This window comes from Eschrichtius robustus, chromosome 3, assembly GCF_028021215.1.
Source record: "Eschrichtius robustus isolate mEscRob2 chromosome 3, mEscRob2.pri, whole genome shotgun sequence".
In the NCBI taxonomy this organism is placed as follows: domain Eukaryota; kingdom Metazoa; phylum Chordata; class Mammalia; order Artiodactyla; family Eschrichtiidae; genus Eschrichtius; species Eschrichtius robustus.
This window is the reverse complement of record NC_090826.1, coordinates 156,637,977-156,901,021: the sequence shown is the minus strand read 5'-3', so window position 1 is coordinate 156,901,021 and position 263,045 is coordinate 156,637,977. Positions and strand designations below refer to the sequence as shown.

At 45.7% G+C, this 263,045-nt stretch overlaps 7 protein-coding genes across 16 annotated transcripts; all 7 read left to right on the top strand.

Moving 5' to 3' along the window:
• Window positions 1-22,012: 22,012 nt before the first annotated feature.
• On the top strand, window positions 22,013-40,778 carry SLC26A9 (solute carrier family 26 member 9). The gene is made up of 20 exons (XM_068538477.1): window positions 22,013-22,137; window positions 24,856-24,995; window positions 25,102-25,212; window positions 25,852-26,027; window positions 27,583-27,747; window positions 28,257-28,409; window positions 28,743-28,825; window positions 29,582-29,729; window positions 30,006-30,119; window positions 30,316-30,393; window positions 30,956-31,051; window positions 32,798-32,904; window positions 34,037-34,106; window positions 34,235-34,327; window positions 34,466-34,579; window positions 35,225-35,494; window positions 36,586-36,640; window positions 37,827-37,972; window positions 39,404-39,475; window positions 40,731-40,778. The coding sequence occupies exons 1-20, from the start codon at window positions 22,013-22,015 to the stop codon at window positions 40,776-40,778; spliced, it is 2,364 nt and encodes a 787-aa protein (XP_068394578.1).
• An 18,757-nt stretch (window positions 40,779-59,535) lies between these two features.
• Window positions 59,536-80,045, top strand: PM20D1 (peptidase M20 domain containing 1). 2 transcript variants are annotated; one of them, XM_068541597.1, is made up of 13 exons: window positions 59,536-59,790; window positions 62,368-62,454; window positions 63,970-64,202; window positions 64,651-64,737; window positions 66,104-66,237; window positions 66,538-66,657; window positions 67,439-67,514; window positions 67,887-67,948; window positions 68,191-68,269; window positions 70,282-70,353; window positions 75,687-75,855; window positions 77,978-78,077; window positions 79,290-80,045. In XM_068541597.1, the coding sequence occupies exons 1-13, from the start codon at window positions 59,622-59,624 to the stop codon at window positions 79,411-79,413; spliced, it is 1,512 nt and encodes a 503-aa protein (XP_068397698.1). In that variant the 5' UTR covers window positions 59,536-59,621; the 3' UTR covers window positions 79,414-80,045. The 2 variants fall into 2 exon arrangements, with proteins under 2 accessions (XP_068397698.1, XP_068397699.1); XM_068541598.1 differs by lacking the exon at window positions 62,368-62,454.
• A 13,677-nt stretch (window positions 80,046-93,722) lies between these two features.
• Window positions 93,723-115,982, top strand: SLC41A1 (solute carrier family 41 member 1). Of its 3 annotated transcripts, XM_068541595.1 has the most exons (12): window positions 93,723-93,781; window positions 93,952-94,069; window positions 96,602-97,623; window positions 104,966-105,073; window positions 106,190-106,261; window positions 106,905-107,049; window positions 107,188-107,334; window positions 107,949-108,096; window positions 108,943-109,022; window positions 109,537-109,671; window positions 109,980-110,128; window positions 113,398-115,982. In XM_068541595.1, exons 3-12 carry the CDS (start codon window positions 97,249-97,251, stop codon window positions 113,581-113,583), a joined length of 1,545 nt encoding a protein of 514 aa, XP_068397696.1. In that variant the 5' UTR covers window positions 93,723-93,781; window positions 93,952-94,069; window positions 96,602-97,248; the 3' UTR covers window positions 113,584-115,982. The 3 variants fall into 3 exon arrangements, with proteins under 3 accessions (XP_068397696.1, XP_068397695.1, XP_068397697.1); XM_068541594.1 differs by lacking the exons at window positions 93,723-93,781; window positions 93,952-94,069 and adding an exon at window positions 94,535-94,915; XM_068541596.1 differs by lacking the exons at window positions 93,723-93,781; window positions 93,952-94,069 and adding an exon at window positions 95,122-95,194.
• A 10,645-nt stretch (window positions 115,983-126,627) lies between these two features.
• On the top strand, window positions 126,628-131,378 carry RAB29 (RAB29, member RAS oncogene family). 5 transcript variants are annotated; one of them, XM_068541591.1, is made up of 6 exons: window positions 126,628-126,713; window positions 127,023-127,266; window positions 129,210-129,281; window positions 129,962-130,143; window positions 130,437-130,558; window positions 130,842-131,378. In XM_068541591.1, the coding sequence occupies exons 2-6, from the start codon at window positions 127,143-127,145 to the stop codon at window positions 130,951-130,953; spliced, it is 612 nt and encodes a 203-aa protein (XP_068397692.1). In that variant the 5' UTR covers window positions 126,628-126,713; window positions 127,023-127,142; the 3' UTR covers window positions 130,954-131,378. The 5 variants fall into 5 exon arrangements, with proteins under 5 accessions (XP_068397692.1, XP_068397689.1, XP_068397691.1 ...); XM_068541588.1 differs by having other exon boundaries at window positions 126,636-126,713; window positions 127,141-127,266; XM_068541590.1 differs by having other exon boundaries at window positions 126,641-126,713; window positions 127,018-127,266.
• An 11,328-nt stretch (window positions 131,379-142,706) lies between these two features.
• Window positions 142,707-167,056, top strand: NUCKS1 (nuclear casein kinase and cyclin dependent kinase substrate 1). 2 transcript variants are annotated; one of them, XM_068541587.1, is made up of 7 exons: window positions 142,707-142,801; window positions 157,334-157,383; window positions 159,233-159,338; window positions 162,084-162,139; window positions 164,528-164,680; window positions 165,453-165,599; window positions 166,539-167,056. In XM_068541587.1, the coding sequence occupies exons 1-7, from the start codon at window positions 142,785-142,787 to the stop codon at window positions 166,736-166,738; spliced, it is 729 nt and encodes a 242-aa protein (XP_068397688.1). In that variant the 5' UTR covers window positions 142,707-142,784; the 3' UTR covers window positions 166,739-167,056. The 2 variants fall into 2 exon arrangements, with proteins under 2 accessions (XP_068397688.1, XP_068397687.1); XM_068541586.1 differs by having other exon boundaries at window positions 165,450-165,599.
• A 29,950-nt stretch (window positions 167,057-197,006) lies between these two features.
• On the top strand, window positions 197,007-215,966 carry SLC45A3 (solute carrier family 45 member 3). Of its 2 annotated transcripts, XM_068538474.1 has the most exons (6): window positions 198,609-198,645; window positions 207,692-207,762; window positions 209,098-209,508; window positions 210,322-211,107; window positions 211,815-212,080; window positions 214,182-215,966. In XM_068538474.1, the coding sequence occupies exons 3-6, from the start codon at window positions 209,337-209,339 to the stop codon at window positions 214,617-214,619; spliced, it is 1,662 nt and encodes a 553-aa protein (XP_068394575.1). In that variant the 5' UTR covers window positions 198,609-198,645; window positions 207,692-207,762; window positions 209,098-209,336; the 3' UTR covers window positions 214,620-215,966. The 2 variants fall into 2 exon arrangements, with proteins under 2 accessions (XP_068394577.1, XP_068394575.1); XM_068538476.1 differs by lacking the exons at window positions 198,609-198,645; window positions 207,692-207,762 and adding an exon at window positions 197,007-197,034.
• Window positions 215,967-241,687: 25,721 nt separating this feature from the next.
• Window positions 241,688-256,619, top strand: ELK4 (ETS transcription factor ELK4). Its single transcript, XM_068541585.1, has 5 exons — window positions 241,688-241,871; window positions 247,422-247,637; window positions 248,790-249,665; window positions 250,423-250,539; window positions 252,548-256,619. The coding sequence occupies exons 2-5, from the start codon at window positions 247,431-247,433 to the stop codon at window positions 252,644-252,646; spliced, it is 1,299 nt and encodes a 432-aa protein (XP_068397686.1). The 5' UTR covers window positions 241,688-241,871; window positions 247,422-247,430; the 3' UTR covers window positions 252,647-256,619.
• The last annotated feature ends 6,426 nt before the right edge of the window (window positions 256,620-263,045 follow it).

The window sequence follows — 263,045 nt, the reverse complement described above, 5'->3', positions numbered from 1 at the left end:
ACAGCCCCTGTAAGTTAGTGGTAGCTCTTGGAACCAGGCAACATGGAGATCTTCTGTTCTTGGGTGGTTGCCTCTCTCTGTAGTCCTCCACCTGTACATAAAAGTCCCATGGCAGGGACAGCTGCTGTGACCCAGAACCTACTTATTCATTCACTTGCTCATTCAACAAACACCTACTGAATGCCAAGCACGTGCCAGGCAGTGTGCTGGTGCTGAGGCTGCTCAAGTGACTAGGAAGGACAGTCAGCAGAGCTCCTAGTGGGGCTGAGGTCCTCCCCAGTCCTCACCTCTTGGCCATTAACCTATATTCTAGTGAGGGAGACAGATATATAAACAAGGACTTGACCATTCACTGTGGTAGGTGCTCTGATAAGGCTGTGCAAGGGCTCTAGGAGCCCAGGGAGGGGCACCTGGTCCAGGCTGGGGGATGACAGATGGAGAAAGTGGGCTGAGTTCAGAAGTATGTGTAAAGGTAAGCCTGGCAAGAGAGAAGAAAGGGCATTCCAGGAAGCGGGTGCAGACAGCATGAGCAAAGGTGTGGGGAAACAAATAGCATGGCATGTGTAAGCTGTTTGTGTATGCTTAGAGAAAGATCTGGAAGGGTGTATCCTCAACTGCTAAGGCTGGTTATCTCAGAAAATTAGATTACGGAGGCTTTTGCTTTCTTATTTGCACATTACTATTTTGTTTGAAATTTTTACAGTGAGCAGGAATTACTTTCATAAGCAGAAAAAAATAACACACAAAGAAAGAATGTTTTGTGTATGAGAGATCTGAAAAAGCGCAGTGTTTGGGGAGTGTAAAATTGGAGGAGAAAATACAGGGAGCTGTCAAAAGTCCCCAGGGCCTGGAACAGCAGCGGGTCTGACTCTAGGCCGCAGGCAGTACCTGGAGCGCTCAGTAATTGGGTGAGTCCTTTCCTGAGAAGGCTCAGGGCAGCTGGAGCTGATGTATTCCAGCTAGAGCTCCAGGGAGCAAGCAGATCCCTGGGGTTCTGGTGCCCCTCAGCTAAAGCTCCCACTTTCCTTTAGGCTGGGAGCCGTGCTGAGCTCAGGCGGAGAGGTGGTTCCACTGGTAGCATGAGGGGCTTCTAGGCTCCTAATCGGGGTGTTTCTCTTGGCCCCTGTCTCTGTTTCACTACCTCACTCCCTAGCCTGGAACTGGGCTAGACCAGCGAAGGACAAAATGCCTGAAGCTCTTTAAACAAGGTCATTTACAACAAAAAAATATTTTTGATCTTGCTGACCTTTCAAAGGAGTTTTCTATAGAAATCATTTTTTTTAACACCCTCAGTATTAGTAGGCTCTTTCTCTATTTGTCCTTTGCCAGAGAAGGAGGAAATAACTTGCAAGCTGTAACTCAGGTATATCATTCAAACACACACGTACACTTACAGTTCCTCCATCCATTCAGCAGGGTATGTAGGAAGTGGCTGCAACGATGTCTCCAATCCAGGATAACCTCTCCTTCCCTGGTGTTTGGAATTTTATTTTAGGCTTAGGTACTGCTCATCGTCTTCCTACAGCTTCTCCTTTTTTTCCCCCCCTACTACAAATGCCTGGGAAGGTTAGGCTCGGGTTAGATCTCAACAACTTAACGCAGGTTTGTTGGTGGTGCATATTTTCTCTGCAGAGATCTCACACCAAATTGGTATTAGTGGTTCCCCTGCTTAAAGAGCTCAGAAGGGGGAGGATGCCTGGGGACAGATCAGGGGGGTACAGGTTGGTGTGCCTTACCCAGGCCCCCCTCCCAGTGGGGACTGTGAAGAGTCTCCCAAGAAAAGAATGAGAGCGGTCAGTTGTTCAGAGGAGGAGCTTGGTTCAGAGCCAGTCCCCAGTATGATCACTTCCCTTTTGGTTAGAACTAGGTGGAACTGCTCTCTCTCCCCTGAGGGGAGGTCTGCCTTCAGAGCCTCAGTAGATGAGGATCAGCTCCAGAAGACAGGGACATGTCTTATTCAAGGACACCGCTGATGACAGAGATGACGAGTTTCAGTATCAGGGTGGAAGCAGCACAGGAGACAGAGGGATGTTTCAGAGAATATTTGATTTTAAAAGTGATGATGTGAAAAATCATCCATTACCGATCAAAATCACATCATTTGTGCCAGGAGACAAAACACGTATTTGGGAGGCTATTGAGGGAAGAAGGGCGGATTAGGGGTAAGGCGGGGCTTCCCTTACCTAGCTGTGTATTTGAATAGTTTACAAAAATACTCATGACCATGTCCCCCCAGACACAGTGACTCTGAATATCTAGGAACAAGGCCTAAGAATCAGTACATTTATTTTTTGAACCCTCCAGGTGGTTCTAAAGTACAGCCAAGTCGGACAAACCTAACTGTGGTTAAAGTGAGAGTGGAGGCTGGGGGAAAGACCACTGGGTTAGGGCAGAAGGGGGAAGGGAGCCCAGGTCTGAGAGGGAAGGACTGGAGAGAGGAGGGAGTTCTGTGTCCCTTCCTGGTGACCTCCTGACGCGGAGAGAGCCCGTCAAGGATGAACCTGGACTTGTTTCAGAAAGAAACTTCCCACGGCTCATTCAGCGCCCCCAGAAGCAGAGGCTATGACGCAGAGGGGGTGGGGATGGGAGTGGGGTTTGCAGAGAGGGGACCAGCCCACTTGGCACCCTCTCCCACAACCAACGTCCTGATGGACTTAGAGTGGTTTCTGGGTCCCTCGGATCCCACTTCCCATTTCCCACCAGTGCCTGAAATGCCTTTGCCCAAGTCTCAACCACAGGGCCTGCTGGGGGTAGGGGTCGGGGAGTCAGAGAACCCAAGCCAAGGGGAAAACCTGGCAGATCCCAGAGCCTTGTGTTTACTCAGCGATTCTGCAGGGTGTTCGGCGGGGATGAGGGCCGGGGGGCGCATATTACAAACAAACCTCAACACAGGGGGTGGTGGGATGCCTCATTCACGTGCGCTTTTGAGGAAACACACAGTGCTTCACTGACACTTCTCCTGAAACTGTTCGGGTCCCCCCTCCCCCCTTTCCTAACTTTTGTTATTTTGAGTCTTCTGGCAGCTGCCTTTAGGTCTCTCAATATGTTTAAACCTTTATTTGGTATGACTATTTTTTGCGTGTCAGCTCTGGATAGTGACACACCTCCCCTCAGGGAAGGACGCGGAACCGGCAGCCGACAGATCAGTCCGCCCCCGCGCCCCGCCGCGCATCTTTCTCCCATCACAGCATTGTCTGTATCCCATCAAAGTTTCCGTGCTGTACCCGTGATTAATTCTAAGAATGACTAAAAATCTATGACATGTATTTAAAGTCGCTGCGCCCACTGAGCACATCGGCCCCTGCGGGGACGCGGTCAGGACTCCCTGTCCTTAGGGAGCCTCGGTGGAAGTCGGAGAGGCACAGGGCTGGGAGCCTGTCGGCCCCATTCGGAGATAAAAGTCGGAACAAGTCAATACCGGTAGAGGCAGCACCTCGGTGGAAGGCGGTCCAGTTACAGTGTAACTGGACTATCAGTTACCTAGTGTAAATGACTGGTTATCAGATCCTCCTGGTGTGGGTTAGGGAGGAGGGGGAGGGCGAGAAGAAGGCAGAGTCCTCAGTGCCTGGGGTGGGAAGAAGATGTAAGGGGTGGATGTGCCCGAAAGGGCAGCTCCTTCGCAGCCGCAGAAGGAGGCTGCGGTTGAGAAAGCTTGCACTCCCTCCACCACACACTCAGGTCTCCGGAGGGGGTGGGGGAGGGCAGCCCTATTCACCTTTAGCCGTTCAAGGACACAGAGAATGGGCGCTGAGATGTTGATCATGCCTTTGTAAACACGGTGTCCCTGCACGTAATGAAGATTAGATTTGGGGACTTGTTTTCTGGTGGTTCAAAAAAAGTCTGACTTTATATAAAACAGACTGTTTCACAAAGAATGCAGGACCCATTATGCTAAGGGAAAGAAGCCTTCCCAAGAGTACCTATTGTATGATTTCATTTATGTGAATAAAGTTACAGAAATGCCAAACTAATCTATGGTAGAAAGAAATCAGAAGAGTTGTTTGGTTTTGGTTTGGGGGGGCACTTATGAGGAAGGGGCATGAGGGGACTTTCTGGAGTCATCACCATGTTCTGTAGTTTGATATGGATTTGAGTTGCACAGGTGTATGCGTTTGTCAGAACTCATCTCTGGCACATGAGATTTGTGCGTTTTGTTGTGTGTAAAACTTATCACGAAAGAAAAAGATAACTACAACAAATATTGACCTCTTGTTCATGATATGATGCTGACTGACGTATTGGCCTAGATGGATACTGATGTCTGCACCTCACTTTGTTTTTTTATTTTATTTTATATTTAACTATAGCTGATTTACAATATTGTGTTTCAGGTGTGCAGCTTCAGATTCTTTTCCATCGTAGGTTATTACAAGACACTGAACATAGTTCCCTGTGCTGTACAGTGTGTATCTATTAATCCCATACTCCTAACTTATCCCTCCCCCTCCCCTTCCCCCTTGGCTAACCATAAGTTTGTTTTCTATGTCTGTGAGTCTGTTTCTGTTTTGTAAATAAGTTGATTTGTCATTTGTTTCATTTTGAACAAATTAGAAAGAAAATTAGAGGAAAGTAGAAGGAAAATTAGAAAGGGTGGTGCTAGTTATTCATATGATAATAATTTTACAGTATAAGGAAAACAAGCAAAATATGGCATTTGTGTATACCTATCTTGCTTGTGAATGTTGTAGTCTAATATAATTAGCAAGTTAATATTATGAAGTAGTTAGAGGACTGACTTCTAAGACAGACTGCTTGGATTTGAATTTGAACTCCATTATGTGTTACCTTTGCGTGCCACATGCGGGGGCTACTCTTCATTGCAGTTTGCGAGCTTCTCATTGCCATGGCTTCTCTTGTTGCAGAGCACAGGCTCTAGGCGCGTGGGCTTCAGTAGTTGTGGCACATGGGCTCAGTAGTTGTGGCTCGCAGGCTCTAGAGCACAGGCTCAGTAGTTGTGGCACATGGGCTTAGTGGCTCCGTGGCATGTGTGATCTTCCTGGACCAGGGCTCAAACCCCTGTCCCCTGCATTGGCAGGCGGGTTCTTAACCACTGCACCACCAGGGAAGTCCCGAGCAACATTTCTTCTTAATCTCAGTAACACAACTCCATTTCTCACCTACTTGGGAGTCCCAGGGAGACTCTACGAGACTAGAAGCTACCAACCCACAGGGTTCTTTCTCGACCCTAAAGACTCCCAACCCTTCCCCTATCTTCTCATTCTAAGCAGGAGACAGAGGTGAGGCAAGCAGGAGGGCTGAGCGCTCGTCCAAGGAGGCTCTCCTTAACTGGGGATATCAGTTATAAAGATTCTGCTGTTGGAGACATAGAGAACCGACATATGGTTGCCAAGGGGGAGGTGGGGTGGGGAAGGAAGGATTGGGAGTTTGGGATTAGCAAATGCAAACTATTATATATAGGATTGGTAAACAACAGGGTCCTACTGTACAGCACAGGGAACTGTATTCAATATCCTATGATAAACCATAATGGAAAAGAAAACGAAAAAGAATATATATATATATATATTTTATATATATATATAACTGAATCACTTTGCTGTATAGCAGAAATTAACACAACATTGTAACTCAACTATAATTCAATAAAAATTTTTTTTTAAAAAGAGAGAAAGGGAAAGGGAAAAAAAAAGATTCTGCTGTTGGTGAAACACAGGGCTGGGAGTCCCAGCTGACCCAAACTGGGATCCAGAGACTGGGTGTGTCTGATGAGCTGGTGAATCAGAGGCCCTCCAGTCCTCTATTTACAGGAGAGGAAGAGTTCCTGTGGTCAAGTCTCTGGGGCAGAGAAGGAGAACCCAGGAAATGGGCCTCTACATCCTCTCTCCTGAGCCAAGCCCTGGGGATGAATCCAGCCCTTACACAGACAGGGTGCGGGACCACAAGCAGAGGCTGAAGGGGCTGTGTTCTCATCACACTCGGGGCCTATGTGTATGTTAAAGACTAAGCTGCCATGCAATGGAGAGAGAACCCCAGCACAGTGGATGGCAGAATATAGGCGTTTTTCTCTCCTACAACAGTCTCAAGGTGAGCAGGCTACTGGAGCCCTCAGCTTCATGAGGTCATTCATGAGCTCAGATCCCTTCCATCTGTTGCTTCCCCACTTGCCAGGCCTTTATCATCATGCATGGTAGGTGCTAGGTCACCAGTATGGCTGGAGGAGGAAAGAGCGTGGAGAAGACACGCCCAACATCTTAAGGCCCAGACCTCATTCTACCCTGCATCCGTGAGGGCTCAGTCACATGGTAAGGGAGGCTGGGAAATGCAGTCCAGCTTGCTGCCGTGTGCCTCACGGTAATGCTGTCTCTGGTGGTAGAGTGCTAACAGTCTGCACCACAGCATCACCAGGGTTGGGCCAACACAATGTGACACAGACTGGAGAGAAGCCACCACCCATGCTCCTGTGGGACACATGGAGTGGCTGCCAGACACAGCGTGCACTGAGACATTGGACCCTCGAAGGCAGGAGCTCCGGGCAGCAGCAGAGCAGAACTCCCCGGAGGAACCATCTCTCCATGGTGAGGGGGCAATAGACAGCAGGGATGAGTTTGGAGCAGAAAAAGCCACCCGGAGACCCCTGGAGACTCCCAAGCCTACCCACAGGAAACTGCAGCCCAGGAGGGGATTCAGGCCCTGAGTCAGAGGGAGGGGGCTCAAGCAGGCAAAATGTGGGTAAGTCACAATATTATGGGCTCACCAGCTGGTGGGGTGTGGCTGCAAATGAAGCACCTCTTTGGAACCCTTGGACCTTCACAGAGCAAGGCTGAAACCACAATAAATGACGGTTCTTCTATAAGTGCCCTGGGGCAGGACCCAGGATGGGCTCTCAGTCAATAGGTAAGCACTCATATTAATAGGCTTAGTAGATTTTGGTCTGTGAAGGACACAATAGAAGCAAAACACCCAAATCCTATGCTCCAGGAAGGTAGCCTCGTGTAAACCATTAGAGCCAAATCCCTAAGAGCACCTGGTCAAGTGGTCAAGTGTCTAGTTGCGGTTATCACCTGAGAGAACTACAGGAATGTGAGTGCAATCAGAGCAAACAGGGCCGGCTTCACGGAGGAGATGTGGTCTGAGCCGAAAGACCTGGAGAACTGAGAAGGGAAGGGAGAACATTTCAAGCTGGATGGGGACAGCGTATAAGAGAAAGGACAAGGTGGGTGGGGTGGGCCCTCTGGAAATTGCCAGACCCTGTGCTAAATGCACGTCATGCGTTACCTTGTTTAATCTTCCCGATATCACTCTGAGGTAGGTGCTGTTATTCCTCGCATGCTGAAGATGAGGAAACTGAGAGCTCAGAGAGGTTCAGTAACTTGCCCATAATCACACCGCTTATTTCTAGGGAGCCAGAGCCAATCCCAGGACACTCTGGCGGCAGAGTCTGCTCTCAGCCTCCTTGCCCAGGGCCAGCAGTGGCGTCAGAACATCCAGGCGGACTTGCTGCTGCTCTTGGCAAACAGCCCCAAGGGTCACATCGAAGGCCGATGAGGCCCCACTGCTCTGAGCTCCCTTCTCGGTGGAGCAGTCCAGGTCCTGCCCGCAAGCCTGGCGCCCTCCCTGTCCCTGAAGATGTCTTCAGTGGGAATCACAGCCAACGAATGTACCAGCAGGACAAAACAAGCTAAATGCTCAAGAGGCTGCCGGAGAACAATGCGGCTCTGTGAGCAGCCCAGGCCGGAGCGCAGCCAGCCCTGGAGAGCTGACAGGAACTAGCCCCAGCCAACCGAGTTGTCCTGAGGACTCCACAGAACCCATTCGTGCTGTGGCCTGTTCCCTGCACTCCAGGGCTAGAATGTGTACTTCTTGAGCCTTGGACCCCCAGAGCCACTCAGCCAGCCTCCGTCATACCCACCTCTGCCTGTTAAGCTGGGAGACCCAGAGAAGTGCCCCCAGCTGAGGTCCCAGCGGGCTGGCCCCTGGTCCCCTCCTGCACTGTCACGCTGGGACCACGTTCTCGGGGAACTCCATGAACGTCTCACACCCCCCTGACTCCCAGAGGGAGAATGGGGTTCAGGCTGGTCAGGACTGACCAGGCTGAGAAACCCTGAATGTGTCCCAGGCTAAAGCACTGACTTGGTCCCAGTCCCCCACCCAGAATGGACAAGCCCTTTCTCTAGGGCTGAAAACCTACCCCTGACCATGCTCCTACCTCTGCCTGAGCCTGTTGTGAGTGGTTCTGAGGAAGGAGAGGGAGGAATCAGGGTGCTGGGTGCCCTGACCTTGGAGGGTTGAAAAAAACACAGCAAAAGAGGCTTACTTTGGGGATAATTTTCTGGACTTGTCCCCCAAACACAGCCCCTGGGGAAAAACTCAGGGTAGACATCTTCCCCTCCACCATCCCTTCTCTCCAACATGAACTGAGGGGAATCCCAGCTGCAAGACTCTGTTCTTGCAAGGGTTGCCCACGCCTAGTGCAGTTCAGCCCTAGAGAGTCTGGTTTATTCCTTAGGCAGGAGGGCTCCAGGACCCAGAGGGTGAGGGGACTCACCCCAGTCCACCAGCCCACAGCTACAGCAGGACGAGGCAAAGCACCACAGGCAGAGGGTCATTGGGGAACATGTGGGATGAGGAGGGAGCAAAAGCAAGGGTGTATACATGCCCCGAGTCCCACTCCCTTTCAGGAAAGCATCCCTGTTCTTGTCCAGCACCCACATCACGGACACACACACCCACGTTCCCACTCACACACTCCCCACTTGGCACCTCCCAGAGGCAGGAGGGGCAGAGGGGTGGGAGCTCCAAGGCCCAGGTGCAGATAATGTCCTGATGGTTTTGCTCTGTTACAGCAACCTGGGAGAAGAGCCTTCTCGAACCCATTCTGCCACTTGGCTGCATCCCTGGGAGACTGGGAGGGCAAGGCCTGCGAGTCGGAGCTCAACACTCCTGGCTCTTGAGACAAGGGAGCAAGGGTCATTCATGGTGCAAAGGTGATAAAGGTTGTCACCTGGCTGGGGTGTGGCCAAAGGGCTGAGAGCAGTGGGTAGTGGAGAGATGATGGAGATGGGCAAACGGTCAGGCGGTCATGCCTGAAGGAAAGGAACTTGCCTTACAAAAGCACTTCCTTTATCCCATGTGTCCCCTTTTACAGATGAACAACCTGAGCCTCAGAGAGGTTAATACTTTGCCCGAGATCACATGACCAGCAAACCCAGAGTCAGGATCTCAGCCTAAAGTCTTTGTTCTTCCCACTATGTCCTGTTGCTTCTCAAGTACATGTGACACAGTCACTGACTTAAGAGAGCTGTTAGGGAGACAACACCTAGAAGACATAGAACACTTCACCTTTGGCTGGTTGGGGTTCAGGGAGCACAGCTGTCAGCACTTAGAGAAGAGAGGCCTGTGTGGTCAGGGGTGATGGGAAGGAGGATTTGGGAGGACTGGACTGGCTGGTGAGTGATAGATCCCTTCCAGTTTTACTCTTCTGGAGAACGCGGGATAGGAAAGGGGAGACGGGGAGGCATCATTTTTATCGATAACTTTCCAAGGTCAACAGAACTCTATCTTCTGACCAAATTCTCTTGCTGCCTAAGCTAGACCCTGGAGCTAGGGCAAGGCCCTGGAACCAAGACTGTCAATTCCATGTTTCTCCAGCTATCTCATTTCTCCTAGAATTGGGGGTTTAGTTCCTCTATACCCCACCCTTGGAGGCAGCCCCTACACCAGGTTAATATGTGCTTGGCTTACGGGCCCGAAGCCAGAATTGCAGTCAACATTAATAGTCTGGAACTCACCCCCTCCTCACCTCCAGCCTCATTCGCAGCATTCCCAGGCAGTGTGAAGCGCCTTGAACACCCTCACCCAGTCCACCAGTTTCTGGCTCTGAGCAGAATCGTCTCCGTGTGGAGGCTGCAGGACCAGTGCACCTGGGAGCCGCATCCCCTGGGCTCCCAGGCCCGGCACTGTAGACCTGTTTCCCCCAAACCTCTCCCTTAACAAAGTGGCTGGTGCCCAACGAGCAGGGCAGTCCCTCTGCAGCCAGCACTCTGGATATCCAGCGTCTCTGGAGAGTGACTAAGCGATACTGAGAAGGAAGGGGGAGGGGTCACCAAGTAATCTCCTACCCACTTTGTGGAGAGAGAGCTTGGTTCGGGCTTCAGGGCCAGGCTGGAGAGCTAGGCTGGGGTCCTGGGTCGAGTCCTGCCTTGGCTCTGACATTGCCTCTCTGGGTGACCTTGGGCAGGTCCCTCCCATCTCTGGGGCCTCAGGTCTCTCATCTGTAAAATGAGGGAGGTGACTCAGAGCACTAAGAAGACCCATTCTTCCTCTCCCAGTTCTATGGTTCAGCGACACTCCCATTCCTCTGGCCTCAGATGCTGGGGGGTCTTGGCCAGCTCTGGTCTGACTTTCTCCAGACAGGTTCTGTCCTTACCCTCCACCCTTCAGAGCCCACCCTTAGGTTCCTTCCAACATGCTGTCCCCCAGCCCTGTGACTGTGTATATTCTGGGAAGCCTCCCTCTGCCTACTCTTTTCAGAGTGTTGGCCTCCCGAGGACTGGCTTTCATGGGTCTCGGTCACCAGTACCTAGCACAGTGCCAGGCACATGGCAGGAGCTCAGGTTCTCTGAGTTAAAAGACTGAACACAGGTTGGCGTCACGGCCACTCACCTTGCCTCCCCTGTCTCCTGACCGGTCTAAGATGCTCATTGCTGGGGCACTGAGCCCCTGGCTTCCCTGGGAAGAGAGGTGAGAACTGGCTTCTGCTTGAGTATCTCTGCAGACCTGCCAGATCCTGTGTACTCAGGAAACTGGCAGCCACAGGGCCAGGTCAGATCCTGCCACTGCAGGCCAAGGTGCTGAAGATCTTTCTGTCTCCAGCCTTGAGGTGTTTGCTTAAGCCACTGGGCTGCTCTGCCCAAAACATGATCCTGCCCACACCCTTGGCCCAGGCCCCATGCAGGGCACAGGTGCAAGAAGCCAGCAGGTGCAGATAAGGCCAGAGGTGGCAGGATTCATCTCCTTCTTGGGGTCTAGCCTCAGTTTGCTAATCTGAAAACTAGCTGTTTCTTAACTGGACCAGCTCAAAGGTGACATGTGTCAGGAGGGAACTTTATGAACACTTTGGCTTTATCTGCGTAGCTCAGTAAATCCCCAAAATCTGTTTGGTATGAGCGTATGTGTGTTTGTACACGCGCGCGCTCTAAGATGTGCTGAAGAATAGGGTTGGAGCTCTGGTCAGACAGGAACTCAGGGATGGGCTTTAAAGAGAGAACCTGGGATAGAGTTGGGAGTCAGAGTCTTGGGGACAAGCTGGGACTCCCCCTATAAAAATAGTGCTTCCAGGACAGTCCCTACCCCACTTCCTCCTGGGAGTGGCCACGTGGAGTTTAGAACTCAGGTCTCAGGCTCCGGACATATAGGCCCTTCTGTGTCCCCTCCTGGGGAAAGCCTTTCCCAACCCCACCCCATCTCCTCAGCCTCTCCTCTGCATGGCCATGGCACTCTGTGTTCCCATGTGACAATGGTCTCTTCACCTCCCTGTCTTCCCCCCAAGAGTGGGATCTTCTCAGGGCAGGGATTGGACCTTATTGATCTCCGTATCCCCAGGGCAGCATCCTGGCACTGGATAGTAGTTTTTAAGTGAATGAATGAATGGATGAACAAATACAGTTTTCAACTCTAGGGGTGAGGCTGGAGTAGGTTGTTACCAAAGGAGAATCTATATGCTCCAGAGAAAGGTATAGGGTTGATGCTTAAATGCCTTCACCATGAAAAACAGACAATGATTTAACGAAAACCAAGACTGTGAGCTGCTAGGATGTGGATGTGCTCTTTGCCCCTTGCTCTTGGTTTCTGAGTCAGCTTCTTCTTCTCTGTGTTTTCATTTCTGCCATCTGTCTTATCTCTCCATAGTTTTGTTTTCCCTCCACCAACCCTAACTCTGTCCCATAGTTTAATTCTATCCAAGATACCCCTAAGATACCCTTTTGAGTCATCAGCCTCTCTCCCTCCTGTCCTCTGCTTCTCCAGCCTCTGGTCTGGCTTCCTCCTTCCTGGGCTTCCCTCCCATGACTGTCCCCAGACTCTGAGGCCCCTGTCCATCTCCCTTGGTGACTTCAGAGGACCCTCGCGGCTCATCTGTGCTTTCTGTCTCTATTATACAAGATCTACCTGCCCAGAACTTTGCCGAGACAGTTGGAGAAGGGTTGGGGAGGAGAGTGAACAAGTTCCCAGCCCCAGAACATATTCTGGAGGCCTCTGTCGTCTTCATCCAAGTTACCTTGGGAGATATACCTGATGGGGAGGCTGAAAGTGTCTAAAATGTGGAGTTTTATAAGGTGGATGTGTGCCATCCTTCGCTTTGTAGGTTCAAAAATTAAAGTGATAATATGGACTAAGCACAGGATTTGAAGCCATAATATCCAAATTAGATTCCTGCCTCTTCCATCCAGGTCTTTGTGACCTTGGGTGAGTTATTTCACTTTAGTCAACCTGTTTCCTCCTCTGAAAAATGAGAGTAACATGCCTACATCACATGGTTGCTATGAGAATTAAACCAGATAACCTGTGTGAAAGCCCAGTGTCATTATCAAAAGTCAATCAGACTCAGGGGAGACTGATTCACATTAACAAAACTCACATTAGACCAATTAGTAGACCAGAATGTTCATGGGTCATTTAAAAGAGAGAAATGTACCTGCAGGCATCCCCAGATGCTCCAGTCAATTGGGCAGTGCATTCTCTGCACTGAAGGAACCAAAGTACAACCAAAAGGTTTCCCTGGCAGGCATGGTATCCAAGCAAGGGATCTTAGTTGTTCAGTCTTGGTGGCCACTGTCACCTGTCACTGTCCCAGACCTGGCTATAGGGAGAATCTGATAACTTGTCCACTCATGGTTTAGAACAGGTCATGCTACCCATGCCACTGGACAGTGCTGGAGATGCATGGGCAAATTCTGGCCCTCTGGCTCTACTTTGTTTGAAGATTCCATCACACAGTCATTCACCCATTCCACGAATCTATATTGAACTTCTACTAAGTGCCAGGCACTCGGCTATGTGGTAGGCATACGCAAGTAAACGAAACAGGCGCTTCTCTGCCCTCCTCATGGAGTTCACAGTCTTTGGAGAAAGACTGACAATTGAACGCATAACTTCCATCCATTGTGATCAGTGTACTATTACCACCGTGAGGCAGAGGGAACCATGGGAACATGGCAGCTAAGCCAGTGCAGGGGCCTGGGGAAGGGCTGCTGGAGGAAGTGTCCATGCACATATCCTGCCTTCAGCAGGTGGCAGGACACGCTTGGGTGGCTTGCCTTCCAGCTTTCGTCAGTCATGTTCAGGCCCCTAGCTACACCCTGACAACTCTGAGTGACCTTGGGTGTTTCCTTAGTCCCCACAAGCAATGCATCTACAGACTCTCCCTTGGGCTGGGCTTGCAGACAATTCATTCTTCTATTCATTCAACAAATATTTATTGAGTCCCTATTATGTGTTGAAGCTAGCTCATTTCTCAGCGGGACTTTCTCCTTAACTTCCAGGGTACCTTACTGAAGCCCCCTGTACTGATTCCAGCCCACCTCAGAGCCTCTGTTGTCTTCTGGAGAGGTGGGAGGACAATTCAGGCTAAGGCAGTGCAGCCCCAGACGCATGAAGGAAGGGGCTCCTGGCACCAGACGGGGACTCCCCTTCTCAGGAAATATGTCAAGAAACTCCCCCAACCCAGTTGTCTGCCCTCTCTGAGGTTCTCCCACAGTGCTCAATGGGCATGGGGTAGGTGGGCAGCTCTAACCCAGAAGGCAGGCAGCAGCCTGAGCAGAACCACAACCGAGGTGGACATTCATTCATGGAAGTGACAGAGGCCTATGAATTAGAGATTGTCTAGCCTTCAGGTCGCCTTACATATAATTGTTGTAAGTCCAGTTTCTTGAGCGCCTTTACCATATCCCAAACCCCCCTGCACCCCCTGCACCCTACCTGGGAAGTTAGGAGGGCAAGGAATACTTTCCCCATTGCACTGGTGGATAGATCAAGGCACAGAGCTTACAAGAGACTTAAGGCTGAGGACAGAGCTGGGAACCAGGTCTCCACCACAGCCCCAAACCTCTCAAGGACCCTCAAGGCCTCCCAAAACATGGCTTGTGGCCTTCCTCAGGGGTGTTCAGAGGTCTAATGTCCCCCTTCAACAACCCCCTCCCTCCAACATTCAAAGCAAGCAGCCCCAGGACCCCACCTCCCTGGTGGCCTCAATGGGTCCCATTGTCCAAGAAGCTATTTGGATTGACCCCAGCCCCATAAGCAACAGGACGCAAGCTCGGAGAGGGGTCTGCCTTGTCCCCTGCTCAGCCTCGGCTGGCCGCCTTGGGGGAGCCTGTGAGGCCGGGGCCCCGCTGAATGTGACCTATTGTCTTCAGGGTGGATTTAGGAAGTGCCAAGCTCCCATCAAACAGCCCTGCTCCTCAGGTAAAACAAAAAAAGGGCTGTTCATTTGGGACCTTTCTTCCCTTATCTCCTTTTCCTATCTCCTCAGGCTTAGCTATGGTGTAGTGTTCAAAACCACTTCCCCTCTGAGCCAATCGGAAGCCGGGGCTCACCCTGTGGCCCTGAGGTAAAGTTATTTATAAACGCCTCCCTGGATTATTTGAGCAGAGCCCTTTCGCACACCTCTGGAACACCTTTCGGCTGCCCGCTCCCCAGACACACCTGCAGCCCTGCCCAGCCAGCTCTGCTCACCCACTGGTAAGCCCCACCCAGCCCACCCCCTGGGCTGGGGGTCATCCCTGGAAGAGGGCGGGCACCGGGGGCAGTGAGAGGAGGGATGACAGGAACCAGCCGATCATGGCGGTGGCTGTTTGCCAACCTGGGCACAAGTGGGAAGGAGGCTCTGGGCTCCCTGGGTCTGAGAGCAGCCCCCAGCCCTTCACCTTGGAGAAGCCCATTGGGTCCTCACTCCCATGTCAGGACCTCAGCTGCAGGGCAGGGGGCCGAAGGGAGCTTGTGGGATGGAAGCTCCGGTGGAGGAGGTCTGCCGGACCCCCAAATGAGGTGAGGAGAAACAGCCAGCTCCTTTGCAAGGGCTTCTTTCCTTTGCAGAGGAAACAACAAAAACATTGGAACTTCCTCGGGGCGCCAGCCTTTGAAGCTGCTGGCTGCACCTCTCCCTTTCTTTTCAAGTCTTGGAAGCCAAAAGCTCTTAATGCTTGGCTCACCGGCCTGCTCTGTGTGGCTGTCTACCCCTCCTTCTACCCCCCAGACGTCCTCTTTCACTCGTTCGCTTCTCCACCAGCTCGAGGCCCCTGCATGGGCTGCATGTGTCCCCAGTGTCTCCATGAGTCCTGAGAGGTTGCAGGAGGTGGAAGGAGGGGAAAGTAAGGATTAGGAGAGGGTGAGCAAGGGTCTGGCTCCATCAGGCAGGCAGGAGCAGGACCCAGTGACCTGACTCCCAGGTGTATGCTTCAACTCAGAAGGGTTGGGGCCAGCTCCACTGGCTTCCAGCCTCCTAACTCCTCATCCTGCAGCTCTGAGGGGCCCCAAATCACCCTCAGGCAGTGCCCCCACTCCTCAAAATCAGCCCACGGGCTCCCCAGGCTAGGCCAAGCAAATCTTCTATCATTCTAGCACAACCCACCCCCCCATGACACTTGACTCCACTGGGTCTGAGCACCAGGAGGAAGAGCAGCTTTAAGGCCGTGCCCCTCAGGACGGCACAGCATCCCAAGTAAGGCAGACCAAGAGAGGGCTATCCTCCCGATGGCTTCACTCACATGGACACCCCTCTCCCAGAGCCCCACAGCCCTCCCCATCCTTCCCTTGGCCCTGGCGTTCAGAACCTGGCAGGACCCTCCTTGGGCAGCACCGAGACCAGCGCACATGGCTCCTTCACCACCAGGATGGGCTTCCCGGGCACCTCCCAGAGCCTGGTCGACTGTCCGGAATGCTCAACCATATAAAGCCTGGGGGTAGAGGTGGACTCTTTTTTTTATCTCTTGATGTCCAGAGTCTTCCCAGGGATGGGCACATACCAAGCACTTAGTGAGCGTGTGCTGAACTGAATCAAACAACCCAAACCTGATCCCAGTGAGCTCCCTGAGGGAATGAGGGGCCAGCTCAGCACTGAGCAAGCTCTTCATTCCTTGAACCAGAGCAGCGGGCCCATTACTGAGGTCCTTGTACACTCGCCTACTTCCAAGTGAGCCTAACCCTAGTCTCCTTACAGACCTCTAGGAATCTAACCTTAAATGTCCATTTCAAGGACCCGTGACCTTGGTCAGGTCTCACTGCTGGAAAGTGCCTTTCTGCTGGAGCTTATTTCCTCAGCCCAGCAGCCATCCCCAGCAGGGAGAGCAGAGAGGAAGGGGTGAGCAGGCTTAGAGATAAGGAGTGGGGATTTGGGCAGGTAGCAGTGACTCTCTCCCCTACAGGGGATACCAGTCCCTAGAACAGCCAGAGAGCAGGAAGGCAACTCAGGGACATCTTATGCCCCCCCTCACATTACTGAATTAGGCTGGGGTGAAGAGGGGGTGGGAAATTTTCCCAAGAAACATGGGGACAGTAGAAATAAAAGGAGTAGTGATAAAATGCCTTGGAAATTCACAGCCCTCTATACCCTCACTCCTTCCTGCCAGGGATGTGACCACCAGCTGAGACCCCAGCCCTCCTCTCCTATCCCCAGCTCTCATCCCACCCACGCTGTTACTCAGAGGTGGCCCTTTCCCTCTGGCTCCCACCCTGGATGAGGCGGGGAGGAATCAGCAGCTAGAGCAAAGGGGAAACCTGAAAGTGACCTTTCCTCTGCCCAGAACACAGCGATCGCCCAGGTAGAGACCAGTGATAAGAAGCCCGAGCTGCGTTGGCTGAGCTGGGGTTGCTCCCGTGCCTGGCACATGTGCACATCAAAGAACACCCCCCCCCCCATCGCGCACACACACACACACACACACACTCACTCACTCACTCACCCAGCAGCACTGAGAAGGAAGCCAACCTGGGCCACAATGACAGGATCACCTCCAGACCTACTGAAACCCCACAGACGGGTTCCTTGCCTCCCTGCTCCCCAGATGTCCTGCCTCTTCTACAGAGATTTTCTGCTGTTCCTCCCACCAGTCCTGGGAAATTTTGGAGGAACAAGGGCATGGGGAAGGCAGGGTGTGTGGCATGTAGAAGCAAATGGGAAAAGGAAGGCCAAGAAAGTCAGAGTGACTTGCCTAGGTTGCAGAGGAACAAGGAAGAGACCCCTCCAGAATAATTGGAGTAATAATAACAGTCTGAATTTGTTGCTCACATACTGTGGCCAGGCACCATTTCAAGACTTTCTATGCATTAACTTGGGCACTATGCCCAAGCCCATCTCTGCCCACTGTATTCTCATGGGCAATGTGACAGACCTAGTCAGAAATATGACTTGGAGGAGATTCCAGTGGGCTTTCTAGTGAATGAGTTCACTGTGGGGGAATTAAGATTTTGATGAAGCCCAAGAGGGGTTTCTGCTCTGGTCTGTGCCCTCCCCACAGAGTCCATTTCCCCTTTGTTCCCACCCCCAGCTCCTTAGCTCTGCAAGACTTCCAGATCCCCCTTGCCCCAGATGTGACCCCATTCCCCTGCCAAGCCTGGGGAATTGTCCGTACACCCACCTCTCCTCTTCCCTTCTCACCTTCTACTTCCCCTAAGCCTCACGGCCCCCCTCTAGGTCTCTCCAGCAACTCAGGACCCGCCCTCCTTACCACCACAGTGGGGGAGGGGGCAGGGGCACCCTTTTGTTCCTCAATATTGTCACATGGCACCTGCTATTTATCCCTGATCCGGTGGGGGATGGTAAGCGGTGGAGGGGCTGACACCGTTTGATGGGAGGCCAGACCCGGTGATACACACCTATGGCAATAGAGCACTCGACTTTTTTCAGCCATGCTGACATCATTTGGCAAGGCTGTGTGTTTGTTTAACTAGGGATCAAGTCTTCACGTTCCCTATACCTCTCTCCCTTTATTGCCCCCTCTTTCACCTTCCCACCCCTAACCTAGCATTGTAGGAGCCCTCTCTGGGGGTCCCTGGGAGCCCCTGAACTCTCTGAGAACGCGGGGAGCATCTAGGAGAGGCGGTGCCCCCACCTCGCTGCCAGCTCACCCTTTTCCGCCTCTCCGTCCCATCCCCCTCTCCTCCTAGACCTGAAGGACTGGCTGGGGATGAAGTAACCTCCCCGCCTAAGCCCCACCCTGCCTCAACCCCTATTCTTGGAATTAGGAAGTATGACGAGGGCACCTCCTCACCAGGAGCTGGGGCAGCTTGCGTGCTTGCAGATTTGCCACTCTGTCTGTCCCTATCCTGGGAAAGCCAAGGCCAGGAGAGGAGTCAGAACCCCCAGCAGAGCCCTCACGAAAGTCCTGTATCACTGGCTGGGATGGAAGGTCACCAGGGTTGTCTGATGCCACTCAGGGATGCCAGAGGGCAGGATCAGGGTTGTCTCTGGAAGGTCTGGGCCCCTTCCAACAGGAGCACCTGAGTTGGAGTCAAAGGCCTGGTTCAGTTCCCGTCCCACCTCTAAGACTCAGTTTCCTCATCCACAAAATGAGAGAATTGGACTTGCCTAGTCCTCAGGTTGCCTCTGGGCCAAGCTTTCTGAGGCTGACGGGCTGCTGGGCTCTCATTTTTGTACATAGTGCACACTCAGGATTAAGAAAGCTCCCAGAGCCTTCTCCCCTTCAACACCCTATTTCTGGAATAAGATGAGGAGCGTATGGGAAAAGGGGCAGATTTTGCATTCCAGCAAAGCAAGGGATCTTCTCTCCTCTGTCAGCCTGTGTAAGAGGGAACTCCCCTAGCATCTAACCCCGTTTGTATAAAGCCTGCCCACAGGGGCAGAAACAGTCCTGCGTCATCCAAATTCATCTGTGCTCTCAGAAGAATTTCCAACACCATCACCCCCTTTCCTGCCTCCCTTCCCCGGAAGCCAACAGTGGTGTACAGGCTGGACAGGTCCCAGTAAAGGAAATTCAAGGAGAAAGAGATCCCAGGCCAGGGTGGTCAGGAAAGTCTTCATAGAAGAGGAACAGGTGGGCAAGGAGAAGGAAGAGAGGGAGGAGAGGGGAGGAGGAGGAACCTAGCAGGTCTTAAGGAGGGGAAGGGCTAAAAAGGCAGAATGAGTCAGGGCATCTCAGGTAAGGAGGAAAGAGTGGACAGAGCCCCTGAGGGAAAACTGAGGAAGCTTCTCAGGGGATGCTGAGTGGACAGTTTGGATGGAGTGGGCAGACCCAACCTACAAATCTACTGAGTCCACCAAAACAAGGCCAGGTGGTGTAAGGACGAACATGCCAGAATAAGGAGTCTGGGCTTGATCCTCCTGGAAATGAGGAAGCTGAGGTTTTCTGAGCAGGGGGTGTGGGCTGGGGAATCGGTCAGAGGGCTAATGCAGTAGTCCAGGTGTGAGATAAGACCTGAGAGAGACACCGGAAGGAAATAGCAATGGGATTTGATGAACTACAGAATGTGGAGGCTGGCAGGAGGGAAAAGGCAGGGAGAAGTGTGCGGGGTGGGGAAAGGTGTCACTGAGGAAATGGGGGAATGGGGCGGGGGAGCCGGGTTAGGAGGTTTAGTAGGATCAGACATTGACAACCCCTCTCCCCACAAACACACCACTAGAACTCGGAGTCTTTGAAAGTAGCCTGGGAAGGGGCTTCGGGTATCACCGCCTGCTGCTTAGCATGGAAACAAGATCTCCCATTGCCTCCTCTTCCCTCTTCTGGTTCAGCCCCCTTGAAAATTCTGGCTATTCCTTTACAAGTGGTCTGTTCGGTGGCCAGGCATTGACTCCCCAAACGATGAGTCTTCCTCTGAAGCCGGGCTGGAGCTCTGGATTCTTCCAGAGGGTCACGATCCCCATTTATTGCTCCCATAGGGCCCGCCAGGCAAAGCACCTAGAAAGTTGGACACTTCCTGATCCAATGAGAGGGTGGAAAGGGGAAGGAGGAGCGAGGCCATCCTGCCTTACCGGAGGCAAAGGGCTGGAAGCCTCTGAATAGTCTCTCCCAAGAGGAAGGAAGCACCTTCCTATCTTAATCATAATAATCATCTCCGTTACGATTTACTGGGTGCCCTTGGAAGACCAGCCACTTCACACCCATGATCTCATTGAACTCTCATGGCAAACACCTGGGACTGTTATTATCCCCATTTACAGATGAAGAAACTGAACCTTTGAACCCAGGTCACTCTGGCTCCAAAGCTTGTGCTGTTTACCTTATGCCACTCAGTCTCTCTCTTCTCCCACTGAAATGTCTCACGTGCCATTGCTCTTATTCTTTTCTGCCCATGTCTTCTCTGAAACAGCATTTATTGATTCACTCAACAAGCATTTGTTGGGTGCATATTAAGTGCCCAGGCAAGGGCCTGGGCACAGACACTGTGGGCAGGCTCATTCCCCCACTTCCCTGCCAGTTGTATAGCATCCGTGGGGTTTTGCCAGACACCCAGCCCAAGCTTACAGGTCCTGGTGGGCCTCAGGGTCCTGAGACCCCCTGAGTGGAATGCACCAGCCTGACCTTCATCCACCTGGGCACAGTCTTATCCACGACAGCAACTCACGTTTGCATCACTCTTTACATTTTACACAGGCCTTTCTTGTCCATTTATTCATTTGATCCTCAAAAAACCTTGTGAGGTGGATATGGTACCCCAGTTTTACTGACGAGGAATCTGAGGTTCAGAAAGGCAGTGCTGCCCCTTCCGCCTCACCAGTAAAGCCAGTGCTGCCCCTTCCACCTCACCAGTAAAGCCAGTGCTGCCCCTTCCACCTCACCAGTAAAGCCAGTGCTGCCCCTTCCGCCTCACCAGTAAAGCCAGTGCTGCCCCTTCCGCCTCACCAGTAAAGCCAGCACCAGAACCCAGATTTCTGGGCCCTTAGTTAATGCATTTTCCACCTCTTCCCCGGTATTCTCTTCTACAAAAGGCATCAACCAGCCTGCTCCCCTCTGATAACCTCTCATGCACCCAGGTTCTCCCCTAGGAAGCCAGTGGGGGAGCATCCTGAGCCCCCCGTGTGGTTTCTCACTCTTAACTCCATCTTGAATCTTTTGCCAAACTGGCCACGGCCATCCCACGCTCCCCACCTCGCAGACGTAATCTCCCTCTAAGCCTGTCCCATCTCTTTCCTCACCCTCCTTCTTCCTCTGAGGTCCTCCAGGTGGGCTTCTCCCAGCTCTGGGGGGCAGGGGACAGGAGAGCACACCAGCAGTTGGAGGATGGAGGAGGGAAAGATCCCTGCAGGGAGCTCCTCTGGGCCTCAGGGGCCCTGGCACTTAGTCCTGCCCTGCTCAGCACCTGGAACATCAGCAAGGTTGCGCAAAAAGCTAGGAGGAGAGGCACCAGTACACAAGGGTGGGGGAAAGGTTAGACACAGGAAGCCGTGGGAGAGCCAGCCACCGCAGACCATCTTGATTTCCCCAAACACACCATTGTCCCCCTGGGGAAATCTGTTGGTGAAGTCCTAGGCGGTTCCTTTAAGAAGGGTCCTCTTGAGGTCACCTCAGCCAGCCCCCGCCCCCAGGCAGGCTGTTTTCTCTCTTTCTTCCAAGCTGACCGGCTGAATGGTATGAGACTTTCTGCCAGGGAAACTGAGGTCTAGGGAGGCAGAGGGGCTTGTGGGGACACCACGGGACGATGTGGGGAGGGTGGTAAGGGGGAGGGGGGAGAGGATCAACCTGCTGAATCCCAGCTGTGACTCCTGCCCTTGCACTCCCACCTCCTATTTGCCTGGTGTTCAGCGGGGGTGACGGTGATGTAACAGGTGTGGAGTGCCAGCCACGTGCTGGGTGCCAAGCAAAACAGCCAGAGTGAGTGTATGCATCTTCCGTGTCTGGGAAGGAAGGCCACCAAAAGAAGTGAGTCTGGTGGAAAGACTTGAAAGAGGGAAGGGAGGCACCCTGCTGGCTGGGGGCGGGGAAGACAGAATAAAAGTCTGCTGAGCTAGGATTAGAGAGAGAAGGTCCAGGCCGGAGCTGGGAAGGGATGCCCCTCGTTCTTCCCTACTCTGCTTCTCCCAAATCTTGTAAATGTCCCAGACATGAGCCAGCCCAGGCCCCGCTACGTGGTAGACAGAGCTACCTACTCCCTCACCCTCTTCGATGATGAGTTTGAGAAGAAGGATCGGACATACCCACTGGGAGAAAAACTTCGCAATGCCTTCAGGTAATGTGGCCCAGAGCCCAGACTCCTCTCTCTTCTACTCCCCACCAAAATCTTCCTGTACCAGGGCATGACTCCAGTACCAGTGTCCCTAAGACAGAACGTGGGGAAGCCTCGGGGAGGTGAGATTCTGAACCCTGAATTTGAGATCCTACACCTCATCTCTACTGAGACCCCCAAGGAGGATGGGGAGTGGGAGCAAGGACCATCCACAGGCTCAGAAGGGCTGTAAACCATCCCCAACCCCCTGCATGAGGTCTCGCCATATTCTCAGGCCACTCAAGTCTCTCCTGGGATCTTAAGGGAGCTGGAGAAGGGCATGCTACCATATGGGGGTGGGGAGCTGCAGAGCCTTTACTGCTCCTGTCCCTTCTCCTGTCCTTTCCTTATCAAGAAAAATCTGAAGCCTCCCCAACCCCCGTGCACTTTGTCCTCTTTCCCTCCTGGATGCTCCTTCCTTCTCCTGGTCCAGACAATGCCCAAAGACAGCCCCTAAATTCCTGGGCTCTCCTAAAGGGTACCTACCAGGATGTGATCTCACCAGCCCCTGGGCTCTTTCCTCTCTCAGATCCCTGGAACTGTGCTGGCGGGTAGTGAAACCACGCCTATGAGGAGGGGGATCCGCAAGGTGATCTATACCCACACTCCAGGAGCCTGAGGCTACGAGCTTTATCTTCCCCCTTCCCAGACGTCTGGCAGACCTCCCTCAGGCTGCACCGGGGTCTGGTTTGCTCTTCCTCACTCCCCTGGGGAAACACCTGATTCAGTTACCTGAATTGAGGTCACTGGCAATGACTGAAGTAGAGATGCAGGTGGAACTGGTTCAGACTGGGGGAATCACCCACTTGAGTCTTCACTAAAAGCCCCAGCCCAACCCTACATCTCCTGGGAGGCTCCATCTCCGCCCGGTTACAGTCAAGACCTTGGGTGTCAGCATCCAGGCACCACAGCCACAGCTGTGTCCCTCAGGCAGGTGGGCTCTGCCAGTCTTTATGCCCAAAGAGTTTAAGTTTGGGTTGTTACTGTACTGGAGGGATGAGGGTATCTGCTGTTGTCCTAAAAGATTAGGATGATGGATACCATAAAGTGATGCAGGCAGCTAACAATTCCCATGTGGCTGGCAGGAGAACCTTGAACAGTACCTGGCACACAGAAGGTGCTCCAGTAAATATTTGTTTAATGAATGAATGAATGAATGTCTAGAAAACTAATCTCTCTGTCCACTTCCCGTCTGGCTTCTGGAACCTCTGTATGGGTGTTTGGCATCTGTTCCCAGTTCTTCTCTCAGGCTTCAGATTGCTTTGCTCAATATATGACAGGCTTGCAAGTAAGGCTGGGCATGTACAAGCCCTCGAGTGGGTTGTTTTTCTTCCCCACCCAGCTCTCCATTCACGAGTCCAGGTTTCCCTGCCACAAACAAACATGAGAGAGTTCCTGCAGGCCTGATTCTCTCTTAGGACAAGCCTTTAGAGATACTTTAAGCTATTTACTACCAGTCCAACTCCCCATCCACCATCCCAGGGATGGGAGAGGCACTACCCACCGCAGAGGAGACCAGGGAGTCAGATGGTGATGGTGATGGTGATTCTGTTCCTTGAAGTGCTGGTTGGGACAGAAAATCTACCCATACTTTACAGGGTACAAAGCATTGTCTGTGCTGATTTCAGTTTTGGGTGACATCCAGGGGACCCAGTGTTAGGGAAACTATTGTTGAGCAACAGCAAAGAGCAGGAATTGGTGCTGGACAGGAAAGGAGGTCTAATCAGAGAGGGCCAGTGAGTCACCAGATGGGCCCTAAGTATTTGAGTTCCCTCAGCTGGGAGAAGAAAAGCAAATGCCTCCCACCCCCTTCTAGTCATCAATCCACCAGCTGTCACCCTTGAGATTGAAGGCCCTTGTTTTTACCACTCCTGAGTTTCTAATGAAAGGACCTCAAGGTGTTCAGCAAACAGGGGAGGGATCAACTCTCCCCACCCTGTGTTAACCAACAGTTTCCCCATTCTTCCCTCTCCTGATGAATTAACAGGGGAAAGAACTCCAGCACTGGAGTCATCACACACAAAGGATGGTAGGTCAGCAGAGGTGCACCCTGCAGGGACAGTGGAGCCTTCCTTTGGGGGGGAAGTTCCAAGAAATATGGCAGCAGCCCCCACTCAGACTGAGTTTCAATTCAGACCCATTCTTTCACTTATTCATTCATTCATTTCTTCAACAGATATTTACTAAGCACCCCAGTGTAATGCACGAAGTATACAAAGCTGAACAAGAGAGCCAGACTTCTCTCCATGTTGGGTTTACTGTGTAGTGGGAGAGATAGATGAAAAGCAAGAAATTACAACACAAGGTACACACAATGCTGCAGGAGCCCAGAAGAGGGTGCCCGGGCCTGTGTTCAGTCAGACCAGAGAAAGGCCATCTGAGGTGGAGGCTGGACTTGACACCTCGGCAGGCTCAGCCACCACCAAATCCATGCCTTTAAGCCAAGTCTTATAGACTTCCCAGGTGAGCGGTCAGCAATCAGAAGACCTCCAGCTGGTGCCCAGGGCATGGTGATGGCTCTCAAGAGAAAGTCCTGCCGCATAGTGTGGGTGCTCACTGAATTTTGCATGAATGAGCGAACGAATGGATGAATGACCAAGAACAGGATATTACAATCTATTCCCAACTCAGAGTGTCCAAGCTGTGCAGTGCTAACTGGAAACCTGCCCTCTTCCCCTCCAGATGTTCCTCGGCCAAGATCAAAACCACAGTGTTCAGGCTGCTCCCCGTGCTCTCTTGGCTCCCCAAGTACAAGGTCAAAGATTACATCATCCCTGACCTTCTTGGCGGCATCAGCGGTGGATCCATCCAGGTCCCACAAGGTGAGGGGATCCCCTCAGCCAAGCCTATTTCTCTCCCCACCCCATCCTCTGTGACCCCCATAACCCAGCCATGCCCCTGGACGTTCACTGTCTTGGACTTCTGCAGGCATGGCGTTTGCTCTGCTGGCCAACCTTCCTGCAGTCAATGGCCTCTACTCCTCCTTCTTCCCCCTCCTGACCTACTTCTTCCTGGGGGGTATCCACCAGATGGTGCCAGGTAAGGCCTCTCCCCTCTCAGCGGGCAGGTGACCTGGACCACGAGGATGGGTGGTGGGTGGCAAAGGGGGTTGGGGTGATTTCCCATCTGCATTCTCCTCTAGCTGGTGCTGCTTGGTCCTGGAGGGACCATCACTGTGAGTGTCAGTCCCAGGTCTTCTGTGACCTTGGAGAAGCCACTTAGTTTCCGTGAGCTCAGTTAGCATGACCTGTGGGGTCTCCCTCCCTGGAATGTGGGGAAGACTTGGTGGAACAAGATAATGCCATAAAGTGCTGAACAGATGTGGGAGATTACCATCTAACTCCCAGACTGGTCCCAGCAGACCACTTCAGGGACATATGGAGTTCTCCGGTGCTAAGTGAGGTGGAGAAAAAGGGCCTGATCACAAGGCCTGTTTCTGGCGCAGGCTCTGCTTATATTTCCAAGCCCATTTCCTCATGTGTCCAATAAAATAATATTAACAGTTGGGGTGAAAGCACATTGAAGAGTTGTAGATCATGGTTAGATGTGAACGGTTACTGTTATGCTGGAGAGGAGCCTTGGAGGCATGGGGCCCAGGAAGCATTCCTGGGCCCCTTTCTGGTTTCCACGGGTGTGGTCCAAACCTCTGACTTTTGCTGGCTGGGTGGGGCACCACAGGTACATTTGCCGTTATCAGCATCCTGGTGGGTAACATCTGTCTGCAGCTGGCCCCAGAGTCGAAATTCCGGGTCTTCAACAATGCCACCAATGAGAGCCATGTGGACACAGTGGCCATGGAGGCCGAGAGGCTGCACGTGTCGGCAACGCTAGCCTGCCTGACTGCCATCATCCAGGTGAGGGGGGCGGCCTCCATCTCTGCCGGGGCCCCACCTCAGGAAGGCACCAGCCCACCCTGCCCCTGCCTCAGAATTCCAGTTTTGACATTAAAGCTGACTTAGGGCTCTACGTCCTCCCTCTTCCCCACTTCAAGGCTACAAATGACATTGAAAATTCAGAGTATCTCTCCTTACCTGTCTCCAGCAGGTGCATAAGACCAGCATCTACACCTAATAAAACTGTCCTGAGCTAATGACTGTCTAAAGGACTTCTGGCCTCTCTCCACTACCCTTTCCAGTGCCCAGCTCTCTGCCAGCACAGTCTTCCAGTTTCTCTAACATCGCTTATCCCCCTCCTTGGAGCTTCTTCTGCTCCAAGCCACGGCATCACCTGCATGACATAAATTGCATTTCCACCACATGCAAAGGACTCTGCTAGGTTTTATGAAGGCAAACGCAGCAGGACAGAATGTAAGAGCAGGAAGCAACCTTAGAGGTTTCATTCATTGATTCATTCAGTTAATGTTTTTTGGTTGTTTCACTGTGCCAGGAACAGGGCTAGACTCTGGGGATAAAAGATAAGTAAGAAAGAAGCCCAGTTCTCAAGGAGCTCACAGCCCAGCAGAGGAAGTAGCCATATCAACAGATAAACGTATAGGCAGTGAGATCAGCAGCATAATGGAGCTATGTACAAATAGCTTCAGGAACACCAAAGAGAAAGTCAGGGAAGGCCTCTCCTCAAAGAGAGGAGGTGACATTTGACCTCAGTCTAAAAGGATGAGTAGAAGTTGACCAGTAACCAAATGAACAAGGCATGGAAGGGACAGTCCAGGCAGGGGGAACAGCACCCCCAAGGCACTGAGGCCTAAGAGAGTGTGAACTGACCAGGGAATGGCAAGACAAGGAGTTTGGTATGGCCAGAGGGCAGGGGGCCTTTGGGGAATGGACCAGAGAAGAGGCTAGAAAGGTAGGCAGGGGCCAGACAATGAAGTCTGAAGTCCGTCCCCAAGCAGTGGCTTTGGGTCTGACTGGCAGTCGGTTTGGACCACTCAGACTATGGAGAAGATGACGGATGGGAGGTAGATGAGAATCAAGGCAGGGGACCTGTTGGGAGACTATGTAGAGGCCCAGGCAAGAGTGATGAGGTCCTAGACGAGGGTGGCGGCCAAGGAGATGAGGGGGTAGACTTGCGGAACCTTTTGCCAGGAACAAAATGAACAGGGGTTGGTCATAGATTGGAGGTGGGAGGTGAGGGATGATGGCTCCCAAGTTTTTGGTTGGCCAACTGGGTGGGCAGCGGTGTCAATTACTGAGAGAGGAAACACTGGTGAGTACCAGGTTCATTTTACAGATGAGGAAACTGGAGCCAACAAGGTGAAGTGTCAGAGGCCTTTGCCCTGAGGGACTAAAGGTCTGCTGGCAGGAGAGGGCGAGACAAGGTCATGATGGACTCATTTCCCTAGAGCTGCTGCTATCCCAGGGCTGCACGGAACTCCAGCCCTGGGTTTGAGCCAGGCAGGTGTGGGAGCTGCTGACCCATCTTGGTCTCCCCCCGCCACCCCTCTCCTCTCAGATGGGCCTGGGCTTCGTGCAGTTCGGTTTTGTGGCCATCTACCTCTCTGAGTCCTTCATCCGGGGCTTCATGACAGCTGCTGGCCTGCAGATCCTGATCTCCGTGCTCAAGTACATCTTCGGACTGACCATCCCCTCCTACACAGGCCCAGGGTCCATCGTCTTTGTGAGTCTAGGAACGCACCCCTGTGAATAGAGAGGGGCTTGAGCAGACACATGAGCCAAGTTCACTGTCTTAAGAAGTTCAGAGAGGATTCCAAGAAGTTCCCACTTTGGGAGGGAGTGTCAAACACATGACCCTGAGGGCTTGCTGAGGTTCTCTGTGGTTAAACCCTGCAGAAAAGCAGAGGTACACTCTCCATCAGTTCCCCGTTCCAGTGCCTCAACCCCTCCCTGCCTGGGAAGTCTTTCCTTGTGTCTAATCTCCATCCCTCCTCCTTTAGCTTGAACTCTTTCTAGAGAAAGAGGAAGGGAATCTGCCTTCCCATCCCAGCATGAGCTCCAGACATGCCCTTTGGGAGAGGGTGGTGGAAAGTGGGATCCTGAGCGGGATCTGGATTCTGCTTTGGTGCCTCCGCGAGAGCTGATGACACCCCTTCACTGGCTCAGATGCTGGGTGGGAGTGGTATGGGAGGAAGGGGTGGGAGCCCACGAGCATGATGCTCTCTCCCACAGACCTTCATTGACATTTGCAAAAACCTTCCCCACACCAACGTCGCCTCGCTCCTCTTCGCCCTCATCAGCAGCGTGTTCCTGGTGCTGGTGAAGGAGCTCAACACCCGCTTCATGCACAAGATCCGCTTCCCCATCCCTACAGAAATGATCGTGGTAAGGACCTTGCCCAGGGGTGGAGGGCTGGGGCCCAGGCAAGAGAGACTGTGAAAAAAGGAATCCAGCTCCAGTCAGAGCCAAGGGAGCCCCTCTACCCACCCGGCCCCCCGCCCACTCGCCCACTGTGAGCCAGCAGGACAGAAGTCAGGGGTGAATCCACTCCTTCCCCCTGTATATGGCTCCCATTCTTCCTGATCCTCAGGTTGACCCCCCTCAAGGAGGCAGGGGAGTGGGATCTGGGGTCCCCAAAGAAAAGGGAAGGCTTGAGAGGGACCCCTGCCCTGGCCCCAACTTATAGCCAATCCCAATTCTCCACTTTGGGGTTTGCAGGTAGTGGTGGCAACAGCTATCTCTGGGGGCTGCAAGATGCCCAAAAAGTATCACATGCAGATCGTGGGAGAGATCCAACGAGGGTGAGTCCAGGTGGCTGGGAAGCCTGGCCCCACACCCACTGCACCCCCCCAGGTTCAGAGTCAGAGATGAAATGAACTCTATGAAAGTACATTATAAACTCTGTGACACTGACCAGCTATGAATTATTACTATTACTAATTATGGAGAAGAGCCACACAAGGCTGGCTGTTTCCTGACGGTGAGTCATGAAACACTCCCCGCGAAAGTCTCATTTGATGGATGCTGTTAAAGCAAAGCCGCTCTGATCAGCCCTTCTCTGGTTCTTTGCCTTGCTCTAATACATTGGCTCTTTTATCCACGTGGAAAGGAAGCCGTTAGGACTAACAAAATTCACTGAGCGTCTACTCTGTGCCAGGCACCACACTGGGCCTTGGGAGGGGAGGGGAGGTGCTTATGCTGCAGAGCTGGAGCAGGCAATGGAGAAAAGGCCCCACAGCACTGGGGGCTGCGGATATGCGGACGAGTGTGCGTGAAGAGTCCAGAATCTGGATGTGAACAAATAAGGCCCTACCGCTTACTAGCCCTGTGACCTCAGGCAAGTTATGTTCTCTAAGCCTCGGATTTTTGCTTTGTCAAGGGGAGTGATGGTAGCGGCCCTGCAGTATGGTACTGAGGATTCAAACTGAAAGGGGTAATTCATGTAAAGGCCCTGACACAGAGTGGTGCCCAGCCGGTCCCTGTGGGTTGATGAAGATCGCGGTGCCCTCCCTCTCCTCACACCCTTGGGCCCTGCCTCCTTTCTGGCTCCTTGGCAGGTTCCCCACTCCCGTGTTGCCTGTGGTTTCACAGTGGAAGGACATGATTGGCACAGCCTTCTCCCTGGCCATCGTGGGCTACGTCATCAACTTGGCTGTGGGCCGGACCCTGGCCAGCAAGCACGGCTATGACGTGGATTCTAACCAGGTAGGTCCGGCCACCCCCAGCAGGGCTGAGCAGGAAGGGCCAGGGCCCACAGAGGCCTGGCAAGCGATGTTTTGGGGCTCTGGTCTTAGGTGAGGAAGGCTGCCTGCTAGTGGGGAGGGGGGACTCTAACACCAAAAGGCTGACTTCTACTTGATTGGGAGTATGTGGCTTTATAGCAGTAGGGTCACTCTCAAGTTCAAGATCCAGCTTGCAAGGACAACTGTGTTTGGTCTGTACCCTGCACCCCACCCCCAGCTTCCAATCCTGTGCCCACAGGAGATGATCGCCCTGGGCTGCAGCAACTTCTTCGGCTCCTTCTTTAAAATCCATGTCATTTGCTGTGCTCTCTCTGTCACTCTGGCTGTGGATGGAGCTGGAGGAAAATCCCAGGTGAGCGCTGGACCAGGGGAGTGTGGGAGGGATGGGGGAGTAGCAGAACAATTGCCCCGGAGAAGCCAGGCCAGCTGCTTCTCCAACCTTCCTCTCCCCTCCTTAGCCTCCAGTTGACCAAAGGCATCTATTGGAAACAAAACAAGAGCGAGAATTTCACACCTATGCCCTGTTTCCAAACTCTTTCTCTGAATAGATGTCAAGCCTGTGCGTCTCCCTGGTGGTGATGATCACAATGCTGGTCCTGGGGTCCTATCTCTACCCTCTCCCCAAGGTAAGAGCACAGCACGAGAGCAGAGGCCAGCGAGAGACTCCAATAAGAGCAGGTCCTAAGAGCTGTGTGGCACTTTACAGATTACAAAGTGCCATCATTGTCATGCTTTGTCCTAGTCACAACCTGTGAAGTAGTAATGCAGGTTTTACTCTCCCCATTGTACAGGTGAGGGAAACTGAGGCTGAGAGGGTCTAGGTGATCTGCTTGTGGTGACAAGGCTCACAAGTGCAGGGCTGGTCACAAACTCCAGCCTTCTGACTTCAGAGTCCACGCCCAAGTCAATGTTTACAAGTCAGTGTGGGCGCCTGGCTAGGAGGGCTCTAGGCACGGGCCGTGTGGGGATGAGGGAAAAGGGGAAGGGCAAAGATGGGGCCAGGGGCTCTATGACTCTAGCACCTGCACTCCAACCCTAAGATTGAATGCAAAGATTTGGGGTCTCTGCCAGCAGAGATGTTCTAGAACTGCAACTCTGTCCTGCCAGGTTTCAGGGTCAGGTGTTTGCAGGAAGGGCAGGAAAAAGTGGACACCCCAGGTGACAAGGAACAATGTTCTGCTTCCCCAGGCTGTGCTAGGAGCCCTGATTGCTGTCAACCTCAAGAACTCCCTCAAGCAACTCGCCGACCCCTACTACCTGTGGAGGAAGAGCAAGCTGGACTGTGTAGGTATTGGGTGGCCTCTGGGTACCCATTGTGCCCTTGCCACCTCCTCCAACCCCACAGCCCTGTCATTTCTTCTGTCAGTGATCCCTCTGGTCGGCTGCTCGCTGATTAGGATAACCGAGTGCTAACAGCTCAGGTTTTGGAGTGAGACATCTTATGTTCAAATCCTAACTCAGCTGTTCACTGGCTTTATGACCAATGGAGAGTCCCTTAACCTCTCTGAGACTTGGCTTTCTCATCTGTGAAATGGGTATCTTATACTCTCTACCCCCCACCTCAGGATGCTTATGAAATGAGATAATACGAGTAAGGAGCACATTGTCGAATTGTATCCTGTGTTCAATAAAATTTAGCTATTATTATTTTTATGATTTATAGTTCCAAAGAAAGCTAAATGAAATCATTTTAAAAAACAAAAAAACCTAGAACATAAAGCCAGCGGACCAGGATCTTGAGCAGGTTACCAGACTTCTCTGGAGTTCTGTTTCCTCATCTGTAATGCGGGTGATGGTCATGGCTGCGTCACACACTGGCTCTGAGGATTAAATGAGATCATAATGGGAAAGCACCATGTAACCATAAAACAATCAGCAAACATGACTTATTGTTTTGATTAGTCACATTCCCAACGCATCTTCCACTGGGCAGTTGAAATGAGGCTACCATATATTGATGACACTGCCTCATCCCCACTTAAGCCCCACCATAAGCTGTGAGAAAGGATTTACTAACCTTCTTTCAAGATGATGAAACCAAGCCTCAGAGAGGTTTAGTAACACATCAAAGGCCACAGAAGTAGTAAGTGGTAGAGTCAGGACTGGAACCCCAAATCTTAGACTCCAAACCTCTGGACTGTACTGTCTCCTAGGGGAGAAGGTACACTTGCACAGTATGAGAAGGAAATCCTTAAAGCCAGAGAAGTGAGTGGTCCATCTGGGGTCCCCCAGGGAGTGAGGGATGAGGATAGGGAGAAAAATGATGTCCCAGTTCCCACCCCGAGAGATCTGCTTTTATCACATCCCAACAATCCCCCCCACTATGACAATAGTTCCTGATATTTACATAGTGCTTTGGGTTCCCATCTGATCTTCACAATTCTCTATAAGAGTGTGGGCAGATTTATTTCCTTCAGAGGAACATGGGGGACTCTAAAACACCACAGGAGGCAACTGTCAAAACTGCATCCAATCCTGCCCCACAACGCACACAACCAGGCCCCAGGCTATCAGATCAGGAAATGTAGCTGAGCACGTGTCAGGCACACAGCTTACTATCAGATGGAGGAATGGAACTCAGGTTTACTGAGCACTCACTGGGCGTCCATCACTAGGCTAGGACCTTATCTTCCTTAACTCTTTAATCCTTTCATGAAGCTGGTATTATTATTCCCCCTTTGTGAATTAGGCAACTAAGGATCACACAGCTAGTAAGTAGGAGAATGAAATTTGGAACCCAGGCATATCTGACCCAAGACTCCTACTCTTCTCACTGAGCCATCCTGACTCCCTGTGTATGCTGGGGTTGTCTATTAGCAACCAGACAAGATCAGGGAGCCACACTCAATCTAAGGGAAATGGGCAAGTGTAACCAAAGCTCAGTTACATAAAACAGTGCAAAAATGCCGTGAAAAGGGAAGGGTGGGTCTGAGGTTGTGCTCGCAGAGAATGACCTTGGCTGATCCAGGAAGACTTCCCCAAAGGGGCAGTTTTCTCCCCAGGCCTGCTTTGACGTCCCTCTCTTCACAGTGCATCTGGGTGGTGAGCTTCCTCTCTGCCTTCTTCCTGAGCCTGCCGTATGGTGTGGCAGTGGGTGTCGCCTTCTCCATCCTGGTTGTGATCTTCCAGACTCAGTTGTAAGTAACAGCCCCTCCCCACAAGGCACAGCAGTGGGGCCCCTGGGCCAGTCTGCCAAGGGCTCCCATGTGAGGCCTGGCCCAGCCCACTGTGTACTGTCACCTTCTGGGCCTGGCACTGGAGGGGCTACCAGGCCCAAGGAGACCCTGGCCCAGCCAGGACTTTCGGCACAGGCTGGGCTGCCAGACTTCCCATATCCTGAAAACCCAGGGGAAGCCATCACAGTCTTGGAGGGCTGGAGGACCAGAGTAAGTAGGAGTCAAGCACGTGGGTGAGACTCAGTGCCCTTTCAAGGGTGCTACTTGACCCCAGACCAAATGGAACCCCACCCCAAGGGAACAGCAAGCCAGAGGACAGCTACGTCCTTGCTATAAAAACATTAAGTGGGCTTCCCTGGTGGCGCAGTGGTTAAGAATCTGCCTGCCAATGCAGGGGACACGGGTTCGAGCCCTGGTCCGGGAAGATCCCACACCTGTGCTCTAGAGCTCTCGAGTCACAACTACTGAGCCCATGTGCCACAACTACTGAAGCCCACGCACCTAGAGCCCATGCTCCGCAACAAGAGAAGCCACCTTAATGAGAGACCTGTGCGCTGCAACGAAGAGTAGCCCCTGCTGGCCACAAATAAAAAGAAAGCCCGTGCGCAGCAACAAAGACCCCATGCGGCCACAAATTAATTAATTAATTAATTTATTTATTTATTTATTTATTTATTTATTTATTTATTTAAAAAAAAAAAGTTAAGTGAAACAGACCAGTAGGTCCAGGCCAGGGCAGGAAGGATGCTGAATATCCGGGAAACCCTGTCTTCTCTTCTTGAGAACTCAGAACCAGGAAGTGGTGACTTTAGGGCCATTTAAGCATGTCACCTTGCTTACTCCCCACCCTTTCTCCCCCCCTGAGCCCCAGCCTGGGAGCTATGTCAAGGAGCTACCTGTCAACCCTCTAATTATAGCCCAGACACAGGCCATCAGGCATATGTCTCCAGTGCAGAAAGACAAACACAAAAACCCCAGGGTGAGGAAGGGACCCTCTCTTGGCCTGCCTCTGCCCAACCCCCAGCCCCAGTGTCCCTCCAGGCCCATCTGCTAATAGCATTCTCTTATGTTTTTCTTTTCCTTCTTCATCCAGTCGAAATGGCTATACTTTGGCCCAAGTCATGGACACTGACATTTATGTGAACCCCAAGACCTATAATAGGGTGGGTAATCCAAGCTTGTGACCTCCCTCTTTTGCCCTACCCCCACCCCAAATAAAAGGGTTTTTTTTTTAAAAAAAAAAAGCCAATAAAGATAGTGCTGCTAACTGAGCTGAGTCTTCCTGTCACAGGCCCAGGAAATCCAAGGGATAAAGATCATCACTTACTGCTCCCCTCTCTACTTTGCCAACTCGGAAATCTTCAGGCAAAAGGTCACTGCCAAGGTAAGGCTCAGTCCTCTGGTGACCAGAGGGGCTGGACAGAGCGTGCCTGGAAGATGCAAGAAAAGGAGCTGGGAGCTGAGAGCAGGCCACTTCCAAAGAGGGTAGAGGTTAAGACTGCTCTCCGTTCTCTCCCTACAGACAGGTGTGGACCCCCAGAAAGTATTGCTGGCCAAGCAAAAATACCTCAAGAGGCAGGAGAAGGGGAGAACAGTGCCCACGCAACAGAGGAAGTCCCTATTTATGAAAACCAAGGTGAACTGAAGCTAGAAACAGCCCATGCCCTCTCCCCTGCCCTCTCTGATCTTGTTACCTGGTACCCCACCTCCCAGTACCCTTGAAGTCAAAGACATCAAGTCTCTGTGGCCACTGCCTGGTGGGTATTGCCTGGTGGACATCTTCTCCTTAGATGAGGAGCTGTCAGCTCTTAGGGTAACCACTGAACTCCCACGGCCCGTCCTCATTTTCTGGCTAAGATAGGATATGCCCATGGACTTATGCACAACCCCATACGGGGAGCAGCAGTGAATTTCCTGGGGTACCCAGCCAACCTAGATCTAGCAAGGTGGATGTAGGTGTGGGAGTTCTGCGGAGAAGAAGGCAGACATGGATAAATGCAGAAAAGGAACTCAATTGTTTCCAAAGGGCCTTTCTCTCAGAGCAGAGTGGGCTGAGGCTTCAGTGCCTCTCTTGGAAGGGTTGTGGGAGACCAAACGTGCAGGCCCTACCTAAGGAAGGGGCTTTGGGAGATGCCGGTCCTATGGGCTTTTGGGGGCTTATATTCACCACCACCAGGTTCAGTTACCTCCACCTGCACGCTCCTTGCCCCAGCTTCAGCCACAGCAAAGTCTGACTGAGTGTGATGATCCCTGACTCTGCCCTCCTACTCCCGCCCTCCAGACTGTCTCCCTGCAGGAGCTTCAGCAGGACTTTGAGAATGGCTCCCCAACTGACCCCAACAACAACCAGACGCCTGCTAATGGCGCCAGCGTGTCCTATATCACCTTCAGCCCTGACAGCTCCACAGCTGCCAGTTGTGAGCCCCCGGCCTCTGCTGAGCCCAGTGACATCCTGGCCAGCGTCCCACCCTTTGTCACCTTCCACACCCTCATCTTCGACATGAGTGGGGTCAGCTTTGTGGACTTGATGGGCATCAAAGCCCTGGCCAAGGTGAGGCCCTCGGGTGGAGGGAGTGCCAGCCCACCCCCCAACCCTAACCGTCACCCCTGCCCTCCTACACTCCCTTTCCTTGGAGCCCTCATTTCAACCAACTGAGCGAGATAGCTCACCAAGGAACCTAACAACTCCTAAGATCCCTTTTCCCCAGATGCTACCAGGACAGAATGCTCTCTGCAGAGCAGGCCCAGACAGCACAAGGCAATGCCTGCCTGAGGAGGGACACCAAAGGCAGGCCCCGCTGGTCCGCCCTGTCCTAGCACCCCTCTGTAACAGAGTCCACCCCAAGTTCCCTCTCAGGCTGCCAGGAACCCACCCCAGGGTCCTCTGAGTAGAGTTCAGCTTGGCCCTGGTTCGTGGTCTGCCGTTCCTTCCCACACTCACCCAGACACTCTAGCGTCAGCCGGTTCTGGCCAACAGAGGAAAGAAGACATAATATCAGTGCCCCACATCCTTAGACCAAACACACAGCTCACAGGATACCTTGAATAAATGTATCCATCTGATAACTTTTCAACGGCCACTTCCGATGACAAGGAGTCAGTAAACCTCAGAGGTTGGCCCAGAGAGAAGCAGCCCAGAGAAACCGAGGGGTACAGAGAGCACATAGGCTGATGGCATCATCAGCCAGGTGCACAGAAGGCTCCATGCCCAGCCCTGGGCTCAACCTGCTTCCCTAGCCTGGACCTGGCATGAAGCTGGGCAAAGCAGTAGCCTCTCTGGGCCTCGGTCCTCCCCTGCAGCTTCTGCCTGAAGCCACGAAGTCAGGAAAGAGGTGGAGTCCAGGACTCTAAGCTACTGAAAGAAAAGATCTGGCCCCATAAGAAGGGGTCATGGGGACTTTAAGTGGCTGCCTCATTGGCAAAGTCCCATGTCCACCCACTTTCCAGAGAAGCAGTCAGCCAGCACTCCAGGGAGAAGTGGTGTGCTTTGCTGCTATTTTTATCTTTGGCTGCCAGGGCTCTCGGGGCTGCTTATTTGTTTGGCTTCCCCTCTGATGTGCGTTTTGTGAATCAGTTTTCAGGCCCACTCAGAACATTCCTTTCCTTTTGTCTCCCTACCCAACACCCTCCCAACTCCTCTAGCTGAGCTCCACCTATGGGAGGATCGGTGTGAAGGTCTTCTTGGTGAACATTCATGGTAAGAGAAGGAGGACGTTTAGGCGACTGGAAGGCTGGCAAGGGGCTGGGGTGGGAATAGGTGGGTGGGATGCTGAGTAGTGAGTGGGGTAGAAACGAGAACAGCCAAATGTTCCCCTAAACTACTGGCTGCTCATAAGCGTTTGGGGCACAAGTTAGAAGAGACTACAGCCGGGTTAGAGAACATCCTAGGGGTCTCAATTAGAGAGTGGGGGGATCATGGAGTTAAGAAATGACAAGTAGGATTCTAATTTGCCCACCACTAATTTGCCACGTATCTTTGGCCAAGTCACTTCATCTGTCTAGGGAATCGATTGCCACCTACATAAAATGAGGCCGCCTAGATAAATTTGGGAATCTTCTCCAAATCCAAACGTCTATGAATAAGCACAAAGCATAGGTATACCATAACTATCCAGGGAAGACACAGATACACAGTTTTATATGCACACAGTCTCCAGGGCCCACATACACAGCCCCAAACCATGTCCACATCGCAGTGGACTTTCACCTCATCAGCATGTGTGCAGAGTGCAGGGACACGGACACACAGCAAGAGCGCACAGACACACAGGAGAAAGGGAAGGGGCACATACTTGCACACCCCGTTTCCCGCGGAGGGTCAGCAACTCCCAGCAGGCCTAGCCAGCTTCGGCGCTGGCCTGAGCACAGCCCAGGCTCCGTGCAGGCTCCGTTCAGGAAGAGAGTCTGCACTGGCAGTGACCTGCTCTGCGTGTGCTCCAGAGTTAGAATCAGAGGCTCCCGCCGACCCTCACTAGACACTCCTCAGGAAATCATGTCCAGGATTGGGTAGGAATAAGGGCTCTTCCACACACCGGACATTGTAGGAAAGGTCTGGGTAAACAATAGGAAGGACGGACCCTCAAGGGACAGAATGGGCAGACGTTTTAGCCTTTCCCACTCGAATCACCACGAAGTACCAACTCCCTGAATCAAACTGCTTCCTTCTGCCCTGGGGTGAAGGTTCAGCATCCTCAAGCTCATGTTGCCCTCTGCTGTCCAGAAATGATACTGCAAAGCCAATGCGAAGGCGCTAGGATATAGCAAGAGCACAACCCTCAGGCCTCTCTCTCCATCTCCTTCAGGCCCTCTCACCATTTTCCCCCAACCCCAACTCCTGTCCACGGCGGTGTTACCTTTTGAAGGTGATCTTTCCCTCCTTCCAGCCCAGGTGTACAATGACATTAACCATGGTGGCGTCTTCGAAGATGGGTGTCTAGAGCGCAACCACGTCTTTCCCAGCATACACGACGCAGTCCTGTTTGCCCAGGCAAAGGCCAGGGAAGTGGCCCCAGGACGCAACTTCCAAGGGGTAAGGTCCCTGCACCTGAGGAATCCTAGGCCCTGGGTCACTGAAGTAGCAGGACGGTTTGGGTTCCAACACCAATTCTGTCAATTAACTTTTCTGAATCTCAGTTTTCTTATCTGGGGAATGGGTACTCTAAGGTAACATTATCTACCACGGGATTTTTCTTTTGTTTTGGTTTTAAGATTAACTGATAATTGTATCTTTTATGTCACTTGAACGAGTTTTGTATATTACAAAATCCTTATTAATATCAATTTCCAGATCACACAAACACCCAAAGCATAGCAGGTTATGCCTGGTATTCTGGCATTGCTCACCCCTGCTATTCCTTCACTCTTTCTACAAGAGGCTTTGGGAAAGGGAGGGGAGTAAGCCTGCCTGTTTTAATTTAGCAGAGCTTGGAGATTTCAGGCTGGTGATGGATGAAGAGTGTGGATCAGAGTTTTGTCTCAGCTTCTTGACATTTAATTTACTAGCTCAGTAAGTGGTATGCAAATGAGCTACAAATAACACTGTCTACAAATAACACTCCAGAAAGCTGGGGAGGCAGAAAAAGCCCATCCCACTGGGGTCCCTGCCCAGGCATCCCCAGCCGACGCCACCTCCCAGGCTCCCTTGCCAGCTCAGCTTCTGCCCTTGGCCTCCCAAGACTCTGTGCCCCAGTCCATGAAACAGACCTCTCCTGCCCTCTGTGGGTCATAAGAAAGGCTTTTCTGGCCCTAGAGCAACCATTTGCTCTTCGCTTTAAGAGAGTGATGAGGGTGAAGCCATCTGTTCTAAGCGCTGAAAGCCTGCCCAGGGAAACACGGGGCCTGGCGCCTGCCTACCACACAGAGGGAAACTGTGAGAGCAGAGGCCTTTCTAGCCTCACGCACCTTGTCACCAGAGCAAAGAGAGGGAGATTCCAGAAGAATCCTCATCATCCGTTATTGCACAAATAATGTCCAGTATTTACAGTTTATATATTCTTAAAAATGTATATTATATGTATTGTGTATTTAACTATTACAGAATATATTCGTATCTATAAATGATACACACACACACCCTTTTCAACAGCATGGTGAGGTAGAGAGCCAGCAAAGTGAGTTTGATTATCGTACTTTTACAGACGAGGAAACAGATTCCCAGAGAAGGGAAATGGATTCGCAGGTCAGGCAGCTAGCCAGTCATCCTTGTAAGCTAGGTAAACCTTCCCTGCCTCTGAAATGCCCACCAAGGAAGCCCACCCTGATGTACACCTGTCTGCTGTGAGGAGGAAAGCCACAGCTGTGCTGTATTTTGAGAGGCAAATGAGGGAGGTGAGGGAAAGGTCAAGAGGGCAAGTTATGCATCAGAATACATGGTGCCCCCCCACACCCCGGAGCCTGCCATTTGTGCCAGACCGTCATTCAGTCACTGCAGCTCATTTTTGCACTTGTTTCCCCCATCCAGGCTCCAGTGGACCCTGAGCTCTCTTTGTACGATTCGGAGGAGGACAGTCCCAGCTGCTGGGACTTAGAGCAGGTAAGCTGAAGGCTGGTGGTCAGGAGGAAAAGGAAGGAGACCTTCTCAAACCCAAAGTGTTGGCTGGGCTCTCCCATCTCCAAGCCAGAGCAGTCACCTTGAAGGCAACAATGTTTCTTTCTCATCTTTCTTTTAATAGGAGATCTTAATTTTTCTCACTCCCTGAAATGCATCATGGGGAAAGGGAGAGTCACTGGACCAAGTCCTGGATAACTAATATCTATTCTTAACTCTCCAACGCACTCGCTACTCGATCTTTGGCAAGCCACATAACACCACCAGGCCCCAGTGTTTATCATTGTAAAATAAGGGAAATATGGGGAATACCTTGTCCCATCTACCTAACAAGATTAGTGGGGGATGCTTTTGTTCTCTTGTTAATTCAACTGGTATTTATGGAGTGCCTACTACTTGCCTGACACTATCCCAGGGTGGGCACATAGCAGTGAACAAAACAAAGATCCCTGCCCTTAGAAAACTTACATTCTGGTAGGATCAGATGAATTCTAGGGATACATGAGGGATACAAATATTACTGCACGTGGATGGGCTTTAAGAGCTAAGAGCTATGCAGGTGTGAAGTCTTACTTCACATAGAGCCCTATGGTCCTGACATGAAAAGTAGCCCCACCCCAATGCCCTGAATTAAAAGAAACCAGATCACTAGGTTTAGAGAAATTTGGCTCTGGCTCTATAAGAAGTAACATCTCACTTTGTGCCTCTTCCCATTCTTTTTGCGTATGAGTTCCATGGTCCTCTAAACATGTCTCTGGGGGTGCTGAGGGCATGCAGGAGGCATTAGGAAAGAGAGCTGGGGCCACAAAGATTTGGCGGATGGATTTCTGGGTCCCCATGGAATCTCCAGCACATTCCAAAAACCTGGGTAGGACCAAAATAGCTTATCAGAGCAAGAAAGGACTTCAGAGATTGTCTGATCTCAACCCTCATTTTACCTAATGAAGAAAGTGGAACGAAAAAGGAGGGCAGGACCTGTGAAAGTCACACAGCACACCAGAGGTGATTCAAAATTAGATTTCAAGCATCTTCTCTTGTCACCTCTGTACCAGTTCACCTCTTAGGCCGACCCTGCCTCTCCCCGGTTCACAGACACACGTGCACACACTCACACACACTTCCTCAAAATGCCTCTTTCTGGCCAGGGGTTCATAGGGTCATCTGGCGATTGCGACCGCTCTGAACCCAACAGGTCTGATGCTGTCTCCCCCACTCCCACTTCCTCCCTGTGGCCCTGCAGGAGATGTTCGGCAGCATGTTTCATGCAGAGACCCTGACCGCCCTGTGAGGGCCCAGCCGGTTCCCATGCTGCCTGCAGAGCACCTGGCACCTGGGACTCCCATGAAGGATGAGATCATGGGATCATGATCATCTCCTGGGATCATGGAGAGCGGCGGGTAGAGGAGAACACCTCCACCAGGACTCCAGTACCTCTCCATCCTCCTCCTCCTCTCTCATTCCCCTCCCGGCATCTCTAGAGCAAGCCAATCTCAATGGCAGGGAGAGACACCTCTCCATCCTTCTGCTGATCCTCAGGGCCCCAGCCAGCAGCAAGCAAGCCTCCTGCCCACTCCACCGCTCCCACCCACAGCCTGCCTGTGGCAGCTGACAGGACCCCCGACTGCTGGACTTTGAGCCAGGAACAGAGAGGAAGCCGTGTGCTGACTTCGAAAGTGTCCTGGCTCCAGCATGGCTTGGTGTCAGATGGTGTCAGGCTGTCACAGGACACAGAGACGAACTTGCTTAGGATTCTGTGGCTTGCCCTCTCCAGCTGCCCAGAGTCTGTCTCTGGCAGCTCTGTGCCCCTGGGACAATGTGCTCCCACAACCCAGGTATCTCTGTCTTGGTGACTATGTCCCCTTCCTCCTCATCTCAAGGCTGCTGAGACCTCCACTACTATTTAGCACATCAGACTCTAGCCTGGGGAGTGGCTACCAGAGCTACCACCCCAGGGGAAGCCCACCAAGGTAGCCACACCAGCCTCCTGAAACATTATCACTCCCCCTGCCCTCAAGGGCTGCTTCCTTCTACTTGAGACCAGGTAGGAACCCAAAAGGAACAGGGGGGTAGCTGGCAGAATCCTCTGGCAGCCCAGTAACAGATACTAGTTATTCTGCACAAAAGCTTTCCCTCTTTGTACTGGAGATGTGGAGGTGCAGGGGCGCTAGTACCAATCCAGGGCAAACTGGTGGGACCTGAGCCCCGACAGTCTCCCTGACCTTAGCAATGCCTCCCCCACTTGGGAAATCTGCCTTGTCCTCTTCATTTGGCAAAGAGCCAATGATTTTAACTCTCCCTTATCAGCTTGGGGCCTGAATCATTCAGCCAGGCAAGGGAGGACACCCCACCAAGGGCATATCCCAACTGGGTATCAAGCATGGAGAAGGGCTGATCCAGACTGGGTCTTCCTCCACAGGGATTCCTTAACAAACTCAGGACCTGAGGCCATCGCCTTCTAGGAGAGATGAGAAGAGGGGTTAAGTTCTCTCTATACATAAGAAGGTAGAGAAACCCCACTGTTGACTTGAAAATAAATAGGTTCCATGTGCAAGTGTTTGGGAAATTTTCCATGGAAGTGCACCAAAAACCTTTTGGCCTCTCCCCACTGATTCTCCCAAGTTCCTTCGATGAATGATCCCTGCCCAACAGGTTGGGCTGGCCCAGCCTGGAAAAATGTCCGAATTCCTAACTTCAGCCTGACCTGCACTGTGTGCCTGTGCATTGAGTGAGCTGGTCAGCTAGCAAGTCTTCGTAGAGTTAAAGGAGGGGGTGCTGGTGAAGAGCCAACAGATTCTTGGCCTACAAGCATTGCTTCTTTGTGAATTCATTATGCCATCTGGCTGCCAATGGAACACAAAACTTGGAAGGCAGAAGACAATGTTATCTGGGATTTACCGGGCCCAGCACCCGAAGTGCCAGATTTCGAGAGGACAAGAACCGTAGCCAATGAAAACTCACCCTCCCCTGCTCCACCTCCTGCAAAGTCCAGCTCAGGCCCAAGAGGTGTGGGAAGGTCACAGAGCCTCAGGACATCCCAAGTTAGAGGTGCCTTGTGAACCAAGTGTCTAGAACCCTTGAGGACTTGATGAAATGACTGTTAACCCCCAGGCCAGCCCCAGACCAACAGGTGATTGCTGACTCACAGTGGCCTGGAGTTGGGAGCTCAAGGAGGTATCCTGAAACATGTCCAAGGGTGTAAGTACTCATAGAGACCACAGTGGATGTAAGATCGGAAACACCTGGGGTGGAGGGAGGCCTTGAAGAGAACTTCACTGTTAGAATACTTTGGAAAGAACATAAATTCACACAGACCACTCACTGGACATGACTGAGGCAAGAAAGGAGAGCAAGATAGTGAAATAATCCAGAATTTCAATACTTTTGAATGTTCTTAGTTATACTGACCTGCAATGATGTGGTTCCTGGAGAAGACCGGGACTCTTGAGATATTTGTGTAATTTATTTAATTTAAACGCCATTCTCCTTTTGTTCATTTTGCTAATAAAGTGGTTTTGAAATGTGAACAAATACACGTGTTCGGGTGGTTTTACAGAGAGGCAAAAGAAGTCACCTCCAGGAAGAGGTGGCTTGCTTTGCCCTGTCCTGGGGAAAAGAAACAGAAAGCTGAGACTTCTTGAATCTCCCAGCTGCTCTCCAGGTTCCGGTTTTCCACTCCTGAGAATGAATAAACTTCCACGATCCAGCTGAAGAGCAGAGATTGGGGCATGACACCTGGACTAAGGGATCCCCATACTCAGGACCAATTCCCAGAGCCAACTCTGTGATTTCTGTGGCTATCAGGGAAGTCAAACTTCCACCATCTCTTCTGTATATGTTTCACGTGCTAATTCTTCAACATTCATGAGACGTCTGTTAAGGGCCAATCCCATCAATACTCAGCAAAGTTTTCAGAATCCTTGGTTTGGAGGAGCACACAATCTCCGACATTTCCCTCCCCTGTTTGTGAGACAGTGCAAGGAGCAAAAGGCCAAAGGACTCAAGTGTCCAACGAGCTAGGCTGATTCTCAACTTTGTTTGCTAACTGTAGGAAATGGGAGGAAATAAGAGGAATCACAGAAAAAGAGCAAAGGCTTGAGGGAGACAGAAATAGAATGAAGTGGAAAGAGATGGAGGACTAGAGATAAGAAAGATCAGCGGGATAGATGCATGGAAACAAAGAGATCAGGAGAGCTAGAAAAGGGAGAAACAGGTGAAGGAGGAAGAGGATATATTGCAGGGGCAGAGAAGTCACTGAGTTTCAAAATGATAATTTATGTAAAATAAACTAATCTTGCTTTATCGTGCTATTCAACTGCCCTGCAAGATCTGAGTAAACTGGCAATTAGCATCCCTCCGCTTTGAATTTTATATATGTTTTTAATGATGCTATCTTAGCCTGAACCCCTCCCCCTGCCAAAGTAGAACATGAGACAAAAGCTTCCATACAGGTATTTGGGAGGTGATCCCGGCAAGCGGGAGTGAAAGGCAGGAGGAGTGAAACAGGGCGGGAGGGAAAGCCAACAAAAGAATGAGTTACTGAGGTAGCCCCTGTGGAGGGCAACTGGGGCTCCATCTCCTGGGCCATCCTAGGAGCTCTGCAAAATGCGTCTCCAAACTGTCCTGGAGAAACATTTAACCATCATTCCCATCTCCTGTTGGTCAAGGGTGATCCCTTGGAATTAACTCTCCAACAATTATGGGTTGCATGGACGTGAGCACAGAGCAGTTCCCAAGGGATCCCATGCTGTGGCATCAAGGAAGCCCCCTAGGACAGGAAGGAAGAGGTGTGCATGGCTCCAGGGAGAGACCAGCAGGTAAGACTGCTCAGAACTGTTACCCCAAAAGAGGCTTCGTAGGAGAGTTTTGAGTAGCGTAAAAGTGGCATCTAAATCAGATGCATTTCTTTAACTTATCTTTAAAATGCATTTTTACCTTTAGTTGTAAAACTACAACATGGCTTTACAGTCTTTGGGAGAGTAGTGTCAAAACTTCTATGTTAACTAGACTTATTGTGGTGATCATTTTACAATATATACAAATATCAAATCATTATGTTGTACACCTGAAACTAATATAATGTTATATGTCAATTATATCTCCATTTTTAAAATTCTATAAGATGATCATCTCCCCATTCTACAATGGAATGGAGTATTTTAAGACTCTGCCTTCCTAAACATAGTTTCTAATACAATTCCTTGTTAAGAAGAACCAGGGCCCCTCAGAGCAATGGCTGGTTCCAGGGCCAGGGCAGGGTAGGCACAAAATGAGTCTGAAACAACTTTTTATGCCAGAAGGCAAGGAATTGTTAAAAAAAAAAAAAAGATGGAGGCATATCACAAGGACCAGATTCAAGCACCTTCTACTAACTGAATGTAGGGTAATTTGGGCACCAAGACAAACACAATGATGAATTTTAAACCAATAAAAACAAGAATTGATTCTATACCAATACCAGATAGATAGATAGATAGATAGATAGATAGATAGATAGATAGATAGATAAAAAGATAGATAGAAGATAATTGTAGAGGATTTGTAGTATTTTGTAACATCTGGAAGGTTTAGTCCCCACCTATAACATTTTTATGATACAGTTTTCTTATTCAAGGATATAATATTCCTTTCCATTTTAATCTCCTTTTGATAATCTAAATAGTGTCTTCTCATATAGATCTTACACATTTCTCAAGTATATTTATTCTTAGTTATTTTTTACCTTTTTTATTGCCTTTTCCATTATAAACGGAATCTTTTCTTGTATTTTCTACCTCGTTGGTGATTGCATATACAAAGGCTATTGATTTTTGTATATTAACTCTGTACCCAGATTACCTACTGAATTCTCTTACAGTACTAATAGTTTTGTAGTTTTGTAGTAGTTTGGCAGTTGATTATTTCAAGTTTGCCAACTATACATCCTATGTGTACAAATAATAAACATTATAAATTTATCTCCTTTTCAAATCTTTATACTGCTAATCTCTTTTTCTTGTTTACTTGCCTTGACTAGTACCTGCAAAAATAATATTAAATAATAGTGGCGATAGTAGACATCCTTTTCTTATCTCTGACTTCAATGCTAAAGTTTCTGCTTTTTTCTCATTAAACATGATTCTGGCTTTAGTACTGGAAAATATATTTTATCATTTTAAGACTTTTGTCACAAAAGGATGTAGAACAATCAACATCTGACATGACTGTGTGAGGAGCAACACTGATCAGCTCCCCAGTGAAACTGGTAACAATTTTTTTTTTTAATTTAAGCCTCTAGATATGGTCCTAAGGGCAAACAACATATGAAGAAATACCTATTCAAGAAATAGCTATTAGAAGAATATAGATATAAGGTATTAGAAGAAAACACAGAGGTAAATTTTCATGACCTAGGATTTGGCAAAAAAAATTCTTAGATATGACACCAAATGCATGAGCAAGAAAAGAAAACACAGGTACATTGGACTCATCACAATTTAAAACTTTTGTGCTTCAAAGGACACCATCAAGAAAATAAAAAGACAACCCACCGAATGGGATAAAATATTTGCAAATCATACATCTGGTATCTAGAATATATAAAGAACCCTTGCAACTCAAAAATAAAAATACAAATAACCCAATTTTAAAATGGGCAAAATATCCAAATAGACTTTTCTCCAAGAAAGATATTCAAATAGCCAATAAGCACATGTAAATATCATCAACATCATTTGTCACCTGGGAAATGCAAATCAAAACCACAATGAGTTACACACATATACACATTCTTTTTTTAATATTCTTTTCCATTATGGTTTATCCCAGGAGATTGAGTATAGTTCCCTGGGCTATACAGTAAGACCTTTTTGTTTATGTGTGTGTATAACTGAGTCACTTTCCTATACAGCAGAGATTGGCACAACATTGTAAATCAACTCTACTTCAATTTTTTTTTTTTATTTTTTTTTTATTTTTGGTTGTGTTGGGTCTTCATTTCTGTGCGAGGGCTTTCTCTAGTTGCGGCAAGCGGGGGCCACTCTTCATCGCGGTGTGCGGGCCTCTCACCATCGCGGCCTCTCTTGTTGCCGAGCACAGGCTCCAGACGCTCAGGCTCAGTAGTTGTGGCTCACGGGCCCAGTTGCTCCGTGGCATGTGGGATCTTCCCAGACCAGGGCTCGAACCCATGTCCCCTGCATTAGCAGGCAGATTCTCAACCACTGCGCCACCAGGGAAGCCCCTCTACTTCAATTTTTAAAAATTTAAAAAAAAAAGCCACAGTGAGGTACCACTTCACATCCACTAGGATGACTAGGATCAAAAAGTCAGATAATAAGTATTGACAAGGATGTGGGGACATCAGAATCCTCATACATTGCTGGTGGGAATGCAAAATGGTACAGCCACTTTGGAAAACAGTATGGAAATATATCAAATGATTAAACATAGAGTTACCATATGACCCATCAATTCCACTCCTAGGTGTATATCCAAGAGAAATTAAAACATAGGTCCACACAAAATCTTGTACATGAAGGTTTATACCAGGATTATTCATAATAGTCAAAATGTGAAAATCCAAATGTCCACCAATGTATGAAAGGATGAATAAATGAAGTGTGGTATATACATACAATGGAATATTATTCAGTCATAAAAAGGAATGAAGTACTGATACATGCTATAATATAGATGAACCTTGAAAAATATAAGTGAAAGAAGCCAGACACAAAAGACCACATATTATATGGTTCCATTTATATGAATGTCAAGTATTGATATACAGAGACAGAAAGTAGATTAGTGATTGCTTAGGTCTAGGGAGAGTAACATGGGGGGAATTAGGGATGATGGCTAAAGGGTACAGGGTTTCTTTTTGAGGTGATGACAATGTTCTAAAATTGACTCTGTTAATGGTTGCACAACTCTGTGAACATATTAAAACCATTGAATTGTACACTTTAAAAAAAAAAGAAATTTGACATCTAGACACCTTGTAGTGAAACTTAAGAACACGAAAAACAAAGAGGAGTCCTTGAAAAAAGGATGAACATTGGGAAAAAGAAAAATTATTCCAGAAGTAAGGTCTGAGATTCAAGAAGAAAGATTAAACAAGGAAACTGGTAAACATACTGGTAAATATAAAGAAACTGTCTCTATATAATAATAATAACTAATTTGTGGCATTTAAAAAAATTAATTTAAAAACTAAAATAAAAAAATAAATAAAAACTAAAATAATGAACAACAATAGCATATAGAGAGGAGACCAGAGTTAAAGCGTTCAAATGTCTTCACATTTTTCAGAGGAAAAGGGTTACAATATTAAATTCAAATTTATTAAATATGAGTACTAAATTTTCAATAGTAAATCATAAGACAACAAAGAATATAATTTCCAAACCAGTGGGGCAGAGGAGAATAGAATAAGAAAAAAACCCACACAATGAAAGTTTAATTAATTGTTTAAAAAGGCAATACGTGGGGAGAGAGAAGCATAGAAAAGGTAGTGCTAATAGGAAGATGATAGAAATAAGTCCAAATACAGAAGAAATCACAGAAAAAATGTAACTAAACTAATCTCATTAGTAAAAGAAATTGTCTGATTAGATTAAAATTTAAATTCAGAGGTCCTTCTAAAACATAAGGACAGGGATTCCCTGGCGGTCCAGTGGTTAAGACTCCGTGCTTCCAATGCAAGGGGCACAGGTTTGATCCCTGCTCGGGGAACTAAGATCCCACATGTCATGCAGTGTGACCAAAAATGTTTTTAAAATGAAAAATATAGGGCTTCCCTGGTGGCACAGTGGTTGAGAATCTGCCTGCCAATACAGCGGACATGGGTTCGAGCCCTGGTCTGGGAAGATCCCACATGCCACGGAGCAACTAGGCCCGTGAGCCACAACTACTGAGCCTGCGCGTCTGGAGCCTGTGCTCCGCAACAAGAGAGGCCGCGATAGTGAGAGGCCCGCGCACCGCGATGAAGAGTGGCCCCCGCTTGCCACAACTAGAGAAAGCCCTCGCACAGAAACGAAGACCCAACACAGCCAAAACTAAATAAATAAATAAATAAATTTATTAAAAAAAAAAATGAAAAATATAAACTAAAAAATAAATAAATAAATAAAATAAAACATAAGGACACAAAAATGGAAAAAAATATATATATACAAGATAAATATTAACCAAAAGAATGAAATAGCTATATTATTAGCAGACAAATTGGTTTTAAGACAAAGAGATTATGAAGCATAAGAAACCACTATGTCATGATAAAATTTTCAACAATTCTAAACCTGAATGTACCAAATAAAAGTCTCAAAATAAATAAAGCAAAATTGATTTTTTTAAAACTGAAAAAATGACAAATCCACCAACAAAATGGAAGATTTCAATATACTGTCTCATTAAGTCATACAGAATTTTTAAAAGTAAGGTATGAAAGAGTTAAGCAATAAAATAAACAAACTTGATTTAATAAACACAGATGGAATTGTACACACAACAATTAAAATTTACACTTCTTAAGTACACATGAAATATTTACACAAATTGATCATACACTAGGTCCTAAAGCAATTCTCAAAAAATTTCAAAGCATAGGTGTCATTCCACATTTTGTGACATAATGCATTGAAGTTAAAAATCAGTTACAAAAAATAACTTGAACAAAAAAATAGGCATTTAAAAAGTTTTTAAAAACACTTCTGGGGGCTTCCCTGGTGGCGCAGTGGTTGAGAGTCTGCCTGTTAATGCAGGGAATGCGGGTTCGAGCCCTGGTCTGGGAGGATCCCACATGCCGTGGAGCGGCTAGGCCTATGAGCCACAACTGCTGAGCCTACGTGTCTGGAGCCTGTGCTCGGCAACAAGAGAGGCCACGATAGTGAGAGGCCCACGCACCGCAATGAAGAGTGGCCCCCGCTTGCCGCAACTAGAGAAAGCCCTAGCACAGAAACGAAAACCCAACATAGCAATCAATCAATCAATCAATCAATCTTTAAAAAAAAAAAAAAAAACACTTCTGAAAAACTCATAGTCAAAGAAGAAATTATATGGAAACTTTAAAACACTTAGACCTAAACAATAATGAAAATACTACATATCAAAACTTGTAGTACATAGGGAAGTATGCTTCAAAGTAAATTTATAGCCCTAAAATGCTTTTGTTAGAAAAGAGAAAAGACAAAACTTAATGAGCCAAATATTCAACTATGGTAGTTGGAAAAAAAAACAAACTCAAAGAAAGCAAAAGAAAGGAGATAGTAATAATAGAATAGCTAACATCCATTGAATGGTTACTATATGCTATGTACTCTTCCAAGCCCTTTACATGTATTAACTCATTTAATCTGCCTAACAATTCTAAGAGGTACATACTGTTATTATCCCCATTTTACAGATGAGCAAACTGAGGCTCAAAATTTTAAGTAAGTTTCCCAAGATCACTCAGCACAACTCTATGAATGTGGAGTGCCTAGAAATTTAACCCAGGCAATCTGGCTCCAGAGCTTAAACTCTTAGCTAGTATAAAGTTGAAAACTTAGACAAAATGAATAACTTGTTAGCAAATATAATATACCAAAATGGAATCAAGAAAACAGTAGAAAGCCTTAAAAATCCTATAACCATTAAGTGAAATCAGCAGTTTAAAATCTTTCCACAGAGAAAATACCAGGTCCAAATTACTTTATTTTTTAGAATTATTAGAAAAATGTCTTAGGTTTTTGGTCCTACTTTACATACACACTCTTCCAGAGAATGCAAAAAAAAGGCGGGGTGGGGAGCAAGGTCAATCCTTTAGTAGTTTAAATGTGGTAGAAATTTCCCTTTCCTTCCCCTTCCCTCCTCTTCTTCTCTCTCTCTCTCTCTCTCTCTCTCTCTCTCTCTCTCTCTCTCTCTCTCTCCCCCTCTCTCTCCCCCCTCCCCCTCCCTCCTTCCCTCCCCACCCCCAAAAAGCAGATCATCATGGTCCAACATGGCTGCTAGAGCTGCTTATCCTTCATTCTCCATATTCAGTCACATGGCAAACCTGGCTGCAAGGGTCTGGGAAATTTATTCTTTTAGCTGGGTATCAATGTGTTGAGCTCAAACTCAGGGTCCTTATTACTTAGAAAGGGGGAAAGAATATTGGGGCAGCTAGAAATCTCTACAGTATTCTCTAATTAGATTTCTACTATACACTTGATATCAAATCCAAAACAGAAAAATTACAGGACAATCAAACTTATAAACAGAATTGCAAAAATCCTAAAGGAAGATGCAGCAATGGGTTTATCCAAGTTGAGTTTATCCCAGGAATGTCAGGGCAGTTTACATTTTTTAAACTTATTAATGCAATTCATTACATTAACAGGCTAAAGGAGAAACATGCTCTACTTGACTTTGAGATGTATTTTAAAGTTATAGTAACTAAGACAGTCATATTAGCATAGCAATAAACAAAGCAACCAATGGAACAAAATAGAGAGCCCAGTTTTCATTCATACATGAAAACTTAATAAATGAGAGAGTTGTCCTTGCAGATCACTGAGGAAAGGACAGGCTATTTAATGGATGGTACTGGGAAAATTGGTTATCTAGTTGGAAAAAAATAAAATTTGACCTGACCTCATACCATTTACAGAAAATCCAATTCCAGATGGATTAAGATCTTTGATGTAAAAGGCAAAAGTTTAAAACTTTAAAAAGATAGCATTGGGCTTCCCTGGTGGTGCAGTGGTTAAGAATCCATCTGCCAATGTAGGGGACAAATGTTCAAGCCCTGGTCCAGGAAGATCTCACAGGCCACAGAGCAACTAAGCCTGTGTGCCACAACTACTGAGCCTGCACTCTAGAGCCCGTGAGCCACAACTACTGAGCCCATGTGCCACAACTACTGAAGCCCACATGCCTAGAGCCCGTGCTCCGCAACAAGAGAAGCCACTGCAATGAGAAGCCTGCGCACTGCAACGAAAGAGTAGCACCCGCTCACCGCAACTAGAGAAAGCCCACGCACAGCAACGAAGACCCAACACAGCCAAAAATTAATTAATTTTTTTAAAAAAGATAGCATATCCTGGTACTGGCACAAAAACAGAAATATAGACCAATGGAACAGGATAGAAAGCCCAGAGATAAACCCATGCACATATGGTCACCTTGTCTTTGATAAAGGAGGCAAGAATATACAATGGAGAAAAGACAGCCTCTTCAATAAGTGGTGCTGGGAAAACTGGACAGCTACATGTAAAAGAATGAAATTAGAACATTCCCTAACATCATACACAAAAATAAACTCAAAATGGATTAAAGACCTAAATGTAAGGACAGACACTATAAAACCCTTAGAGGAAAACATAGGCAGAACACTATGACATAAATCACAGCAAGATCCTTTTTGACCTACCTCCTAGAGAAATGGAAATAAAAAAAAAAATAAACAAATGGGACCTAACGAAACTTAAAAGCTTTTGCACAGCAAAGGAAACCATAAACAAGACAAAAAGACAACCCTCAGAATGGGAGAAAATATTTGCAAACGAAGCAACCGACAAAGGATTAATCTCCAAAATATACAAGCAGCTCATGCAGCTCAATATCAAAAAAACAAACAACACAATCCAAATATGGGCAGAAGACCTAAATAGACATTTCTTTATAGAAGATATACAGATTGCCAACAAACACCTGAAAAGATGCTCAACATCACTAATCATTAGAGAAATGCAAATCAAAACTACAGTGAGGTATCACCTCACACGAGTCAGAATGGCCATCATCAAAAAATCTACAAACAACAAATGCTGGAGAGGGTGTGGAGAAAAGGAAACCCTCTTGCACTGTTGCTGGGAATGTAAATTGGTACAGCCACTATGGAGAACAGTATGGAGGTTCCTTAAAAAACTAAAACTAGAACTACCATATGACCCAGCAATCCCACTCCTGGGCATATACCCTGAGAAAACCATAATTCAAAAAGAGTCATGCACAACAGTGTTCATTGCAGCACTATTTACAATAGCCAGGACATGGAAGCAACCTAAGTGTCCATCAGCAGGTGAATGGATAAAGAAGATGTGACACATATATACAATGGAATATTACTCAGCCATAAAAGAAACTAAACTGAGTTATTTGTAGTGAGGTGGATGGACCTAAGAGTCTGTCATACAGAGTGAAATAAGTCACAAAGAGAAAAACAAATGCCGTATGCTAACACATATATATGGAATCTAAAAAAAAAAAACAACTGGTTCTGATGAACCTAGGGGCAGGACAGGAATAAAGACACAGATGTAGAGAATGGACTTGAGAACATGGGGAGGGGGAAGGGTAAGCTGGGACGAAGTGAGAGAATAGCATTGACCTATATACACTAACAAATGTAAAACAGCTAGTGAGAAGCAGCTGCATGGCACAGGGAGATCAGCTCAGTGCTTTGTGACAACCTAGAGGGGTGGGATTGGGAGGGTGGGAGGGAGACGCAAGAGGGAGGGGATATTGGGATATATGTATGCATATAGCTGATTCATTTTGTTATACAGCAGAAACTAACACAACACGTAAAGCAATTATTCTCCAATAAAGATGTTTTTAAAAAGATAGCATATCAAAATATATTTATGATCTTGAAATAGGAAAAGACATTAAGCAAGAAAACAAAAGATTGATAAATTCACCTACATTAAAATTAAACTTCATCAAAAAAACATAAAGAAAGAGAAAATACAAGATACAAATAGAGACAAATATTTGCAACATAAATATAACCAATAAAATATTACTATCCACAATATTTAGATACTCCTAAAAGTCAATAAGAAGACAAACAACTCAAAACAAAAGTGGGAAAAAGAACAGTCATTTTACTGGGAAAACACGAATAACAAGTAAGCATAGGAACAGATACTTAAACTGGGAAAAAATTAATACCACAATGCTATATCATTTTCCAGCCACAAAATAGGCAAAATTAAGACATCTGAAATGCCGAGTGCTGGTGAGAAAGTGGAGCAACAGGAACTTAACATACTATGCACAGCTCACTGATGGGAACATAAACTGGTTCAATTGTTTTGGAAAATGATTCAGCATTGTCTTATAAAGTTGAACACTCACATACAGTACAAACCAACATTTCCGCTTCAAGATATACACCAGGGATGGGACTTCCCTGGTGGCACAGTGGTTAAGAATACGCTTGCCAATACAGGGGACACAGGTTCGATCCCTGGTCCAGGAAAATCCCACATGCCATGGAGCCACTAAGCCTGTGCGCCACAACTACTGAGCCTGCACTCTAGAGCCCGCGAGCCACAACTACTGAGCCCACATGCTACAACTACTGAAGCCCACATGACTAGAGCCCATGCTCCACAACAAGAGAAGCCACGACAATGAGAAGTCTGCGCACCGCAAAGTAGAGTAGCCCCCGCTGGCCGCAACTAGAGGAAGCCCACACGTAGCAATGAAGACCCAACGCAGCCAAAAATTAATTAATTAATTTTTTTTTTTTTAAAGGTATACACTAGAGAATCTCTTTCACCTGTGGCTTTCACCTGTGGCCCAGGAGACATGCACAATAAATGTTTATATACTCACAGAATGCAATATCATGCACAGGGAATGTGAATAGACTTCAGCTAGATGTAACAGTATGAATAAATCTCGCAAAATTTTGAGTGAAAAAAGCAAATTGCACAGGACTATGTATAGCATGCTGTCATTTTTATAAAAGCAAGCAAAATCAAACTCTCCTCTCTTATACATATATGTTAGGCATCACACATATGTGGTAGAACTATTTAAAGCACACACATAGACATACACAATTTCAGATAGTGGTTAACTTGCGCAGGAATTGAGGGATAGAGGCACTAGGACACACACATCTTCAATGCTATTAATCATTTGTGGGGGGGGTCACAATTTTTTATGTTTTTATTTGCTTTACATAGTCATTGAATATATTCAGTTAGTATCAAATATTACATGATAGGAGAATATAAAGAATATTTAAGGACAGGGAAATATTTATGATAATGCTAAAAGAAAGAAGCAGAATATAGAACTTTGCGTATAGTATGCATCTGTTTCATTTCAAAACAGATACACCTTTCATATGTATTTGTGCACATAGAAAAAAGATTGAATAACATCAAAATATGATGAGTGAGTATCTCTGGGTATTGGGATGGCACATGATTTTTTTTTTGTTTATACTTTCCTGTGTTTTCCAAATAGTTCACAGGGGCATAAATGGATATTAATTTTACAGTTAAAAATTTTAAGTTTGGGGGAGCGCCCTGGTGGCCTAGTGGTTAGGATTCTGGGCTTTCACTGACGTGGCCCAGGGTTCAATCCCTGGTCAGGGAACTGAGATCCTGCAAGCCATGGGGCATGGCCAAAAAAAAAAAAAAAAATTAAGTTTGGTAGGAATTAAACTGCTTTGTATTAAAAATTCTGTTAATATACACTTTTAAAAATCATTTCAACTCTATTTTTAATATTCTAGATCTTAAGCTGGGTAGTGAATACAGAAATGTTCATTATATTATTTTTACATCTCTCTACATGTGTGAAGTTTTCATAATATTGTTTTTATTTATTTTATTTTTGATCCTGAATTAAAAAAAAATTTTTTATTGGAATATAGTTGATTTACAATGTTGTGTTAGTTTCAGGCATACACCTAAGTGAATCAGTTATACATATACATATATCCACTCTTTTTTTTTTAGATTCTTTTCCCATATAGGCCATTACAGAGTATTGAGTAGAATTCCCTGTGCTTTACAGCAGGTTCTTATTAGTTTATCTATTTTACTTATTAGTAGTGTGTATATGTCAGTCCCAATCTCCCAATTTATCCCACCCCCTTTATCCCCTGGTAATCATAAGTGTGTTTTCTACATCTGTGACTCTACTTCTGTTTTGTAAATAAGTTCATTTGTACCCTTTTTTTTAGATTCCACATATAAGCGATATCATACGATATTTGTCTTTCTGTGTCTGACTTAGTTCACTCAGTATGACAATTTCTAGGTCCATCCATGTTGCTGCAAATGGCATTATTTTTTTCTTTTTTATGGCTGAGTAATATTCCATTGTATATATGTACCACATCTTCTTTATCCATTCCTCTGTCAATGGACACTTAGGTTGCTTCCATGTCCTGGCTATTGTACATAGAGCTGCAGTGAACACTGGGGTGCATGAATCTTCTCAAATTATGGTTTTCTCCAGGTATATGCTCAGGAGTGGGATTGCTGGATCATATGGTAGCTCTATTTTCAGTTTTTTTAAGGAACCTCCATACTGTTCTCCATAGTGGCTGTACCAATTTACATTCCCACCAACAGTATAGAAGAGTTCCCTTGTCTCCACACCCTCTCCAGCATTTACTGTTTGTAGATTTTTTGATGATGGTCATTCTAACTGGTGTGAGGTGATACCTCACTGTAGTTTTGATTTGCATTTTTCTAATAATTAGTGATGTTGAGCACATTTTCATGTGCTTTTTGGCCATCTGTATATCTTCTTTGGAGAAATGTCTATTTAGATCTTCAACCCATTTTTTAATTGGGTTATTTGTTTTTTTGATATTGAGCTGCATGAGCTGTTTGTATATTTTGGAGACTATTCCCTTGTCAGTTGCTTCATTTGCAAATATTTTCTCCCATTCAGAGGTATGTCTTTTTTGTTTTGTTTATTGTTTCCTTTGCTGTGCAAAATCTCTTAAGTTTAATTAGATCCCATTTGTTTATTTTTATTTTTATTTTCCTTTCTCTAGGAGGTGGGTCAAAAAAGATCTTGCTGCAATTTATGTCAAAGAGTGTTCTGCCTATGTTTTCTTCTAAAAGTTTTACAGTATCCAGCCTTACATTTAGGTCTTTAATCCATTTTGAGTTTATTTTTGTGTATGGTGTGAGGGAGCGTTCTAATTTCATTCATTTACATGTAGCTGTCCAGTGTTCCCAGCACCACTTATTGAAGAGACTGTCTTTTCTCCATTGTATATTCTTGCCTCCTTTGTCATAGATTAGGTGACCATAAGTGCCTGGGTTTATCTCTGGGCTTTCTATCCTCTTCCATTGATCTATATTTCTGTTTTTGTGCCAGTACCATACTGTCTTGATTACTGTAGCTTTGTAGTATAGTCTCCAGTCAGGAAGCCTGCTTCCTCCAGCTCTGTTTTTCTTTTTCAATGTTGCTTTGGCGATTCAGGGTCTTTTGTGTTTCCATACAAATTATAAAATTTTTTGTTCTAACTCTATGAAAACATAATATTGTTTTTAAATTGCTATTGAAAAATAAGTACATGATTGCAGGGTTTTTTAGGTTTTTGTTTTTTCAATTAGGATAAGTGAAAGGGTTGGAGCAAAGCACTCCCTCTCTGAGCTTTGGCAAACACCAGGAGTGTGAATTTGCATCTTTGGTCATAACTAGCTAAATGGCCCTAATGGCTGTATAGTGCTTGTGAATTTTTTTAGAGAATTCTAAAATGTGAGACTGGTACCATATTAAATTGCATCAAGGGATCTGGACGGAAAGGTTTCTTATGGCTCCAGGAAATCTAATTTTATATCTCTGCATCCTAAGAGATACTTTTCTTTCAAAATGACCCTCTACTCTGAAAGCTATCAAATTTCAGTTTATTGGATACACTGAAATTACTAATACATAATCTTTCTAAAACATCCTTCAGTCTTCTGATACAAATAGATGGAGAGATATACCATGTTCTTGGATTGGAAGAATCAACATTGTGAAAATGACTCTACTACCCAAAGCAATCTACAGATTCAATGCAATCCCTATCAAACTACCACTGGCATTTTTCACAGAACTAGAACAAAAAATTTCACAATTTGTATGGAAACACAAAAGACCCCGAATAGCCAAAGCAATCTTGAGAAAGAAAAACAGAGCTGGAGGAATCAGACTCCCTGACTTCAGACTATACTGCAAAGCTACAGTAATCAAGGCAGTATGGTACTGGCACAGAAACAGTAGTATAGATCAATGGAACACGATAGAAAGCCCAGAGACAAACCCATGCAGATATGGTCACCTTATCTTTGATAAAGGAGGCAAGAATATACAGTGGAGAAAAGACAGCCTCTCCAAAAAGTGCTGCTGGGAAAACTGGACAGCTACATGTAAAAGAATGAAATTAGAACACTCCTCACACCATACACAAAAATAAACTCAAAATGGATTAAAGACCTAAATGTAAGGCCAAACACCATCAAACTCTTAGAGAAAAACATAGGCAGAACACTCTATGACATAAATCACAGCAAGATCCTTTTTGACCTACCTCCTAGAGAAATGGAAATAAAAACAAAAATAAACAAATGGGACCTAATGAAACTTAAAAGCTTTTGCACAGCAAAGGAAACCATAAACAAGACGACCCTCAGAATGGGAGAAAATATTTGCAAATGAAGCAACTGACAAAGGATTAATCTCCAAAATATGCAAACAGCTCATGCAGCTCAATATCAAAAAAAAAAAAAACCCAATCCAAAAATGGGCAGAAGACCTAAATAGACATTTCTCCAAAGAAGATATACAGATTGCCAACAAACACATGAAAGAATGCTCAACATCATTAATCATTAGAGAAATGCAAATCAAAACTACAATGAGATATCATCTCACACCAGTCAGAATTGCCATCATCAAAAAATCTACAAACAATAAATGCTGGAGAGGGTGTGGAGAAAAGGGAACCCTCTTGCACTGTTGGTGGGAATGTAAATTGATACAGCCACTATGGAGAACAGTATGGACGTTCCTTAAAAAACTAAAAATAGAACTACCATACGACCCAGCAATCCCACTATTGGGCATATACCCTGAGAAAACCATAATTCAAAAAGAGTCATGTACCAAAATGTTCATTGCAGCTCTATTTACAATAGCCAGGACATGGAAGCAACCTAAGTGTCCATCAACAGATGAATGGATAAAGAAGATGTGGCACATATATACAATGGAATATTACTCAGCCATAAAAAGGAACGAAACTGAGTTATTTGCAGTAGGTGGATGGACATAGAGACTGTCATACTGAGTGAAGTAAGTCAAAAAGAGAAAAACAAATACCGTATGCTAACACATATATATGGAATCTAAAAAAACAAAACAAAATGGTCAGAGGAACCTAGCGGCAAGATGGGAATAAAGATGCAGACCTACTAGAGAATGGACTTGAGGATACGGGAGGGGGAAGGGTAAGCTTGGACAAAGTGAGAGAGTGGCATGGACATATATACACTACCAAACATAAAATAGATAGCTAGTGGGAAGCAGCCGCATAGCACAGGGAGATCAGCTCGGTGCTTTGTGACCACCTAGAGGGGTGGATAGGGAGGGTGGGAGGGAGGGAGATGCAAGAGGGAAGAGATATGGGGACATATGTATATGTATAACTGATTCACTTTGTTATAAAGCAGAAACTAACACACCATTGTAAACCAATTATACTCTAATAAAGATGTTTTAAAAAATAAAATAAAAAGTCCTTCAGTCTTAATGTATTTGCCTAGAGTTGCAAAAATGCAGTGTTAACATTGATATCAAAAACACTTTCAGCGAATTCCTAAACAGAAGCAAACACTCTCATCTAAGATACTTCAAAACAATGTCTATAGACAGAGCAATATTGTTCCAATTCAAATGAAATCAAGCCAGGGGTTGCAGAGCTTCCTCAATGGAATCTAAGGGAATGGTAGTCAAGCCCTAAGCTTCAGAGGAAGTGAGAAGTAGATAAAGATCTGATAAACTTTGTTCATTTATTTGCCTTTCCCCCCTTTTATTTGGTCTGTTTTCATCTAGAAAGGGATTGACGAGTATCTCAAAGCAGAAGATCAAGTGCAGGCAAGACCTTGCACTAATTTGCCTGGAACCCTACTTCATCTCTGCGCTGCCGCTGCGAGCTACAGGGCGAGAAACCACAACCCCCAAAAGGCCTTGCGGGCCTGGGGCGGGGCCGTCCCGTGGATTGGTTGTCCTGCATCTCCAGGCATGGGATGATTGGCCAGCCCTGGGAATGGGGTGGGACTAAGGCAGTTGCGGGAATTAGAGCAGTGACAGGGCGAAGATCGCGGGCTGGCTGTTTAGGTCCAAACTCCAGCCCGCCGACTGGCACCGAGGCATTGAGAGAAACATGGCTCGGCCGTACGTTTGCCTGCTGGCCCTGGCGGCTGTGCTGCTGCTAGGTATCGCCACCGTCTCCAGATCGAAGGGCCTGCGGGGCAAGGAGCATCGGAGGGCGCCGCGAATCCCTTCTCAGTTCAGCCAAGAGGAGCGCGTCGCAATGAAGGAGGCTCTGAAAGGTGAACCTGGGTCCCCTTCACCACTTATTCTCATATATAGGTCGCTGTCTCCTCGGGCCAACCCGCGACTCCCTTCTCCTGCCACAGAGGTCGGCTACTGGAGCTCGAGCTCCGCAACACCCCACCGCCGAGCCCTGGCCCCATTCGCGGCACCTCGTGCCCGGCTTGGGGAGCCCATTCTTCTCCTAGACCTGGCTTCTGGGGACTCCAGCGTTCCCTTCCTACCCTGGAAGCTTCACCTTTGCCCTTATCCACCCTACCCCACCCCCACCTCCGCTTGCCTGGAGCATGGGGCTTGGCCACAATCTGATCTCTTTTGGAAGAGGTGGCTGCCAGTGTGTCGGGGGGTCATCACTGCCTTGGGGAGGACGGGGCAGGGCAAAGAATCCCCCCAATTCCTGCCTGAAATCTCTGGCCCCACCCCTGCTGGAGGTTGGACTGAATACCCTCCTCCCTCATTTGGGGGGTGTTGCCCCATCACTGCCCAGCTCCTCTGACTGCCCCCTTGAATTCAGGCTGGGGGTACTGGTCACTGCCAATGTAGAACTTGCTGGAAGATGGGGATTCTTGCCCCTCTCCAGGTCTCCTCCTTAGGTGAAGTGATAAAGGAAGGGTCTAATGTCTTTTTAAATGGCACAATTTTAGGGGTCTGAGGGTGCAGTCCCTTAACCTGACACTGGAGGGGACCCCCAAAACTCTTCCCCCCACACTCGAGGTTTCTGTGTGGAGGGGGAGCAGGGAGATCTAAGCTGTGGTGTGAAAGGGTAGGGAGAGATGCTGGGGGTGAGGATGCTGTGTTCTAGACCCCCCATATTATCCCAGTATCCCCTGCCCCCCCTTCCCTCACCCCATGCCCCCAATTCTGTGGCAAATCCAGATTGTGAAAATGTACAATAAATGTGTAATGAGTAAAAAAAAAAAATACAACAGCTTTTAACCTTTGAGAGTTTTCACTTGTTAAATCACTTAAGACTAAATGATCTGAATCTTATCTACAGATGAGGGAAATTGAAGTTTAGGTCAGTTAAATGATCTTCCCCAGCACCCCACACCTCGGAGTAAGCACTGGGTGACAACATCTAGTGCCTGTAGTTTCTAGATGGCTCCAAAAAGAGGTGTGGGAGTGTTGCCGGCGTGTGAGATGTTCCTAATTTCTTCTCCTAAAGGACATCTCTCCCCTAGACCGCAAACCAAGGCTAAAAATTTATTTACCTTCCCAATCTGCGTTTTCCAGGAGAAAAGAAGAAAGTTTCTGTTGAGTGCTAGATCCTGTGGTATAATGAGATCCTTCCTCACCATTGGACTTAACACCAGTCTTTTCCCTTCCATTAAGTAATGGATTAAAAGAAACTGCCTACATAAACATGTGCCGGCAGATGCAAAAGCTAACCCTCGGTGTTAAATATAAATTGTGTTTGTGCTGGAGCGATAGGCCTGGGAGGCAGAGCAGGGCTTTCCCAAAGCATCATAGTATAAATAGTTCTCTGAAGGGCATTGGGCAGCAGCTCACCAGAGTCTCCCTGCACAAAAGAAAGCAAAAGCTAGATTAGAACCAAAAAAAGGGGCCTCATAGCAACATGGCTTAGAACGCTGAGCAGGGGACAAAACACCTGAGTTCAGATCTTGAGTCTGCCTCTCAATCTCATGCAGGCAGTTTGTTTAGTCTTTCTGAAACTTGGCTTCCCCACCTATGTGGTAGGCTATGACGCAGGGTTGATTCTTAGCGAAACTGAGTACAGAAGTCAGAGGCCCTCCCTTGACCTCAAGCTGCCCTGGGTGCATTTGTTCCCAGTGTTTTCAGACAGCCATCTAATCAAATAATTTCATGATCCATGTGATTCTGCGCCCCTCCTCCCCCCCCAACCCCCGCTGTTTGCATTTGATAGTGGAACTCTTTAAGAATGTAAAGCCTTCACCAAGGGATCAACCTAGTGGCAATTCAGCAACTGAGACTTCCGGGTAGAGTGGATGAGATTGTTTATGACTGAAGAGCTTGTTTGGGAGCTTCTAAATCCACCCCTTCCCAGGCATCATGTGCCCAAAAAGCTGGCCTTGGCTGAGAGAACAGTGAGACTCTGGATGAGCCAGTCTATGAGGAATAAGCCTACTCTCTGTACAGAAAAGCACACAAAGCTTCATTCTTGTAGGGACCCAGGACAGGGGGCTCCTTAGATTCATTGAAGGGATGGTGGCTTCAGAGGCAGAGTGAGACCTTAGAAGCAATTTATAGCAGCTTCCCACTTAGGGTCAGGATATAAAATCTACTCCTGTCTGACCTCCCCCACCCCATCCCATCTTGGACTTTATTTTCCTTTAAGAACCATAGTAGCCTAAATAAATTCAACAACTTGAGTTTAAATCCCAGTTCTACTGCTTGTTTCTGGACAACCTTGAGCAGCTCACCTAATGCCTGTAAGCTTGTTTCCTCAGTTTCGAATAAGGGAAAACAACAGTGCCTACCTCAAAGGATTGTTTTGCCCTCCACAATAAGATAATGAATGCAAGAGAGCTTTTTATGTACAGAGGGCTGTGGAAAAATCAATGGTTGTTATCATCTTCCATCTCTGACTCTGATAGGTGCCATCCAGATTCCAACAGTGTCTTTCAGCCCCGAGGAGCTCAACATGACAGCCCTGGCTGAGTTTGGAGAATACATTCATAAAGGTCAGCCACAAACTGTGCAAAAGGGGTAGGAGAGGTAGCGCTGGAGACACAGTGCTTTTACAAAGTGATAAAGAAGTTTAATTTGTGACTGGCCAAGGGCAACCTAATTTGAATGGGCCTCTTTTGACCAAAGTTTGTACATAGTGGGGAGCGATAGAAGGGAGAGTCCAGGAGTTAGAGTGGACACAGAGTAGAGACTATAGATTTGCCCTTTGAAGAACCAAGGCACATAGCTGTTGGGTTGGAGTTTGAACTCTCCCAATCTTTGCCCTAAATATGTCAGTCAATAAATATAATCTAATCAAAAGGTAGGACTAGGAATTCCTTCTCCCATAGTTTCCAGATCTAAGCTCCATGCTCCTCCCATCCCTACCTCCATACACATACCTACAGCCCACACATGCGCACATTCCACCTACCCAAGCCCTACTCCAGATTCATTACTAACACATTTCTGAGCTTCTAGGCAGTCAACAGCTTTGAACTATCACATCAGTCCTCTCCCCCTTCCCCACTGCCCATGAGCTAAAGAAATATGGGTCAACAGAAAAAAGGAGACTTGGAGCTCCCCCTCCCCATAGAAAAAGCTCATGGAAAGTAGTGAGGCCACTTTACTAAATCAAATAAAAAACAGCCCCCCTCAAGTCCCAGGTGGGAGGGGCTGGCAAAGGCACGGCAAGTAGCCCCCTCTCTAACACTCTGGGGACGGGTGGATCTGGGATCAATCCAACAGGCTGAAAGTCTTCACTAAATAGGAGATAAAAATCAGGAAAGAAATGAACAGTAACAGTAGACTAGATAAGCTGGCTGACAAGAAAAAAGCATGTTCTTCATTTTTGTTTGTTTGTTTGTTTGTTTGTTTGTTTTTAGGTATCCACAGAGGTATATATGGATTCTTCCAACACAGCCCAGAGGGAGATCAAAGTTCTTTCTCCCATGTTTCTAAGGCCACCTGTGTTAATACTTATCTGTAACCGGAATAGTTGACCCTGGGAACACCCACACCTGCACACAAAATTGTGGCCATATGCTAGACAGAATAATCTTTTATCTCCATATAACACAAACATTAAAAGTATTGTTTTGTAAAAGAAAAATATCTCTGATTTTTTAATATATATATATAGTGGTCATGTTTGGTTCCAAGTAATTTGGAAACTGGGGCCTATTATATTTAGAATTTAACATAGTCTTCGTCTCCGTCATCCTGTAACGTGTATTTGTGACAACATTAGAGGTCAGACCAAGCCAGATCTTGAGCTCTTATCTGTCATAATGGTGGGGTCTTGATATTCAGGTTATTACACAGTAATAGCACATTATAATATAGGGAAGAGGTATTTCAGAGATTGGGCAAATCAGAAATCAGACTGGCTTTGTACCAGAAGGCTTCCTAAAGGAGGCTGCATGTTTTAAAGGAAAAAAAAAAAAGCAGGGAGAATCAAATGGTAGGAAAACCAAAGGCAACTGTTGAATCTGGCTTTCTCTCATTGCTTTTCATCTCTTTGTTTCTAGTATTTCCTACTGTGTTCAAAACCAGCTTTATCCGGCATGAAGCTGTGGGAGAGTACAGCCACCTGTTCACTGTCCAAGGCTCGGACCCCAGCCTGCAGCCCTACATGCTCCTCGCTCACATTGATGTGGTGCCTGCCCCTGACGAAGGCTGGGACGTGCCCCCGTTCTCTGGGTTGGAGAGTGATGGCTTCATCTATGGTCGAGGCACACTGGACAACAAGAACTCTCTTATGGTCTTGAAACGCTGTGTTCCCTCTGCCTTGGAGTCCTAAAGATTAACCCAGGAGGGGGGTGCTTGGCTAAGCCCTGAGAGGCAGGAGGCTATGGTAGAAAGAACCTTGGCTTCAGGATACCTCGGTTCCAGTCATCAGTTTGTCACTTCCCTGGACCCCGATTTCTCAAGTGTGAAATAGGGATTAGAGTAGATGATCCCCAGGTACCCTTTCAGCTCTGACATTGATAAATTTATGCTTTTCTCCAGGTGGTATAAGTTTCATGCAGAGCTCTGCTTCCCTACATCCCATCCCCTGGGACCATTTTAATTTGTTCTCTCCAAAGAGAGTCTATCACATCCTAGTCCCATCAGCCCTATTGCCAGCAGCCAAATGTCTCTGATGTGCGTTGGTGCCACACCTTAGAGAATAAGCCTTTCTCCTCTTCCATTGTCCTTCTGTCCCCCAGGCAATCCTGCAGGCCTTGGAGCTTCTGCTGATCAGAAACTACATCCCCCAAAGATCTTTCTTCATTGCTCTGGGCCATGATGAGGAGGTAGAACCCCCTCATCCTATACCTATCTCTGGGTCCCCTATTGGGGGAGGGAGTATGCTTCACCCTGGTCTGGTTTGCTCCCCGGCTGCACTGTCTCCAGGATATGGCGTGGTAATTTGCCAACCTCTCTGTGTTTCTGTCGCCAGAAATATCTAAGGACTTTGACCAAAATGCAGATGCCTGGGCTCTGTGCCATAGATCCGAATTTGTTGTGTTTTTTTTTTTTTTAATTTTGTATTTATTTATGGCTGTGCTGGGTCTTCGTTTCTGTGGGAGGGCTTTCTCTAGTTGTGGCAAGCGGGGGCCACCCTTCATAGTGGTGCGCGGGCCTTTCACTATCGCGGCCTCTCTTGTTGCGGAGCACAGGCTCCAGACGCGCAGGCTCAGCAATTGCGGCTCACGGGCCCAGCCGCTCCGCGGCATGTGGGATCTTCCCAGACCAGGGCTCGAACCCGTGTCCCCCGCATTGGCACGCGGACTCTCAACCACTGCACCACCAGGGAAGCCCCCGAATTTGTTGTTTTTTAAAGACTTTTTTTCTTAAGAGCAGTTTTAGGTTCACAACAGAAATGAGAAGATTCAGAGGTTTCCCTTATTCACACGAATGCACAGCCTCCGCCAATATCAACATCCCCCACCAGAGTGGTACATTAGTTACAAATGATGAACCTACACATCATAATCACCCAAAGCTATAGTTTACATTAGGGTTCACTCTTGGTGTTGTACATTCTATGGGTTTGGACAAATGTATAATAACATATATGGTATCATTATGGTGTCATACATATTTTCACTGCCCTAAGAAGCCTCTGTGTTCTGCCAATTCATCCCTCTCTCCTTCCCCCAAACCCTGGCAACCACTGATCTTTTTACTGTCTCTATAATTTTGTCTTTTCTAGAATGTTATATAGTTGGAATTATACAGTATATAGTCTTTTCAGATTGGCTTCTTTCACTTAGTGATATGCATAGATCTGAATTTTTAACAAACTCCCTGGTAATACCTGAGGCAGGCACGTAATCCATCAACTACACCTAGAGAAGGACTGGTGTGATGGGAAGAGAAATAACAGGGAGATCAACGAATGTGTTTTATTTCCAGTGATGCCACTTACTTTGACCCTGGGCAAATCACTTCACACTCTGGGTCCCAGTTTCTTCACTTGTGAAATGAGGGGCGTTGGGCCCTTCCATCTCTGACACTCCAGGATTCTGTGAGGCAGGATTGTCGAGGGCCCTGCCCCCCAGGAAGGAGGCTGGGTGGGGAGGCTCTGGGGCCCCCAGCTATGCTGGATGGGTCTCTGTGAGCTACCTCTGGAGGTCTGGCTGAGAAGGACTGTGGCTCTGGGTTCAATGTCTGCAGGTATCAGGGGTAAATGGGGCTCAGAAGATCTCAGCCCTGCTACAGGCAAGGGGCATCCAGCTAGCCTTCATTGTGGATGAGGGGAGCTTCCTCTTGGATGGTTTCATTCCCAACCTCCAGAAGCCCTTTGCCATGTGAGTAAAGCACCCCAGCCCCCAGCTTGGAAGGCGTTCTCACCCCATTAGAGTTGACCTCAGCCTGGTGTCTCTAGGCCATGCTGAAACAACTCTTTATTTTACTCCTCTTGCTTTAATCACCCCGATCTTCGACCAGGTCTGGGCTTCCCTTTCCCTTCCTCCTCTAGAGTAAATTTTGTTAAGCAGCATGAAGCTGACCTCCTGGCCCACCAGACACTGCACAGATGGGCCTGGGGCCTATGGGATCATTCAGGGTGGGAGGAGGTCAGGAGGGCCCTCTCTGACCCTCTCCTACAGGGTTGCAGTCTCCGAGAAGGGTGCGATTAACCTTATGCTGCAAGTAAACATGACTCCAGGCCATTCTTCAGCTCCTCCAAAGGAAACAAGCATTGGCATCCTCGCAGCTGCTGTCAGCCGGTAAGCAATTCCTGGCCCTGCTCCCTTGCCAGACTCAGGCTGGAAGACCTGGCACTTTCCCACTTCGAGTTTGAGGAAGCTAAGCTTCTTGTCAGCTGGGCTGAGAAGCCACCATGGGGGCTGCAGGAAGGACAGTGGGTTAGATGTCAGAAGAGGATCTATCCATTATGGCAAGTAAGGGCCAGCAGACAAAAGCTAGGTTAGGTAGCTGGAATAGTCCAAAGTCCAGGCCTGAAGTTAGAGCTCACAAGCTGGAAAAGAACTGTCTAAATTCTCCACCTGCCCTGGCAAGATAACTAAGGTAAATAAAGGCTGCTGACTGTGGGTGAGGCAAGCAGGGTCTGTAACAGCAGAGCTTACCTCTAGCCGGTTTTCTTGTAGAGTAGGAAGAAGAATTATATTCATTCAGTTAAATATTTAACTATCTACCATGTTCAAGACTTTGTGCCCAGTGATGGGCATACAGACAGTCCTTTCCTCTAGGAACTCAACAGTTAGCAGAAGAGACTGACAATTTTGCTGCAGTGTGGTAGGTGCAACGAGTGGGGGTGCCTACCTTGGGCTTGGTAGACAGGGACACCTCCTGCTGGTGGAGCAGAGGTAGCCCTACTTGTGCTTTGAGATCTTGGAACGGTTGGATTGGTGGAGGTGATGGGGAGGTGAGTGGGAGACCTCCTGGCCAGGCCTGTTGAAACATCCTATCTCTATCTCTCTCCTTCTCTTCAGACCGCTGGTCTTAGACTGAGTTGGGTGAGTCTTGAGAGCTCCATTTCTCTTCCAGACTGGAGCAGACACCAATGCCAAACATGTTTGGAGGCGGGCCATTGAAGATGGCATTGCAGCAGCTGGCAAATGAGGTGTGAGAAGGAGTCTCGCAGACCCCTTGTCAGCTGTGGAAGAGGAAGAAAGGGTGGCGGAGAAGTTGCCTTTCGAGTAATAAAGGAGCCCTACTGCTGACCAGTGCTCTGCCCATTCTCACCTGTTCCCAGCCTGTGGCTGAGCCCAAGAGGCAGGGATCCAGCTTGTTCTTTGGGGCTGTTGGTGCTCAGGCTGAGAACCTGAGACCTAACGTCGGGCACCCTGAGGGAGCTGGTTCCCACTCATCCTTGAGGCTACTGCCAAGTGCCCTCAAGGCAGATCTAAAGTAGGGAGAGACCCAGGCCCCAGAACAGTGAGCCTGTTATGCTGACCCCTCTGAAATCCTGCTGACCTGCTGCTTTCCCTTTCAGTTTCCCTTCCCTGCCAACATAGTCTTGAGCAACCTGTGGCTATTTCAGCCCCTTGTAAGCAGGTAAAGTTTTATCTTTCTGTCCCTCATATCCCCCACCCCAAACCTACCCACTTCCCAGTCCCCTCTCTTTGGCTTAACTGGGCCTGGCTAACCATCCCTCAGCCACCAGACACTACATCTAATCCGTACATAGGACATCCCTCCTGGTCTTAAAGATCTCCAAGGTTCGGGAAAGGGGGTAATCCAACAACCCATTCTTTCTTTCCATTGTACAATGTCTTACCTTAGTCCTTCTGCTTTAGGTTGATGGAGAGGAATTACATAACCAATGCGCTAGTCAGGACCACCACGGCACTCACCATGTTCAACGCAGGGGTCAAGGTAACACCACCTGGTTCCTCCCACACATCCCTCCATCCCTTGGCTTTATCTCCTGGCTTCTCCTTCCTTCTCTGGTTACAATTTGAATAGTAGGAAGGCCCAGTGCTGAACTGTCCTGTGTCATCAGATGGGTAAGCCTCAGGAGCAAGGGTTCTAGCTGACGTCTACAAACTCCATGAAATTACTGGCCAAGTTTCATATATGTGCATTTCAGGGGCCCCCCTCAGGTTCTCTGGGTCTGTACCCCTTCAAAAAAACAACCATTACACTGGTGTGAAGAGGCATTATTTGGGAGTTAATTCTTGTGACCTATACTCATTCAACATGTAATATATTAATTTAGCATTTTGGTCACGTAGGCTAAAGATTCCCAACCTCCCTACCACCTTTTTGTTATTCTTCCTCATATTTTGAAAGATTTATTCACCTCACAGATTTAATGAATGATGAATATATTTTCCCCTAGTGTTACCCTGAATTGAATGAGAGAAACTCACCTGCCATTTTAAAAATCTATAACTTAATTAAAAAAAAAAAATCTATAACATTTGTGATATACATAACACTTAAAATACATACACTGTCATTCCCCAAAATACAGTAAATATTGGGTGGCCTTTGCAAACGTAAATTCTATGAGGTTTACTTTTTTTTTGGCCATGCAGCGAGGCTTGTGGGATCCTAGTTCCCCGACCAGGGATCAAACCCCGGCCCTCAGCAGTGAGAGCGTGGAGTCCTAACCACTGGACCACCAGGGAACTCCCGAGGTTTACATTTTATAGAAATAAGTTTCAGGTGAACCAATACTTTGATAATTTTTTTTCCAAGAACTACTTTTCAGCAAATTGGTCTACTTCCAGTTGGACCAGCCAGTAAGGGGCTTGTCTGTTTGAACTAGCCACGCTAGCTCGCCTGGGCTGAGGTCTTTCTGAAATCTGGAAAGGAGTTAGACCATTCCAGTTTCTACCAGTACCACCAGCACAACTTCAAGGAACACCATTCACCTAGAATACAGTGTGGCCTTGTGGAGCCCTGGTACTGTGCAGCCCGGGTTGAGTGTAAGTGAATGGTGTCTCAGAATTCACTCCTGACGTAACTGACTGGAGTGTCTGGCGTGTCAGCCAGGCCCGAGCTGGCTTCACCAACTGCCTAGAGAGTTCACCAAAATAACAGTACTGTGTCCTTGCATTTGAATGGTGTTTTTATCTGTCCAGAATACTTTCACATTTGTTATTCCATTTGGTCCTCCTAACAGAGGATTATTGCCCCAATTGCCAGTTGAAAGACAGAGGCACAAAGAGGTTGTCATTATTCAAAATCACATGGCTAATTTATAACAGCCAGTTCTCCTGTCCCTAGTCTGGTGCTTTTTTGCACCATACCAGTTCAAAGAAAGATAACGCAATTGAGGAATCTCTTCTCTCACGGCCTCTTGGGAAAAATTCCCTCCATAGCTTAACTCTCTTCTCCAATTAGTCTTGGGTTTTTCCTGGTCAAACAGAGAACAGAGTCAAATTTTGCAATTGGATGTGGGAAATCACCATCACCATTGCCACCACCATTACCATGATCACCCCCCTCAGGGCCATGATGGGGCCTCAGATGCTCTGGGTGCCCTATCCTGAGTAAGGACTAATGCTGACCGCTGCAGAAATGTCCTGGGTGCCCTGGGAAAGAGCACACACAGAAGACTGCCAGTGGCACTGCATGGAGCCAAAGCATAGGTGTCCGTGCAGTCCCAGACAAAGCAGTCTTGCTCTGAGCATCTCTCTGTGACCCCCTCCAAGACCAAGAAGCATGAAAGTCTGGCCTGAAGCAGAGACACACCTCTAGCGTTGAACACATGTCAAGGGCCCAGAGAAGACAGGGGCTGACTGAAAAACTTAAGCCTTGGATTTTTCAATCAAATCAGCTTCCTCTCCCCCTGCAGGTGGTAGTTGGCACTTCCTGGGAGGGGTCAGGTGCGGGGGACTTGAGGTCGGCTCAGCCAGGATTTGTGGTTCTCTCTCTAGGTGAATGTCATCCCCCCTGTGGCCCAGGCCACCATCAACTTCCGAATTCATCCTGCACAGACAGTCCAGGAGGTATGTACCATGTGTTCCTGACAACTGAGTCAGCATCAGTGAGATGTGTCTGTCGGGACTGGGGTGGAGCTGCAATCCCAGGGCTGGCCCAGGCTCTCATTTGTTCAATGATTTTTCAAAGGCTTCCTATGTGCCAGGTGCTTGGCTGGGATAGGAGATCTCTGGCTAGGGGGAGCTTGGAGTCTAGGGGTGGGAGATGAATGATAATAATAAGTGACAAATAGGAAATGATAACAATAGAAGCAAACACAGACAGTGAACTTTCTGTGCTCTTGGCACTGTTCTCAGGTAGACACATACTCATTTAATCCCTACAACCACTCTATGAAGTAGGAAATGTATTATCCTCATTTAACAGGGAAAACAGAGGCACAGATCAACAGAGGAGGTAAAAAACATGCCCAGGATTATACATCCAGCGCTAGTTCCGGAGTCTGTGCTTTTAGCCACTACACTATACTAGGATTATAACAAATAGGGATGAACAAATTACCACAGGACCAGTGCAAAGAAGGGGGCTGGTGCTACCTCTGGGGATCAAGAAAGTCTTTTGTGATCACTAGAAATTTGAACTGGGACTTAAAGACAAATAGGACTTTGCTAGAAGTAAGACATTCAGAGTACAGCTAAAATAAAGTCTAAAGAGTTGGATAACTTGGGGGAGAAGTAATGGAAGATGAAAATGGAGCTATAGTTTGGGGATCAAGGCCTTGTATGCCATGCCGAGGAGTTTGGACTCTAATCTGCGGACAAAAGGGAACTGTGAGAGGTCTTCAAATAGGGCTGTGATAGACTCAGATTCTCTTTTAGGGAGACAGTGCTAGCGGTGATGCTGAGGAAGCCCTGGAGTAAGAAGAAACAGTTAAGCTGTTGCAACATCTCAGGCAGTGGGTATAGAGGTTTGAACTAAGGCTGTGGTCATGGGGTGAAGAAGGTACCCACCAGAGGTGGGTGTGAGAGTTGGGTTCAGCAGGGTGCTGTGTGTAATGGATGTGGGGTGAGTGAAAGGCAGGACGGCCCCACGGTTTTAAACCTGGGTAGTTGGCCACGTGCTGATGCCTTTAACCAAGATTGGGAATTCAGGAAGAAGAGCGAGTTCACAGAGAAATATAAGGGTTTAGAAATTTGAGAACCTTCTAATATATTAATAGGCAAGTATAAATACCTCAGATCTAGAGAAAGAATGAACTAGAGATAGAGGCTGGAGTATTATTAATTGAAACCTCAACAGCCAATAAAATCCCATGGGAAGGGTGTGTGAAGTTTGAAGAGGGTTGCGGACAGCGCCTTGCAATGTTCTGCTATGAACATCAATTTTAAAATTATAAGAATGAATGTGTAATTGCAAACCACGATGAGTGCTATGAGGAAAGGGGGCCAGGTGCTATCACAGAATATAACAAGGAACCAGACCTTGTCTGTGGGGTCAGGCAAGGCTTCCCTAAGGATGTGATATTTGAACTGAAAGCTAAAGGGTGAAAAGAAATACACAGAATGTTTGACATCTGTAGGAAAGGCTAGCTTATTTAAACATCAGGTTGAGCTAAAAAGAATTTAGAAGGTAAATCTGATCCTTCTGAAAAGGATCAAAAAAGGCAACCTAACAACTGTCAGATGAATAATATGTTTCAGGATTAAGCAAGGTAAGGGTCAGGTCATCGAGGGTCCGCCACATTTAGCCTTCTGTGGTCCTTTGTCCCTGGGGCCTTCCGTATGGAGGATGTTGTGTGTCCTCACACAGGGTGGAAGGCACACCCCTCATTGCAGGGGTTGGGGGGATGAGTTGACAGCCTGCCCAGAGTCACCCAGCATTGGCAGGGAGCTGGGACAGTGTAAGCCCTGGGCTCTGCTGCTTTTCATCCAGTGCCAACCTTTGTCCTCTCCCTGGGGACTCATGGGACCAGGAAATCACTGAATTCCCCTAACTGAGCTTCTTTCCACCAGTTTTTTTCCATCCTCATTCCAACTCCATGCTCTTTCCACGGGCTGTTTTCCACCAGCTGGGGCTTTCATCTCCCCAGGTTCTGGCACTCTTCCCTCCTCTCCAGTCCCCTGCCACAGTGGCCTTCCTTCCCAGCCTATCTCGTGAAATCTCCGGAATCCTCAGGCCCATCCTGCTCACCTGCCCCAGGGAGGAATGCAAAGCCCCTGTTATCCGGAAAGCACACAGCACCTCTTTGTCCTGGTCATTCCTCTCCCTCGTGCCCCGATTCCATGCATCAGGGACACTCCCTGCTGGTCTGAGGGCCGAGGGTGCAGAGCCTTGCGCTGGATCCGATGGAAACATAAATGGCTCCCAGAGCCCTCTTCCTCCATCTTTAGCTGGTCTCTCCCATGTCGTGGATGTAGATAGGTCTCCGGCACCCATCTGTGAGGAACAAGAGCCTTCAGAAATGTAACAGCCTACCATGTAGAAAGTTTGTTCTGCATGGGCCTCAGGGAGTAGAAATAAGGCCACTGGGAGATGCTTCACAGGGAGCCCCCACTTAAAGGAGAGTTTTGGAGTATGGCACCTTGGATGGTAATGAGCTTCTCAGAGGCTGGATATCCACCTATCTAGAGTGTTTTACAGAAAATTCCTTTCTTCCTTCATTTATTCATTCACCAAGTGTTTATTGAGTGACCACTATGGGCTAGACATTCTTCCAAGCAGTTGGGAAAATGGTGAACAAGCCAACATTCCCATTCTAAAGGGGCTTAGGTGCTAGTGGGTAGAGACAGCAATAAGCAAGTAATCAAATAAATGAACAAGTAGAAGAAGTAGGTACCACAAAGAAAATCATAGGATGATGTGTCACAAAGCAGTCGTGAGGTAGGAGTGGAACAGTGAGCAGCTTTAATACAGTGGTCAGTCCTCTCTCAGGGGGCATTTACATTGAAACTCAAGAAGGAGCAAAGGCCTGGGGACAGCATTCAGGCAGCCAGAACACAGGCCTCTAATCTCAACAGAGGTGAAATCCTGCTGATGTGTCTTGTACTATTTTATCCTGTGGACTATACAGAATATTTTAAAAATAAATAAAAAGAGGTGGGGGGAGGTTAGATGCTACAGGAAGCCATATCTCAGTTCATTATTAGGAAGACATTCATAACAGGGTTGTTCAAAGGTGGAATATATTAAAACACATGACGGTGAGCTTTCCGCCACTGGAAATATTCAAGGACAAGCTGGTGACAGCCTGTCATAGACGTTCTAATGAACAGCCTTTCAGTAGGATAGAAGCTGGTCTTGCTAACTCTAAAGACCTTACTAATTTTAAGTACACATTGTCCTTGCCTTCAACGAATTTATCATTCACTTGAGAGGAAAATACAGCTTCGCATAAAATAGAAAAGAGCTCAGAGAAATGAGGGATCAATGTGCTCTACAGTGACCTTTGAGGTCCCTCTTACCTTTGATGAGTCCCTCCTCTTAGTCCCATCCTTGTGCCTCTGATTATTGCCCAGGGTGGTCCCTCCATTCTAAACAGGCAAATAACAGCTAACATACATTGAGTGCCAGGAACCAGCCTGAGCACGTTACATATATTCCAGCAGTGGTAACAACCACCTTACCAGGTAGGTGCTACTATTATCCTTCTGTTAACAGACGAGCAAGCTGAGACACAGAGGTTAAGGAGCTTGCCAAACATCACACAGCAATAAGTGGCTGTCTGTGGCACAAAGTTTGGTGTTACTCCTCAGTTTTTGTACATGCCCCTCTCCATGCTCAGACTGCCTCTTGCCTCTTCTCCATCAGTTTCGTATCCTTCCTTCAAATTCTGGCTCAAAATTCATACCACAAAGGAATCCATCTTAAATGAACACCACCCTCTTTCTGGCTCTACTCCACGCCACCTCAACCTGTAGGTACTTTGGAAGCAGTAAAGCATCATCCCTGTGAAGTCAGACCACGTTCGGATACCCAGCCCAGCAATACTAACTGGATAAACCTTGGGCAAGCTCCTTAATGAGACAACTCCCATTATTATTATTTTTATTGGTTCACATCTTTTAAAATGTGTGTATCCAACATTCATTGCATGCCTTTTATGTTCTTCGTACTGGAAATATAGAAATGAGGTGTTTGGGTCAGGACCTATCCCAACAGCTGGTGGGAAACCTGGGCTCTTGTGCTCATTGAGAGTGGTCCATTCTGTGTGCCGTCTTCAATTTCTGGAGGCAGGAACCTTTAAGAAAGTTGGCACAGGGAGCAGCAGACACTTCTGCGGATGACTTCAGGAACCTTCCAGTGGGTCAAGAATATATCCAGACTATATATTAATTCTTGTAGCAGAGTATTAGGGACATAAGTGCTAGAGTGAAAATAAGCTCTGACAAGTGAGTTGGCTCCTACCCCTAATCCAACAGCAGGGAATTTGGTTTGGTTTGGTTTAAATGGTGGTTTCTAAGCCAGAAGTAGGAACCCTCATTTTCTTCCCAGACTCAGCTCATAGCATGCTTCTAGGGGACACTGACCTAAAAGTGGTCCTCTTGAGATAATGCCCCCCAATTATGAGACAGACACTCCCCTTTCTAGGGCAGAGACAGTTCTAAAACAACTGCTGATCAGATGGGTTGAGACTAGTGCTGGGGCTTTTCCCTGGGTGGCTGAGTGGGCTTAGCTGACCCTAAGTCAGCTGCCTGGTCCATTCCCACATGGCTCCACGTGACCCAATCCTCAGGGTCTGGTCTACATCCTGCCTGGGACCAGGACTTTTGCTGAGTTCAGCTCTAGTCATTTCAGACTGAATTTTCTAGAAGCTTCCTCAGGTTCCTTCCTGAGGAAAGGAGGCACAGAGAGAAAACTTTAATACCAGTCCCCCAACTCCTGACTTCTTGTCTGTTGAACTCATCTTCCTGGCTCCAGTGCAGTTGGTTGCAAAGAGGAAGCAGGGATGCCCAGAGAGAAGAAAGAAAGAAAGTATATGACCCTGTCACCACCTGTCAGAGACTCTCCCAGGCTGAAGTGAGGTCATCACATCTACCCCCCTGTCTCAAGATGGTTGAGATTTCCACTGTGCTGTCTCTTCTACATTTTCACCCAGCCCATGGTTCTCAACCCAAGGGAAAGGACCCAATTTCCTGATTTTCCAATCCCCCACCTGCCTCTTGGCTGTAAGGCAACCTCCCAAATATTTAACCTAAATCTACCATGCTGTAGATTTCCAGGAAGACCAGCCCTTCTATCTCCTACAACCAGTCGGCTGAAATTGAGGTCCCAGTGCCAAAATGAGTCTCCTCTGTAAACTCCAGGGCTCTGCCTTGCTGGGGAGATATCAAGACTGTTTAAATTCATACGGTACTTGGATAGCAGATTAATAAATCGAACTCCCTTTGTTTCCTCCCTCAAGGTCCTAAAACTAGCCAAGGACATTGTGGCTGACGACCGGATCCAGTTCCACGTGTTGAATGCCTTTGACCCCCTGCCTGTCAGCCCCTCTGATGATCAGGCCTTGGGCTACCAGCTGCTCCGCCAGACCATACAGTCTGTCTTCCCGGAAGTCAACATTGTTGCCCCAGGTAATGACTTCATCAGCTGTGGCTGGGGGGAGGGGGGGCTGGAACTGTATCCTGTCTAATATCCACTGCCCCACCCCCACCCCAGCTGTTCAGCCTGGAAACAGCTGGCTGCTTCCTCTCCTGATGGGACTGGAACTGTATTTTCCCCTCTCAGTAGAAGTGAAAAAGCAAACAGGAAAGGATCAGAAACAATAAATTAGGTCAGCCAAGCCTGGGTCCTTGCTTAACCTAGGCCAGCCAGTCTGGCATGGAGGAGAGGATCAGCTCCGATTCCCCCTCCTCTGGAGGAGCCACAGAGGGGGTCAGGTTCCCCAGCTGGTTCTGATCCATTCTAGGATAGCAGTTCAGCAACAGAGCTCAAAATCCGCAGCCCAGAAACTCCTCCTGGCTGTACCATCTGAATAAACCCCCTTCACCTCTCCCGGTAGCAGCGCCTCTACACCCCTTTCCCAGTCTTCTGGCGTACCTTCCAAGTCTATGCTGTATAGACAGTGGTTCTCAAATTTAAGAGGAGAAGAGGATCACCTAAGGAATTATTAAAATGCAGATTACCTGGACCCACTCCCAAAGATTCAGGTTAACCAGCTCTGGAGAGGACCCTGGAATCTGCCTTTTTAACAAATACCCCAGGGGATTCTGACACCGGAATGATGACTGACCACAGTTTGAGAATCTGTGGTCTGTGACGTGAGGAAGAGATGCTCTGATGTGAAGACCTGTGTTCACTTTCCTTTTTTCTAGCTTTAATCATGGATTCTCTTATTTTCTAAGCTAATATTAATGCTTGGGACCTGCCCCTGTGCTAGGCATGGGCCCTTAAAGAGATTACAGTGAAATTCTGCACCCATAAGCTCCTCGGGTGTGGGGAAAAAGAGCAGCCTTGTTTTTTTAATCAACTTAAATCTGACCCACTCCTCAGAAATTCAACCTCAGACATTACTGAAGCCTCCAAGCACCGCCACCACCACCCTGAGTTAGGCCCTTGGGGTCTTACGCGGCAGCATAGCATCAGGGTCCCTTAGTCTGTGGTCATCGGTCCTTGTGGTTGCCTCTGAGACATCCATTGTCCTGGCCACAGGGTCACTTCAGGTTGCAGATTTCCTCTGATTCCCTGACCTGTCTGGGGGGTGAGATCTTTGACTCTAGACCCAAGAACACACCCTGAATGTACCCTCTGAGATTTGCCACCTGCTTGGACTCCTGCCACAGAGCAGGGCCTGGGTCCCCACCATCTAGGAACCCTGGCTTGCACACTCCCAGATTCTCCTCTCTTGGCCCTCAAAGGCTCCCTACCTTACCCTCTCCTTTCTGGGGCACCTGCCATAATCCCATCGACAGAGTTGGGCTTTTACAGAATAAAGATAGGCAGGCATCAACTGGCAGAAATCCCCAAAGCCAGGAATTGTGAAGGGGCTGATTATACATTTAAAACCAGGAGTGTAAAGTAGAACAAAACACAAATTACCATCCCAGATCATCCCACCACACTTTAACTGATGTTCCAGGGGGTCTTTTTTCAAAGAACACTCCTACTGGGGAATGGGGTGACCTGCTACCTTCAGGAGAGTGGGACACTAGAGAGTATCCTGGGACTTTCCAAACCTGAAGTTTGACTCTAGGAAGACAGAGTCATCCTTCAGAGGACAAGAATAGCAGGAAATTATGTTCTACTTGAAGAAGATTGCATTTTATAGCAGTAAAATTCCCCCAGAGAGTGTTTATTTCTGACCTGGGTGATATACGAGAAAACTCAGGCAATAAGGAAGATGTACTTAGATTTCTGGATATCTAGATTTCTAGAGTAACCTGGCTATGGGTATGAAATGATGCTGTTGGCCTCCATGGTCATCCCGGAGACAGGGCACTTTGGACCACTCAAGGGATGTCTCATTAATGCCTTTGGGAAGATATCCCATGTTCCTGGCTGAAGTGGTGTTTTAGAAAGGTTTTGAGAATGGGTAGCCTGACGGACAAAAATTCATAGCCTCAGCCTTCCAAGGAAGGGCCAGACATCTTCTGTGTTGACACAGGGGTCCCAATTTCCCAGGTAGCCCACCTGCCACCACTTCCTTGGCTTGGCTGCTCACATAAAGCCCCATTCCTCTTGATTCTTCCTTTCTAGGTACTTGTATTGGCAACACAGACAGCAGACACTATACGAACCTTACCACTGGCATCTACCGGTTCAACCCCATCTACCTGCAGCCTCAGAGCTTCAGCAGGTGAGTGAGTGGAACAGGTTTGGACAGCTTGGTGGAGAGAGGAGATACATCTGACCTGTCCCTTTCCCACGCCGTTCTCCTGACAGTCCACAGAATGGGAGAAACTCAGGGTTTGCACAAACTAACATAAAGATATTGTGGAACCCAACTGGCCAATTTTCCTGAGTGCCAGAGTCTTGCCACTCCCCAGAATGTGTGGGAATTGGTGACTGTTTTCAGGGATGGAGATAATCAGATGACTGGAGAGAACCTGGAAGAATTAGGACCCCTGAGCGCTAATCCCAACTCTTCCTCCCTTTGAGAGAGTGCTTCCCCTCTGGATCTCATTTTCTCCCCCAAGAGGGGGGACTCCAGAGTTCTCAATTTCCAGTCAGTGAAATGCAGACACATTTGAGGTCAAAGGTGGGCTTGTGCTTTGAATTCGTAAAAGAAAACACACTGTAGGAGTCTGAGACCTACGCACTAATTTCAACTACTGCATGTGAATTACTACTTTGTGGGTTCTTCAGCAAATTTTTAGTCCTGGGGTATGGGGGGATGATTGCCATTTACCTCTCTGCTCCTTACCATATCCAGCTCCGATTTCCTCATCATGTCAGTTGCCAATAAAACAAAAGTATTTCAATATGAGCTTAAGAACAGATTTCATGGCAGGGTGGGGGTGTTCGTTTTTTAACGGGGGTAGGGGAAGGTAGCTATTCTTTATTTCCTTTCATCTGTGAGGTTACATGTGTGGTTGCGTTGTGTTGTGTTGTGTTGAGGCAGGTTGTGGGCATCGGATCTGGAGGTGAAGTTCTAGGTGAAGTAGAGAACCCATAGGTACCCTGGGCAGTTCCCCTCTATCCACTTGTGCCCCTAGTAATGTGGGGTGGGGGGTGGCTGGCTTAGAGATAAGTCTAGCTGGAATTCTGGCCTTAGAATTAAAAGGTAACTTTCCCTCAGAGGAGAAATTATCAAATGGATTCCAGAGCAGGAGATGATTTGCAGTCCCCAGGAGTTTATTATTATCTGCCCCCACTGTTCTTCGCCATGGACACAGATCCTGGAGAGATGACCGACATGTCATATGAAACCTCGCTTCCTACAAAGGGCTGCTCCCACCTTGCCCACTTCCTACCCCTGGAGGGTCAAAGGCCAATGGCTTCAGGGGATGTAGGGTGGGGGCACTTGTACTAGAGCAATGGACTCTCCCCCCAAATCTCTTTCCCTCAGCATCCACGGAATCAATGAGAAAATCTCAGTCCAAGCCTACGAGACCCAGGTGAAATTCATCTTCGAGTTCATCCAGAACGCTGACGCAGACCCAAGGCCAGTTCCTCACCTGCACGAACTGTGAGGCCGGGGAGCCAGCTGGATTAGGGATGGCTGATGCTGGGCCAGGACTAACCCAAGGGGGAAGCCAGTGTTGATGAAACTTTGGGTCAAAGTCACATTATAATGACCTCACCCACCTGCCTTGCTCACTCCTAAACTCACTCAACACTCAAGAACAAGGCCAGGGAGAAGGGGAAGGCCAGCAGGAACCCGGCTTCTCCCTTTCTCCCGGCAACTCCATCCCTCAGCTGACCGGCATTTACTGCTTTCTTGTCCCTATCTTAGAAGGTATCTGGCTTGTCTGTCTCACGCTGGTGATTTAACTGCTCCTTGTTAAGTCCTGACTGAACAAATGCAGATTTGAAAAATATCAACCAGATTTGACCTTCTACAAGTGTTAATTTAGGGCAGCTTGTTGGGCTGCCTTTTCCATGGCTTATATATATTTCTTCTTGCTGTAATTTCCTTTCCTCCCCCACCCCCCGCCCCGTCTTCTTGGATTGTTTAGCTGGCTCTTCATCTCTCCTCTCCTGCCCCTGCATCCCTCCCCTTATTCTCCCATTTATTCTACACCTGGAGCAAGACTTAGTCAAACTATGAAACTCCCATAATTGCCACAACAATTGGTCAAATAAAATGGTCTATGCCGCATCAGCTGGGGGGGTAAAACGGAGGCAGGGGGCTTTGGAGGAACCCCAGACCTCCTGGTTCTGGAGGCTGGAGCCTGGAGAAGAAAGCCTCTGTCCTTGGGCTCCTCCCAAGGGCTCCCTGGGCTTTGCTCCCTCCCCTGCCCTGTTCCTGCCACCTGCTGCTGCTGTCCCACCCCAGGAGGCACTAATCTGTGGAAACATTTCCCATGCACATCCCACGGGCTGAGCTCCCAAGAGAAGGGCAGCCTCTCTCTGAAGCCCAGGACCAGCAGGACGCTGGCATCATGTCCTAATTCAGACTTATCAAAGGGAAGTGGAGGGCTTGGGCTGGGGGGACTGCCTGGAGGGGCTCTGCTCTGGCTGGTGGGGAAGGGGGAGGGGCAAGCTGCCCTCCCTTAGGGGACTGCAGAGCTCCTGTCTTTTTTCTCTGGGATCTAAGCCTGAGCATATTGGAATCTGCTCAGTAGCTGTCAGGTGGGGGGCATTGAAAGGCAGCATTTCTTGGCTCAAGGCTGGGAGCTGTGCTTTGTGGATCACAAGGGAGTCAAGGTCATGGAGGGAGACAGAGGGAGCTGAGACCTGAGAGACTCCCTCTTATTTTCCTCTCCAGACAAGGACCTTCCATGCCTTCCTGGGGTTTCATGACAGTGGGCTCCTTTTCCCTCCTCACAATCCCCGGTGCCTCCTGCCCGCCTGTGGATGTGAGCTGTTCTTAGGAGCTGGGGCCTAATGGAAAGTGTTAGAAACACAGTGCAGGAATTATTTGAGGTTTTCTGCTACTCCCCCTAAGATTCACATTCCTTCCCTCGCCCTCCCTTTTTTGGCCAATTCAGTACTTATTCAGCCTTTGTTAGAGGGTGAGCTGAAGAACAAAAAGGATTCTTCACATTTGTGCAGAGCTGTACAAAGTGCTTTCACAACACCTTATCTCGTCAGAGCCGCATCATAAGAACCCCCGTGAAGAAGGCGTCATTTTTCTTACAGAGGGGGAGCTGGTTCTCAGAGAAGTTACGCAACCAGCTGGAGGCAGATTCAAACCCATGTCACCTGGCCCCAAGCTCATTGTTATTCCATGATCCTATGTGACGGATGAGATCTACTCCCCATTGATTATCTTATTTAATACTGACAATCACTCCAAAGGTGTTATTGCCACTGTTTTTAACAGATGAGGCAACTGAGGCTCAGAGGTTAAGTAATTTGTCGTGCAGGTGTTAGGGGCAGAGTCTGTCTGCATCCAAAGCCTGTGCTAACAGTACTGAAGAGGAAACTGAGGCTCAGCGAAGTCATTTGCCCAGATTACACAGTTCTTAATGGGCAGCCTTAGAATTCAAATGCAGCTCAAAAATCCCCAAGTCCAGTGCTTTTTCAGTCACACCACACTGCCTGCCCCAAGAACCTGTGGTGTCTGGCTCATTCATTCTGACCCAGGGAGATCTCAAGGACAAAGGCTGTTCTACTGTTGGATTTGGTTCTTAGCTCAAGCTCTCTGTTCCCCTGGCTGACCTCTCCCTATTCACACCTCTCCGTCCGTCTGGCAGCATTCCTTACACACCCACCCTCTGCTTCTGGGTTCAGCTCTTCCCCCTTCTTGAGTATGGGGACAGCCAGGTCTCTAATGATCTGTGGGATAACTGGGAGAAGAGTGAGCAGGGAACCCTGTCCCTGTCTGGTCTCACCACTCTCTTCGAGCATCAGAAACAATAGTCTTCTGAGCCCCCGGAGTGGAAAGGAAGGCCTTGAGAGGGAACTGCTCCAAATCCTGGCTCTGAGAACACAGAAATTCCAGCCCTGTGTCCCCTGAAGTTTTCTGGAAAGAGCAGCTGAAAGTGCTGGCCAGAACAACGTGAGCCCTAAGATTCTGGGCAGGATGGGACAATCAATCTGGGACTTTCCTCCACCCCTACCTTCATCCATCTGCCACTCCCCAAATCCACCTTGAAAGAGATCCAGCAGATAATCACAAGTACACCGCACACCCCCATCAAGGACTTAGCTCAAGCTTCTCACTCATACCTCCCTAAGGTTGGAAGGAAGACAAAATATTCATAAGCAAAGAGAGTGGGAAAGGAAAGGAGTAAATTTTGGCTGAAGTCCCTTGATTTTGAACCTGAGTTGCTGAAAACTTGACCATTCTAGACCCAGTATTCTTTTCTTCCAGAGGAAATATGAGAGACAAAGTTCCTCCTGAAGAGTCGGACACTTCATTAATTTTTGCAAATTTTAAACCTAATTAAATATTTTAATAACAATGAAACTATTTGCAATTTCTGTGTCCAGTGTCCATGAGGCTATCAATAAAAAGGATAAGTATCATTTCATATATGTGACATCTAGACCTACAAATGTAAGAATGCTATAAATTATTTAATACTACAAAATGTTCCTCAGCCACCATGTGCAATGTTGCAAATATTACACTAATTCATGAGTTCCTCCAAAACCAGAAATTGGGACTCAAAGAGGAGCAAGAAAGTCGCTCAGCACTCCTGGGAAATAACATGTCATGCAGGAATCTATTACCATCATGCTATCTGAGACAAAGGACTTGACAAGTCAATTTTCTTTTCCCTTAGGTAAGCACTTTGACAGCTGAATTCCTCCCTGCACTCCAAAGTTACGTCTGTCTCCAAAGTTCACAGTGACACAACCCACAAACCTTCAGGGCATTTCAGATGTAATTTTTTTTTTTTTTTTCTGAAGACATAGGGCAATTTATGTAGAAAAGCGTTTCTCTGGGACCTGAACTATGTTAGTCTTAGAAATATGTGTTTAGGGTGACAGGTGCTCTGTGCCAGCACTGAGTGCTGAATCCCAAGTGACAGAAACACCCCTAGGTTTTTAATAGATTTAGTTCTTTTGTGGCTGTAATCTATGGTACCTTCTAAAGCATTAAGCCCAGGGCAAGGAGCTCTCTTGCCCAGGTCTAAGAGATAAGGTCTTATTTTATATACCCCATGGTGCCCAGTCGGGGACATCAGGAAGGCCTCTGTGGTAAGGAGGTCATGAATAAGCAAAGACTTCAAGATTGAATAAGAGTTAACAAGGCAAAGAATTGGGGAGAATGGGGCGGTGGGGGGTGGGGGTTGTGGGGAAGATGTGCCAGACAGACTAGAGTGTGCAAATGAGAGCCTGCTGCCTTCAGGAAACTGAAAGGAGGCCTGTTTGGGCCTTGTAAGTTAGGATAGGAATTTTGGAACTTGACTTAGGGACAATGGGAAAGGAAAGAATAGTTAAGAGGTTATTTTTCCTTCCTTCCATCTTTCCATCCTTCTTTACTTCCTTTTATTCCTTCTTTCTAACACTTACACAGTGATTACTCTATTCCAGGCACTGTTCTAAATAATTATATCTATCTATATCTATATCTAGATATCTAGATATAGATAGATTTGTGTGTGTATAATCATTTAATACTAATAATTACCCTAGGAAGTAGGCTGTTACAATGTAACAGTTGAAAAATCGAGTCAGTGGATTGGAGAAAGGTAGGTGTATTAAAAAGTTATTTAGGTTAGTCATTAGGGAAATGCAAATCAAAACCACAAGGGATACCCCTTCACATCTACTAGGTTAGCCATAATTAAAAAAGAGGAAAACAACAAGTGTTGGTGAGGGTGTGGGGCAATTGGAACCCTGGCGCCTTTGCTGGCGGGAATGCAAAATGGTGCCGCCTTTGTGGAAAACAGTTTATTGTTTCCTCCAAAAGTTAAACATAGAATTACCATATCACCCAGCAATTCCACTCCTAAGCATACACTCAAAAGAACTGAAAACAGGTATTCAAACAAAAGTTTGTACTCCTAGCAGTACTATTCACGATAGCCAAAAGGTGGAAACAAACCAAATGTCCATCAACAGATGAATGGATAAACAAAATACATTGTATCCATACTGTGGACTATTAGTCGGCCATGAAAAGCAATGACACATGCTTCAACATGGATGAACCTTGAACTCACTATGCTGAGAGAAAGAAGCCAGACACAAAAGGTCACATATTACATGGTTCCATTTTTATGAAACGTCCAAAATAGGAAAATCCATAGAGACAGAAATCAGGCTAGTGATTGCCAGGAGCTAGGGGGAGGGGGGAGTGATTAATGATTAAGTGGTTTCCTTTTGGTGTGATGAAAATGTAACTAAATAGAGGTAATAGTTGCACAATGTTGTAAATGTACTAAATGCTAAGGGATCGTATTTTTTTAAATTGAAGTATACTTGATTTAAAATGTTTCACGTGTACAGAAAAGTGTACACGTGAAACATTTTTCTTTCATTTTAGGTTATTCTTTTTTTTTTTCAGATTCTTTTCCGTTATAGGTTATTACAAGATATTGAATATAGTTCCCTCTGCTATACTCGTTGTTTATTTATTTTATATATAGTAGTGTGTATCTTTTAAACCCAAATTCCTAATTTATCTCCCCCCTTCCCCTTTGGTAATCATAAGTTTGTTTTCTATGTTGGTGAATTGTATGCTTTTATTTTATTTATTGAAGTATAGTTGATTTACAATGTTGTGTTAATTTCTGCAGTACAACAAAGTGATTCAGTTATATATACATTCTTTTTTTAAATATTCTTTTCCATTATGGTTTATCATAGGATACTGAATATAGTTCTCTGTGCTTTACAGTAGGACCTTGCTCTTTATCCATTAACAAGTGAATTGTTTGCTTTTAAATGATTGATTTTATGTTATGTGAATTTTACCTCAATTTAAAAAAAAAAATCAATCCAAAAGAAGTCTTTAGGAGGTGGAGCCAATGGATGGCACTTGGTGATTGATGGATGGTAGGGAGATGGAGAAATAGAGGAAGGAGTCAAGAATGACTCCCAGCCAGCCGACTTGAGCAAATAGGAGAGTGATTACATTTACTGAGAAGGGGAAGACTGAAGAAGGAGTAGGTATCTAGGAGATGACGAGCTCCATTTTGGGTATGACAAGTGGAAAGTGTTGAGGCACCCAAGTCCAGAGCTAAGAAGAAAAGTCTAAGACAAAGATATTTGGGAGTCATCAACATAGCACCATAAATTAACACTACAAGAATAAATGATACTCAATATATAAGGGTCTGATCAAGGAAGAAGAACCAAATTTGTAAATTTAAATTAACATGTTAAAAGACACGCCTGATAAGGGACTGTTATCCAAAACATACAAAGAACTCTTAAAACTGAACAATAAGAACCCAAACAACCCGATTAAAAAATGGGCCAAAGACCTTAACAGACACCTCACCAAAGATCCACAGATGGCAAATAAGCAGGTGAAAAGATGCTCCACATCATATGTTATCAGGGAGATACAAATTGAAACAGTGAGGTACCACTAGACACCTATTATAATTGTAGGCCAAAATCCAGAACACTGACGACATCAAATGGTATTGGGATGTGGTGCAACAGAACTCTCTTTCATTGCTGGTGGAAATACAAAATAGTAGTCACTTTGGAAGACAGTTTGGCAGTTTCTCACGAAACTAAACAAACTCTTACCATGTGACCCAACAATCGTGTTCCTTGATATTTACCCAAAGGCGTTGGAAAATTATGTCTACACAAAAACCTGCACATGTATGTTTACAACAGCTTTATTCATAATTGCCAAAACTTGGAAGCAACCAAGATATCTTTCAGTAGATGAATGGATAAATAACTATGGTACATCCAGCCAATGGTATATTATTTAGTGCTAAAAAGAAATGAATAGGTAGCGCACAGAGGATTTTTAGGGCAGTGAAAATACTCTGTATGATAGTATAGTGAGAGAGATATATCATCATACATTTGTCCAAACCCGTAGGATGTACAACACCAAGAGTGAACCCTAAGGTAAACTATGGACTTTGGGCGATTATGAAGTCGGCGTTGGTTCATCCTTGGTGAAAAAATGTACCACTCTACTGAGTGGTATTGATAACAGGGGAGGCTCTGCACATATGGGGACAAGGGGTATATGGAAAATCTCTGTACCATTCTCTCAACTTTATTGTAAACTTAAAACTGCTCTTAAAAAATAATCTTTAGGGGGCTTCCCTGGTGGTGCAACGGTTGAGAGCCTGCCTGCCAATGCAGGGAACGTGGGTTCGAGCCCTGGTCTGGGAAGATCCCACATGCCGCAGAGCAAGTGGGCCCGTGTGCCACAACTACTACTGAGCCTGCGCGTCTGGAGCCTGTGCTCCGCAACAAGGGAGGCCGCGATAGTGAGAGGCCCGCGCACCGCAATGAAGAGTGGCCCCCGCTTGCCGCAGCTAGAGAAAGCCCTCACACAGAAACTAAGACCCAACACAGTCATAAATAAATAAATTAATTTTTTAAAAAAAGAGTAAATGCTGAAACCCATTTAAAAATAAAAATAATAATAATAATAATAATCTTTAGGGAATTCCCTGGTGGTCCAGTGGTTAGGACTCGGTGCTTTCACTGCCGTGGGCCCAGGTTGGATCCTAGGTCAGGGAACTAAGATCCCACAAGCCACGCAGTGTGGCCAAAAAGAAAATAGTCTTTAAAAAAGTAGACGGTGTCAGAAAAGGCATTAAAAATTAATATAAATTTTAAAACATAAAGTCTCTATGTTCAAGAACTTTGTAGCCTAGTTGGGAAAACAAAACCAACACATCAAACAATACGTCTTAAGTTGTGTAACTTAATCATTAAAGACTACATTTCATCTTTCACCCTCCACTTCTCTATATGCATGCAGCCACACGTTGAAAACTCTGCTGTTCCTGAAAATGCCACAGTCTCCCTTGCCTACCTGCCATTTCACTCTGTTTCCTCTAACTAGAATGCTTTTCTCCTCTGTTTTCAATTCTTCTGGGCATATACTTAGGAGTGGAATTGCTGGGTGATATGGTAATTCTGCGTTAAGCTTTTCAAGGAAACATGGAACTATTTCCACAGCAGCTGCCCCATTTTACATTCCCACCAGCAAACGGACAAGGGTTCCAATTTCTCCACATCCTCACCAACACTTGTTATATTTTCTGGTTTTTGCTCTTCTTTTTTTTATGAGCAACCTAGTGACTGTGAAGTGGTATCCCTTGTGGGGTTTTTGTTTGTTTTTTTTTTAATTTATTTATTTGGCTGCGTTGGGTCTTCGTTGCTGTGCATGGGCTTTCTCTAGTTACGGCAAGCGAGGGCTACTCTTTGTTGCGGTGCGCGGGCTTCTCATTGCGGTGGCGTCTCTTATTGCAGAGCACCGGCTCTAGGCACGCAGGCTCAGTAGTTGCGGCGCACGGGCTTAGCTGCTCTGCGGCATGCGGGATCTTCCCAGCCCAGGGCTCGAACCCATGTCCCCTGCAATGGCAGGTGGATTCTTAACCACTGCGCAACCAGGGAAGCCCTCCCTTGTGGTTTTGATTTGCGTTTCCCTAATTACTAACCTAAATAACTTTTTTTTTTTAACATCTTTATTGGAGTATAATTGCTTTACAATGGTGTGTTAGTTTCTGCTTTATAACAAAGTGAATCAGTTATACATATACATATGTTCCCATACCTCTTCCCTCTTGCGTCTCCCTCCCTCCCACCCTCCCTATCCCACCCCTCTAGGTGGTCACAAAGCACCGAGCTGATCTCCCTGTGCTATGCGGCTGCTTCCCACTAGCTATCGATTTTACATTTGGTAGTGTATATACGTCCATGCCACTCTCTCACCCTGTCACATCTTACCCCTCCCCCTCCCCCTCCCCATATCCTCAAGTCCATTCTCTAGTAGGCCTGCGTCTTTATTCCCGTCTTGCCACTAGGTTCTTCATGACCTTTTTTTTTTTTTTCCTTAGATTCCATATATATGTGTTAGCATACTGTATTTGTTTTTCTCTTTCTGGCTTACTTCACTCTGTATGACAGACTCTAACTCTTGAATACGCCTACTTTTCTCCAATCCACTGAGTTGGTTTTGAGCTGTTATGCTGCAACAGCCTACTTCATAGAGTAATTATTAGGAGTAAATGAGTCAATATGTAAATCCCCACAGGAAGATTCAACTGAAGCATCTCCATGTCTTTGAGGACTTCCAGAGCCTTCCAAGCGTTCAGTGTTTCCTCCTATGACAAAGGCATATTGTTCTAATATGTAGCCTTGATTGAGAACCACAGGGTTGGGGCACTGTTCCCCAAACTGGTCAGATCATGGGAGTCATCTCGTGCACCAATTAAAAGGGTGGATTTCCTGGCCTGGCACCAGATCTTTGGAAACAGAATTTCCAGGAGAGAAGCCTGGAAATCTATATTTTAAAAGAAGTGCCCACAGGAGATTCCTATGGCCAAGCCTGTTTAGGAAACCCTGGGCTAGCGGACAATCAAAGGGCAGTAAACACAGAGGGCATTTTGAAACTAGATAATCTGGTTTGCAAAATATGATCTTCTTGCATCCTGTCTCTGGCAAGATCAAGCTGACTCATCTTTGGCCGATAACTTACTGCAGGGGTGCTGCCCCCCAGACTATCTCCCCACCCACGTCCATGTGACAGAGATGGTCCACCTTTAACACTTTGCAGTTAGGAGTGCCCTCACACTCTGAGAAGTCTAGACCTCAGTGTGAGTTCCAGAGAGAGCCTGAGCTGCCCCTTCCAGATGCCTAATTCTTGTTTGTGGCTCTTCCTCTTTGTTGAAATCATACTAGTCCTACCGTGTGTGGGAAATGTTCCAAATGCTATGGTATCACTAATCTTCACAGCATCTCTAAGAAAGAGAGTAGTGTCTCCATTTTTTAGATAATGGCTCAGAGACATAAAGGAGTTTGCTCAAGGTCATATACCTAATATGTGACTGAGCATGGATTCAAACCCATGTGATTGCAAAGCTGTGGCACATTCCACTCTGCAACTCTGCCTCTCTCACAGATTACTTCATCTCCCCAGTTATAGCTCACCAGACTATCTTGCTTGCTGCTAAGTCTTCCCAGTTACACCCAGTAATTTCAGAACTGCAGTTCCAAAATACCTGGAACCATCCAGCCTAAAGGAATCCAGGGAGAGTACCCAGGGGGCTTTGGGAAAGGAGAGCTCAGTTAGAGAGAAGAAAAGGGGATGGTGAGAGCAACTAGCTTTGAGCACAGATGGCCACACTTCCCCATCCACCCCCATCACTACATCCTCCTAGAACTGAATAAAGCCGGAAGGGGATATCACCTTAGCTCAGGGCAGCAGGAAAGAAGTTGACCTCTGGGAGGGAGATAGCTGGGGAGGGGATATAGCAAAAGGAAAAATGGGAGGGGGCATCCCTTCCCCAGCAGAAACAAAAGACAGAAAACTTTCCAGCCATGTCAGGCTAGTCTTGTGACTATACCATGCTAGTTAGGGGATCCAGGATTTACAGGGCTCTGGAACTTTATGACGTTTCAGGATGAGCATCCAGGTAGTCCACGGAGAAGCCGTTGGTAGATAGCAGCTGTTCCTGAAAGAAGGCCAAGGGACCTGAAGGACCTCAGGATAGAAGCTAAATGAACCATATATTACGAAAGTGCCAAGCAAGACTGAAGAGGGCCGCCCACGGAGGTACTTCCCTCACAGGCTCCTCCACTGGCCCCTGGCCAGTGATCAACACCTCCTCCTTCCCCCGAATCCTCCACCCCCGCCAACAATCTCATACTCTAAGTGAAACGCTGTGCCTGCTATACAAGTGCCATTTCATGACACTTCATCAACCCCTCTCCGACTAAACTGCTAAGCCCCCAAGCTTATCCTATATAGAAAATTCTGGATCAGCTTCTAGCCTCATTGTCTTCTGGAGGGAGGGGATGCTGTGAGTTTTTTGCAGTGTTGTAAGGGGGCAATTTCTCTTCTTTAGTAATGGGAGTTGGTCAGACTTCTGACCTGACCTGGTATCAGCTACAGCTGAAGGAGGAGAAGGAGAGGACAGTGGAGAGAAAGACAGTGACAGAACACTGCGAGAGAACACAACAGGCCTGGGGAAAGATTTCCTGGAGATGAAGGGGCTGGCAGTGACTCAGTGGTCTTTCATCTTCACGATGGATATTACAGGCCATAACGAAGTTAAAGCCAGATCTGAAGAAGAAAGTTCCTTATTGGGGAGGTAGGAATGAGACCCCACAACCAGTCTCAAGGCATCTCCTTTGGAAAGGAAAAGTGTAGAAGAGCTCTCTCAACTAACAAGCTTTAAGAGTAAGAAGGAGGAAAGCAATTATACCCCAATAAAGATATTTTAAAAAAAGAGTAAGCAGGAGGGAATTCCCTGGCAGTCCAGTAGTTAGGATTCAGTGCTTTCACTGCCGGGGGCCCCAGTTCAATCCCTGGTGGGGGAACTAAGATCCCGCATGCCGAGCAGCTCGGCCAAAAGAAAAAAAAAGAGTAAGCAGGAGTAGTGCCTGCATGACCTTGGAGGCTCTTGTCACACAAAGGTCCACTGTGATGCTCAGAGACCCTTACTGTCTCCTTGACACCACCGCCCCCTCCACCTCCGAGTCTCTCCTTCTGAAGTATCTGGCTGGCTTGCTACCTGCTTGTAGTTCCTATCTTTTCAACTGTGCCCTCTGCTCCCTACATACCTGCTTCTCTCTTCACAGACTGTAGCTATTTCTGCTTTTTTCAGTAGGGAAGGGCTGGGTGTCTTCCCCTTCTCAAGGTCACAGCTGGCTGCGCTGGAAGGAAATCTGCTCCCTCCATCCCCTTTCAGTGTTTGGCCCTAGGAATCAGCGCAACACAGGGCAGACTACCTGAATGAGTCTCATCCATCTCATCCATCATTCATTCCACATATTTATTTAGCACCTAGTAAGTGCTAGGAGCTGGGAGTACACTAGTGATCAAAATATACATAGTCTTGTCCCAGTGGCCCTGAGGCTTCGGAAGACCCCAAAACTGGGGCCTTCTGTATTTATATACTCATAGAAATATTTGCAGTACCCGTAACCAACAAAGAGCTCATATCTGAAATGTACAAAGAAATCCTACAGGGCTTCCCTGGTGGCACAGTGGTTAAGAATCCACCTGCCAATGCAGGGGACATGGGTTCGAGCCCTGGTCCGAGAAGATCCCACATGCCGCGGAGCAACTAAGCCCATGTGCCACAGCTACTGAGCCTGTGCTCTAGAGCCCCTGAGCCACAACTACTGAAGCCCATGCACCTAGAGCCCATGCTCCACAACAAGAGAAGCCACCGCAATGAGAAGCCCGCGCACCGCAACGAAGAGTAGCCCCCACTCACCGCAACTAGAGAAAGCCTGCGCACAGCAACAAAGACCCAACACAGCCAAAAATAAATAAATAAAATTTTTTTTAAAAATCCTATAAAGCAATAAGACAGAAAGCCTAATAGGAAATGGACAAAGTACTTGAACAGATATCCAAATAGTAAATAAATATATGAAAAGGTGCTTAATCTCACTGGTTACCAAGGAAATGCAAATCTGAACCACAATGAGATACCATTGTACACCCACCAGAATGGCTAACATTTTAAAATCTTTGTAGATTGACAGTACAAAGTGTTGTTCATGATGTGGAGCAACTGGAATTCTAAGACACTGCCAGCAGGAGTGTAAACTAACATGAGCACTTTGGAAAATTATTTAGTAGCATTTATTGACACTAAACATATAAACATAGCCTATGACCCGGTAAGTCTGTTCCTAGGTATACATCCAACAGAAATAGAAACACAAGTGTACCAAAGGACAGAAACAAAACTGTTATAGCAGCATTATTGATAACAATCCCAAACTGAGAACAACCCAAATGTCCACCAGAATAATAGAAAAATAAATTGTGGTATATGCATTTAATGGTGATGAAATAAAATTCATATTTTATTACAAGACAGGAAAAATTTAAACAAAAAAATTTTCTCTCCCACTTGGGCCTCCTCCTTCCCCTTTAGTGTGTGTTGTGCATCTGTATTAACCAGACCTCCTTAGGAGATAACATTCCTTCTCAATCTTGTAAGGGGTCATGATGACCCACTACTTACTTTATACTGCAGGTCTGGATTGCGTAAACTGTCAATATGTCATTTGGTGTATAAAACTTTGTCTCAAAAATGTATATAACTGTGCTTTGATCTTTAATGGGCAGAACAGTCCTCAGAGGTTTCTGAAAAACTGTCTCCTGAGTTATCATCCTCAGATTGTCTTGAATAAAATTTTCTATTTCTTTCTTAGATTGACTATTGATTAATTTTTTCATCAACATCTGCAATGGCATACCATGCAGCAATGAAAATAAATGAGCTACTGCTACCACAACAATATGCATGAATTTCACAAAGATCATACTGAGTGAGAGAAGCCAGACACAAAATAGTACCAACTGAGGGACTTCCCTGGTGGCGCAGTGGTTAAGAATCTGCCTGCCAATGCAGGAGACACGGGTTCGAGCCCTGGTCCGGGAAGATCCCACATGCCACGGAGCAACCAAGCCCGTGTGCCACAACTACTGAGCCCGCATGCCACAACTACTGAAGCCTGTGCACCTAGAGCCCGTGCTCCGCAACAGGAGAAGCCACCGCAATGAGAAGCCTGCACACCGCAAGGAAGAGCAGCCCCCGCTCACCGCAACTAGAGAAAGCCCGTGTGCAGCAACGAAGACCCAACGCAGCCAAAAATTAATTAATTAATTAATTTAAAAAATAGTACCAACTGAATGGTTTCATTTACATAAAGTTCAAAAGCAGATAAAACTAACATATGGGATTAGATAGAGGTTAATTTGGGAAGGAAGGTGGCATGGTGACTGGGAGGAGACATGAGGAGGGCTTTGGGGGTACCAGTAATGGTCGAATTCCTGATCTGGGTGGCCATTATACAGGTATGTTCACTGTGTCGTAATTTGTTGATCTGCACACTTAGGATTTGTGCACTTTCCCATAGGTCTGGTATATTTCAATTTAAAAAAAAACTCACAGGAAAGGGGAAACTGTTTCAGGGGGATAAAAAAAAGAAGGTGGGAAGGGAACAGAAGGCAGATCAAGATTTTACATACAGGTGGCTTAGCTGCGGCAAGATGAAAAGGGAGCAGGGAAGACTGTTGAATGGAGCAGGAATTGTTCCCAGCCCCTGATTGAAAAGTCTCCAGATACATCAACCTTAATTCCCCACCCATCCCTACACCACCTATTGAAAAACGGATCCTTTTGGAAGAAACCCAGTGTTTCCTAGTCTAGCAGTTACTTCTGTCTCCAGGCGGAGAGACTCAGTGTTTGTAGCCAAAATTAGAACCCCAATTTTGACACTGACATTTCCTCTGCTAGGTGCTGTGAGACTTCAGGGCCTTGATGCAAATGTCCCAGCAGCTAAACTGGAATAATCCTGAGTACCAGAGTGGGAGGTGAGGAGCTAGGTTATACACGTTTGCCATCCTTGCCCAAGGGAACTACCTGCTCCTGTTGTGTGCTGGGGTGTGTGTGTACTTCGGAAAGAGGAAGGAGCAGCCAAAAGCTTCATTCCCAGCACTGTGTTCTCTCCCCAGGCACACCTCTACTCCAAAACCCATCCAGGGGTCTAGAGTCATGCTCGAATGCACCTCTTAGCCACTTTCCGGGAGGAAAATGACAGGAAGGAACCACTGGTCACAGGTTCCACTGACAAGAGGGGAAAACCTGGGGGTGGCGGTTCCTTTATGGGGGAGGCGGTTCCTTTATGGGGGAGGTCACACCCCCTGCACAAAAACATCCCCAAAAGAACCTGTACTGAGTTTGCGTTAGAGAGGTGGAGATACCCCAGGGAGGAAGTGGCAAACGGCGAAATGGGAACACCCCTCTTTGATCCCATAAGGTGCGTCAGGGAAAGTTGGACTTCGTTTAGGCCGGGACGGAGACATCTCTTCCCATGCTGCCACCAGGATCAGTGGGTCAGAGGAAGCCAGGCTCCCCTCCGCCCCTACCTCAGGTGCTGCGTGTGGGACCACAGCGGTGAGTCTGACCTCTCTTCCCGCCCCTTTCAAGGCTGGGTCTTTATTAAGGCCGGTTCCATCAGGCTGAGCCACGCGCTTGGTGGAATGCGGAATCTGGCGGAAGCGCGAGGAGACTAGCCAGCAGGAGAGGAGCTGTGTCCAAGAACAAGGTAGGGACGGTTCTCTCCGGGAACCAAGCGCGGGGTTAAGAGCACGGGGATGGCTGCTTGAGGCCCGGAGGTCAGAGCTGGCAGGCTCCACGGGGAGGTTTCCCAGTCTCTCCGGCTCAAGGAAACATTCAAGATGCAGGGATAGACGTGCACAGGCGCACACTGCTTTAAAGGGCGAGGGAAGGTCCCAGCGCGGCGGGGCGGGCCCGACGGAGGTGGCAAGGCGCCTGGAGCGGGAACCTCGGGCAGCCGGCGGATGGGCGCTGGGACCCGCGAGGCAGCCTCGGGCTCCCGTCACTCCTCGCACTGCGTTTTGCTGGCGCCCCGCCTCCGGGGCTCGAAGCGAAGGAAAGGGGCCAGGCCGAGTCTGAGCCCGCCCCCTCCCCCGCCCCCGATTGGCTGCTGCAGTTGTCCATCCAGAATCTATTTTTGATGGGAGGGGTGCCACCCAGTCTGCCCCAGATCACGTTTGCCCCTAGCAGCCAACCAGTCGGGCCCAAGTGCCCGGGCAAGAAGCGATTGGGGGCGAGTGAGCTCGGCCCCACGGTCCCCCGTCCGGGTCCCCCAGCCCCCGCTCGGGAGCGAGGCGGTATATCCTGCCCTCCCTGACCACCTCCCCTTCGTGGAAGCGGAGCGGCGGCCTCGCAGTAACGCAGAGGCGAAATGTAGCGAGCCGGGTGTCGCGGCTGGACGCTCGCCTTGGCTGGGGGTGTAGGGGGCACGCCGGAGGCCGAGGAGGACTGCCGAGGAGGAGTGATGAGAAGAGGGGGATACCTGCACCCCCCAAGACCACGGGTCCCTGCTGCCACACGCCAGGCGCCCCCCTTCCTCCCCAGCGAGGGGCAGGTCAGTCCTGTTGGGTCTAGGGGGTGGGTGGCGAGGGCGGGAGACCTGGAGCGCAGCGCATTTGCTGAGTCTGAATCGGGGAGAGGCGGGAGGGCCACCCAGATACCTCTGCCTCCCGGGGTTTGGGGATACTAAGACGGTCTTTTTTGTCCCCTCCTCAGGGCATCCTGGGTCACTTTTGCTTCTTTCATCCCATGGCCTTAGGCCCATCTGAAGTCTCCGTTACTGGAAGGAGTGGGGTGAGGGACTGGCTTCTCTTCCTTCGAGCCCCCCTTTCAGGTTAGGTGACCTGCCAGGAAGACGGGAGGAGGAGGGAGGGTCAAGTTTTAGCGGACTCAGAAACTTTTCTGGCAAGGGACAGTGGACTCTCTCTTGCTCAGAGGTTTCCTCCTGGATCTCTAGTGAGGGTTTTTGAAAGGACCACAGGACAGTGTTTCAGGAGACTGGAAAAGGGAGTCCTGGTGACGTGAGTGACTAGAAAGAAAACAGTTCCCGTGGGCCAGTTACTGGAGTTTGATCCACCCTTTCCCAAACAGGAGTTGACTAATTGTGTGTGTTTGGAATACTTAAGGACCTATTCATCTTTCCTAGGGAAATTCTCTTTAAATTTATTTTTTACTTGTGAGAGCTATTCTGGTGAGCTGGGATAGGGCGGGATCAAGGCCTGGGGATTGCTTTAGGCAAGAAAAGTGGGGCCATTACAGCTAAAGAGACATGCATTTGGGAGCAAGTGCATTTTGGCTTATGCTGCTTTGCCTTTTATTTTGCTTTGTTTTATTTACTTATTTATTTGGATGGTGCTTTTGTTTTTGGTTTTTGTTTTTTAAGAATTCCATTATATCCAACTCTCAGTAACCCTGGGGAACAGGGTGAACCTAGAGAACTGAAATGTGTGCATAATAACCAATAGTTTTACCGTCTTTCCCTTCAAACTGAGATAACACCCTTGTCCTATCTGACAAGCTCACAAGGCCAAGAGCAGGGGGAGAGAAGTAGGAACAGAGGCCTGGATCCAAGTCAGTGTCTGAGCTTTCTGTAACACTGTTGACTCTCAAGGGCAGGAATGGGTAGGCCTCTGGCTCTTGGCCTTGGTCTGGCAGCCTTGCCCCATTGCCCAGGAAGTCCTCCCAGTTGTTGTTTTTTTTTTCCTCAGGGGCTGGGGCTTTTAGGGGTCTGGGGACCTTCACTCAGTGATCAAATTCTCCCTGCTTATTTGCCCTGTGTGACTGTAAACAATCACTTTCTACAGCAGGGTGGCTACAGGGAGCTTGTGACTGAATTTGTAACTGACCCCACTGGGAGACCACACCTTAATAATCTTGGGTTCTTAATGGGCATTCAAGAAGGAATCTCCCCCAGGACATCCCTTCCCATCCCCGGTCGCTGAGAAGGCAATGCCAGGGTCTCCTGCACAGCACCTTCCTAATCCCAGGCTGGCCACATCTCATTGCTGTTGACCAAAGTGGTGGCCCCTGCGAGGCAGTGGGTTGCCTGTTGGGAGCATGGCAGGGATAGTGCCCTCTGGGCATCCAGATGTCACAGGGCAGGAATGGGTGATTTAATGAAAAAAGGAAGGCAAATAGCAAACTCTTTATGCCTGCCTTGTGGGAGGATTCTCCCAGTAGGAGCTGTCCTTTGCTGTATCGTAACATTCTCTTTTTCTTGTCTTCTTTCTTCCTACATAAGGTGTTCCATACAGATTCTTGTGACTTTAAGGACCAGGGATTTGGGAAGGTGCAAGGTCTTTCCAGGAAGGAAGGGCATCTCTGGAAAAAAGGAGAGAGACAGCAGACAGTGCCCTGGGACCAGCAGAGCCCGAGGAGCTGTGGGAAGCTGAAGGAGCCCAACCAGAGGCGGGGGAAGGAGCCACAGCCCCAGGCCGAGGCTGCCTTCTGAAAGATCTGAACTCAAGCTACTTTAATGAAAGAAGGGCCACCTCAGAGGGCACCCCAGGCTTAGCTGGGCTCTTCTACTCTGGATGCCCCTTGCTCTGAGAAGCCTGCACTGAGAACCAAAGAAGTTAAGAGGCCAGAGAAGCTTCCCCCAAGCACAGTGCTGGCCAGCGGGTCAGGCATCTGCACCCCTAGTGGCCAGCTGCAGAGTCTGGTGAGGAGTTTCTTGCTCCCCTCCAGCTCGTGGCTTCAGTGCTTGATGGGGCTGCCTGTTGGTGGATCAGTTTTTGCAGCGCCTGATAGGAGCGGAGAGCCGTGGGAAGAGGTCCCGCGGCGACCAAGCCTGGGTTCGCCCCAAGACTAAGTTCTTTCCCGAGTTAGAAAGGGAGAGAAAGCAAAAAAAGAGAGAAGAGTTCCCCCTTCTCCTCCTCCCTTCCCGTCATGTCCTCTAAGCCGGAGCCGAAGGACGTCCACCAGCTGAACGGGACTGGCCCTACTGCCTCACCCTGCCCTTCAGATGGCCCCGGGCGAGAGCCCTTGGCCGGGACCTCAGAGTTCCTGGGGCCTGATGGGACTGGGGTAGAGGTGGTGGTGATTGAGTCTCGGGCCAACGCCAAGGGGGTTCGGGAGGAGGATGCCCTGCTGGAGAACGGGAGCCAGAGCAATGAAAGTGATGACGTCAGCACAGACCGTGGCCCCGCACCACCCTCCCCGCTCAAGGAGACCTCCTTTTCCATCGGGCTGCAAGTGCTGTTTCCTTTCCTCCTGGCAGGCTTTGGGACTGTGGCTGCCGGCATGGTGCTGGACATCGTACAGGTAGGACCTGGGGAGGGCAGCTCTTGACCCTGAGCCCGGAGCCACCTTTTCCTCCTGGGAAACTGTCTCTTGGAGCTTTTCTTCCACCTCCCTGTCAGAAGCAGCTGCTGCTTCCTGGAGTACTTTTCCCTTTGGATCATGTCCTTGGCTTCTTCGTCTAGTTACTGTCTACAGAAGCCTTGAGGAAGCTCAGTAGTCCCAGGGAGGTGGTCAGGGCAGTATTGCTTAACAGAAGCAGAATTGGTTCCAGAGCTCAGGCTTGGAAGAGGAGAGATAGAATAGGTTTGTTGCCTGCCATCCCTCCTGGGCATTTCTGCTGAGCCCAGCTCAGTAGGAGACATTTAGATAGGTCTCCTCTTTGTACTTTCTTTTCCCTTTACTTTGGGGTTTCAAGGATGCCCATAGGAGAAAACTCAGTTTCAAGTCTCCCCTTCATCCCCCTGCTGGGCAGGAATTTGTCCAGCTGCCAAGAGGGTCTCAAATTAAGTGGGAAGTTTCTTAAAGGCATTTTGTGTTGCTTGTCTGCCTGTAACCTTGGCAGGATCTTGCTGGGGAATGGGGGTGGGCACATGCTGTCTGATACATGATTCGGGGGGGGGGGGTCGGTGTTGGTGTGATGAGACATAGAAGTGCTAATTATGTGACATATATGGGGACAAAATATAATCTCTCATGGAATCTCTCAGGAGGACATGGAGTTCAGCATCCCCTCCCCTTTTCCCATCCAACCCTACCAACGATGCATGTGGTAATACAGAGACTCCTGCTGGCAAGTCTCACCATGCCCTTGTCCCAGGAAACAGGGTGGTTGGTTCTAGGTGGTTCTTTCAATGGTGTCTACCTGGACCACTTTGACTTGAGTCCTTAGGAGAACACTGCACCTTTGGTTGCTAATGAGGATGGTGTTTATGTCATTCCTGCTCTCTCCCCTAACTTGTTATCTTGGGGATTGTTCCTCATGTCAGGAGCTAGGAAGGCGGGCTTTGGATTCCTCCCCCTGGTAGCTGCTCCTTCTCCTAGGGCAGTGAGTGGAGGTAATGGGAGGAGGAGAAATGAGACCAGGGTAGCAGTTCTCCACCTCTTCCATCCCTTTCCTGTGGCCTTGGTTTTCATTTTAAGAGTTTTCCAGTTCTGGTTTGGTGCCTCCAAAGGGTATAGAACCAGGATCTGGTGGTGACCTGGAAAGGGGTGGCTTTATTTTCTGGATAGTAAGAACGGTAGTGGGGAGCATCTGTTGGACTCTTCTGTGGGCCCATGAGGTAGGAACCATAACCATCTCCATTGTGTAGATAGGGAACCTGTGGCTCAGAGGGATTAGGGAACTTGTCCCTGGTCATCTGACTCAGAACCTATGCCATTAACCTCTATGGCCTTCACCGTGACCGTGGTTCGCCAACTGGTTAAAGACTCTGGGAGGGGTCTGCTCTCTTTGTCTTTCCCCGAAGAACAGGGTAGACTGGAGTCTGGAACAGCTGGAGTTACATTCTAAAATGAGCAAGAACAAAAGTTCTTAGAGGGCCCCTCCCTCCCCCCATCTCACACACTGAAGAGAGTTCTAGAGATGGAAAAGACTTCTGACATCTTGCCTGCCTCCACCCCTCACCCATGGTCCTGAGACATTGAGAAACCCAGGTAGGGAATCTTTGGAGCCTGACCAATGTGCCCACAGAGGGCCAACATTTGCCCTCAGTGTGGCACCTAGGCTCACCCCAAAGCTAAGGTCCAGTTGGTATGGATGACAATGGCTGGTTTGTCCTTGTCCCCCTCCCCCAGCCTCCTGCCACAGCTGGTCTGTAGCAGGCCCTGCAGATGGCTGCAGTGATATCATGGCAGGGGTGGGAGCAGAAAGGTCAGGGACCACAGGGAGATTCTTATTCCATATCTAAGGGGGCGAAAGGGGTGTCTGACAATCTCGGATTCAGGAAAAGCAGGACAATTTCTAAGGATTCACACCGCATTCCCCCTTCACAAGCTAAGATGACCTTCAGTGGGACAGAATCTGGGGCCCTAAGAGGCTGGGGCCATCAGGAGGAGCTGGCTGTAGAGTGTCCCCAGTGTCCCAGAGCAGCTGAGCAGAAGGCCGTGTTGGTGCAGATGTCTCCTTGGTCCAGGGCCCCCCCTTTTTTCTCCACTGCTGCAGAAGCCCCAGTCTCTTCCCCAGGCCCATTTCTCCCTCCTCTTATCTGCCCTCCTCTCCACTCAGCCTGTAGAACCAGCCTCTGCAGTGAGATAAGGGGCTGGCGTACTGGCCAAAAGTAGGAAAAGTTTAAGTGGACTGCAGTCTGCTGCGACTTCCCCACCGTGGCTGAACGTTCCCATAGCATTTGGGAAGGAAAGCAGGACTGGGCCCAGTGGTGGAATTGAAGGGGGTTGGGATCTGGGAGCCTCCATGCTGCAGATGCCCTGCCCCACCTCCTGGTTTGGTCCTAGGTGGCTGCAGAGCATCTCACTCCCCTCTTCTGTCAGCCTTTTGAGGGATGGGGGTGGCAGGAGGTGGTGTGCCAGCCTTCACTGGAATCCCCAGCTGTGTTAAAACAGGTGAGACTCCCAGCTCCTTATCCTGACTCACTACTCACTTGCTGAGGATCCCAAGGAAAGGAGACACCCCCTCCCTGAAATACCTCCTCCTCTGGCTTTTCTTTCCTGCTGCGTATACAGAAGAGTCTACAAAGATGAAAGTGGATGGCAAGCATGGGCTTAGATAAGTGGAGTGGGAAAGAAGCGTTCCTCTCATGGCTGGCCTGCCCCCGTGGCTGCTGGCATTCCTGGGTAGGACACTCAGGTTCCTCATGTCCACCCCTTTTATCGCACTTTGTACAGCCCTCTGTACCCAGGTGCTGCCCTGAGGCCCTCCTCCTTGGACACCTAGAGGATGTCTGCAGGTGGTGGGGGAAAGCCTCAGGTGAAGGTTGGGTTTACTCTGATCTAAGCTGACTCAGTCCTCACCCTGAAAGGTAAACTCCAGCCCAACTTCCCAGGTTCTCCCACAGCCTGGTTCTCAGAGCTGCTAAGGATCTTAGTCTTCTTCATGTCCTTGACTCCAGCTTTTTCAGGCTGTGACTTTCTTCCCTGCTGCTGTCTCCCTGGAGGGGAAGAAGGCTCAGGGCAGAACACTCAAAGGCAGGCAGGGGTCTGTCTTTGAGGCCAGAAGAGGTGAGGGATAGAAGAGGCAAGATGGAAGTATCAGGATGAAGTAGCAGCAGGGCCACTGAGGTGCGAGACTTAGGGTGATTGCTCTGAATTGGGATTATTTTGAAGTGTGAAGGGAACTGTCTCATCCCTGACCTCCAAAATATCAGGGACCAGTGAGCCCTCACTCCCCTGTATCCACAGACAGAGAAGGAAAGGGAAGAGGAGCTGCATTTCTGAGAAGCAGTGTCGATGTGTTCTGTCCCCACTTCCCGCCAAGTGCTTCCTGGAACGTGCCCTTTTCCACCCCCAGCAGAGCAGGAAGGTGTGGGTGAAGGCTTGGCTGACTGGTCTGACCTCAGGGGCAGGCACTTCCAGCCAGGATGAACAGGATGGGCCTGAATTAGGCCAAAGGAGGAAGGAGAGACACTGTCGGCCCCTGCCCATTCTACCCCTCACCTCAGGGCAGCCTGCTTCCCGGCCTCTCCCAGAGAGGTAGGGGGGTGTGTGTGTGTGTGTGTGTGTGTGTTTACATACATGTCAGAGGCTCCCCTGCCTGAGCTGCGTCTTTGAGAGGCTTTTGTGGGTGAAGAAAGTATGTGTGTAGACATTGGCTACCCTGACCCGAGTGCCAGCTCAGGGCATTGCTGGGTAGGGGCGCAGGGGGTGTGAGGTTCCAGGCTGTATCCTGGCCGGCCGGGAAGACTTCTGCATAGGGCTGTCATTGCAGCCACTGGCTCTTCTTGCCTGTCTGTCCCGAATCTCATCACTGCTAAAACCCTATCCCTTCTAGGTCCTTGTGTAGTTGAAGGAGAGGGTGCGTGTGAGCTGGGAGACGCAGGGATTTGGGAGTATTTATAGTGGCAGCTGGAGGGGCTTAGCTGAGCTTCATACATTTTTTTTCTTAATCGTAAAGACAAACAATATACCTTACAAACAATTAAGAAAATATTGCTGGCATACTCTTGGAGTATTTCTTTCCGGGCTCCTTCACTCTGCCGATAAGTACACATATTTTACATATGCCTACCTGGAGATCGAAGCTTTTCTCAGAGCCTGCGGCTTGGAAGCTGGGAGGGGCAGGTGTTATGCAGTGAGGAGGGGATACGAGGCTGGGCTCTGAGCGGAGCTTCCAAACCACCCTTATGGGTCAGCCACCCTTATGAGGGGCGGGGAGGGGAGCAGAGAGAATTCTTCATCTCTGGAGCTGTGTGTCCAGTTGAGGTGAGGGAGGAGGAGGCAGAGCTGAGCAAGGCCTTGCCTGCTGGGAGCTGGCACCCCAGGGCTATGTGCTGGCCTTGTCCAAGAGCAACAGTCCCCGAGTTCCTCCAGCGTAGACGGGGCTCAGTGGGGCTGCCTTCTCTTTGGGGGCCCAGGGATGAAAAGGGATTTGCATCCCTCCTGGCTCTTCCTGTGGGTGCCTGAAAGCTCAGCAACTATGGCTGGGGGACAGGGGGTTTCTTTCCCATCCTTAGTTTTCAGAAAGAGCCTTCCCTAAAAAAGTCCTGCGCCTTCCACCAGTGAGGAGCTAGGCCAGGAGCTCAGGTACAGATACGCTCCAGCCCTAGTGAGATGAGCCCTTCCCCTGGGTCCTGGTAGGGACTCCGCCTGCCATCAGCACCCCACACACACCCACAAAAAGAACTCTGACAAGAATAGAGAGGTCCTTGCCTTTATAGGACTCCCCAGTGTCCAGCCTCCCCTGGACTCTAATCCTGGCCTTAGCCCCCTCTGATTTCCATGCTCCTCTTTTTTTTTTTTTTTTTTAACTGTGGTAACAAACACATAAAATGTATCATCTTAACCATTTTTAATGTACAGTTCAATGCTGTGAAGTGTGTTCACATTGTTGTAAAACAGATCTCCAGAACTTTTTTATCTTGCAAAACTGAAACTCTACACCCATTAAACATTAACTTCCCTTTTCCCCCTCCTCCTAGCCTCTGGTAACCACCATGCTACTTCAATTTCTAGGAATTTGAATACTTTAGATACCTCATATAAGTGGAATCATATAATATTTGTCTTTTTGTGACTGGCTTATTTCACTTAATATAATGTCCTTAAGGTTCATCCATGTTGTTGCATGTAACAGGATTTCCTTCCTTTTAGGGCTGAATAATATTCCCTTGTTATAGACCATGTTTTGTTTATTCATTCATCTGTCAGTGGACACTTGGGTTGCTTCTACCTCTTGGCTATTGTGAATAATGTTGCTATGAACATGGATGTGCAGATATCTCTTTGAGACCCTGCTTTAAGTTATTTTGGGTATATACCAGACGTGAGATTGCTGGATCATATAGTAGTTCTCTTCTTAATTTTTTAAGGAACCGCCATATTGTTTTCCATAGTGGTTGTACGATTTTACATTCCATCAACAGTGCACAAGTGTTCCAGTTTCTCCACATCCTCACCAACACTTGTTATTTTCTATTTTGTTTTGTTTTTTAATAGCTGCCATCCTAATGAGTATGAGGTGATATCTTATTGTGGGTTTGATTTGCAGCCTTGCTCATCATTAACTATAGAGTTGTCAGTGCTGGAATTGCCTTTAGGGACCATCTGATCTGGTCCCTGAAGTGTACCTTTTATAGTCAAGAGCTCAAGGCCCTTATAACTTGTCTAAGGTACCCCTGCTGGTCTCTGTGGGAGGATGTTGGGGACAGAGCATGAGGCCCATCCTTGTGGTCTCTTGTGGGAGACCCAAGACTCTCAGTCCACTGCCTTTGCTCATTAGAGCACTTTGCCTCAGTTTCAACTGCAACTAAAGTAGCTTTCAAATAACCAATCCTGGCTCCTACATTTTTCCTTCTTAGCACTAAGGAGTGCAGTGCTCTCTGAACCTCAGTTTCCTCATTTACAAAGTGGGATAAAAATAGCTCCTACCTCACTGGGTTGTTGATAGGATATAATGAGAAAATGCACATAGAGCCTTAGCCTGGCACATGGTGCAGACTTAGAAGATGTTAGCTGAAGAAATAGGTAGGAGAGCCAGGCCTGATGGTCTCAGGGCTGGAATCCATGTCTCCTGCCTCCCAGTCCAGTGCTCTTCCTTGCAGGGGTACACTTCCCTTTCCTAACTGAGAGATTGGGGCAGGAGAATGCAGAGGAGGAATGAAAAACCTCTTGCAGACCAGCACTCTGAGGTTTGGGGGCCACGGTCTTAATTCAGAGCCTGTTCTAAAGGAGAGCTGCTGTGGCTGAGGCCCAGAGCCCTTGGAGATAGATAGAAACCAAACAAACTCTCTAATCTCCTCAACCCCAGCCCCCTGGAGCCCGGTGCTCAACAGCTGAGACAACACCGCTCAAGGCTGAGGCCACAGAGAAACCAGACTGAAGGCAATTTGAAGGGAGATTGCAAAGGAGTTCTGGGGTGTAAGCCAGCCCCAGGGTGACTCAGCTGTGTGGGTCCCTGCCGTCTTCTCCCCCAGCTCCACAAAGCAGGCAGAAGAAGCAGAGACGGGCTAGGGCCTCCTGACTGGAAGGGACCCTCTACGTCTCCCCTGTTCTGGGTGGCAGGAGCAGGGGCTTTGTTGTTTGGAGTACCATGGACTTGGTTTGCTTCCAGGGTTCCTGGAGGAAAGGCGCCTGACGTGCTCACTCCCTGCTGATTCCGTTTCCTCCTCAAGCCCCTGCTCCCAGACTATCCAGTCGTAACTGAACAAGGGCTCGTGTGCACACGGCACAAAAAGCCAAACTCTGACAGCAGGTTTGCAGCAAAGTAAAGGCTTACTGCAGGGCACCAAGCAAGGGAGTGGGAGAAAAGCCTCAGATCCACTCCCACTTGGTCTCTGAGTGAGGGGGATTTAAAGGGGAAGAACAAAGAAGCTGGGGTTAATCATCATCTTGTGACATTTCTTAATTGTACTTTTGGGACTCAGGATGCCTACTGTTTAAGAGTCTATGGTCTGGTGGTCCATGACCCAGGGTCTGTTAGCTCATTTTGACCTAGAGAAACAGCCTGAGTCTGTACGTTAACTACGTTATGATTGACCTCAGCAATCTTAGTCATCTGACTGTGGCTAATTGGTGTTCATTTAGCACAGGATTGAGGTCAGAAGGGACAAGAAAGGGATTAAAGTTTTGGATAAAGACATTAATCATAACCTTGGAACAGGAACTCGCTTTTAGGGGGACTCAGTTTCACGTTCAACCTCGAAGCCAGCCCTTTGGGGCCCTGAAATGCCTGGGTTCTGTTTTCACCTTGCAGCACTGGGAAGTCTTCCAGAAAGTGACAGAGGTCTTCATCCTGGTGCCTGCACTGCTGGGGCTTAAGGGGAACCTGGAAATGACCCTGGCATCAAGGCTTTCCACCGCAGTGAGTGTCCTGGCTGGGAGGAACGGGGCACACAGAGGAGTCCGGGGCAGCACAGAGCCTGACTAGGAGATCACCACAGGCCTTTCTCAACTGCCCAGGTCTGCAGTGTGGGTCTGGGGTGGAAAGGAGTAGGGAGACCCCAGTCTGGTTGTCCTGCTCCTGGGCAGGAGCTCCCTGCCCAGAGTGGTTCCCAGGCTCGGTTTCTGGATGTCCCAGCCATCCTTGGACTCTTGCCCCACCCCCTGCTTCGCAACCCGCCTCGTGACTGTTTGTGCAGCTTTGACAGGCGAGCATCATGCTGGTCCCTCCACCTGCACAGATGGGGGCCTCCTCTGATCTCCAGCCCTACTCTGCAGCTGGGCAGGAGCAGAGCCAGGCCTTCCCCCCATCCCATCCCCTTCCCCCATGGCAGGCTGCTCTTCTGTAAGGGAAGAGATGAAGAGCGGCTGCTCATCACTTCCACCTCCCCAAACTCTTAGATCGGCCGTCATGGTTCAGAGACTGAACCAGATACAGGCCCCATGGGGTGGGAGGCAGGAAGCAGTAAAACTCAGGAGGCCAGGGGAGCCAAGTGGCAGGGGTGTCCCTGCATGGCCATGAGCCTGGAGAAGGCAGCAGAGAGAAGTGGCAGCCAGCCTAGCCCTCCCCAACTTGCCCTCCTGGCCTATTCCCATGCCACCTCACTCCTTCCCAGACACTCTCATGGCCTCCATCCTGCACCAGCAGCTGACCTTTCTTCCCTAAGATGGCAAGCTGGCTTCAGAGCCAGGGAAGGATCAGGTCATTCTAACCCATGTGGGAATGAGCTGCCCAGGTGAGCAGGGCAGAGCATGGAATCGGCCTCTGCTCAGTGGCTGTCCTGAGAGGAGGGGAGAAGAGGAGGCTGCCTTGGGAGCCCCCTTCCCATCCCCAGCCAGAGGCAGGAGCTCAAGGATCTTCTGCTCCTTCCCTCTCACCCCAGCCCCTCGACCCTGCTTCACTTTCCCTGGGGGTCATGTCCTGGTCCCAGAGTCTTAGGTCACATGCACTGCCTGCTGATCCAGGCAAGGTCCTAATGGATGGAGCTGCAGGCCTTTTCCAGCCTGGAGCTCCAGACCCTTGTCCTCCCTCTCCCAGGCCAACATCGGGCACATGGACACACCCAAGGAGCTCTGGCGGATGATCACTGGGAATATGGCCCTCATCCAGGTAAGAGAGCAGGGACCAGAGACGGTGGGGCTAAGCTTCCTCCCTGGTCAGGAATTTGAAAGGCTTAAGTCAGCCCCTGCCGGCTCCTGAGTAAAGCTCCAGCATCCTGCTGAGCTGGCTTCTCCCAAAGGGACTCCAGGAGGTAACCAGGTTTCCCAGGAAAACAGCCAAGATGGGGGGAACCCCAGTATCTACAGTGTCAGTTCTTGGCTTCCAGTGGTGCAGAGGGCTTGTGTCCCCACAGATCAGACTCAGGAGGAGACTCAGGAGTGCTGAAGGTCCTTGACTGCTGTTGTCCCATCCCCCCATGAGGCACACAGGTTCCGAACTGGGAGTCTTCCCCATTGAGTCCCAGGCCTTGTGTCTGGACTGAAGTCTCAGGCTCTATTGAACCTCCCCCAATCCCCAGAGGAACACTCATTCAGCCAGTAACATGTCCTGGGTTCCTGCAGGGTGCACTACCCAGTACTGGTGTCTGGTGTGAAACTAAATAAACAAAGACATCATTCCAGCCTGGGAGGACTGGACAGGCCAGCCCCGCCTGCCTCCTGGGGCTGCTGAGGGCAGGAAGAGGTCTGGCTAAGTGCTCAGTGACCTCAGCTAAGACGCGCTCTGCTCTCCGAGTTACCACTCCCCTCCTCAGGTGCAGGCCACGGTGGTGGGCTTCCTGGCGTCCATCGCAGCCGTCGTCTTTGGCTGGATCCCTGACGGCCACTTCAGTATCCCACATGCCTTCCTGCTCTGTGCCAGCAGCGTGGCCACGGCCTTCATTGCCTCCCTGGTACTGGGTAAGGAAGGGAAGGGAGGGGCAGGGGAGTAGGAAGGGCTGCCCCAGAGGTGTCAACTAAACCTTCAATCTCTCTTTTTGTTGGTTGATACCCCATTATCTCTTCTTACCCTGCCTGGCCCCTCTCCTTCCTCCCCAGGCATGATCATGATTGGAGTCATCATTGGCTCTCGCAAGATTGGAATCAACCCAGACAATGTGGCCACGCCCATTGCTGCCAGCCTGGGAGACCTCATCACCTTGGCACTGCTCTCAGGCATCAGCTGGGGACTCTACCTGGAGCAGGGTGAGGCTGAGGCAATCAAGGGTGTGACCAGGGTGGACTCCTGGGTGGGATTGGGAGAGATGGTAGTGGGTTTGCACATGTGTAAGGATTTCTTCTATGTTCTTAACTATTTGGTTGGAGCACAGTTTGTAATAACTCCCTGCCTTAGAGAGATGAGGCTAAGTACTTATCTCAAATTCATGCAGGCAGCAGGAGCAGGGGTGAAAGTATTTGAGAAATATGCTTGGTGCTGTATATTCTTACTTATCTTGGAGGGGTAAGGGGGCAAGGGCAAAGGAAAGGAACTGAAGGCTGGAATCTGCTTGCAAAATGAAGAAGAGGAGGGGAGATAGGGATTTCTGGGGAATCAAAGCAAGAAACCTAGGATCTGGTCTGTGCCCCTAATAAGTTCAATGTCTGAGGAGGTTTCACCTTGGTTTCCTTATCTACAAATGGAAAAGGCTGGTCCCATCTCCCTCCCGGGTTTACAGTGAGCATCAGATGAGGTAATATATTTACTGGCATTTAGTGTGGTGTTACTGTTGATCTGTTGGGGCATTTGCAGGCTGAGCTAAGGGGAGGCTGGGAGCAGGGAGCTACATTGCTCACCTCCCTCCCATCTCTGCCTCTCTCAGATGTCTGGCAATATATCTACCCCCTGGTGTGTGCCTTCTTCATGGCCCTGCTGCCTGTCTGGGTGGTGCTGGCTCGACGGAGCCCAGCCACAAGGGAGGTGTTGTACTCAGGCTGGGAGCCTGTCATCATTGCCATGGCCATCAGCAGGTAGGCTCAGGCCCTTGATGCCCACCCTCCCCCTCCCCCCTCCCTTCCACAGACTCGATTTTAAGCCCCGGAAAGAGGAAGTGTGGCACAGACCCTAGAAATGCCTTCAACAGTGGATCAGTTACATGTCCTTCCGTAGCAAGTGACAGAAGCCATCTGAAATGGGTTTCATTGGAAAGCAGAACACATTGGCTTAGAGAACTAAAGAGGCACAGCTGGATTCAGGGACATAAATGATATCATTAGGGCCCCGGTATTCTCCATGTCTCAGCTCTGCTTTTCTCTGTGTTGGCCTGCAGCTTCAGGTTTGCACTTCCTTACGCTTACTAATTCCAGCAGGGATTCTTTCTGTCAACAGTTCTGCAGAGTCCCATTATAGAATGTCATTGGCTGTCAGCCAGTCATGTGGCTATCCCTGAACCAATCACTGTGGCCTTAGGGATGTGCTGCTCTGATTGGATGGGCCTGGGGCCTCGCCATCATTGGAGCAGTGTCACTCGAACCACAGTGACTGAGTTTGAGAGAGGTGGTTCCCTGAGGAAAAGCCCAGCACTGTTACCAGAAGGGGAAATCACACTGAGCAGGCAGAACAGCAGGCGGCTCCTCTAGCCAACTTGGGAGGTGGGTAAAGGAGACAGCTGCCTGCCCCAGCTTGCTCGGGGTGCTGCGCCAGCGTGTATGTCAGGAGCATCAGCTGGTCTGGCAAGGGGAGGCGAGGACTGGAAGGACAAGGGGCTCCTGGGAGCCGCCTTGCTGCCCACGTCCAGATGGACCTGTACCTCTCATCCCGGGGACCGGAACAGAAGCCTTCACTGGTCTTTGTGTCTTGTCTTTGTGTCTGTGTAGTGTGGGAGGCCTCATCTTGGACAAGACTGTCTCAGACCCCAACTTTGCAGGGATGGCTGTCTTCACACCTGTGATTAATGGTGAGGTCTCGGCATTAGCTGCCTAGGGGAAAGAAGAGGGCGGGATCAGAGGATTTGGGGGGCTTTGTATCAGTCAGGGTTCTAGCAGGCAAGAGAGTCCAGCTCAGATAGTTCACAACTTGAACTGCTACTTGAAACTGGTTACTGGAACCAGCACATGAGCATTGGATGCCTGGGACCACGCAGAGCTTTGGAGAGGGGCTGAGCCAGGCAGGGCCTTGTCCCCTCGGCTATGTCTGACCGCAAGTGTACACTCTGCATTGATGGAGAAGGCAGGCTCCCTGAGTCTGCAGATCCACCTGTGTCCCTCCCTGCACTCTCAGCCGTGTTAGGAGTATGGGGGACTGCCACATCTCCATAGCATGGAGGATGGGAGGAGCCTGGAAGACTCCCTGGAAGGAAGGGTGTCTTTGTCTTCCTTCTTAGTGTCTCACTCTTTTCCTGGGGTCTGGTGAATGGGTCATGCCCTCCCCACTCCCCACCCCCACGTCTCAGGTCTTATGTGTCTCCGCAGGTGTTGGGGGCAATCTGGTGGCTGTGCAGGCCAGCCGCATCTCCACCTTCCTCCACATGAACGGGATGCCAGGCGAGAACTCTGGGCAAGCCCCTCGCCGCTGCCCCAGCCCTTGTACCACCTTCTTCAGTCCCGGTAATGCCAGAGTCCCCACCTCCTAGGTTCACTCCATCACTTCAGAAACAGCTGGGGCCTGCATATGTAGGTTCTCCTTCACTGTTGGGCTGTATGTACCAGCTGTTCTGGAGGGCAGAGCCCAGGCAGGAAGGCTCTCCTTTCCTGGGACACCCTGAGGGATGGGGACCATGGGATGGAGACAGAGAGATAGTCAGCTGTCTGCTGCCCTGGAGTGTAGTGTGGCACCTCCTGACTTTGAAAGGTCCCTTGGAGCCAGTTCTCCTCCTCCCCTCCTCCTCCTCACACCATCTCTCCCCTGGTCCCAGATGTGAATTCTCGCTCGGCCCGGGTCCTCTTTCTCCTCGTGGTCCCAGGACACCTGGTGTTCCTCTACACCATCAGCTGTATGCAGGGCGGGCACACCACTCTCACACTCATCTTCATCATCTTCTACATGACAGCTGCACTGCTCCAGGTACGGACTGGCAGGGGCATGGGGGCGGGGGGCCAGGGCTGCCCTGCAGGGATGGGAAGGGAGGTCCAGGCTTGGCCCAGAAAGAGTCTTCCAACTCTTTCTCTGTGACTGTGTGGCCAGTAAACACTGGACAGGGGCTCAGGAGAACAGGCTGTAGTTCCAGCAAAGTCACTACCATGCTGTGTGACTTTTGCTCAGTTGTTTTACTTCTCTGAGCCTCAATGATACATTTGTAAATTGAGAGGAGTGGACCAGAGGTGGTGGACTTCAGGCAGGTGCCACCCCCACTAGCCTGGCCACAGAGCTCCATGTGGCTCTGTTCACATGCTGGGGTTCCTTGGGAGATTTCATTTGAATAAAGGGTTTCACAGCTTGAAAACATGTCAAAACCACTGCACTAGATAATCTGTTGGATCCCATCCAGCCTTGCCGTTCTGTAATACTAGGATGCTTTCTCCCTGGCTTTGTATTACCTTTCTTTCAACTTTTTGTTTTGAAATAATTATATATTCTCAAGAAGTTGCCCCCCGAAATGTAGAGAGATCCCATGTACTGATCACCCAGTTCCCTGCAGCGGTAACATCTTGCATAATTATAGCACAACATCAAAACCAGGAAATCAGTGTTGGTACAATGCACAAAGCTATTCAGATTGCACCAGTTTTACATGCACTCGTATGTGTGTGTGTGTGTGTGTGTGGTTCTATGCAATTCTATCACATGTGCATTCATGTAACCACCACCACAGTCGAGATACAGAACAGTTCCATCACCACAAGCCTCCCTCATGCAACCCCTTTATAGCCAAACTCACCCTTAGTATCACATTTTCAATTTCTACAGATTTGCTTTTCGAATAGGTAATAACAGTCACATAGTTCAAAAAATGTGTAAGGTTCATAGTGAAACCTCAGTGAAAAGTCTTTTCTCCCCTTTTTCCAGCCATCCAGTTATGTTCCTCACAAGCCATTGGTGTTATCTGTTTCTTTTTTTTTTTTTTTGAAGTATAGTTGATTTACAGTGTTGTGTTAGTTTCTGATGTACAGCAAAGTGACTCAGTTTTACATATATATATATATATATATATAAGAATATATATATATATTCTTTTCCATTATGGTTTATTACAAGATATTGAATATAGTTCCCTATGCTATACAGTAGGACCTTGTTGTTTATCTATATCTGTTTCTTATGTATCCTTCAAGTTTATTCTATATTTATGCAAGCAAACATACATATTTTTCTTATTTCCCTCCTTTTTTTTTAACACACATGTAGCACACTATACATGCTGTCCACACCCTGCTTTTTTCACTTAACAATTTATCTTAGAGATCATTCCATACCCATATGTGAAGAGCAGAACACCCTGATTTTTATGGCCGCATTCTCTTCTGTTGTATAGACGTGCCATAGTTTCATTTAACCAGTCCCCTATTGGTAAGCCCTTATCCATAACTCCAACCCCTCATCCCCAACTTTAGAAATGTTGTGTGTTAGGACATCTTAGCAAGGGCTGGGCCAACCACATGCAGTTTCCCCGCAGCAACGTACCCAACTTGCCACGTTCCATTGTGAGTTGGGGTGAAGCACACTCGGTGGGAAAAGGGAAGGTGTATGTGCCGAGGGTCTGTGGCTGGAGGGTAGCCCTTGGCCACGTTGGGAAGGATGAGCCCAGCTTCATTCCCCATTGTGGACACGCTGGGGGACACTCTCACCTCTGCTGTCTTCTCTAGCCTGTGCAGGGCGGGAGCATGGCACTTGATCCCCTCTAAAGGTTCTTCCTGATCCCCTCGCCGCCCCCTCACAGCCATATGTCCCAGGGCCTGCTCGGGAGGCTGGAATATGGGGACAGCTGCTGCCATTCCCTTCGTGGGACACGTCCCGAAGTCCTTCTGGCCACGCTCTTTATTTGGGATGCTTCTGCAGCTGCTGGCAAGGGTGTGAAGTTATGGGGGGCTGGCCCTCACCCAGGGCTGGGGCCAGGGCCATAGGAGTCCAAAGCAGCTGTGTGTGGGGCAAGGTGGAACGTGAAGGTGCTGGAACTGTAACCTCTGGCTTCCTTGGAGAGAAGACAGGAGAGCAACCAAGTTTGCCTAAAAATAGGCATCACTTCTGGCTTCTGGATCCCCCAGTGGCCCTGGTTCCAGCATCTGAGCCCCTCAGGGAAGAATTTGCATACCACAGTATTTACAAAGTACAGTCAGGAGTAAAACCTCCCAAATGACTGTGTTGGAGCTTTACCGTTAGAAACCGTTTCATTCTCACACAGATGCAGTCATTTGGGGATCCCCAAATGTCAGGAATCATGCAGACTATATAAAAGATGCAGGCCAGCCCACTCCACCAGAATATTTTAGACCGAGTTCATCACCAACTTAAAAGTGCGTGTGAATCTTGTTAAAATGCAGATTCCGATTTAGGAGATCCAGCGTGAGGCCTGAGATTCTGCATTTTTCAGAAGCTCCCAGCTGTTGTTGATGCTACTGGTCCTGGGCCCACTAGCAAGGTTCTAATCTAGATCATTCTTAATTTTCTGTAGTAATGGAAGAAAAGCAAGGGCACAGATAAATCAAAGCAGCAGATAATCCAAAACGTCTTTTGAATTGGTATGCACTGTCTGCTTTGTATTTAGCCGACTTATTCTTAATTCTGTTTTGCTAGGACTAATGTTAAAATAAACTTGCATTCTCTGAGCCCACAACAGCAGAATGGGAAGGGTCAGGAGGAAGGCAGCTTGGGATAATCAACTGTTACTCAGACAGCTGTGCCGGCAGCAGCCTCAAACGCTGTCCTTATTCCACTCTGCTCTGAGGACAAATCCCTGTATGAAAATCAAACTCCAACCCTCAGCCCCCTGCCTGGCTCCCAAAGAGGCCAACATGGCAAGAACTGGAGTGACCTGAGGATAGGATGACCCAGAATTAGAGGCAAGAGGGCTGAATTCCTGCAAGCAGTAGGATGTCAATTAGGAAGCCTCTTGTTTGGTAAATTTAGGAGCAGAATGTAATGCTGATGTGGGTGACTCCAGGGAGTAGGGGCATCTTCCTTCCCAAAGAACTCGAATTACTCCTGTCATCTGTTCAAGGTGGTCACTGTGGAGGGAAGGAACATAGAGGGGTTGCTGGGGCGGAGAGATGAGCTGTCCCAGCTTAAGGACTGTGGATAGCCAAGCCTTGTGATGCAATGAATGGGTTGATCGTGTGGCCTCTGTCTCCCCCTGGAGAGAGGGGATGGCTGCAGGCTGGGCCCTTCTGTTTCTCCAGGTGCTGATTCTCCTGTACATCGCAGACTGGATGGTGCACTGGATGTGGGGCCGGGGCCTGGACCCGGACAACTTCTCCATCCCGTACTTGACAGCCCTGGGGGACCTGCTCGGCACTGGGCTCCTAGCACTCAGCTTCCATGTCCTCTGGCTCATTGGGGACCGAGACACGGATGTCGGGGACTAAGCCTGGTCACTCAGCCTTCTCTCCACCTCTCTGCACTTTCTGTGTGAAATTTTTTTTGGTTTCTCTTCCCCCACCCCACCCCACTCGACACTCCCACCTCTTTCTAGGACTTCGCTTTGATACCGAATTCTCATTATTTTCAATGGGAATTTTTATACATTGAGCCAAGTTTGTAGAGCAAGAATTCAGGCAGGACAGATGGACTGAGATGAATAGTACAAGTAGATTTTTGAGACAATCACCAAGTGCAATTTCATGGTGGGTGCCTCCAGGTGAAGTGGATTGGGGCAGGGGTTTCCATCTGGGATCTGGGGACGTTTGGTTTAGCTTTAGCAAACTCAGCCTCTGTGAGTGGGCTCTGGTTTTGGAGGTTTGTCTTTGTTTTCTTTTTTTCTTTTTGGTTGAACAGAGGGTTAAATGTCACTCTCCCTTCCCCTCCCACACACACATACTTTTTCTAGAAATGGACCAACTTCAAAGCACTAAGCAGGAGACAGCTGCTCTGGCCCCGAATAATCCTAGCCCTATTCTCTACCCTGCTCTCAAAAAGAATGAGGTAAACTCCTTAAATTGTGTACGTGCTCCTTACCCGATTGCCTGATAAATACCACCAACCCCTCCCTTTGATCTTTTTTCCAATTGATTGTCTCATCCAGGAAGAAATGAGCAGTGGCCTGGTCTCCCTGTTGACCCATGTCTACCCATAGTTTGCCAAGATCTGCATCCTCCCTGGGCCCAGAGAACTGATTACTCTGTTCAACCTTTATCTCTAATTGTTTCCAAGCACGACCTTTCCCAGAGCTTGCCGGGTTGGGTTCCAAGATTAGGGATGGAGAATGGGTATGTGGAAAATGGTTGGGAGGTTGAGGGCAACCAGGGGTGTTTCACTGCTGCTGTCTCTCCTGAAGACATAATCACGTGGTCACCTTAGACCCTGTCGCTTCCTGAAATCACTCATTCTTTCATGCCATGGAGGTCAGTTTTCCTCTCTCTTGGCTTCTGCCCACATTCATCATTCATTCACTCATTCATTCATTTATTCAGCAAATACACAGCCTCCCCAAGAGGAGCTCATCTGCAGGCACGGTCTGAAACATTCTTTGAGCGCTATTTATTGAGTGCCTACTACGTGTTAGGTCCTGTTTGCACAGGCACTGACTAGCCAGCGGTAAGGGAAACACAGTTCTAACCTCGCCTCGTTCCTAGATATAAAGGCCATGTGCCCTTTTCAATCTGGCAGAGAAAGTTTCCTCGCTGTATTTCCATCTTTGTCACCGAGCCAGGTTCCGCCTCTAGATTCCACTCCTAGATCCCACTTCTGCACAACACTGACCACGGCTAGAGCCCCTAGCCCCATTGTTCAGCCACTGTTGATTTCCCTAAACTCCCCTTACCCTCCCTTCCCTCCATCTCCTCACCAGCCACCCAAAAGAGGATTCAGAACTAGAAGGCTGGATATCAACCGACTGCTTCCACTTTTCTCTGCCCAGCACAAGACTGGGAGAACACTGGACTCTCTGCATCTTCCCCACACGTTACCGTGAACAGATCAGGATTCTGTTGTCCACACTCACATGTGTACAAGTCTGGGCATTTGGATGCAGGTTTTTTCTAGCCTGTCTATCCACAGCTTCCCCTTAAGCCCTCCCCTCTGTAGCCTAAAGGGCCCATCTCCAGGGGAAGACTAGGCAGTGACCCTGACTCTTACCACTACGATGCCTCATCCCAGGAACTTGCCCTTTACCACCAGAGACTTTTCTCTCCCTCCATTTCCACCCAGGCCACCTTCCAGAGCCTAGAACCTTAGAATTGGAATCGTAGAGGTTATCTAGCTGGGGTTGTGTCCAGCAGAGTTTATTAACACCAGCCTGGCCTTGTTCCTGCTCTTCCTCAGGCCTTCTTTCGTCTTGTCCTCCACCTCGAAACCCATTTGCACACAGACTCTTGTACAGGCACCAAAACCAACTCCTCCGCCCCTGAGGCTGTGCCCCTGTGGTCTGCAGTCACCCCTGCCCCAGTCACCCCCCACCCCTTCCTCATCTCTGGAGTTCAGCCAGGCTGCCCTGGGGGATTCCGGAGTGTCCTTTGCCACAAAAGCAAGAAGGTAGGCGTGCCCCAAGCCCTGCGTGTGTGAGCAGAGGGAGGGCTGCGGGGTGAGAGGGAAAGAAAATGAACTTCATGACTTCCGTGGAAGATCCATTTCTTTTCCCCCGATTGCACAAACTGCATGGACTTCTGGCCCGGCTGTGAGGAGCGACATTGGTTTACTCTTATATCCTTAAAAAGTTACAGAACTGTGTCCTATGACAATTATTTATAGTGACTATAACTGAATTGACAAATGTCAACGTAACTGATAAATTATATTTGGTAAAATAAAGAGGACGTTTATTTAGGTGGCTGGTGGTTCCTGTGTGTCTCATCAAAAAGCAGCTTCCACTGTTTCTTTGGGCCCCCTCTGTAGTCCCACCCCCTCCTCACACAGAAGTGGAGAGGGGCCAGAGTGCGACGAGAAATATCTCTTAAATGCAGAGATGCGTGATAGAAAACATCAGCCATTTATTGAGAAGCAATCAGTGCTGCTCTGGGACATATTCCAGAAGCCTTACTCTGTCCTCGCTCTCCACACACTGACTCAGCCTCGGTTGGGGTATTGTGCAAAGGGTGCAAGCACCTATGGGTTAAGATTCCTTCCCGCCAGAGGTTTATAATCTGCTTGGGTCAAATAATAATAGCCATTCTTTGCTGAGTACTTGCACGTGCTTTCACTGTGCTCAACCCTGTAAACTCTTAGAAATTTACAATTGACTGCAAAGGGTTTAGAGTCAGACAGGCCTGAGTTCAAATCCCAGATCTTCTGCATTGATCTGTGTGACCTTGAGCAAACCATTTACCCTCTCTGAGCTTCAGTTTCCTCATCTGTACTAATACGTATTTCCTAGGGTTGTTAAGCGACTTCAGTAAGATAATTGACGTAAAGGACTAGACACTGTGCCTGGCATACACTAAACCCCAACATACTAGTCAACTCTGAAGTGAGGGGGAGGTGGGCCAATGACTAGGCAATGTCAGTACTCTGACCATAGGGGTAAACCGAGGGTGGCTGGGGAGCAGGCAGACGGAAAGGACACCTAACCAAGTCTTGAGGGGCAGGGAAGTCTTAGAGGAAGCCAACAAGAATAGGAGCAGCATGTCGGAGGAGAGAACCATCCTGGAGAGGAAACAGTAAGCTAAGCAGAGAAATGAGCCTGGTGCTTTGGGGAACTACAAATGGTTCGCATGACCGGAGTTTGGAGGGCAAGGGGTGATAACACAACCCTCTGAGACACGCACACGTTTGTGACGAAGCAGTTTTTCTGAGATGGCAGATAGGGAAGGGCAGAGTCACAGTGCAGTCCCACCCAGATCTGTCTGACTCCAAAGCCTCTGCTGGGAACCACTGCCCGAGCAGGACACGTCCCCCAAGGATTCTTGACAGTGGTATATAGCACACAGTGCTGAGCATGACCCAGCTCGGTGATCAGCCCTTTTTTTTTTTTCAGCTTTGAGATGTAATTGACAAAGTTGTAAGATATCTAAAGTATATAATGTGATTTAATATACGAATACATTGTGAAAGGATTCCCCCCATTGAGTTAAGTAACACATCTATGACGTCACATAATTACCTTTTTTTTCTAGTGAAAACATTTAAGAAATCAGCCTTTTATAATGGGCCTGGACTCTGGGACTAACTCTTCAAAGCAGTAATATGTTAGTAAGGCCATTAAGGGTTAGTGGAAAGAGGATAATTGCTTGTTAATTATGATTTGTATAATATTTAATATATAGTATATTATACTCTATGATATACTTTTAAATAATAACCTCATTTACAACTTCAATATTATCTCTCATAACTTTGCAAGAAAGATATTATCACCATTTTACAAGCGAGAAACTGAGGCCCAGAGGGGTTAAGTGTCTTGCCCAAGGTCATAGATTCACACCCAGGATTCTCTCAGCCCAGTGCCTTCCCACCATGCCTGGAGCCAGATGAAAGAGGTGGCCAAGGTGTCCCTGTGTAGAGAACATAAAAACGTACTGAAATGGTCAAAAATATGGTGCCTGTTATCTCAGTTTTGCCCTTGAGACACCTTGTATTGCTGCAAAATGATAATTGTCTACAGAAATAGACAATACCTTCCAGTGGACATTTAAAATCAAGCCTCCCCGGCGCCAGCCTATCCCTGATGATATTTTTGCAACATAATTACAGGCAACACCATCAACCCTGAGATCAGTCAGCTGACAGTCTCCTGAAATCCCGCTGTCTCCAGCTAAAATTCAGTAACTGAACAATGCACGGTATAGTGCTGTTTACTGCACTATATTTTATAACATTATCTAAAGATAAAATATTTTAATATGACTCCCAAGAAAATATATGGCTTGATAAAAAAAATTTTTTTAAAGCTAGTAAGAAAACCAATTGCAGGGAGTTCCCTGGTGCCCTAGTGGTTAGGATTCCAGGCTTTCACTGCTGTGGCCCGGGTTCAATCCCTGGTCGGGGAACTGAGATCCTGCAAGCTGCGCAGCGTGGCCAAAAAAATCAAAGAAACAGAAACAAAATGCAGGAATGTGAGAACTGGTTGGCCAGAGAGAAAAAAAATCCTAAACATAATTTGAAAGACTTTATGGCTATATTCATGGTTAGTTAGGTTGGGTTGACTAATATTGCCTAGTTATTGGTGTTTTCTTTTAAAAAGTTAAATGAAAATCATCCCAAATAAGTAAATATTATGTTATATTCAGAGCATAGTATAAGTTCCTTATTTTGAACATACTAGAACAAATTTCTTATTTTGAACATTACAGAAATTATTTTCTCTTAGCTCCTATCAAAGAAATGTTAAACAAGTAGGTAGAAAACCTTGCTTTAAGGGAGCTCCAAATTGTGACCTGCCTGGGACACCCACATGTTATTCCGTCCTTGACTCTGCACAGACTGTCACATGTGTGACTTTCAAGTACATTACCTAAGTTGTTGACTACCTCACAAGTTACTCAGAAATCAAGTATGTATCTGGTTTTTAGGAGCTAGAAATCTGTGGGAAAAGTAACTAAGTCAAATATGAAATATTAACTAGGATTACCAGGCCAAAAATCAAACCAGCCTTCGATACAGGTTCAGGAAGGTGCAGGGGAGAGATGTCACCATTGTCTGAGGTATTCTCAGGGGACCCAATCCCAAGCCTGGAACACAGCCACTGATCTTCTCCCTTGGGATTCCCATGCTATGGAGGACAGAACAGCACATCACGTGCCCACCTAGGCTTCTACATTCTCTATCTTTTGCTTTGCTTAGCATCCAGGTTATCTTTTTCCTGTGTCAGGGTCAAAGATGGTGGCCAGAATCCTCTGGGATACCCCAGGGCATCACTAGAATTCTCCTACTCCTCCAATGAGGCACAACTGCCAGCTGCCTTCTCCAATCAAGGCAGATTCTTATTTTTTGAGCTCAATAAGTAAGAGTCATCATGTCCACTTTTGAAATGAGGCAACTCTTGGAAAACATGCTGAGGATGCTATACTCTTCTTCTGAGAAGTCACCCTACTTTCCTCACACAGCTTAATTTTAAATATAATAACAAGCACAAGCTTTAGAGGTAGACATAGGTTTGAATCCCAGCTTTCTCAACTCTTTTGATCCCCAGTTGTTCCTTCTGTAGAATGGGATAGCAGTGCCTTCTCTGTGGGGCTGTTTAGCACACAGAAGTTTCAATAAACAGAAGCTTTTATTATTATTATACAATGTTGATTAAAACGAGAAGAGAAATACTCAGAATATAGAGTTTGGGATGATATGAAGGAACTAGTGAATTGAGAAGTTAATAGACCCAGACCCACCCTGGATTCTGCTCGTTAGTGCCGTGGGTACAGTTGAAGTTGGACAAAGTTGTGCAGTGTGGCGGACCAGCCAGGTTCATAGGTCTCCGCTGGGGAAGGGCACTGTGACCCTGACCCGGCTTCATCTTCAGGGGCCCGAAAACTCAATCCCATCCAGAAGTCATCTCAGGGAGGCTGACTTAGGCCCACAGACTCACAGAGGCCTGTGCATAAGACCAGATGGTCAGTGGGCCTGACACACATGTAAGCCTGACCAGCACATTCCCTCCCTGGAAGGAAGCTACCCAGGAAAAAGGTGATCAGAAGGCACTCAGAGAGTTGGGAATCTTAACAGAGAAGTTTGTTTTATAACTTGAAAATATAATGGTGTCAGGCCTTGTTAGTCAGCTGCAGAGTCTCCACAATAGGGACACCGGACAGCCAGCCAGATATTCCCTTAAGACTAAGGTGTCTGCCAGACAGAAGCCAGAGATGTGTAGCCACTCTTCTCCTCTCAATGTCTCCTTTCTTTACTTCTAAGACTGACCAACTTCCCTTTAGATCAACACATTTCTTCTTTAGATATGTTTATACTCCAATCAATCTAGTCTTCTGCCTAGGAACCTCTCATTACATGTTGATTTTAGAGTTTAACACAGTATTTCCAAGTTCTTGGTGGAGGGTTGGGGGGTTGTCAGTGGGTAACTAAGGGTGGCCTATGGGTACAATAGTCTCTGCCTTGCTCCCCTCTTACAGAATTGAAAGGTCATAGAAAATTAGAATCATCTGTGTTAGAAGGGAATGCCTTCATTATATAGATGCGACTTTCTCAGTGACACGTTGACAGTTGGGGCCACACACTCAGTTCTTTAAACCAAAAATTCTCCTCTACCCCTTTTCCTATCTTCTTTCCCTGGTTTTATTTGGGGTGGATGGGAGGGTATCCATGGAAGAAGGCAAATGTGGCAACAAAAGCAGTAAAAACTAGGGTATAATGTTTCCCCTGGATACTCCCAGGCTCAAAGCTAGCTGCAGACTCTTGGGTACAAGCCCGCAGAGGAGTGATTGACACGTTGCCCTTTGAGCCCACCAGCCTCTCCCTCGAGGGTTTCCTAGGGCACCTTGCTGCGGAAACTTCTGGCTGAATGCTTAGCTGGGTCACAGGCATTCCTGTGCTTCTGCTTCCTGTGCCCAAAGCAATCACCAAAAAGTTATGGTTACTTAAGTGAATCTGGAGTTTGGGGCTTAGGGACAGCTGCAGCCCCATGGCCTGACCCTTCTCTGGGTCCATCCCTCTCATCCGTGCTCCTGGGCCACTTGCTGTATCACTTCAGTCTCCATTTCATGTTACAAAGCATTTTTCCACTTTCTTCCTAGCACAGGGGTGGAGGCTGTGGAGATTATATAAACTTTCTCGTCTTTTTTTTTTTTTTTTTTTTTGCCACGCGGTGCAGCTTGCAGGATCTCTTAGTTCCCCAACCAGGGACTGAACACAGGCCACAGCAGTGAGAGTGCCAAGTCCTAACCACTGGATCACCAGGGAATTCCCTAAACTCTTTCTGTTCTATTTGAAGTCAAGCTCACAAGTTCTTAGGCGATTTCCTAGTGCTGGGTCACTTCTTTAATAAATATTTATTGAAATCATATGGTAGTCATCACCAACCTGAAATTAGTGATGTAATAAGCTATACACCACATCCGTTAGGTAGGGTTCTTGCCAAAAACGTTTTTCCAGAATCTAATCTTGAGAAAACAATCAGACAACCCAGAATATGGGTTGACAACCCAGACTCTCTACAATACAACTCTTTAAAAAGAAATTCAGTGTTATGAAAAGCAAAAAAAAAATGGCAAGGGATTATTGTAGATTGAAGCTGTCCAATAGAACTGTCAGTGATAAGGAAAACAGTCCATGTCTGAGCTGTTCAATATAGTAGCCACTATTACATGTGGCAACTGAGCACTTGAAATGTGGCCAGTGTGACTGAGGAGCCGATTTTAAATTTATTTAATTTCAATTAATTTGAATATAAATAACCACACATGGCTACTGGCTCCTGTATTGGACACAGCATAGTTCTACATTAAAAAAAGACTAATAAAGAAACAAAACAACCAAATGCAATGCATGAACTTTTATTGTATCCTGGATCAGAGGGGGGGAAATGAGAAAAAAATATTTCAAGGGATATAGATAAATGTAAATTATTTATGATATTATTGAGCTAAAGTTAATTTTTTTAGGTGTGATAATGGTAATGGTATCGTTACCAAGTCCAAGCTCCTACTGCTCGCTGCACAACAGGCCAATAAATGGAGAGCTGAGTTCTTGGGGCAGGGAATAGAGACTTTATTTGGAAAGCCAGATGACCAAGAAGATAATGGACTAGTGTTCCAAAGAACCATCTTACCCTAGTTAGAATTCAGGCTTCTTTTATACTAAAAGGCAAAGTGGTGTGGTTGGTTGTTGTAAATGTCTTGGTGTTGGTGATGTAATCCTTTGTGCTTGCAGCTGTCCACATAGGTCAGGTCACCATGTTTCTATAAACTTCCAACAGGAGAAATGTTATTCTCTGTTCTGCAACTTTTTATCTCTATATGAATGGAAAAGTGTTATACTTACTTTTAAAGGTCAGAGCCTAGACCTCCCTGGTGGCAGAAGTGGTTAAGAATCTACCTGCCAATGCAGGGGACATGGGTTCAAGCCCTGGTCCGGGAGGATCCCACATGCCGCGGAGCAACTAAGCCCGTGCACCACAACTACAGAGCCTGTGCTCTAGAGCCCGCGAGCCACTACTGAGCCTGCGTGCCACAACTATTGAAGCCCGTGGGCCTAGAGCCCGTGCTGTGCAACAAGAGAAGCCACTGCAATGAGAAGCCCATGCACCACAACGAAGAGTAGCCCCCACTCACCACAACTAGAGAAAGCCCGTGCGCAGCAACAAAGACCCAATGCAGCCAAAAATAAATAAATAAATTTATTTTAAAAAAATAAATAAATAAAGGTCTGAGCCTTGAGGATGCACTATCCTGTATATTTCAGGTGATTGATAGGCAACATTCTTAACTTACAGCAAAAGTAACAGAATACAAAGGTTAAACTAAAAGAAAAAGATCTAATATGGAGTCAGATTTGTTCTTCCCAATTACAGTATTGTGGTTTTATAGGAGAATTTAATTATTAGGTCCTGTGTACTAAAGTATTTAGGGATGAAGTGTGTGCTCCTTACTTTCAAAAGGTTTGATATGTATACACAAAGAGACAAAGCAGATGAGGCAAAGTGTCAGTAATTGAAAATCCAGCTTTAGGACATACTGATATACATTATACTCTTCTTTTAACATTTCTATGGGTTTGAAATTAAAAAAAAAAAGTGGGAAGTAAAAAGGATAGAGACAGGCACCAATTGGAAGTGTGATAGTAACAGAGCAAGGCTGACCATTTCCCCAGCTTCCAAAAAGCTGTGTTCCAAACATGTACATGCAAATCTGTTGTTGGCACTCTGAATGTGCTTTCCCTCTCTCTTATTTATGACTGTCTATCTGGGAGACTGCAGCTTACTATCGAAGAACTACAATACCCCTACCCCCACCAAAGGAATTGTCACTCCTTTTATAGAAACTCTGTGACTTGGGGGAATACCAGGAACTTGCTAATCTTCCCTCTTAAATCCTCACTCTTCACACTTCTGATCTGGCAAACTTACAGTAGTTCCTCTTACAGACAACCAGGGCCAAAGCCAAAATTTTGTATTTGAAATCCTTGTTTACTTTGCAATGTATTGTTTGCATATAAGTTAAATAATTTTAAATTGGTCACATAGTTAAAGGACCACAGATCAAACCGATTGTAAGTGCTCCAGGTGATGAATAAGGGCTGCAATAGTAAGGGAAATATTCCTAAATCGGTTGATGCTTAAGTCAGGCTTTAAAGCAGCATTTCTCAAAGTGGAATCTGGTCTGGGTATCACCTTTGTACTTGACAAAAAGGCAGATTCCCCTGGGTCCTACCACAGCCCTGCAGAGTCAGAATGTTCATATTTAACAAGCACCCCAAGTAATTCTTATGCACACTAAAGTTTGAGAACTCAAAGTATGGTAAGATTTAGGTGTGTGAAAAGAAGCCTGAAGGGTATTCTGATAGGTGAAGCACCCTGAGCGAAGATACAAAGTCAAAAATGAAATAGGGCTTTTAAAGAGCAGAAGGAACATCACCGTTAGGAGGGGGAAGATTCCCATTTGAGATCAGGTGAGATAGAGTTGTTAGGTAGGGTGGGGCTTTGGACACCAATTCAGGAAGGTTGGACAATTTTTGGGTAATTGGTAGACAATGAAGGAACAATGATGTTTTAGGAAAATCATCCTGGCTGGTTGTGCAGGATGCACGATTTTAAAAAACTAAAATCAGGGAGATCAATAAACAGGTTTCTGAAGATGATCCAGGTGTGAATAATGAAAGCCTGAACATGAAAGTGGCACTGGATACAAAGCATAAAGGATGGGTGGGAGAAATGTCTTTGAAGGAAGGATCAGTAGGATGTGGTGACTGACTTTTTAAAAGGGAGGGGCTGTAGAGGAATGTGTGTAAGAGGAAATATTAATAATGCTCACTACTACACACTACTATATATAAAATAGATAACTAATAAGGACCTACTGTATAGCACAGGGAACTCTACTCAATACTCTGTAATGACCTATATGGGAAAAGAATCTAAAAAAGAGTAGGTATGTGTATATGTATAACTGATTCACTTTGCTGTGCACCTGAAGCTAACACAACACTGTAAATCAACTATACTCCAATAAAAAAATTTTTTAAATGCTCAATGTCTGCAAACAAAAACAAAAACCTAATAACATAGTTTTAAAATTGGCTAAGGAGTTGAATAGATTTTTCTCCAAAGAAGACATACAAATAGCCAAAAAATATGTGAAAAAAAGTTCAATGTCACTAATCATCAGGGAAATACATATCAAAACCACAATAAGATATCACTTCACACCTGTCAGGATGGCTATTATAAAAAAAAAAAAAAAGACAACAAGTGTTGGCGAGGATGTGGAGAAATTGGAACCCTTGTACACTGTTGGTTGGAATGCAAAATGTTGCAGCCACTATGGAAAACAGTATGAAGTTTCCTCAAAAAACTAAAAATAGAACTATCATATGATCCAACAATCCTATTTCTGGGAATTTATCCAAGAGAATTGAAATCAGGATCTCAAAGAGATATTGGCACTCCCATGTTCATTGCAGCACTATTTACAATAGCCAGGATAAGGAAGCAACCTAAATGTCCATCAAACGATGAGTTTAAAAAGTAATATATGCATACAATAGAATATTATTCAGCCATTACAAAGAAGGAAATTCTGCAATAAGCGACAACATGGATGAACCTTAAAGACATTATGCTAAGTGTAATACCCAAATCACAGAAAGACAACTACTGTATGATTCCAGTCATATGAGGTATCTAAAATAGTCAAATTTATAGTGTCAAAGAGTGGAATAAATAGTGGTTGCTAAGAGCTGCGGGGAGGGGGAAATGGGGAGTTACTAATCAATGGGCTTAAGGTTCAGTTAAGCAAGATGAATAAGTTCTAGAGATCTGCTGTACAACACTGTACCTCTATTGCACACTTAAAATTTTGTATTTTTTGTATTTTATTGAATACTTTAAAATTTAAGAGGTAGATCTCATGTTAAGTGTTCCTACTACAATAAAATAAAAATGTTCAGGTCTGAAGCCTGAGTGAAAGGAAGAAATGATGAGGCCAATGACAGAAATAGCTGTTTTTGTGGTGATGCAGTGAGAGGGAGGCTCTGGCAGGACAACCAAATGGAGGCACCTTTATAGCAGTTGAACAGAACTGATTGGAGATAAAGATATAAATGAAATTTAGACAAAGAGAAATTTGAAGCCAAAGCAATTCACTAAAGTAAAAAGTTTAAAGAATGATCAGTTCAGGGACCGAGACTCAAGCCTTAGGAAATTCTTAGGGAGTGATGGGATGGAAGGAAACCATGAAAGAAAAAGGCGATCATCAGAGAAGTAGGAGGATGAACAAGAAAAACAGTGTCACAGAAGCCACGTGAGAAACAAATTTCAAGGGGTGGTCAACTATGTTAAAGCCAACGGGAATTGAGAAAAGACCATTGGAAAGGGAACTGAGACATTCGGAAAAGATGAGTAGCCTAGCCTGAACTCCCTTACCTGGGTAACAAATATTTTGGGCTAAATACATTCATTGTGAACCGTGCTGATGTTCTCTACTCACAGAACGTAAGTGGTAGCCCATCAAGAGATCTAACCAGGGCTGTTTTCCCATTGCCCTGTTGCTTTTTCTTCTATTCCTGGGAAAAGTATAGAAAATGGAACTTATTTTGTTCGCCGTGAAGCTCATGTTCCCTTAACTGCTACCTAAAGGGCAGGTAGGTCAGAAAAGTTACAGGCTAAAAAATTAAAAGTATTTTCAAAACTGTAGTTTAATCGTTATTCATAAGCAACAGCAACAACAACTGGAGGAGGACTGCCAGTGTACCCCAATTAGCTTCCAGCCCAAATGATGTGATGACTAGAGATTGTGGAAGTGAGGATGAGGAACGTCTGTTGTTTTCTGTCTATCTTTACTGCAGTAGCTAGTTATTAAATATTAATAACTAACATTTAACGACATGGGTTTTCCTAAGAGTCGGCCTTTTAATCTGTCCTTGAATTTGACTGATATTGGGTCTTTTGGGAAAAATATAAGAGCTAGCCTTCATCATGTTCACAAGATCCTGGATATGTCCATCCAACTGAAAGAATAGGAAATAGATTTGGAGCATGAGGGATGAGGCTTGAGCTTTTATTAGTGGAATAATGTATGGCATCTATGGAATAATTTTTAATCTTAGCTCCATAAAACTTTTAAAGATAGTGAGAAATCTGTCTGGGGACGGATTTAGGCAGGTGAAATCATGTCGAACAAATCGCTTCTGAAGGATCTTTTCTATTCCAGAATTATTTTAAAATAATATTCCAAACGGTTGAAAGGATTTGAAACTTTGCATAGTTTTTTTAAAAAGAAAAATAGTGCATAAACTACACTTCCCAGGAGGCCAGGCGGGCGAGTCTCCTCACTCGGCTACTTCTCTTCACCGCGAGGTAAGCTGGGAAATGTAGTGCCCCAAGCAACGCTGCACGTGACGCACGCGAAGGAAGGCAAGAGGGACTGCGCCGCCTGGTGCGGTACAGGGTCCGGGGAGTCTATGTGTGAGCCTCTCTTTCCCCAGAATTTGGTTTGTGCAGTGCGGGGAGGGCCCCCATCTTCTCCCTGACCGTGAAATGAGCTGGCCCGGGTTCATTCGCCCGCCGGAGCAGCTCCGGGGAAGTCCCGGTGGGTGAGGCACCGTGGTGCCTCATCCCATTTCTCGGTAGCCGGGCGGGGAGGGGGAGAAGGTGAGAACAGCCGGGGGCTCGCAGCTTGCGCCCTGCGCCCCACCCAGGCTGCGGCCGCCGGGGGAGGAAGCGCGCGTATAGGTTGAGTGCGAAGTTTCCTTTTTTGCTTTCTCGTCAGAGAAGCCCCAACGGGCGGTTCGGCGGGAATGCCAAACTTCAGTTTGAGCGGGGTCCCGAGCCAAAGGGGTTAAAATAAGCTCTCCCCCCACCTCCCGCCGCCGTATAACGTCCATCCCTCTAGCCATGGGCAGCCGTGATCACCTGTTCAAAGTGCTGGTGGTGGGGGACGCCGCAGTGGGCAAGACGTCCTTGGTGCAGCGATATTCCCAGGACAGCTTCAGCAAACACTACAAGTCCACGGTGGGAGGTGAGATGTCGCTGCGGGGGCGGGATAGACCAGAGGCCGGGATCACGGGACTTGAGCCGTGGACTCAAGTGGGGTGGGGAACGGGGGATTTGGTGTCTTTGGGTCCTTCCCCGGGCCTGGAAATAGGTGTCTGGGATCCTGAAGGGAGGCATGCTGGTGTTTGATTTGCATGCCTCTCTTGGGTTTCCCCCAATTAAGTTCTACCAGCCTGAGCTGATTGTCTGGAAAGAGATAGAGCAAAGCTGTGACGATGGGAAATGGGGGCGGGTGGATGAGAAAATGAGCAATTGCTGCGTTTCGCTAGGGAACTCAAGTCTCCTCCTGCAGCCTTCCTAGCGGTCACTGGCAAATCTCTGCGATCAGCAGAAGCAGCTGAGACCCTCTGGAGCGCCTGGTTAGGTACCAGCTGGGGCTGTTGTCCTGCCTCTCATGGGAGTTACAGACAGCTGTTGAAGGAACAGAAAGGTGTTTAACCTGGCCTCAGGGAGCCTAGCTTTGTTATGGAAATACCTGCATGGGAGGGCCCCTTGGCCACACAATCAGATGCTTATCAAGGCTGACGAGCTGTGTGTTTTTTGTCCATCGATTGCTTAAATAAAGACTAGGACTTCTTCCTAGTGTAAAATATACCACTCTTCTGACCTATCTTCCCCCCACACACACCTTTTTCTCTCAAACTGGGAGGTGAAGGTGGCAGGGAAGACCAAGAGTTAATTCATTTCTTTCCAGGTTTGGCCTTTGGACTCAACTGTCTTTTCAGAAGTAGAAAAATGCCTTCTAATTAGAAGTTTAGATGGGAAGAGCTGGTGAAGAGGGAAAGTAACAAACATTTATTTATCTCCATTAAAAGAACTTTTTTTAAGGAAAAAAAATTGCAGTAATGTAAATTTTGAAAATGTGTGCTAGTGTTCCTTCTGGAATTTTTTAAAATTAACATGCATTTACATTGCAGTTAAAACACCCTCCTTAAGAACATTCATCAAAATTAAGGGTTTAAAGTTTCAAACAAACAAAAAAAAGTTTCAAAGATTGTTTCCTGACCATTCTGCCCCACACTGCTCAATAATATGAGGGTCCCTATTTCATGGATTTGGTTTAAAAGTATCCCACTAATTTTTAGCAATTGTTCTAGTTTTCCTTTAGTAGAGAATATAATTGACTGGCTAATTTTTGTTCAGTGTTTATTCTTAATTTCCCCTAGCTTTTATTTCTGTCATAGACGTGGAGAAATGTATTTCCAAAGCTCAGAAATTATCCTGTTTCTGTCCTTATCAAAAGCTCTCCCCCCACCCCCGCACCTTAACTCATGGACCCTCAGCATCTACAGATGTGGCAGTAGATTCCAGCACAGCTCTTAAGCATCATCCATGGAGTATCTTCTTCCTGGTGAATCATCTGGGACCTTTTCACTTTATCCCATTCCTGCCCAAGATAATTCCTACAGCCTTATGGAGAATGTAGAATTCCCTGAGGGTGTGTTTTTCTCATAATACAATTGGACTAGAAACCAACACTGAAATGTGGAAGATGCAAAAGCCAACCCACTTACCTCATTTCCCTCTTCTACCCCATCATCCCTTCCCTGAGAAAACCCCCTAAATCTCCCAGAAACTGTTTAACCTGAGATTAGAAGTTGTTTTTATAATTACTCCCATCCTCCTATCCCCAGCCTTAGAGACAAGTAGGATCAAATACATTGGTTTGACAAGAGAGTAAAAGCTAGAGATGCCTTCGGAGACGCATGTGAATTACCTGTCCCACACTTAATACATGAGTGTGGGCTCATCTCAGTCCATTGAGGGCTTAAAAATAACCAAACAAATAAATAATGAATGAATGGGATTGGAGTTGTGTGTCTCTAGGGTTGTAATTGCATATTTGATATGACTTTGTGGATTTTTTAAGGTAAATTTAATTCAAGTATATTATACATATACTTTCAGTGGATTTTGCTCTGAAGGTTCTCCAGTGGTCTGACTCAGAGGTGGTGCGCCTCCAGCTGTGGGATATTGCAGGTAGGATGGACAAGACTGGACAAAAACAAGGAAGACATTTTGGTTTAACCAACAAGCTCTCAGAGAAAAAGTGGGACAGTGAAACCAGAAGTTTTTTCCTGAAGCTGGAATGATTGAACTGCTCTGAGGATATATAAGCTGAGTAGATGTAGAGCTTTTGTAGTTGTTTTGCCCTGAATAAATGTAGAGCAGTCTCTGTGTGGGTGAGGGGCTGGCAAGGTAGTGAACTGTCCAGACCATAGGTAGATGCTCCCACAGCAGGGGGAGGGGGTGCTCTTTCTAGGTTTTCAGCTGACCTTGGTGAGAAACAAGAAAAGAGAAGACAATAATAATAATAGCTAAACCTTATTTATTATGTGCCAAGCACTTTTCTGAGCATTTTAGATTCACTGACTCATTAATCCTTACAACTATCCTATGATAAAAAGCTACTGCTTTTTTCCCCACTTTACAGATGCGCAATCTGAAGCACTGAAAGCTTGACTTGTCTGAAGTCACATAGATAGTAAATGACAGAGTAGGGATTTGGAATTGGGTGATCTGGGCGCAGAATCTGGACTCACCCACTACGCATACTGCCCTCTTTCCCACAATGAAGATGGAAAGGGCAGGGTGTCAGGGAGGGTTCCAAGGCTGGTTCTCAGGATCACCTTCTCAAGAACCGTCTCCTTTCTTCCCAGGGCAGGAGCGCTTCACCTCTATGACCCGACTTTACTATCGGGATGCCTCTGCCTGTGTTATTATGTTTGATGTTACCAACGCCACTACCTTCAGCAACAGCCAAAGATGGAAACAGGACCTGGACAGCAAGCTCACACTGCCTAATGGAGAGCCGGTGCCCTGCCTGCTCTTAGCCAACAAGGTATGTGGTCGATCTTGGAAAATGGCCCCTGGCCTCAATCCGTGGTCAGAGAGTAAGCGTATCTAAAATGCACTCTGATTGTGGGTATCCACTTGTCCTTCTCAAGCTGGCAAAATCTTCTCTACCTCCTTTCAAGAGATGTTGAGACTTTCTTTGGGAAGAATGTTGGCTGTAGATTTCAGATGCTGCTGTTCTAGCCATTGGTGGAACTGTTTTAAATCCACACGTATCTGAGCAATGTTTCTATTCCCAGGAAGTTTATGGTGTTGCCTTTTATTTATTTTCTTTGCCAGTGTGATCTGTCCCCTTGGGCAGTGAGCCGAGACCAGGTTGACCGGTTCAGTAAAGAGAATGGTTTCACAGGTTGGACAGAAACATCAGTCAAGGAGAACAAAAATATTAATGAGGCCATGAGGTGAGTAGCTCATGCTGTTCTGGGGATAGGCACGCAGATTTACCCATCTTCCACTGCAGCCCCTTGGACCTTCTTTCCTTGTTTCTGAGCAAACAAGAGCAGACTGAGCCACTGGAATGCCAGCTCCTGAAGGTCAGGGATGCTGTCTTCTCTCCTGAGATAATTGGGGACAAAGGGGCATTTAAACCTTGTGGCTTTACTGAATGCCATCTGGTGACAAGACAGACAATATCTGCCGTTTCTCCATCCAGCTTCTCAGGCTTGTTTTGTACTTGTTTTTTAGAGTCCTCATTGAAAAGATGATGAGCACTTCCAGAGAAGATATGTCTTTGTCCACCCAAGGGAACTACATCAACCTGCAGACCAAGCCCTCTTCCAGCTGGGCCTGCTGCTAGTAGCGCTTGGCTTGTTTTCCCTCCCAGTTCTAGGAGATCCTTCTCTTCCCTTTGGTTGCCCACCCTGCAGTTTTACTAAGTGCATTTGAACTGTTTGCTGCTGACTGTCCAGTAAGGAGGGCCATCATCACTAAGAAAAGACACGTGGGACCCATGGGCGTTTCTGCTGCCTCTCCTGCAAGTTGCCTGTCACTTGCTGCTGGCTCACGGGGACCAGTCAGTGCCTTCTGTCCAAAAAAGATCATCTCATCTCTCAATTTGTGATCTGGGATTTTGTGGGAAGGATTAGAAATCAGCATCTGTGTTTTACGGACCATAATTCTCACCTACTTTTGAGCATATTTTTCCATTTGATGTATATTGATATCTCAATCTGATAGGACTTCAGATTGCAAGGAAAATGAGATCAAAGGTCATTTCCCAAATTCCTTGTTGATCATTGCTTTCAGATTCTTTCTGTCTTGGACTTTGAATTTAAACACCTGATTCTGAGATACAGGAGAAGTGGGGCTGGATATCTATGGGTTTAGGGCTACTGGAGGTAAACCAAAAGTCACTATTTTTTTAAGCTTCTCAAGTCATATTAGCTTTCTTTTGTCTTGGTTTTAAGAATAGTTAAGCTTTTAAATGATCTGTCTTTGGTGAGAGCGATTCTTTCCCCAAAAAATTAATTCTCACTTTAAGGTTTTCTAGTGTCTCTCTCCCAGTGGGATGGGGACAGGGTTTGCAGGTTGATGTCTTGCCGCGTAATGCTGCAAGTGACATCAGTTGGCCGTGGTACCCTGAACTAGGTCTATTCCTCACAGCTCTGAGTCTGAATGGAAGAAGAGGGTCAGGTTAACAGAACAAAATCCTATGGGGCAACTTGCTTGTGAGCACTTTGGGTGGCTAGCACTTAACAGCCATAGAAAATAAATACTATGTATAGACCTTTGCCTGGGGGTAGAGAGTAGATAGACAGAAAATCATTAGGTAATTTAAGTGCTAAATTGGGCAGAGTTTTTAGTATCAAATCACTTCTAGACAGTTTAATTTGTTAAATTCTCACAGGATGGTGATTTATAACCTGCCCAAAGTTATGAATATTCTTAGTGAGCTCAGGCTTAGAGCTCTTTGAGAGACACTTACCTAAATAAGTGTTCTATGTCAGTGGTTCTCAAATCTGACTAATGAGAACCACCTGGGAAGTTTGTTTAACGATTATAAAATAAAATATTTTAAGATTTCTGTTTCCCAACCTCAAACCTACTGAACCAAAATGTCCAGGGATGAAGCTTGGGGATTTGTTGTTGTTGTTTTTCAGAGTTTCCCAGGCAATTCTCATCAGCCCGGTTTGGAAACCCTTGCTGGAGAACGTGTTAAAGATGCAGAGACCCAGGCCTTCCCTGGGCTTCTGTAGGCTCCGTTAATTCTCCAGGTGATTTTGACACACACCAGACTTTGAAAAACACTGTCCTAAGAGAGATCAGAGGCCAAATATCAGAGCCTTCGGTGGTTTGTTTGTTTTTAATGCCAATTGTTATAAATTTTGCACAATCTTCTGAGACCTTCAGGTTCTCTTTTGTATTACTCTTTCCAGGTAGGGTTTTTATTACAATGATTCTGAAAATAATAGTGGAATAACAAGTTCTCCGTGAAAATAAAATTGATTTTTATTCACTTGTTTGAACCCCTGAAAAATCACAAATAAATGGGAAATAAGTATTGTATTGATGGTAGTTATTGGCCTTCATTGTGACTTTGTTATTTTATACTGATAGAGTATTGTGGAAATGGAGACTTTATTTTTTAAATACCTTCTTAAAAATGAAGGTAAATGTTATTCTGTTTATCTGTTAATTTACCAGGACTGATTGCCTCATTCCAATTCAGTACTTGAGGTAACTTCTCAAATACTGCAATGGCGACCATTTAAAAAACTTGCATATGCTTTCTTTTCCCACTTGCTGACTCAGGATATTCCTGTCTTTTCAAGCATTGCTAGAGGCTGGCCTGCCAGCCCTTCTGGATTTTCTCTCCCAGTTGGTCAACGTTATGGCCCTGAAACTAATTAAAGAAGAAAGTGAAATATTTCTCTTTATGTCCCTATCTATAAAGAAAAGGGAAAGCAATTAAGATAAGGAAGAAGAAAATATTTACATGGTTAGAAATGTGATTATACTAAAAATAATTAGATCCTATCATTTGGATGCTACCTCTTGGGTAAAACTTGTTTGGAACATGGATATCATTGTAGCCCTTCCCTAGAGAAATTTCCATATTTGAGACAAGATGCCCCTTCAACCATCCAGCTGGTCTGTGGCCAAAGAGAAAACATAAGCATTCCCTGCAGACTGTTCTAAGAGACCCAGGGAAGGGCTGAGAACAGAGCTGTGGGATTGTAACTGCCCTGGCTTTCAACTTTGAACAGAATAGCTGAGTGATCAAACAAGCCAGGAAAGGAACCATAAGTCAAGGAAGGCCCCTCAGCATAAGTGATGGTTTGCCGTTTTGTACTGCTGATGAGCCGGAATTGCTCCAAGATGCTGTTACTCACTTTCCTTTCCTATTGCTAGGGAATATTTGGGTCCTTTATTTTTCTCTCATCTCCAGATTTAACTGTTTTCTTTAGGTGGTCTGTCTTCTGTCCTTAGGACACTGTCCCATCTAACAGGAGGCTCTTCCTGCCTGTCCGTTTGTAGGCAGCGGCCTGCTTTTGACATGATCTAAGGCCATGGTTAGAAGATGTAAAAATCTCCATGGTAGGCATTCTGTAAAATCTAGTGACTAGATTGCTCAGGGAAATAAACCTCAGTGCCCTTTTCTCCTTCACCCTGCTTGGTTCACTATGTATAGGAAGAGGCCTCAGCTGTGTACATGACTCATTTATTAAAACCAAATAACCCCCAAACCTGCAAGTTGGAATGGATAGGAGGCCACTAGAAAATGTGCATTGGGGACTTCCCTGGTGGTGCAGTGGTTAAGAATCCGCCTGCCAGTGCAGGGGACACAGGTTCGATCCCTGGTCTGGGAAGATCCCACATGCCGCGGAGCAACTAAGCCCATGCGCCACAACTACTGAGCCTGCGCTCTAGAGCCCACAAGCCACAACTACTGAAGCCCGCGTGCCCTAGGGCCTGTGTGCCGCAACTATTTAGCCTGTGTGCTGCAACTACTGAAGCTCGCGCGCCTAGAGCCTGTGCTCTGCAACAAGAGAAGCCACCGCCATGAGAATTCCGTGCACCACAACGAAGAGTAGCCCCCACTCGCCGCAACTAGAGAAAGCCCGCGCACAGCAATGAAGACCCAACGCAGCCAAAAACGATAAAAAAAAAAAAATGTGCATTGGAAAGAACTCTACATGTATTTTTGATTCAGCCATAAATACCAGAGACTTGAGAATATATCTACATATGACCTTTGTTGTTGTTAGAAAACCCTGCCTTCTTTTTGGCTTTCAAGCATAATCTGAATTCTGTTCAGTTTTATCTGCAGAGTTTCAGTATAATACTGGTATTGCTCTGTTTAGGGTTCTCCAGGGAAACAGAACTAATAAGATATATGTATATATGTGTGTGTGTGTATGTGTGTGTGTGTGTGTATATATATATATATATATATATATATATATATGTAAAGGGATTTATTACAGGAATTTGGCTCATGTGATTATGGAGGTTGGCAAATCTAAAACTTACGGAGCTGTTGTCCCAGTTAAAGTCCCAAGGCTGGCAGACTGGAAGAGCTGATATTCCAGTTCAAAGGCCACCAGGCAGGAGAATTCTCTCTTACTCAGGACAGGGTCAACCTTTTGTTCTGTTTGGGCCTTCAACTGATTGGATGAGGCCCACCCACGTTAGGGAGAGGAAACTACTTTACTACATCTACCAATTTAAGAGTTAATCTCATCCAAAAACACCCTCACAGAAACACCCAGAATAATGTTTGACCAAGTATCTGGGCACCCTATGGCCCAGTCCAATTGACACACAAAATTAACCATTACTTGCACTTAACAGTACTTTACTATGTGATGGTGCTGTTTTGATAACTTTTCTTCACACTCAACTTTAATTTGATTCACACTCATCTGATTAGGAACTAACTACATATTAATGGGAGTAAAGAAGAAAAAGCAGATAGGAAAGGAAGACGATAAGATAGACATTTTATGATTTATCATGATATGAGAAGGGCAGCCCAGTAGCACTGGATACCAACATCTGACTTGGTATAAACTCTTCCCTCAGCTCTGTGAGTTGTGTATGCTTCTTACACTATCTTGGAAATAAGAAAGCAGATAGTTCTCATTTTATGTTTGAGGGAACAAATATCTCAAAATTTGACTAACTGAAAGGCAGCCGGTTGAATTCATAATAAAGCCAAGACATAACTGCAAATCTTCAAATTCCCCATCTCCATTCTGTCATTTAGGTTTCTGTGAAGCATTTGACCTGAAAAACCTATTTTAGAAAATAAGCCCAGACATTTAGAGAAACCGAACTGGCCCCTTTTGGGTTTGAAACTCTTAGTTTGTGTTATATAGACTTTGAGACCATGTTCATGCGTGGAATAGAGACGTGTGTAATTAAATTTGGAGCCAAATTAAGTGCAGGTTGAATAGCGTGCAGCACAGATATGTCCTGAGATGTTTGACAAGTTCCACTTACTAAGATATGTCACCCAAGTGCAGTGACTGTCATTTAATTTTGAACATCAGCTTTCTTGTTTGCAAATACAGGGATTAAAATTTTTTTATTCTTTTCCATTGTAGTTTATTACAAGATATTGAGTATATTTCCCTGTGCTACACAGTAGAACCTTGTTTTTTATTTTATATATACAAGTACAGCGATTTTAACAGCCATTCCATTTTTGACTGTTGTTGCCAGTAGTTGACATCTGAGTGTTTCTATAAGCCAAATACATATTCTTCTAAGCACTTCACATGGATTATTTTTATTTTCACAATGACCCTATGATTCTACATATATAGACATTTAAGGCACAAAAATTAAAACTGCTCAAGGTTAGACAGCTAGGGAGTGGCAAACTGATTTTTTTTTAATATTGCTTCTGTTCTTTTTTTTTAATATAAATGTGTTTATTTTTGGCTGCGTTGGGTCTTTGTTGCTGCGTGTGGGCTTTCTCTAGTTGTGGCGAGCAGGGGCTACTGTTCGTTGTGGTGTGCAGGCTTCTCATTGCAGTGGCTTCTCTTGTTGCAGAGCACGGGCTCTAGGCACGCGGGATTCAGTAGTTACAGCACACAGGCTCAGTAGTTGCGGCACACAGGCCCTAGGGTGCGCGGGCTTCAGTAGTTGTGGCACACGGGCTCAGTAGTTGTGGCTCGTGGGCCCTAGAGCGCAGGTTCAGTAGTTGTGGTGCACGGGCTTAGTTGCTCCGCGGCATGTGGGATCTTCCAGGACTAGGGCACGAACCCGTGTCCCATGCATTGGCAGGCGGATTCTTTTTTTTTTTTAATAAATTTATTTATTTATTTATTTTTGCTGTGTTGGGTCTTCGTTTCTGTGCGAGGGCTTTCTCTAGTTGCGGCGAGCGGGGGCCACTCTTCATCGTGGTTCGCAGGCCTCTCACTAACGCGGCCTCTCTTGTTGCGGAGCGCAGGCTCCAGACGCGCAGGCTCAGTAGTTGTGGCTCACGGGCCTAGTTGCTCCGCGGCATGTGGGATCTTCCCAGACCAGGGCTCGAACCCGTGTGCCCTGCACTGGCAGGCAGATTCTCAACCACTGCGCCACCAGGGAAGCCCGGCGGGCGGATTCTTAACCGCTGCGCCACCAGGGAAGTCCCTGGCAAACTGATTTTTAACCTTAAGCAGTGTGACTCCAGAAACTCCCTTTACTATAATACACTTCCTCCCATTTTGCATGTGTATGTTTTGATGGTGGCATCCTTGAAGTTTTCCCACATAAATATTCAGTAAGGTGGGAACAAAGAGTGATTTATTAAATGGATATACAGGTTTTCAAATACTTTTATGATGAAAAATTTAAATCTACTCATTAAGGAAAATGGAGAAAAGAAGGAAAATCCAAACCACTATAGACCCACAACCCAAACAAAATCTCTATTTACATTTTGATAAATATGTGTTCAGTCCATTGTTTTTAATGCAAAGATTTTTTGTCATATATTTGTATTTACACTTAAATCATTTCTGATTACATACCTTTTATGTATCCAGTATTGCAGTAGGAGTTGTGGGGGATATAGAGATCTATGCCATAGAACTTCAAAGAAGGAGGGCAAGAAAGGTTTCTTAAAGGGAAGTAGGACGGGAGATGGACACCAATCGAGAAAGAGGTGGGATAGGATTTCAGGTTGGGAAGAAAGGGGGTTTCGAATTTTTACACAGGTTTGAGAAGTAGCCAGTAGACCAAAGGGCTCATGTTGTAGAGCAGTGGGAAATAAGGTTAGAAAGACTGTGGACAGATTATATAGGTCATTAATTAATTTAAGCAATAGTGGCACACCTACCATGTGCCAGGTACTTTATTAGAAGCACGGGATGAGGTCTGGGGAAGAGCATTCAGACTTTATCATGGGAGCTGTAAGGACGTATTGAAATTTTGAGTATAGGAATGCCATGAGTGCTGTGCTTTAGGAAGGTAGCATTGTCTGTTGTATCTACCACAGATTCCAAAAAGAGAAGAGACGCTGTCGCAGTAGTTTAAGCACGAACTGGTGACAAGGGACATGGCGAGTGAAAAGTGAATTTGAGAAATGCAATGAAGAAAGAATCAAGAGGTCTCTACACTGAAGACAGTGAGGGCTTGGGGTGGCGTCAGTGGCACCAAGGGGTTGAGCTCAGGTGATTACGAAGAAGGTGCTGCTGGCAGAGGTGCGAGAGTCAGGAAAAGAATGTGGGTAGGGGAGATAATTTGTTTGGCATAGACAAATTGAGCTTGTGGGTACTCAAGTGGAAATATCTATTAGGCAGTCAGGATACTCGCTGGAACTCAGAAGCAGAGGGGCTGGCAGTAGTTGGTAGAATGATGCCCATACTGGGCATGGTCGGAATACATCAGTTCTCCTAGGAATGGTTAGGAGATAGTGGAGAAAGAGCGACAACGCCTTGGACATTCACCGTGGACAAAGATGACTGTCATCACTTCTCACTGTCACCTTTTCTCCATCTGTATGCTGTGGGCAGTGTTTGTTAACTCTGTTCCTAGGGCTCAGGGATTGTTATGTTCTAGTGGAGGAACAAACCAGCTGTTGGATTTGGGGTTTTTCCTTCAGTGAAGACAGTGTGATCCATGCTACCTCCCAGAGTGTTTCACAGGGTCCAAACTATTATACCTTCACAAGGGAGCCCTTTTTGTTGTTATTGTTATGCCAATCTTGTGAAGGCTGTAAGGACCAATATAATTATCCCCATTTTACAGGTGAAGGAGCAGAGGCACAGGAGTTTAAAATTTGCTGAAGGTCACCTAGGTAGTAAATCACAGTGCTCAGGGCCAGTATTTTTTATTACAAGTTCAGTGTTCTTTTTTGTTATACCTTGGGTTCTCCCCTTTCAGCACTGTTCACTTAAAAGTATTTGTTGGTGGTTTAGATGGATAAGGCTCTGTCTTCTTCAATGTTACAAGGGCAAGTTTTCTATGGATTTTATTGGTGTTGAGCAAAGCAACAAGTGTTGTTAGTCTTCTGGGGTTTCTTCTTCAATTTAAACCGGATGTCAAGTTGGACATCCTTTTTATTTCAGTGGTAGAAACCCATCTAAACTTAGCTCTTAACATTCTAAAAGTAGAGAGGAAGATGGAAGTCTGGAGCAGAAAAAATATACATTTGAGAAAATGAATGTAAAAGTTAAAACTGGGGACTTCCCTGGTGGCGCAGTGGTTAAGACTCCGCGCTCCCAACTCGGGGCCCGGGTTTGATCCCTGTTCAGGGAACTAGATCCCACATGCATGCCGCAACTAAGAGTTTGCATGCCACAACTAAGGAGCCCATGTGCCGCAACTGAGGAGCCCGCCTGCTACAACTAACAAGCCCGCCTGCCACAACTAAGACCCAGCACAACCAAGTAAATAAATAAATTTTTTTTTTAAATAAAATGAAAATAAATAAATAAAAGTTAAAATTGACTTTGGGCCAGCTTTTTTCTGGCTGTGACCTGAGGCAAGGGAGCATCCTCTTTAACCATGCACCTATCTCCAAGCAGGTTTTTGGCCTCTGGGGTTACAGAAAGACTAACCAGACACACAGCTCTTCTATCCCACCCTTTCTTGTGAGTGTTGTGATGAGGCAGAGAGTCAGCAGGTTGGAGGTAGAAGAGTAAAAAAGAAAGCCTGGAGAATCTTTCTTTAACTTCCTGGCAGGGTCTTCAAAGACAGGTCCCTTTCTGAGCTCCTGTGGTCAGTAGAAGCAGTGTCTATCTTTAGACCTGGTTGGCTGTTTTTCATGAAGCCACAGAACTGGAAGTGCCCAGCACAGAGTAAGTGCTTGAAAATTTTTACAAAGCTCCCGGCAACTATAGCATAGCCTTGAAGGAAGTGGGTCTTTGATAGGGATAGGGAAGAGCCATCAGGCCCACCACCCACACGCTGCCAGGTTTTTTTTGTTTTTTTTTTTTAAATTTATTTATTTGGTTGTGCCAGGTCTTATTTGCAGCAGGCAGGCTCCTTAGTTGCGGCATGCATGTGGGATCTAGTTCCCTAACCAGGGATTGAACCCGGCTCCCTGCACTGGGAGCTCAGAGTCTTAACCACTGAGCCACCAGGGAAGTCCCTGCCACTTCTTACTGTCTTTAACATATGCAGGGGAGAAGGAAAAGGCTACTTCTCAAAATATAACTAAAATCATAGGAGAAATTAAGCATTGGGTTTCAAAGCCCATTAAATCTCATTTCCAGGGAGAAAGAATAACTGTCGTTTCTGTCTCCTGAGCCTGTTTCGTTTTCACGGTTTCTCATAGTTTTATTACATGTATTGTCTCTTCAAGGTTAACCAACACGCATCTAAGATCTAACCTGTCATCTGATCAGTGTCTTTCTTCCTACACACTGGCTGTGCTTGAGACGTGTCCAGGGAAGATTCTCTGGGGATGCACCGGAGGGATCTGACCTTGGAGGTTGCACTCCAGGTTCTCCTGACAGGCAGGGAAACAGTGCCAGGGCTCTTGTAGGCATAACTCTGTACTTGCCCACTAAAAAGTAAACTAGAAGTTCAAGTCTTACGTTACTTCCTTCCTAAGAGACAGTGTTTGTTGAAATACTGAGCGAATAAACAAGCAAATAGAGGGAAGACGTTAGCCAAAGCTGAGATGAGGAGAGAGATAGGATATGACCCTCACCTTGGAAGAGGAAGAGCCTTCATTCAGTCGCCATCTATATATAGACCTTGAAGTAAACTACAATGCCAAGGCCTGGAAGACCTGTTCTGAACTTTCCACCTGCCTGGACATGTAGACTATTGCCAGTTCCTTCATTACCTAATAAGTAAGTAACAAGAATTCCTCTGCCTCATCTCACGATAACAAATATTGGTATTTGCTAAATAATGGCAATCTGACCTAATAAAAGAGCCTCCAACAAAGTCACTCGTGATCACTGCACCACTCCAGCCTCTGCACTGGCATTTTGACAATAATATGGATAACAATACACTTAGTCAAAACAGATTCCAGCACCCATTATGCCCCATCAAAAAAAGCAAAATAAATGTTGACAAGATATGGAGAAACTGGAACCCTTGTGCACTGCTGGTGGGAATGTTAAATGGTGCACCTGCTATGGAAAATAGTATGGAGATTCCTCAAAAAATTAAAAATACAATTACTATATGATCTAGCAAATCCACTTCTGGGTATATGCTCCAAAGAATTGAAATCAGGGGCTGGAAGAGAGATTTATACACCACATTCATAGCAGAAATTATTCACAATAGCCAAAATCTGGAAATGACCCAAGTATCCACTGACAGTTGAATGGATAAACCAAATGTGGTATATACATACAATGATATATTATTCAGCCTTTAAAAGGTAGAAAATTTTGATACATACTACAACATGAATGAACCTGGAGGACATTATGCTGAGTGAAATAAGCCAATCACAAAAGGACAAATACTGTATGATTCCACTTATATGTGGTTCCTTGAGTAGTCAAATTCATGTAGACAGGAAGTAGAATGGTGGGTACCAGGGGCTGGGGAGAGAGGGAATGGGCAATTAGTGTTTAATGAGTATAGAGTTCAGCTGGGGAAGACGAAGAAGTTCTGGAGATGTGAATGTACTTAATGCCACTGAACTACACATGTAAAAATGGTGAATTCTATGTTATGCATTTCTTTTTTGCTATCAACAGTAGTATTCAGGGGCGAAAGGGTGGAGTGACATGGAAGAGGAGATATATATATAACTTGTTTAATGCTTTACTGGTGGACTGTGCTATTCTCTTCCCTTAGGGAAGCCAGATTTTACAAGGGGAGACTTTCAGGAGGCAATAGTGATGGGTTGGTTTGTTTGTTTATGGAGTGTAGCTTCAGTTGGTTATTAACAGGCTGCCTGTGATAGGGATTGAAGTCTATTTTACAATGGTCAGGTAAACCTTGGCCGTTCCCATAGGGATCCTGAGCTCTGCCTCTGAGAGTTTTATGCATCCAACAAATGTTCATGGATTTAAATGGAATGATCTGAGTTACCCTCAGTTATTTGACTTGAGTCTTGAGGCAGCCCCTCCCCCATCCCCACCCAGGGATAAGGGATTGAATTTAACAAATACTTACATTGCACTTACTGTTTGCCAGAGACTGTCCAAAAGCCTTTTCATATAGCAACTCATTTAATCCTAATAATCCTATGAATTAAGCACTATTGTTCCCCATTTTACACATGAGAAAACTGAGGCAGGCACAGAGAGGTAAAGCTATACAACTGTTAAAGTGGTGGACCTAAGGTTCAAACTGAAAAACCTTCTGGCCCAGCGCTCATGCTCCTAATCATTAGGCCCTGAAGGTCCATGTCTGGGACTTTAATGACCCTGAAGTGATCTCAAGGTCCAGAATGGAGAATGGAAATTGGTGGTTAAGTTATTCCTTGACTGTGATCCTGCCTCCCTGCTCCAGCAGCGGTTGGGCTCCTGAGGTCTAATGCTTAAGCAAGGAGAAGGAGCTTGTGGGTTTAAGGTCAAAATTTTTGAATCTATGGAATTTCCCTCCAATTCAGAGGCAGCCCCTTGCTGACGAATCAGCTGCCTATCCCACGGGTTTTGCCATCAGTGGAGTTTCTAGATGATCAAGGCAGGCGAAGTGATACATCATTAAGCTAACATTAAATGACATTAAACTCTTAATAAATCTTTTTTCCTAGTCATCCTAAGACGCAACCCAAGACGAATCTGCAACTCTGGAGTGGAAACCAGGGGGCGGGCCGAGCAGCGACCATTTTTGTTTTGCGGCCGTGCGCTCTCAGAGCACCTTGACTAACAGGACCTCACGGAGGAGGCGGAGCCTATCAGTGAGTGGGGCGGAACCTGGGAGACGTGATGATTCAAACGGACGAATGAGCTCTGCGCATCTGGCAGAAGCCGCCAATGACCGGTCGTGTTGGGGCGGAGCCCACAGGCCCTAGTGGCTTTGGTTGTACGGCGGCTTTGGCGCATTTTCGGCTGGTTTGATTCATCCATTTTGAAGAGACGGGGGAGCGGGGGGCTCGTCTGATTAAGGGGCCCTGAACCAAGGAGCGGCGGAGTTTGAGAAGCCAGCAGCTCGGGGTTCGGCGGCAGCGGCCCCATCGGCCGAAGTTGGGGGGGGTGGGGCGCCGAGCGCGCGGGGTGGGGGGGGTCCTGGTCTTTGGCTTCTCGACTCGGTCCTGTTTCGACAGCGAACATGTCTCGGCCTGTCAGGTCAGTGCGGAGTCCGAGGCCTGGAACGGGTTGGAGGGGGTTGGGGTGAGTGGTGAAGGAGTGGGGGACAGAAGCCTAGAGTCGGCCCTCTCCCGTGCCACGCGCGGCCTCCTCCCTTTCGGGGCCCGCGCGCGCCCTTGAGCGTGGGGGGCCTTGCTGGCCCGCGGGGCTGCGCGGGGGTAGCGGCCGCGCGCCCATGCGCGCGCTCCTCCCCGCCCCGCGCCGTTGCAGGGCTCTGGGCTGCTTTGCTGCCTCCCCCACTCGCTGCACTGGAGCGGGCGGGGTGTTCCCTGAACCGCCAGCGGTCGGAGGGGGAGGGGTGTGAAGTCAGCGCCCCCACCCAGGCCCCACCTCCTCCGGCCCGGCCCCTTGGAGCCGGCCGCGGGGGCCAGCGGACTCAGTCTCGGACCCCACCTTAATTGAGGGGGGGGGAAGGGCGGAGACGCCGTTTTGCCCCTTCCCCCCTCTGCTTGCGTGGGGGTGGGGGACTCAGCCCTCTTTCTCTAGCGGACGGGGGTGTTCCATGCAAAGCAGGAGGGGCAGCTCTGCCGCCGGGCCCCGCCTCCGTCCTCCGGGGTCGCTGCAGAGCCCCGCCTCTCGGAACGGGCCGGGCGTGGGTGGGACGCGTTCTTTTTTCCTCCGCAGCAGGGAGAGTTCGGGACTAGGCCTTGGAAAATGCTGTGTCTCACCCAACTCGTAGTTTTGAGCTGGTTAATCCCCGCTCCCCCCGCCTCGAGTTCGCTCTTTGCCTCCGACTAGAAATGTCCTTCCTCGGAAATGTCCCTACTCAGGGAGGTGTGGGTTAACTGCACGACCCAAATCCCGTGTGGTTCTCGTTCCCGCTACCTCTCTCTCTCCTCTTCCTCGGCGTACACGTCTCGGATGTTTTTGTAATCTTATCTTTACCTCGAATAACTTTAATAATAAACGGGCTAGATTCGGTTAGTCGTTAGACTTTATTCTGAGAATTTCAACAAGTTTGCTGTTCCCCAGCGGACGGTGGAATCGCCCTTGGCCGTCCTCCCGGCTATCGTATGGAATGTGCCATTTATGGAGGGGTGTGGCTTAATCCAGTCTGTTGAGGCCTTACGAAGGAGAGCTGTTGCAAATAAATATTACTTTTAATATAATGTCGTTGGCACTTTCAATGTAAGGAATTGGCTACTTTGCATAGTGCTTTATGGATAAATAGGTTTAGTTTCTAAATGTTTTAATAGTTGTTGCTTCCCCTTCTTCATTCCAAGTTTTGTGAGGAACGGAAGTATTTTGAGCTAGAGCTCTAAAGGGAGGTTTGGAACCCCGGAAAGGGTTTTGTGCTGCACCGTTCTGTCTGCAGACTAGAACAGCAGCCTCCAGCTGGTGGGGGTATGGGGCTGCAGGCTCCTACGCTCGGGGTGGGCGTGAGGAGAGTACTACCTACCTACCTGACAGCTTTTCTGCCTAATTTTAACCCGCATCTCCGATAACTCACCATCGCCACCGGGAAGAGTTTTGCCTACTTTTTGGCACGGAGTCTGAATAGATACTTCAAATTATAGTTTGCATACTTTTTTTGGCATAATAAAATGACCAGTGTATCCCATCAGTTTATGTAGAGTATTTTCTTTAGGATCAGGACAAATAGACAATATCATAATAAAGATTTGTTTCATCTGGATTGGATCTTCTGTCTTCTGGGAGTAAATTACTGTGTGGTGAAATTGGACTATTACTTTTCTTTACCTTATAACCGCAGTTCACTAGGTTTTGATGACTTTTAATTTTATTGTTGTAATTTTACTCATTAGCCTGAGTTTGTGCTCCCAAATTTAGACGCTGGAACACGAACAGAACTTTTTTTTTCTTGAAAACTTGGATTTTTAATGTCACCGGGTAGGGGTAAATATATTAAGCACGTTCTAATCAGTTTTTTGAAGGCATTGGGATTTGTGCACAACTTTTTTCTTGCTCAGTCTGTTAAAAGTAATTTTAACTGTACATTTGCCCCTAATTGAAGAATGAAGTTAATATATTGTGGGCTTTTTTGGGGTCACTTTCACGTTATTAATTTTAAAACAACTTGGTTTTTGATTATATATTTTAGTGATGAAGTCTCTTTGTAACTTTTTTGAAAGCCTTTAACGTACTCTTGACCAATAATAAAGCAGAAATAATTAAACTTGACTTTGGTGGTTTGTTAAATTTTGCAATAAAAAAAGTTCTGTCTTAGGGAAGTGCTTTTGTAATTGAAGAGTCTATGTACTTGAGGGAATGTAACAAAAAAAAAAATAGATGTTGACCTAATATCAGAATGATCAACCTTGTTTAAAAACAAACCCAAAACAAAAAAAGCATGTGTTGGAAAATGTGTCCCTGCAGCTTCTTTTGGGATATGTTTCTGCCCTTAGGCCTGTATATAATTTTGAGGATTTTCTGCTTTTCATTTTTTACTGTGACTATTATTTTCATTTTAATATTAACCTAAGCATTTAAGGAAGATTTAGAAATGTACTAATGGCTGCTTGACACCAGTTTCCAAATGAACGGAATAATGAACTGACCGACGCTACAGCACGGTTTTCCATAGACATGTGTGCAACACATATCTAAGTAGTTCTGTTCACACTGTATTGCTGTCACCTTTTACAGTATCTGACTCATATATAAATGAGAGCTGAAATATTTTAGGCCTTGGATTCAAATTTATAGCGTAAAATTGCAGTCTTAGAGCCAGTAAGAAATTTAGGCAAATTCATTTTACGAGTGATGTAATGTGGGGACCTGGACAAGTGAAGTGCCTTGCATCATACACTAGTAGATGCCAAGATTGGGTCTAGAACCTAGATTCTTAATTTACAGCCCTGCTTATCCTCATCCTCCTCCCTTTCCACATAATCGCTTGTCTCTTCTACCAGATAAGTGTTGATGTTATTTTAGTGTATGGCACTTTTAACTTTTCAAAATGCTTTTATGAGGTAGGGAAGAAAAAGCTGTTACTTTTGAAAGAAAGCTCAGAGATTTACTAACTTTCCCAGCCTAGAAACCAGGGTTTTTGAAATTTACCTTTGTATATTCTCCAGAGATCTCCTCCTTTATTGAAAATGGTCCAAGTCACTCAGATCAATCTGTTTGCTCCTTTCTTTATAATGTAAGTGTACCTGATGTCTTGTCTTCTTTTGTTTAGTACTTGAGACTGCAAGGAACCTTTAACATTGAAAGTTTAGATGTGAAAGCATAGGCTCTTTTACAGATTGATATAAAATTTTTTTGGTCATTTTTTATTTATGTTGAGAATCAGCTTCCCCAAGATTCCAGATTGCTTTCTTTTCAAAGAGAATTCGGTTGGAATGTGTCTGGATTTCTAAAAAAAAAATGATATTCTCTCTTACCAGAAAATTAGTTTCAAAAAGCCCTCGGTTAAAGGGAAAAACTTGGAAACCTGAAAATTCAAGGCAGCTTGGAATTTATGATACCAAGGATACACAGGAAGACACAAGAGTTTAGTATACTAGTAAATGTGGTGTTAGATGAGCCTGGTTCCTTGTATCTGATCTTATTCTCTATGTCCAGGTCGTGTGTGTGTGTGTGTGTGTGTGTGTGTGTGTGTGAAAGAAGTGTGATTTTATTAACCTTTGATCTATACATTTATTATTACTTACATGTCACTTTCTTCTAAAAAGACATAAACTCTTCTGTAGACTTCACCTTCAAAGATATCTCACATAATAACTTGGAAAGCCTGAATAATGGGGGAGTTAATTTTATAACAACACTTAAGTATTCAACATTTCCTAACATATATGTATTTAATCTGAAAATTATAAGAAGACAATGTTGGGAATTCCCTGGCGGGCCAGTGGTTAGGACTCAGCATTTTCACTGCCGGGGCCCAGGGTTCAATCCCTGGTTGGGAAACTAAGATCCAGTGTGTGGCGAGGCCAAAAAATAAATAAAATGCAAAAAAAAAAAAGTCTTTAAAGTTTGATTTTTTTTTTTGGAGTGATTACCAAATAAACATTTACTAAGAGTAAGTGCAGAGTCAGGTACTGAGGATTTCACTTTATCTTGTTTTATCCTTATTACAACCCTGTAATAGAGGATTTTTTTAAAATTCCCATATAGTAGATGATGAAATAAGCTTAAATAATGTTACTCAAGGTCACAGAACTGTGAAACAGCCAAGATTTGAACCTAGATTTTCTGAATACAATGCTGGCATTCTTTCTGTGGTACCACTCTTCCCTTCCTAGTGTTTGGCATGAAGATGGTCAAATGCTATTTTATTTTGTAATCTCTAAATAATGGTGAGTGCATTCTGTATGCACTGGTTTTTAAGCTCTATATAGAAAATATTTGAGGGGAAATATATGGCCAAAATATTTTAAATAGCAGTTTTTTCAACTTACTCTTCAAAACAATTCTCAGAATAAGTTTTAATTAAAAGCATTTTTTTTTTAACTAGAAAGAACTTCTGAGATTAAGTCCAGTTCCTTCAATTTACTAGTGATGACTTTTAAGTCTAGGAGCTAAGGCGTAGAAATAATAGTAAAGCTGGATTTAGACTGCATGAGTCTTACCTATTTAATTCTCTATTAGATTTACATTTATTGTATACATTTGATTCCACATAGAATGTTTTACAGGTCCACAATCCTTAGTTTGAAACCATTGGGGAGTATATGTGTTCAGAAGTTCAAATTTTTTCAAAAATTTAAAAAAGGTAACAGGGTGCCTATACTGTATACATAATGTACCATCACCAGTCTGGGGTAGTGCTCCTGTAATGAAACACATTAATCTCTATGGTAAAACCTAGGAATTTTCACACTAAAAGAAAATTCTAAAAAGCCCCTCTTGTTTGCCCTGTATATGTTTACCACCATATAAATTATGAAAAGACTTGGTTGTCAGACCTTTTTGAATTTCTAAATTGTAGATAAGAAGACTAGACCTTTAACAGCACAGTTCCTTTCTCCATCTTCAATTTTAGAAAAAATAAAATCACTCGAAACTCAATAGAGCCATCACTTAATGAGCAACACTTTTTGTGCCAATTCTGCCGGGTACTTCTCATGTTTTTCAAAATCTTGAACAACTCTGAGCAAGGTATATATTATCCCTTATTTCATACGTGAGAGGGCTGAGGCTTAAATTAAGTAACTGATCCAGTTCACCTAACCATTAAAAAGGAAGGAGGAATTCAAATAGAAGTTGTGGCCAGTGTGATCTTTCCAGTCAGACACTGCCACGGGGTGTTACTCTATCTCGTGGTAGTAGCACATTTGGGGGTTATGGTTCATAGCAGGACTTTGGTGGGGAAGACCAACTTTAAAGTGAGCTGGGGGGGCGGGGTGGGTGGAGGAAAGGAAAATTTCGAAGGAATAAGAGAATATGTGAAGGGGTTAATTAAAGGAAAAGACACCTGAATGTAGAGGAAAAAGCACTGAAGTAGTGTGAGGCTTTTGTGGGAGGAAACATGAATGTTAGATAAGTGGCATTTAAGTGTATACGTAATTCAGGGACATTTCCCCCTGACCAAAATAAGTGAATAGATTCCAAAGCCACCTAAAGGACACCACAGAAAATTAATGGGCTCATTTTATGTATATGTATAGATGCAAGAATGCCAAACAGTATTAGCTAACTGAATCCAGTATGTATTAAAAATACATATGATCAAGTAGCATTTGTGCTGGGAATAAAACTTAAAATCTGTCACTGATTCATATTAAAAGACCAAAGGGGAAAAACCATAGCATTTGAAAAGGTTCAGCACCTATTATAAAACTCGTCAGTATATTACAGTTAGAAGGAAATTAAGATTAATAAATTGGGGTTGATTTAACTTGACAAAAGTTACAAACCAAGATAAGTGGTTGAGTTTTAGTGTTTGAAATCATTGCAATACAACTAGTTAGTTAATAAGGAGAAAGTAGTTTTGAATAAAGAAAGGGAGATTGATTTTATTTATGTTTTTGGTCTGTTTTCCCCAGAAATATAAAAACAAGGCCACAATTCTGTGTAACTCTGGGGCACCATCTATGTTACATCCACATTACAGTCCATGTGAATAGTGCCCCTCTGGCACTTAGAGACTGCAGTGTTCTGGACAATAAGAGAAAACATTTGATTTAGTATATGACCACTTTGGTCAAAATGGGGCATCCCTTTGTTTTGTTTCAAAAAATATTACTATCTAGGTTCTAGGAAGTGGAACTGATTGTTACAGAATTGCATTGCCATATTTTAAAATAGTATCTAAATAGCCATAATTATAGGTCTTTGAAATATTTTTGGTGAAGAGACCACAGGTTGCCAAAGAGTGGTTCAGCTGGCTATAGCATATTTTCAGGTGCTTCTTAGTGCCTATCTACTTATTGAACTGTGCACCTGTTCAGTTACCTGAAAAACAAGGTGATCTTCAGGGAGATTTCATGTGTCAAGATAAAATGGCCCATAAGATGAATTACTTGAGAAACTAAAACTTAGCTCCACTGAGAAGTAAAAATCCAGCTGGCTATTCATTGGGCTGGGATAACAGACTATCTTCCACAGATACTGTACAACTGGAAAGATTTATAACAATCCTTCTTTGACTACTGCTTTCCTGCTAAGAAAAGATTCTCTAAAATCAGGCTGTCAGAAACTTTGCTATTTGAAATTATATCAATAAGAGTGAAACATCACACTTTTGTCAGGAAAAGCTATCTCCTTTTGACACGGAGAGCTATCCTCGATTTACATTTTTAGAGCTTCAAATGAGGGGTTGCTGGGCACAAAATTCACATCTACCTTAACTTCTTTGCCAAGAAATAAGACCCAAGGTCCCCTTCACTGTCTAGACCTGATGTAGACCCCTTTTCACAGTCTGCTGTGCTTTGAGCCTATCAAGACACTGCTTCATTTAAATTTCACCTAAATTGTACCCTTCCCCAAATCCTTTTGAAGTTTTCCTCTGTTTGGTGAGATGCTCCACACTTCTGATGTTCCATCACCTTTATTGTAATGAGTCAGTAAATCTTTGTCAGGCTACAGATTTGTCCCTGGTAGTTGGGTTAAGACAATTGGAAGAGTCCACTGAGGGTTCCAAGACTCTTGCTGCAGACAGGACTCTACTTGGTAATGTGCTCATCTGAGACCCCTTTAATCTCACCTGCTTGAGGTTTACTCTGTTCCTAATTGCATAGATTTTGCACTAAACTTCTGTTGGGAAAAATCTAGCCCATTTTATTTACCCAATACTTTGTTATACTCATTGAAATTTGTGTGTGACTTTTAAATAAAATAGTATACTATATGGAGAGAATATGGTGGGACTGAATGTATTTTGGGAATAAGGAGTGCCATATAAGAGTTCATATTTATTCATCTGGACTGAAATATTAGCAAGTTGATAAAATTTAGGAGGGCATTGTGACAACTATCTCAAACATATACCTGGCTCATCATTCAGAACTCCTTTATTCCCCTTTTGTGCAGAAATTAGAAATTTACTTTTTCCATTTGAAAAACTTTAGAGAGCTATTTCCTGTAATGTTCTTGATTTTAAATATTTACTTAAAAATTTTTGCTTTCTTGTATCTTGTGACTGTTTTTGAATTCTGTTTAATTGTAAAAAGCAGAATGATATAAGATACAGTCAAAGCAATATATCTTAGCCAAAAGGAGCATGAAGCTCAAAATAAGCAACTGTGAGAAATTACCCTGAATTGAGTTTAGGTATCCTGGCTTCTATGAACTAATTTTCTTATATCCTGAGAAAACTTGGCGTATGAAGAATCTTGAGGGATAGAAGAATGGAGAGAGGTAAATGTCCTAAGTTTTAAGGACATTTGATATGCAGAAACTTTAGTATTTAGCCTTGAAGAAAGAAGTGGAAACTCGCACAAATTTTAAGGGCTCCTCTATGGAAGAGGGTTTTGATTTAGACCATGGTGATCCCAGGAGCTAGGCAAGACAGAATTGGTCAGTGGACTTTAGAGGCAGATTTCACCTCGCTGAGAAGAACTGTTTCATTATCTGGTTTTCTTGGAATTAGTTGCCTTGGGAGATCGTGAAAGGTTCTCAGTCATGCCCTTCCAGGGACATTTGTTGATAGGATAACACGTTTGGGGTAAGATTGGATTAAATTGTCTAAGGTCCAGTAGCTGTAATACACCTGGTGGTGTATCACCCTTCCCTCTGTCCCCCACGGGCCACCAAACTTTGATAGGTGTTATGAGTGCTTAAGTTTAAAAATAAGTGGTTTTCTTAAAACTGAATTAAAATAGGAAGAGATGTTATACTTTTGTGGCCGTGGATTAATAACAAATCATTTTTTGTAAAGGTGAAACTGAAAACTACTTTGGAAATCATTTTATTCTATAGCAGTGGCTCAGACTTTTTTGATGAAGCTCCTATAAGAAATACATTTTACGTTACAATTTGCTACACACAAGAATACAAATACCTGAAGCAAGTTTCAGGAACTTGCCAGTTATTTAGGTGTAATTTTCTCTGATATTTTCTATTTGCTTCTTTTTCTTTTAAAATGCTGGTTATAGGGAATTCCCTGGCAGTCCGGTGGTTAGGGTTCAGTGCCCTCATTGCCAGGGACCTGGGTTCGATCCCTGGTCAGGGAAGTAAGATCCCACGCGAGCCGCAGCCAAAAAAATAAAGTGCTGGTTATACGTCAGTAAATTGATTTCAGGACCCAATAGTGGGTTGTGACCAATAGATTGAAAAACATTGTTCTAGATGTTTATCACTTAGGTGATTAGTGAAAAGAGCTGCTATTTTGGGTTTCTCAAAACTCAGATTTCAAGTGCACTTTAAGTGCCTAATGAGAAAATTGCTGAATTCTAGAAAATTAGCTAGGTGTTTCTTCTCCTTCCCTGCATTGGTCAGAACAATAGGACTTCTTCAGGGTAAAAATGGAAGATAGCTTTATTGAGCTAAATAATGTAGTAAATTGTCTAAAAGTCTCTGTGATTTGCCTTGAGAAAATGATTTTGTGTTCTTTAAGTAATACAGAGCTTAGGGTGTCAATAATTAAATGTGGGTTTCTATTTTAAAGTTCTGCTTCCTCACCTGGAACTTAATTGTTTCTCCATATTTTGATGTGCAGGTTTGTTAAAGAGTAGCACTGAATTTTGTGGTTTTAAGTTGTTTTCTCATCTTTAAGGTTCAAAGGGTTAGATGAGATCATCTCAAAAGATGTGGTAGTTTCCATCTCTGAAATACTGTTGATCCTTGATTCTTTAGAATGTTAGTTTTACATACCTCACATTTCAGGAATATTATTGATTTGGTCTTGGATGGTTGCTGCTATAAGAAAGAAAAGGCATTTGGGGGGTAGACTTACCAGTATTCAGTAGAAAGAAGTTGATGATTAAGAGAGTGGAAGAAAAAAAAAATCCTATTGCTTGAGTTATCCACATTTGGTGCCAAAAATGGATCTTTTAGTGTTCTTTGTCTAGCTTCCAACTTTACCTTTCATTTTTGCACTTTGATGCAAAAGTAAGGGCTTATCTCAAAGCCCTCTGGTGATCATCCAGGAATTGGTTCATTTGTGACCAAGGTACCTTTAGAATCTAAATATAGCGGTTATATCAGCTTTTAAAGTAAGAGCAGGCATATAATTGAAGTTTTTTGGGTTTTTTAAACTTATTTATTTATTGGCTGCGTTGGGTCTTCGTTGCTGCGCGTGGGCTTTCTGTGAGTGGGGGCTACTCTTCGTTGTGGTGCGTGTGTGGGCTTCTCATTGCGGTGGCTTCTCTTGTTGCAGAGCACGGGCTGTAGGTGCACGGGCTTCATTAGTTGTGGCGCACGGGCTTAGTTGCTCCGCGGCATGTGGGATCTTCCCGGACCAGGGATCGAACCTGTGTCCCCTGCATAGGCAGGCCGATTCTTATCCACTGTGCCACCAGGGAAGCCCCTTAATTGAAGTTTTTGTGTTCCTATAGTTTCTATTTTAAACATTTGTTTTCCTTACTGGGTTACAGTTCTCTTTTCTAGTGCAAACTTTTAGACTTACTTAGATGGAACTCCAGTTGATCTGAGTGATAGAAATCGATCTAACTTAAATGGTGGACTTAAAATAGCTACTGTTGCTACTTTCTCTGGCCTAAATGGCAACTGAAAACTTTATCATAAAGTTGGAAATAATATAAAAATAGGGGGGTATTTTGATATTGCATTTTAATGAAATGAGCAACAAACTCTTAAAGACAATCTTTCTAAATAGCACTAGAACCAATACTCTAAGACATAACGTTTTTATTTTATTTTATTTATTTATTTTTTTAAGACAATGGTTTTAAAAGGAGCGGCTTAATCGTGCTGTTCTAATAAATAAGAGTGTTACTTGTGTATTCACGTGATTCAAGATTGCAGTAGTATTCTGGGTGGAACAAGTTAGTGCTTACAAGAAATAATGGCTATTTATTGGATAATTGTGTACCTGGCCCTCGAAACAATCTCGAGAGATAGGTATTGTTTTTCGTATTTTACAGGTGAGGAAACTGAAGTTCAGTGAGGGCAAGTAACTGGCAGAGCCAGGATTTCAACCCAGTTTTAAAAATCTGTGTTTTTAACTTTTATGCTATATTGAAATTTTGTGTTGTCCTCCCAGTTCCAGTTTTTGATGCTCATTTTACACTGAAGAGTTGGTTTAGCTTTGGCATTTAATTTAAGTAATAAAAATGAGAATGTTTCTTAGTTTTCAGCTAGAGGTAGGACTTCCTATGCCTTTAGACTTAAATGTTGCCTTCTTAATTTCAAGTTTGCATAGGAATAAGTTCATCAAAAATATATATCAACCCTGAATAAGGTGAATCTCTAAGTAGTGGAAAACAGTATGTTTTGAATAAGCATCTTTAGAAAGCAGAAAATGAACCAAACTATTATTATAACTCATTATAATGAGTTTTTGTGAATGACCCTTGTTATCGTAGATCTTTTATTGAAATTATTTTTTCTTTTCCCCTCTTTAGCGTTTATAGATGGATTTTTTTTTTACTAGTTACCCTTAAGACAAGAGTGCTTCTATATTCATATTTTGCTTTACTCAGGTTTTACAGTTTTTGTGATAAATAACATTTATTATGTAAGATAATTCTGGCCATTTTCACATAATTGAAAGTTAAAATATTTTGTGTTTCAAGGGAAGCAGTAGTGTTTCAATTTAGTTTTGAAATTTTTTAATTTAATTGCTTATATAATGTCAGTGTAGTCTATGTGACATTTTTGTAGTTTTCCTGTGTTGAAAACTAGGATAGAAAAAAACGTACTAAATAATTGCCTTTTAAATCTTTTTTTTGGTTTGTTTTTTGGCCGCACCGTGCAGCTTGCAGGATCTTAGTTCCCTAACCAGGGATTGAACCAGGCCACCGCAGTGGAAGCGCCGAGTCCTAACAACTGGACCACCAGGGAATTCTCCTTTTAAATCTCTTAGATTTTAAATAACAAGTTTTTCAGTTTGGAGAAAACTAAATTTTCTTTTGTTGTTGGCAGTGGGATTAAATGTCTGATAAGTTGAAGACTCCAGTGGTACATGCATCCTCTCTACTGATTCCCTTTCCCACACTAATCCTTTACAGATGCCAAGTCCAAGTCCATTCACTCATCAAGCCTTCCTTGAATTTGGTGTTCCAAATGAAGGAGAGACAACCCCTGTCCTCAAGATGTTCATGTTTAATAGGGAAGACAGACATTTAGTAGTTTATGTACTATCAATAAGGGATTAAAGTTGTTGAGAGGTGAGGTTATATCTGATATGAGTGAGAGTGACATGAATAGCATTCTAAGCAAGGGAGCTGCATGAGCAAGTGGTAAAAAAACAACCTGATTGGTGGAATTAAGCCTCCTGGGGTTGCTTGCTTGTTAAGTGGCAAGAGATGAGATCTTAAAAGTCTTTAAGGAGATTGGATATTATCCTCTAGAGTATTTTCTAAAATTAGGTTTCTAACAGAGCTCTTAAAATTTGGTCCTAAGAGCAAAAAGTTCAGAAAACATTTGAGTGCCTACTTTTTACCTTGTTCTGTACCAGAAATGTGGATGTAAGACATGATTGTTACTTTCAAGAAGCTTAGATTAGTGAAGAAAACAAATGGTACAGTGGTACATGTTAAGATGTGTGGTGTGCAAAAGGATAGTTGACCATTTACAATTGAAAAAGTCGTCTTTTTCATTAAACTTTGATAATTTTATTTAATTTTATAGAGCAGCTTTTTAGATCTGTCAAGCAACTTAGGTCGTCAGTTCCCACAGATGAGGAACTGAGGCCCAGAGAAGTAAGTGATTTGTTTGAAGTTCTAGAACCCAGGATTCCTACTAACAGATTCTGTATTTTGTACTATATAATTCCTTTTTGGAGTGTTTCTAGTGATAGACTAAGGAAGTAACTATCATTAGTAAACTGTTAAGAAGTCCTTTATCTTGAACCCACACTTAATCTGATCACCAAAGCTAACATGTTTTCCCTTTTGCAGGTTAAAAATCCCAGTTTATTCAGTAGTTCTTCATATGATCCTTTGCCATATGGTTACCCTCCTTTATATAGTCTCGTAGGATGTATCTATTGATACCAGAAATTGATACCGGAAATTGTACCAGTATTTTAGCTGCAATTCCACCAGCTAACCTAAAATTATTATGCCCGCGATTTCAGAACCTGTACATAATTGTTAGAGATAAAGATTTAAAACTCCCTTTTCCGGATCCTTTCTCCCTAGTTCCATGTCACATTTTCCTTGATCCTAAGTGATGCAGAAAATGGTCATCTTTGCACTGTGTTCATAATACTGTTTTTCATGGCATCTGTCATTAAAAATCACTATTTCCTGGAACATGATAAGCATTTGATTACTAGCGCCCCCCAAATAGGGTTTTTTTTAAGAAAAAATATTTTTATTTTATTCTTTTTTTAAAATTGTGGTAAAATAACATATTTACCATTTTAACCATTTTTAAATGTACAGTTCAGTAGCGTTGAATATATTCACATTTTTGGGCACTCAATTTCCAGAACTCTTCCTCTTGCAAAACTGAAACTGTACATACCATTGACTCCCCATCCTCCACTACCCCACCCCTGACAACCACCATTTTACTTTCTATCTCTATGAATTTGATTAGGTAACTCATGTAAGTGGAACTAATAGCAATATTTTTTTGAAATTAACTTTACTAATAGAAGGGTATCTTTAATATATAAACTCAGTTTCTTATAGCAAAATATAGTTACAACATATTTTATAGTTTTGCATCTTGACTCATTGAGGCAGTAAAGTCAGAAGATATAATTCATTGTTGGTAGACTAAAGAAAAACAGAATACAAGATTCCTTAAGAGCCTTTCTTTTTTTTTTTCTCTCTCTCTCTTAAATCAAGGATGTGGCTATACCTTCCTCCACATCTAAGCCCCAAAGATGTGTTCAGAATTCACCCCACCCTATCATTTTTGCGTATTATATAGAAGTTCTGCTTGCACTTGAATTCTTACTCTCCTGTTCTTGCATTTAAATGGTGTCTTAATCTATAAAACCAGGAATAGTCCTCGACTTATGTTTAAGTGTAGTTAGTGGCATGTTTCCCTTATAGTTCTTTCGGTTCACTTGTTTAGTTTCCATTTAGTTACAGTACATCTGAGGCTCTTTTAAGTTCCAGGCTGTTTGGAGACTAACATGGAAGCTCTTATATCTCTCTGAGAGGAATTTTAAACTTTTAAGTTTAGAATATGAAGTAGGAAAATGGAAATTAAATTTGTTTGAGATATTAAAGATGCCTTACCTAGTAAGAAGTACTTAAAAATCACTGAGTCAAAAAAAAAATCACTGAGTCAAGTAAATACATAAATTTGTATCTTTAATAAATGCTCTTTAGGGAGTTCCATGTAGCCTAGTGGTTAGGATTCCAGGTTTTTCACTGCCATGGCCCGGGTTCAATCCCTGGTCAGGGAACTAAGATCCTGCAAGCTGCGCGGCATGGCCAAAAAAAAAAAAAAAAAAGCTCTTTAATAAAGAGCATCTTTTGAATCAATTTTTTTCCATCCCTTCCTATGTAAGGCTTAACTTACTGTCACCATAGTGACGGTAAGTTAATTAAATATAATTAACTATTATATTTAAAGGTCACTTTGCTGTGAAAAAAACTCAGTAATAACCTTATTTATCAGGTGTACACGTGTGTATAGCAGTAAGAATAAAGTAACATTTACAGTTTTGGTTTGTGTGCATATGATATCATCTCTGTATAATGAATATATATGGTAGTTTGGCTTATTTTGCTGTTTTATGTACTTGTGGGAGGTGGGAGGTTGTTTTGTAGGAAAGGATAGTATTTGAGCTATGCCTCAGATGAGCAATATGAGAATTGTCATTTGAAATACTTTCGGTTTAAGCTATACTTTCCTATAACAAAATGGGACATTTTTTGGCTGAGGGTAGGGGCTTGTTGAAAAATAAATTTCAGAGAGCTAGTTCTAATTCTGTTTGTGAAGTAGAAATGTGGGTTCTGATATCTTAGAAAAGTCCTACATTTTTGTGATCTTAATTAGAGTCTCTTCTTTCCACAGAAATAGGAAGGTCGTTGATTATTCACAATTTCAGGAATCTGATGATGCTGGTAAGTTTTGTGATTTCAATAAGTTGTAAATTCGACTGACTAGTGGAAGAATACCCAGCTTGTGTACATTCTTATTATTCTTTTGAAATAGGTTTCATTTTTTATTTTTAGACTGTTGATGTATATAAATTATGTCAATCTGTGTCACCCAAAGCAAACGTTGAACTTGCATGGATTTTAACTTTTCTTTAGTAAATCATTGATAATAAACACTTGAATAATTTTTTTTCTTATCTGGTTTTGGAGTCCAAAGTTTAAATGTGTGATAATTCTGATGCAGTGTTTATTAGTTTAATATATCTCCTGCTATAATCACGGTAAAACTTGTACATTATAAGAGGGAGTATGTAAATTTTTTGCATAGTAAAGTATGATGAGAGTATTTTGTGAAATACCTTTGATTTGTGAACTAAGAGTGAGTAGTGTGTCTTAAATTATAGCCATAAAAGGTCTTTTTAGAGTATGTCCTTACTCTCATTTTCCAGATGTGTTTACTATTCTTTTTCCTTTATTTTTTTAAAATCTACTTTTACTTTATAAACATAATACTATGTACCTTGGGAAAACCTAGAAAATGCAGCAAGTATAAAGAAGAATAAAAACATAATCCACCCTCCCAGAGGTAATACTGATATTTATTAAATGCTTACTAAATGTTTGCACTTACTCATTTAATCCTTAGATCATTCCTGTTAAAATGGGATTATACTATTTTTATTTACATTTTACGGATAAGGAAACTGAGGCAGAAATATTATTCAAAGTCCTTTAGCCAGCAGATGGCCATTTTAACCTTTTTGTCCTTTTTCTCCTTTTAAAAATATAGTTGACATATTGCTATAGAATTTTGAGTTCCGTGCCCCTCCCACCCCACCCCTACTTATCTTTCTTGTGTTACTAAAAGTTTATGTTGGTTAATGGTTGTATGGTATTCCATAATTTATAATTATCCAACCATTTAATAATTGCCGAAGCTTCAGACTGTTCTAGATACTCACGATTATATGTGATGGTGTAGTAAAGTTTTGGAAGAGTCACTTTTTAAGGTTTTATAGGACTTTTTAAATTGGAGGTATTTTCCTCAAGTGCCAGAGTGTGCTATATATAATACTTTAGTTTAAAAGTAATTTACTTGATAACAGTAATTGTGTTAGGATTGTAGAATTGTGGGTTCTTTACAGTCTAAAATGCTTGTAATATAACCATATTACTATAATAGTTTCCAAATAAATATGAAGATGTGGAAACATGTAAGTCTTTAACAAATTAAAAGGGTAGAATATAAAGTAAGAGATATTTGACTGTGGGTATATTAAAATATACACATGAGGACTAGAGAGTAATATGCAAAAATGGAAATGATTGAGTTAAGGTGGAACTGGAGTAGAAAAGATTTTTTTTTTTAATTTTATTTATTTATTTATTTATTTTTGGCTGTGTTGAGTCTTCGTTTCTGTGCGAGGGCTTTCTCTAGTTGCGGCAAGTGGGGGCCACTCTTCATCGCGGTGCGCGGGCCTCTCACTATTGCAGCCTCTCGTGTTGCCGAGCACAGGCTCCAGACGCGCAGGCTCAGTAATTGTGGCTCACGGGCTTAGTTGCTCCGCGGCATGTGGGATCTTCCCAGACCAGGGCTTGAACCCGTGTTCCCTGCATTGGCAGGCAGATTCTCAACCACTGCGCCACCAGGGAAGCCCGAAAAGATTTTTTTTTTAATGAAAGAAAATTATTTAGGAAATTCTGCCCTCTCACCTTTTAAATAGCATGAGAGAATTATCAGTAAATAGAGTGGTAATTTTGACATGTAAAAATCATAATATAGTTCATTGAATTTGAAAAATACTTTGTTTAGATGAAGATTATGGAAGAGATTCGGGCCCTCCAGCTAAGAAAATTCGATCATCTCCCCGAGAAGCTAAAAATAAGAGGCGATCTGGAAAGAATTCACAGGAAGATAGGTAAGAGGCATAAGTCTGATTCTTCTTACACTGTCACCACTCAGATGAGGATAGTGTCTGGTCTCTAAATTGGTAGAATCTTCAGTTACTTTGGGAAAGTGCTTATTCACCTAATGTTGTTTTGCGTATTTCATTTTATCTCAGACAGTGCTTCTGAGTCTAGAGGTTAGCCTCTTTAAGGTCATGGAATCCAAGGTGAGCTCCAGGTATGCCAGAATGACTTTGGTGCTACTTCAAACCTCTGAACACAGGTAGAAAGATTGTTTAAGTATATAATTTGTTGCCCAAGGTTAGTATTGGCATTTTCATTGTAGAAATGGCAAAGAATAAGTGACCTTTCCTATTCAGTCACAGATCATTGGCAGAATCATAACTAAAGCTTATAGAATGTTAAGTTGCATTGCCTGCCGAGTTTTACTATCTATAGTCAGTTCTACTTTGTTTAAATAATTTAATCATTTTGGGCTGTTTCCTTTCCCTTAGTTTTATAAATGAATTCAGATGAGTTGTACTTTTAACTGTAATTGTCTCATGAGACCAGGGTATTGTAGCTTTCATCTCTGCTCTTACAGCTATACACATTTATTCACTCTCATACTCAGTGTAGCATAACTTTAAGACCTCCTTGATGGTAGTGGTGGTGGTGGTGATGATAGTTACCATTTATAATTATTATGTGCCAGTATCTATTATATGCTAATTTATATTCATTATCATTTAATTCTCACAAAACCTTTATTAGGGTAAGTAATATTAACTTAGAGGGGTCAGTGATTTATCCAAGGACCAGCAAATAGACCAGTAGATTTTGAAACCATGTCTGTTGGACTCCAAAGTCCATTTTTTTAACCATTAGGCTATACCACTTCCACATAATACTATTAAGTATGAGTAGTTCAAAGAAATGAAATAATAATTCTCACTAGTTCTTCTAAGTTATTTACTTTTGAGCACTAAAACCACTATAATCCCTAGGCAGAAATCTTTCCATTCTGAATTCACAGAACGCTAAGTTTGTAAAAATAATAATAATTAATAAATGTACCTAGTATTTTCTGTTTGCTTGAATCGCTAACATCTAATATTTTCTTTCCTGGAGAATTTCAGAAATGTGGAAAAATTTTGAGGAAAAATAAGATAAAATTATATTGTAGGGAGACACGTTTTCCATAGTTTCATAATATATTTCTCTAATCCAGTTTTATATAGCAGCCCAACTTAGAACTATCTTTCATTATATTTATTTTATTATATTTCTCCTAGGAATGAGCATCTTTGTGGCCTGTTGTAATGTCTCATCAATATAATTGATACCTAGCCTAAATTTTTCCTTGTTGCGGTCATCTGGCTTTATTACTCTCTGCTAAGTGTCCAGGAATGGTTGAAATAAATATAGCTTTTGTTGCCATTTGTATTAAGTGCCTTGTACATTTATTCCCTCAGACCAATATTAATGTTGATTTTTTTGTTGGTCTCTACTTAAAAGTTTAGCTTTTACTTGACTTCACTGTAATGGGGCTCAAGGATTAACGGTCTCTATAAACTCAATAATAAAAGAACTAGAGGAAATGATACCGTTCATCATTATAATAGACTTGTGAATTAAATGCTTACTTTGCATAAAATATTTATATAGAACAGTCACAGGTTTCAGAATTATAGTATATTTGGATCAGATTACTTAGTAAAGAAATGTGTTTGGTTTTTCTTTTTGCTTAGGAATCTTGGGTTCAATAGGTTGTCATTTGAGTGTGGTCTAAATTACAGGAATACCAAAGAGATTTACAAGATCTGCTGTTTGAGAAAAGAAAGCTATCAACTTTTTTTTTTTTTTTTTTTTTAAGCTATCAACTTTTATGTGACTCTTTCTTTTTTTGTTTGTCAGAATTTCTCATGGAATCATAAAATTTTAGCGCTGGAGAGTACAAGTGATTTGCCTAAGATCATACAACTAAATAATTCATGACAAAGACAGAACACTAGAACCCAGATTTCCAAGTTAAGATTTGTGAAGATATAAAATGTGCATCTTTGTGACCTAAAAAGTTATTTTATAAAACTTTCCATTGAACTTTGAAGCTCCTTAACTTCTTATTTTACTCTGCAGTGACCTTTAGCTCGCTTTTATTTTCTCCATGATACAAGGCAGGCCTATGTGTTGAGGTTTCTGATGTATAGAAATATTGGACTCCTAAATATTAATATTAGGAGGTAATTAATTAATTTGTTTTCATTTTGTTTTAGATAAATTTTTTAGGCATATTGTAATTTATATAACTAAACTCGTTTCCTTTAATAATTATAAAGGTGTTTTCTACATCTATATTTGAGGCTATCCATTTACTTGCCTACTTTACCACCATTGATACATTATATAATTTATTTTCAGTATATTCATACTTTGCCTCTGACAACAAAAAATTTTTCTTAGTAAATGTTCTCGTGAACCAGGTCTTATCCATAGGTGAAAAGTTTTTAGCCTGTGTTGAGATACCTTCTTTTTTTCCTTTGGGTCTTCAGAGGAAGCAGTGTTTTCTAAAAGTAGATAAAATTGTTCTTAATCACCAGCATTCCTATGAAGTAGGGAAATAATGCAAGCAGTTCTACTCCTCAGCATCTGTTTGAATATTTTATGTATAAAAGAGGCTTTCTTCGACGTTCTCCTTCAGTCAGATACCAGAGATTTATGTTCATTTGGATCTTGATCTAATAAGATTTTTAATCTTTTCCCCCTTCCGCTTACAGTGAGGACTCAGAAGAAAAAGATGTGAAGACCAAGAAGGATGATTCTCACTCAGCAGGTAGTAAAGAATTTTTAATGTAATAGGTGTAATTCTATTTATATATTTATTTATTGGACATTTTAATAAGTGGTTTTATTATAATGCCAGGCTCTGTGGTAAATGCTGCATTACAAACATTATGTGTTTCCATCTTCAAAGAGCTCACAGTGGTTCTCAATCCTGGTGGCTTATTACAGTTTCCTATGAAGGCGGTTTGTTTTGTTTTTTGTTTTGGTTTGGTTTTTTTGTTTGTAGGTTTTTAAAAAAAAAAAATTTATTTATTTATTTGGCTGCGCCAGGTCTTAGTTGCATTGCCGCGTGCAGGATCTTCATTGCGGCATGCGGGATCTAGTTCCCTGACTAGGGATCAAACCCGGGCCCCCTGCATTGGGAGCGCAGAGTCTTAACCGCTGGACCACCAGGGAAGTCCCTATGAAGGTTTTTTTGTTTTATCTAATGAATTAATTAATTAATTTGTTTTTGGCTGCATTGGGCCTTCGTTGCTGCACGCGGGCTTTCTCTAGTTGTGGCGAACGGGGGCAACTCTTCGCTGCGGTGTGCGGGCTTCTCATTGCGGTGGCTTCTCTTGTTGCGGAGCACAGGCTGTAGGCGCGCAAGCCTCAGTAGTTGTGGCGCACGGGCTTAGTTGCTCCGCGGCGTGTGGGATTTTCCCGGACCAGGGCTTGAACCCATGTCCCCTGCATTGGCAGGTGGATTCTTAACCACTGCGCCACCAGGGAAGTCTGCTATGAAGGTTTTTATAACCTACTTATATCCATCCCATCCCAGGACTTCTCATTCAGTAAGGTCTAGGTGGGATGTTGGGGCTTTGTTTTGTATAAGTATTTACAGATTATTCTCATGCATAGTCAAAATTGAAAACCATTTACATGAACAAATAAAAGATACCAAACTAAATTAGAATAATAAGAATAAGGGGGAGTGATGACTCCAGGTTGGAAAGCAAACAACGATTAGTTTCAATCTGACTCTTTTTAGCTGGGAAGTAGTCCTTTGAAACAGTAGCCACAGAGAAAGTTTTTTTTGTAAGAATACTAACTTAAAAGAATTAATGAGGAACTGACTAAATTAAATGTTAAATGCTGATTACTTGTTGGTATTTATTTTTTAAAATGTAACTCTTAAAAGAATTGAGAGTTTATTCCATCTTGCTCCCAGCCATTTTAGTTGTGGTCTATATTCCCCTGCTTTTGCCTTCCTGGATCCCCCTTTAAATGAGACTGCTATTTAGCTAATATGTAGAGGGTAGGCAGAGTTCCACTGGATTCACTCCACTGAGCTATTTTGTGTTCCGTTTTTTTTCCAAGTCTGCTAATTGTCTGAAAATAAATTATATTAACCTTTTGCGCTATCTAGTGCTGTTGTGATAATGTAACATACACTTTTATTCATCTGCCTTGTGAATCCTAATTTGAATCTCTTACATTTGTAAGCATTTGAGCACTTCAAGATGAATAACTCTGTACTAGTGTTAAGCTACTGTGAGGTGCGTTTAGTTTTGAGTCTACCAAAGTCAGTTCCGTTCCCTGTGTCTATTTGTCTTCAGGTGAGGTTTTGGGTAGTGAAAGTGATGACTTGAACACTGACCATGGCAAAGCTTATAAGACTCGAGTGTTTCCAGAAGAGTAACAGCTAAACCTTAACAGAATAAGGGAGCCTCAAAGTCCAGGAGAAGGGCCGTAGGTAGAAACTAATAAAAATACAACTTGGTCTAGAGCCAGTAGGCTGGCATCCTGTTGTTTAACCAGATTTATGCACAACCACAACTGTGTGTTGAAAAGAACTTTTAATTTATAAACTATAGTATATGAAAGTAATTTTTTTTAATAAAATTGTATTGAGATCTAATTGATTTAAATATGTGTTTTAAAGATTTCCCTCAATCTCCTCTAAACTGAAATGGCCACACCTCATTCATTGAAAAGGATAGTAGTTTGGCATTATTTTAGGTTCTGTATGTTTTGTATCTTAGAATAAATATCATTGGAAGACAATCTTCCCCTGTTCTACTATTTAAAAATATTTTTCTAACTTTAGTTTCTAAAAACTGTGTAGATAGGTTTGAATGGGATTGAGAATTTCAGGGCAAAGCAATGATACAAGTTTAAAGTATGTTATAGGAAACATGGGCTCACACCTAAATTCAGCTTTATTATTACTTAGAACTACATGCCTAAGTTATTTTATATGTACTAGTGGGTGCATAGTCTTATTCAAGCTCATTCTTTGAATTTTAGCTCTTGTATATTTTGTAGAAATTTTTAGGGATAAAATTTACCCTTTTTGAATGAAATAAAGCTGCAGGTTATATCTCATATCGGCTTTTCTAGTCGGCTCTCAAACCCATAGCTCTTTGATCATTGCATTATACCTTTGATATTGCAGAGGACAGTGAAGATGAAAAAGAAGATCATAAAAATGTGCGCCAGCAACGGCAGGCAGCCTCTAAAGCAGCCTCTAAACAGAGGGAGATGCTCATGGAAGATGTGGGCAGTGAAGAAGAACAAGAAGAAGAGGATGAGGTGCCATTCCAGGAGAGTACGTAAAGCTGCCTTGTTACTTTGCTCATGGTTTTAGTTTGTGACCTCGATTACTTCCACGTTTTTGTGGATGCTCGGTGTTAAAATCAGTCGCTTAAATTAGATACTAACTATTAAAAGAGACGACTGTTTTGATATCTTTGTATATTTTAAAAGGTTCAGAGATTCTCATGATCATTATGTCCATCATTTCTACTCAAATACTGAATGAACAATTGTTAGACTAACAGTTACGTGGTGGGTGTTGTGATTAAGATTTGTATTTTGGCTTGGTGGAGAAGGGTGTAGACCTCACCTTGCAAAAAAAGGTGTTGACTAAATTTAGATGTTTCACAGGTTACTCAGATTAATTAATTACATGTATATCTGCTTTGTGTGTAGTTTTCTTACTTCATTTGTTTATACTTGGGCCAAACACAACAAATCAGTTCAGTTTCATTTCCCTAGTCTCATCAGGACTATATAGGAGTGATGGAACTACCAAAAGTTACTTGATGGCTTCAGTTTTTATCCAGATTAAGTCTTATCTTTTCCTGTTTTCAACGTACTCTTCAAACAAGTCAGTCATGTAACCCTCATGGTGTGTGCTAAACCATTTCACAGGTGGGGCCGGTGACAGCTCCAGCCAGATTGGTAGTACAGCTGCAAATAGAATCCAAGAGTGTTTGACTTCCAAATCCATTCTCCATTCTTAGCACTCTCTCCCTTTGTTCACTTGGAAGGCTGTGTACATTAAGTTGGACGTTGAAATTCTTCTTTCCTCTCAGAAGATTCCGGCAGTGATGAGGATTTCCTAATGGAAGACGATGACGATAGTGACTATGGCAGTTCAAAAAAGAAAAACAAAAAGATGGTTAAGAAGTCCAAACCTGAGAGAAAAGAAAAGAAAATGCCCAAACCCAGGCTAAAGGCCACAGGTGAGCTCTGCAGAAGTCAGATTAAATTACTGCTTTGAAAAATGTGAAGAACCAATAAACCTTCTCTACAGAAGTTCTTCATTAGGGCTTGGCATTGGCCACGTACTTAACAAAAATAAAAGGATCCTGTCTTCTATACCTGGAAGTATCACTTATTTATTAATAAGGACTCCAGCCCCTCTGAAAGTCTGGTGGCTTAGCCCTGTTCTTCAACTACTGCCATACGAAAGGCAAGATTTGGGAATGACCTGTTAGTGTCAGGTACAGTGGTAGAAACACCCCACCAGCATAGCTATTACTGCCCTTTTTTCCCACTGATATCACAATCCCAGCAGCTAGTAAAGACTTGAAATTGTGAAAATATACACCTACAGTAATACATTTAAGTTCTGTGTTCTGATCCCTACACCATCCTCTGTGCTAGCAAAATAAAATCACACTTGACAGCATAGATTCATTTTCTTTAGGCCCTTGTGGTTTCTACCAGGTATTCTCCTGGTTGAAGCTAGTTTGTGATTAAATCAGAAAGCTGGATTTGCTTTTTTTAATTCTAGCAAATAGAACTTTTACTCATCATGTCTTAATTGTTAGTAATGATGGAACTGTTAAAAGTTATTTGATGGCTTTAGTTTCTATTCAGGTTAAGTTGCATCCCCTCTTCACCTGAGTTTTAAACATAAACAATTTTTAGTTTCACGAGCCACTAAGGATGATGTGCAGTTTCTATAGCATCCTGTTTCTCTATTGTAAGCATTACTGCTAACATAACATTACAGTGTTGGTTAAAAGGGTTTGGAAACCAGTACCCACCTTCATTTTTAGTAAGTTAGGGTGTTGTGTTCATAGATTTTTTTTCTTACAGATTATTTTCTTTAGTAGCTGATTTTTGTTAAAGATGCTTTTCTTCCCTTCCCCAAATTGGTATTTTTCTTCTTTCAGTGACGCCAAGCCCTGTGAAAGGCAAAGGGAAAGTGGGTCGCCCCACAGCTTCAAAGGCATCAAAGGAAAAGACTCCTTCTCCCAAAGAAGAAGACGAGGAACCAGAAAGCCCTCCTGAAAAGAAAACATCTGCAAGCCCTCCACCGGAGAAATCTGGGGATGAAGGGTCTGAAGATGAAGCCCAGTCTGGGGAGGATTAAAAGTGATGATGGTTTGGGGAGAGATTTTATTAAAAAAAGAGAAAAAAAAAAAGAAAAAAGAAAAAAAGAGGGGAAAAAAAAAGAAAACCTACTTAAGATAGAATATGGTTTTGGCTATGGCTTGACTCATGGGCTTTCAATGCTTTTTTTTTTCCTTTTGTTGAAAATAACATTTTCTTCTTCTTCTTCTTCTTTTTTTTTTTTTTTTTTTAAGAAAACCATTGTATGTTTAATTTACCTTTTTTGTCTATGGGTCTCTTTGTCACGACCCCCTCTTCTCCCTCCTCCTCTTTCCCAATGAAAGCCATGTTAAATTAATCACTGGATTGACTGCTTCATCTTTTTATTTTTAATGGAGGGTATGCCACAGTTGTAAAGCAATAAGATTTGAGGTGAACACTATGGAAATTTTGCTTTTTGCTAAATGGTAGCAAGTTAAACAGTAATCAAAAAACATAGAAGGTTTTAGTTGAAAGTGATTGTTTCTTTCTCTACCTGAACTTTTTAAAAAAACCAGTTGTCATCTAATTCAAGTTTATATTCTATATACAAAAATATGGATGTCTAGAAAAATCATGACTTTAAACTTCCACTGATGGGGCAGGTAGGAGATAAAGATGAATTCTGAATTGTTACTAAAAGTATTCATGTTTTTTTATCCTGGGGCAGCACAGGGAATTGAGGTTACCTGACCTTGTTTGAGGGTGTGGGTTTTTTTTTTAATTTCATCACTTGTTATCTCTAAGAGACTCGGAGCCAGTGATCCTTTATCCTGCTACAGTCTTTATGGAACTTTAAAAAAAAAAAAAAAAAAGGGCCGCCAAAACTTAAATCTTTCTTGATTTTCTATTTCATTCTCTAATGGTTCATGTTTTAAAATATATATATGTATCTATTCTGTTTCTTGGATAAAATTTTACCAAGGATCAAAAGAAGAAACCCTAGAATTTAAATGGGGAGATCTATATATCACAGTGGATTTCTTCTCAAACTGACAATGTTTAGGTTTTAAGCAAATAAAGTACCAGTTAATGTGAAACTCAATCACAAAGACTTGACATTTTTGCTTTATGAAAACAGAGAATTGAAATTCTTGTATGCCATAAATGTGCATTCAGATCCCATGAACCATGCTCTGTTTTTATCTGGGGATAGAATGTTTTCCTTTTCATACCCCTGTCTTCCCATTTCTTTGTAGAAACATGGTATGAAGTCATCTCTTGGATTCCTGCTAGTACGTAGGACACTACTGCACAGCCCCACCACTAATGTCTACCAGCCCTGCTCTAGGACATGAATTCTCCAGGTTCTGTTCTTCACTTACTTTACATCCTGTGCTTGACGGGAGTATGTTAAATGCTGCTCCAACACTCTTCAGTTAGCAGTTATCTTTTTACAGGTGCCCTTGCTCACTGCTCATGTTGCTTAAAGCAGGAGTTTAAGGGGCTCTGAGGGGCTGGAGAAACCATGCATTCAGGAGGTCTGTGTGTAGTTGATAACAGCCTTGTTACATGCCTTATGAAGGCAGTCACAAGACAGATCTGTAGGTTTGCTCCTCTACATTCTGGTACCATGAGCTAATGGGAACAAGGTTTAGGGGGTCTTAGTGTGCTAATAAGTTGAAAAATTAGTGAAATTTAACTTCTGCCTTTTTATCTAGATTCGCTTCCTCAATATTTACGTACGCAGTTTTCTTTCTACCTATTGAGTTACAGCATATTTTTCTCTCAGACAACCTGGTTCTTACAGATGTTCATAGAACAAAGGTTATTTAAGGAATATTTTTACTCTCATTTTTAAGACTGTAAGGAATATCCTTACTCTGTGATTTTTTTTTTTTTTTTTTTAAGAAAGCTCCCAGTGGCAGAGAGTCATTTCACTGTTGCACTATGCGTGTTAAAGAATGAATTTGGAGATTGTAGTACTCGGCCAAAAATGTAAAACTTGAACATAAGTAGCAATTGGATTATTATCTTTCATGAAGGTTAACTTTATAGTTGTGAACTTTGTAATGCGGTGTTAAAGATTATTCTATTTGCTGTATGGGTTTGTTCAGGTATTTTAACAAGAAGGTTTGTGTTCACGTACTGAAAAAACCTATCAGTGTTTCCACCATGCACTTCTATTTTTAGGGGTTTATAACTTTGAGTCTTACATTCCTAGTAACATTTGTGCTTTCCTTAGATTATATTTCGTGAAGATTGGGGGCAAGTGTCTTTTAAAACTTTAGCCTTGGTATTTTATGTAACACAGTCTCTGTAATATATTAATCTGCACTAACATCTCTGTGATATATGCACATCCTTTAGGGGTAATCACATCTTCTAGGTTATTTGTGTGCGTTTGGTTGGGCTTTTTGTTCGGGATCCCTTTTTTAAAGATTAATTCATGAGATTGAAAAATGTATTGTATATTTCTAATAGACTGGACAAAGGATCTGTGTCCCCAAGAAAGACAGGCTCTGAATGACCTTTGTTTTCTCCACTTTTTGCTAATGATTTAAAACACTCTGGTCTTCCCCTCAAATCATGCATGCCAATAGGACAGCTGTGGTGTCTCAACTGGAAACAGGTGCTCAATAGTCAGGCTTGATAGTGATGTCAGAACAGGTTACAAGCGATAAGCTGATAGTGACTGGCCATTGGCACCACCCTTGACTAAATGCCCTCTTTCTCTAGTGTGCCTATGGTGAGGTGGCAGTAGCATTCACTGTCTTGTTTTGTAGTGCTCAGGAAGTGGGACATTCACTTTGAACGTGCTTGTTTGTATTATCTCAATTCTCTATGTTAGCTCTGTTAGGTTTACCTCTGGAACATGGATTTCGGCAGCTATGCTAACTGACACTACGTTCTAGTTCTTAAGATTCTTTTTTTCAGACCTCCCCAACACACACGCACGCATGCACACACACACACCCCACACCCCCCCAGAAATGGGTAGCTTCCATCTTATTAAATCTATTTGTAGCCTGCTGCTGCTTTTAGCCTTCCCCACCTCAGATTATAATCAATGGAGTGGGCCCAAAGGATACATTTTAATTTCAGTAATGGTGTATTTGTCCTGCTTTCTAACACATCTCTCCCTTTCATATCTCCATGCCCTATTGAGTCCATGTAGGAAAATTAATGGCTGTGTCCTCCTTTATGGAGGTAGTGAGTGAAAAATCTTTAAATCTGGAAGAATAGTAGTTGATTTCCCATGTTGGAGCTTTGATACTTTTTTTCTTTTTTCTCACAATAACGTTTGCTCCAGGTTCAACCCTCAGTTCAATACTTATTCTTGGTACTGGTTCAAATAGCATTTTCTTATAGGTAACTAATCAAGAGTGGAATTTGAGGTTACAATCCAGTAAAGTTTTTGACATTCTTGTGGATATGATCAACTAAACTGAACTTGACACTTTTTTTTTTAACGTTTTATTATTTTTTTTTAATCCATGAACATTCAATAACATGTGGCTTTTAGAGTAGTGGTTGAGGAAAGGGAATAGTGCTTTTTTCCCTTTCCCTAGGAGATGATTTGAGAGTGTTAGAAAGGCAGGAGCAACAGGGAAAGCTTTATTAAAGGTCATGTGGCCATTGTGGCTTTTATGAAGAAAGGGAGTTTTGATTTGAGCAGTTCTTTCTGTGCCTGCATCGCCAGGAGCTATGCTGAGGAGAAGAAACTACCACTTTAGGAGTTTGGAAAGGAAGAAACCTGGCCTGTGGTTTTTATGGCATTCAGACAGATACTTAGAAGGAGTGATGGCTCACTTTTTGTCACGGGATAGCTCTTGAGGTTGGAGAGTTGTCCTTTTCTCTGTCCATGGAGCTGGGTTTATTTGAAAAGGGAGTTAGTTTACTTGAATATTGGGACATCAAACTACCCATAGCCAAATTTCAATGTGCAACTCATTTTCCCTTTTTCTTGAGATAAGCTTGATATAAAATGAGTCTTTTTGAGTCCCAAATCCCTAAATTACACTTTTTTTCAAAGCCTAATTCACAAAATTCACAGTGGTGCTGTGTATTAACCACTATTGGGAAAAATCCTGTAAACCTGCCTGTTGCCATGCCAATGGAGTGACTGAGCTGGTGACATCTGTTTGAGCATGCTTTGTGGCTGGTGGAATGCCACCATTGTGCATACGCTTTGTACATCAGGGGTGAAGGGAGGGTTTTCTAGGTTATGGGGGGAGGGTAAAATCGGGAATTTTTTGTTGTTCCTTTTTTGGTGGGGTGTAGGGGTATAGTACTCAGCTTATGCCCTAAATAACTTGTATAAAAACCCCTGAAGTATTGTGTGGGTGTGTGTGTGAGTGTGTGTTTGTTACATGTCTGGCAGTTAAACCTTTGTCTTCTGGAAATTAGTGAATTCTTTTCTTTTTTTCCTCCAGAAGTATTTGTTACAAGATTTGTAAATAAGAGCTCTACTTAGTTTGTTTACCAAGAACATGTTGCAGCAAACCTTATACACCTGATTCCCTCAAGGCTGAAGGAAAGACTTAAGACTTGCCAGGTTAAGCAGCAGCCAGGTTCTCAGTAATTGTTCACCTTGATTCATCTTTCAGACTTCATTTTGCCAGCTCTAAAATTCCCAGTCTTCCTTAATTGTAGTCCTTAACCTTTTATGTTCTGAGCAGGAAGGGTAAAAGAGAAGAACCTGCTTAAATGTATTTAACTGTCCTTGGGCTGAGACCAGGGCATCCCTTAATACTGCAATGTTGCTGGGTACATGTGATCAGACACCGAGGGTTGGGCATTCTTGCAATACCTTAACAGTGCTGAAATCTGCAGCATGGTACTAAGGAAGTTAAAGTTTGAATGTAACCACTTTATTTAAAAAAAATTTTTTTTTAATTTAAATGAAAAGGGGTTGAAGTGAACATGATTTTGTTGACCATGTTCGTGAATTATAGATGCAACATGCATTGGTAGACTTGTGTGATGGTCTTTTGTGATACTTAATTTTTACATATCCCAGTCTCTGTATGTATCTACATAGACAAAGAAAAAAACAAATTCCTGCTTTCTCTTATTGAAGGGTTTCCAGGACTGCGTGTCTGTTCCTGAGCTCTGTTTTAAGTATGTGTATCCTTTGCTTGTATTTTGTATTAAAAAATAAGAAAAAGAACCCTTTATTGTTGAGCATGTTGGCATTGTCCCTTTTATTTTTTTCTCTTTTTTGGGACACATGAAGCAAGTTATTCTTTTTCTGTATCTTTTTTTCTTTTGTAAACTTTTTTTTGTTTTGTTTAAAAATGGCTTTATAAAAGGGCTTTTGTAACCCAGATGCGTGCTCTGTGTACTTCTTGTAATACTCTCAAGCAAATACACTGACTTACTATACAGCTGGTCACCTTGGTCTGTCAGCTCCTGGTCCAGCCTGACTTCAGGGGGAACCCACTATCTGAATGCTTTAGAAATTAGCAGTGACCGTCACTGGTGTTGGTAACAAGAAAAGTATGCCTTGTCTTAATTACTACTTCAGAGTAAGGAATCAAGAGAGGCAGTATGTATATTTGTTAACTTTTGATTAATCAGGGGAGCACTGGGCTTGGTGCATCAGGATCCCTAGTTCGCGTTGTTTCTCATGTTCATGTCCAGGTTATGAAGTCTTACGGAGGGAAAAATTTTTAAATAATCATATATAATAAAGGATAGTGTTTATACTCGTAAAACAGACATTTGCGTTCAATTTCAAATACCTGTAAAACTACCCTATCTTGCAATTTATAGTTAAGTATTATCTCTTAGATGGAGAATATGGTACAAGATACTGTAGCTATTAGGAATTTTATCCTTTTCAACGTTTCCCCTTGTTTACATTCTTGCCTTGTCATCTGAATATTGTAATTAACATACAAACGCACCTTGGCTTTGAAATTAAGTGCTTTTTGCATGCTGTTACCCTTTAGTGACTAGCTAACTTGGCATTTATTTCTTACATTGTTGTTTGTCCCAGGTCAAAGTTTACTTCAGAAGAACGTTAACCAGCCACTTTTCCTCATAATCTTCAGGTGTTTTATGATTAACATTATCAAATTTCTGTTTTAGTACAATGCTAAAGAAATAGAGTCTGGTTTAAAGGACTTCAGAAACCATCAGGTAGGGCTTCCCTGGTGGCGCAGTGGTTAAGAATCTGCCTGCCAATGCAGGAGACGTGGGTTCAAGCCCTCGTAGGGGAAGATCCCACATGACTAAGCCCGTGCGTCACAACCATTGAGCCTGCACTCTAGAGCCCGCGAGCCACAACTACTGAAGCCTGCGTGCCTAGAGCCCGTGCTCCGCAACAAGAGAAGCCACTGCAATGAGAAGCCCGCGCACCGCAACAGAGTAGCCCCCGCTCGCCGCAAGTAGAGAAAGCCCGCGCTCAGCAACAAAGACCAAACTCAGCCAAAAATAAAGTAAAAAATAAATAAACTTAAAAAAAGAAAAAAACCATCAGGTAGACAAACAGACTCATAGAGGTTGGGTTTGGTAAAAAACATTTGGAACTCCCTCACTCGACTCGTATCCATGAGCGTTACTCTACAGTAACTTAACCCTGTAGCTGTACAGCACTTCGCAGTTTATGAAGCTTTTTTATTTACATAGTACCTTATTGAGTTTTCCCAGCAACTGTGACTGCTCAGGTGTTGTTCCTCCAATTCTGTAGAAAATAAACTGGCTCAGGATGTGATTTGACGTGGCTAGTATGTGGTACAAGGCTTGAATCAGGTCGTTCTTTAAATTGTCACAGCTGTTGGTTCTAAAACCAGCTCTCGTTATCTTATGTAAATGCATCCCTTGGGGCTTCCTACTGATAATAAACTTTTGAACATTGCTGTTGTTCAGTATCACTAAGTAACAGTGATACTTGAACCAGTCCAATGAGTTACATCAAAGATTTAATGGGAAAAATGTCTTTTCAATGAGATAAGAAAATTTCTCATTAAATACTTAAATTCACTTGAAAATCCCTGTGGTCCCTGCATACGAAGCTTCAACTTATGTAAAAGCTTTAATTTCTTTTTATTTTTGATTATGTTTTAAGGTAATGGCTATACAGAGGAAAATGTCATCTTGACTGCACCACCCTTATCCTTTGCCAGTAGAGGGCGGTGTTTGTCCTCCATATACTTAGCTACTGGGACCATTGCTTACCCCGTCTCATCTTTAGATACCGACTCCTGGGCTCAGCGACCACAGGTTATCAGGACACTCTACCACCTGCTTGGGTTAGAGATGTTCTGTGATCAGTGTGCCCACTTAACATCCTAGTGTATGCAGCAGCAATATTTTCTGATTTCAAGTGCAAAAATAGGATCTCGATTCATGCACATCTGTCTGCTTATGTTGTTCCCTTTTAACAATTCTAAAAGATGAAAGTATATGTTGAGATTTCAAAAATGCATGTGTGGACGAAGTGAGAGAGTGGCATTGACGATATATACACTACCAAACGTAAAATAGATAGCTAGTGGGAAGCAACCGCATAGCACAGGGAGATCAGCTCTGTGCTTTGTGACCACCTACAGGGGTGGGGTAGGGAGGGAGGGAGGGAGACGCAAGGGGGTGGGGATATGGGGATTTATGTATACGTATAGCTGATTCACTTTGTTATACAGCAGAAACTAACACAACATTGTAAAGCAATTATACTGCAATAAAGACGTTTAAAAAAAAAAATGCATCTGTGAACTCTTGGCCCCGTTTGGAAACAGGTGCCTTTTGAAATTGCCCTCCAGCTCAAAAGCCTCATCTCTTGCACAAGCAGCACTGGTAACATGTTCGTGTACAGCAATACTGAGACTTCTTTTCAAAGTAACATGGTACCTTGTGTTCCTTTATCTTGCTGGCATGCTTCTCTTTCCCTCCATTATTTTAGTAGAATGGACAGGTACCCATTCGAGATGCTTTGGCTGGGCCACCACGAGGAGAAATCAGCATTGCTCATGGGTGTAACCCCCTGTTTCAATATTAAAGTCCTGGACAAATATAGTGAAATAAATGCTGTGTTGATTCTGAGGTCAGAGAATGAGAGTGCAGCCAGAGTTTACATCCTAGTAAAGAAAATAATTACTTAAAAATATGATAATGTAAAATGTTAAAAGTAATAGTTTGCCTCGATTTAGCTCTAAGTTGGCACCCAGAAGTGATTTGTTTAAAAATCTAACTTTGGGGGCTTCCCTGGTGGCACAGTGGTTAAGAATCCGCCTGCCAATGCAGAGGACATGGGTTTGAGCCCTAGTTCAGGAAGATCCCAAATGCCGCGGAGCAACTAAGCCTGTGCGCCACAACTACTGAAGCCTGCATGCCTAGAGCCCGTGCTCCGCAGCAAGAGAAGTCACCGCAGTGAGAAGCCCGCGCACCGCAACGAAGAGTAGCCCCTGCTCGCCTCAACTAGAGAAAGCCTGCGTGCAGAAACGAAGACCCAACACAGCCAAAAATAAAAAATAAATACAATAAATAAATTTATTTAAAAAAATCTAACTTTGGGACTTCCCTGGTGGCGCAGTGGTTAAGAATCTGCCTGCCAATGCAGAGGACATGGGTTTGAGCCCTGGTCCAGGAAGATCCCACATGCCACGGAGCAGCTAAGCCCGTGCACCACAACTACTGAGCCTGCGCTCTAGAGCCTGCAAGCCACAACTACTGAAGCCCGTGCGCCAAGAGCCTGTGCTCCGCAGCAAGAGAAGCCACTGCAGTGAGAAGCCCGCGCACTGCAACGAAGAGTAGCCCCCGCTTGCCTCAACTAGAGAAAGCCCGCATGCAGCAATGAAGACCCAACACAGCCAAAAATAAATGTTAATTAATTTAAAAATAAATAAATAAAAATAAAAATCTATCTTTAAGGAATAAGTAGTAGATCAAGGAAGATCACATATATATTATTATTATTGGTAATGTTTTAGCTATTAAGTTGAATACATATATAGAGAGAGATAGGCATACACACACACACAAACCCTTTTAATAGAATGTGTAAGACCACTTCCTTGGCCAATGTGGAATGTAATGTGTCTAATGGATGACACTTTTTCCACCTTGACTAGGAACAAGAATACATAAGGCTCTCCTGACATGAGATTAGGGCGGATGAGTTAGGTAAGGCTCTGAAGGAGGTAGAAGGTCACTGGAACAAGAAAAACGATGGCCTAAATTTTAGGGTAACTACCAATTTGGTAACTCTAGATGATTGGTTATGTGATAAAAATTGATTCTCATCAATGAACTCAATGTGTATAGTGATATAATTAATAAAAAGTAGATCGTGAAACAGTTGTCTTTACCCAAAAAGTGTATAGAGACAGTCACATACACTGGGTCCTCACTTTGTCACTATAAATTGATCCTCTAATACGACCTAATGGAATAAGGTACTGATCATTTAAAAAATATGGTTTTACATCTAAAGTAGTTAAGAAGAATGAAATAGCAAAGCTCTTTTCGAAGGCACTAAATGTCTTTAGGAGTCACAGAGGACTCAGCTAACATTCTGTTTAGATCTTGGAACATAATCTGGGGCTTCAGTAACCTAACTTCATATCTAATGCATGCCACATCTCAGTTACAAACTCCAGGCTCCTCCTGTTTGGTCTTTTCCTCCTGCCTCTGACCTAATACACCACTATCTCTCTTTTCCTTTTTTTATTTTTGTGAATGAACAGTTTCTATGACGTTAGTGTTTCTGAGGTAAATATATTGTTTATACATGAACCAGATAGCCCTAGAAGTGGTTGGGGAACCAGCTGTCCTGTAGAGAGTCACACAGTTGGCCCAAGTACAAGATAAATAGCATTTCCTGGTAAACCTGGACCAATGCAGAACTTAGATTCCAAAGCTCCACTGTAGGGCACTGCTGCTGTGACTTCAGGTGTGCAGGATATACACGGTGCCTAGTCAAAGAGAGTGCTTGTTGCCCTAGACCTTGCACAATGGGCCACTCTTGGGTTATCGCAAAGCAGGTCACTCCTTTTCTCATCTTGCTTTCCCTCATTCTCTTCCCATGCCCTCAAGTGAAGCAATAAGACCTAATATTTGGCTCATGGGCCACTCACTCCAAAGAAGTCAACAGCACTGAGCAGTCACTGAGAAGCAGATGCCCCGCTCTGGGAGATCCAAGTCTAAGCGCGGACACACTCCTAATGCCAGACGGTAGAAAAGGGAGTTCCTAGTACATCTGTTGCTTCTAGAGTTCACCTCTGAATTAGCCAGCAACTTTCAACAATGAAAATTATGGTGACTATATTCCGAACGCAAAATTGGGACCTGTGGTATGATGAAGAGTTTTGTCCTACTCCTCATTAGGAAAAAAGTCTAAGATACAGTCTGGATCTCAGAGTATTAGCATTTCTGTGATATTTTTATAGTTTAAGGAACTAAAGCGTGAAATATTTAAAATGGGATTACTCCAGGAAATGCTTGTGACCTGTATAAAAAGTGTAACAGGTGTTAACAGCAGAGTTGAGAATAGCACGTAACACCTACTAAAGCATGAGTTTGTTTTACTGAAGCCCCCCATCGCCTTTCCTCATCTTGAGACCTGCTTTAAGAGAAGTTTTGTGGCTGGTTGTGGATGAAGCAGATCTGTTTAGAGAGTGATCTTGGGCTAGTCACTTACCCACCCAGCCCCCCATCTCTCCACACCCCATGCCTGTTTCTCCTTTTTATAAAATGGGGATAATAAGAGACTGACTTTCCTCTTCTTCAAAGGGACGCTGTGAGCATGAATGAGGCTGTGTGCACGTAACACCTGGAACCCAAGTTGCTGCTGGCTTTGTAGACTAACCGGCCTCAAACAAAAGCAGCAAAGTACCTCTAGGCAAGGTACAGGGCCAGTGAAACCCTTATTCTTGCAGAACTGAAATCCCTTTAGCTTTGTCTCTGAAGTACAAATGAGTTATTTATTAGTGAGAACACTCTTTGCAGAAGGGTAAACTTTAACCAGTCCATAATGTAGGGTGGCTTTAGAGGGGAAGGAAGAGTGACTGTAATTCCCAAGTCACCTACTCTAGTGAAAGGGTTTTTTAATAGTGGAGGTACACAGAACTGATTGGCGTTCAAGTGTTTCTTCAGCTTCTCATAGGAAAAAAAATTCCACCCAGTGGTTACAAACTATATTCCTAGTTATGGGACATACATTTCAAATGAGGGAACACTCATTTTCACTGGAAAACTGATTAGAAATACTTGTCAAGAGCATATTTCTGGTGTATGAAATCACTATATTTTTGTATCTTTGGTTTTTCAAGTTTAATACCAGAAAGGAAGCCACAACACTATCTATAGGAGCCATTAGCAGGGACAGAACCCTGGGGCTCAACTGAACTGTTTTACTGTTGCAGTGTGATAGCCTGTGTTCTCATGATCCTGGAGCCTCACTAGGATGCTTTCTGTGGAGGACCCGTATCAGGAGACCCTGATGTTTGTTTCTTTTTCTGTTTCATCTTTACAGATGAAGAGCATCTTGCAGCCGAACCCCAGGGATGAGCTGCAAGATGGATGCCTCCCTCTTCCCCCACAAATTCTCTTCAGTCTGTGGGGGAAAAAGACCCAATTTCAACAGATAGGGAAGAGGCCTTTTTTTAAATTTTTATATTTTATTTTTTTAAATGTATTTATTTATTTATTTAGCTGCATGGGGTCTTTGTTGCTGTGCGTGGGCTTTCTCTAGTTGCGGTGAGCGGGGGTTACTCTTCGTGGCGGTGCGCGGGCTTCTCATCGCGGTGGCTTCTCTTGTTGTGGAGCACGGGCTCTAGGCGCGAGGACTTCAGTAGTCGTGGCTCGGGGGCTCTAGAACGCAGGCTCAGTAGTTGTGGCGCACGGGCTTAGTTGCTTCGCGGCATGTGGGATCTTCCCGGACCAGGGATCGAACCCGTGTCTCCTGCATTGGCAGGGGGATTCTTAACCACTGTGCCATCAGGGAAGTCCAGAGGCCTTTTTTAAAAAGTTTGATTTAGGGCTTCCCTGGTGGCGCAGTGGTTGAGAATCTGCCTACCAATGCAGGGGACACGGGTTCGAGTCCTGGTCTGGGAAGATCCCACATACCGCGGAGCAACTGGGCCCGTGAGCCACAACTACTGAGCCTGCACGTCTGGAGCCTGTGCTCCGCAACAAGAGAGGCCGCGATAGTGAGAGGCCCATGCACCGCGATGAAGAGTGGCCCCCGCTCGCCACAACTAGAGAAAGCCCTCGCACAGAAACGAAGACCCAACACAGCAAAAATAAATAAATAAATAAATTTATTAAAAAAAAAAAAAAAAAGTTTGACTTATATAAGTTGAGTAACAGTCGGACTGTACAAATACTGAAATTCTGGTCAGCAGCCTGTTATCTTGTAATACTCTCTTCCATCAGATTTTTAAGAACACCATTTGTGCTTCTTGTGTAGATAAGATAACTCCCAGAAGTTGAGAGTCCCCCTTGCCGTGCTATCTTGCCTAAGGAGATAGAACTGGTTATCTGGGCTTGAGTAAAATTTTCACTTTTCTCACCCAGTTAGCATCTCTGAGCTCTGTTAATGTGCATGACACATGCTTCCTCCTCATTAGGCGTTTTGGATAAGTGTCAGCATTTAAGGTCATGAGAACTGGAATTTTGTTCCCTCTTAAGAGTATGGTATTAAGAAAACTTAGCTGTACACTGGGATAGCTCTCTCCCACACCCCCCCGCACCGGGCTTAGCTTTCACAACATTCTTGTAGAGTCAGAATGCGGGCTGGGGGCAGACAGACAAACAAGGCAGGTTCTCGATAGGAAAGCATCCAATGGTGAAGGGCCAGCATGAAGAATAAGGAGCCCGCCTTCTTGAGCCCCATTTCTCTAATCACTTGACAGACCAAGTCAGTTCTTGCGTGTGTCAATCAGACTTTCAAAAGAGATTTCTTTGTTATGGGATGTTTGTTTCTTTTCCTGTTTTCCACATGAAATTCTTAATTGAGAATACACATATTCATTTTCTTATCAGTGCAATAAAGTTAAATGACAAGTAACTAGGACTTCCCTGGTGGGGCAGCGGTTAAGAATCTGCCTGGCAATGCAGGCGACACGGGTTCGAGCCCTGGTCCGGGAAGATCCCACGTGCCGCGTTTGAGCCTGAGCTCTAGAGCCCACAAGCCACAACTACTGAGCCCATGAGCCACAACTACTGAGCACATGTTCCACTACTGAAGCCCACGTGCTTAGAGCCCATGCTCCGCAACAAGAGAAGCCACCGCAATGAGAAGGCCGCGCACCGCCACGAAGAGTAACCCCTACTCTCCGCAACTAGAGAAAGCCCATGCGCATCAACGAAGACCCAATGCAGCCCAAAATAAATTAATTAATTAAAAAAAAAAAGAAATGTCTTTGACAAATCACAGATATTCATGTTCAAGAAAAGAGCAAAGAGAAGACCATACATAGTTACATCCTTTAATAATCTACATCTCACCCTGGAAAACTCATTTGGGCTGTACTTCTTCTTCCAGCCTTAAGTCTTTTTCTTTTTTTTTTTTTTTTGTGGCCGAGCCGCTGCGCTGCATACGGGATCTTAGTTCCAGGACCATGTATCGAACCCACACTCCCTGCAGTCGAAGCGCGGAGTCCTAACCAATCAATCACTGGACCGCCGGGGAAGTCCCAGTAGCTCTTGTTTTTAAGTGCTTATGTGTAAGGAATCATCTTGAATGTTTATCATCCCTGCTATCATTGAATCCTCACAACAGTCCCATGAGGTCCAGGTAGTATCACTATCCTCAATTTACAGAGGAAGAAACTGAGGTCTAGAGATGGTTAAACAATGTGCTCCAGATCACATCTCCTGACAAACACAACATTCTGCTACTTTTTTTTTTCTGCTACTTTTTTATTGACTAAGGCCAACGTTGATCAATTGCATTAGGCTATTCCCCAGAATACCCAGCCTCTAGCCCAAATAACAGGGAGCAGTGAATTGACCAAAAATAGATGAAAAAGAGTGATATAATGAAGAAAAATAAAAACTTTAGACAGAAAGTCAGGGATCCGGGTTTGAGTTCTCATTCTCCACCACCAGACACTTAACTTTCCCAGAGTCTCAGTTTTCTCAGACTGTTAACTATGTCAGTAACATCTACTTCTCAGGGTTGTTATGAGGACCATAAGTGAAACTGCCCAGCAAGAGGCCTCATGGTGGTATTTCCCCCGGTGGGGGGGGCGGGGCTGTGGAGGGGTGTGGGCTGAGAAGCTAATAACGCGTCACTAGGATGAACAAGAAGCAGCCTCAGTTGCCGAACGGGAGAGCCCTTCATTCGTGCTGCAGAGGGGCATTACATTTCTCTGTGTTTTCTCTTGAAGGTGAGATGATGGTGCAGTCCAGGTGAATAAGGGGATGGGAGGAAGGTCTGGGAACGACCCAGCCAACTTGTCTCAAGGCTCCTGGCTGCCTATCCTCTGTGCCTCCCAAGTGCCTTGCTTCAGGCACTGTCTGTTTATTTATACTTGTCCTGTGAAATAGCTGGCAAACAGCAGGCTTCTTACCTACATTTTGGTACTTGTGGATGGAGCCAGACAGGGGTCTCTGTTGGAATGCCCTAACGTCCAGGAAGGGCACAGACCAGGCCTGCCTCGGAACAACATTCTCTTGGCTGGTCAGATCTCCTTGGTTAGGCAGTGGGGGTGGTGCATGGTGCAAACATGGAGAAACATCTAATATCGAGGCTCCGACTAGGAAAGAGGGCAATAACAATGTGGGCTGGGGAGGAGGGGGGATGGTTGGGAAGGGTGTGAGTTCCCACTCAGCCCTCCCCCTCCGATGCTGCAGTTCCCATAGAGGAGGGAGGGCTGGGGTGGGGAGGCCTGGAGTTTCAGGCACACCTCGGTGGACAGGCTACAACTGCCAGCCTAGCGCAGGCCTGTGGGGTCTCAGGCTTGGGGGAAGAGCTGGTGGTGAGAGGAAAGCGACACGAAACAGGGAGTGGGGAGGTAAAGACCCCAAGGGAGCACCTTCCTCTAGGAAGTTGTTTCTGGCTGGCAGGCCCCAGGTCTGCCTGCCTCCTGAACCCATCACGGCGTGCTCCTAATTCAACTAGATTTCAAAGGTATTCCATATATTCTAGGACACCTAGTATTTCTTTTTTTGAGTGTGTGTATGTATAAGAGAGAAACAGGCAGAGCCTCAAGTGTTTCTGTGTTCTGGAGGCTGGGAGGCTGGAAGTGGGGGCTTCTCATCCCTCTGGAGCCCCTCCTCTCTTGTCAATGTAGCCAAAGGACGCGTTGACTGCGGGGTCCTCCCATTTCCCCGGGGCTAATTACATGCCTCTTTATGAAAGGAAATAGTTTCTCCACCAAGCTGGGAAACCCAGGTCTCTGGTGCCCCCTCTTCATGGGTATCATGGGAAGGACAAGAAAGGAAGCAGCTGCTTGCAGTCCTCTCTGCCTTCCGTGGCCTCTCCAGGAGCACCCAGCCCAGCCCGGAGGCACGGACTGTCTCCTTCTCCAGGCAGAAGCCCCTGCAACTGCCACTGGGCCTGGCTGTGATGTGACATGGATGCTTTGAGGAAACCCAAGCAAAGGATGTGATTAGGTGGTGGATACAGGCTGTGTGTAGAAAGGACCCTGAGGAAGTTGAGTTGTTTATTCACAGCCCCTCAGCTGCTGCCTGGGAGTGAGAGGGAGTGTGGCTGTCCCCACCCCGGCTGTGTACAGCTGCTGGGGAGGCTGCTGCAAGCTTGGCTTGGGGAGGGGGTGCGCGGGAGGGCGGGGGAGGTTGGCTGAGGTCCCAGGACAGGGCTGCAAGATCTTCCTCTCCCCCAGGCCCTCCCGCCATCAGCACAGTCCCTGGGAGGTGGTTTTAGAAAATAGCCCCTCGTGGGACTCTCTGTGAGAGGGATGCAGAGGCGCAGTTATGGGAGCAGGAAACAGCTGGGCTGCTGCTTCCCTGGAAAGGTTGCTCATGAGGCAGATTCCAGGATGTGAGGGTTACGGGCACCTTTCCTCTTTCCACCACTGGAGAGACAGACAGACAGACGGACGGGCGCAGAGAGACACAGAGAGGAAAGATCCCAAGAGCCACAGTCTCTGCAAGACCCGCAGTGAGATGGAGGAAGCTGCTCAGCTGGGAGGGAGCCGGGCCGTGCCGAGCCACACGAGAGACCATCTCTCCACCTCTTCTCTGTCGCCTTTCTCTGACCCTTTAATCTCAGGGATACCCCAAGGTTCTAAGAGCCTCTCCCTCCAATTCTCCTTTTATTTTTATTATTTTATTATTTCATTTATTTATTTTTGGCTGCGTTGGGTCTTCATTGCGGTACACGGGCTTCTCATTGCGGTGGCTTCTCTTGTTGCAGAGCATGGGCTCTAGGCATGTGGGCTTCAGTAGTTGTGGCACACGGGCTCAGAAGTTGTGGCTCACGGGCTCTAGAGCGCAGGCTCAGTAGCACGAGCTTAGTTGCTCCGCAGCATGTGGGATCTTCCCGGACCAGGGCTCGAACCCGTGTCCCCTGCCTTGGCAGGCAGATTCTTAACCACTGCACCACCAGGGAAGTCCCAATTCTCCTTTTTAAAAATGTCAAATTTGGACTTCCCTGGTGGTCCAGTGGTTAAGACTCCACACTTCCATTGCAGGGGCCGCGGGTTCGATCCCTGGTCGGCGATGTTGTGTGAGGAAATTGGGAATGGAGAAATCAGGAAGAGGAGTGAAGATTAACCTGAATTTGTGGCCTTTCAAAGGCCATTCAGCAATCTCCTCCGTGAAGAAGATCAGCCCACTCATTCATTATGCCTCAACTACATTCAATGCAGAGTGGGATAAAGAGGCAGAGAAAAGACACAGAGGACACGGTAGAGATTGTAAGCCCCTTGAAGGCAGGAGATCTCTCTCTCTCTCCCATATTTGAAATTTTTATTGAGATCATTGCAAATTCACATGCAGTTACAACAATAAGATTCCTTGTACACTTTGCCCCGTTTTTGCCAAAGGTAACATTTTGCAAACCTATAGTATAATATCACAACCAGGATATTGACCCTGATACAATCCACCAAACTTATCTAGATTTTCCATTTTACTTGTGCCTGTGCTTGCATGTGTGTGTGTGTGTGTGTGTTTAGTTTTATACAATTTTATCGCCTGTGTATGTTGGAGCTGTCACAATCCAGATTCTGAAGTTACAACATGACAGGGAACAAGGACCCTTTGTGTCACCCTTTTATAACCATCCTTCCCCCGCCATTCCTGGCAGCCACTATTCTGTGCTCCATTTCTAAAGTTTTATTTCAAAAAATGTTATATAAAAGGAATCACATAGCATGTGTCTTTTCGGCATTTGCTTTTCTCTCAGCACAGTTCCCTGAAGAGCCATCCAAGTTGTTGTGTGCATCAATAATTCATCCCTTTTTATCCTTTTTATTGGTGAGTAGTAATCCATGGTATGTTGTTACTAGAGTTTATTTAACCATTCACCTTTGGAAGGACGTTTGGGTTGTTTCCAGTTTGGGGCTGTTACAAATAAGGCTGCTATGGACTTTTGTGACCAGGTTTTATGTGAACATCATGTGGTTTTTCTATCCAGTGACAGCATCGAGTGGGCACACAGTGGATCCTCAGTCAATGCTCCTTGGAGACTGAGGACAATCTGCTATAGCACTTCATCCAGGAGAGAGTGAGGGAGGACGGGAGGATTATGGTGCGTGAGAGGAGTTACCCTCAACAACGAACCAAAAATCAAGGCACCGTCTGAAGAAAGAATTGACCAAAAGACACATGGTCATCATTGGCATTAAGCAGTTGGGACAAGGAGGGCAAGATTCTATATAGAAACAAAAGGCTTCATAAGATTGTGGTGAGGATGAGAACAATTGACAAGCAGCCTATGACAGTGTGAAAGATACACAAGGAAGTCATGGGGATGCTGAGGCAGCTCTAAGAGTGAAGAGAAGAGGGGCTTGGGAAGCAGACCTGATTCATATCCTGCCTTCACCATTTTTCAGCTGTGGAGTTCTGGGCAAGGTACTTAAATGTCTGAGACTCCACTTCCCAATCAGTAAGGTGAAGATAAATATCTTTCTCATAAGAGTAATAGGAGTAAAGAAAAACAGGGCATATAAAGTTCTTGACTCACAGCAGCCCCTGAATAAATGTTCGTTTCCTTCCTGCCTCCACTCCCTAAAGAGAGGTAAGGGGAACTAGATATTGGAGCGGGGCTAATCGGAGAGACCTCAGGAGTCTGGCTTAAAGGAAGCCTGTTGGGGGGCATAAGAGTAACAGGGAGGATCTGAGCAAAGGTAGAGACGTTGGACCCAGCAGTGGACTGGCTTAGATGAGGCGCCTCTCTTCAGCATCAGCGTTGACTCCAAGTAGAGCAGGACCCGGCAAATGGTACTTGGCCCAAGGGATCGCCAGTTTCACTACCACTTGGCTGGATACAGCATGCTGGTTGTTTCCACTTTCAAGATGAGCTTATCCTTGCTTTATTAAAGGCCTGAGATGAACAGTGGGCATCCCTCTTTGGAATGGCTACTGGATAGAATGCCTTCCCCGCCAAACCCTTGCAAACTGTCCACTAACCTACCCCTCCCTTTAAATTCCAAACCCCAAGCAGCCAAAGTCCTTGGTGCCTCCAACGCCTTCCAGAAACTGCCTGGCCCCTGCACAGCCCTCCTCCCAGCCCGGCCTTTGATCTGACAAAGATGCTTAACCTTTTGATCCCATCATGGGACTATCATCCCCAGCCCTAGGCCACCAGAAAGGGAGAAACAGAACCCTCCTTTCCTTTTTCCTACTCTTGTTTCTTTTGAACAAGGAAGAGAAGGAGATCACAGGCTCTTGACACCCCGTTCCCTGTTCCCATCCTGCCTTTGGCGCCGCCCAGGACCAGGCGGGGTCCAGAGGTGTGCCGGGAAGAGCCCCCGGCCTTTGAAACCGGTAGTTGGGGGGCAGGGGGTAAGAGACCACGGCCCTTCCAATTGCCTTGGTCTTCTCACTCTGCCAGTTCTCTCTCCCCTGACCCTTTGGGTCTCCTGAAATGTGGGGGTGGTGGGGGAGACAGGAGAGGGGAGATGGAGGCAGAGCTCCCCTTGAGTGTGGCCGGTCCCAAGGAGCCCTTCCCACCCCGTTCAGGGCCCTCCAGGCCACTCCCGTGGTCACAGCAAAAGTCCGGTCCTGTTCCAAATGTCTTCGCACCATCATCACTCTTTTCGCTGGAGTTATTGATACTTCTCCCTGCCAAACTCAGACCTCCCAAAGTGTTCTTTAAAAACATAAATGAGATCACCTCACTCCCCTGCTTGGTTCCTTCTAGTGTCCTCCTGTTGCCCAAGAACGAAATCCACACAGTCTGGTTTCTGCTCACTTACCCAACCCCATCTCTGCCTCCTTCTCTTCCCCTGGCTCTCTTTCCATTCCTGCGCTCATCTGCGTCATAGGCTGGTCCTGCCTCAGGGCCTTTGCATTTGCTCTTCCATTTTCCTAGTCCTTTCCTCTCAGATCTTGCTGGGGTGGGCTCCTCCTTAATTTTCCAGATCTAGCTCATTATGTCACCTCCTCAGAGGGTCCTCTCTTCCTTGACCTCCCTCCCCATCTCCTCCCCACAGGCCCTCTAACTCATCATCTTGTTTTACTTCCTTCATAGCCATCTGAAGTTATTTAGCCACGAGTCTGTGTGGTTTCCCTCTGGAATGTATACTGCAAGATGTAAGGACCTATAGTGTGTCTCCAGCATCTAGAAGGGGCTTAACCAATATTTTGTTGGATGACAGATGGATCCTCTGAGGTTGTAGTTGAGCTGAGAGAGGCCCATAGTGTGGGCAGAATGCTGGCTGCAGAGACTAGGAAACCAAGTATAAGTTTGCAGCTCAGCTTTGCCATGTATTACCTGTGCAGCCCAAGACAAGTTGCTTTACCTCTTTGCATTTAATTTTCCTCATCTGTAAAATAGAAATGCTACCACTTGGCTTCATAAGATTGTGGTGAGGATGAGAGAATTATGTGAAAGCACAAAATAGATATGGAATAAGTCCTGGTTTAAAAATAAATCCACATGGTTATCCAAAGATAGTAAAATAGAGCCTAGGTGCTCTTTCACACTAACCTCTTCACTTCTTTAATCAGCTTTATCATTTTTATTTAAGGAGGCTGGCACACAGGACAACTCTAATGGGGGACTAAACAGAAAACTACCACCGCAGGCCAAGTCCAGGGCACTGCCAGTTTTTGTATGGCTCATGAATGATGAACGGTTTTTGCATTCTTAAGTGGTTAAAAAAAAATCAAAAGAAGGCTATTTCCTGACACATGAAAATTGTATGAAAGATTCAAATTTTAGGGTCCATAAATAAAGCTTATCGGAACACAGCCATGCCCACTTGTTTATGTGTTGTCTGTGGCTGTTTTTGTGCTACGAGGGCAGAGTGGAGCTGTGACAGAGGCCACCTGATGGTCCCTAAAATATTTACTATTTGACCCTTTAAAGAAAATGTACGCGGACCCCTAGCTGATTTTAAAAAGTGAAAGGGCAGGTCTGAGAGGCTGCCTGGAGACAAGGAGAGGGACAGCGTGGCCCCTGGGGACCGCTCCTCTTTCAGGGCTCTCTGTTGCTCGCTGTGGAAAGCCCTGTCTCAGCCCTGGTCACGGAGGCAGCACCATCCTCCCCGAGTCCAGAGAGACACTGGGGGCAGCTGCACATCTGTAAGCCTCCGAAGAACGCCCCCCACGGGGGTGCCCCACAGAGCCCCTTGCCCTGCTGCAGCTCCTCGGACCTCCCTTTGCTTTTCTTCTAGAATCTGGCGGAGGGGAGGTTAAATGGCTTAACCTCTGGGACATCAGCTCTCAAAGACAAAGGTAACCTACCCAAGGGAGGAGCCCTAGGCACCCTCTTTCCTCCCAGAAGCTGTTCCACGTCCGCACTGCCGGTCCCCGTAGAGCAGCCTGCAAGAGCTCTGATAGATTCTTCTCAGAAAAAAACAGCAGAGCTAGCTGCTTCGAGGATGTGGAAAGTCTGCTCTTAATGACAGGCCTCTCTCTCCAGGGAGCTTATAATCACCTTGGGAGTCTCCCCCTTCTTGGCAGAGACTCAGGGTTGATGGAGCCTCAAGATCGAGGCGGCCTTGGGGGCGGGCTGTGGAGAGGAGTGGCAAGAGTCAAAATGGAAATGCAAAGGCTCAGGCCTCGCAAAAGCTGGGGTGCTGTGGTGAGCAGGACACCAAGAGCAGGAGGGGTCGGGCTGCCGTCCTAAGGTCAAGGCGGGGGCTCCGTGCAGAGGGTGACACTCGATGCCCCCGTCCTTCTCCTGGTCCTTCCTCCACCATCTCTGGGGGGTTGGGAGGGCGGGGCCAGACCCCACCACTGCCCTGCTCCTTCCAAGGAAGAAAAGGTCCATTTTACCAAAGACTTCTCGGGGAGCAGAGGCAGAGTGCTGTCTGTCTCCCTGCGCTCCGGTCCCAGCACCCAGCAGCCTGTGCGCCCGTGGCTCACCTTCCTTAGAAGCAGTCATGGCCAGAGGGCCAGGGGTCAGGCCTGGCTCCAGCTCGTATGGCTGTGTGGCCCTAGCAAGTCACTTTCTATTTCTCCAAGTTTACGTTTCAGTCCTTTACCTGTCTCCCAAGGTCATCATGAGAACCAAATGACACGCTGCACATGAAACCACTTTGAAAACCATGAAGCCCAGGAAGGAATGTTCACGGGAACAAGCTGTGGTCTTTGTGACCGCACCACCCAACGGACAGGGTGAGCCTGCCGTTACACTAACGGTGAGACAGGGCCCAAGCGGTTGAGTGACTTGGAAATAACCTAAACATAACATGCCCTGAGCAGAGTTAGGGGGGCTGGAGGCCTTGATTAGTGAGGGAGGAGGGCCTGTCCCAGAGCTGGGAGGCCCTGGAGATGCTATCACAGCCTCACATCACAGTCAGGCCCCTGCTTGTGGTCTGATCTCGGCATCTCTCTGGTTGGGCCCAGCCTTCCTGGGGCAGCCCCGGCAGTTAGACAGAGATGGTGATCTGCTTCCCGCCAAGGCTAGTGCAACGGCTTCTCCTAGCCCTTCGCTCTCTGCTGCTCATCCGCTCAGGGCCGGGAGTGTGGAGAACAGGTTGTCAATGTGTGGATTTCAGGAGACACCGGCCTTCCCCTCCTTTATTCTGGGAAGGTGTTGGTAAAATTCTAGAGCCCTCACCCCCTACCCTGTGTGACCACTGGGGAGCTCAGCACCGAGGGTGTGGGCCTTGGGTTGTGGTCCAGTTCTGCCACTCTGTAGCCACATCACCCTTGGTAAGCCACCTCTCCAGGGCCGTGTCCTCGTCCTGTGAAGTGCAGAATTGACGCCTTCCTGTCCGCTGCTCAGAGTAGTGAGGAGCACATGGAAGGTGTCTGTGCAAGTGCTTTGAAAACAGGACTCCTACTGTCATGGAATGAGGGATGGGGAAGATAGGGAAGACTGGCAGGGCGACGGGGACAGGCCACGGCCCTGAGCCTGGGGTTGGAGGCAGGGGACTGTGGTGGGGGGATGGACCAGGGTAGTGTTTATTTACTGCTCTGTGACGGGCATGAAACTCAGCACTCTCTGATTCTCACACAACTCTGTGGGATGGGTACCAACATCCCCATTTATAGGGGGCGACCTAGGCTCAGCAAAGTCATTTGCCCCAAGTTTACCCCTAGTGAGGCCAGCAAGCCCAAGCCTAACTCCAGAGTCCGTGATCTGTGTACCCCACCAAGTACCTGGTCCTGGTCCTGGTCCACCATAGGTGCCAGGGCTACTGCCAGCCCATAAAGTGCTTTCATGCAAATTAGGGAAAGGTAGATGCAGCCATGAGCCTTGCCTAGTTGTGCTTGTGAAGTGAATAGCATGTATCAATACAACTGTACCTGGCAGCCCTGGGAGGGACTTTGAAATTAATTAAAGAAAAGAAAAACCAAACAAAATCCAGGATATAGATTTTGTGGCTTGTTACCCCTCCATTTCCTGGCCTGGGAGCCCAGCAGATGGGCCCCTCCCACCAATTCCTTCTTTCCTCTGGAGCTCCAGAGTCTGGGGGCTGGTAGCCCTGCCCAGACACCTGAACCAGGCCTGTGCCTCTCTTCCCCACAGGCCTGGGGATAGATAGTGCAAAACTGGCACCATAGCCTGAGGCAAGAGGTTAGTTCACAATCTAGTTATTAATTACGCACTTGCTTATTATCTTGAGCATTGCATCAGGACCGTGAGAATGGCTTTATAGACACTTACATTAGTATCAGATCCCCTCTCCCCCCCAGACACACACACACGTCCGGGTACAGCAGTAAATCCTGCCAAAAGCCACTCCAGCCTCTGGCTATTGCCCACAACTCCTGGCACATTCAGGCCATCCCTGCCAGAATGGGAAACGCTGCCTAGGCAGCAGGATCCCCAACAGCAGCCCCCGGAGATGGGGCCAGCTGCAGGTCACCTCACCCTGATCTGTGGGCTGTGCACTGCACTGAACTTGGAGAGCTTGGGGGGGTGGGGTCACTTAAGGAAAGGAGGTTAGAGATTTCACACCTTACCTCAGATGCCCGGGGAAGTCCCTCCTCCAGTCTGACTCCCATCCCTCTTGCTGCAGTTCTAGTGTTTTCCCTCTTGTTTGGCCCTCCTGGTCTCTGGTTGAGTAAAGACTGTGAGAGCACCTACCAGTGGGGATAGCAGTCTCCTCCTTTTATTCTTGCCTTGCAGTGGAAAAGTCAGCCCTACAGGGAGAATGGGAACAAGACCTTGCGGCCTCTTCCCTTGTGCCCTCCTGCCCCTCACATGACCCCTCTATCTTCCCCACTCTGGAGACTGTGGAGTCACAGCTGGCAACTAAATCCCCTTTGAGCTCCTTGGCCTCTTGATCTGGACTCTGTCCACCTGCTGCTGCTGGAACACAGCTGAGTGAGTAAGCGCTGAGCTCTGCCCTCTGCTGCTGGGCAGGGAACCAGGACTTGGATCCACCCAGATGAGGGGCCTTAGGCCCTCCCTTGCTTCAGCTCTGCCACCTTGGGCAAGTGACTTGACCTCAGTTTCCCCATCCATAAAAGGAGGTGGCACCTGCCTACCTTAGAGGCACTTGTAAGAATCAAACCTGCTGATATCAGTGAAAGTGTTTGTAAATCCTTAAGTGTAGCACAGAAACAAGTAATTATCCCTCACCTTCACCAGCCTGCTGGCCTTAAAAACCCAGCGCGGGACTTCCCCGCTTCCCTGGATTTATCCCAGGGATACATGGGATAAGTGAACTCCGATCATGTTTGACCTCTGGAACTGGTTTATGGCCTTGACGTTTTTGCACTTGCTGATGTGTCGCACCACTTTCTAGTTCCCAGAGAAGACTGTAACCTCTACGAGGTACCTCATATGTTCTTCCCATCTCCTAAATCACATTTAGGACTCTGTACATAAGACAGAATGTACAAACATGGGTTGAGATTCTCCTCTAAATACAGTATTTAAGCAGTAGCCTTGCATTCTTCCCAACAAGCTTCCTGCATAAAAATTAAGACTCTGAGATTAAATGACTTGCTTGCAGGCATAAAGTTACTATACCTTAGCACTGAGCCTGATTCGTAATTGTTATTTAACAAATGTTTGTTGAATGAGAAATGAATGCCTGGATGCGTAGTAAATAGCACTGGATCTGTCTGATTCCAGAGCCCACATTTTTTCCACTGGAGCGTAGAGCTTCTCAGGGACTAGCTGGTGCAAGATCTCCGTGGGGGCGTGGAGCAGGCAGAGCTCTGTCACATCTGGCTGTCCCTCCCCATTCTCCGACCAAACCCAGCCTGGTAGTTAGCCCCTCAGGCGCTCTGAGCTCCAGAGTAGAATCCCGGGTATTCACAGTGACGTAATCACCTCCTTGCTACAGGCATTTTAGAACCCAGCCCAGTTAACTGTCTTTCCCACTAGAGACTTACAGGGGAGTTGTCTGCTTCACTCCTGAACCCTTAAGGGGAAGGAGACAGCACTACCTTTTTGCCTCTGCCTCACTGCCCTGAGCAAGTCCCATGAAGCGTTCCACCCCCAGTTCCAATCCTTCGTGTTACTTAGGTTTCTAAAACTAAGCCGTCGCGGCTCCAGTTCTAGGCTCCCTGACTGGGAGCTTTCTGCTGATGCCCCGAGAAAATCTAAGAGGCTAAAGGACTCAGTTGAGAGGAAAGTGGGACGGGTTTCATTGGTTCTTAGAGCTGGGAAGGACTATTGTGTTCATCCAGGCTCACGCCTTACCTGGTGCCTGAGAGCCCTGCAAATGCCCCCGCCACGCTTAATCTGTTGAAAGCGGCTTGGGTCCTGCCCCTTTGTGAACTCACCTATGATCTGACTCCCCGTGACTCTCTCCGCTGGTCTAGGCTGGCCCTCTGAAGCCATTCCCTTTTGACATTGACTTTGCCGTTGCCTACAGAAAAGCCAACACCTTTCCATGGAAGAACGGGCTCAGCATTTCCCTCCCTCTGCTCCCCACTCAGCTGGATTTCTCTGATTTGGAGGCAATTTTGGTCTCTCCCCCAGTTCCCCATGGGCCTGGGTGGGGCTCGGGGAGGACTCAGAAGGAGGTTTAAATCCAGAGGAAAGTTCTCTTCGTAAAAGAATTTCTGTTTTTTCACGGTCAGAGGGAAGTTTCCTGAAGAAAGTACCCTTGAAGGTGTTTGTTGTTGTTTTAAAAACTTCCCTGCATGGGGTACCACTCAGATTGGACTGTCCCCAGCTGTGAGGTGGGGGACCTCATTCGTCAGCAATTTTAAGGCTCCGCCTTCTAGCAATGATAGTCAGGGGGGAGCACGGGCGACCTCAGGACCTAGAGGCCATGGTCATTCCCAAGCTTGAGGTTTGAGAGGGAAGATGCAGCTGTCCAGTTCTTTCAGTGGTTTCAATATCCTCCTCTCTGTGCTCACGGAGTGCTGGTGATGGTGGAAATATGGTCCAAGTGCGGGGGTAGACCCCCTCCACCCTTCTCAAACTGCTTCATCTTATTTCTTCACCCAATCCGTTCTAAACCTCTCAGTTAAGGAGGCCCTGGGGGTGGTTTTCCTTCTCCGGTCCCTGATCTCCCCAACCCCTAACCCTCTGAACAGAAATGAGGTGCGAGAGTCCACACTGGGGAGCGGCCCAGGGGTGATTTTTCATTCTTCTTTCTTCCTCCTTCATTTTATTTATTTTTTCCTTTAAAAAATAATATTTATCGATTCTTTTTTTTCTAGTTACGAAAGCAATTTATGATCCACATAGATTTGGAGATACAGAAAAATTTCCCTAGTGCCCCCTGCCCTCAAAATCATCCATCCTGTTCATTGAAAACCAGTATTCAACTTTTGGTTATGTCTTTTTAAAATCATTTCTTTTCTATAGATATACACCTAATTTTAAAACTTTTTAGTTTGTAATAATTTTAGATTTACAGAAAAGTTGCAAAGACAATAGAGTTCCCATATACCCTTCAACAAGTTTTCCCTGATGTTAACATCATAGTACAATAATCAAAACTGAGAATTAATACTGGTGGAGTAACATTCACTAAACTGCAGATTTTATTCGGATTCCACCAGTTTTTCCACTTATGTCCCTTTTCTGTCCCAAGATCCAATCCAGGATATCACATTGCATTAGTATATAACTAATTTTTTAAAAAATGTATATCCCACTATGCGCACTATTTTGTACCCAGCTATTTTTGTTGGTAATATATCATAAGCATTTCCCCGTTCAGTTAAAATTCTTCTATGTCATTACCATTTTTTTTAAACATCTTTATTGGAGTATAATTGCTTTACAATGGTGTGTCAGTTTCTGCTTTATAACAAAGTGAATCAGCTATACATATACATATATCCCCAAATCTCCTCCCTTTTGCATCTCCCTCCCGTCCTCCCTATCCCAACTCTCTAGGGGTTACAAAGCACCAAGCTGATCTCCCTGTGCTATGTGGCTGCTTCCCACTAGCTATCTATTTTACATTTGGTAGTATATATAAGTCCATGCCACTCTCTCACTTCATCCCAGCTTACCCTTCCCCCTCCCCGTGTCCTCAAGTCCATTCTCTACGGTCATTACCATTTTTAATGGCAGCATAATGTTCCATTACATGGATTTGCCGTAATTTGCTTAGCCAATGGCTTATTATTCCACATTTAAATTGTTTCTAATTTTTCACTATTATAAAGAATGATGAGGGCTTCCCTGGTGGCACAGTGGTTAAGAATCCGCCTGCAAGGGACACGAGTTTGAGCCCTGGTCCAGGAAGATCCCACGTGCCGCGGAGCAACTAAGCCCGTGTGCCACAACTACTGAGCCTGTGCTCTAGAGCCTGCAAGCCACAACTACTGAGCCCATGTGCCACAACTGAAGCCTGCACGCCTAGAGCCCGTGCTCTGCAACAAGAGAAGCCACCGCAATGAGAAGCTCACACACCACAACGGAGGGGTGGCCCCCACTCGCCGCAACTAGAGAAAGCCCGCATGCAGCAGGGAAGACCCAGTGCAGCCAAAAATAAATAAATAAATAAATTTATTTGTAAAAAAAAGAATGATGAGATGAACATCTTGTACATATTTCTGATATACATATCTCTGGTTATTTTGCCATAAGAGAAATCCCAGAAATGGAATTCCTGTGTCCAGAGGACCCATCCTTCCCCCTTCTAAGTCCACGGTGAGGATTTGGGCCTATTGACGGCCTTTATGCCTAAAGAGACTGTTGACCCTTCATCCTGAGACAGGCAGGGGAAGAAGTAAAGAACCCTCTCAAAGGGGACCACCACCTTTGGGTGGTAGAGATAGCAAGAGGAGGAGGAAACATCAAGGGAACTCCAGGTTCTTCATGGCTTCTCAGGCTTTTTCCAGGCTACCCAGCCCCAGATGGGTATCTTATCTCGGTAGAAAGAGGACGATGCTCGCTCTGAGCCCAAGGATAATGGGAAGGGGCTACGGGTGGGGGGTGGAGCAGAAGCTGCTAATGCATTTTTGCCAGCATCTTTGGTTTCTCCAATATCCAGCCAGACTATTAGCAGTTCCCCAAGGATGGCCTTGCTCCTCACGTCATCCCCCATTTCCTATAAATGGGAAGTGGCTAGGGAGTAGGGTGTGTGCATGTGCGTGTGTGGTGGGGGAGGGAGTGGGGATGAAAGGAAAGGGACATGGTGGTCTTCCTACAGCTGACTTAGTGGGGAACTGAAACACAGAGAAGCTGTTACTAATCCAGAACGACCCAGCATTGTGGGGAGTAGTTTGGGCGTTAGGACTTTCATTAAGGCTTGGAAGTTACTGGTCAGGATAGATGAGGGATTGCTGCCTCTGCCTTGTTTCTGGGGCCCAGAGACTCTGTGTGTGTGAGTGTGTGTGTGTGTGTGTGTGTGTCTGTATTAGTAGTAGCAGTAGTGGTAGTAGTAGTAACTGGACTGAGGGATTGCTTCAGTTTCTTTATCTGAAAATGATACCCATCTCTTGAGTTGTCACAAGGATTGAATGAGTTAATACATGAAATGCATTTAGAACAGTGCCTGGCACAATCAGTAAAAGTTAACTACTATTACATGAGGCTACACCAGCAGAAAAAGGGGAGGGAGCACCTTCCCAGCAGAAGTCCCTACAGCACCCTGTGCTGGGTGGGGCCTGGAGAGTACATCCAACTGGCTTGGTAAAGAAGGGTCACCTGCATTGGGGAGGGGTGAGCCAGGAAAGGGGTCAGCGGCCGGGAAGACGCAGGGTGCTCTGGCGCAGGCCAACTTGCTTGGGGAGGGGTGAGGGGTTATTAAGGAGGGAAAGGTGGCTTAGCCCTGGCACTTATTCAGGTGGCCAGACCCGCTGGGTGGGGTCCAGTATCTCACAGCAGGCTGTCTGCTCACTCTCCTGAGCCCTCCTCCCCCTTCCTCGTGTGGGAGGGAGGGTTCCTATTCCTCTGAGGTGGGACAACTCCCTCCTGCTCCCCCAGTGCTCCTTCCCCAAGCCTGGAAAATACCACCATCCACTCTCTCCTGGCTCAGTAATTTTCCAGCTGACCTGGAATTCCCTCTGACTCCTGCCCCCTTTTTGGGGCAAAGGAGACACCAGCTCAGGGACCCAGGACTCCACCCAAGTCTCTCTGCTGGCCACAAATGGGTGTGCCAAAGGCTTTGGAAAGCCACTGGGGCACTGGAGGGTCACCTGCTGGGAGGTGGGGGGTGAGTGCGCCCAGAGACGCAATGCTGAGACCGTTTACAAGTTAAACTTATTCAGTGACCCAGAAGGTAGATTCTTGGTTTTTCTCCCTCTGCTCTCTCCTGCACCCACGCTCTCTTCCCCACAGCCAACAGGGCTCCACTGTTCCCCACTCCTTTCTAGATTTCCCATTCTTCTCTGCCTCCAGTTGGAGGTGCCCTTAGAGACCCTCTGGCCAACTCCTTCTTACCAAGGTTCAGAATATGGAAGGGACTTGCCCAACATCACAGCCGGTTGGTGGCAGGGCCAGCACTGGAGCTCAGTGCCCCAGTGTCCAGTCCATGGCTACAGTCAACTAGGTCCTCCCCTTCAAAGCCATCTTCCTCCGATTTTTGTAGCATTCAAGTCAACAATGCACACAAATTGGAGTTCTCTCCACTCTAATAAAACTCCATGAAGGAAGAAAGACACAACTGGGCCTCCAACCCCAAGGCCAGCCTGGGCCCCCAGTTATCTCCCACCTTCATTGTTCACTCTTGTCAAAGGCATTCTGGAAACAGGTATCTTTTGGGACCTTGCTCAACAGCTGACAGAGGGAACATTTTACTGTCAGTGTATCACCCCCTTTCCCCATACACACCCTTAAGGAGAAAAAAAAATTGAAATTTGGCTTTTAACTTCAGGAAGGACTGAGTTAGCTATCAGGAAGCTCTTTATGCCTCAGAGAACAGCAAACAGTAGGAAGAGTAACTCCGGGAGAATGTGACATCTCCTTTCAAGGCTGGTCCTGGATGGGTGGGGTGCTGCTCGGAACGGGGACAAGGGGATGGCCGGAATAGCGCGTGGGGGTAATGGTCGCAGACTGGCTCAGGGGAGGGGAGGCGCCCCGCGGAGCCGGGCAGCTTTCACCTAAGTGTTTTGGTGGCGAGGGGGAGGCGCACTGCCCTAGGTAATGATAGGGCAGTCTGGGAGCCACGCGGAGGCTGCCCGTCGCGGTCGCGGCTACAAAGACAGCTTCGAGACCTCCCGCTTTCTTCCCTTGGGTACCAGCCCCACCCCTTCGTACCCCCTCCCAGCACCCCCCACCTCCGTCCCGCCTCGCCCCGCCCCCTCCTGGCCGCCCCAGCGCGCATGCTCTTTCCCCCCGCGGAGTAACCTGGAGATTTAAAAGCCGCCCGCTGGCGCGCGTGGGGGGAGGCGGGGGGTGGGGAACGAGCTCGCACGCGCGGGCCCCGGGTGACAGCCGCGCGCCTCGGCCAGGTAGGGGCGCGCCCGCCCTTTTCCGCGGGGAGGGGGTCCCGGCGCGGGAAGGGGAGGGGCGCTGCGCGGCCGAGCTCCGTGGTGTCGCGTGTTTTGCGCCCCGCAGGAGGGGGCCGCGCCGTGGCTGTCTCGGACCCGCGCGCCCAGCCCCCTGAGTCCCAGGGGAGCTGACGGGGTTGCGGGCGCCCGGGCGCGCCCCCTCTTCCTGCACCGGGCCGGCTGCGGGGTGCTCGGGTCTCCGCGGAGGCGGGCCGGGCTGGAGGCGCCGGGTCCCCCGCGTCCCGGGCCGGGCGGCGGGGTGGGCGGGGAGAGGCGCCTCCCCAGAGCCCCGGGCCGGGCAGACGGCGGGCACACCGGCCGCTCGCTCCTGTTGCCGCCTCCCGCGTCAGAGTTTTCTTTGGAAAGTTGCATTTATTTTCTTCCCTTGTCTCGGCTTCACCGGAAAGGGGCAGGATGAGTCACCGTGGCGCGCACAGTCCGGGACCTGGGAGCCGGGCAAGGGGTCGGCGGTCGGGACGACGCGGGGTGCTCGGGCGCGGGCCAACTTGCTTGGGGAGGAGTGAGGGGTTATTAAGGAGGGAAGGGTGGCTGAGCCCTTTCGGACGTTAGTCTTGGGGCTTGGCTCTAGGCAGAGAGTTGGGCTGGAGTGTGTGCCCCGTCCTGAGCCTCGGTTATCCCTCATGGGAGGAGGAGAAAGAGAGGGCGTCTTTATCCTTGCCTCCCGGGCTCAGGTAGGGATGGTGAGAATGCTGAGATCAGCAAACAGGTGTGATGAGGTGATATCTGGGCATCCACTACAGCTTCTCAGGGCTCTGGGCTTAGGCATGGCAGGCCTGCTGGAGAAGGCCCCATGGACCCTCAGGGTTGCTCCTGAGTGAGGGTCAGTCCTTCCTATAGTCTCCTGTTCTCCCCAGGCGCTGCAGCCCTGTCAGTTGATCTTGCCCTTGACCTCTGAATCAGTTTCCTCTTCCTGACAGACACTCTTGATGTGCTCAGCTTTCCCCCCCTCCCCAGGGCCACACCTTCCCCTTTCTTTTTTCCCAAGGGGCCAGAATTGAGGGTAGGGAGGGGTTTGGCATGGTGGGTACCTGCTGAGGACTTGCCCTTCAGCTGTTACACGGACCTGATCCCAGTGGAGCAGGGACTAAGAATAGCCCAGCTGCTGTCTTGCTGCCCTGGAGTCTGCAGCCGGGCACAGCCTGTGGACCAGGGCCTAGAGTGACCCTTGCTGGGCTCCTGAAAGCGTTGCTCAGGGGTTGGGGTGAGGCCCCGGGGGCTTCTGGCTGCCTTTCATGATGCACTTAGCACTTCAGAGCGGGACAGCCTTGGTGTTGGACTCACCTGCCCAAGGCCTGGGGAACAGGCTGGCATATGGGGGTGGGGAGGGCAGGGCCAGGAAGTGTAGGCTGATGATTTCCTCAGGCTTCCCTATAGAGCAACTTCTAGGGTGTGATTGCAAAGTTATTTGAGGTCACAGTCCTTTTTGTTGGATTGGTCTCATCCTCTCATTCCTCCCTTATCTCCTCCCCACAAGCTTGTCTGGAGCCGGGACTCAGTTGTTCTAAAAGTGCTCAGAAAAATGGAGCTCGAGTCAGCAGGATGAATCTGAAGGTACAAATACAATTGTGGGTGAATGTACAGCTGTGGACATTCAGGCCCCACCTTAGTGGAGATGTGATGGGGGCGGGGCGGGGGGAGTTTTCCTTTGTACTCATGGAGTGTATGGTGAACTCGCCTGTTCCTCCTGGCTCTGAGGTGTCACGAAGGAGGAGGAGGAGGAGCTGGACAGTGACCCTTGGTGGCCCACTGAGGTACCTCCAGGCCACTGGGTGGTGGAAAGATGGCATGGATTCCCCTCTCTCAGCCTGGGTAGGGCTCTGGAGATTAAAGGCAGAGAGGCAGGGATCGTCTCAGGACTCCAAAAGTGAAATTAAGCTCTGTCATTTGGACCATTGGAGCCTGATAACACAGCATTATGGATAACAACCCAGACTGTCAGGTGTTTATATCCTGGCTGCTCCAAACTGGCTGTGGGACGAAGGGCAAGTTACTTAACCTCTTTTAAGTTTCAGTATCCCTGGCTGCAAAGTGGGGATGATAGTAATAATGATAATATCTACTCTGTAGCTTTGTTATTTATTAAATAATAAATAGAACAAATATATATGTAAATATATAATTATATATATCTAAAATGTAAAAAAAAAACTATAGCTTTATTAAACCATACATATAGAGCACTGGACTGTGTGCCTGTTAGGTAACAAGTGCTCAGTAAATGTTAGCTGGTATTAACTATATCTACTATATCTACACCTGTGACCCAGTGGACAGCAGCACCCAGCCTGGGCATCTGTTCTTGGGTTCTCCTGTAGACCTTTGTTTCTTTGGGACCAAGGCCTCCTGGACTTCGGGGAGTAGGTATGACTAGTTGAAACTGGGCTCTAGCACTCAGATGCCTGGGTTTGTATCCCATTTCCTCTTGCACAAGTTACTTCACCTCTCTGTGCTTCAACTTCCTCCTCTGTAAAATGAGGATAACAGTACCTACCTCACAGTATTGTGAGGATTAAACGAGCTGATAAAACCTCTGAGCCCAGCAGCTGCAAGTAAAAAGAGCTTGATAAATGTCAGCTGCTGTTACTTGGTAACAATGGAGGCAATCATTGTGGTTTACACTCAGGAACCAAGGTTTCTTAGCAAGGGAATTTTACTATATACAACTATACGTAAACTGTGAATGACACATTTGCAGTTGAACTTGTGGTCTGGTGCAAAGAACACACCAGGACTTCATGTCCTGGTCTCTCCCCTGTCAATACTGTGTGTGGTTTGGTTTTTAATCAGTCCAGAAACCCCTGCCCTGCCTGTTCCCTCAAGATGGAAGAAAGTGCCATGAAGTGATGGAGGTGAATATATATCCTGAAAGGTTAAGTGCCTTCTATGCAGAAAAGGTTATTTGTTCTGATTTTTGGAGAAATTGTGTGAGAGGGAGGGAGTGTTCTGCTCTGTCCTCCCCCCACCCCCCAACCCTTGGGATACTTTGCACTGCTTTCTGGTGTCAAGAAGAAAAACCCAGCCTGGCTTTCTGTGAACAGTCAGTGGCCCTGTTTGTTGGATAGCAAGGGTGGAGGCTGGACCAGTTGGTACCAGGCCCAGTGTCTTGAACGCTGATGCCACTTGACTCCCAGCAATTGAGCTGGAGTGTGGAGCTTTGTCCAGTGTATTAAGTGTCCCTGCTTGGGGGCAGGGGCTGGTGACAGAGCCATCACGGGATGGTCCTGATGTCTGGCCAGAACTTCCTGTTTAATCCCTTTTTCTGCTACGTGGTCTGTGTTTCCTCCTCCATGGGAAGAAGTCCACAGTTTTGTCACTGACCCTGAACGACTTGTGGGGCTTCTTGCTTCCGATGTTGGAGACAGGCCTACCTCACCTGTTGGCCTTGGTTTCTGTGTCTGTAAAATGTAGATGATAATATTCACCTTGCAAAGTTATGGTGAGGATTAAATGAGATCGCCATATTTAGCAAGGAGCCTGCATAGACCAGGTGCTCGGTATGTGTTTGTTCCTTTCCCCTTCTTTGTTAATTCTGGAGATCACTGTCTCTGGGAAGCTGGGATGAGCCAGCAAGAAGGAGGTTGAAGACTAGTCAAGGTTTGGGAGAAAGGGGTCCTTGACAGCTCGAGGTCCAGGCAGCCCTGGAGGAGGTGGAGGACTTGAGCTGGACAGGGTTCAGGTGAAAGGGAGAGGAGGCCCAGGGGAGGTAACTGGAACTGATGACTACTTTGAAAGCAAAAATAGGCCCAGTGCTGATGAATAGCCCCGTCTTGGGCCCATGTCTCATGATTTGGGGTCTGGTATTCTTTCCACCACCCCTGACTGGGGAGTGGCTAAAAGGAGAGGTGGGTGCATATAGAAATCCCAGGCTCCAGCAGCTGTGTTTTGCAGACATCTACCCTTTGCATAGTTCCTACCTACTCGTCTCTCACGGCTCAGCCTCCTCTAGGAAGCTCTGGAGGCACTGAATATGTCCCACTGTAAGGACTTGGGTCTCAGCCCCTGCACCACCTCACTGTGCTCTGGCTACACCTTGGCCCTTCTTCTGAAGGGGCTGAAGTCAGTTGTTTCTGAATCCCCAGCCCCTTCACAGCGGGCTTGCACACGCCCGGAGCTCAGTAGTGGTGGGTGGGTAGGCTTTAGTCTCTTGGACATTTCTCTGGGGAAGGTGAGGTTGTAATGCACTGAGGTGCACTCTCTTCAAGGGTGGGCAAAGTAGGGCTCTTTAACAACAACAAAAAATCACACCTTTTTTGGACCCCCCCTCACGCCCTGCTCACCACTGAGTGGACTGTTTTGGAGAACACATCCCCAGGACTGAGTCCGGCCCAGAGCCCTCTGATGATAAATGGGGCTGGTCACAGACCTTAGGATAGCAGCGCTGAGAGAGCCTGGCCTCCTTCCTGTATCCATCACCTTCTAAGGGAGCCCAGGCAGCAGGGAGGGGACAAGGATGTGCATGGCTGGGGAGAGCTGCCTGGTCTGGCTGACTGGCAAAGTTCAAGTTCGCTAGGAGGGAGGCTGTTCAGGTTTCACTTTGCAGGGGCTGTAGGGAGCAAGGGGAGGGAACTTCCCAGTGGCCTAAACATGCCAAGCTCCCCATTCTCCCCCTGCGTTCCTCTGCCCCCACCCTGGGCCAAGGGATTTCTTGGTACCACTACCCCCACCTTGTAGGAGAGTGTTTATTGTGGCCCAAGTAAAGGAAGAATTTAGTTACTGATTTCTGCCAGGAACAGAGTCCAGCTCTGGGAGGGAGTAGGGAAGAGGGCAATTCTGCCCCCAGATGTCTTGGTTACTCGGATCAGTTTCAGGTGACCGCTGACCCTTGGCACTCTGTTGTACTGGAGCAATGTGTAGGCAGGTAAAGGATGGGGTAAGTGCAGCTCGGGAGCCCTTCTCCACCTGGTTCTCCTTGGCTCTCATTGGTGGAAGGCTATACCCCCCCGCCCCCCCACCAGTGCCATGTGGCTTTGTCAGTGAGCACTCAGTGGGCACCTGTCCCTGGTGAGCACGCTGCCTGGGGCCGGGGGCGCGGGTGTGAGATCACAAAGCTGCACAGTTGTAAAGAACCTTAGACAGCATCTAGACTAGCTCTCATTTTACGGGTGCGGGAACTGAGTCCCAGAGAGGTAGAGTGGCTTATTCTAGGCTACATAGTTATAAGAGTTGCTGAAACCGGACTACACTGTCCAGACTCCTAGTTCAGTGCACTTTGTAGAATTTTTGAATGGTTTGAATTTTCCATTCAGCCCTTTTTACCTGTGCAACTTTGGGTGTGTTAATGAATTTCTGAGACTCCATTTTCATCCTTGTGAAATAGGAATATTAAATAATTTGTAGGATTGTACAAATGGTATGAATTAGAGAAGGTTTGGCAGGTACATGCAGACACCTCCTGGACGGTTGGCAGGTGTCAGCCGCTGTGATTATTTTCCCTGTGGGTGGTTCCCAGCCTGTCTCCTAACTGGGGTTGTTTATCCCACCCTCCCTTTCCCTTTGCAGCCTCCAGCACCAGGCAGGTCTGCTGAGTGACCTCTGCTCACCTGCCGGGGCCAGCACCTGGGGAGGCATTTACATTCTTGGCATTCCTCTTGCCTTTGGGGGCTGAAAGAGGCGCTAGTGCCCGGGTGGGAGGCACGTGGATGAGGGGGATGGAAGCTGAGAAGAGAAGCAGTGTTGGTCCCCCTCCGACCTCTGCTGCTCCTGTTGGGAATGAGAAACCCCCTCCCAAGTTTCTCCGCTGAGGAAGCCCAGACAACTGAAGAAGTGGCTGCCAGGAACTTCCACATACTTCCTCCAAACACACTACACGACTATGAAGTTGGTGGTATTAATCTAAGTTTCCTCGCCTGTCAAATGGGTATACTCATTGTACCCGCCTCATCAGGCACTTGGAAGATTAAAACGCTTGAAGAGTGCCTAGCATGTAGTAAACCTCAGTGTTAGCTGCTGTTAGTAATTGCAGATGAGGAAACTGAGGCTTAGGGAGGTCAGTTAACAAGGTCACATATAGTTACAGTGACATATGGAGATGGCATGCAAACCCATGCCAGACCTCGGTCACCCTATAGAATGCACTGGGTTCGGGGATGTCTGGGCTCAGAGGCCTGTGACACCTGCGGTGGAAGAGAGCTCCAGGTTGAAGAATACTGATTGTCTTGGTTTGGAAGGCACTTGGTCAAGGTGACCCCGAGTGACCTTGGGTCGCAGCTGTTCGCAGAAAGGAAGTCTGATTGGGAGGCACAGGTGCCTGGAGTCAGATGTGTGTCTGTTTTGACCATCCGCATGGGGTTGCCACGTGATTCTGGGAGGGGTGCTTGGCCTAGACTAGCCAAGGTGAGGGTCAGGCCAGCCCCAGAATTCCTGTCGCTGGATTGGAGAGGGGAGGGGAGATCAGAGCAGGCTCCAGGGACAGCCCGCTGTCCTTTCCCCTCCCCTTCCCCCAACCTCCTCCGGCATTTGTTTCCTTTCAGAAGCTGGGCTGGGGCTCTCAGATGGCAACAAAAGCAACTTTCCTCCAAGCCACTGCCACCTGTTGGGTTTTCATACATTGGGGGTGAGCGGGGGGAGGGAGCCGTTGCCCTTTTCCCAGTGTCTGCAGTGTGCCCCCTCTGCGCCCCCAGGGACTGGGATTCTCTTTGCTGCCCAATGTGGCAGGGCTCAGGAGCTGGAGCGGGTGGGGGCCCGCAGCAGCTGGAAGGGGAATTGAGCGGGAAGGGGCCGGTGCTGGCAGCCGGGAGGGAGTTTGATGGATTACTCTGCAGGCCGAGAGGTTTCTCCCTAATCCCCCTTTGTGTCCCGGCCTGCAGGCCCCTCACTCTCTCTGACAAGCTGCTAAGCAGAAGGCTTCCAGTCCGAGTGAAGAAAAGGCAGCGCAGCAGGGCGGACTCTAAATCCCTGGCCTCTGGGCCCTGGGGAGGCAGGAGCTAGGGAGCAAGTCTGGATGGGGGTGGGGTCTTCTCTCTGCAGATGCTCCAGCCCCTGTTCTTCTGTCTTACAGTTCCCTCGAGGCGAGGTGGGAAGGTTGCACTCTGAGTGGGGTTCTCAGGTGTCTGTGGGAGCGCTGGGAGGTTGTGGGTCTTGGCTCTTTGTGCAAATCACTGTTGCCTTCGGCAGGGTAGGGTTGGGGGGAGCAGACCCTTGCTTCTTTGGAAGTACGCGTTTGAGCTCAGAGAATCAAAGACTAAATATGTGTTGGAAGGCATGGAAGCCGTGCTTAGACTAGTCCCGTGTCCCCCTCTCCCTAGCTGCCCGGGCAGAAATTCCCACAGCGCAGCACCCCTGACGAGGGGGTCTGTCACGGTGGAGAGCTCATTGCCTCACAAGGATGTTCATTTCCCGTCTGCTGTCTGGCCAGCACAGGCTCTTTCTGGGGTGTCCCAAGACTCCTGTGGACCTGCCAAGGGCACTGGTCCCCTAGGACTTCTGTGCCCCCAACCTAGAGGATCTGGGAGAGCGCAACTTGGAATGAGATTCTGGCGTCCAGCCCGGTGTGGAGGAACAGGGGTCCCCCCTCCCGTGCAGTCTCACGTCCTCTACCTGTGGGCTTCTCCCCACCTGCAGTCCTGGCCTGGGCCAGATGGCCTGGGCTGGGGTGTGAGTTAGGGAGATTGGCCTGGAGTGATCCCACCCCTTTCTGCAGCTGAGTCATTATTCCTCCTGGCTGGCCTACCCCATCCCCAGTTTCCTTCTCTGCGGGGAGGGGCTTCCCAGTGGCCGCGTGAGAAAGAGCACAGTCTTTGTGAGCGTGGAGGGAGGACGCAGGGTCGCCGGCTCGCGGGGTCAGGGTGCGGCCGTTTGATGTGCCTGGCCGGCTGTGGGGACACTGGCCCGCATAAAGAGGCCATAGAATTGCTGCCTGACACTGGCCCGCTGCGGGGCTGCCCCCAGCCCGGCTCCCTCTGACCTCTGTCCTTCAGCGGAGGGAATCTGCTCCCCCAGCTCCACCTCAGCCGCGAGGGGTGGCAGGAGCCCCTTTGAAAGCCCTCAAAGGCCTCTTTATATATCCCTCTGACTCTCCCTTCCCAGAGGAGCTACCAGGAGGTGCCTTTCGTCCTGCCTCCTCCACTCTTGAATTTTGGAGAAAGTTCAGGCCAAGTTTGTTCCTGTTGCTCAGTTTCATTTCCCTGTGCTCCCTGCTGGGGCCTAACCTGAGGTGGCGGGGTGGGCAGGGATGGGGCATTCCAGCCTGGGAGGCTCTGTCCCATCCACTCACCACCTTTGAACCCTTAGGAGAGCTGCCCCCTCTGGGGGTCGGGCTGGAATTTCCTTGGTGCGTGGGGGACTGGGGGTAGGCACTTAGGTCTTTCCTATCTCTTCCACCTCCCACTCCCAGGCTGCTTTCAGCCATTTATTCTGCAGGTAAGCATTTCCCAGGCTCCTTCTCATGCTAGGGTGGGTGCTGGAGAGTTGCAGTGGAGCCTACAGCCTGCTCTGGGGGTGCACTCGAAGTCTCCCTGTATCTGGAGCTGGGTAGGTAAAATGCAGGTTCACCGAACGTGCCCACGGCTCTCAGTCTCCCAGGGCTTGAGCCCTGCTCCCCCAAGGGTGAGGGAAGATGGCCTGGAGCAGAGCTCCCTAAAGGTTCCCAGGAGTCTCGGGTTTCCTCCAGCTTTCTTGCTGTCCCGTTATCAGGGGGCCCAGAAAAGGGGGGAGATATTTGGACCTTGAGAGGGACTTGTCCTCCTTAGAAGGCTGCTATTCACAAGGTTAGGCCAGACTCCCCCTTTCATGTACCTCCACTTCCCTCCTCCTCCCGCCCCCTCCCCACCAGGTGAGCACTCGGGGGCTGGCTCTTCTGGTTGATCTTCTGTTTGCCGGACAGGGCGCTCCAGGAGCAGTGGGGCAGGAGGATCTGAGTCAGAAGCATCTCTGAGGCTGGAGGGGAGGCTTGGATCCTGTTTCCCCGCCTGTATTCCTGAGGAGGCGGGGGAGCTCCTGAAACAGAGGGACCCAACGGGGATCTGTCACTTTCAAGCTTTGGGAAGAAGTGTGCCCTGGGGCTGCGGATTGGAGTGGGTGTGACAAACCGCTTCCTGTTCCCCTCTGAACCTGGGACCCTGGGGCCTGGGCTTTTCTGTTTGTGTCCCTGGGAAGAAGGCCCTGGAGGGGCCGCTGATGACTTGAGCTTGTGCTGTGGGAGTCCTCTGTAGTTTCTTCCACCTGAGAGCTGGGGTGGGGATGCAGTGGGGGAGGCTGGGGCACTGGGGAAGATGTAAGGAGGAGGAAGGGGGGGCTTTGGAAGGGAGAGTATTCTTACGGGCTTGGACTTTTCTCGGGCACTTCTGGGCTGGGAAGAGTCAAGTCTGTGGCGGTGAGAGTGCCCAAAAGAGGGAGGACGGGCTCAGCAACCTAAGAGGAGAGGGGTGCCGAGCAGGGCTGGAGCCCGCCCACTTCCTACCCAACTCAAAGAATTCTTTACCTGGCCCAGCCCCTGGTCACTGGGTAAAGCACCTCTGGGGGGTGGAGAGAGGCGCTGGGAGGGGGAAGCAGCTGGGCGGGGGGAGGCGCTGGGCTGTAGAAGGATTTTGCCTTTCTCCTTCGTGGGCTGTGGAGGTCCTGCTTGGTCCTGGGAGTGGGGAGCTGGATTAAGGGAGGGAGTAAGTCAGGTGGGGTGATTAATGGTTGCTGGAGAGCTGCAATTTATTTAAACCACAGGGAGCAACCAGGGCTTGGGTGCATGTTGTGGGAGAGGCTGCGTCTGATAAAGTCTGTTTGCTCAGGGAGGACCTGGTTCCTTAAAAACCCAGGGCAGGTGAGTCTCCAGGGCCCTCCCAGACTGAGGGTGGGGAGTGGAATGGGCTGGAAGCCTTTTGACCCAGAACCCTTCCCTCCAGGTCGGATAGCGCCACCCATTGGTCTCTGCAGCCCCCTGCTTTCCTTCTGGGGGTGCCATGGCAATGCAGCAAGTGGGGAGAACTTGAGCCGAACCCACAGCCGCCCAGCTAAGGCTGTTGTCTGGCCCCCCAACCCACTTTTGGGACCGTGTGGGTCAATGTTTTCTCCCCGTGCCACCCCCATAGGAGTCTGTGCCTCTTCCCAAGTGGATGGTCTGGGTCTCAGTGGAACTTGGGGGAGGCGGCTGCCCAGCCTTGTCTGAAGTCCCTTCCTTGGTCTACAAGCTGCAAAGCCCTGGAGGGCAGTTACGGAACGGACGCATCTTACCCAGGATTGATGGCCGTCTGTTTTCTTTGTGGCACAGCTCAGAGAGCACCTACAACATGCTTCGTAACACAAAAGTCCCTGCGGGGCTTAGTGATATTTGAAACGATAAAAGAAGTTGAAGCACCAAGTCATGAGATGCTGAGATTGAAGAGGGCATGAACGAGGGCCGAGGGTGCTCCAGGAAGGCTCTCGGGTGGGCCCAGGCCCTTGGCAGTAAACCTTGCACAGGAGTGGTGCTCTTCAACAGTATCGATGGGGTTGAGTCGGTGAGGCTAGGGAAGGCACTCCAGACTCTAGCCACAAGTGGTGTGAAGCTCTGTCCACCCGCCTACGCCGCCATGGGATGGATGACAGGTTGGGGGACTAGGGCCCACCCTCTATACCTTCTCTGCATAGCTGACTTGATTTCCCCTCTTTTGTGGTCACTTGTAAACAGCGGACTGCAGTGGGTGCCACAGTCAGGAAGCAAGACCTGGAGGCCCACTGCCTGTGGATGGAGGACCCAGGGTGGGTACTCCCCTGTTGGGATGTCTGTGTACAGGAGGCCTAGCAGGAAGGGCTGTGGGGACGTCTCTGCTGAGAGTGGAGCCAGGTGGGGAGAGAGGAAGCCTGCCCGGGGGTCACTGGCATCATCGCAGTGGCTGCCAGGTGGTGCGGTTTCATGCCCCTGTGAGGCTGGAACCTGGGACCGGCCCCACTGTCCCCTGACAGTTGAGCAGCGCATGTGGGAATATGTCCTCCCCATGGACGCTGAGCATGGAGAGAAACTCAAGGTAGAGGTTTTCAGGCCTAGGTTCTTCCAGGGGAGCGCTTTTTAAATGGTTTCAGTGACAGGTTAAAACCCAACCTGACAAACCACAGCCTCTCTTTTTTTTTTTTTTTTTTTTAAAGACACCAATTGTACTTGAACATTTGTTACTTTTTTTTTTTTTAAATTAATTAATTAATTAATTAATTTTTGGCTGTGTTGGGTCTTCGTTTCTGTGCGAGGGCTTTCTCTAGTTGCGGAGAGCGGGGGCCACTCTTCATCGCGGTGCGCGGGCCTCTCACTATTGCAGCCTCTCTTGTTGCGGAGCACAGGCTCCAGATGCGCAGGCTCAGTAGTTGTGGCACACGGGCTTAGTTGCTCCGCGGCATGTGGGATCTTCCCAGACCAGGGCTTGAACCTGTGTCCCCTGCATTGGCAGGCAGATTCTCAACCACTGCGCCACCAGGGAAGCCCACAGGGGAGCGCTTTTTAAATGGTTTCAGTGACAGCTTAAAACCCAACCCGACAAACCACAGCCTCTCTTGTCTTCCTCCTTGTCCTCGTCCTTGGGGTGGAGTTACGGTGCAGCATGGCTTGTGGCCAGGTAGTATGGAATAGGAAGTGTGACTCTTAACGAAGGGGAATTGAACAGCCCAGCTTTGGGAAGTAGAGAGAGAAAAGCGAACAAACCAGGCCTGGCAGAGAGTCTCCAGGGGGCACCTTGGTAACAGTGCCTCGAGAACTGGGAATTCAGCTGGTTTGATTTTTTTTTTTTTTTCCTTCAATACTAGGAAACAAGGGCAATTGCAAAGATATTCCAAAACAGAGAATTACTGACATCTAGTTGGCTCTGGAGTGTACTGAGGTTTAAAAATCATATTTACCTTATTAATATGTCAACTTTAAGCTAGTATTAACATGCACTTCCTGATTGGCCAGTAGGGGGTGACACCTGGGTGGCAGGGCCACACCATCAGCCTGGGAGTGAACAAGATTCAGAATTCAGAGCAAATCCTGGAGATCAGATTCCCGGGAATCTCTGTGTGTGTGATTGTCCCAGCTCTTTTAATACTCTGTGTGTGTGATTGTCCCAGCTCTTTTAGGATCTGAGTGTTGAGATATGTCCCCACTGCGGCACCCCACGACGACAGACAGGCGGTTAGCATGGCTGAGAAACTAGACCTGCACAGAGGGCCCGCAGAAATGGGTTTCTGGCTGAGTCCTAGGCGGTCGGTGGCAGCAAGGAGGAGAGGCCTAGGCGTCTGGAGCAAGGCTGAGACGGAGCAGTTCTGGAGTGTGTGAACAGGCTGGAGCCCTACCCACCTGGCCCGTCATGGTCCAGAGGCTGTGGGTGAGCCGCCTGCTGCGGCATCGGAAAGCCCAGCTCCTGCTGGTCAATCTGCTGACCTTCGGCCTGGAGGTGTGCCTGGCTGCAGGTATCACCTACGTGCCACCCCTGCTGTTGGAAGTGGGGGTAGAGGAGAAGTTCATGACCATGGTGCTGGGTGAGTCCCCACATCCTCCTTCCCTCCTGCTCCAGATATATGTCCCCTGGGGAAGTAGGGCGACAGGGCCTCTGCCCAAAGAGCTGCTTGGAGGCAGAGGTGGCTGCCTGCTGTCCCTGAGCCTGGTGGGTCAGCGTGGCTGGGGAGGGGGTGACCCTGGGCTGAGGGGGTCTGAGAGAACGAAAAGGGTACAGGGACGTTCCCTGGTGACCTCTGTATCCCTGGTCCCTACGCCATGCCTGGCCCACAGGAGACACTGGAGAAACTGCCCTTTGTAATTCATACCTGTGGTCTCATTTAATTCCTGCAGCAGCGCTTTGAGGTTACCCATTTCACAGAGAAGATGATGGAAGCTGATAAGCAGTTAGGTGACTTAGGCCGCTGGACGGCTAGCTTAGCTGCTGATTAGTAGGGTCGGGACCACCCTCAGCCCCCACCGCCAGGGCTCTTTCTTGCCGCTAGGGCAGGGGCTGGGCTCCTAACTGCGGACGAATTCTGTAAAAGCCACGGAGGGCAAATATCATCATGTGACTCCCAAGAAGAGGGGGCTCTGTCAGGATGACAGGCTCTGGGGTCAGACTGCCTGTTGAAACCGTGCCTGTACACGGCAATCACTGGTCAGTTGGCGCACTAGTGATATTAGTTGTGAGGAGTAAATTGGGGTCCTGTGAAGTACTCAGCACAGCCCCAGTATACAGTTGGCCCTCCATGTGATATCATCATCATTTCCATCCTTCTCGAGGCAGTTGGTACCCTTCCCCCTGCCCCTTCTGGGCCCCAGCCTCCAGCTCATACTACTTGCCCTTCTTGCAGGCATCGGTCCAGTGCTGGGTCTGGTCTCGGTCCCACTCGTGGGCTCAGCCAGCGACCACTGGCGTGGGCGCTATGGTCGCCGGAGGCCCTTCATCTGGGCCCTGTCCCTGGGTGTCCTACTGAGCCTCTTCCTCATCCCGAGGGCCGGCCGGCTGGCGGGGCTGCTGTGCCTGGACACCAGGCCCCTGGAGCTGGCACTGCTGATCCTGGGCGTGGGACTGCTGGACTTCTGCGGCCAGGTGTGCTTCACTCCGCTGGAGGCCCTCCTCTCTGACCTCTTCCTGGACCCAGACCACTGTCGCCAGGCGTTCTCCGTCTACGCCTTCATGATCAGCCTGGGGGGCTGCCTGGGCTACCTTCTGCCTGCTATCGACTGGGATGCCAGTGCCCTGGCCCCCTACCTGGGCACCCAGGAAGAGTGCCTCTTTGGCCTGCTCACTCTCATCTTCCTCACTTGCGTGGCAGCCACACTGTTTGTGGCTGAGGAGGCAGCCCTGGGCCCAGCCGAGCCAGTGGAAGGGCTGTCGGTCCCCTCCATACCACCCCACTGCTGCCCGTGCCACGCCCGCCTGGCTTTCTGGAACCTGCGCACCCTCTTTCCCCGGCTGCACCAGCTCTGTTGCCGCATGCCTCGCACCCTACGCCGACTCTTCGTGGCCGAGCTGTGCAGTTGGATGGCATTCATGACCTTCACACTGTTTTACACAGACTTTGTGGGCGAGGGGCTGTACCAGGGTGTGCCCAGGGCTGAGCCAGGCACCGAGGCCCGGAGACACTATGATGAAGGTAAGGCCTTGGCAGCCCGGGGCCCTGTTGTGGGAGCTGCCCTCCTGTGGATGTTCGGGCGCAGGGAGATGCCCACAGCCTGTGCCTGGGCTGGAAGCTGTGCATCTGGGCCCCGATTTCCCCATCACGAAAATGGGCCAGTGTACAGGCTGCGTGTGCAGCTGCTCAAGGAGCAGAGTGGCTTTGCTGCAGTCTCAGCAGAGCCTTGGGCTGATCGGAGAGTTTGATCAGTCATTGCCCCAACTTGATGGAGGAAGAGGCTGAGCTTATTTAAGGTCCAGAAACTGGGCCTCGGATTTGCCTGGCCCGAACTTCAGTGTGCCCTCTGCTCCCCTACTGACTTTCCAAATCGCCTTGCCAGCCCCTTCCAGCTCAGGCGTCTGGAATTCTATCTTGGAGCCCACAGCAGAAATGTCTTTGTGTTCCCTCTACCCCTCCTGACAAGCTGAGCACAGTCAACCCTTAGAACATCTTCCTTTGCCCTTAGCCAGTGGCTTTGGCCACATTCCCTGAGGTCAGTGGAAGAACCTACACTCCCGTTGCTATGGGTAGGGCAGGGGATGCTGGGGAGCAGGTCCGGAAAATAGCAGGTCTTGGGCAGCAGGTGCCTGTGGCTCCTAATTCTGAGCACCCCTCCCCTCCCCCATGGTATTGGGTCCTTTTTCCCCACCGCCTGTCTGATGGCCTCTTCCCCCTCCCCGCTCCAGGGGTCCGGATGGGCAGCCTGGGGCTGTTCCTGCAGTGTGCCGTCTCCCTGCTCTTCTCTCTGGTCATGGACCGGCTGGTGCAGCGATTCGGCACCCGGGCCGTCTATCTGGCCAGCGTGGTGGCTTTCCCTGTGGCTGCCGGCGCCACGTGCCTGTCCCGCAGCGTGGTGGTGGTGACCGCTTCAGCTGCCCTCACTGGGTTCACCTTCTCTGCCCTGCAGATCCTGCCGTACACGCTAGCGTCCCTCTACCACCGGGAGAAGCAGGTACTCGCCCTGGCCGCGGAGTGGAGTGGGGTGGAGGGGCAGCTGACTAGCCCAGAACCGGTGTCTGGCAAGAGAAGCTGGAGAAGGAATTCTCTGATCAGAGAGGAAGCCTGTTGTAGCCCCAGGGCCAGAGACTTGGGCTGCGGAAGGAGGGTGTAGATTAGATTCTGGGAATGACTTCCTGGTGTCAGGACTATAAAGCACTTAAAGTGGATGATTGCAGGAAATGTGAAATCCTTCTCTGGAAATCCTGAAGAATCAGGCTAGCAGAAGCCCTCAGTCAGGGCTGAGTTGTTCTGTGCAGAGGCAGGGGGCTGGATCAGATGACCTCTGGGTCCCCGGCTTCAGCAGCCAGTGAGTGGGAAAGGTCTGGTGTGGGCCACGCCTCTCCTTATTCAGGGGGGGACCTTGTGAGTGACCCAAACCTTGCTTTGGTCTCGGAGATGGGGAAAGCTCCTTACCGCCCCTTCCCCTCTTTCGGTTTGTCTTCCTTTTCTGTTTAATTCTCTCTTTTCTTTTCCTGCCTCACTCCTTTGCCTAGTCCCCTTCCCCTGCCCCCATGGCGGATCTCTGAGCCTGATGCGCCTGACACCGCTCGCCTGGGCACTGTGTAAGTTGGGGGGCCTCCTTCCTGCTCAGCCCCACACTACCCAGCCCCTCCAGGGGCCCTCTCCTCTGGGAAGCCTCCTGACCAGGCTGTGTGGTCACCTTTGTTGTCTCCACTGGCCTCACTGAGCTACAGCCCTGGGTGCAGAGCTCTGCCCAGAGGGCAAGAAGTTGGGGCATCCCGAGGAAAAAGAGATGCAGCCTGGCTTCACAGGGCTTCTAGACCGTAGGAAAGACATAGTCTGCCCCTTGTAGGACATGGGTGGGGTGGCAGAGAAACACCTAGCTGGGAGGCTGGTTAACTGAATAGGTAGCTGCAGGGGTGGGGGTGGAGGTGGGGCTTTGGGTTGGGGGAAGCTGGTCCCCGAGGCCCCTGTCAGCGCATTGATAACCTTCATCATCCTCCATGCTTTCCCGCCCTGGTTGGGGGCTTGGGCTGGTGTCCAGAAGCCCGGCTTGGGCATGTGCCAGGGAATGTGCTGAGCTGGTCTTCCCTTCGGGCTGAGAACACGTCTGTCCCCAGGGGCCTCTCCAAGCTCCAGCCGCACTGATCTTTTGTGGGGTGGCAGGCAGGAGGTGAGGTCCCAGGCATGGTTGGCCCCGCATCCCATCTATGTCTGCTTTGTCCGCTTCTGGCTGCACCACGAGCCTTGGGATTCCCTGGCGCCAGGCTTGAGCTCTGCCGTGGCTCCCAGCACTAATGCAGCTGACCCTGAGAGCTCTGTGTTAGGCACTAGTGGGCCTGGGGAAAGCGGTCAGATGAGTTCTGGCCTCGTCCTTAGATAGGAGGGAGGCTCTGGGACATTGCGGGCAGGGCAGGGGCAGGTCACACTGATCCAAGGCAGACAGAAGGAACGAGAAGGCTTCGGCCTCAGCACAGCTGGACCATGGGAGTCGGGAAGAGGGTGATTCTTTCTGTTCCTTGCTTCCTCCAGGCTGAGTCTGAGGACCCTCCCTGCCCCAGGCTGGGGCCGCAGACCTCACAGTAGGGCAGCAGCTGTAGCCTGGGCCTGGGACCCACAGTGGGAAGGGAGCGTGTCTCTGTGGAGGTTGACAAGGATTTCCCAGGGGTGAGGTGGGAGGGGCAGGAGGAGGGTTAGGAGCATCTGTGTGGGGCTTTGGGGCCTTGGGGGCCCCACCTGTCCTCATTCTTCTGTGTCTTTCCTTTACCTTGGGGTTCTGTTCTCTTCCTAACCTGCAGTACTGAGTTTGTCTGTCACTTACTGATTCTAGGAGAGGCTAGAGGAGACCTAGACTTCTGGTTTCAGATGTCCCCTCCTGCCCCCCTGTCCCCCTGCCCCCCTTCTGAGGAGAATCCTCACTAGACCCAGACCAAGCAGGGTCTGCTCAGTTTTCTGACCTGTTGCCCGATTTTCATTAAGGCCTAGTGCCTGGTTTCTTCTATCCCCTGGGATAAAGGCCAGGGTCTGTTCTCCTAGTTGGGGGATCCCATGCTTGGGTACATACCTGTCCTTGTGTGTTCCCCTCCCCCCAGGTTTTCCTGCCCAAATACCGCGGAGATGATGGAGGTGGTGCCAGTGAGGACAGCCTGATGACCAGCTTCTCGCCGGGCCCTAAGGCCGGATCTCCCTTCCCCAATGGACACGCGGGTGCTGGAGGCAGCGGCCTGCTCGCTCCTCCACCTGCACTCTGCGGGGCCTCTGCCTGCAATGTCTCCATGCATGCAGTGGTGGGCGAGCCACCGGAGGCCAGGGTTGTTCCGGGCCGGGGCATCTGCCTGGACCTTGCCGTCCTGGACAGTGCCTTCCTGCTGTCCCAGGTGGCCCCGTCTCTGTTTATGGGCTCCATTGTTCAGCTCAGCCAGTCTGTCACTGCCTATATGGTGTCGGCTGCAGGTCTGGGTCTGGTTGCCATTTACTTCGTCACACAGGTGGTATTTGACAAGAGCGACTTGGCCAAATACTCTGTGTAGAGTACTTCCAACCCACTGAGGGAGGACCTGCCTCACTGGGTCCCAGCTCTCCCTATTCCAGACTCCCGTTGGCCCGGTAGGGCTGGGGGCTGGCCTTCCAGTTTCTATTGCTGCCAAAGTGGTGTGGCTCTCTGCTGCCTCCCTGTGGCAGTGAGGTGCATAGCTGCACAAGTAGGGGACTGGGGCTTCTTCCCTCCCACCTCTCCTCAGTCTTTAGGGCTGGCTGACTGGAAGCTCTCCGGAAGGCTTCAGTCTGGACTTCCACGAGGAGAGAAGGGCAGGGCATTTAATTAACTCTGTGCACTGGAATGCAGGACTCTGCCGGGGGATCACCCAGGCTCAGGGTTAACAGCTAGTGTCCTGGTCGAGAAATACCCAGAGAAGGGATTTGGGGAGCTGAGTAAACTCAGCCACATGGTCTCCTACAACCAAGGCCTCTTATCCCATAGGTTCTCCCAGTGTCGCTCTTGCATGGGAGTTTCTAATGTGAAACGCTCCTCTACAGGATTTGAAAGTATGAAAGTTATTGGGGGATGCGGTCCCGAGGGGAGAAAGGAAGCTGCCTAGCCCCACAGCGCCACCTCTCTCCTGTTCCCCCTCCCCTGCCTTTTATTAGGACTTGGCTTGTTGGCCCCTGTGTTGCCATCACAGGGACACGGGTTTTTAAATATTTAACTTATTTATTTAAGTAGAAGGGGAATCAAGGTGTTTAGGGGTTGGGTAGGATGAGATCCCTAATGACTAGGTCCCCTGAGACGATTGGTTATTGGGCTGAGAATTGTCAGAATCTCCTCCTGGAGTGATTGGTCTGGCCCCGGAACTGCCTAACCCTGAGCCTGGAAGCTCTGCTTACCCCAACTGATATCCCAAATCCTGTTACCCAAGGCGGGGAGGGCTGGGGAAAGGTAAAGGGTGGGGCTTCAGGTCTCAGCAGCCTCCGTAGCCTCCCCTCCCCTCTTGGCCCTGCCCCCCGCCCCCCCCACCTCCCAGCTCCCCTCTGCTCCCTCTAGGACTGGGCTGATGAAGGAGCTGCCCAACCCCACCTTTCCCCACTGGCTCCACAGCCCTCTCCTTGGGGCTGTTTCGGGACCAGAAGCACAGAGTGTGGCTCCTTGAGCCTTTATCCGTCTCAGCCCCCAGGGCATATCTGTGCTTGGGGAATCTAGCACAGAAACTCAGGAGCACCCCCTGCCTGGGCTAAGGAGGTCTATCTCCGGGGGGCTTTAAGTGCCGTTTGCAATAATGTTATGTCTTATTTATTTAGTGGAGTAAATATTTTATACTGTATGTGAGCAATCAGAGTATAATGTTTATGGTGATGAAATTAAAGCCTTCTTATATGTTTAATTGGTCTTTGTGTCTTTTCTGAGCGGAAAAGACCAAATCTCTCAAATTATCCTCAGCTTCCTTCTCATCAGGACCGTTTTGGCAGCTTCAGTTCCCAGCACCACCAGCAGGTGGAGCCATAGACCAACACTCTTTTGTCCTTTGGCGATTGGGTGTGGCTGTGCTTCCCTAGAATTGGGGAGTCCCTTTGAGGGTGAGGGAGAGGGCGGGAGAGTAAGAAGTATAGAGAGTGGGGGCATTTTCCTTCTCAAATGGCTCGCGGTGTGGCCAACGAGATGGAGCGACCACCCATTATCAACCAGAGCAATAGGAAGCCCCTGGCATGTATGGGTGAGGATTCGACACCACTGTGCCTCGGTTGCCACCCTTTCCCACCTCCTTCACCCTTCCTGCCAGGCTCAGGTCAAGTTCAGTCTTCTCAGCCTTGCCACTTCCTCACCCCTCCAAACTTGACTGGCCTTCCTGTCCCTTAAATTCAAGTGGTCAGTATAGTTAACACCCTAGGCAAAGACTAGCTTTATTTTTTAAATGTTCTATGTTTTATTTAACTTTCTATTAGTTTTCAGACATACACAAGAAATGAGCCTGGTGATAATGAACCCAACTTCAACATTTATTAACATTCTGCCATTTTTATTTCATCTATTTTCCCTCCCAACCCTTCCCCGCCCACCACCCCCCCCCCCAGGGTATTTTTAAAGCATATGGCAGATACAATTTCACTTCACCTGAAAATACTTCAGAATGTATCTTTAAGAAATAGGACTTTTAAACAACTTGATCACAATACCATGAATATATTCAACAAACAGTAGTTCCTTATCATCAATTACCCAGCCCATGTACAGTTTTCCCCAATTGCCTTGAAAATATCTTTTTACAGTTGGTTTGTTTAAATCAAGATCTAAGAAAAACAACTATTAATTTGCATTTAGTGGTTATGCTTCTTAGGTTTCTCTTAATCTCTAACAGTTTCCCTCTTTTTTTTTTTAATGCCATTCATTGGTGAAGAAACAGCCATTTTTCCTACAAAATTGTCCACAGTCTATGTTTGGCTGACTGTATCCTCAGTGTTATTTAAAATGTTCCTTCTTCCCCCCTTTTCCCCCATAATCTGGTAATAAGATCTAGAGGCTTAGTTAGATTCAGATTTGATTGTCCCATCAGAGGGACACAGGCCTTTAAATGTTTAACTTAATACCTCTGTACACGCTTACATAATTTTGAAGAAATTTCAGGTATCATATTCCATTCCTAAATATTTCAGGATGTATTTCAAAAAGATAAGCACTTATTAAAAAAAAAAACACATAGTCACTTTGCTATTATCAGACCAAAAAAAGAAAATTCCTTAGTATAATCAAATATCCAGTCAGTGTTCACATTTCCCTGTCTCATAAATTTTTTTGTATAGTTTTTGTTCAAAGTGAAACCTAAATAAGTTCCTTATGTTGCAGTTGGTTGATGTGTCTCTTAAATCTCTTGTAATCCACAGGTACCTCCTCAATTTTAATTTTTTTCCTTGCAATTCATTTGTTAAGGGAACTAGATTGTTTGTCCTATAGATCATCTGGATTTTGCTGATTGCATCCCTGTGGTGATATTTCACATGTTTTTATTGCCCTTCTATTTTCTGTAATTGCCCTTCTATTTTGGTAATTATAGTCAGAGACCAGATCAGATTTGGTTTTTTTGTTTTTGCAAGAATACTTAATAGGTTTGTGTACCTCCATAGAAGGGAATATGTATTGTCTGCTTGTCTTCCTTTTTTGATGTTAGTAACATTGATATCTTAGATCCATTTTTTCATAGGCATTGGAAAATTATGATATTCTTTTATTTCCTTAACAAATGCTGGACTCCTTCCTTATATTTACCAGTTTTCAAAATAATGAATTGGTTACCCCCTAGTGATGACAGAGGTTTTTCCCTTTAATGTCATTATGTATTCATGTGTTTAAACATATGTGATATGTTTCAATCCTTTGCATTTGCTCTTCATGTTCAAATTGTTCCCATCTTTGGCCAGTAGGAGCCCCTTCAAGTTGATTTCTTTGAGTCCTTTTGACAAACTTCTAAATGGTCTTTGAAAGCTTCTTTGCTTTCTGGCGTGACTAGATGTCCTGGCTCATCTTGTATATTTCTTGCCATAGACCTGGAATGAGCTATTTTCTCTAAGGGTCTCTGATTGCTTTTTGTGGAAAAAGGTTTTTTCCCACGGAGACCATAATACCGGCTTTGGGAGTACTCGTTACTAGGTTGATCATTGGTTTTAGGTCTTTTCAGTGGACAAAGCTAGGAAAAAAAATTTTTAATGTAAATACATGGTGAGTTTCTGCTGATATTTCCAATTCAAATTCAGGATTATAGATTATATATGTTTATATAACTACATACATATGTATTTTACTTCTCTAATTTCTACCACACTGAAACAGAGCTGAAGGCCTGGCCCAAGGCTTTCAGCATGTATGTGTGTATGTGTGAGAAGAAGCAAAAAGAACCACCAGTCAGTCATTAATGTCAGCTTGTCTGTGCCACCAGAACGTAGAACCTGGCCCAGAAGGCATGTTCATTCTTTCTCCCGATCCAAAGGAAAAAGAATGAACACTTGGGCAAACTTTCAGAATATACAAAAGGAGATTGGGAATCATTGGGGAACAGGAAACTTGGGCTCAGAGAGGCTTTTCTTTTCTTTCTTTTTTAAAATTGAAACATAGTTAACATACAATATTATGTTAGTTTCAGTGTACTACATAATGCTTTGATATTTGCATACATTATGCAGTGATCACCACAATAAGTCTAGTAACCATCTGTCCCCATACAAAGCTATTACAATATTATTGACCATATTCCTTATGGTGTATGTTACATACTCATGACTTATTTATTATATAACTGGAGATTTGTACCTCTTAATCCCCTTCACCTATTTCAGCTGTCCCCTGGCCCCTTTTCCCTTCTTGTAACCATCCATTCGTTCTCTGGGTCTGTGAGTCTGGTTTTGTTTTGTTTTGTTTTTTTAGATTCCACGTATAAGTGAGATCATGCAGTGTTTGTCTTTCCCTGTCTGATATTTCACTTAGCATAATACCCTCTAGAGCCATCCATGTTGTCACAAATGACAAGATTTCTTTTTTTTTTAATGGCTGAGTAATATTCCAGTGGGGTGTGTGTGTGTGTGTGCATGTGTGTGTGTGAGTGCATGCACATATGTACATGTATACCATATCTTCTTTTTTTGTGAGTGTGTGGAGCTGTACTGCATGGCTTGTAGGATTTTAGTTCCCTGACCAGGGATCAAACCCGGGCCCTTGGCAGTGAAAGCGTGGGGTCCTAACCACTGGACTGCCAGGGAATTCCCACCACATCTTCTTTATCCATTCCTCTATTGATGGGACACTTAGGTTGCTTCCATATCTTGGCTACTATAAATAAGGTGCTGCAATGCACCTTGGAGTGCATATATCTTTTAATTCAAAATCAGTAATTCAAGTGTTTTTGTCATCTTCAGGTAAATACCAAGAAGTGAAATTGCTGGATCATATGGCAGTTCTATTTTTAATTTTTTGAGGAACCTCCATACTGTTTTCCATAGTGGGTGCACCAATTTACATCCCCAACAGTATACTAGGATTCCCTTTTCTCCACATTCTTACCAACACTTGTTGTTTGTTGTCTTTTTTTTTTTTAATATTTTATTTATTTATTTATTTTTATATTTATTTTTGGCTGTGTTGAGTCTTCGTTTCTGTGCAAGGGCTTTCTCTAGTTGCGGCAAGCGGGGGCCACTCTTCATCGCGGTGCGAGGACCTCTTTATTATCGCGGCCTCTCTTGTTGCGGAGCACAGGCTCCAGACGCGCAGGCTCAGTAGTTGTGGCTCACGGGCCCAGTTGCTCTGCAGCATGTGGGATCCTCCCAGACCAGGGCTCGAACCCGTGTCCCCTGCATTAGCAGGCAGACTCTCAACCACTGCGCCACCAGGGAAGCCCTGTTGTCTTTTTAATAATAGCCATTCTGACTGGTGTAAGGTGATATCTCACTGTGTGTTTTTTTTCTAATTAAATATTTTTAAAATTTTTTGGCTGCATTGGGTCTTCATTGCTGCACGCGGTCTTTCTCTAGTTGCGGCGAGCGGGGGCTACTCTTTGTTGTGGTGCACGGGCGTCTCGTTGCAGTGGCTTCTCTTGTTGTGGAGCACGGGCTCTAGAGCGCAGGCCCAGTAGTTGTGACACAGGCTTAGTTGCTCCGCAGCATGTGGGATCTTCCCGGACCAGGGCTCGAACCCGTGTCCCCTGCATTGGCAGGCGGATTCTTAACCACTGCGCCACCAGGGAAACCCAGTATGGTCATTTTAACAATGTTAATTCTTCCAATCCTGATCACAGTATATCTTTTCATCTGTTTGTTGTCTTCAGTTTCTTTCGTCATAGTTTTCCAAGTACAAGTCGTTTACCTCTGTGGTTAGGTTTGTTCCTAAGTGTTTCACTCTCTTTGATGCAGTTAACTTCAGAGGGCCTTTTCTAGCACAAGTTTTCAATATTGGGGACCAGCAAAGCCAGCTCACAGGCTGTGAGGCCTTGTGTTGGTAGTGCCTCAGTTTTGTTTTGTTTTTTTTTTTATATTGGAGTATAGTTGATTTACAATGGTAATTCCTCAGCTTTAAAGTACATTCTTCACAGAAACACCAACTTGCTAAGGAGTGTAGAAAGGGAGGAAAGAAGCAGGAAGAAACGGGACTCTGGAAAGGAGGAGGAAACTGCAAGTAACCTCAAAGACATCATAAATAACATTTACTGAGTCCTTTTCATGTGGGGTCTCAGACGAGTGCAACCTGGCCAGTGCCCTTAAGGAAAATTTAATTTAGGTGGAAAGGAATAAGCACGTATGAATCAATTGTTCATAGATGTATCAGGTAGGATGTACGTGGAAAATTTAGAACATGAACCAAAGATACTAACAGAGTTTAGAGAAGGGAAAATGATTTTTTTGTGGTGGAGAGAGGAAGGCTCTCTGGCCTCATCGTGCTGGATCCTGCCCATCTCCCAGAGGGGGATGGAGCCCTGGGTCCTGGCTTGTGGTTTGAGCCCAGGAATTGGAGAAAGGGGGGTTGGGGTGGGGTTAGATGGGCAGTGCTCCATCTTTTGTACATTCATGGGTCTTCCTTTCTGGCCTGGGTGCCTCTCCTTGCAGAGCCAGTTACAGTGAGAAAGGGGAGCAGGAAGAGTGGGGGTGGGGAACATCCCATGGGTGGGCAGCTTGGATCTCAGGTTACTTCTTGTGCAGCTGGGGAAAAAGCCCTTGGTTTCCAGGATCAGATTTGATTACAGCAGCCTGACAGTTTTGTCACTGTTGGCTGGAGGGCTGTTCAGAGTAGGAACTTTCTGACATCCAACACTGTCACTAGATCTCCACACACGTTAGGAGGTAGCTTGGTGTGCCCTGGCGACCAGGTCACTTGACCTCAGTCTGCCCCTTCCTAGCATTTGACCTTCAACAAGTCATTCTAGGGCTTCCCTGGTGGCTCAGTGGTTAAAAATCCGCCTGCCAATGCAGAGGACACGGGTTCGAGCCCTGGTCCGGGAAGATCCCACATGCCGCAGAGCAATGAAGCCCGTGCGCCACAACTACTGAGCCTGTGCTCTAGAGCCCGCGAGCCACAACTACTGAAGCCCGCGTGCCTAGAGTCTGTGCTCTGCAACAAGAGAAGCCACCGCAATGAGAAGCCCACGCACTGCAACGAAGAGTAGCCCCCGCTCGCTGCAACTAGAGAAAGCACGCACGCAGCAAGGAAGACCCAATGCAGCCAAAAATAAATAAAATAAATAAATAAATTTAAAAAAAAACAGAAAACAAACAAAAAAAACAAGTCATTCTACTATGTGTACAATGAGGGGGTTAATGGACCATCTCTACAGACACAGCTCTAGACTCTCATGCTCCACAGTTCCCTGCCCTGTGTTCCCCTCCCCAGGACACTGTTTAGCACTTTATAGTCCCCAGTTAATGCTCTCCCCTTCCCTCCTTTCATCAAATAATATTTGTCTATCTTCCTATATGCTGGACCCTATGTGTGCCCTGGGGCTGTGGCACTGAAGACTCAATCACCGGCAGCTCAGATGGGGCTGTGAGGAAGCAGACTGGGAGCAGCCTCCTGCCCGCGTAGGGCCCTCCATCCTGGAGAGGAAGCGGGCTGCAGGGAAGCAAGGCGTGGGTCCGCCAGTGAGCAGCCGCCCGCACCCTGAGACCACCTCACCGTCTGGCGTGATTTCTCCCAGTGACGTGGAGAGAGCAGGTAAGCAGGGGACCCTGTTATCCTTCTTTCACCAGTGACAAAACTGAGGCTTGCTAAGATGACGTGACTTGTCCAAGGGCACACTGACTCAGGGCTGTTTTTGTTCTACCGTCACCAATTGTAAATGGTGGAGGTGAGGGGTATGTAGGAAGCCTCTGCGTTATCTTTGCAGCTCTTCTGTAAGTCTAATATTATTCCAAAATAAAAAGGTTCTTTTGTCTTTTGACCCATCTCACCACCTTCTGAAATACACCAACAAAATCAATTAGTCAACCATTACTGTTCACTGAACACCTGATAGGTATAAGGCTCCATGGTACGTATAACCAAGGGGGTAATGAATATGTATCAAACGTGGTCCTTGCTCTCTATGAGTTCTCAGGTTTCCCCATAGAAAAATAAGACATGTTCAAATGAAAAGTTATTGCTAATGGTACAAGGCAGTTTGATAAGTGCCAACAATACATAGGAGTACAAGGGAGATGGGGAGAGAAACCACTGCTAGGAGGATGCTTTTTAAAATAGGGACAAAGATTATTTCCTTCTGCAAAACAAGTTCAGTGTTTTTGACTTAATGAACACTTTTGAAGTACATGAGCACTTCAATCGATAGTACATACATTTTCTCAGGCTTCCTGCATTAGTCATAAAGAAAACCACCAAGTCATATTGATCCTACATCCTAAATATCCCTCATACTGATTGCCTCACTGCTAACCTCACTGCCACTGTCATGTTGTCCCTCTCCTGGACCAATTCATTAACCGTAGCCATCTCCCTTTATCTGGTCTAATCTCCACTCACCCTGACTCACACCGCCATTAGGTCCATGCTTGTACTGCAGCCTGAGTTAGTTTCCCAGGCACTGAGCTGACAGCCCCATGCTTGGGTGGCAGGGGAACCTCAGGAGACTCACCTGAGCATGGCTCCTTCACATGTGGCTCTGTCCACCTCTTTATCCCCTTCATTGCCACCTCCCCGTTCCCCCAGCCCCTCAAACCCTGCTTCGGCCACAGTGAGTTTCTTCCCACTGCTCAACCAAACTTTGCTCTTATGAGCCTCAGTGCCTTTGCCATTGCTGCTCTCTCTTCGTGGAAAGCCCTCTGCCTCTTCTCTGCCTATGGGAATCGTGGTTATTCTCCAACCCTCAGCTTAAACATCCCCTTCTCTTGTTCCCTGAAGTTAATCACTTCCTTCTTTGTCTACCTGTAACATACTGCTACTGTGCAACTCATGTACATTGGACAAAAACTTGGCTTATCCACAGGATGGGGGAAAATATTTGCAAACGAAGCAACTGACAAGGGATTAATCTCCAAAATATACAAACAGCTCAGTAACAAAAAAACAACCCAATCAAAAAATGACCGGGACCAGAGGGCAGACAGCAGAAGCAAGAAGAACTACAATCCTGCAGCCTGTGGAACAAAAACCACATTCACAGAAAGATAGACAAGATGAAAAGGCAGAGGGCTATGTACCAGATGAAGGAACAAGATAAAACCCCAGAAAAACAACTAAATGAAGTGGAGATAGGCAACCTTACAGAAAAAGAATTCAGAATAATGATAGTGAAGATGATCCAGGACCTCAGAAAAAGAATGGAGGCAAAGATCGAGAAGATGCAAGAAATGTTTAAAAAAGACCTAGAAGAATTAAAGAACAAATAAACAGAGATGAACAATACAATAACTGAAATGAAAACTACACTAGAAGGAATCAATAGCAGAATAACTGAGGCAGAAGAACGGATAAGTGACCTGGAAGACAGAATGGTGGAATTCACTGCTGCGGAACAGAATAAAGAAAAAAGAATGAAAAGAAATGAAGACAGCCTAAGAGACCTCTGGGACAACATTAAATGCAACATTCACATTATAGGGATCCCAGAAGGAGAAGAGAGAGAGAAAGGACCCGAGAAAATATTTGAAGAGATTATAGTTGAAAACTTCCCTAACATGGGAAAGGAAATAGCCACCCAAGTCCATGAGCACAGAGAGTCCCATACAGGATAAACCCAAGGAGAAACACGCCGAGACACATAGTAATCAAACTGGCAAAAATTAAAGACAAAGAAAAATTATTGAAAGCAGCAAGGGAAAAACGACAAATAACATACAAGGGAACTCCCATAAGGTTAACAGCTGACTTCTCAGCAGAAACTCTACAAGCCAGAAGGGAGTGGCATGATATGCTTAAAGTGATGAAAGGGAAGAACCTACAACCAAGATTACTCTACCGGCAAAGATCTCATTCAGATTCAATGGAAAAATTCAAAGCTTTACAGACAAGCAAAAGCTAAGAGAATTCAGCACCACCAAACCCGCTCCACAACAAATGCTAAAGGAACTTCTCTAAGTGGGAAACACAAGAGAAGAAAAGGACCTACAAAAACAAACCCAAAACAATTAAGAAAATGGTCATAGGAACATACATATCGATAATTACCTTAAACGTGAATGGATTAAATGCTCCAACCAAAAGACACAGGCTGGCTGAATGGATACAAAAACAAGACCCATATATATGCTGTCTACAAGAGACCCACTTCAGACCTAGGGACACATACAGACTGAAAGTGAGGGGATGGAAAAAGATATTCCATGCAAATGGAAATCAAAAGAAAGCTGGAGTAGCAATACTCACATTAGATAAAATAGACTTTAAAATAAAGAATGGTACAAGAGACAAGGAAGGACACTACATAATGATCAAGGGATCAATCCAAGAAGAAGATATGACAATTATAAATATATATGCACCCAACATAGGAGCACCTCAATACATAAGGCAACTGCTAACAGCTCTGAAAGAGGAAATCAACAGTAACACAATAATAGTGGGGGACTTTAACACCTCACTTACACCAATGGACAGATCATCCAAACAGAAAATTAATAAGGAAACACAAGCCTTAAATGACACAATAGACCAGATAGATTTAATTGGTATTTATAGGACATTCCATCCAAAGACAGCAGATTACACTTTCTTCTCAAGTGCACACGGAACATTCTCCAGGCTAGATCACATCCTGGGTCACAGATCAAGCCTCAGTAAATTTAAGAAAATTGAAATCATATCAAGCATCTTTTCTGACCACAATGCTATGAGATTAGAAATCAATTACAGGGAAAAAAACATAAAAAACACAAACACATGGAGGCTAAACAATACATTACTAAATAACCAAGAGCACACTGAAGAAATCAAAGAGGAAATAAAAAAATACCTAGAGACAAATGACAATGAAAACATGACGATCCAAAACATATGGGATGCAGCAAAAGCAGTTCTAAGAGGGAAGTTTGTAGCAATACAAGCCTACCTCAAGAAACAAGAAAAGTCTCAAATAAACAATCTAACCTTACACCTAAAGGAACTAGAGAAAGAAGAACAAACAAAACCCAAAGTTAGCAGAAGGAAAGAAATCATAAAGCTCAGAGCAGAAAAAACTGAAATAGAAACAAAGAAAACAATAGCAAAGATCAATAAAACTAAAAGCTGGTTCTTTGAGAAGATAAACAAAATTGATAAACCATTAGCCAGACTCATCAAGAAAAAGAGGGAGAGGACTCAAATCAATAAAATTAGAAATGAAAAAGGAGAAGTTACAACAGACACTGCAGAAATACAAAGCATCCTAAGAGACGACTACAAGCAACTCTATGCCAATAAAATGGACAACCTGGAAGAAATGGACAAATTCCTAGAAAGGTATAACCTTCCAAGACTGAACCAGGAAGAAATAGAAAATATGAACAGACCAATCACAAGTAATGAAATTGAAACTGGGATTTAAAATTTTCCAACAAACAAAAGTCCAGGACTGGATGGCTTCACAGGTGAATTCTATCTAACATGTAGAGAAGAGCTAAAACCCATCCTTCTCAAACGCTTCCAAAAAATTGCAGAGGAAGGAATACTCCCAAACTCATGCTATGAGGCCACCATCACCCTGATACCAAAACCAGACAAAGATACTACAAAAAAAGAAAATTATAGACCAATATCACTGATAAATATAGATGCAAAAATCCTCAACAAAATACTAGCAAACAGAATCCAACAACACATTAAAAGGATCATACACCATGATCAAGTGGGATTTATCCCAGGGATGCAAGGATTCTTCAATATACGCAAATCAAGCAATGTGATAGACCATATTAACAAATTGAAGAATAAAAACCATATGATCAACTCAATAGATGCAGAAAAAGCTTTTGACAAAATTCAACACCCATTTATGATAAAAAACTCTCCAGAAAGTGGGCATAGAGGGAACCTAACTCAACATAATAAAGGCCATATATGACAAACCCACAGCAAACATCATTCTCAATGGTGAAAAACTGAAAGCATTTCCTCTAAGACCAGGAACGAGACAAGGATGTCCACTCTCACCACTATTATTCAACATAGCTTTGGAAGTCCTAGCCACGGCAATCAGAGAAGAAAAAGAAATAAAATAATACAAATTGGAAAAGAGGAAGTAAAACTGTCACTGTTTGCAGATGACATGATACTATACATAGAGAATCCTAAAGATACCACCAGAAAACTACTAGAGCTAATCAATGGATTTGGTAAAGTTGCAGGATACAAATGCACAGAAATCTCTTGCATTCCTATACACTAATGATGAAAAATCTGAAAGAGAAATTAAGGAAACACTCCCATTTACCACTGCAACAAAAAGAATAAAATACCTAGGAATAAGCCTACCTAGGGAGACAAAAGACCTGTATGCAGAAAACTATAAGACACTGATGAAAGAAATTAAAGATGATACCAACAGATGGAGAGATATACCATGTTCTTGGATTGGAAGAATCAATATTGTGAAAATGACTATACTACCCAAAGCAATCTACAGATTCAATGCAATCCCTACCAAATTACCAATGCCATGTTTTACGGAACTAGAACAAAAAATCTTAAAATTTGTATGGAGACACAAAAGACCCCGAATAGACAAAGCAGTCTTGAGGGAAAAAAATGGAGCTGGATGAATCAGACTCCCTGACTTCAGACTATACTACAAAGCTACAGCAATCAAGACAATATGGTACTGGCACAAAAGCAGAAATATAGATCAATGGAACAGGATAGGAAGCCCAGAGATAAACCCACGCACCTATGGTCAGCTAATATATGACAAAGGAGGCAAGGATATACAATGGAGAAAAGACAGTCTCTTCAGTAAGTGGTGCTGGGAAAACTGGACAGCTACATGTAAAAGAATGAAATTAGAACACTCCCTAACACCATACACAAAAATAAACTCAATGGATTGGAGACCTAAATGTAAGACTGGACACTATAAACTCTTATAGGAAAACATAGGAAGAACACTCTTTGACATAAATCACAGCAAGATCTTTTTTGATCCACCTCCTAGAGTAATGGAAATAAAAACAAACAAGTGGGACCTAATGAAATTTAAAAGCTTTTGCAAAGCAAAGGAAACTACAAACAGGACGAAAAGACAACCCTCAGAATGGGGGAAAATATTTGCCAACAAATCAACGGACAAAGGATTAATCTCCAAAATATATAAACAGCTCATGCAGCTCAATATTAAAAAAACAAACAACCCAATCCAAAAATGGGCAGAAGACCTAAATAGACATTTCTCCAAAGAAGACATACAGATGGCCAAGAGGCACATGAAAAGTTGCTCAACATCACTAATTATTAGAGAAATGCAAATCAAAACTACAATGAGGTATCACCTCACACCAGTCAGAATGGCCATCATCAAAAAATCCACAAATAATAAATGCTGGAGAGGGTGTGGAGAAAAGGGAACCCTTCTACACTGATGCTGGGAATGTAAATTGGTACAGCCACTGTGGAGAATAGTATGGAGGTTCCTTAAAAAAACTAAAAATAGAGCTATCATATGATCTAGCAATCCCACTCCTGGGCATGTATACCTGGAGAAAACCATAATTTGAAAAGATTCATGCACCCCAATGTTCAATGCAGCACTCTTTACAATAACCAGGACATGGAAGCAACCTAAATGTCCATTGACAGAGGAGTGGATAAAGAAGATGTGGTACATATATACAATGGAAAATTACTCAGCCATAAAAAAGAACAAAATAATTCCATTTGCAGCAACATGGATGGACCTAGAGACTGTCATACTGAGTGAAGTAAGTCAGACAGAGAAGGACAAATATTGTATGATATCACTTATATGTGGGATCTAAAAAAATAGTACAAATAAGCCTATTTACAAAACAGAAATAGACTCACAGATGTAGAAAACAATGTTATGGTTACTGGGGGGGAAGGGGGAAGGGATAAATTGGGAGATTGGGATTGACATATACACACTACTATATATAAAATAGATAACTAATAAGGACCTACTGTATAGCACAGGGTGCTCTACTCAGTACTCTGTAATGACCTATGTGGGAAAAGAATCTAAAAAAGAGTGGATATATGTATATGTATAACTGATTCCCTTTGCTGTACAGCAGAAACTAACAGAACATTGTAAATCAACTATATTCCAAGAAAAATTAAAAAAAGAAACTTGGCTTATTCATCTACAAATTCGTTTCACAAACAATTTTTAAGTAGCTACCATGTGCCAGAGTTGTGGCAGGGTGGAAAGATAGGAACAGTCCCTGCCCTCTTGGAGGTCCCCAACCAGTGAGGAGTTTGGAGATACACAGAAGCAATTACAGAATGTGTGACAGTGCTATGACAAGGGGCACAGGGCTAGGGGAGTGCATAGAGGGGCCCTTGCCCGGTCTGGGATAAGGCTTGGTGGTAGCAGGTCAGAGAGGGCTTCCCAGGAGAAGCAATGGTAAATGAGATGGGCCCAAGCAGGCATTTGCAATCTGTTCCCCCAGCAAGTTTTTCCAGGGCTAAAGCTGCATCTTATTCTTTGTTGTGTTGCCCCATATCTAGGTCTGTAGCTACACATAGTATTCAATGGGTGCTCAGTAAATTTGCTTGCTTGATTCAATGAATTGTTGAGCAAACAAAATCGATGGGCAAATGAAAGCCATCTTACTTTTAAGCAAGTGGACAACCTCAGTTTAACACCTCTGCTTCAAATATCAGGTGGTTCGTCTGAAGATGAAGGCTGTGTTTTGCCTTGCATTTTGTGTGGTTTATTGTAGTACTTCTTTTCGACCTTTAGATTCAGTTTAGTAATGCTGTGTGAGTGGTTTCACATTTTTTTGGAGAGAGTTTGTGACTTTTGTTTCAGTATGCTATAGAAGGAAGTAGTTAATTTAATTTATTAATGTCTGTGAATTTTATGGATAATATTTTCCTTAAAATGCTTGTAAAATTTTCTTAACATAGAAAAAGAAAAATTAAAGTTGTGAAGTGGGAGTGGAAAGAAATTGTAGGGGTGGTGGGCAGGTGGTAGGGGGAAGGGGTGGAGTTAAATACCAAGGATGACCTTGCCTTTATGTCCGGGATTTCAAAGCCATTTCCCATCCGATGTCTCTCTTGTTCACAACCAGGGCCAGGCCTTTCGAGTGACCATGCTCTACTTCTACGAGTGTGATGGTTAATTTTATGTGTCAACTTGCTGGCCAGAGGGTGCCCAGATATTTGGTCAAACATTATTATGGGTGTATTTGTGAAGGTGTCTGGGGATGAGATTAACACAAATTGGTAGGTGGAGTAAAGCAAACGTGGGTGGGCCTCATCCAATCACTAGAAGGCCTGCATAGAACAAAAAAGGCTGAGCTTCCTCTGAGTTAAATGGAATTCCTTCTTCCTGACTGCCCTCAAATTGGGACATCAACTTTTTTTCCTGCCTTTGGACTCAAACTGAAACATCAGCTCTTCCTGGGACTTGAGCCTGCTGGCCTTCAGATTGGAGCTATACCACCATTCTCCTGGTTCTCAGGCCTTCAGACTTGGACTGGAACTGCACCACTGGCTCTCCTGGGTCTCCAGCTTGCCAACTAACCCTGCAGATCTTAGGACTTGTCAGTCTCCATAATTGTGTGAGCCAATTTTTTATAATGAATCTTTCTCTGTATATAAATCCTACTGGTTCTGTTTCTCTGGAGAAATGTGACTAACAGAATGAGGTCTTACTAACACCAGGTAAATCATCAACTCACAGATGCCAGAGCTGGGCATCAAACACCTCCCTCAGTTTATGGATGATGAAACTGCAGCCCAAGAAGGAAGGGTCTTCCCATGGCATACTCCACCTACCATGTTCACTACTTAGCTGATGCTTGGAATCTCCTTAACTGGAAACCATATTTACAAAGAATACTTAAAATGCAAATATCCCTGGGAGAATAATATACTGATATGAATTCATAAGAGAATATAAATGACTTGATGAAATGTTTTCTGAAGAGCAATTTTTGGTGGGGGAAGGCAAGAGTACAAGGTGAAAAGATAGACATAGTTCCAACCCTCTTAGAAAGGGCGTCCTTGATGAATGAGAGTTTCAGAGGTGGACAGAAGCAAGCCATGCACGATGGGCATAGTTTGGTTTTTAAAAGTGAAAGGAGGAAGCATTTGGGACAGTGGGAGGTGGGGTCCAGGAAGGGCAGGGCAGGCCCACAGACTTCACCTCCTTATGACCTTGAGAGCTGGTCCAGACCACTGTCGTCTATGTTGTGCTGGGAAGCTGAGACTTTACACATCTGAGGGCATGAGTGGCTGGAGCTGGCCCAATCCTTAATTTCAGTGAGCTTGCAAGAAATTTCTGGAAATACAGACTTCTAGCAGTAATGCTTGCCTTTTTAAAAAAGCAACATTTTGGGGCTTCCCTAGTGGCGCAGTGGCTGGGAGTCTGCCTGCCAGTGCAGGGGACACGGGTTCAAGCCCTGGTCCGGGAAGATCCCACATGCCGCAGAGCAACTAAGCCTGTGTGCCACAACTACTGAGCCAGCGCCCTAGAGCCCACGAGCCGCAACTACTGAGTCCGCATGCCACAACTACTGAGCCTTGGAGCCACAACTACTGAGCCCGTGCACCACAAATGCTGAAGCTCGTGCACCTTGAGCCCATGCTCTGCAACAGGAGAGGCCGCCGTGGTGGGAGGCCCATGCGCCGCAGTGAGGAGTGGCCCCAACTCGCTGCAGCTAGAGAAAGCCCGCGCAGCAGCGAAGACCCAACACAGCCAAAAATAAATAAATTAAATTAATTAATTAAAAAAAAATAACATTTTGTGTGCATGCGTCTGCCTTCCTGGCTACATTAGGATGTGTTGTGGGTAGAGTGGGCAGAGGCTGTTTGGAGTCATGAGGTGACCAGAAGCCTATTTTCAAACCTTATGTGTAACTTTTCTGCTTTTTGCTTGTATAAAGCTTCTGATTGAGTTTTCTCTTTGGGTCAACAGCTTGAAAAAGAAAGCTGTGTTATGCCAATCTGGCCAGTATCATAATTGTCCTTCCTGTTTAGAGCAAGTGCAGCGGGCAAGATGGTGAGGATACTTGAAATCCCATTACACGATGAAGGTGAAGGAAATGGGGATGTGTTTAGTTTGGGGAAGAGACTCCTCAGGGGACTTGAGAGCAGTCTTCAGCTATTTAAAGAGCTGTTCTGTGGAGGAAGGAATGGAGTTGTTCTGTGTTCTCCTGAGGCCAGGGGGCTGGAGGAAGGTTACAGGAATACAGATTTTGATAGTCAAGAGTAAATGGGCTGCTTCAGGAGGTAGGGAGCTCCCGGCACTGGAGGCACTGAAGCATGGGCTGGACGAGTGCTTGGTGCAGGGTAAGCATTAAGGGTTGGTTGGTCTACATTATTTTTAAGCACTTTCTAACCCTGAGATTCTGATATGAAGCTATGGATGATGGTCAGTTGTCACGGATAGAGGAGTCTGAAGAAGTTTGTTATGAGCATTCATCCAACCAAACATATTGGTCTGTTGTGTATGAAGCACTCTATTCAGCATGAGAAACTAAAGTCCCCGTCCCAAGGGCACAAATGGCTGTAATACAAAGTGGAATGCTGTATAGGCCGTAAAGAGGTACACACTTCTCTTTCTCTTCTGTTAGATATCTGAATCTGGATGAGCAGGCAGAGTTAGGCTAGCACCTAGGAGATTGTTTTAAGATGGCTAAGGGGAACGTGTCAGCAGAAGGGAGATGGCCAGGTGGAGGCTGAAAGGGGGGACCAGATGAGGAAGGGGTTGGGGGTGATCGGTCCCATGCTGTTCAGAAGGGGCTCCCTTGCCAGTACCCTGCTGTGCAGCTGGCATATCTAGTTACCATGTGCTATGGTCTGAATGTTGGTGTCCTCCCAAAATTCGTATATGAGAATCCTAATCCCCAAAGATGATGGTATTAGGAGGTGGGGGCTTTGGGATGTACTTAAGTCATGAGGGTGGGGCCTTTGTGAGTGGGATTAGTGCTCTTACAAGAGAAAGTTCACAGAGCTCCCTCGCCCCTTCCACCTTGTGAGGACACAGAGAGGTGTTGGTTCTGACCCAGGAAGCAGGCTCTCACCAGAATGCAACCACGCTGGTGCCTTGATCTTGGGCTTCCCAGCCTTCAGAACTGTGAGAAATAAATTTCTGTTGTTTATAAACCACGTGGTCTGTGGTATTTTGTTATAGCAGCCTGAATGGACTAAAGACATCATGGAACATTTGACTCATTTAGCCCACCTCCCTCTGCCCAAACACCATGCTCACCAATTAGCATGATGGTCATGATTTGGCTTTTCATGTTAATTTCTCTACAGGAAAGGTATATGACAGAAGGACCCCATCACAGCACTTATCTCAGTGTTCTAATCCTTTGCTGGTCCGTCTGTTACCTAGACTGAGGTTCCTTGTGGCTCTCTCTCTTAGCCCAGGGCCTGGTACTTAGCAGGAATTCATGAAATTTTTGTTAAGTGATGAAGGCTGGAGGGAACAATCACATCTAATTGGGGTGGAAGTGGGCAGTGGTCAGGAGAAATAGAGAAGTAACATTTGAGAGCTGGGCCTTCCTTGAAGTGCGAGTTCCTCATTCAGTACTTACTAAAGTCCCTATTATGTACCAGGCACTAGGCTAGGAGACACTGGGTATATAGAGATGATTGACACAGTACTTGCTTTCAAGGAATTCCATGCGATGGAGGAGACATTCCAGGCTGAGGAGCTACATACACAAAGTCCTGGAAGTGCCTGACGTGTTTGAGTGCTTTAGTGTGTGAGGCTGGAGATTAGGCTGAAAAAGGGCTAGACTGTAAAGGGTCACTAATCGAAATAGGAAACATTGAAGGATGATATGGCCTTTTTAAACCTTGCTCTTCACAGGCCTGTCAGGCCAGAGTTTGGACTTTATCCTGGAAGCAGCAGAGAAATCAATCACTGGACACTCTAAAATGGATGAGTGACATAATTGAATGTGGGTTTCAGTAAATTTCCTTGTGGTAATGTGGAGGATGGGCTGGAATGCCTGGACACCAGGAGAGAAGTTAGAAGGCTACTGCAATAGTCCTAGCAAGAGATGGTGAGAGCCTTTGGGACAGGCATGAGGAGGGGACAGATGTGAGATATTCCAAAGATTAGATACAATAGACCATGGTGAACAGTTGTGGAGGGTGAAGAAGAAGGAATCATTAGAGATGACTGAAATGTCTGGGTAATGCTTTCAACTGAAATTGGGAAGGAGGATTTGGGGAGGTGTGGCAGGTGCAGGTAATGAATTCAAGTTGTATATTCTGAGATGGAGGGCAGGTCATGAGGACATCAGGTGAAAAAATCCTGTAGGAAATTGGAAACATGGATCCAGAGTTCAGGGCAGAAGTAAGGGTCAGAGATAAAGTTTAGGGGTCATTAGCATTTGGGTGGTGAACAAAGTGTTGGAGAGAATGAGGTCCCTTGTGGGGAGTGTGTTGAGGCACAATAGCCCAAAGACAGAACTCTAAGGCAAGGATACAGCCCATTCTTCAGAGCTGGTGGAACAGAAGCCCCCAAAGAGACGAAAACTGGCCAGAGAGATAGAAGGAGAATCATGCAAGCCAAGAGAGAACTGTGTTTCAGGGAAGGTGCCAGGAAGAGATATCTAAGCCTGCTTTGGAAGTCAGGGGATGTTTACCTAAGGAGGTGATGTCTGAATTAGTCTTAAAGATGGAGAACAGGATGATGCCTGGAAAGGGGAGGTCAGATCTGGCAATTAGGATGCCTGTAGCCTCCACTAGGGAAGAGTCAATGGTGGGGCCAATAGACATATTCAGTGGATTGAAGAGTGAGTGCAAGGTGAGAAAGCATAGGTGGCAAATATAAACCATTATTTTTTGAAGCTTGATACTAAAGGGAAGGAAAGAGAGGAAAAAATAGGCTGAGAGTTGAAGGGGGAAGTTCCCTTAGGATGGGTGGCTTGAACCCCAGTGCACTTCTCCGCGTCAGGTATGTTCATGCCCTTCGCCTAGATGGTCTAGTCATTCCGTGAGTATATTGAGCAGCTCTCAGGGTAGGGACTGTGTTGGGTGCTGGGCTGCAATGGGGAACAAGACCTCTCAAGGACCCGGTCCAAAGGGTTAAAGAGACAAATAAGAAATTTCAGATCGGTGCGGTGAGTGCCACAGACAGGGTCAGTATGGGACACGATGGGAGACACTGGAGGTCACAAACCCAGCCTGGGGTTTGGGGGGACTCCCTGGAGCAGGTGACATCTGAGCTGAGACCTAAAGTAGAAGATAGCCAGGTGGGGCAGGGCAGGGCAGGGCAGGGCAGGGGAAAAGGCATTCCAAGCAGAATGTTTTTCCTGCAAATCCCGTCCCCAATTTTCTGTAAATCCTAGACACCCTGGATGCCCGTGGAGAACATGAGGAGCCTCCTGCCGTTTTTACCCCTATTTAACGTGCTTTCCTGTGTCATAGTGGTTTTTACCCCCTCGTCTGTGTGTCTCCTGAAGCATCTAGTGCAGTGTTCAGCACATGGCTAATGCTTAAAAAAAAATTTTACATGAAATCTTCTCAAGCCCAAGGACCACTATCATGGTTAATATATTTTCAAGGGGCCCCTGGCAAGGTTAATAAACAGAGGTATAAAGGGAAAGGAAAAGTAGACATAGGAAGAAGAATAAGGCTGAGAGAGAAGGCTGGGGTGGGAGGTGGGAAGAAAGCAAAGAAACGAAGATCAAGTGTACATAGGGTGGCGAGGGATATAATTCCAAACAAAATCTAACCAGAACTCTCTGCTCCACGGAACCTTGCCTTTGGATTCTTTTCTGTCACGGGCAGAACCCCCTATTCTCCCTCTACTTTAGGGCTCTCCCATTGGAATCTGACTTCTAGACATATTTGATCAGTTATATGCAACACAGCTGCATTTTCTCAGGAATGGGGAGAAGCTGAGAGAAAGAGGGGAGGAAAAAAAGCCCTCCAGGGGCTTCCCTGGTGGCGCAGTGGTTGAGAATCTGCCTGCCAATGCAGGGAACACGGGTTCGAGCCCTGGTCTGGGAAGATCCCACATGCCGCGGAGCAACTGGGCCAGTGAGCCACAATTGCTGAGCCTGCGCGTCTGGAGCCTGTGCTCCGCAACAAGAGGGGCCGCGATAGTGAGAGGCCCGTGCACCGCGATGAAGAGTGGCCCCCGCTTGCCACAACTGGAGAGAGCCCTCGCACAGAAACGAAGACCCAACACAGCCATAAATAAAATAAAAATAAATAAAAATTAAAAAAAAAAAAAAAAAAGCCCTCCAGACCCAACAATTTTCCCACTTCACAGGGTGAGCCCAGACAGAATTCAAATTTCCTTCCCTTGAGAGAGGGGAGCTGGTGGCTGTGTCACACTTCTAAATTGGGTACACAACTCACAAGCTAAGTTCTGTAGCACAGCAAAACTAATTTTGTTTTGCAGCTGGATAAAGTAAGGAAGAAAAAAGCTGTCATTACAGATTTTTGAATTGGCACCATGTCTTTCAAACTCCACCTCTTTCAGGAAATGTTCCTTAATGAAGTGGGAGGTGGTAATTTCACTCCCTCTCCCAATCCCTCCTCACCACAAGAAACCCTGTTTAGAGCTGCACTTACCCCTTCATTTGTCAGCCTGACTTTGCTTTTCCCATCATCTCTGGATCCTTTGCTGAATTCTTTGTCTATGTCAATAGGATCAACATAGATAATGTGAAAGAACTCTAAAAACAATGGAAGTCGTAGATAGTATCGATGGTCTCTGAGGGTGTCAGTGTCACTGGTCCAAGACTGAAAGTTCCTAGGAAAAAGAACAAAGCCTCTTTGAGTTTCCTCTACAGTAAACAGCTTAGTATTATGCTGAATAATATTATTGGTGGTTCCTGAATTAATTGTAATTGAAAAAAAAATTTCCAGCCAGTTATCACAATATATACAAGAGAGGAAACAAAACTTCTAATTTAAAATTCAGAGCAATATGTATCCTACAAGGAGCTGGATAAGCCACCTAGAATCATACAGTTACACACAAGGTGGATTTCATGAGCTTTTGTCAATTAAGTTATATCTTTTCTAAAGGGCAGTAAGGAATGAAGTTCCCTCCTCTTTCTCTAGAACATACCCCATACCAATTTTCATAAGCCTAGAGAAAACACATTTATCAAAGACCAATAAAATTATTATTTTTTAAATTTTATTTTATTTTTTATTATTTATTTATTTGGCTGTGTCGGGTCTTCGTTGCAGCACACAGTCTTCTCTCTTTTTGTGGCACAAGGGCTCCAGAGTGCACAGGCTCAGTAGTTGCCGCATGTGGGCTCTCTAGTTGTGGCGTGCGCGCTATAGAGCCCATGGGCTTAGTTGCCCCATGGCATGTGGGATCTTAGTTCCCTGACCAGGGATTGGACCCGCGTCCCCTGTATTGGAAGGCAGATTCTTAACCACTGGAGCACCAGGGAATTCCCCCAAAACCAATAAAATTATTTTAGGTTGAAAATATTAGTGGAGGAGGAAAGAAGTAGCCCGGGTGTAGATTCTAAAGATGAAAATTATATGAAGGTGTGTTTGTGACAGGTCATTAAATGTATTAGATAGTTGCTATGCCCCAGGCACGTAACTGCAATAACTCATGTCTCGTCATGTTTCCCTCTCTGGGAAAACAATGTGTTGTGTGAAGATTACAGCTGGGGCTGAAAGATGTTGCTATGAGCTTGCCTCATAGTCTAGAGGCCACGAGTACCTTGTTCAAGGACCTTTTCAGGGATTTTTCTCTGGACCTTGAATATTCTCTGATTATTGGGGATGAAATGTATTTGCCCAGAATAACAGTCTTGGTGAAAAGACATTTCTAACCATCATTTCACTGTTTGTCTTTGGTGAATTTTAGGCCCTTAATAGGTATTGCGGCTTAGCAAATGCTGCCAAATTCTATAGACAACTAGCGTGTATTTTATTTTCAAATAACTTTTCCTCTATCAAGATCTCAATTCTCACAAATATAGTAACTATAGGATCATTTAACAAGAGTTCAGGCATAGTTTGATCAACCATCTTTTTCTTTTACTCTATGTACCACAGACTAGAAGCGAAAGGTATGACTTTCTTTTATCTTCAAAGATGTTGAAAGTGAGGCCCAGGAAAGATATTATTTCCTTAGGATTTCCTCAGGAGGATCAAGCTTTGGGAGACTGAAAGGCTAGAACTCAGAGATCCCTGATTTTTCTTCTTTCATCTCAGACGTGGTGAATTTTGTCTCACATCTATCCCTAGGGGTTGCTGGTGCTCCTTTTGACTTAAAGGTTATCTCTTCTTTATTTCGTGTGCTGCGAGACATGCCTGAAAGACACACCAGGCAACTGGATGGCTCCATACTTGCTCAATGAGTCAGAGTCCATGAAATATTTCTTTAGGAAAAAAGGGATACAGTCATCCCTCAGTATCTGTGGAGGGCTGGTTCCAGGACCCCCGAGGATACCAAAATCTGAGGATGCTCAAGTGCCATATATAAAGTGGAGTAGTATTTGAATATAAAGCACATCCTCCCATATATTTTAAATCATCTCTAGATTACTTGTAATACTAATGAAATGTAAACTCTATGTAAATAGTTGGCATGCAGCAAATTCAAGTTTTGCTTTCTGGAACCTTCTGGAATTTTTTTTCAGAAGGCTAGTTGAATCCGTGAATGTGGAACCCCTGGATACAGAGGACTGACTGTGCTAACTTGGTGTAATGATGAGGCAGTGAAATAGAAGCGAGGGAAGGGGAAGTTGCCTTAAGAAGAAATGATCATAACTTATTGTTATTGTTTCTTAGAAATGTAATTAAATTGGGGGAACTGGGGTGGCAGGGCTGGGATAACTGTAAAGGTTAAAACATACAACCTAGGGCAGATCAGGCAGAAAACATGTGTTTAAACACTGAAAAAATCTGCAAGTTATATGTGATATAGCCCTGAGTAGCTAAGGCTAAGCATGAGAATCCATCTATCTGGTGGGAAAATGACAAACAAGATAACAAAAAAGCACAATCTTTTTGGTTGACCAATATAACCACCATGGAGTTTGCAAAAACAGAACCATCTGTTGTGTAAGGAACCATGGAGAGAGATTCTGTATTTATAGAATCCTGAGTGGGAAAAACAGGCACATTAATAAACTTTTTTTTTAATTCACTAATCTGAAATCCACTTTTCTTCTGGTTTCTCTGCTGTCAACATATACCGTGTTTAAAAACAAACAAACAAAAAACCCAGTCAATTTAAAAGCAGACAGACTTGCTATGACTAATTTAAGAACTCCCAAAGTAGGTTCTTTTCCAAAAATACATTGCAATTGACAATACTGGCAGCTCAGTCTTCGGGGTTATGATACAACTACAGACCCTGAGGCTGAATCAGATGTTTACTGCTAGTTTGGGCACAGCAGGGTAGTTTGCAGAGGAACTCTACAACCCTTAACTGTTCCTGGTATGGGGCTTTAAAATGAAATCTTCCCATAAACAAATGTTTCCAATGCGTGTACCTTAAGCAGCCTACCTTAATAATTCTTATTTTTCCTCTTGATTTCTTTTTTTTTTTTAATTAATTAATTTTTTGGCTGTGTTGGGTCTTCGTTGCTGTGTGCGGGCTTTCTCTAGTTGCAGCGAGCGAGGGCTACTCTTTGTTGCGGTGTGCAGGCTTCTCATTGCGGTGGCTTCTCTTTGTTGCGGAGCACGGGCTCTAGGCACGCGGGCTCAGTAGTTGTGGCGCACGGGCTTAGTTGCTCCGCGGCACGTGGGATCTTCCCGGACCAGGGCTCGAACCTGTGTCCCCTGAATTGGCAGGTGGATTCTTAACCACTGCGCCACCAGGGAAGTCCCCCTCTTGGTTTCTAAAATGGAAGTTTTTCAAGGAAAAAACTTGTAGTAGGGTCCAAGAGCACTATTGCTTTTCAGATGTTTCATGTTCCTTTTAAAACACCTATTTCTTAGTTGCCTCCTCAGCGCAGTAGGCAGCGTGTCAGTCTCATAAAACACATATTTCTTAATGAAAATATGTCATAAAATTATTTTCGAAAAGCTAACATCTTTAGCTGGCATTGCTTTTCCACGAATACCTCTATGTGTTATAATTACTCTGTATTATGATGGAGGAGGTTGGAAATTAACGTGATGATTCTCTTCCAAAAGCCTTCAAAGGGATGATAGGATCACATGTCTTTTTATTTTGTCCATTTTATTAAATTATTTTTCTAGGAATTTTCCCGTCAACTAAGTTTTCATATGTATCTTCATAAAATTATTCATAGTATTTTGTTATCATCTGTTTAAATATCTATAGGATGGATGGTGATGTCTCCTTTTTCATTTATGGTATCGGTTATTTTTTAAAATTAATTTTTATTGGAGTATAGTTGATTTAAATATTGTGTTAGTTTCTGCTGTACAGCAAAGTGAATCAGTTATACATATACATATATCCACTCTTTTTTATCCTTTTCCCATATAGGTCATTACAGAGTATTGAGTAGAGCTCCCTGAGATGATCCCATTTCACTCAGTGAGTTCAATTAATTTTGCCATGGGGAACTCCCTGGAGGTCCAGGGTTAGGACTCGCTCTTTCACTGCTGTGGCCAGTGTTCAATCCCTGGTCGGGGAACTAAGATCCTGAAAGCTACTTAGCACGGCCAAAAAAAAAAATTTTTTTTTTAAAAACCATGAATTCAACTGTGGGGACGAGGAGGAGGCAAAAATAAATGACATCACCATTTACTGGGTGTCTACTATGTGCCCTGCAGGTAATGCACTAAGCACATTACAGCCTTTATCACATTTTGTCTTCCCAGCAATGCTGCACATTATTATCTTCATTTTACATGAGGGGACTGAGGTTCAGAGTGGTGAAGCAACTCATTGCAGGATACACAGCTAGTGAGACACTGGCCTGTCCTTGGTTTCCTGTTAAATGGGATACACAGTATATTTCTTGGAGGTTTTGTTCAGCATAAGGTTATACCTTCTGCTGCTAAATTGTTCAAGTAGTTTCTTGTACCAAGTGTGACCTGGTTCCTTAAAAATTATCTAATGAGAACCTATGGGCTAGACACTCTGCGAGGTGATTATGCACCTTATCTCCTTTAATCATTACAGCTCTAAGAGATTGGGTTCTCTCCATTTTTCGTGTATTGAAACTGTTTTGGGAGGTAAAGAAAATTGCTTAAGGCTGACGAGTTAGTGAGAGGCAGAGCCACGGAAGGATTCCAGGTCTCCGACTCCAACGCCAGAACGAGCTTTCCCCAGGACACCAGTGTTTCTATTTGTCAGTCCCGGCACTAGAGAACCATAGTGCTGATTTAATGTTTATCAAGTGTTCATAGTGCCCTGGGATCTGGCACTTTGATGAGAAAGCTGTGGCAATACCGACCTCTGTGTCCACCCAGCCAAGAAGACAGGACGGGAGGCCTGGAGGGAGAAGCCCTCACATTTAAGTTTCGCAACAACAGAAGTGGTCCCCTGGAGGCTGCTTGGCGAGCGCCACCTCTTCCCTCGGGCGGGGGAGACACGGAGGGGCCCCAGGCCCCTCCGAGGTCCCGAGCCATGTGGCAGCTTTGGTGTGCGGTTTCGGGTCGTGGGCCTCAGTAAACAGCAACTGGCTAGTAGTCCAGCGGAGAGTGCAAAGCGGAGAAACCCAAGCGGCACCCTCGCCGCGCCCGCACCCCTGGCCCCCCAAAACTGGGACGGGGAAGGAGACAGCGGCGAAGGATGCTACAGCGGCAGCTGGCAGGGCCCCTCTGCTGCTGGCCGAGCCCCTCGGCTGCTGGCTCCTCCCTTCCCACCCCCGGAAGTGACGCGCATCAGCTCCGGCGTCGGGGAGGGGTTCCAACGCAGCCGGGGGGTTTGAGAGTGGCGGCGGCCGCGGAGCGATTGGCAAGCTCGGCCGCGGCGAGGAACGCCCCGAGCGCGCGCCCGGCGGGTAGCGGCCCCGAAGACCCGCGCCGCCGCCGCCGCCGCCGCGTGTGGGGGCGGGGAGGGCGGGGAGGGCGGGGCGCGAGGAGCCGCGGCGGGTGCGGCGGCGGCGGCGGGAGATGCGGGCGGCTGCGGGCACCCCGCGGGCTTGGCTCGGCCGCCGGCGCCTTCTCCGGCTCCGCCGCGGGGGTCGCAGCGGCTGCCGCGCCATCCTCGAGTTCCCAGCTTGAGAAGGCGGCGGGCGGAGAGGAGCATCGTGTTCGAGGCGGAGACCCAGAGGGAGCCCCGCGCGTGGCCTCGGTGAGCGGCCAGCCCCGCACGCCCCGTCCACCCCGCGCCCCGTCGGGGTCTTGAGGCCCGCCAACGGCGGGGAACACGGGCGGGGGCGAGGGGCTCGCTGCACAACAGGAAACGAGCGCGCGGGGGCGGGCGCGGGGGCTGCGGCGCGCGCTCCCCTAGGGATCCGCCCCTGCCCCGCCCCGCCCGCTCAGGCGGCCCTAGCCCTGAGGCGCGCAGGTAGATGCGGCGCGCCGCGCTCCGCTCTCTTCGCCCCTTATTTGGTGCCGCGAGGTCCCTGGGGCAAAAGGTGGCAGTGATGTATTTTTTGGGGGGGGCGAGAGGGGAGCAATTCTGACTTTATGTAGTGACAGGAAGTTGGAAAGTGAAAGTACAGTAATTCAGTGCTTACCCAGGCCCGGTGAGGTTGCGGCTCTTCCTCCGGACTTTGATCTCCTCGGGGGCACACGGTCATCCGTGTCTCTTCCTCTCCCCAAGCTCGCTATTCATCCGGTGTCAAGTTTCATTTCTTTTTCTATTTCTCTCCCGCAAACCCCCTCCCCTCTTTACTTTCCGCTTAATGTACAGCTGTCGTGAGGCTGGTGGCTTCTTCATTTCTAAGAAGATCAATTGGAAGCATCTTTTGGGGGCTGACTATTAACTGGCTTTGGCAGGAAATAAAGGGCATTGTTGACTGAAGTAGTCAAACGATACACAGTTGGCTTTTTCCCAAGCTATTGCTATTTGAAGTTTAGGGCATTTAAAGAAAGACTCTGGAATTTTATTCCTCATCAGAACGGTTCACCCATCTCTTTGGTTGGTGGATCAGAGCCTGCCTCCCTCTTTGCCATCTCCCACTCACCGCGCCACTGCGTGGAAAACTTGGTGCTTCAGTATTTAAGACTGTCAGTGGTGTTTTCATTAAAATGTATTGTGATTCAGTTTTCCCCCTCAGGAACTCTCCCCTCTTTAATTTTGTTTAAATGTTAAAACTGCGTAAGTGGAATACATTTAGGGAAATGTTGTTTTTAAGTTTTATGGTAATGTAACAGTACACTTTTAATATTCTGTTAGTATAGGATACTGTACAGTTAGATACACCAGATTACTTTTTGACAACTACGATGATTTTAAGTCGAAACTAGTCTTGATACATTTCATAATTTGCTTTTGTTTTACTTAAGCAGCACTCTGAATTTGGAGACATTTATTTTTGGGGTCTTAGCTACTGTTTCTGAAAAATAGTTGGGCCATGGGTCACCACAGCAGCTGGACTATGTGTATTGTAAACATGTTTAGGGTGCGAAAGGTTTCACTTAATAGAGGCTTCCTTTCCCTAATGAGTTACTTCAACATGCTCCTTCTTTCATTTTAGCACAGGGACTAATCTACTATCTTTGAAGTGTTAAGTTAGAATCAGTTATGTTTTCCACATTTAATCCCTCAAAAATCAGATTCCTTCACTTGGATCAGTTAAGTATTTCCCTCCCTCATTATACTTCTACTAAAAATCTCTTTTAAAACTGTAACTTTTGGAAAAAACTAATTGTAGAAACATTGAGATTTTCGTGAGAAGAAAAAGAAAGGGTTTTGGGGTTTTTTGACTGATAGATAATAAGAATAAAAGTATTTAATATTTTTGACTTTATTTCACTCTGTAATTTTAAATAACTGTCTTCTGTAACTTCTTTTCCTTTAATTCTCTTTTATGGCTGAAGAAATTGTTGAATTTCATATTAAAGCACACTTTTAGGAACTAAAATGAAGAGGTTCAGCTTTACTATATGCCCAGTGGTTCACCACTTTTTCAGTCAAAGAATAAACTGATATCAAAATTGAATGAGTAAAATATTCCTTTAAAGTACCCACTGAGGATGTCCATTTTACGTCTTTGTTAGTTTTTTGCAAAAGAAATTTTTTTTCCAGTATTTAAGTCCAAAACCACAGTGCCCATTTTCTTTCACAACCATTTCCCATCCCCGACGCACTGTGAAGTACACTAAAGAAGCTGCAGCGTTTTCCACACAGTTGGGTTCTGCCCTGCAGTGTGCAACAGCCTCACCAGCGTTTGGCTCGGTACACACTCTCTCCTAATAACCAAAGGGAGAGGTGGAAGGTAAACCCACACCACCTTGGGAACACCTCCCATTTGCTCAGGATGGCACTTGTGTACTCATTGTGGAGATGTTGATGGTTCTTTCTTTTTGCATGTATTGCTTAGCCATTATAAACCTGTAGGACTCAAGCACTATCTGCATGATAGGCATTAAGACTCTAGGATTTGGTTTGGGGAATTTTTCCAAAAATAAATGGAATTACAGGCACCAAATTTGTAATAGTCTTGAGATTCCAGTTCTCTGCCCCGTTCACTTTCTTCTTTCCTCCTCTCTCCTCTTCCCCTCCTTTCTAGCTTCAACATCACCACCATTATCATTCTCTCACACATATTCACACACTGCTGTAAGCATTGTTGATAATGAAGATGATGTCTGGAAATGTGGAGACTGGGTTCTCTGGTTAAGCTGAAATTTACCGGGAAGTAGTTGTAACAGATTTAGACTAACAAATAATTGTTTAAATGGGAAACATGTAGTTAAAAAGTAACTTGCCATGAACAGGCATTATCAGAAGAAAAGCCTCTGCAGTAAAGTCAGAGAAATGGCAGGGACCCCCCACCCCCCACCTCCCCGCCCAATACTTGATGGATATGATATAAAACCTCTATTTTAACCCAGCTTAAGTGAGGCTATGGGAAACTATGATTTCTAGTGAGCATAGTTATTTAGCATTAAAGTAGCATTTCATATTTGTACATTATTATCACTTAGTATCTAATAATGTAATACTTCTTTACAACCCACTGGTGATGTGAATGCTTTTATCCATCTAGGGAAGTGGTTTCCCTAATGAACAGAGTATATGACTGTGATGAAAGAGACATAGATTCATGGCCTCAGTTTCTCCATTAACTCTGTAAATGTGGGAGGCATCTCCCCTATTCTATTCTTTATTATTTTCCCAACTCTACTTTTGGATGACAGTATCTCTGTATAACCAGCTTCGAAGTGATAACTGAGGATAATTGGAGGACTTCTTGAAAGTCTCAGAAAAGTTACAGAAACTCAGGTATTTTCTAGTATAGTTCCTCATCTTTGCCCTTTTTGGAAGCAGACATTGTTGACCCTTTGTGAGTTGTACATAGTTAGAGTTAGGTTTCTCAGGCCTAACTTTTGTATTGTTTGTTTTTAACATCTTTATTGAGATATAATTCACATACCATAAAATTCACCTACTTAGTACAGTTCAGTGGTTTTCGTATATTCAGAGTTGTATAATCACCACCACGATCTAAATTTAGAATATTTTCATCACCCCATTAACAGTCACTCCCCTTTTCTTCTCCCCACCCATTCCCCATTCCCAGCCCTAAGCAACCACTGATCTACTTTCTGCCTATTCTGGACGTTTCATGTAAATGGCTGGCTTCTTTCACTTAGGGTAATGTTTTCAAGGTTCATCCACTGAAGTAGCCCATATCAGTACTTCATTCTTTTTTCTGGCTAATATTTCACTCTGTGGTTAGACCACATTTTGCTTGTCCACTCGTCAGTTGTTGGACATTTGGGTGGTTTCTACTTTTTTGGGTATTATGAATACCACTGTGAACATTCCTGTGTAAGTGTCTGTGTGGACATATATTTTCATTTCTCTTGGGCATATACCTACGAGTGGAATTACTGGGTCATATGGTAACTCTATGTTTAGTATTTTGAGGAACTGCCAAACGGTTTTCCAAAGTGGCTGCACCATTTTACACTCCCATCAGCAATGTATGAGGGTTTCACTTTTCTCCACATTCTAGCCAACACTTATCATCTGTCTTTTTGATATAGCCATTCTAGTAGGTGTGAAGTGGTATCTTGTGTGGTTTTGATTTTAATTTCCCTAATAACTAATGACACGGAGCATCTTTTCATGCGCTTATTGGACATTTGTATTACTTTTTGGAGAAATGTCTTTTCAAATCCTTGGCCTATTTTCAGTTTGTTTTTTAATTGTAAGGATTCATTATACTTTTTTGATGAAAGTCCCTTATTATTTGAAAATACTTTCACCCATTCCAAGGATTGTCTTCTCACTTGATGGTATTGTTTGCAGCACAAAGTTTTAAATTTTGATGTAGTCAATTTACCTGTTTTTACAGTATTTTAACAGAATTGATTTCATTTAAGTCCTGTTCTGATCCAGTGAGATCTAATTCATAGATTTAAAAAGGAAGGTTTTTTGTTTTGTGTGTGTGTGTGTGTTAAGTTCAATTATAGACTTTTTAGAATGTGCTTATATATGGCCAGAGTTTCTGCCCTAAAGAATTCTTCTGGGAGGGTGGGAGGGAGACGCAAGAGGGAGGAGATATCGGGATATATGTATATGTATAGCTGATTCACTTTGTTATAAAGCAGAAACTAACACACAATTGTGAAGCAATTATACTCCAATAAAGATGTTTAATATTAAAAAAAAAATTCTTCCTTATAAACAAGGTGTTTTGAAGTTTTTGTGAGGAAAATAACTTTGTGAGAACATTTCCTTGCTGCTCCATTGCCTAAACCAATGGTTGTTAACTGAGATGATATGGTCCCCCCAGGAGAACATTTGGCAATGCCTGCAGACATTTTGATTGCCAAATTGGGCAGGAGGTGCTACTGGCATCTAGTGGGTAGAGGCCAGGGATGTTGTTAAACTACAATGCACAGGACAGCGTCCAGGAACAAAAAATAATCTGGCCCAAAATATCAGTAGTGCTGAATTTAGGAAACTCTGGCCTAAAGAGGAAGATCCTAAAACTTGAGATACTGAAAGATATTTCAGTTACAGTCTTGGTAATCAAATAAAGGTTGCTAATCAAATAAAAGGAGGATCTATGCAGGTGGAATCCCTGTGGACAGAATGGTGACAGGACTTGTAACTTAGGGAACATTTTGCTGAATTTTCAGTGTTGCCAATTTATGTGTAAATTACATTTATGATAATGGAAACTATTTGGAGGAGAAATACCAGTGGAGCAAAAGTAGATTATTCCCTATACCTCTGGGCCACCCTGAGACACACAACATATCCTGGCAAATAAACCAGCTGGGCTAATTTAGATAGATGCTGAAATGGTGGTCTCCTTGGAGAATATGACAATGAGTTTTTAAGATAAAATTTAATAACAGTGATACTCTACTGGTTGGCATTCGTCAGTCTGCTCCTGCAATTTATGAAACTAGCTTTATCTCACAGCAAGACTTTTCTTAAGCAGCGTGGCATGCTTAAGAGTTTGGACTCTGGATCCAGATTGCCTGCGTTTAAATCTCAGCTCCACCATTTACGTGTGTGACCTTAGACAAGTTACTTAACTCTTTAATGAATCCGTTTTTTCACATGTAAAATGAGGCTGCAGTAGTATCTGTCTTATAGGATTGTTGTGGGGATAAAATGAGTAATTAGTCTAATACAGTTAGAGTACTTAAAACAGCGTCTGACATATACGGTTGGCTGTTAACTGTGTATCTTATTCGATGCCTCTTTCAGCTCATTGCTATGGACAGTGCTATCACCCTGTGGCAGTTCCTCCTTCAGCTCCTAAAGGAGCCTCAGAACGATCACATGATCTGCTGGACCTCTAATAATGGGGAGTTCAAGCTTTTGCAGGCAGAAGAGGTGGCTCGTCTCTGGGGGATTCGAAAGAACAAGCCTAATATGAATTATGACAAACTCAGCCGAGCCCTCAGATACTATTATGTGAAGGTAATACACATCCACCTCAAAACAAGAATTGATCCTTCTCTTCTGGTGAGGTTAGAGGTACTAATGTCCTGGTTTATTTATTTATTAAAAGAAATTTTTTTTAACTGAGGTATAATTGACATAAAGTTACATTGGTTTTGGGTGTACAACGTAATGATGCGATATTCGTAGACATTGTGAAATGATCACTGTTCTGGTTTATTTTAATTCAATTTATTTTACAGCTTCAGCAGTTTGGAATTAGGCTGACAGATGTAAATGTTCCAGGTGTATTTCTGCAAATTCTTATTCAGTACCCAACTCCCATTGCTCATATTTTATTCCTAATTACAGTTGTCTTTAAAGAAAAAATGATTATAGAGTTGGAATAAGGAAAAGGAAATTTGAGATTCTTGAGGATCAATAAATACTCTTGTTTATATCATAATTTACTTTAAAAATTGTCTCATATTTACTCATTTTTTTAGCTCTACTTAATTTTTACTTTTTAGTTTAACCTGGAACACAAATTAATACCTTAAAGAATAGCTGTTAATACCTAGATGTGATTTCTTAGTTAAAATTTTGTTGTTTAATTTCTTATTATTTTGAGTACAGTCTTGGGCACTGAAGTAAAATAAATGGCTCAAATGGGTAGAATTAAAGTGAGAAGCTGGGATCTTAATTTCTTTCACCTTTGAGTGGTTGATGTTATCAGCTTTCCTGTATGGAGAGATGAGGTAAGAAACAGCTGGAGTTTCTGAAGGAAGTAGGAACCTTAGCAGAAGTAATATTCTGAATTCCTTTTTGCTTCCTCAGGATGTGAATGGCTTGTACCTTTGGAGTTATTTGAGATTGCAGTTCAGCAATTTTTGACTTCATACAGATACTTGGCTGACAGTGTTAAGCAATTAAAATCTTTCAGCTTTTATGTAACATATTAGTTCAGTTGTTAATAAGACATTTAAATGTTTTTAACTTGTACTCCATAATAGTAGGAACTGTGTTTGGTATGGCTAGATAAATTTAGATGATTTTGAAGTTTTCAAGTAAACTACCTATCAAATAGAGAACCCCATTAGGTCAGCTTTTTCATGGGGGGTGGGTAAAGTTTAAGAAATGCTTAAGAAAAGTTTAAGAAAGTCTAAGAGTGCTTATTTTATTTATCTACAGAATATCATTAAAAAAGTGAATGGTCAGAAGTTTGTGTACAAGTTTGTCTCGTACCCAGAGATTTTGAACATGGATCCGATGACAGTGGGCAGGGCTGAGGGAGACTGTGAAGCTTTAAGCGTCAGTGACCTCAGCAGCAACAGTTCCAAAGATGTGGAGAATGGCGGGAAAGAGAAGCCACCACAGCCTGGTGCCAAGACCTCTAGCCGCAATGACTACATACACTCTGGCTTATATTCTTCATTTACTCTCAACTCTTTGAACTCCTGCAACAGGAAGCTTTTCAAATCTATAAAGGTTGAGAATCCAGCTGAGAAATTGGCAGAGAAAAAATCTCCTCAGGAGCCAACACCATCTGTTATCAAATTTGTAACCACACCTGCCAAAAAGCCACCAGTTGAACCTCTTGCTGCTGCCATTTCAACTGGGCCAAGTATTTCTCCATCTTCAGAAGAAACTATGCAAGCATTGGAGAATTTGGCTTCCCCCAGACTGCCTTCTCTGGAAGCACCAACTTCTGCATCTAGCGTAACTGCCGCTTTTACCACCACACCACCTGTTTCGTCCGTGTCCCCTCTGCAGGAGCCTTCTAGAACACCTTCACCACCGCTGAGTTCCAACCCAGATATGGACACAGACATGGAATCAGTGGCTTCTCAGCCAGTGGAACTTCCAGAGGACTTGTCTCTGGAGCCTAAAGACCAGGATTTGGCTTTGCCAGAAAAGGACAAAACAAATAATTCATCAAGGTCCAAGAAACCCAAGGGGTTAGAGCTGGCACCAACCCTGGTGATCACGGGCAGTGATCCAAGCCCACTGGGAATATTAAGCCCATCTCTCCCTACAGCTTCTCTTACGCCAGCACTTTTTTCACAGGTAACACTTTCTTATTAGTGCCGCATTTTTTTTGTTTTGTTTGTTTTTACTCACCTTTTAAAACAAATCCAGAATTTATAACCTCAGGTTCTCATTTGGCTACATAGGCTTGCCTTACAGAAGGTTATATGACCCTGTGAAAGTAACCCAATTCCTCACCTCAATTAGGATTGTCAAAATAAAAGGTTTGGAGTATTGTGTTAAAAAATTCATTGTTCTACAAGTAAATAAGTATTTGGTTTTTCCACTTTCTCCTAAAGAAAATAAGTATATTCCCTCTCTCTCTTTTTTTTTGGGGGGGGGGTCTTATAAAACAACAGTGATAATCTCAAGTTAGAAGACAACAGATCCTGAGGTCCTTACAAGTTTGTGCAGTTATTTTCACTAGCTATTTCTTAACTTGCTCATCTCATATAACATTTAAATAGTTAGATTACTCCCAGACCTACGCATTATTAAGGGGAAAATATGTTTGTGACTCAGTTACCCATAATTTCTCCATACCAAAATTCAGATTGGTTTCGTTTTTCTATTTGAAAAAGATTCTACCAAAAACGGGTTAGAAAATATTTTGACCTTTATCTTACCTGGGTTGTAAAAGTAATTTCTGAATTTTTCCTCATGATAAGATTTCCGACTTGGAGATACTTGGAGTGGAGAATAGGACAATATTTGGATTCAGAGCTATTTGTGTATTACAAGGGTAAACATAATCCTGATAAGCCATTTAGTTATATTTTTGGTTTGTGTATTGCAGACGCCCATCTTACTGACTCCGAGCCCCTTGCTCTCCAGTATCCACTTTTGGAGTACTCTCAGCCCTGTTGCTCCCCTAAGTCCAGCCAGGCTACAAGGTGCTAACACACTTTTCCAGGTAAATTACATAAAAGCTTGTCTTCTGTAATTGGGGTGTGGTAAATGAAGAAAGAGGCAAAAAGGCAGTATCCACTCTTCAGTTAATCATTGTAAAACTTCTACTTAGTAAGTATTGCTTAGATTTATTTTTGAATTTCTAAGTGTTAATTTTCTGGCCAGCAAACAACTCAGATAAATATTCATGGCAGAGTTTCCTTTTCATTGTTTACTATCCCATACATTTGAATTAGACCAAGAATTGTTTAAAACTGTAGTAGATTTTGAGCCCATCCTATTTTTTTTTTTGGTCATTTTAAATGCTAGAAATCCTCTTTTCTAAAAAAAGAAAATGTGTATATATATATATATATTTTTTTTTAAGAGGGGTTTCCCCTTTTAACTGAGGATTTTAAAAAAATAGAGAAAACTCTTGAGAATAGTATATCAAATACTCCCATTTCCCCCCTCATTCAGAATTGATATTCATCAGCATTTTAATTAATTAATTTATTTTTGGCTGTGTTGGGTCTTCGTTTCTGTGCGAGGGCTTTCTCTAGTTGTGGCAAGTGGGGTCCACTCTTGATCGCGGTGCGCGGGCCTCTCATTATCGTGGCCTCTCCTGTTGCGGAGCACAGGCTCCAGACGCGCAGGCTCAGTAATTGTGGCTCACGGGCCTGGTTGCTCTGCGGCATGTGGGATCTTCCCAGACCAGGGCTCGAACCCGTGCCCCCTGCACTGGCAGGCAGACTCTCAACCACTGCGCCACCAGGGAAGCCCCCATCAGCATTTTAAATACATATATTTTTCAAAAAGAATATTGTATTACCTCTTAACCAAGATCTTAGGAAAGGTCTCACAGCTTGCTTTATTTATTTATTTATTTAAACCCTGCAAGGCAGGTATTATTAATCTTTTTTTTTTAAGGTATTTATTTATTTATTTTTATTTTATTTTGTCTGCGCTGGGTCTTCGTTACAGTACGTGGGCTCTTTGTTGTGGCGCGCGGTCTCTAGAGCGCACGGGCTTAGTAGTTGCAGCACATGGGCTTCTCTCGAGTTGGGCTCTCTAGCTGTGGCGCACGGGCTTAGTTGCTCCGCGGCATGTGGGATCTTAGTTCCCCGACCAGGGATCGAACCCTCGTGCCCTGCACTGGAAGGTGGATTCTTAACCACTGGACCACCAGGGAAGTCCCGGTCTCACAGCTTTAAACCATTATTTTGCCCAGAATATCTAGACTTTATAACTTGTAGGCTTTCTTGTAGTTGATTCATTCACTTATTCAAGGGTGACTCCCTGGGAGATTTTCTTAGATTTTGTAATTTAAATTTTCATTTGTTCTTTTGGAAATGGAATGGTGAGGGGGAAAAAAAGAAAGAAAATTAAAAATCTTACTACTTCTGCAATTTTTTGCAAAAACTTATAAATTATTGAATAGAGTGTTGAGAATTTTCCATATTTCATTTTACATTTTTCTTTGCCTCTCACAAACAGATAATTGAATTATAGAGAGAAAGTCATAGTGCTCATGTAGCTTCAGCCTGGACTCTCCGTATAAATTTGGTCTCAGAATACATGATGGGGAGCCCTTTTCTAGGATGAGCACCCTACAACTATTTGCAGCAGTTAAGAGATGGGCATCTCCTTCTGGACCTCTTTTTGATAGTCTGTGATTTGCTATACAATTGAATTATACTCTGTAGTGCATGCTGTCATTTACTGAACTTTCTAAAACCTTCATTTGAAGTCAAGTGTGAACCTGTGTACCCTAGCATCTGAGGGAAAGTATAGGTTTGCCCTTTCCATTCCATCAAGGTACGCTGGAGGGTGTTAATATTTAACATGTAAGACAAACAATTTTTTTAAAGTGTTTGTGACATCATATTCTTCCATGATAAACAATTACTGCCTTTGTCTTGTGAGCCACTGCAGGTGGATGTCATGTTCTGCCTCAGGGAATATAATAGGGACAGAAAGTGAAATTTAGGGTTGCATAATAGGATGATAATGTGTTTTATTTTCTTTCTCAGTTTCCTTCTGTGCTGAACAGTCATGGGCCGTTCACTCTGTCTGGCCTGGATGGACCTTCCACCCCTGGCCCATTTTCCCCAGATCTACAGAAAACATAACCTATGCACTTGTGGGATGAGTGAACCAAGGAATAAAGAAACAGAAAGACACCCAACATGATTACATTTAAAGTGAGCAATTGATATGTCACAATGCTGATAATAGACTATTGTGATTTCTGCCATTCCCCATTAAAAATGCTTTTTTAGGATTCCCTTTGAATAGGACCCAAGTTAGACTGTGTATAAAAATGCCTTAATTGGAGTCCAGACTCCACCTCCCTCTTTTTCTTTCTTTTTAAAAAATATTTTGAACTTTGTGTTAAAGAAATTTTTGGTGGGGTTTAGCAGCTAGCTATGCTTTGCAAGAGAATTAAGAACAAAGTTACTCCTCCTGCCTTATTGGGACCCTTTGGCCAGGAAAAAAATTATGCTTTGAGCATGTTATATAAAGAAATATTAGTTAAATGAAATGGGCCATATCTTTAGGACTTAATGTGCTCTGTTGAATATTGAGTTGTGCATAAGCAGTGGAGGAAAAAGAATCATTCCTATTCACACAAAGTAAGATTGGAGAAGGACTGTTAGGTAGATTCTGTTTTGCTATGAACTATAACATATGTAAGCAACTCCACAAAAAGGCATCTTATTTACATTTATTCAGGGTGGATCTCTTAGCCATATGTGTGATCTTGTCTGAACCTGTCAACAGAGCATGGAGCTAGTTTATTCCCACATAGGGAGATTTTTAAACCGGGGACTTAAAACAGTATTTGGAACAACCAGTGAGAATATGGGACCCCATATCTGGCACAGAAATGTCATCTGCTCTCTAGGTGGTATGATTACACACCCACGGAATACAGTATGGTAAATGATGGCTTTTAGGGAGATGAACCTGGGGTTTGAAATTTTGAGGCATCTCTGAGTCAAAGATTCAATTGAATAACTTGAAACAACATGTAAGGCTTTTCTCAGTTGGAAGGTACCAGCATGAAGGACCCTTTTCTTTGTTCATTTTATCCGATTTTCTACTGTATATTTATCTTTTAAATTTAAGGTTGTTAGAGGTTGTGATAGTTTTAACAATGTAATTAGGAAGATGAAAAGCAAAGTGAAGCCTCCAAATCTGTAGTGAAGTAAAGATATGCTTATTTCTTTGAGGTTTTTTTTTTTTTTTTTAATAAGGAAGGAGCAGAGTTCATTTGGCAATGCTCATACACAGGGATTGGATTATTCATATTAGTAATGAAAAACTTAGGCCTTCCTCTCTACCAAATTTATAAAATATTACCATATAGTAACCAGTGCCAGGTGCAGACAGATTTGTTGATCCCCTAAACTGATTTGATACCAACATCACAGTTGAGTCTTTTGAAAAACTTGGCTTTAAAGTCCAGGATCAGATGATATGCTGCTACCACCACCACCACCCTGCCCATTAAACTAGTCTTTTAACCCTAGAAATAGTTCCTATAATTAACCACCTGAAGTAAATGGAATAAGGGAGTAGTAAGGACTTGAGGGCTCAAAGTGACACTGCTATAAACCAGCATCTTCCAGATATATAAAGTTCACTTTGTTTTATACAGTATGGAGAAACTCTAGCATAAGATGTCTATGCTAGTTCATTAGTAGCAGAAGGACAGTATTCAGGGAGCTGCCTTTATATTTGTAGTGTTGGAGACCTGTTACTGGTTCATTTGTGGTTATCAGCTGAAAAGTTCTGTTCCTGAGATGTGCAATAGCAGTGTTGAAAGATAGTGTTCAGTAGTGATGGGGAACAGACATACTGGATTTTCTTTCCACATTGAATCATTTCGTTTGCATGCCTCTTTGAAATTAGACTGCTCAGCAGCACTTTGGACTAGTTTTTATTAGGTTAATTCACGTTTTGTACATTAGATAAGTAAATATTGATGGCTTGATTTAACTAGATATTTTGAATTTTGAAAGCACAAAAGTATCTTATTTTGAGTCAAAGGAGAAAAGCCATTGGTTTGTTTTCATAGATAGTATCTTTGATAATTAACCGTCTCAGCACAGGGGTGCCTGGAACCAAGGGCACCATTAAAACTCAGTCAAAGCAACTTCCTAGGAACCAGTTTTAGTGAGTCCTCTGCCTATAAACCTCTCCCAGAAGTCTCTGAGAGGTGTGGGCCTTAGGAGGTTGATGATGATCTGCTTTCTCTTTGAGATCAACTATTCTGGGGAAGTTGGTGTGTGTGTTCGTGTGTATGTATGTGTTCACTTTTTTAAGTGAAATGAAACTGCAACCATAGTGCAAGTGTATGAGGCAGATCGTTCTATTTGTAAACTACCTCCTTCCTGGAAAAGTCTCTGTTTTGTATTTTTTTGAACATCCACAGAGTTCTTCTTAGCATCAAAAGGTGACATACCACTTAAGATCAGTATTCACTGGAGAGACTTATATTTGGTAGCGGTAGCTGGTATCCATCACTAGTCACTTTGCCAGGATGAATGCTGGTGGGCAAAAGTAGCCCAAGTTAAGATAGGGGAGCAGGTTTAGTGAGTTTTTGCGACTTCTGCTGTGATTAGCTTAACTTTTCATTTGCTCTGGCCGATATCTAGTCAGTTGTATGCTGCGAGATGTTTAACCACCAGGCTCTCTGAAGGGAAAAAAAGGCCCCTAAATTGTAGCATTTGCTGATTCCCATGATGTAAGTTACTCCCTCTGTGGCTGAATTTAAGCCACCACCTTGGAGTTGAGAAGGGGGGGCGCACAGTTGGCTCAGAGCCACACACTCAGCCAGCGAACCACTGCATTTATTTCACCCTAGGGTGGATTTTCACATAATTTCTAAAATAATTTTTTCTTTTTGGTTTGTCACAGTGCTTTTGTGATATAATATTCCTCATGGCATATTTTATGTGTTCAAACAAAGGTGGAAACTTCCATTGATTTTTTTAAAATTTATACATGATGGAAGAATCCAGAAACCCTCAAAAGGTCAACCTTATGCTTCTTCGAGTTAAAATATAGGTTTAATTTTTCTGCATCTTGGTGGTTAAAATACAGGTTAGAGTAATTTTTTTCTTTAGATTTTGATGGGGAAAATAAGCCCATGAGCCTATAGTAAAAGGGTACTGGATTTTTTTTTTTACACTGGATTTTTTTTTACAATTCCTTGAAGATTTACATACTATATTAGAGATCAAAAAAGGCAGCACTGACTGTTGAATCTATTTACATGGCACAATTTTTAGTTGTCTCCATACTATGCGTCACTTAGGCTTGGAGGAGACAGTAAATCAGAGGCTTGGAATTCTGGAGCTGTAACTGCAGGCTGTTGATATTATCACTTCAGTTCCATTCACACTTGGCATTGTGTGATGTCTAGTCTAATGACATTGTTTCATCTTGATCTCAGAACTTGTGTTATGATTCTGAAGTTCTCAAGGGCAGTTTTGTATGTTTCTAGTGAATTTATGCACATTAGAGCCACTCACTGGCATTTCAGAAAAGCAGTCTCCAACCTTTTTGAACACACACCTTGATCAATAAAAGGCTTTGAACACAAATACCCTATTGCAAATTTATATGTATATATGTTAAGTTATATACTGCTATACTAAAGTCCAATGTACACTATAAGACATAACACAAAACAGAAATTAAGGATGGCATAAAAATAAATCTTGAGTAGAAATTCTAATATTTTTTTCCTGCACCCAGTAGATTGTCTTGTGCACCCCCCTGGAGGCATGTACTCTACTTTAAGGCCCCCTGACTCAGGGTATTGTTTGTCAGTCTAATCTTGAAAAATACAATGTGGAAGCTTTGGTTTTGATGTATGGGGAAATCCTTTACATATTTGATTTTTATGTAAAATCTCCAGTAGAGATTAGGAATGTTTCAGCAGAGCTTGTCGTCAACTTTCTGAAATTTCCTATTTCTTTTTCATAAGAAATTTCTTTTTCATATGTTGCCAAATAGCCCATTACCAAATGTTTTCCAGAGCTTCATGCTTATTATTTTTGACAGCCTGTTGTCTCTTTCCTTTTCATATTAGGTGTGACTTTATAATTTACTTTTATTTTACTAGCTGCTCTCAAACTTATTTTGGCCTTATTAATGTTACATTTTACCAACAATTTCAGACTTATTTCAAGTTGCTTTATGTTAAAATACATAACAACCTCCATTTTCTTGCTGCGTTGGTAAGTTTTTTTTAATTATTATTATTTTTTTGGTAACATTTTGGCATCTGAAGAAATAAATACTTTCTTGATGGGTCTGTTCTATCTATCACTTCATTTATTGTATATATTTTATTTACCCATGCCAGAAACCTAGCATTGTGCTGAGGTGCCATTCTTAGGTGTGTAAACAAGTATGGCGACAAGTGCAGGTCTCTGTGCAGAAGCCTGGAGCTCTGAGTGAAGGACCACAGCAACAGGAAAACTAGACTCTTCATGAAGTACGTAGTCTGTGATCTGAGGGTGTGACAGGATGGAATTGAGAAGTTAATTGTTCAATTCATAGTAGTGAAGTGGAGGCCAGCCATAATTATCTTGAGCAGGTACTCTGACCAGAGAATTAGTTAGATGGAAAGTGTTTGGTTAATTGTCTTCTTGGTTTTGGGTCAACAATTAAATGGGTTGTTACTGTTTTTAATGCTGCTGGCATTGCCTGAAACAAGGTGCCCTGTTATTTCTCTGTGTCATCAGAACTCTGCTTACTGAAGTTGAAGTTTTAATCTTAGAATCTAGAATTCTTGTGGGTGGTGGTGTATTAAGCAAGAAAAGAAGGCGGTTTGATTTCATTTCTCGTACTTGGTGGAACCTGTTAGGATGAAAGTCATGTTTTTACCTGTAAACAGAGCAGATCTGAAAAGGTGAGTTATTGATGTAGTATAAATGTTCCATTTGAAGCTGCCAGTTTCTTTAAGCTACTTTTCTGAAAAAAAAAAAAATTGTGATAGATTGACAGCCTGCCAGAAAATAGCAATTTCTAGGGTGCTGCCATCCACACTTAGCTGTTGTGGAAATGGAAATCAGAGTGGTTTGTGTAAGAGGGGAAAGGTTGGCTCTAAGCTTTCTATAGAAACCAGGAAATTCAGGCTGTTGTTAACGTTTTAAATGAAACCTTTAACAAGAAACTTTATGAGGGATACAATCAAACATAGTAAGTCTCTTGAACTCTAATCTTTTGAGTATAATATACATCAAGAAGTTTTATGAGGCTTAAGTTTTTATTTTAAAATATTTTTGGAAACTAGAGCACTTCTTTCCAAGTCATTCTGATTGGCTGAGTGCATATATGTGTGTGTATGTATACTGATGTATTGACTGAGTATATCTTTGTGTGTATGTGTATAAATAAATCTATTTTTCAGAGGGAACATATGGTCATCCTAGTCTAGGATGGTTCCTAGGCTATTTTATACTAAAACTTAAAAACAAAAATTGGCTGCACTTTGCAGTTGTCACTTTTTAAAAATTAATGCCTTGCACATTTCAGTTTTTTTAAATGCATAGAATCATAGGCCTTAAAGACTAATTGCTTGTCTACTCTTTAGAAATACTGTACAGTGCTACATGTGACATACTCTAAGCAAAGTCATCTTAAACTGTTTTCTTATGTTCATGTATTATTGAGCAAGTAAGAATGTTCTTTCTAAAAATTTCTACATTTTTGTGTTAAATCCTTGTTACGTTGGGTTCTAAGTTTCTCAGAGAGGAGGTTTATACTAGACGTAGTATTTCTAAAATACAGATTTAACCATGATTGATATAGTGGTGGAGGAATTCTGGCATTGTAGCCTATTCATCCTTTTGAACTGTACATAAAAAGCATTAGCAGAAAACTCAAGAGTATCTTGGGCTGAATGGTCTTCTCAACTTTGCCTTGTTTCCCATCTCATAAGGGCCCGTTCTTGTTCTTGTCCCCTCCAAGGATTATGAGCCCTGCGAGGACAGGCCTGGGATCTTCTGGACGGGTTGGGGGTGGGGAGGTGCCCTGTGGCTGGGCCTGAGTTCTAGCCAGTCCATCATTCAAGCTTGCCTAGAGTTCAGGGGTGGGAATGCCATATACTGGTATGAAATCACTTGGCACTTTTTGGGACACCATTATTAGCACTGTTCTGTTTTTAATAACTGGAAGCACTTAATGATTATTTTGTTTAATTTCATCTTGAGGATATTGAGGGTCAGGGAAGTTAAGGTTTATTGCTTGCTTATGTTTCTGGAACTTAAGACTGTTTGGAGAAGGGATAAATGGATTACCCAATGAGCCATTCTAGGCTCTGTAAGGTATGCTGTTTTGGCTAGGATGCTTTAAAATAATTTACAAGCTTTTAATATTCTGCTTTGTAGAAATGTATGACTTTTAATGGTTTGCAGTTGGTGGATTATACTCAACTTTGTGAATTCGCCAACTTCAAGTTTCTTTTCTGTTTAATCATTGTTGCTTATTGTCTGTCAGGTAGGGGACACAGTCCCTCCTAAGACATTTCATACTTTTTGTTTTTGATGGCAGTATTACCAAGGGCCTTTAAGTGTACATTACATTCATTGCTTATGTGATAAAGTAGCATATTGTATGAACTTCCCTGTTCAGTATTAGTGAAATGAACTAAGATGCATATATGTAAAGATAGAAATGAATGCAATTAATTTTTGATTACTTGAGGCCTATTTATTTGGTTTGGCCATTTGACCTTTTCTAGTCACAATCATATGTATTTCTTCACTTTTACCTTCTAGCAGTTTCATTTATCTTTGTGGGTAGGGAAGATTAAATATGAAACTCAGTCCAGTCATTTTGCTACTGGTTGGCTTTGGTTTGAGGCAAATAAAATTTTTGACTGAGTTTTTTAGAATTCTGCCCTTTTCACTAGATAATCAAGTTGGCTTTAAAAAAAAGTGTACAATTTTGTCCTTTGAAGAACAAACTAATAGTTTTCTGTGAGCCCTACTGGATCTTCAAGTATGGACATCACTTGAAAATTAAATACTGTTAAACTTTTGATTTTCGTCCACCCCATCTATAAGTCAGAAAAAGAGCATGTGTCTGCTGTGGTGTTAACACAGAGAGATGTATTCTTTTACCTCAGCGTCTTAGTTTGGCCTCTGTAATAAGAACTTGTCAGGGTGCTTTTCTTAAACTCCGATTCATTCAGCTGAGAAGACAGTTACTTCATTGTTTATTTTTTCCCCTTGTTTATTTTATTGAAATTTATCTCTCATAATATCTAGTATCCACTACTTTTGTATAAACAGAATATTTACATATAATGCCAGTGCACACCTACCCAAAAGACTGCATTACTGTTAAATTGTCATTAATAACTTGTCTTGATTAATCTCAGTATAATTTACATGAGGGAGACCTTCGAAGTATTAAAATCACTTTCTTTTCTTTTTCCTAAAAAAGCAATTCAAATGATGGTAACTGCTAACATTTATTAAAATCACATTAATTGTTGATGCAGCTGGAGAGAAACTGCCACATTTTCTAGCTAAGCAGTCTGACAACGTGTTGGGAAACTAAGGGATGTTGTTTTAGGGCAGTTAGTGTGGCTGTAGCCAGAGCCTTCAGCTCTACATGTGTGTGGCAAAAAAACTTTACAGAGTTTAGGTTGGTGAGGAAGAATATGCGCTGGCACTTTGAGGGCTTTATAATATGCTGCTTTTAGGAGGGAAAAGTGTAGTTGATACTCAGTGCACCTCCAGACATAGTAAGGGGTTGCTCTGAATAACCAATCAGGTGATCTTTTTTTTTCTATGGCTTCAAGTTTTATGCAAAAATATTGTTAAATTCTGTAATGATGATATGCATCTTTTTAGAAAGATGATACATTTTTAAAAACTATTTTATATAAGAACTGTCAGAGGAATCTGCTTTGTGTAATGGCAAGCTGGCTTTAAGAAAGCACTGTTTCAAATTTACTGAAGTCCAAAATTATATAGATATGTTAATAGATGTATGTGCAACTTGATATGGACAATTGTATTTTTTTAAATAAATATTTTTAACAAAATGACTTTCTGAATTATTTCCCTCCTCTCACATCTATTGAGGTAGTCTTTGTGTATTATATTCCCATCTATGCTAAATGTGGGTAAGGAAAGTTCAGCCTTCCCAAAGGTTATCAATCATTAAAACCTGACCTTCAACTATCTGATGTGTATCTACATTAAAATATTTAAAGCCTGTGTTGAGATAGGTAGTGAAAAGGGGAAACTGTTAAATGACTGTTGATATAAAAAGGAATTAAAAGAGTACTGACTGGCTAGAAAAATTATTTGCCTTGTGAAATCTTTTTATTATTTTACTTTTAAAATTTATTTACATTTTTAAAAAGTATTTAAATTTTAATCAATCAATCAGGTTCTTTTGTTTTAGTCCTTTGTAAGAAGCAGCTCTTGCTTATTTCTGCTCTAGGCACTGTTTTTTCACGTAGTTTTTGAGATTAGAAACTAGAGACTTCAGTTCGTTCAGCAAATGAAGTTAGTTAGGCCTTTTTAGAACTGGTCTGATAAAATATACATGGGGGCAAGTGGGGTTAATAGGTGGCAAAATCACATCAGAGCTCTGTTTCATATCTCTAGATGAAAATAAGAGTAACAAACTGTCCCGCAGGGGACGACAGTTCACTAGCCCTGGTGAGATGTCCCTTCAGATGATGGGGCAATGTTCACTCAGCACAGTGGGTGGTAACCACTTGTGAGGACTGCTGGATTCCCCTAAACCAATGTTCTCAAAATGCATTGCCTAGAACAGTAGTCCCACGAGGGCGAATAAGTTTGGGAAATGGGGTCTTCACCTCTTGGAGAGTCGAAGTGCATATTAGAATATTAAAAGCTCTAAGAAATCTTTTAGTAAAAATAACCTGTTTAATCCACCATTTTCTAACCTTTCTGACTGCTGACACGTCCTCTTTTGAGAGGCATAATGTCTATTTTGCAATTATCAATACTTTGTGTTTCATAGATGCATCTAATGATAAAACGAATATCCTAATATTGGGTAATTTTCCAGGGCTGGCATTATTAGGTAAGAGATAATCATTAACAGTTGTAAGAGTTCACATTGATTGTCACTACAAAGCACTGCAATTACTGGAATACACCCTGTAACTGAAGGGAGTCCATGAAGTTGACTTCATTTGGAATAATTTCCAAGAAGAGGGCATTATATAACGAAAAATGAAACAGGGACAATAATTTCTAATAGCTGTGCAAGTTAGGTGGCAAGCATTGGTGGCAAGGAGGTTGCTGGAACAGAGTTGATTTTATGGTTCTCATATGTTTTGAGTACACATCATTTGATAGAAACCCCTCTCTAGTCAAGGTCACCTTCCGTATTGCCAAATCCAGTGGCTGATGTTCAGTCCACATGGGACCTTGTAGCAGCACTGATTACTTCCTCTTTCTTAAGATATTCTTCACATGCCTTCCAGGAAACCACATTCTCTCCTGAACTTCCTCCTACTTCTCTGGTTGCTTCTCTCATTTACTCTGCTGGATCCTGTTCTTCTTTTCAAACCTCTCGGTGCTGCAGAATCCCAAGGCTCAATCTTCGATCTCTCTCTACATTTACTCCCTAGATGACCTCATTCAGTCCCGTGGCTTTAAACATTCTTTATATGTAGGTGACCACGAAGTTTGTATCTTCAGGCTTGACTTTTAACCTCTAGATTTTTATATCTATCAGCCTTCTTGACATCCAAGATAGCATCATAAAATGAACATATCCTGAAACAACTCTTGAGCGCTCCCGTTGTCTTCCAGTGTTAAATGGCCTTATCCCATGCCCATAACACAAGTCAAATGCCTTTGGGGTTATCCTTGATTCCCATCTTTCTCTCATGCCCCACACCTGACTTATCAGCAAATTGTCAGTTTGACTTTCAAAATATACTTTAACCCAATCACTCTGACTACTGATGCTACCAACATTGTCCAAGCCACCACCATCTCTTACATAGTTCACTGCAATTATACCCTTTCTGGTGTCCCCAGTTTCATCCTTGTTCCACAGTCTCTCTCTTTTTCACACAACAACCAGAGTATTACTTCTAAACATGTAAATCAGATCATGTCCCTTGCTGCCCACAACTCTCCCAATAACCTCACCTAACTAAAAAATAATAATAATAATAATCCACATTCCTACCATGGCTTATATGATCTGACCCCCCAGCTACCACCCCAACTTATTTGCCACTCTTCCCGCTTCCTCACTGCACTTAGCCACACCGGCCTGCTTGCTGTTCCTCAGACGCTATAAGCATATTCAGTCTAAGGCCCTTGCACTTGCTGTGTCCCCTGCCTGACAGGAATACCTCAGGTCTTTGGATGGTTGCTCCTGCCTCTCATTTCGGTTTCTGCATAAACGGCACCTCTTTAGAAAGGCCACTGGAGCATCTCTTGACATTCCCTCTTCCCATCCACCTTCCCTGCTTTATTTTTCTTTACACACTCAATTATC

Coding starts and splice junctions, on each gene's coding strand:
- SLC26A9 (XM_068538477.1), top strand. CDS start 22,013: ATGAGCCAGCCCAGGCCCCGCTACGTGGTAGACAGAGCTACCTACTCC. Junction 30,394..30,955: donor ATCTCTACCCTCTCCCCAAG/GTAAGAGCACAG, acceptor CTGCTTCCCCAG/GCTGTGCTAGGAGCCCTGAT. Junction 31,052..32,797: donor GGAAGAGCAAGCTGGACTGT/GTAGGTATTGGG, acceptor CTCTCTTCACAG/TGCATCTGGGTGGTGAGCTT.
- PM20D1 (XM_068541597.1), top strand. CDS start 59,622: ATGGCTCGGCCGTACGTTTGCCTGCTGGCCCTGGCGGCTGTGCTGCTG. Junction 67,515..67,886: donor TGCAGCAGCTGGCAAATGAG/GTGTGAGAAGGA, acceptor TTTCCCTTTCAG/TTTCCCTTCCCTGCCAACAT. Junction 75,856..77,977: donor AGTCAACATTGTTGCCCCAG/GTAATGACTTCA, acceptor CTTCCTTTCTAG/GTACTTGTATTGGCAACACA.
- SLC41A1 (XM_068541595.1), top strand. CDS start 97,249: ATGTCCTCTAAGCCGGAGCCGAAGGACGTCCACCAGCTGAACGGGACT. Junction 108,097..108,942: donor ATTGCCATGGCCATCAGCAG/GTAGGCTCAGGC, acceptor GTGTCTGTGTAG/TGTGGGAGGCCTCATCTTGG. Junction 109,023..109,536: donor CTTCACACCTGTGATTAATG/GTGAGGTCTCGG, acceptor GTGTCTCCGCAG/GTGTTGGGGGCAATCTGGTG.
- RAB29 (XM_068541588.1), top strand. Junction 127,267..129,209: donor CTACAAGTCCACGGTGGGAG/GTGAGATGTCGC, acceptor ATATACTTTCAG/TGGATTTTGCTCTGAAGGTT. Junction 130,559..130,841: donor AATATTAATGAGGCCATGAG/GTGAGTAGCTCA, acceptor CTTGTTTTTTAG/AGTCCTCATTGAAAAGATGA.
- NUCKS1 (XM_068541586.1), top strand. Junction 159,339..162,083: donor AAGAATTCACAGGAAGATAG/GTAAGAGGCATA, acceptor TTCCGCTTACAG/TGAGGACTCAGAAGAAAAAG. Junction 164,681..165,449: donor TGAGGTGCCATTCCAGGAGA/GTACGTAAAGCT, acceptor CTTTCCTCTCAG/AAGATTCCGGCAGTGATGAG.
- SLC45A3 (XM_068538476.1), top strand. CDS start 209,337: ATGGTCCAGAGGCTGTGGGTGAGCCGCCTGCTGCGGCATCGGAAAGCC. Junction 209,509..210,321: donor GTTCATGACCATGGTGCTGG/GTGAGTCCCCAC, acceptor CCCTTCTTGCAG/GCATCGGTCCAGTGCTGGGT. Junction 211,108..211,814: donor CCGGAGACACTATGATGAAG/GTAAGGCCTTGG, acceptor TCCCCGCTCCAG/GGGTCCGGATGGGCAGCCTG.
- ELK4 (XM_068541585.1), top strand. CDS start 247,431: ATGGACAGTGCTATCACCCTGTGGCAGTTCCTCCTTCAGCTCCTAAAG. Junction 247,638..248,789: donor TCAGATACTATTATGTGAAG/GTAATACACATC, acceptor ATTTATCTACAG/AATATCATTAAAAAAGTGAA. Junction 249,666..250,422: donor CGCCAGCACTTTTTTCACAG/GTAACACTTTCT, acceptor TGTGTATTGCAG/ACGCCCATCTTACTGACTCC.